At 40.1% G+C, this 234,013-nt stretch overlaps 2 protein-coding genes and 1 long non-coding RNA gene across 17 annotated transcripts; 1 reads left to right on the top strand and 2 right to left on the bottom strand.

The window, feature by feature from the left end:
- Nucleotides 1-11,951: 11,951 nt before the first annotated feature.
- Nucleotides 11,952-163,990, bottom strand: DENND1B (DENN domain containing 1B). Of its 4 annotated transcripts, XM_038144948.1 has the most exons (23): nt 163,467-163,986; nt 160,613-160,677; nt 123,387-123,430; nt 108,062-108,111; nt 99,942-100,061; nt 90,772-90,841; nt 89,695-89,775; nt 87,046-87,105; nt 85,199-85,252; nt 82,158-82,268; nt 68,962-69,062; nt 63,366-63,411; nt 61,759-61,860; nt 53,778-53,903; nt 45,769-45,870; nt 41,872-41,962; nt 37,876-37,916; nt 36,992-37,060; nt 34,743-34,799; nt 33,835-33,945; nt 21,730-21,809; nt 20,478-20,691; nt 11,952-19,252 (listed from the first exon to the last, which is right to left on the bottom strand). In XM_038144948.1, exons 1-23 carry the CDS (start codon nt 163,481-163,483, stop codon nt 18,701-18,703), a joined length of 2,364 nt encoding a protein of 787 aa, XP_038000876.1. In that variant the 5' UTR covers nt 163,484-163,986; the 3' UTR covers nt 11,952-18,700. The 4 variants fall into 4 exon arrangements, with proteins under 4 accessions (XP_038000876.1, XP_038000877.1, XP_038000878.1 ...); XM_038144949.1 differs by lacking the exon at nt 87,046-87,105 and having other exon boundaries at nt 163,467-163,985; XM_038144950.1 differs by lacking the exons at nt 85,199-85,252; nt 87,046-87,105.
- A 36,789-nt stretch (nt 163,991-200,779) lies between these two features.
- On the bottom strand, nt 200,780-203,806 carry LOC119704129. Its single transcript, XR_005257844.1, has 3 exons — nt 203,201-203,806; nt 201,855-202,041; nt 200,780-201,037 (listed from the first exon to the last, which is right to left on the bottom strand). It is a non-coding gene; the product is annotated as an uncharacterized LOC119704129 (long non-coding RNA).
- Nucleotides 203,807-209,757: 5,951 nt separating this feature from the next.
- On the top strand, nt 209,758-230,857 carry LHX9 (LIM homeobox 9). 12 transcript variants are annotated; one of them, XM_038144895.1, is made up of 8 exons: nt 209,758-210,627; nt 210,881-211,013; nt 216,328-216,397; nt 216,493-216,611; nt 218,299-218,501; nt 219,259-219,614; nt 224,798-225,000; nt 226,157-230,857. In XM_038144895.1, the coding sequence occupies exons 4-8, from the start codon at nt 216,495-216,497 to the stop codon at nt 226,412-226,414; spliced, it is 1,137 nt and encodes a 378-aa protein (XP_038000823.1). In that variant the 5' UTR covers nt 209,758-210,627; nt 210,881-211,013; nt 216,328-216,397; nt 216,493-216,494; the 3' UTR covers nt 226,415-230,857. The 12 variants fall into 12 exon arrangements, with proteins under 12 accessions (XP_038000823.1, XP_038000822.1, XP_038000816.1 ...); XM_038144894.1 differs by lacking the exon at nt 216,328-216,397 and having other exon boundaries at nt 209,759-210,627; XM_038144888.1 differs by having other exon boundaries at nt 209,760-210,627; nt 216,328-216,611.
- Nucleotides 230,858-234,013: the final 3,156 nt, after the last annotated feature.

Raw genomic sequence — 234,013 nt, 5'->3', positions numbered from 1 at the left:
ATTGCTTCTCACATTGCAAACGTACATTGGCTGCCAAAAAGCATGCTCAGAAATGTTTCCTAAGCTCATGGAAAATACCAAGGAAGAGGCAAAAGTGGTCTATAGGTAGAACATTGACTTGAAAATAACTAGGATAAACTTGGTCCTTCTCCTGGAGCTCAGACTTCTCATAAGATCATGGGCAAATAAATTTTTATGCCTCAATTTTCCTCTTTTAAAACAGGAATAATCCTCTTTAACTACCTCATAAACCTCAGCAGCAAAAGGGTTGCTTTGTGGAAAAAGAAACAAATGCATGAAATGTAATGGAGAAGCTTGGAAGCAATCTTGTAATGAAACAGACAATTACATAGATGTAATAAAAATCACATCCACATGGAATGCAATGAAACAAACATTGGATACAAAGAAATCTTGTAATAAAATAGACATTTGAAAATGTAAATTAACAGTTGGACGCAATGATCTTAAAGGTATTTTCCAGCCTTAACAAATGAATGATTCTATGTGCCAAAAATGCTCCCAGGTCAAAGAAGTTTTTGGAATGTAGAGGCAAAATTTAGCTGTAACTCATGCAGTCAATTTTCAGATGTAGTCAAGTAATTAAATCACAAACATTTCTCCCACACAAACTGAATCCACAATAAGGAGGCAACAGAGTGGAAAGTCCATGAAGGCATTTCTTTCTGCACTTCAGCTCACATGTGCCCACAGTGGTGAAACATCCCAGACAAACACATCAAGCCCCAGATGATTATTCCAGGAGTTGCATAACAGAGTATGCACACTCAGTACCCGAGAGTTTAACTCATCTTTTCAATTAATGATCAATTCATAATTCAGTTTGGATGACCCCTTAAGGGATTACTGAAGATCAATGCCACTCACATTAATTTTTGTAGGAGATGATTAGCAGTAACTATGATAGTAAGCACATTCAGGCCTTTTTGCAGTCCTCATCAATATCTTTCAAAACAAGGCACTACAGAAAATGGGAGTGGATAGTTGGATTCGAGCCGAGTTAGAAGAGCAGAATGTAGTCACAGCAAAAATGCATGACAGATTTTATTCTAGCCAAATTTACAGCTTTACTACTGAAGCTTATTATTTTGAATGCAATCGTCGTTGTACAGCTGCAGTCTGAATTCAGAGAGTTCAAAAGACAACTGAGGAAAGAGTGGAAAAAGAAGTCACTAAAATTATGATAAGAGAGAGCAGAAATTCTTTTATTTGGATCTTTTCAAATCATGGCTTTCTATAATTACAGATGCAGTAGCCTTTAATTGAAACTTCTTAGCCCAGTTTTGCCCCATGAGACACTGCTGAGGTATAATAAAGCACCCCTTAAAGTTTGTTAGGTGTGATCATTTCTGGAAAGATACATAAACACTGGGGGAAAAGAAGGAAGCAACTGATTCAGCAGAGCATGAATCTCTGGAGATGAGAGACCCTAAGGGAGGCAGAAGTTATTTGTGTGGATTTTTTTACCCATGGGTTTTGCCTCACTCACAAAGAAGCTGTGAGAGACCCAAAGACAAACCATGCCAAGAAAGCGGCCAAGTGGGCAAAGACGTGGCAGGCTGTGATGACAAGGGGGCAAGCAGTGAGTGAGTGAGGAAGAGAAGACTGGGAAAGGCTTGGGGACAGCAAACTCTGCACACCAGGGCAAATGTGGAAGCATTAATTAGGGCCCAAGCAGCAGAAGCAGCACTGGAGTAGCAAAGTGGATGCAAAGAAGAGGCTTCCACACACCTGCTTTATGCTCTTGGTTTTCTGGTCAATGAGCTCATCTGAGATAATTGATCAAGATCTCAGGGAATAGCAGAGATAGAGAAAGAGAAATTAGGTCATATCAGAAATAGCGGTAGAATGGTTATAATAAAGATCTAACTTTGAACTCTGCCCTTATTTGAGCAGGAGGTTGAACTAGATGTCATCAGCAGGTCCCTTTAAGGCTTAATTATCACCTTATCCAAAGAAAAAGAGCAAAAGGGAGAAAGCAGCTGAGGATGGTGGCAGTTTGCCAGGAGAACTAACTTGAAGGAAAGCACAAGGAAAGACAGAACAAGAATAAGGAAGTAGCTGAAGAGTAAATCTGCTCTTCTCTGTGGTTTGACTTTCTGGATGAAATTTGGGAGACAGTTGAAAAACAATCTGTGGAGATGTAATAAAATATTCCAGAAAGTGTTGCCACAGAGAGAATCTTTAGGGCTGAACAAGATACCCAGGAGCGTGTACAGAGGAAGGAAGAGGCAGAGAAGATGAAAGCCTGAAGACTTTTCATACAGACCAAAGAGAGTTCAGGAGGAATATGCTCCTAGAGAATTAAAAAGACACCCATAAAAGCACAACAAAGAGAAAAATCTCACAGTGAAATACGAATGTGGTTTGTAGAAAGTAAGTCAAGGAGACAGAAGGCAGGGGAAAAACCTTTAAACTAAGATTAGAGTAAGTTGTGATTGCTGTCAGCCTCAGTGGAGAGGAAGTGATAAAAGTAAGATGGTGGAAATTCACAGAAAAATGAGAGAAGAAAAGGAAATGAAAGTAAATGGCACTTGAGGGAGGTGGAGGCAAAAGCTGGATCGCAGCAAGGGTGAAGCTGGACTTTCACAGCAGTGAGGCCAAAGGAAACAGTGGGAGGATGACAGTGAGTCAGGAATGAGAATTACCTATTGAAACAGGTCTGTGTAGGATAACTCACAGGCAGCATGTTTTACTTCAAAGAGGGATTAAAATGTGAAATATTCAAAACTCTATGATCTTATAAGCAACAAACAAAAAAAGGCCCAGAAGGCAACAAATGTCATTTCCAAACACACTTCCTGAAAATCTGAATTAATGAAGCAACATCCAAAGGCAGCAGGAAGGTAGATGCTGCAGCTGGAAATGCTCAATGGCAGCCTGGAGAAGCACAAAAAGTCCCCAAGCAGTCGCTTCATGAACGTGCTATAGCGACCATAATATGCATGGTTAGGAAGACTGACCCTTGTGGGCCATGTCTCAACCAGGGAACAACAGCTAAAACAAAAGAGAATACATTTTAAAGAGTGTTAATAACATCCCTGATGACATTTAACCCACAGATTGAGACAGAGATAGCAGATGCCAAGGTATTTTCTGCTTCTCAGCCCAGGGGTTTAACAGAATGTATATAAGCACAGACATTCAGGGAGGAGCAATAACATCTAGGAGTAGTGGAGAGCATGTGTGCTGCTATAAGGAAAAAACACTGAAATTGGCTTCTGGTTCCCAAAAAAGCTGGTAACTTCCCAAAAAAGCACTGGTAACCTCTACTACTGTGGTAGGATCTCTACATAAAAGACTTCAAATATTTCAAAATTCCATTTGTTTAATCTCTGTCACTATTTAATTCAAAAGCTTGAAGTATAAGATATTATTTATGACCACTTGCAACCTATCCATTAAAGAAAAAAAAAAAAAAAAGCTCAATATACTCCCAAGCCTTACCTATTTAACCTTCTCTTCATGTCTAATAGCCTTCTACAAAGAAAGAGAGGGTGCTAGGCTAGAACACATGGTCTGCCCTGCACCAAGTCCCTCCAAAAATACTCAGAGACAGGGGAAGGACGAAGCAACTTACCCCCCTTTCATGGTCCATTCCCTTTTCCTTGGAAAAAGGTGGCATCCAACCTGTGAAACAGTGAGCATTACCTTGCATTTTGTGCCTTCTCTGTTTTATGTAAAATTACCTGTTCCTTCTCTAGATGTACATATTATGGTCATAGTTTAGATGCTGTATTCATATTACTGTTTTGCTCTGTGCAGAATCAAAATGACCAATAAATAAGGATTATATCAAAGCCTGTGTTATTTTTGCTTTATGGGATTCTTTCATCATGCAATTACAAAAGAAACGATCCCCAGATCAGAACGATATTTACAGTTTAAGAAGCCAAGCTTGCCAACAGAAGTCAAGTGATTGAGAAGCATTTTCCATACTTGGGAATGAGGTGCACAGTGGGAGCTGCCAGCCTCAGCTCTGCAATCTGCGCCATCCTCTGCTGCAGCCACACCAACCCTCTGCCCTGGACCATCAAAAGGATGTGTTTGTGCCAGGTCCCAAGGTGGCACAAATCAATACAGCCCCACAAATGCTAATTTATACAGGCTGAGAAGAACATGCTCTGTTTTGAAATTACTGATGTCTTCCCAGCACTGTGGATGAGCACAGGCAGAGCTGTAAGGATTTTCTTCATTTAATGTAAGTCCCATTTTCTGCTCTCTTCAAAAGCCTTTCAGTTACTTTTCAATAAAGGTCAGTGACCTCAGAAGCCAAGAGTCCTGTTGCCTCTAAAGCATCAGCACCCTGACAGGGTGTCCTGGGAGCAGTTCAGCTCCTCTGCAGCCTGGCTGCAAAACAGGACACCTCCAGGTAAGACACAATTCCTTCCCTCTGAGCAGTGCCCAGCCCTGCCTCAATGGTCTGGGAGCAGCTGACTTCCCAAACAGCAGAAACTGAGGAGGCAGCACCTAAAGAAACCACTCCCAACAGTGAAAAGGTGCCTTTGAGGCCATGGGCCAACTCTGCCTCTCACTTCTGGTCCCTTCCAGGGGGAACTCTGCACACTCTTTCCCAGCTGAGGCCTGCTATTCCCACACCCCCGTCCTCTGATCCTCTTGGAAGAGGCATCTGTGCTCACCCCAGCCCTCTAAAGGCCTGTCATGAAGGCAAACAGGTTGCTAAAAATTCTCTTGGCAACAACAACTCATTTTGCAAAAATGATACACCCAGGAGAGAAGGTGAACGTGAAATTTTGGGAGAATTTGTTTTTCTCAGTATGTTGGCATGTAACCAGCCAAACTCAAGCAGCAGCATCCTGCGTTACAGCCAGAGCAGCCACGGTGCACTCAGGGCAGGGCACTTTGAGCACTGCCAAATACCCACAGAGTACTTTGGTGAATCCAAATCCCTTGAGGTATTGCTCTTATCTCCTCCTTTGATAAGTGTGTGTCAGCCACTATTTCCACGTCACAGATTGCCCATGAGCAACTCTGCGCCACAGGCTATGTTAAGCATCATTAGGTGTTTTTTAAAAATAATTTTCCAATCCTTTTGTTTTTTGGACATCTAAATAAAAGTTTGTGTATTCTTCAAAAAGACAAGTTAAAGCAGGAGAATCCAACTGTGCCAAAGGGATTTCTGGGTAAGAGTATTTCACTGCCTAGATCAATAGCATCTCTTAAGCCTCAACATGAGGAACGGCTCCAAAACCATGAAACTCACATTTGCCAATATTTTAGTAACTGAATGTTGCTAAGACCTCGCTCTCCAAAGACGATCATGATCTGACCTTGTGGGATTTAAATAGAAAACACTGCTTTGCTGTGTTCTCTGGGAGACGAACACCACCACCACCATGGATTAGTTTCACTTTCTTTCACTCCAGGAAGCACAAAAATTCTTACTCATTTCAACAAAATTGAATTATCCTTCTGTTGAATACAACTGAGTGATCTGAAACTTTCAGAGTGCGTTTTGCAGGCTTACACCTATATGCCACGCTACTTTCCAGCTGCAGCTGCCCATTCTCAGGTGGGGAATCCTCTCCCTTCCCACACCTCCAACATACACCTCCTGGTCCTGCAGGATGTGAGGAATCATCTGGCCCATCCAGGTTTTTGGCCAGTTATTAGTTAAGCCACAATTTTTTTGTCATTGTCTACACCTGGCTAATGATTATTGTTCCCACAGATGCTAATTAATAATAAACTTCATCTAATTCACAGCATTAAATAAAGAAAATAGTGGACACACTTTTTAAAATGTCCACAATAAATACAGTCCTACAGCAGAAATCTTGTCTCCAGATAAGAGACAGCAAAGTCTTTTTCCCAGCCCCAAACGTCTGTTCTATGTTTTATTTAACATAAGCCCCAAGTCTCACTGCAGGACAAACCTTACATGTGTAATGTCACATAACATCAGGAATCACGGATCAGAGGATTTTGGCCAAGTTCCTTTTCCTGTGCTATTCAATCACCTCTCAGCTAAAGAAAACTGACACCTCTGAAAACAATTCAAAAAAAGAGCATCAGATTAGGCATTGTAACTCAATAAAGTTGAGCAGCGAATAGCTGACACCACTAGAATTTTGCCTATTGCAAGATGTCACAGTTGAATGAATGGATGGGGCTTTCATGCCCCACTGAAGCATGCACAGCCTTCAAACTACTGGCATGTGTCAAGATGCTGCAAAACCTAACATTTATAAAAGATACATCTGGTGTGCATTTATTGGGAGCAGAGTGAGGTCTTGTTTAAATTGCACACATGAATTTGATGTGGAGAGCGGGCAGCATCCCAAGCCTCACAGTAAAAGCATGTTTTTAACCTAAACTCCTCCATCTATAATGCAAGCCATGAGGTGTGAAGACCTCTTGCACAGTGAAAAGCCAGAGCATAATTTATGAATCAAGGCACAGGTGAAGTACTGAAGGCCAGGCAGAGGCCTCAATTCAGTCATGATTTTTCTGAGTTTACATTCTTTAAATTATATTTATTGGATAAAAATGTATCGGAAGATTTTATATTGCAACCAATTTGAGCAACTTTGCTGTTTTTTGACTTGGTTTCACAAACCTTGCTTTTAAATTCTGATTTTATCAAGCCATGATTTTTCCCTCCCCAGAGACATTTGACAAAGCAATTCTTTCCCCAGCAACCCATCTAACATTTGCAAGCCCCACGGAGACGGGCACGTCCAAATCATGGCTTTTAATCATCTATTTTGATCAGAGACAAGCCACACAGGCCTTCATCTGGTTCCATGCTCCTCATGGCACCGTTTGAAGCATGCCATTCTCCTCGGCTCAATATTGTGTGTGACCTTTCAGCTTCCACCTGTAGTTCCAGCAAAAGCGCAATTTCCACTGGCACGCACTGTAATAACCAGCGCTGACAAAAATGTGTGTTTCCAATTTAAACCCACTCCGTTTCACTTGGCACCTGCACTAACCCTTCTTGGCAGCACAGATTCGGCAGGAGCAGCAGCAGGGGAGGAGTGGGAGGGAAGGGCAGTGCAGGGCCACCCCAAGGCAATGTGACCGTGCTGGCTGTGGCCTTGTCACCTGTGCCAGCAGCCCCTGCACTGTTGGCAGTGCCCAGGCAGTCAGAGCATGGGAAAGCCTCGGGTTACAGGGCTGCTTTCTGCCCCACAAAATAAACAACTGAGCATCCCCCACACAGCTGGCACACAGATAACAGGAGTCCTGGGGTTACCCCCAGGTAACTGCACGATTGTTAGGCAGATCAGGGAAGTGTAAGTCTTCAGGGGAGACGTGACAATTGTTTCCACATATTTTTGCTCGAAGGACAGAACAGTTTAAACAAATGAATGTGGTCTTAACTGCTTCTGGTCCCTCCTCAGCAAGCAGGCAGAGGATACCCATATAACAAGCTGTGGGCATCCGCTGAGACAGGGCACCCTGCCTGTACCACAGCTACACCAGGACCAGCCAGGAGCCCAGGCATATTTTGGAGGAAAAAGCATCAGGCTCTCCTTCCTGGCTGCCTGCAGCACCACTGTGGGAACAGTGCTTCACACTTTGGCTCCAAGGACCTAGAAACACCCACAAAAGGAGCAACCTTGACCTAGATCCCAGTGGCAAAGCAGGAAAAGAAGCAAACCAGAAGAGCAATAGGTGCACAGCTCCTGTCCCTCAGTTTCTGGCAGTGCATCCTCACGTGTCAGTGACTGCAGCTCTTCCAGAGACTGAAATATTCCTGTGGCCACAAGTGAGGGCCGTTTAAAGCAAACCAGCAGTTTGAGACTGTCCTTCTGGAATGTTTAAAACTTCACTGTCCAGTTGAACAAGCCCAGTGCCAAGTATTTTCCTCCAGTGGAATCTGTGGCAGGATCATAGACAACCATGATAAACCTGACCCCAGGGAGAAGGAAGCTCCAGCAGGTTTTTACATGAGAAATGAGCCCAACAGAGAAGATGCAGATCCACCTTTTGGGGGTGGCCCAGTGCTAGCACAAATGATTAAACCAGCCCCAGAGAAGATCATTCTGCTTCAGAGCTATGGGTAACAGTGAGCACTGGCCAGAAAAGTATGTGGCTGCACTCAGGACCTCCACAGACTGGATTAGTTTGTGTTTGTCACTCAGTCCTGGGATGCATTTTTCTTGTGTAGCCTGCCTCAGATGCAGAAATTGCTTGTCAAATTTTCTGGCGTTGGGGAGAAAAGAAGGGGAAAAAATCAATTACACAAATACTGGTCTGTTGACATTTAAAATGAGACAATGATGAGCATAAGAAAAAAGGTTAAAAAAAAAAAATCCTGGGCCAGCAACCCAAAGGACCAAAGACAAATCACAAAATAGGATGCAACTAATTAGGCTGAAATGCCAACAATGTTCAGTATATCGTTCAAAGTATCTGTGGTGTCAGACTGCTGCTGTGACCCCCAGTACAAATATGCCAAGGGGAAATGTAGAATAGGACTGAATCAGATAAGTTAAATACAAATATTTTAAAATGACATTTTAATTTCTACCTCACCATTTTAACATTTTCAAAATCATTAAATAAGCATGTCGCTGTTCTCAGAGCAGGCCAAATGTCAGATGTTTGTATGTATTATTCAGCTGAACACTTTAAGTACATAATCCTCCTCATTGCTAAACAGGTGGCACTGTATTAACAGGTTATTTTCTCAAAAGGAGCAGCGAACAGAACGCTGCTGACTCCATACAGTGGTGCATTACTGAATGAGGAGCCAATGCAAGGATGGAACTGAGCTGAGGTCTGTAGGCAGGACAGAACTTTCTGCTGTAACCACAACTTCTAAAGCACATCTCAAGACAGAGTACCACAATTTAGTTGAGCTATTCACAGAATTATACACTGCTGGAAAACAAACTTTTGTAGACAAGAGATTGTGTGAGCCATACATGACAGAGCACATCTCTACTGTGTCTCATCCAGGAAACGGAGTAATTTGGGACTTAACAATTAAAAACACGTAACAGACCTAATAGGAAAGGCCTTGCAAGCAAGTTTAGCAGATTAGTTGTAGGCCACACTGTACCTTTCTTTTTCAGAGTTGTATGGTGGGGTTTGTTGCTGCTTTCTTCCCAATCTTTCAGTAACAATTATTTGAGAGAAGTGGACCCAAAAATACAAAATTAGTGGAGCAGTACACCATCAGGAGTCCAGCCCTTTGACTTTCAGAAGGAATGTGAAACAGGCAGTCACAGAAAGAAAATAATATACAGCCCATAGCATATTCCAAATGTGCTTCCCAAACTTTGCTTTTAGAACTAGCACTTGTTTATGTTTCATACATGATTTCCAACAGGATTGACTGCCTCTGGGCTTTTGAATTGCAAGAAGCTGTTAGCATTTTTTTCTGACTGGTGAAAATCTGCAGACAGACTCTACTCCGCTTTATCTGAACACCAGCAAACCCACAACACCACTCCGGGCATTGCTTAGGTTTTTGTTGTTGTTGTTATTGCTTGTCACATCAAATAAAAATCTAAATCCCTGAATTTGATAAAGTTATTTTTCATTTTGTGAACATGAGGTTAACACACAGTGAGTTCTGGAATGAAACTCCAGAAAAAAAAAGCATTTGCCCACCATTCAGGATCAGCTGCAGCTGCACTGTGCGAAAGTAAAAGTGAGTTGCAAAAGCAATTCTCATCTGCTTTTGAAGCACAACCGAGAAGTTAATAATGAATAGGAGAGTTTTTGATTTCTCTTTCTAAGTCCCCAGTAAATCAGTGCCTTGCGCTGCGTTTTCCCCTCAAATGACACAATTCCCAATAGATGAGCCAGCTTTCATACCCAGGGTGGTACCATGGGGCTGCTACCCCAAACCCCTCTGAGTTTTTCAGACACTTGGTATTGTATGGACAGGAAGAATCCTGCTGCACCATCTGTGAAAAATCTGCCAACTTAACTTAGACTGCCTTTTTGTATTACCTCCTCTTTTTCAGTCCTTTCTCATTCTTGGGCTTGAAAGAACTTGACTCAAACATCCACAGAAGGCAAGTTGCAACCATACTCTCAAATGCCCTGAGAGAAAAACTAAGGAAAGCAGGTGAACTTTACCTGAAAGACTTCATAGCTTCCCGCTCCTTCAGCAAAGATTCCCTTTATAATGTCTTCAATTGACTCATAATCTGGACCTACGACAAAAAGTTCATTTTCACAGCTATCTCTTTAACAGGTGAATTTTAACACATCTACTGGGAAATCAAAGGAATGACAAGATGTGCTATGCTTAATCCAGCAATGAGGATCCCTTTGCTACCACACTTCACAGCTGGTATCACTCTGCTGGCTGCAGTAAGCCAGCACAGATCTAACAGCAAGTGTTAAAATCACACTCTCATTGCTTTGTATCAAGATAATTTGTAGTTTTCTCATCAGTTGTGGATTGACTGTATAAATATTGAAACCATCATAGTGTCTATGGTTTTTCTGCATAAGGTATCAAAATGCTTTTTATATAAAAAGACTGAATAACAGATTATACTGCATAGCCATTCAATGGAAAAATCTAGCTGAATTTAGTCATACACCTGCAACTACATTAAAAAGCTTCTGTGAGAAGCTTCCCCAATGTCTGACAGAGGCAATGCCAGCCAGCTCCAGGACGGATCCATGGCTGGCCAAGGCTGAGCTGATCAGCCACAGTGGTAGCACCTCTGGGATAACACAGTCAAGGGGGGAAAAGACCCTGTGCAATAGCGGCTGAGAGAGAGGAGAGAGAGTAGGAGAGAGCAGCACCTCTCCAGACACCAAGGCCAGTGATGAGGGAGGGGCAGCAGCTGCTCCAGAAGGTGCTCCAGGTGCCAGAGCTGCTCCAGAAGGTGCTCCAGAAGGTGGTACAAGTGCCAGAGCTGCTCCAGGAGGTGCTCCAGGCCTCTGCTCCTGCAGCCCCTGGGGCAGCCCATGGTGAGGCAGCTGTGCCCCAGCAGCTCAGGGCAGTCCATGGGGGCAGAGATGCACCCACAGCCCATGGAGGAATTCATGCTGGAGATGGGGAAGAGTCAGGAGCCCTCCCCCTGAGAAGGAGGGAGCTGTAGAGCCCAGCCAGGGTCTCCTCACCCCTCACAGATCGTTTTGCCCCCCCTAAGTTACAGATAAAAACTACCTTCCTTTTACTCCCATCTCCCCCAAGCCAAGAGGTGCGTTCTGCAGCAGCCTCTCCCCAGCAGCAGCAGGGAGGGGGATGAGGCAGGTCACCAGCTGTGCCAGTGGGTCACACAGCCCAGGAGGGCCATCAGGTGCCAGAGGGGCTGCAGCCAGGCCCAGGGGAGCAGGGCAGAAGAGCAGGGGCTGTCCAGGTTTGTAAGAAGGGGAGGCCCCAGCACCTGTCAGCAGCACAGTCTGACCCCTCATCAGATCCCACCACAGCTATCTCAGGAGGTCGGGCAGCCCTCCTCCCTCCCAACGGGATCCCCAAGAGCTCTCTGTAACACTTGGCCGAGAAGTACAAAAATACTTGGTGAGATCACAATTATTATTACCTTTTTTAACACCTAATGTGAAAGGTTCAAACCACAGCACCCATCAATTACTACTGTACCTTCTTCTTGCTCGTTTCTCCTTAATATGTTGATTTCTTATCCTATGAAAAAAGATAATACACCTACTTTTTTGGCAGTAATTTGAAGATCTAGAGCGCAAGAAAAGCTATTTAACAAAAAGGAATTATTAGCTAAGGTTTTTAAAAGATCCAAAATACCCCTGGGATTTCAAAGGACATCAACATTTAACATTTGCACTAATCAAAATATTATGGCATTCAAGGAAACACATTTTGCTTTGTCTATATTTGAGAAAATGAAATGTTCATTCAATGGAGAAAAACTTCCAAAATAATACTGGATCATTTCAATCTTTATGCCTGATAAGCATGAAAATGCTCCTCATATCAACCCATCAAGCAAGAACCTGCATCACCCAAGGAATTTGGATATTGTTAAATTTTATTTTATAGTACAGTGTTGGGCACTTTATGGTCACGTGGAATTCACCAAAAACTTCTACTGATGCCACAAACTTTGGAAGGAAAAAGAAAAAACAAACCACACCACACATCACAGCTCACTTAATACATCTAGACAGTGCACTACTAACAGTAGTCTAAGGTCAGAATTACAGTTCTCAAGATGACTTTGAACAGTAGTCCAGAAGGTGCAAAAGTATGGAGTAAATTTGGCTCTAATTTTGTTAACAGGTCAGTAACTAACTAAATTTTCAAAGCTGTAAGGACAATGCTGGTTGTTTGGTGTGTGAGTTTTTTAATCTCAAAATTATCAATAAAATGTCAATGTATCCTGTACTTTATGCCTCTCTTTAAAGTATTAAAGGCTCACAATAAGGGACATTATTGGGAATGGTTTTCAAGGGTCACCAAAAAATGTCATAAAAAAAAATTAGAAGCATCAAGATACATGATGTTTCTTGTTCCATGTCGAGGCATTTCTCATCATATCTGGCACAGATTTAAAATTAACAAACACAAACTGACAGTTTGCCAAACATCTAAGCATTTTAAACTGCTCTTCCTCCTCAAAAATCATGAAGTAACAGATGTGATGTGCTTATGTGCAAGCTGCACCAAGATTAGCTCTTCCACAGTGCTTTATTGCCTCATTCAAGTATATTAATTTAAAGAAGGTCTCAAGGAAAAATCAAAGGTTAAAAGAAAATGTACATCAATATACAAAGAAATTAATTTACAAAAACTTAAAAGGATACTGGCAACATTAGTAGATGTTTTAAGTAATGACTTATGATAATTATGGATGTCACAAACTAAATTCTTGTAGTAATTGCTGGTCCTGAAAAGCAGTGCTTAACACCTCAGCTTTTTACCCATTATTAACAAGTGATCAAAGCATAAAATAAATATCATAAATTCTAATAATTATCCTTATTTCAATTTAATCAGGTTTTACTTTTAAGAGTTACCTGGAACTACTGGTATGGGAACATTGGCTTAGGCCTTATTATTTTTACAGAATGTGACATCCATAATCACTCCCAGTCACTAGAAATATACATTTGCCTCATTAGAATAGATTTCTTCATGTTTTTATCATACAACTGCATTTCAAAGTTACATGTAATTTTACACATTTCTAAAAAATACAATTTCATGGGTCTGCTTGAAAGCAGATGTGCACTACTAAATTACTTTGAAACAAGGGGTAATATTGCACAAAATTCACTGAAGATTTGACAGTCAACACATTTCCCCCTTCCAACCAAGTTGCTCCCTTATTTTTAACAGAAAGAATGTTAATTCACACAGAATCATAAAAAATGTCAACGTACTTGAACTCAACCTATTTTCCAAATGCTAATACTGTTACTGGATTCTAAATACAAGTGTTGTTAGTATTGAGCTAAGTAATAATACAATTTAATTGAGTACCCTTTACTACAGTACACCTTGGAGTAACTTCCAACTGTGTTACTTGCTTCATACCCCAACCCAGCAGAGGATGGCAATGGCCCTGCCAGCTACGTGGGTTGTGGATGTCCCTCTAGACTGAGGTGGCTGTGGACTCACCAGGAAACTCTACAGGAATAAGTGAAGCAGCTTTCAGAAAGACCTGTCAAGTACTTTCAACTGGCCACTGACTGATACTGTGGAACAGATATTGCAAAACTGATCAAGGGAGGTTTTGCACAAACAAACCATATCATCCCTTTCCATTCCTTTATTTTCAACACCCTGAGGAACATGAATTCTAGGCCAGCTGTGGTCCATGCTCCTGGGGTGAAGATGAGGACACGTTCTGCTCAGCTCTGATTCTGCTAACAAGCACACAACACCCGGCAGAGACAGACATGCCTAATAGCAGCAGAGTTACTGAAGACAAGTCACATCACCATTCATACTGGTTTTGCTGGTGCAGTTATTTCTACATTCATTCTTCAAAGATTTACTGCAATACCATGGGAACAGACAGCCTTCACCATCCTGAGCTTTGCAAAATGGAAGCTGTTTATTAGCCACATTTGTTTAGGCTGAAATTCCAGGCTGTTGGGAATACACTGGCTAGAGTCTCACAGCACCTGGACTAAAGGCTGGTGCCAAGGAAGGAGATGCTAACTCCTTGGAAATAAAGCTCCTCTTGAGCTCTCCCTGAGGAGTCAGGGAGGTCCATGGTTAGGGGTTCTTCCTGCAGGACAGGGTACGGTCAGGATTACACAGGGGGCATTTGCAAAAGGGCCTCATGCTGGCATTTGATTATTGCCATGAAATGTTTCTTTGATTATTTACATGCATAGAGAAAGTATTTTAGATGCTCATAGCAATTCTATTAGACAGCTGCACCAACAAAACTTTGTTCTGTAGAACTGAGTATCATTGACTGCAGGTGGATAAGGAGAAGCTGTTTTAAACACCTGGGTTAACTGTTCTTTTGCCTAGACTTTACATTGGTTACAAGAACACGAGATTGTAAACTAGCTCATCCTAAAACCTGAGAAGACATCTAAAACAGAATTTTAAGGTCTAAAACACTCTTCTAATAGATTGGGTGGGATTTTCAGAAGCACCCAGCACTTGTCTAAAACTCTGCCTGAAGTCTGTGTTACAATGCCTGAGAGGGGACTTCAGCCAGTGCTGAGAGTTTCTGATGATCCCACCCCAACAGCAGCAGCACCACTGAAATGCTAAATGACAAGGAAGGGTTCAGTCAACAACTTCTATGACGACTTCTACAACTACACTTTTTCTTCAGAACAAGTCTATTTTTCAGAACTACATGATGCCCAAAAATGTGAGATGGAAGAGCAAACCACTGCCTATTCTACACAGACTGCCCTCTGCATGCATAGAGGGTGGGTAGGGATCACCTCTGCATCCACAGCCCTTCCCTGATATCTGCAGCTTTCCTCGTTCCATCTCTACACACGTGAATGGGAAGGCTTTGACTGGGACAGCATATTACCCATTCTGCAAATCCCACAGGGAGTTAGCTCCACAGGCAATATTACTTTTACCTACACGACTGAGCTGGAACCACTGTAACTGAGCTAGAACTGAAATCTGGAATTCTTCAAAGTTACTATCTCTCCTGTGGACTTCCAGGCTCTGCTTCACCACACTGCACTGGAACAACCCAGGAATCCTTTTGTCTTTCCACTGCCCTTACTTTTTCCTCCCAAACCAGATGAGTGATACGGCTCATTTTAGGCAGAAATCTATGCAAAATAAACTCAAAAATATTAATCTCAAGTCCTGGTTTGACTTTCTACATCAGAAATTTGTTCCTATGTGTAAGTAACAGACCACAAAGCTTAATCAAATAACCTGGTATCTCCCTTAAACAGGAAGATTTTTGAGATCCTGAAGAAAAGACATGCCTCTGAAGAAGACCACAGGAGCTCTGACTGAGCAGAATTCAGTTCTCACCAGAAGCTGGTGATCAATGTTGATGATTTTCAAAGACACTAGAAGGATTTCCATAACTAAAAAGCATCCAAGTATAAAACTTGCTGGACCTGGAAAATTTATCTTAATATAGAACCCACTGTGGTACTAAAAATACTGCATATGTAGCCAATAAACAATTTTATATTATCACAAGGACAGAGAACAAGAGTGTTGAACCAGAAATATCAGTTTGGACTCTTATCTATTTGGTAATTGGCAATTCTATTCAAATAAGGCACAAATATTAGCCTTTTTAAAAGATCACTGATAGTAAGTGGAAAAGATCCTGTATATTACAGAGTAAAAAATGTACCTACAGTTAAAATCAACATATATATAAGACCAAGCTATTTCTGAACCCCTACAAGGTTCAAAACCAAAAAAGACGTATTATTTAATGATTGTAAACAAACTATGAGTTTTGTAAATAGTAAGAAAACAATGCAGCATAAGCACAGAAACATTTTGACTGAAATTAAAATAATTCTAAATTGAATGTTACCATCTTCTATTTAATCTGTTTACTTCTTTTCAGCCTGCATTTTTACTCCATGAAGCAGTGAATTATTACTACAATGCTTCAATTTTGAAAGATTCCACTATCAAACTTTCAATTTTATGATCCTTATAAAAACTTAAGAATACTGGCAGTCTCACATGGCTTCCATATTTATTCCACAAAGCTGAGAATGGAACAACCTATGTGATTATTTGTTCAGTATCTAACCCTCATGTAAAGCTACTAGGATGTGCCTGTATTAGACAGTAATTTTTGAAAACCATTTTCTGGCAGCATTCCTGGACTTAGGTGTTTGATGGTTTTGAAAGTAACAATGGCCGTAATTTCTGGGTTTTTTTCTATTTTCCTCCCTAAAACATTGATAATATTTACTAACTTTAATAAATGAAGGAAACAAAGCAACTTAGATTGAACCATGGATAGAAACATCATGTGAGGTGCAGAGGAAAGGAAAAGTTGAGCCTTGAAATTCTCATTACAAAATGCAAGGAGATGAATGAGAAGGAGTGAGAAGTGCTACAAGAACAAAAACCTGTGTATTGCCTATTGCAGCACTATGCTTGGGCAATGTTTAGTACCAGCAAGGAAGAAGAATGCCCTCAAGTCATTAATGCCAGCTTTAAACAAGGAACTATCAGGTTGCTCTGGAGCTTTTTCATCTGAAGAGCACATGAGCCACTTGGCCTGACCCACTTGCAACACTAAGAGTGAAGATTTTAATTATTTTTATGATATTTTTGATTTCCAATAGTGCAAAACATTTTGCCAAGTAACATTTTTTGTTATTACAAAAGTTCACAACATATCATGTTGATGCACAAGAGGAAACCAAAGGATAAACAAATAGTTTGGAGTACAGACTTCTGGATGTACAACTGCTAACTCTGGAACACTGAGATTCTCCAGCAATGCAGATGCCCTCCAAAATGTTCATGCTTGATCAGACACAGATACTTCTGCAAGATTTAAACTTTTACTATGTTTTAGCTTCGTTGCACTGATTAAGAATTAATTCTGAGGCTCATCCTCAGTGGCAAGTACTGGCCCAGCCCTTCTCATTCTGGAGCAAGATGAAATTTGCTCTAACCCCAGGTCTCACTCTACTGAGCCTCTCTGGTGAGGTTCCAAACAGTGCCTCTGGCATGACATGGAGCAATTCCCAGGTCAGCTACCTTGTAAGAAAGCAGCCAAAAAACCCCTTTCCATTTGTGTCAGCTAGAAGGAAAATGAACTAATAAATCTCAGCGAGGCAACTGATATGAAACTCTGCTACAAACTACTATTAAGGTACTAAAGCACAATCTGACCCAAACACCAACCACAGGAACGTGCTCACTCAGTCCTAGCCTGAGATGAACAGAAATCATTCATGACAAAGAGGGAAAGAAAAATGGTTCCATGACTTCGAAGAGCAGCAGAACCTTCTTCTCAGGCAGAGTTCCTTTTATACCTATGTGCTATTGCTACCAACTTTACCACCAATGTCCCTAAAAGCTGACAATTCCAATCTGCTGAAACTGATAAACTGTCTCTTCTGTCCTAAGCTATTGGGGAGACAAGGTATGTATGGTGAGGTGGAAAAAGAAAAGATGAAGAAAATCTTAAAAATTAAAGAGCTGCACCATAGAGCATCAAAAATGTTCAGACTTTAAAATATCCAAATATTCGTCAGGAACACTGCCAGAAGGAGGCTAAATTCTTGTTCTAAATAGATTATACATCAGGACCATTTATTCTTCTTCGCTGAATTTAGAAGGGAGTTTTGGTTGTCCAACTTGGCTAAACTAAGAGTTGGATATATGCAGTCTCAAACTGAATCTATAAATTTAGCTTTCTAGTGTTACAAATCAGGCACAAATTAGTTTTCCAACTATTAAACTGCAGAAAATAAAAAAAATAATAAAAATCTATCAATTCCACTTACACTTTCCTTTCTGAGAATTTTTAGGTGAATTAGTCTACCTAGAGAAACTGATAATGTGTCTTTAAAGTGTCTTAGTTGTAAACAGAAGTCAATAAATGTCACATTATAATTCAGCACTTCATGTATTTTATAGAAGAGAGAAAAACACGTGCTACCTTTTTGAAGTCTGGAAGACAGAGCCACAGTTTTAGTTTGGAGTAAGTTCCAAGTTATAGTCACAAGAAATTCCTTAATCTATAAAAAGTCTCCTTTCCTCTCCCCACCTTTGCTGAAGCAAATTCCTGCCATGGAAAATCATTATTGCTGTTTTGTAGATTTGCATTCATCTTCTAAGACAGTTAAACCCCTTCTCAAAAGATTAAGGCAATTATTATTCATTACAAATAGTAACATTTGTACATTTCAGACAAATCAGATTGCCTGGTTCATTTCATGCTAATGGGATTAACATAGTACCTTCAAAACCTGGCTACCTTTAGGTGACACCCTTGCTGCTTAGAGGAAGCAAATGCTAGGAAGCACCATACACTTGCTGTATTTTTAACATAGAGACTAACTAGTACCTGATTTGAGAGTGCATTCATATATTTAGTTCCATTTTGTGGACCTAACTACAGCCAACAAATGAACGGAGTAAACATAGAAGCGGATGTCCAATGGCAGAAAATGCATACTCAACTGAAGAGAATTATTTTTATAACTGAAGATCTCTTATTCCTTTTCATTTTTTTGGTTATCATCTTATATGGAGTTACATGGAGTCCTGAGTAGTCTCCCTTTAACATCTGAGGGGAGTCAAGTTTCTCTTTTCATACTTTTCTTACGTCTTATTTCCACTGCTACTGCTGGATAAGCTATCCTTTGAAATATTTAAACCATAGTGAAAAGCAGAATTCAGTTTACATAATGACACCACTTCTTGAAGAAGTCCACCTTCTTCTGGAGTTTCATCTCCTTCCTTCCCACCTTTCTCCCAAGGGACCAGAATGGATGGCTGTTGAGCAAGACCTGCTGGGAGCTGATCTTCTGAGGTATTGCTTAGTGTTTCATTAGGCTTTGCATACTGACAGGAAGAAAAGCCTGCTCTGAAACTTTCTAGGGAAGTAAACTGGGTACTTGGTCGTACTGGAGACAGGGATGTCAAACTAGCGGTGTCCATCTTGTCAGTAGTAAAGGTTTTGCCACTCTTTCCTTCTTCCATCCTTGACAGAGATTCTCTCTGGCCACCAGAAGAAACTTGCTTCCTTGGCGATGGAGGGAGCTGCTTCCCATGGAGGACACTGTCATCCTGGCCGAGGTTCCACTCTGCCTGGTCATTAGCACTGCTGCAGAGCAGGGTAAGGTTGCTCTCACTAGGTGCATTTGACTTGTTCTGAAAGAAAAAACATGTGTTCATAGTTAATGTCACAAGAAACATCTCTACACTGGTATTTTTGAAACACAAGTTCTGGAAGGGATTTCGTATGTTCCTAAATCATGGATTCCCTTTGGGGCTCAGGGTTACAGAACAACTATCTCAGACACAATGCAAGGCCAAGTGTTTTTACATTTCCTCACAGAACACTGTCTCTTAGCCTAAGGACTGCCTCTGGTACCACAAAGAGGAAGGATTTCGGTCTCCTCTGTCCATTCAGTCTTGGCACAAGCAGTTTTGACAGTGAACAAAGACACACTTTTCTCGTTTGTACCCATTATATGAGAGGGAGGGGGACTAAAACTAAAACCAGATGGCATTTCCTCTTTGCTTCAGTAATTAATTATACCAATTTTCAATATTAAAGTTTTTTGGTCAAACAAAACTGGGCATTTTATTAATCTAACCCCTGTGTGACACTCATAATATAAAATTTTACAAGCTTTATAAATATTTGCATCACTATTCACTGCTCCAGTAACAAATCTTCTACTATAGGATCCCTTTCAGCAAAAGTAAGTGTTGGACAGCTGACATGTGCTGGAATTCAAAAAACACTAAGCTTTTTTGGCTAATACCACAGCAGTGACTTGGTGAAAGTTTTAAAACTGTAGGCAAGCAGTGTGTTTACACTAAAGAACCACTGCAACTCTACCTAAAATGGGAACAAGGAGCCCTCTTAGAAAAGTCTGGAGTACTATTCTAGCAGTGTTTCAGGTGCAATTACCACCTGGATTCCATGACTTAAATCAAGAAGGAAATATCATCGTATCCCTCTGACTAGTCTAAGTCTACAAGGTGAAAAATGCCTTTTCAAACCGCATTAAAAAATCCTAAACCAGCTCAAGGCATATCAGATTTAACAGAAAAAAATATATAAATATAATATTAAACTAGTTGATTAAGTAAATTATTATACTGTTCACAGCTCTCTATGTGGTTACTGCTTTAAGGGAAAAATACTGTTCCAAGATGACTTAGTAACCCGGGCAATTTCTTGGCTGGTAAAAAACCATCCTGCAGGGGCCAGCATGAGTGTACTGTTACATAGCCCCAGGAAGACACATCAGCAATTCTAAGGACTGTGCTGCAGTGTCTGAGCTGCATGTTGTTCATTCCACAAGTGCAGGATTCCACTGTAAATGGACTTGGGTCAGTTTTCAAATGAAAGCAGAAGACTAACCTCAGTCTTGTAATCAATGTCATCCATTGATCTGAAGAAATCCAGGCTCTTTGCTCCTGAGAGTTTTCCTTGATCTGAACTGTGTGTGCTCAGCGTGTCCAGAATCTCTCCAAGCAAGTCCATTTCTCCTTGATGCTGAGTTATTCCAGTTTCACCAGAACCATCACTATCATAAAAGTAAGCAGAAGCTTCTTCACTGTCTTCTGATGATAACCTGAAAACAAAACTTTTCCATCAGATAGGAACATAAAAACCATTTTATTATAGCCACTTCTGAAAGGACATAGGGGAATGCATTTCAAGAGCTTTGAATGGGAACATCAACCTGGAATATCCTTCTACTCAAGAATTTTCCTGAACACAGATATCTGGTGTTGATGGGGATGCAGTTACCATTAGCTGCCTCCTGGCCTAGTCAAACATTTTGTTCTAGTGGCAAGACTGCTACTGCAATTCTTCCTCCATCACATGGGCAGATTTACTTAAGTACTGCCTATCTGCAAGGACAACTGGTGCTTTTGTCTCTTCTTTCCTCTCTTGTTCATTACAAGATCCTTACCTCAGACCCCCATTCTACCATGGTCTTTTTCTACCTCTGTCTATCCACACTGCTACAAAGGCCGTTTTCCATGGCTCACTGTTTTCATTATATCCTTTTAACACTCCACTAACTTCATCTTCCCAACTATATCACAGCTTAAGCTGCTTGATTTTGCTTTCAATGTCCTTTCTGGTTTATATCCAGATGAGCATTATCAAAAATCAACTCCTCAATTCAGAAAATGCCTCAATGCAGCTTAAGTCTCAACTTACACTTTTTTTTTAGTTCTCATATAGGAAGACCTCAAAATAAAACCTCTAAGACATTACATGTCTTTCAGACCCTTCAAAAAATGTCCCATTGTCATGGCCACAACACAAGCCTTAAAGAAGAGATTGGCTGAGGTCACTCCCCACCATGTTGATGAATATTTTGCTGTTTCTTTGTGTATGCAGACTTTTTATCTGGAGGTTGTGAAGACTGAGGATTATGTCAAGCTCTTCTGGACACTCTAAATAATGAAAAGATATAATAGCCTGTCCCTCTTTTTGAAGCAGATTTAAATCCTAAACTACTTGACATCATCTAGATCAAGAATTGAGCTTGCAGCCTGGACAGGAGAAAAATGTGTCACTTGAAGTCCACTTTGCTGAATAACACTTGTTACAGTCTCTCCTATACATACATAACCCATCCAAACAGGCTTCTTACTTGCTTGTTCTCTCAATTTCATCATCATCATCTTCATCCAAGGCAAAATCCTGGTTACTGAGGCGTTGGTTGAAACGAGTCTGGAGGAAGGACAATTAACATTATAATTTTGTTTATTTTTTCTACTTCAGCATTACTTATTCAGAGAGCAGCTGCCACTTTATTCATCAGGGCTTCTGAGCACTTGATGAGAAAAACCACACATTGATCAAGTCTTGTAAAGGCTGTTCCAAGTCCTCAAGCATCACCAATTAAAGACAACCATTTTTCTTCATGGCCTATGGAGGGCCTCTTTATTTATGCAAAGCCTGGTGTGCCTTATTATTTATGCAAAGCATTGATCAGCAGAAGCCTGGATATTGGAGGAAAAGCATCACTCAAGTCTACCAGCTACCCTTTCTTGACAGCACATCATGAAATGCACCGTGGCTTAGTACTTTCTGGTAGAGATATATGCCAAACTTTGGTTCATGTGGTCTATTGAGCACGAAGAAAAATTGACTTTTGAAGTAGCAAATACAAAGGAAGTTGGGAGTCTCTTTATAAAGCTAAGTTTATGTTACGGTGCTGTACAGGATTTCAGAGTAAATAATATCCAGTTCAAGAACTTGGCACCAGGAATGCTTTTGTGCAGGATAATTTACTGTGGATTACAATTAATTCCAGTGCACACCCAGAGCACCCCAAGAGGACTTTGCATGGTGGAGCTGGTGTGCTGTAAATTCACACATTTCTCTTCAGAATACTCATCTATTACATCACATTATTATTCAGCAAACAAAAACAGTCTAAAAAATTCCACAATAACTGGATAAAAGTCTCTATCCTGGCCAGAACATTTAAATGAGGAATTTTAATCACTTGTACTTCACAAATTACTGTCTTCAGGACTATACAAATCTCATACTCGTTTTGTATCAAAAACTTTTTGTATAGGAAGTTTAACTATACTGGCAATCAATGCACTGAGGATATTGTGAACCCTGGATAGCCACTAATAATTTAAAGACATATGGATGGAATTTGTACAGAGGGAAAGCAGTGTAAGCTAACTTTGAGGAAAATCATAAGCAAGTAAGAAGTGCTACTGCCCACATCTCATCGTGCAGTTCACCAAATGCCTAAACCTGCAACCAGCCTCTGATGGGGAAGAAATATGGCCTTAATTTCAGACTACAAGGAGCTTGAAAATCTCGTACTGTGAGGATTTCAGTATGTTACCTATTACAGATGTCGTCAGTGTTCTACAAATACCAGGACGCTCTCTGTAACTCCCCACCCCCCCCCCCATTATTTACAGGAATGTCTCAGTATTCACTCTTTAGAGACTGAGACTTTTTTTCTTGTTCAACAAGAGAGAATTTAATTAAAGCAGCAAGTTTTGATAACCCTTTCCACAGTTCTTTGCCCTCAAAGAGGAAACATATGGTTCTTTATGTGTTAAACCAAGTTAATAGTTGACAGAAAAAGAGAGAATTATCAGAGTATTAAAACCCATCAAACAACCCTAACTAAGATTCATTTTGAGCAAAAGGTATAGGATGGAATACAAACTATTTCTAACTCTTTCATATTTTTGTGAGTTCATAGTGTTGTTCCCACCACTGTTGCAAGCAATCATTCTCCTGCTTGTAGGTACAGAAAAGTGAATCACTCTGTTAACTGATACTGGTGATGGCTTATCTTACTGATCCCTGTCACAAGCACAGTCACTGGTTTTGGTTTAAAAGTTGCAGCTTTAGGTACTTATCTTCACTGGGAAAATTAAAATACTTTGATTTGGTAACACTAGAAAGTAACCACTTCCCCAAGAAAATTCTGACATGACAGTCATTGTAATTCAAGCTCTAGCCTGGAACTGGCTCCTGGAGGGCAAAATCCTGTGTGCCTCTCTCATTTTCTTTGAATTTGCATCAAAATTAGATGTTGCCATCACATTTACTACTACTAACATAAATATGAGATTTTGCAGGGAAGAAGATTTTTTTAAAATGTTGAGAAGTTGCAGAAAACAAAATGGAAACTGACACTTGTTCATCTGTAGAGGAATTAAGTCTGCCAATGGAGTAAAATTCTACAAGGGAACACTTGCTGATTTGTTGAAATAATATTTCAAAGAGGACAGATATCAAGCTTCAAGAAAAAAAGGGGGAAAAAAGGAAGAAAAGTTGTGTCTTTGAGAAACAGAAGCTGAATAAAATTAACTACAATCAGCAAACAACACAGGCATTGCAGTGACCCTTCAGAACATCTGTGAACAGTAATATGTGTGTTACTGAAAGCACGAATAATCATATAAAGGAATGTAACAGACAAATTGATAAACCTAAAACCTGCCTCCAAAACAAGAACTCCTCGCTCCTGATGGTCAAGCTCTGAAAAAACATTTTTGTTACCAATTTAAATGATTAGGGTATAATATAAAATTATACAGGGAGACTTTCAACAACTAAACCAAATAAAATGGGATTTACATACAAAGAAAAAAGATATGGGGGAAGGGAAGGAAAAGAAAATATCTGGCTGTAAATAACAACCTTCTCCAGCATTTACAGCTCTGTGAGCTAACCACGGAGACAACAAGCAACACATGTTTTTGAATAGGTGACTTTCCTTTAGGAGCTGTAATAAAAACGACTGCAAGGGAGGGGTATGTCCAGACTACTTTGCAAAGAAAGAAAAAGAAAGAAAGAAACCCTTAATAAATTTCAAAAGGAGAGCCATAAAACTTTTTCAATGCTCCACTAGGCAAAGTGACAGAGTATGTGCACCTGCAAAAGCTGTCAGAGTCATTTAAGAAGTCCTTCCATTACTGACGTACCCTGCTGTTTGCAGTTATTTAAGCTTTTAATTTCTGTCTTTTCTGCATTTTGAAGTGTGTAACCTTTTTTATACCCCTTCATGAAAAAAGGACAGACTTCTGCTTCCTTCCTGATTAGCATTCTAATAACAACCAGACCATTTAAATTTATTACCACAAGAAATGATATGGCAACAGTCCTTTCTTGCTGCACCAGAACTTTATAAAGTCTTAATAGACTGCTGTCATGTTTATTTCTATAAAATAAAGGAACAAACTTCTTTAAAGTAGCGGGTTGTTTTGCTTCTTCCAAAAAGATCTGCTTAGGTATTAAATCTATTACTTAATGTATTTACTTTATATCATAACAAGAACAGGGATTCAACTTTTGCTGTTTCAAATTTCTCTCATCCTGCACATGGCATCTCCCATCTCTCATTTTGCTTGGAATGTAAGAGCTGAGCACACTTAAACATGAGCTCATGTTCTCCACAAGCTGGTGTGAGGCTAAATATTCTTTTTGTATTCACCACATCCATCCTCTCTGGTTGCTGCCCTGCTTCAAAATCTCCTTCTGCAAGTACTCTGCAGCCTATACAGACCTGAACCAATGCTGATCACTGAAATAAGGAAAAGGAGCTGACAGTATAAACACAGGAGAACCAAATAAAGGGAGATTCAGTCCTTAAACTGTTCTCTTCTCCTTGCTGGTAGCCTCACAAAATGTACTACTTTGGAATAAAAATGCCAAAATACATGAATGCTAAAGGATTTAAATGTAAGATGGTTATATTCTTGATCTGGCATCAAAGTCAATCTCTGAAATGTCAGCTTTTTACATAATGCTAGACCTTTCAGATGTCCAGCTTTTGGTAATGAGTGTGTATTGATTGATACTAAGGCAGGAAGTTCAACAAGGCTGCTGCTATTAATTACACTCAAAGTGAAAAACAAATAATCTTTTGATAAATGGCAGCACAAATATAATTTCACATTTACTGGCTACTCAATACATCAACACATATAAAGTTTCAAAAAAAAATTACAATGGTTTAAATCTGCGAATCTGTTTCCTTTCTCTTAAAAATTTAGAGATTATTCATTCAGCATGAGAAAAAAAATAAACACAACTCCACTGTTATTTATGATTCAGTATTTTTTTTTACCCATCCTCCTCTACAACCAAATCACAGACATAATTATGGCTCCATGCAGTAGGGAAGCAAAAGATCTCTCAATCAGACTTTCCAGTAAAGCACAACTTGTCGCCTTCCTTTCCGGTTAAACACTGTGACCTAAAGCCATGACTCACAGGAAGGTACTCCTCATTACACTCCCCCAGAGCTGAGACTGATGAAAGAAGAGGGAAAGCAGAGACAGAAAAGAAGTACAGATTCTATTCAAGGATGCTCTGATATCAGAAAACTGTCCTGGATATAAATTAAATAGATACTACCAGAAGTATGTGTATGGGCACAGTGCTTTGAAATGCCAAGTACACTTCAATGCCACAGAGATCTCCAGTGACTGTTGTACAGTTATAGGAAACCCCAATACCTGTGCTGAGGTAGGATTTATTATAAGTATGGATGATAAATTTGTTGAGATACTTAGTCATGGATAGCACGTGCAATTACTTTTGTTCTGAATTACTGTGGTGAAAAATGAACAAGCTCTCAGCTCTCTACCATTTATGCATGCTAGACTCCTGAACACAGGTATCATTTGAGAATTGTGTGATGCTGCCTTTCCTTTTTAACAATTAATCATGCTTCTGCAAATATTTTTTCAAGAATAGTTCTGTTTTGCTCCAAAACAACAAGTAACCTTTCACATTCCCTGAAGAATTTCAGCCCCTTTTTTCCTCAAGAAGCCTGAGCCCCTGAATCAGCCTGAGGCCCCACTCTGCCCAGAGTGAGGCACCACCTCCCCACAGCCAGATCCTGCTTTTCTCAATGGCGCCGAGGCTGTTCTTAGCACAGCCTCCCGTTTTCAGCTGATGATGCACCGTGGCACCGTGCCACGCACCATTCTAGCTGCAAGGAGTGCACCATCCCAAGGCAGCCTGGCTCCACTTCCATTGGCAACAAGCAGAAGTGTTAGTCTTTTAAAATAGGACGTGGAGATTTGCAGTGCCATTTGCAACAACTAAAGCCAGCAGCTCATTTTTTTTGGTGCATAATTTTAAGAATCAGATTCACCAGGCAGAATTTGCAGTTACAAGAATGGAGAAATATATCACTTATTTTAGCTTTTCTGATGGTGATTGTCCTAATGTACACTCAGTGATTAGATGGAAGGAATATTATAGAATGGAGGGCTGAGAGGGTCCCAGTGGACAGAAGAGCAGGAAGATAAGGGAGAATGTGTGTCAGAAAAGAAAAGAAAACCTAATCAATGCCCAAAGCCACACAAACAAAACCAGAAGAGGGAACATGGATTTGAGGTAACAAGAAAGTCAAGAGACCTGGAATTAACTGAGGTACACAGTGTGGGACTTTAGTGAACCAGGACAGTTGTAAACCCAATTAATTTGGCTGAAATGTGCTATTTGATAAAATCCCTAAGCAGATAAAAGAGAGACTACTGGTTCAATTGATCTTTTGGGTAAAATGTGCATCATATCCTTACATCAGCAGAACTGTCTCATGCTACAATCACTGCTGAGAGCACCAGTTGCTGATCACGTGTGATTTTCTCAGAGGAAAACCTATCAAAAATATGAACATTAAAATGTACAACATGGATGTGATGGTAAACACAAACACTCTACACCTCCAGACCCCAGCAGCACCAGCCCTGTCCATCAGACCTGCGGAAGATCCTATTTGAGGGAAGTGCCATAGGAAGCTTGAAAACAGACTAACCACATTTGCAAGGAAAAAACCACTGCGCCTTAGAAATTCTGACTCCAAGCACATTTCTACACTGTCTAGGTATTCCAAACAGAATTACCAAGGAGGAGTCCCTCCTCCTGTAGGGAGGACCAGTAGGGGTCCTCTGCCCAGCAAATAAAGTCTTTCTCTGCAAGGCGCTGTGGAATTTGGCTGGCACTTGGAGTTGGATGTTACTAATTTCAGCTATTTTTGGGCCCAAATTAGACAATTAGAAGCAAGATGCAACTGGGATTCTAGGTGGGCTGAGCTGCCCTTCAGTCATGCCCCTCTCTCCACTTACTGCAGAAAGAGCCTAAGGCAGCACTGCTGCTAACTGCACATTTCAGCAGTATCTAAAATTAGACAGGCTGAATCTGGACTCTCAGAGATGCTGAGATCCCTGCAGGAAAGGATTTTTCTGTTTCTTCTATTTCTCCCTCCTTTTGCCTCCAGACAAACTTTTTTCATTAACTGAACTTCTTTATTCTTTTTTTTTTATTTTTTTTTATTTCATTCTTAGGTACAGGGATATAGAAAAGAAGAAAATGTTAGAGAACATAGAGTACTAGAGCTGAAGTTTTAGATGTAAAGTGGTGTTCTTCAAACCTTCAAGCCAGAAGGCAAAAGCAACATGGAAGTCAGGACGCAGGTTCCAACAGTTGTCTGATGGCTCTCCTGGCTCCCTCATTTAGTGGAGCAGAACTGTGACTCGTGGGAGACAAAAGATACACAGCAAAAGAAAGTAAAAGATACCACTGCTACATCAAGATGTCAATAAATTCTCCTGATGAAAAAATTAACCTGGTTATTTCAATTAAATTCTGAGGACAGAAAGGTTCACCAAGTTTGAAGATACTCTGTGAGACAGCATTTTTCTCTGAGATCCCTCAGGGAAAAGGAAACAGTGCTACAGATACCAGTATGGCTCATTTGTTTGCAGAAGAAAGACCCTCTGAAAGGCTGCATTTCTATTTATTATAAAACTAAAGAGAGGGGCTACAATAACCAGGAAAAGCATCTGCAAACTTCTTGCTTGTATAAATTTTTCTTTTAGTAGGATAAATCAGAGGTAGATGTGCTGATAACTTTGCCCTGAAAAACCATGCATTCCACAGGGTAACAAAAAAATTCCAGGGTCAATTCCTGAACATTACCCCATCTTTCTTTTTTTAATTACATTGGAATCATGGCAATTAGTGAAGAGATTTCTCAAGTGATTTTTACAGCAAAACTCCAAGACAAGCAGCCACAAGGCTGACAGTGGTTTATGGGTGCAGAACAAACAGCACAGCTCTGGTGAGGACAGTCACTGTCACTGTTTAGTGGGAAGCTGGGACAGGTTTCAGCAATCTTGTGCAATCCCAACCTCTACTTGGGAGCTTCTATTCCCTATTCCTGAAAATAGTATTATGCATGATACACAAAAGCATGTAAACGCTTAATTTGCACAAAATCCAGGCAAAATTTCACTTAACACCCATAAAGGAAGTACCTCTCGATTTGTAAGGTCTTGTTGCACCAGGCAAGGCTAGCACAGGCAGAGGATCCCCGGTGCTCTGCCGCTTTGGAAAGGAACCGGAGCCACAAGAGGGCACTCTCGTAATCTGCAATTTGAATTTTGGCTGCCTAGCTTTTTCATTTTTAATTAAAAGGAAATCTGACTGTTTTGCAGAATGAAGAGATCTTACTTGACACAACAAGACAAAAGATTTTTCTCCAAATTAAAGGAAGCTAATGATATCTACAATATTTTCACATTACACCACATTAGCTAAAGAAACAGAATTTACTGATCAACCAATGCTTCCTTCAAAACTGTATTTTACAGAAGCAAAATGTGATTTACATTAAAAACTAGCTCATACTGCTTATGATATCTTTCAATTTATAATATTTCAGTCAATGAGGGTAGAAAAAACCTCCAGTGTTAAATGTGGTTGGTAGTCATAGATGTGATCTCAAGCACATTGTCTGAATACAAATACAGGTAAATGTACTTAATCAGATTTATGTTTCTGAAATCATTGTGGGGTTGACTGTGGATATTTTTTCTAAAGGACATTCAGTCATCTTATACAGAATATACATATTCAGCACTGCATTATCACAATCTCCTCTCTTATTTTTCAGGAAAAAGCCTTCAGAATAGCCCTCTCTTCAGAATAGCCACTCTCATCACCTTTTTCAGGTTCGGAGGGTAATCAGTTACTAGAAGTCCTTTGTAGGTAATGATTATGTCATTTATTTTACTGGCCATTGTAGGGATATTGATAAATGGGGCACTCCTGAAGGTAAGGTTATTCTGAACACATCTTCCTGCCTGACACTTGCTGTGTTTGTTGAACAGATGCCAAGCACACCTACTGCAAGCTGAATTATATATTGTATAGTCTCGAGGACATACTTCAATAAAAGTGAAAAAGCTCCATTTGCAATATGCTTAAAAAAAAGAAAGAAGGAAAGAAAGAAAAAAATACAAAAAACCTCTCTTCTGTTTGAGAACACCAAGAAAAAAGTTTAGTCTAACTTGATTTTTATTAAAAGTGTTTTAAAAACCTTCTTAGACACTGTACTTGGATTCTGCAAAGTCATGGTGAATAGCTCACTTGGTATCTTCAACATAGGAACATTAAAGCAGTGCTGAGACACAGTGATTGGTAAATCCACCCTTAGAACCTACATGCCTATTTCCATTACAGGTGGAGAGTAGTAGGTGCCTAAAGGTACAGGCAGAACATACATTTTCTGAGAGACAAGGGGCATTGCCAATTTACTATCTGCAAAGGGAACTGGTAGTTTGTATTTGGTATTCTGCTAAACTTCCAGAGTGTTTTATTTGCCATGAAATACATAATGACTGTTGAGATCCTGACATGGTCCATTGTCAAGAAGCTACCCCAACACCTGATATAACGATAAAATTACAAAGATCATATTCATGAAATCAAACAGATCTTCCTAGCATTCAAAGCAGGATCATAATAAACATGCTCTCTTTTTAATTATATATTAATTTGGAACAATTTTACAGAGCTCCTACTGCATTTAGGTCCCTGTGTACCCAGAAATCTGCATTACCTGGGAGCATGTAACGGCAGAGAATTAAAACAGATTATGCAAACACTGAATGCTCCATAGTCCAAATCATGCCCTGCTGTACCTTGCTCATCAATAGTTAAAGGAACTCAGCAGTATCATTGACAAGATACTGCAAACAGAGCCTAAGCAACCTCCTGCTTGTATTAACTTTTATTTCAAAAATTTTAGCTGGTGATTTCTTGTATTTTCTACATTCCTAATTAATGTAAGAGATGAAACATATCCGAGACGCATTATTAGCTCCAGGCATGAAACAGTTAACAGCAGTGCACATGCCAAGGTTTTAATAAGGCTTAACAATAAAAAGCTTCAATCCTCCACTTTCACTAGATTTTGTTGTTGTGGTTTTCCCTTGCTTAGGGCAATCCATCTGTTAATGTTGACTTGCAATATAGCTAAGCTCACACATGTCTGAAGAGCCTAGAACAGCGAACCTGAGCAGGAGCAAGCTCAGATGAATAGTGCAGAGAGGGAAGGGCTCGTCTGGGCACAGATTAATTGTGCGCACACGCGCACGCACGCGGCCACGAACCAGTGCACTCCCCTCAGCTCCATCTTTTAGGAAACACTTTCAAAATGCAAATTATAGGAGGGCAAGCCGAGCGCTTCAGTTTGCTATAACATATTTAATTATTTATCCTCTGGTTAGGTTTGGACAGCTATTTTAGATGCTGTAATTTATTTTTTTTTAAATTACTGCTGATTTTTCTTAAGCCTATTGCCAATCTGGAAAAGAAAAAATACAATAAAGCCACTATGACAGCAGTGATAAAGCTTAGTAAATATTCATTGTTAAAAATGGCTCTGCACTGTGACCAGTGCTGGTATTCTCCCTGGGCCAAACTGGCTGTGTTTTCAATAAAACCAGAGAAGTATCCTTTCCCTTGAGCCCTGTTAGGCTGAGGCTGCAGTTGGAACTGTCATCCTCACACAAAAGCAAAGGGGCTGGGTTTTACAAACGCAAAGCCTAATTGGGAGATCTTCATGGCTGTACCCTTGACATTTATTAAAGCCTCATCAACAAAACAGGAAATAACCGTACTAATTAGCAGACCCATAGACAAACTCCTGTTTGTTGGGGTAAAAGCAGACTCACTTCCTATTGTAAAGGAAACGTCCTCTCAGACCCCCAAATCCTGTTACGAACAATTTTTTAAAATTATCTTTCTCAGTAAAGTAAATTTTATATCTTACACAACTTTGCAAAGCATGTTTTACAGCATCTCAGGTAACTCTTAGTATTTAACTGTTTCCAAGAAGTGGAGAAGGAAAAGCTCAATGCACACTTCTGATAGAACGTAAAATATGACACCAAATTCTCTTTATTTACAATTTTCTAAATGTTTTCATATGAAGAGATAGTAATAAAGTGCAGAGGGGCCTCTATTTTGGAAGCAGGATGACCATTAAAAGCAATTGCTCTCTCTTGTTCATTGTTTATCTAGGTTTGGGGTGGGCATATTACAGTACACCAATATAATGACTTAATCAGTATCTGCTCCTTAATTTAAATGTGTATCAAATTGCTTGAACTCCATATTAGCACTAGCCTTATACTAACACAGCCACTGGTGAAGATTTTCATTTGCAGGATAAAGACTACCAGAAATAGGATTAAATCTGACAACAGCACACTGAATTTCACTTTAAACAGCAGATTCAGTACTAGATAAAACATACACGTGCACTGTGAATACAAATATATATTCTTATTTGGATGTAAACTTTAAAATCACCACTTATTAATAAAGAATTTATGTTATCTTATTCAAACTCCAAGATTAAAAATAAAAACAAGAGTAGCAATAGTAGACTTATTTTTCAGAACTCTTTTGGTTTATTTGCTTTTGGGGAGGAGGAAAAAAATAATTGAATGAGTGAGAGGTGAAGGAGTTCTTGGAGGGCAATCCCCATGTGCTCCTTCCTGCCCACTGGGTTCACGTGAGGTTTGGGACAAGAGTTGGGGAGAAGACACCTTTGGTTTGGAGCGGGGCAAAACCCTGAGGCTCTCAGTTCCCAGCTTTGTTGGTAAATACACCCCACACAAACATGTGAGTGTCCGTGTGCATACACATCCACTGACACACGTGTATGGATGCATGGAAACAAAGCCAGGCACACATCTACACACCTGCCTTGTTTGCAAAGCTAAAGGACAACTGGTAGAAACAGCAATGATTACAGGATTTAGCACTGTACAGCTGGACAAACTCAAAAACACAGAAAAGTTCAACTGTTCTGTCTGAACACACGCCTTCAAAAGAAATCTTTAATTGTACCAAGGTGAATTATATTCCTTTGTATCCACAGACTCCTGTACATTACAATAGGCAGCACTACCATATCAGTGAAGCAGAAAGTCTTTGTATTATTTATAACCCTACTAAAAATAATGACTTAATACTAATGTACAATTTCACCCTCATTTAGCAATCATCCGCATCTGTTCTATGTTGTATTTCAGAAACTTTGTATTTACTACCAGTAAAAACCTATTCAAAATCAAATTGATTAAATAGACTGCCCAGATTTTTATTATTGCAGCACCTAGAGCAAAAAATAAATGTTGCAAGATCAGTTGGATTGAATTTATATACTTAATTCTCATATTAGGAAGATACAGGTATTAAAAATCCACCTATATTAAAAACATGCAATAACAATATAATATAAAAATAAATACCTATACATTAAAAATATGTACATATGCAGGTAAATATTTGTAGGAGAAAAAGTGTCAGAAAAACTACTTTGTTTATATTTTTGAAATAAAACTGTCAAAATGAATCCGAAAACATTAAAACACTTGCCAAAGCTGAGACACTACACCTGTTACTTCAAATCTAGACTAGAAAGGATTAGAGAACAAAAGCCAAGACATTGGCACTGCATTAACTAGCTGACTTATTAACAAAACAATAAATCACAACTATCTGAGCAAGGTTAAAGGCCATATGACTGCCAAAACAATTAGAAACACAAAATTAATAAGCCTTAAAATAAATGAGATATCTTAATATATATCTATGAATAGACCACGATGTATTTTTGTGAGAAGCCTTTCTCAAACCAGTATTCAAGAATTAAATCTCAGATCCATACTTACAGATCTCCTGTTCTTTCCCTTCTCAACAGGAATGAAACACAAATAGCTGTTTTTTTTCTCCACACAAGCAGTGTAGCAGTATTTCTATAAACACAGCCTTCTAATCACACTATCCAAACACAGGAAAATCATCTTGGAAACAGATTCACAAACACGCTACTGTAGGGAGCAAAAATTTTTCCCTATATGAATGTGAATGCAAACAGAAGTTTCAGGTGTCTTACCTGTGCCAGTCTTCGTTTTTCTGAGCTTGTTCTTTTGTCAGGATGCGATGTGTAGACAGGAACAGTCTGTACTGCACCAGCACTACATGTTCCACACTCTTCCTCGTTCTCCTATGCAACAAAACAGATTTAAATTCCTTTATTTATAATCATTATCTGCAAACATACCCTCCATATTATACATGCAGAATGCATTCAAAATTATCTTGCCACAATCTATTACTGTCATGAAAATACCATCTGTAGTAAGAAAATCACATTTAACTTTTCAAAACTCCAGATTACCAGCATGGTCATTTAAAACTTGAATTGTTCCTATGTTTTTTGAAATTTTTTTAGAATAGCATAATAGGTATCCAAAAAATGGTTCCTTCTCTGTACAGAAAAATCTTACATGGAAGCAAAATTCCAAATGTGAAATGCAGCTGCAAAATGCCTAAACCATCAACTCTGAGTTTGTGAGGTTGCTTTTGCAAAATGAAACTATTCACTAATATTGAAACACTGCTATTGTTCACGTATCTTATGGAACTAAAACTGGACAACTGCACCTCCTGAAATACAGTGTACTGCAAGACTCTCCCTTCTCAAATTCTCAGCTTGAAGCAAAGGCTTTGATTGTGATATCAAAGCAATCAACTTTATGAAAACATACATCCTCTTAATGTATCTTTGAAGACCTCTGTTGTTCTATGATAAAATATGCAAACAATAAAGAGATTATTCAGTGGATGCATGGAATGACAGATAGTTGCCAGAGGGCTCGTTATGAAAAATGTATTGTTGAACAAAGGGCTAAGCATATTTCAAAAGTCATTAAAAACACAAATCTCATGTGATTTGTAAAGTATAAGCTTCAAACTGATACAGGAAGCAGTGTAAGAAAGTAAATAAAGTGTACTACATACCTTGTGTTTTAACTTACTCTTCACTTCTTTTATTCCTTGCCTCGCCTGGTTTTTTGCCTGGAGAAATAAAAGGACTTAAATTGCTCTGCAAGACACTGGCTGCAGTCACAGAACATGCCTTATGATGCCATGCTTATTTTGGCTTTTTTTTTTAAACACCTGGTGATATAGAAAAGGGCAAGAATCTCTATCACAAATTTCAAACACACACTGCCACTGTATTTTTTATATTAATGCTTTGTCCACAAATTCAAGGATTTTTTTTTCAGTACATCCATGCCAGTGCTGTGAAAACATACATACTCAAAATTTCTCAATTATTACTAGGGACAGGCTAAGAATGGTCATCTACATAACTCCTCTATTTGAAATGCTCCTTTCGATTTGAAAGGGTATTTTAGCAATACAGCATGTTGAAAAAAATGTAAAGATTTTTAAGATGACTGCTACAGTGTTCCAGTCTGGCAACTTGCAGGGCAACATCAACCTTAAGAGAAATGAAGTGATTTCATATGCAGATGGAGATTTTGCCCAGTGTTGCTGAACAGAAGAGTGCTGCTATTTAGGGGAGAATTCTGTATGCATTAAAAGAGACAGACAAGAATCATTGTTGCATAGAATACAGCCAGGAATATTCTTCAATACAGAAAGGAATTATCAATATGGAATACCATGTTGTTAGGCTAATAAAAATGAGACAGAGGGGGAGAGAGAGAAGGGGGGAGAAGGAAAGAAAACAAAAGATTGGTGTATAACAACCAAAAGCCTAACAGAAAAAAAGTTGCCATTCCTACAAAAATATGGGAAAAAACTACAAAAGCTTTCAAGGTTGTATTGAAAATAGGAGTTTTAAAATACATTCAAGGGCATAAATATGTAAAAGCCATCTATTTTTCTCTAGATTTTTTGTACATGGAAATTCAGAAAAAAAAATTTCTTGAATCAAGAGGTCATAGAGTCTTTTTGATCCTTAAATCATACATCCACAAGCTCAGTAAGAGCACAATGGGGTGCCATGTACCAGACGCTAACCTGAAAGGCACTTTAAACTTCCCAGATCCTGCTCACAGCATCTGGATGAATTTTGGAGTGCTCTGTTCTAACTCTGAGGGATGGTACCAATGACATTAGTCAAAGTTTACAATCAGTTATATGGCAGTTAGGAAATGCATTATTTCAGTCCTCTGGTAGTAGGCTCCATAAAGGACAACAATGTAAGAAATTAAATGGGGTAGAAATATGGATACCATACACATAAAGATCCTCAGAAGTTTACTGTAGTTTCCAGGCATATACAAAAGTTCACTTTGAAGAACCTTTACTATCAAGGGCATAATTATCAAAATTGAAGGCTGAACTACAGTCTAAGGTAGTGCAAATGAAGAAGAAGAATTTGCAGATGAATCATTTTTTAAATTATAAATGAGTCCATGAATACGAAGTATATTTAATTTATTTACCTGTTTCTTTCCACGACTGCTGTGTTTTTCAAGTGATGCAAAATTAAAAATTCTGTTTGAAAACTTTACTTAAAATACTCTAGTACACGCTGATTTACTGATGTATTCAGGACTATTTATAATGCATCCAGCTAGTGAAACATTTGGAAAAGCAAAAAGGAAGCCAAAAATCTTTTCCTCTGTATTAGAAAAGCAATTTTAAAACACTTCTCAGTTCATTTTTTTCTACTGCTGTTTTACCATCCTGCATAATACAGTAGAATCTCACATGCATCATGGGGTAGGCAGTCTTTGAAAAACAAGATCTTTTAAGATGAAAAGTATAAGCACTTTATAAGCATATAAAGTATAAGCATTAAACCCAGTTAAACATGAGTATTTCACTATCATTTTTTAAAAGGAGCAGATGATTTGCTGCACACATTACTGATGTTTTACCACATCTCAATAGTGCAGCACTTACTGCCAAAGTGAAATTACAGCTGTGTATCAAACACCTAAATGATGTTCAAATAAGCTTCCAGTGTGTATGAGGCCTGAAAGAAAACCAGCACACTGATGCTTTGATAAAGTCTATTTTTATGTACAAGATATCTAGAAGACTCAATCAACTCTAAATCCTACTGCTATATAAGAAAACAAATGAAGCTCAACACTTTCTACAGGCTGAAGAACTTTTTAGCGATTTATTTATAAAATGCTTAGGTATTTCAGCATTCAGGGAAAATGAGAGGTTGTCATAAATTGCAGTATTTTGATGTATTATTTATTTGAAATAGATGATCTTACAAATTTATATGCTGTTTTCACAGCCGGAGTGGCTTTGGTCATTGCTGTGTTGATCAGTGCACCGCCTTTCTGAAAAACACAAAAATGTATTTTAGTAACATTTTAACAGAAGGCAAAGCTTAAGACAACAGCAAGGAAAAATAAACAGTGTGCTGTGAAGAAGTAACAACCTTCCTTTGAAATGGGTAAGAGCAAGCCCAGCTGTGTTTCCTCCCCAGCCCGCTGTCTGCAGCTACACAAGGGTTACAGTACGTCATTCCACAGCTGACACATTTATCAAGGCACTCCAACAGAATGATGGATTTTTGGTCTTCATTCACTGTTACCATTTCAAAATCAATTCAGAAGTTAGGCTATTTTTCATGTGTTCCTATCATATTTATTATGCAACTAAAAAAACTTTGACCTGACAGGAAGAACTATCTCATTTAATCAAACAAGAATTCTCTTAATCTAAAATAATGTATTTTATTAATGCTGCAGAGTAACAAGGTTATACACCAAGGGTCCTTCTGCTAGTCAAATTGCACAAATCCATATTAACAAAATCGCTATTTACTAGAAGGGATAAGCTTCATATCAAATTGTCACACCTAATTCAGAGCCATGGAATGCAGCATGATACAGAAAGCAATGAAATCTTTGACCATACAGACATAAAAACCTTATGCATTTTGGCATTTGTTTTGTGCATGGGAATTTTTTAAAATTCTTCAATAAAAAATTTTAAAATTTTTTTTCAAATACTATAGGCTTGGTATTTCTTTACAGAACGTACTTACATTTTTCTCACAAATGAACAAAATTTTACCATTACACAGAAGGAAAAGGATTGAGACCTAAAGGACAAGGTGGCCAGTATAATTACTTAACCAAGTTTATACCTTCACTGTATGCATCCACTGCTGATAAGATCTTGAATTTCCTGAAAGAGAAATGTCAAATTAACACAATCAAACATACATTCAACATTTTAAATGTTGGAACCCTCTTCATTATCAGAATAAAAAAATGTACTTAGAGGATTACTTATTCAATTAATTCTTTCCAGATAGACAAGGAATGTAAAGATAAGAGTATGTGTACACTAAGAAAGAAACTCAGGAATCTCTTATTGCTTGTTTTCAGTTTCCTTTGTAAAAGCTTATGTTTTCACCACACAGTTTTTTATTCCAATTAAGGTAAAAGAGAAATTAAAACTATGGTAAGGTAACATGCTTTTAGAAAGTATAAAAAGAAAACCACTAACTCCAAGTAAAGAATAAGGTATTCATTGCATTCAAGCATAATAATGCCTCTGGGCAAACTTTCAAACACAACAATGACATGGACTCCAGAAGGTACCATACCAAGGTACAAACATGAGAAAAGTCTAAGGGTCATGTCACAACTGTATATTCCTGTGCAGAAAAAATCCTTTTAAATTATTAACTGTATCTACTTTCTTTCAGAAAGAAAAACCTCTAAAGGCAAGTGAGAGTTACTGACTTCTGTAGGACCATCGAGGACTAAACTGGCCACAAAGAAGCACATTAAATTCTACTTGATGAAGAAGTTAATACTACTTCTCAAAGGTGCTTCAGCTGGACAGCAAAGATTAGGTCCATGATCCCTGAGAAAGCTTTAGAGTACATCAGTCACTGGAATACTCCAGTACTGTGAGCTGCTACTGACCCCATACACGACATTCACTTTGACAAGAACACTCCAGTTTCAAACAGAATTTGACCACGTTGAAAGGACCATACTGATATAACCTTACAGACTTTTAACTCCTCAAGTGTTAGAATAATCCACTAACTAAGGCATGGCTAGAATTATTCCAATGGCTAATGAAAGCCAAAACGCACTCCTAGAACATTACTGAGAACTAACTGGATTATTGGAAAAGGTATTCCCAGTTTTCAAGATGAGGTGAAGAAACATGAACTCCTTAGGCTCATATCAGGTACTTTAAGCCATTCCACTCAATTTTTACAAGCAATTTTGAGACAGCCAGACTCTCAGGAATGATGGCACAAGTGAAAGCAGTGCTTGCTTAGAGAGGAGAGACCCTCATGATCATTTTGATTCCATTAAGAACAGCAAAGAGCAACCTAAAGCAGAACCAACTTATTTTTCACTTCTTTGATCTGGCTCCCTAGAACTGTCAGGGAAGGAAGAACATAAATTACATGTACAAGGCAAAATCTAACCACTGCTGGGGTGTTAAGGATATTGCATGAACCATAAATGCTTTATTTAACATGGTATTTCGTCACTTCAATCCTTGTCAACAATGTTCACGTATCACCTGTCTTGAGGTGTCCTTAACAGTGACTTTTACCACAGCTGAGCTTTCTCTGTCACAACCTGATTTAAACAATTAATAGAAGCAATAAATGGGATCACAGCAAATGACCAAGTTTAATGCTCATCTAGTTATGCAGTGACACCTCAGGGACGACAATCGGAAACCAGATAAATACTCATCTACAGACAGCTATGCTGACATTGCATGCCCTCAGCTGGAGCAGAACCTCCTGAAGCCCTAGCCAAAAAATCTGATTCCTTGAAACAAATTATCATTACAAGGGAGTTTCAAAAGTTTTTCTTTTTTCAATTTTCCTTCTATTAGCACCAGTGATATCAGACCAACAAAGAAAAAAGCCTGCTGTAAGTAAAACTAATGTAATTTAAAATTAATTAACATATTCTACAAGAAATCTGAGTGCTAAACCAATCCATCACTATATTCTTGTATTGAAAAGCAGTTGAGAACTAATACTTCTATAGAAAAAAAATGTAACAGAAAATAAAATTTCAATTATAAAGTGCAAACTATAATGAAGATGTCATTTTCAGATGTAGGTATACAAATAAGTTTTGACCACTTTTTTTTTTTTTTTAAAGAAAATAATAAAAAAAAGGAATTTAAGTTTTATTCTTCAATTTTCTTTTCTGGTTTAGTTAAACATGCATATGTGGACAAATGCAAATTTAGAAAGAGATTACCTAAAGAAACAGCTTCTATTTGAATTTGATTCAGTAGTTTTTTAATTATACTGTCTACACTAAGAATGTGTTCACCTGTCCTTTTAACAGCTTGGAGCTAACAGGAACTTTCTGTGACTTTTCTGAAATCTGGGTTTCACCTGTTTTTTTCAAACCCTGAGCTTCCTGCTGAAGCTGACGGGAGTTAAGTCCGCAAAGAGATCATAGTTCTACCCCATTAGCGTCACAAAATGTCACCTTCAATTGCACACATATTGTTAGCCCTGCACTTCATAACAATAATGAGACAGCAGTTATGTAAATACTGAGTATGTGCCCTAAGCAATTTGTCCACAGCCTGGCACTATCAGCTTGTCTGACTTGAAAAGCACACAGGCAGTGCAAGGCAGCCCAGCGCCGCCAGCAGAGCTGAGCAATCCCTCCTGAGCAGAGCCAGGTGAGACACAGTTCACAGCCTGCCAGAGCACAGCCAAGAAACAAGCTTTATCTAACTTCCACTGCAGTTTTATTGCAGCCTCCTGACCCCTAACTGCAGTCAGCAAACGAGCCCTGAATACTGACATCACCTATCTGAATAATGAATGCTCAAAGTCTCAAATCTGCTTGCAGAGCAGCATAACTTACCCTAAAATGGCAGGGAAGAAGTAAATCTCTGTAAAACTAATGCAATTTGATCAAGAAACAAAACCCCAAATTATGTACTAGATCCTAGCACAAGACACAGAAGGCAGAAGAAGGCAGTGAAAATCTTGAGCAAAAGAAATTATGCACTTTGAGTATAAAAAAGATTTTTCTTATGAGGTGCAGATGGTTCTGCAGCACTTGATAGTTTCTCTGTGGGGACAAAATCCTCTCCTCAATGTGTCCCATTCAAGGACAGTCTTGCAAAGGAAGTCCATCCAAAGCTGCCATCTGCACCTTAGGGAGTTGCTCAAATCACATAACCTCCATCTACTGAGGAAGCTTCTACACAACTTTCAAGATTGAACATAAAATAGCATTTGTACAGTCATGCATATATTGATCCCATCTTTTGATACCATCTCTTACACCTGGTTTTGGCTGCAGTAGAGTGAGCAGCTGTGTGGTGCTGTTTTTAAAACATGGCAATACCTAAAATAAAAATACACCTGTCCTAAACATTTAACAGGAAACCACTCCATAAAATCCTGTAAAAATTAGCACTGGATTCAGGATTAACTCTTCCACATGGGTTAGCTGATGTGAAAAGTGTTGTAACGATTGTCAGTGAACACAACTGAGGCAAACAACATGAGGAATGATATTTTTGTTTACAAAGAAGATAAATTTCCATGTCCCTTCTCAGATCATATATAAAAGTAAAAAAAACTTCCACTTTTTTTAGAGTAACACTCATTGGAGAAAGCAGATTTCCCGTAACATTCAGGGCATCACCGTGATTTCTGCACTGCAGGAATAAGTACATGTGAAAAGAAAATGAACGTTTATGGAAAACATAATTATCTAGAACTTAAGCAGCACAAATGTCAAAATTCTTTTGAAAATACAGTTTACACAGAATGCATCATATATTTAAATACACAGTTAAAATGTAAGCACTATACTGATGTCTCATCCTATACTGAAGTATAAGTATTACTTTACAGGATTAAATACACATATCTAATATTACACATACATCTAATATCACATATCACATATTTAATAGACTGGTGTAACTAGATACACAATTGTGTGTATCCCAGCAGTGATTTGTTAAAGGCTAAAACCTTTCCGAGAATGAAGGGAAACAATAGAACAGTAAAAAGATCAATGACGTCTAAAACTTACAAAGTATCATGAGGACATCATGTCAAACAGTTCCCAAAGAAGTGTCAATGAGTACTCCCAAATTAATTCTGTACCTCCACAAAAGCCTCCTGCTGTGATTTCTTCTTCAAAAACATCAGAGAATCCTCTTCCTGCATTTAATTTTGATAGCCGACCATCAATAAACTGGAGGTGGAAAAAAAAAGGGTCACACACACTTTGTTATCTCTTCTATTGCCTTACAGTGTTAGAGTTTTAAATGTGTCCATGATAATGGAATCTGTATGTTCAAGACCATATATGTCTTAAGAATAATACACTGCTCTCAGATGGACTTTAAATCTTTACACAAGAGCAGGTGTAACTATGAGCAGCAGGAATACAGAGTATAGATCAAGAAAATTATTTCTATTTTCTGTGTTTTTCTAATGGCAAGAAAAGCATTTACTTCCTTGCTTAACAGTAACTCTAGATTTGTTATCATATCCATATAAAGGTCACCAAGCCATTCCCTGGTCCTGCTGTGAAATCACGGGTCTTTTCAAGCACTAACCCTTATTTAGGTGAATCTACGGATGCATATTGTGACAGTTGTCCTCATGCAGAGATTACAGCTGCAAGATGAATTTGCAGCTACAAATAAGTGTACACACAAAGACTGAAATGATTCAAATGTGTCCAAAAAAATCAAAATTAGGAAATTAATGATTAAACCACTCAGAAGGAATGAATACATTCTTTTCAAGAATTATTAGGCTTCAAGGAAGTAGAACAAGCACATTCCTATAGATTTAAAATTCTTTCAAGGAGCAAGCCCTCACTTTTTGTTTTGGAAAGGCTAACTCAAATCTGACAGATAAAGTGAGAAAGCAATTTTCCAATTACACACTATATCTTCTAGCAAGAATTATGAGTTATTCACTGGTACTAAACAGTACATAGGAATGAACCAGAATTAATTATTTGGCTGTATCATTTTTATGACTGATTATCCAAACAGTGTCAGTGACAATCTGATGCTTGCCAATGAACAGACTAGTGACATGAAAAAACAATTTTCTCAGAGTACAAAAATTCCAGAAGCAAGAATAAGGTAAGCATGAAGATATTTCTCTCTTTCTTGTCTAAATTCCTTCTTATTTTTTTCATTTTACTCCAAGCTGGCCTTTTTCCAAATAGGCTGGTTCATGGTCAGACCACTGTGGGATCACTGGATTATTTCACAGTAAGAAAAAGAGATAAGAGCACCTTTAGCTACTGCTGTGAAAAAAAAAACAAACCAAAAACAACAACCTCCACTCCCATCCCTTCCTTTGAACTGCACCACTTTATCTCTTTGGGGAAAGTTATGAATTCATTCCATACTATAAACTAGCATAAGATTTATGGACATACTCATCATGTGGTAAAATCCTATCAACAGAAGGCTGAGACACTGACTGAATATGAGAGGGTCACACCAATTGAGTATTTAATGTAAATACTGACAAAGAGAACTGTTAGCAAAAAGATACTGGAGACATTATTTAAAAGAAATGATAAGTGTTAGTAGTGGTGGTAGTAGTAGTTGTTACTTTTGAGTAATTTACTGTTAATGGCTGCACTTAAACTGCTACATGAAAAGAATAGCATATGGAATTACACATAAAATTTATGGGTTTTCTCTTTCCATTTTTCAAACCCAACTCTTCAAACTCACAGACTGAAAAATCTGGGTCTGCTCTTCCAAGAAATGTATTCACTTTGAGATCCAAAGAGCCCTTGGGCAACTACCCCTTTCAATGAAAAAGTAGCAATTTTGGCACCCTTGGATTTTAAGGTGACTAAAGACATTATCCTCAACTGACTTTGAGCTCTAAAACAAGAAGACAGACTACGTGCATTCCGAATATCCAAGTAATTTTACCAATTTTTTAAACCAAAAGGTTTTTAGCAGCAAAGAAAACATCATAAATGTGATTTCCACAAAATAAAAGCTCGTATCTCACAAGAAGAGAGCTCAGTTCATAAAGATGGTAAATGAAATTCCAATTACTAACAATTTTCAAAGGCTTCTGATTCCTGCATTCATTAATAATTTTTCTAAGTAATACTTTCTAACATGTTGGGAAAAAATCCCAATAAACATTGCAGATTACCTTGCTGATACAAGTACACTATTTAAGGAGATAGTCTGGCATTAGGCTTCAGGCTAATTCTAAGAATGAATTCATATTGTCCCTGGACACTTATGAGAACTATTTGACACGTTAGATGCAATTATTAATTACTTATGTTTGCAGCTTGATACAAAGGTTAGTTGCCTTCCATGATACCCTAATTAAAGGGACAAAGGAGGGATGCCATAGAACAGCACAAATGAAGTTCATTTGTCAATTATGGCAAAACAGGTGTATTTTAAGTACCAGTTTTCTGCTTGGTCGAGGTTTAAGGCTCCCCCTAAGAACTATTTTCTATTTAAAAGACTTTCAGAGCAGAATAAAATACAGTTTGGTCTCTTTGAATACAAACAACTTTGAAAACAGCTCATTTTTCAATGGGAAAAACTGGAGAAGATGCAGCTGGGCTGAGGATTAACTGAATAAGTAGGAGTAACCTTGCAACAAAAACCAGAGGAATAAAAAAAAATTACTACAACTATTAAACCACACACATCATCAAAATTGTTACTATTTCCTAATCCTCTATTATTCCTTCTATTGAAATAAAATTAAAACAAGCTATAAACAAATTGTAAACTGATTCTGTTTAATTGAACACATTAAAGTGTAATGGGTAAGCACAGAGCCAGCCCTTTCATGGTAGCTGAGGGTTTTGTTTCAGTACTGCCAGTGTGACAACGTTTTAGAAATACTGCCGGTAAGCAGCTTTTTATTAAGAAAATTTCATGGTACCTTATTGCACAGAGTAAACCACACTTCAATCAGTTACTTCTTCCCATTTCAATCCAATCAATCAGACTTCAAAAGGTATCAGATTTCTTATTGCTTATTTTATGTAACCACAGTAAAATTGAAGAAGCCCAATTTTGTGATCATATTTTCAGAGGACTTCTATAAAATACCATCCTTGCACAAATCTTTACAATAGACACTAACCTCTGATTAACACCAAATGCTTTTTAAAATTTAGAAGATTCTACATATAATAGATTTCCCTAATCTATCATGGTTGTGTCTCTTCAAAATCCCCCTGATTATTTAAACATGAACTCCTGTGTATCAATCATTCCAGCCAGGCATTTACAGGCAAATATATATTTTCATGAATCTTCTGATTTCATTCACGTTTTCCTTGATTTTCATAAAAGTCTAGGGATAAGTTTAACACCCTTTTCATGCAATGGGGTCAACTGATAAAAAGAGAGAAGTGTTAGAGAATAAAATCAAAGAACAATATCCATTTCAAAGACTGTAATCAAAGTGTAACTGAGCTGTGCCCAGATATTCAACAATTTGTCCTCTATTAATTCAGATTCTGCATTAAGAGATCAGCTAGAATACTGTTCAGGACACCCCTATAGCTCAGGTATGTGACATTCTCTGTGTGCATATTTCAAAAAGCCCAGCAAACAAAACTGCAGTTGCAGGATGAATCCAGTTTTTAAATAAAAGATCAGTGAATTCCATTTTAAGTTAAGGACTCTGCTGTTCAGGCTCTTTGGGCATGAGCCAAGAGAGATGAAAATGAAGTTAAACCATCAAACTGGGAGATCCTGATTTTTCTTGTTTAGTTGGGTTGCTGACTGGCTCTGAAGAGATGCTGCACTGGCTCTGCACCCTGAGGTTATTTTTTTGTTCAGTTTCACCACCACTCCTCTGAACTGTAACTGCAGATATAAAAATACAACAAATCTGGGATGACTGCACCCAAAGTACTTGTATTTAGATTTCATCCCAGACTTTTGTAGGCAGACAGAAAGGAAAATGTATTTTAACACAGATCTGTTTTAACAGAAAATCCTTAAATATGGGCCATTTACCCTCTTATACCTGTTTAAACAGTTGAAGATTAACAGCTGTTTCCAGGAACTGCTTAGTTGTACTGGAACGATGTTTCACAAAACTACTCTCACAGAAAGTTATAGGCTCTCCCTGAAAAAATGAAACAGGAAAAGTTAGGATGGTAAGCATACGTATAAACTGTAATTCATATTCAAAAATATGTGTCTGCACCAAATTAATTTTATATTTATTCTACCAAGACATGAGAAGATTGATAAATATATTGCTGATTTAACAGGAAATGATTGAAAAACAATTCTATTTTATTTTTACACAAAACAAAGGTTACAAACTGAAACATGGTTATGAAAAAGGTTTGAACATTAACACTTAAACAATAAAGCATATTTTCCCACATGGGAAAAGTGCAGAACCCTTAGATGATGAAAGAAGATAAACAAGCATTCATTGAAAAGTCAGAGCTTGTTGCAAAAAACTGAAAACAACACTCATTGAAAGGAGATGTTACTGAGAATCTTTATGAACAATCAAATTCATTCTTCTGTTACTTCCTAATTTCATTTAAAATTTGCTGTCTACAGTGTGCACAGAGCACTGGATGCTCCTGAGGAGCATTTCTCCAATTTTGTTGTTCTTGTCCATACTTTGTGATAAATATTTGAAGCTGTCCAGCATAACTGGACAAGTAATTATGAAGTTTGTGTGGCAATGAAGGTACACAATCAGATTTCACTGTAAAGCTGAAAGGCCTCTCACCCAAGTTTACAAAACCAAAATGATTACCAGGTTAGCAACAATTACCAAAGATCTCAAAGACACAAAACTCAGAATGCCACAATGTGTCCCACCCAAATCTACCATTTGAAATTTTACTACCTAGAAGCTACATCTCCAGTGCAGCCCCACAACAGAATAAAAAATATCTCAGCCACTCAAAAGAAGAAAGATCAAAGGCAGCTGCTACACTGATCTTCACAACAGCTCCAGCCACTTTAAAGACAAATTTATTAACAGCCATGATCACCCCAGCTTTGTGCTCCTAGCCCTGTTTAACTCCAATGGCACACAGCACTTCTGCATTTGCCCATCATTCCAGCTGACTGCAGGGAGCTGCTTCCAGAGTGCCACCAAGCCCTTACCCCAGGAGGCTTAGCTGAGTTTGTTGGAGCAGGTGTAAATCATTTTCAACTGTTCCTTACACCTTGTTTTTAAATGGTTCAAGTGTGACCTAAGGGAATGTTGCAGTAAAACCACTGTGATGTCATTTTAAAAATCTATTCTTACACTATCAAAAACTTCCCTCTTTCCAAGTCTTTCTTTTCTTTCCAACTCAGCAAAGTATTTAAGTAAAACAAGTCTTGCATGCTCACTTCTTTATGGAAGCTCTGATTTTAGAAAAATCACTGGAAGAACTAGAGCCTTAGATTAGCACAATCCTTGCCCTATCCCAGGGTAGCTGAGTGCTCTGAAACACAAACCCAGCTCAGTACAATACACAGCACTGTGTCCATCAAATCTCCAGAAGCACTCAAGTTATTCCCCCTACTCACCTCAAAATAACTGGTGAACATTGTACACGTGCAGGGCATTCTGGATCTGCCAAACAGCCTGAAATATTTGTGGTACTTTAAATGGCACTGCCTTCCTGACCCACTTTGCATTAGCTGTTCTTGAGCTCCCAAAGACTCTTGTCTTAAGAAGATGACCCCAAGCTACTTAGCAAATCAAAGTGCATCAAAACAAATGGAACAGTCACATGGTGGTATAAGACATAGTGCTCCTGAGGGCAGACTCCCTTCTCAGTTCTGTTGCTCTTCCAAGAAATTTCAAGGCAGCAAATTAAAAGAACTCCCTATACATACATATATACATACACATGCACACCCACATATATCATATTTATTTAATTATTTGTTGTTGTTGTTACACAAAGAAAGCACTTCTGGAAATACAGAGGCTTTGTAGGATTGCAGGTCTGACTAGATGATGGTTCATGACACACCAGGAAACAATAAAGAGAGAAAATAGTTTCAAAATAAACTATTTAATGAAATAAAAAAACAAATCTATGCTTCCCTGTGCCAGTCTCCCAATTCTCCTGGGATAGATGAAAAAGGAGAGGCTATCTCCCTACAGGAGAGCAAACAGGCAGGCTGGCTCTGCCCTTTCACAGCAGCCAGGGAAGAGAGAGCAGCCAGCCAGCTCTCCTGATGGCACTTCTCATGCTAGAGCCTTCTAAGAGAACACCAGGAAATGATAGTTCAACACTCTTTTTTAGTGCATGGCTGTAATATTTTCCCAAATACTTTCCTTTAATCACTGGATGTTTCAGATACCTAATAAGAATGCATGCACTGGTGCATCTGTTCCCTTATCAGTACAGTTCAGACACAGAATAACCAGAGCTATTTCTTTGCTGGAAATTCATTTAATTCTATAAGGAGTTAACATCCAAAGGTCATACATATAATTTCCACCTGCTGACTGTGAGACATATTTAAAAATTTGAGTAGGTTTAAAGCTCCTACCTGTTCAGCACATGAAAATGAGAAAATCTGTTGAAACCTGCAGAAATTCCATATGGAAGCTTTCTCAGGGTATCTGTGGTAACTTTAATGAAATTGCATTAAATAACACAATTAACTCCTAGCTCTTTTATTTGCTTAAGGTTCTCACCAACAAAATTGTTTTCCAAATCTTCAAGATTATTACTGCAAACACAAAGCCTTTTGAAGTGCTATTTAACAAGTGAATTACTGAATCACTATAAACAAAACTAGCTCTCAATGTTTTCATACATAAAGCTTGTACCATTCCTGTTTCAGCAAATACAGCTGACTACCTTTAGGAACTGAGTTTTGGAGGAATGCTGCACTGATATTTAACTGCTCAGCCATCAACTGGCCCCTGTTGTATTGATCTACAATGTACTTTCAAAACAAATTCGATCTAAGCCCAGTGGGGACCCTGTACTGAAAAGCAGACAGCTAATACTCACACCAAACAATCTATGCCCAAACATGGTATCTGTGCTTCTAACAACAGTTGCTATAGAATTTTCTTCCCCTTTCATAGCTTGCCACACACAGCAGGAATTTCTTAGTCTATGCTACATTCACATTTTAAGCAACCTATTTATACAGACCTCAATGGAACATGAAAACTGAGCTAAACCAGTGCGATCATTCTAAAAGGAATGACAAGCCCTAGATTAGAAGGTGTGTTTGTGCTTCTAAATCTACTGATATTTAACTTGAACAAGAAGTAAAAATACTTCTTTATTGCAGAAAACATTGACTCACTCTAGCATGACTCATCCCAACTATTAGTTCTATTGCAACAATTAATATAATTTCATTTTGATATTAAAATTCCTCTTGTCAAAAATTTCCATCATGACATTCAGACATAATGGCCAAGGGTAACTGAGCATGTGCTGTGATTCTTCTCGGGAAGGTACCATTTACAAATAAATTTTTCCAAAATTTGTAAATTTCTTGCAAACAGCCAAAAAACTCCCAAGTATCAGATATACTGATATTTCTTACAGTTAAATTATACCTAAAACCAACTCCTATTAACACAGTATCTACATTCAAAAAAAGGACCTTGACACAAAAAAAACCCCACAGTATGGGTTTCAACATGTAAAATAAAATTCTTATGGAAGTCAAATAAATAGCCATAACAGGCACTACAAAGGGTGGTTCTGGATTTAAACACCAATTATGTTTTGCCATTTCATTGTTGTTTCTGTACGCTGCTGTTCTTTTCACACCTAACTCTTGGGGGAGAGGTAAACAACCCAATGCCCATTTCAAGAGATATCTGCCATTTGAAAGTCACTTATAATCATTTACTATCTCCTCATCCTCAAATAATTCAGGCACATTCTGAATCTCAATTTTTTTTTCCAATATAAATTTTATTTATTTTCTTGTATTATTCTGATTCATTGTAATTGAATACAACATCTGTTGGACAGCTGATGTCCCTGCTTGTCAGTACTGGCCCAAAGCATCCAGTTAACCATGGATTAAAGAGAGGTCTGACAGGTTGTGCCATCTTCACCATGAAGGTTATCCTAGCCCCCCCCGAACTCCTACTGCTGAGCATTCCAGAGCAAGCCAGCAGCCTGTGCTCTTCATTTCAGTTCTGATGAGTGATGTTACAGCCATCACAACTTGAAACAAAGCTGTTCTGGGTTTATTTAACAGCCAGAGCTTCAAGGCCTTTATCCCCAAAAGAGGGGAAATTATTCTCTATCATAGTAAATATTGTTATATTCAATATTTTTCAACTCCTTCGCCATTATCTTATCTACTACTCCCTCTCCAGACATAGACTGGGACAGACAATAGAATTCTTCTAAAGAGTTCTTTATGTCACATATTTTATTAACTGACCATATTGCATAGGATTTATGAAAAACATGATCTAGTCTTTGCCTTCATTTGCCCATGTACATGCAGGAAGAAAGTGAAAGTAAAATAGCTGGGAAAAACGCAATGTCACACATACCCTGATAACAAAATGACACAAACTTCACAACTGCCCTATTTGTGTCTATGTCCCACCTATGCCCTCAATTCTGAAACATGGAACATGCAGTATTGTCCAGGAGAAATCCCCAAAAGCTGGACTACTCAAAGAAATTAGGAGCAACACAAGGTTCAAGGCCAAGTTGTGAGCACCCAAAGTAAATAATGTCTCAAAATGGATTGCTGCCCTCTATGTGAAGGAGACCACATACAAAACCATTATAATTCACCTTTCTACTGATAATACTTTTTTCTGGATTATTTTCAGGTCATTTATCAAATGACACTGAAGAAATTTTTTCAATCATCCCCACATACCATGTGTGTGAGGTGGATTCCTTCTGGATTAAACCAAAGCAGAGTTCCAGCTAGTCATGGGTATTCAGCATTCAACTCCAGACTAGAATCAGAACCCCAGTGAAGGCAGAAATGCACACTGTGTGAATATCAGGTTCTTAGCACTAGCTGGGCTCCTTTGCTCTACAGATCCACTCCTATTACACAATATTGTAATTATTGCTAATGTAAAGTGTAGCATATTAAAAAGTACTCTTAACAGTTATATCAATGTGACAGGTTAATTTAGTAATGATTAAATCAGAAATACCAGCTATTTCTCCTTTTCTTTTACTGGATTAAGTGTTTCATTATCATTTAATATGCACAAAAATACTATAAACTTTCTCTATTACATGTCATATTTCCTGTCTGTATTGGAGTAGTCAGATTTTCCATATGGTCCTTTGGAGGCCCACGAACTCTCTGCAAGACCCCTGAAGATTCCCATTTTGCCTTTCACCAATCATTTTTTTCAATAATTGCTAGACGTTTGTCCAAGACATATTGCTATACCGGGGAGAATCTGTCCTGTGCCGCAAACAAACAGTTGCACAGAATGAGTGTTCAGTGTGATGAACAGCGTTTGGAGCGAAGTGTTGGATGACTACAGACACTATTAAAGCTGTTCTTTACTCAAAGTGAATATTAATGACAGTTGTTTCATGTTTCAAGTTGAAATCATACAGGACGCACTGTTGTAACAAAAACAGTTCACTTAGACACGTTTTTCAACTTTCAGGCAATTGATAACTGTCCAAATAGATTAATTATTTTTCACCAGGAGGTTTGTGATCCTCAGAACTGTACCCCAAAACACCTCAGTTCTTGATTTTGAAAATGTAAGTTTATTTATAGCAAAAGTATTTCAAATCTACATGGAAAATATTTTCCTTATAAGTGTTACCCCTACAAACTTTCTACACAAATACTACTTGAGTTCCTGAAAGAATGTAAATTAAGTCTGTAGCTGTGGTTGAAATCACCTTACTAGACCTGGCATCACAGACTCCAAAACAAAGGAAAGCATTTTCTTTGTGACAGCAGTTATCAAGCTTTGAGACTCTTGACAAATATTCGTAATACAGCCAAATGTGATTTTTTTTCAGCTTTCCAATTCACGAAGGAAAAGGCAAATGCAGAATGAGCTGAATAATCATGCGAAAATCTTCTTAATTTCTACTAATCCAGAGTGAATTTAATTTTTCTTTCATAACAAAAATTCTGTCAAATACTGAATTAGTTAAGAATATGTGAACACAGCTCAAAATAACAGTTACAAGGGGGTTTTATTTATTTTTAAATATGCTTTGTCTTTGGACAACTTGATATCAATCCAAGATATGCTAGTATTTGCCAGCAGACTTCTGCCTGCTAAGATATTCTGAAATAACTTGTCTTTCACAAAAAATAATCAGGCCACAATAGTTCAATAAATATCTTCTCTTATATGCAATCAGTGGAGCCAAAACCATATAAATCTGCAAAAGAAAATAATGCAGAAAGAAAGATTTCAAAGGTCATTTTGACAAATGTTTGCCAGTTGAAATGATGCACAGTGCACGGTTTCCAATACAGTGCAAATGTAGATCTCAGATATGCCAACAGCTAAACTGAAATAAAATGGGAATCAGTTAAAAGGAGAGCTCATTTCAAAAGAGATGCTAACCAGGTTGCTAAAGAACTTGCACACTCAGTTCCACATTTACCAAAACAAAGGACTGACAGAAGCTAATTTCTGGTCAGACTAGAGCTAAGGACATCAAGCAGACTGACATCCTTCTGTTTGCACATATCCTAAATGTCCAAAAGACACTTTTTGACTCAACAGCTCTTACTGCAAGCTGCCATGAGTTGGCATGGACAAGTGTCCACACCTTTAGGCTAAGGAGTGAGTTACATTCAGGTGATGGCGCTACAGAATAAAGGATAACTATCTGTTTTGTTGAAATTATTTGTTTTATTGAAACAAGCAGTGTGTTGAAATCCAGTGATTTCCAAAACAGGTGCAGCCCTTACTGTATGGAATGCAAACAGGATTTCCATATTGTAAGAGAACTGCTAAACACCAACACGTGAACTAAAGCTGTACACAACTGCATGTCTGCACGGGTTACCTGCCCTCTCACAACAGTGGCTCTCAGTGGCACAGCTTTGCAGCTGCTCTGCAAAATGCCCACAGCACAGACTGCCTGGAAGAGAACCACTTAGGGAGAAGGAAGACCCAAGGGCCAAACTGTATTTTAAAGATACCCCCAGTAAAGCCCACTTCTAGAATTAATAACTATCCCATCCTTTCCATCAAAGAATACCATAGCTCCTTAAGCCCTCTTCTCACCCCCAAACAAATATGCACCCATGTTCCACACACCTAATCCTCAAGTGAGGATTATTTTCTCTTGTCAAATCTGAATTTATCTGAATCCATCAGACAACCAAACATCCAATCCTCAGAACTCAATCCACCCAATGTCATCCCAGTGCATTTGATCACACCAAGCACTACCAGTAGTTTGCAAGAAAAATAATCTGGACTAATGGATGAAATTAATCCCTAAGTTTTTTCTGATAAATTATTTTATCTCCAGCTCAATATATGTCACTTCATTATTTAAAAATTATGAAAGCTCATAAAACATTATTCAACTGAATACCAGCAAAATGTGAAAAATATAAATTCTGATGTTCTGATAAGATGAAATGGGTTTTCATGTCTCCTGTCTTCCAAGTGTAATCAAGGTAAATGTATAATAGGAGAGACTCATGTTTAACTCATATCTGGCTTCTGCTAGGAAAGAAGCTTCTGCCCTCCAACACAGCAAAACCTCTGGAAAAACAATGGAGTCTGAAAGGCTCAGCCCCTTCAGTTTGTCACCACATTAAACCAACAGCTGTGTGTGAGCAGCTTCACTAACAAAATCTGATTTTATTCTAAACAAAAAATAAAACTGGTACAAATAAGAAAATAGCTGACTTGGGATGAGTATTTTTCAGTTCAATTCACTGTCGAGAGATGACGGTATCTTCCAATTCCTTACCCAGAGTAAGATTTACAACAGACTATTCCAGACTGGGATAAAACATTTCATATTTTCCTTGAAAGAATGAGACCATGCTCTTATAAACTCAGGGAAAAAAGCAACAGGGAAGCCATCTTACTGGTTTGTATCTCAGTGCATCTCTGTAGGATCCGAAGAGTGCCGCCTGTGCCCGAAGGAAGGCCCTGGCCACTCCGTCGCCCGTAGCTGTCGACTGCTTTTTCAGTTTATTTTTCAAGGCCGAGACCTGCGTGACAGAGTGGAACAGTCAAATTAACACCTCAGAAATTGGTACAGCAAGGTATGAACCCAATCAGCAGGCAAACCAGAGTGTCTATAGGTCAGCCAAAAATTCATCCTCCTCCTTGATAGCTTATCTTTTTAACTGCAAGGAGCACCTGCTGGTCTGTTAATTGAAATGAAGGCAGGGGATGATGGTAGAGTGCTAATACAGATTGGTTTATACTCTCTTTTTTTTTTTTTTCCCAAGGCCTCTTGACATAAATAAGCTTAATTATTTCACAGTAAAATGCATGTGAGTCACTTTACTGCAGATTTTTGTTCCAGCATAACATGTATTTGCTTGCTTGAATGCAGACAGCTGGATTTGTTTTATTTAAGCTATGAAGGTTTATTTTTAAGGATTCTTAATAGTCACTTACTAGTCAGTGCCAAGGAAAATATCTTATTTTAGGTCTTACTTTAGGTTCCTATCTTATATCATTTCTCATGCAACATGGGAGTACCTGCTACCACAGTCAAAAGGCTGAGAAAAGTTTTTTGTAAATTCAGTGTAACACTGCCTCCAGAACTGTCCTTGAAGATAAATGTGAAAGGGAAGAAAAAAAAACAAAAAAACCCCAGTAATCAGGAAGCGCCTGCAGTTTAGAAGAAAAAAGAGGCCATTCTGATTATAGTGCTTCACTTTTTAAAGGTTTGTCTTTTTTACTTGGCAAATAACAACCACTATTTAGACAGAATTAGAGAAAAAGAAAAAAAGGAAGGGGGGAAGTTTTAATTTAAATAACTCTTACTTCAACATATTTTGGAGGAAAATAATATCATTCTGGAATTATTACAAAATATGTGGAATTATACCCAGATATAGTCTATACTCTGCTAATTTCCATCATGAGGGACACCTGGAAAATAAGTCAACTCTACTTACACAGAATATACATTTCTACATCCCTTTGCATAGCAACATCCTCAACAGAGCATTATTTAAGTCTCTAAATGAAGTAACATTCTGAGTTACTGTTTAAAAGGAATATTATAAATACAAACTTATCACCAAAACAGCTTTCATTCTTTTGGAAATATTTGCAAGAATGAGTATCTTTTTGTTTCTTTATGCAAGCAGTCCTGACTGCTCTTGTAGATGATGATTGTAATTGAAGTGTCAACCTAATTAACAACTAAACTTTGAATAATGCTAATGAGAACTGAACATGGCATCAGAGAAAAGACCAGCTCTACAGGTGATAAACCTTCACAGTAGTGACATTTTCCAGTGTAAAGTCACAGTTACTGTGATCTGATCAAAGAGAGAGACCCCCATTGGGTCCAATTATAACTATAGTTTGGAAAAAAAAATTATTGAGTTATGATGTTCATAATCTATGCAGAAAGGCCTTTACAGTATAGGTCTTTTCCCCATAGCTGTGATCTTTTCAATTTATATCCAAGCTCCACAGATCTAGATAAAAGTTTTGAGCCTGATTCGTTTAGCCCATGGAAAGCACACACCAAGGCTCATTTACGTTCTTGCCTTACACCTCAAAAGGAAAAAAAAAATTACAAGTCCAAGTACAAAAACCAGTTAAGAAGTTCAAGGTTGAAAAAATAAAAGCATGTCTTGGTTTTGAGGTTTGATTTTTTTTCTTTTGTTCTGTATTTTACAATTATTTTACAGTTGTAAAAAGTAAGATTTCATTGTGAGGAAAATAAATGCATACAAGGAAGACCTGCCTATAGACAGTAGCACAATTTGACTAAAATAAAAGCAATAACATTAATTAAACAAGAACTGGCACTGTTAAAATTTTGTCTCTGTCAAGACAGGCAAAGCATCTTCTAAATCTAAGGGAGGGAAAAGGTAGAAAAGTCTCTACATTCTTTTAAACCTACATTCTTCTGAATTATACCTTATGATTTTGGGGAAATTATGGCAGATGATAAAATGGCTTAAGAGAAGAGAGAAGGTAAAGATAATGCAGAGCAGAGGGATTAAATGACCAAATGGGGAACATGAATGAAAAAGGTATTTTCTAATTTTCTCAGTTCAGGCAGACCCTGAGCATCCTATTATAAATTTGATTAACAGGATGCTTTGGGCAAGAAAATGTTTAAAAAGAACAGCAGAAAACAACCAGTCTCCTGCTCTGCTGCCATACTGGTGTGTTATTAGCTCAGCATTATTAAGACCCTCCAATGGGCTGGCAGTTTGGAGGCAGGCACTCTAGACAGATACACATCTTTGTGTGCTGTCCTGGAGGGAGTTTGAACCTCAGAAAGGCAATGCCAGAGTTCAAAGCAAGCTCTCCAACTCCTGCTTCTCTAGGGGGCAATGCTTAAAGGCAAGAAGAGCTCCATCAGATTATTCTGCAGAAGAACCAGGAGCACGGTGCTCTTAAGAAGAAGCCTGCAGAGATCATGTGAGGCACAGCTGTCTGTGAGCACAGCCCTGATGTGCCTGCTGTCCCCAGCAGGACCCTGGCTGGGAACCCTGAAGTGCCCTTGGGACCTGCCATGGCCTCCTCCAAGCTGAGGCCAGTGAACGCGCAAGCAGAGGACAGGGCTTACTCAGGGCTCAGCCCAGCCACACTTGGGTAGGCTGATGCCAAATTCTCCCACATTTGAATCAAAGACAGAGTGATAATGCAGTTATTACAGCCAGGATAGCAGGCATAGGTGAGAGACAGGGTGCACTGAACTCCTTGGAAGGACCTGGTACACAGCAGGGTTGTGATTGTTTACATCCATGCACCTCAAACCAAGGAAATGTGAGGCCCCTTTGCGTGACATCATTAACAGCACTTTAAATTATTTTAAAATTACACAATTCTGACACCACGCCAAAAAATAGCAAGCAGCATCTGTATAAAAATCTTTTCCTCATTTATATTTCATATTTTATATATTTTAATTTCTCATATCATAATCCATCTACCTAACTATGATTAAGAATGCCAAACCTTTTTTCTTTTGTTATCTCTCTTGCAGAAATAGCCTTTTACAAAATTTAAAAATAAAGAACTGCAAGAAACAAACTGCAGGGGTTAGAATGCTGTTAAAATTTCTTTCTGAAAGACACCAGTGATCCACTGCAGAAATTGTATTATTAATTTACACTAGAAGCAAACTGTTTTTATCTTCTCCTAGCAACAGTTTCTCATAGGAAGGTGACTTCATTGGATGGCTAAACATTGCCAGTGAAGAGCAATCAGAACTTCAGGAAGGTTTAAATCAATACATTCATTTTTCAAAGACACAGATGAGACTAATGTGTAATTAAGTGTATCTAAAATGTAGAAACATACTGTGTTGGTCACTGAAGCAAAAATTATCATTTATTTAATTGGTAACCCATACATCCTTTCTAGGTCTCCTAAAAAACTTAGATATCTGATAGACAGAAAACATGACTAATATCTCTTCAATATCCATGTGAATAGAAGAATCACATATAAATTTAAACATATATAGAAGAATAATGTTTGTATATGTTTGTTGTCTGAGAAATACAGACCCATACACTGGAGTTTCGTATGACTATCATCAGATCTCTGAAAAAATACATCCAGTTATTTCTCCAGTACTAGCAACACCTTTTATGTTTTAAACTACTTTTTGCTGTTCTCCATCAGATGATACTACTACAAAAGTAAGTAGAAAGCCACTCTCAAAAACAAGAAAGTAAAAGAAGGTAACAGAGAAAAAGAACAAAACAAAAACCTCAAAACAAACCAGAGTCTGATATTTAAACCACTAGTAAAGGGCTCCTGTGTATTTGAATATTATCTATATGCAGAGGATTAGGCACCTCCAGCAGACCTCCAGCATTTAATCAAAATTTCGTCATTTAGACAAAAACAACTTCTTAAATGCAAATGTTTTCAAACTAGTTGTACTTTTCAATCTCATATTCTAGCTTCTAAAACTATATCAAGGTTCAACAGAATCCCAACTCTAAAGTACTTGTTCACAATAAACAGTCGCTTCATAACGCTGCAAACACTGCTGACTGCTGAGTTTCTAAATATATTAGTAATATTTTTGGATATTTTTTGATGGAAAAAACCATCATAAATTATGCTACTTATATTTTGCAAAAAAATCTTTTTAATTGCACTGTTATACACTGACTTTAATTTCTTTATAACAGCATAATCATCATATTTTACAAAATAACTTGCACTGCCAGTAATCGCTGCATAAAGTAATTTTATTGCATAAAATTGCATAAAACAATTTTCTACATGAATTACAGCCTACTTCTCAAATGCTACTTTTAGAACAGTAATGTTCATATGCCAAATTTATGGTGTTAAAATCCTCTGACTTTAGGAATCTCAAAACTAAAGCTCTAAAGTCCAGATCAGATTCTGTACTGCATCACAGTGTGTAGGTACCAGGCAGTACAAACACTACACATCTTTCAACAGTTCTGTAGCTTTTGCAGTTGACAATATTTAACAACCACAGAAGAAGCTAAAAGACTATAAAGTCTGTTGTCTTCTGAAGATCATATTTATAAAAGTTCTGCTCAGGCTATGATTTCAAGTCATTAAGGCTTGGTTGCTAGAAGCGATGCTGTCAATTCTGCAAGCTGTTTGGCAAAGCGTTCACATCTGAGCAAAGGAGAAGTCTTTATGACAGAGTTAAGTGCAAGCAGGTATTGCAGGGTCAGGCCCAAAATTTATAATTTCAGTCTATGGTCACGTATGTTCTTCTAATGCCTTATATTATTAAAGTGGTGATCTCAGTATTATTATATTAGGAAATTTACTCCCAGAGAAGTAGCTCCTTACTTTCTTTTTTTTTTTTAATTAAAAAATAATAGACAAATTCACAGTGAAATGATGAAATTTAAAAACAAGCTTTCTTGTCAGAAGAGTGAAAAAAGAGGGGACTTTCCCCCTTCCAAGAAAACAAAGGATTCCTGAAAGTCTTGCCCTGATTTATTCTTCCAATTTTAAATACCTTAGGAGTAGCGGAACTGCTACTGGCATGGTAGTATTTCTAACAGTCAATAAATCTAAAATATTATGTGTGAATATTGGAATGAAGCCATTAAGAAGATTACAGCATGCAACGCAGCAGAGGGTCCTCATGAAAAAAGGACTGGTAATTCAGGACAACTGTGACCACTGACCTTTGAACAGTCAAGACCACTGGTCAGTCTGACAGAATAATAGAGTTCACATGCATGGAAAGTCATCTAGCCTGTACCTATAATTTAAATGCTTAAGTGAATGATTTAAAAATGCCTTTAAATCTCAGTTAATTTATTATACAGTTTATTAGACAACGCCATAGAATAATGTTTCTCTCAATCTTAAATTTATCCTGAAAAAATTCACGACCAGAGCATATATACAAGGGTAAACCATTAAATACCTATGCTGTGAGGACATCATCAGGCTTAGTGATCAAGAAAATAATTATTCTGTTCCCTCTGGACACAAGAAACAAATTTAGAAAACTTGGAAAATACTGCATTTCTTTTGTTGGGCTGTTAACCAACCTGGAATCAATTTTTGAAAGGGACAGTAAGACTACAACTTCTTTTGTATTTTCAGTTCTTCATTCTATTTTAATGCCTTTCAGAGGTACTCATTATATTTTTTCATTAGAAGTTTTACTACTTTTGTATGTGTGCTTATGACATTTTTCTATATAAGTTAAAATGCTTCACACATGTATCTTTGACATTCCCTTCAATGTTTTAAGCCTGACTTCCCATTTTAACTCTAAACTCCTGTGTCTTATCCCCAAGATCTCAGCAGCTGCACTGCCCCTCATGAATGCAAAAGGAGGACAAGCATTTTGTCACCTCATGAACCAAACACAGCCCTGTGCCTTTTGTTTCCAGGTTTTCCAACTGTAATTGTATATGCATTCCATCAAAACATTTAATTAAAAGTGCCTTACAGATTGAAGTGAAGTAAGAGATGGGATTATTCAAATTAAAAGCTTCAGTATAAAATCCTCAAGGTCTGCAAGTATATTTTGCATAGAACACTGTTTTTTTTGTTTTATATTAGATATGGAAAAAATATTGTGTAAGTCCAGTCTGTAGTGTCTACACTTGGATAACCTACATTGAGATTTGCAGTAAAAATATGCATATATTCTGGGAGAAAATACTCTTCTAGAAGTAGGAAGATCTGTATCCCTATTTCATTCATGCTAGTCTGCTTATTTAGAGATCATTTTGCTATGCACCTGTAAAACACATGACAAGGGCCACTTATTGCACAAAGATCCATTCTGGCTGTTCAAAGGACCTCCAGCTATAACTCCAGTATCTCATGGAATATGATGCCTAATTCTCAATTCCACGTCCAGCTATTATTTAGCATGCAGGCCTCCACGACATTATAACACCAACCCTATTCACTCAGTGGAAGTCCAGTTAAAGCTCCTGACACACCAGGAAATTACTCTTTCTTTACTTAACTTGTTATACTCTCAAATGACAGAGTACAGTTACTGTATGTATGTTTGTGCATGAATCCATGCATGTGTAAATCACAAAACATCACAAAAATATACCAATTTAATAATACATACACTAATGTAAAACACAGAACACCACAATAATTTTATAGTCTTTTACATTTCTGAAGTACAATTGATACCGAGTCCAATGACTGACCAGATGATCTATAAAAATGTTTAGACTTATTTTTATATCATTAGAATCAAAGGGCAGTATCACGAATACTATCATCAAGAGTTTGACTTCTATTGTTCTAAATATATACAAATTATCAACAGTAACATAAGACACAGTATGCCACCATAGGATCTTACTTTGATTACGACAGGAGTATTTTATGATTTACAATTTCAGAAAATGTAACTCTTTGATTTCATATTTTGATATAAAATTCTTTATCTTGACAACTATTTGTGACAGCTTGTGCATCTTTAATTGAATAATGAAAACAGTGGTTTCACAATTATATTCTTTTAGAGCTCTACTGGGAAAAACAAGATAAGTGAATTTTGTGACTGTTTAAAATGATATACAGAGTATGTTCTCCTATAGGCAATAAAAAAAGAAAAAAAAAAGGCAAAAAAAAGCGGGGGGGCACCCTCTGCAAGATCAAAGTCCAGAAAGAACTGGCACTTAATTTATCATCCTTTACAGACAAAAGACAGCTTTCGTCATTTCAAAAGGATCAGATGTCTTTTATGACAAACTGGGTTTGCAGTTTAATTTACAAATAGAATTCTAAGCAAGCAGTCTTTGCTCTGCCAAAGCAAATGACAAACAGTATAGGTTTTCATTCACGCAGCCCTCAGCAGGATAGAAGAGATTAAAATAAAACTGAAATAATTTAGAGAAAACAAATAAATGTTTCACAAAGTTGAAGAAGATCAAAGCCTGAATTTTCTGACCCCAACTGTACAAGCATTTCTTATTATATTGACCAGTGCCATCAGATCATTAATTAAAAGGAAAGCGCTGGCAGGTGGCAGGGAAGCAGAAGCCGATAATTGGCCCCCTTCTTCTTTTTGCCTTCAAAAACTCTCTCGTTCTTTTGCAAGACATGCCACTAGGCAGACAGAAATGCCTACTTTGTAATATAATGATTAAGATGAGATGAAGAGACTCTTGCGTTTAAAGCAGCTCTGCCTAATGAATGCAGCTAGCTTTATAATTATGATCCTACTTTTACAATAAGGAATATGATGTTCCATTCAACGTCTCCTCAGCTGTCAAAAAGGTAAAAATCTCAAATATAGGGGTCTGCACTAGGCACTTTTCACCCCCTTATTCCTTTTACAGCAGTTAGCAAAATGAGGTAAAAATAATTATGAGTAATTCAAGCACCTATATAAGAAAGAATGAAATGTCTAAGACTCACCACTTCACCAGGTAGGTTGTTCAGGTCATTAAAAGGGGTTTCTAGAGTGTTTGTGTCAACATTTAGCAAAACCACATCCTCCAGTGATCTATTTTTTACTCTCTGTTAGGAAGAAAAAAAAATACTGAAAAAACAATTTACTATGGTGTCTTCCTGAAGCACGTTTTTCTTATACTGTACTAAATTACAAATGATGATTTTATACAAAGGACAGTAATGGCAAAAAACAGTTGGAGCCTTAGATGTAGAATTTGGGAATTAGATACAGCATTCAGAGTAGCTTTTAAAAATACTTCCTATTCTTCAAACACTAAGGTTATATTAATAATCTCTGAAAGGAATTTTTAGAGAATGCAGTTGAATATATTGGATAAATGTATATTGGAACTACACATACCTTGTAACAACATTTCATTCTCTCATATTTGTGAAAATCAGATAGGATATTAATCATATAATCAGATGAAAACCAAAAAAAGTGCAATTATTTGCAGATTTATAAGTACCAAGCATGTGATGCCTACTATTACCACAGAAGAATGGATAAAATGCTTTTTCATCAGTGTACTTGGCTAGCAGCTAAGAATTAAACAATTTGTTCCTTTCAGGAAAAAGGGATAGAACTCTTTTCTATATGGTCCTACAATAATACATAATAATGCAGTGCAAGAAATAATTCCTGAAGGAACTGACTTCTTTTTTTCAGGGCAGATCTTTCAGTTCCATTATTTCCTTACTGAATAAGAAAAAGCATCCTAATCAAGATATTACAACTGATGCATGCAGGTCATAATGATTTGGAAGCACAGAAGGCTGTGCCTGGAGTTGAGAAGTGTAGATGATATAGAAGGCCTTTTTTTGGAAAAACAAAAGTGCTGGTGCCTCAGAGAAGAACCCAGCCCATCACCTTAGCAGATGTGAATTGATCCTTAGAAACTGCTTTAGCAGAAGTGCAAATCAAATAATGTTCCCAAATCAGTTACCTACTCTGCATGATAATCAGATGGCACATGTAGGCTTCACAGCATAATCCAATGGTTATGGAAAAAGGCAAGATTATTTCTTACCCAGCTATTATGTACCAGTCAGGTGAGTTCTACTGTGTTGCTTAATGTTCAAATCTGTAAAAGCCACCTCTTGCTTTTTGGCAAAAAATACTAATTTCTAAATTAATAGTTAGAAATGTTATGGAGGTTAGATTCAAGTTTTCCCAGGGACAGGAACATAAATTATGTGGGAAATCACAATGATGCTGAAATCTGTGTGACAGTGACTCCAAAATAAATTTTACCTGTTCCTGAAAAATAAATTTTTCCTCATTATTGGGAAAATCTGTTGCTAAAGGACTAAAAGGCAGGAAAATAGCTACCACTGAACTATTAATAAGACAGAGAAAATCATGATGTAGAGCTACATGTCTTCATAAAACACTTCAAAAGTAAGATTTCAATGAGTGACATTTTTTACTTAGTAAAGCATATGAACCTTACATTTTGTAATTCTGCATACTAAAATTACAGGGATTTTTTCTAAAACATTTCCATTACAATTTTTTTATAGCACACACACCTCATGCTTCCCAGCACTGAGGAGTACGGTAAACTTACCTCTATCAAGCTTAAATGGACACCAATTAGATAAGGCATCGGTGCACTGAAGGAAAGGAGTGGAAAACATCAAATTTTAAGTACAATACTACAGGAGTATTTTAAATCTTGGCACATAAGTCTCTAGTAGACAGTGACTGTTTAAGACAGTATTAAATGAACACAGTTGCTACAGGAATGTTTACGAGACAAGGAAAACTTTGTTTTACTTTGCAGTAAAGATGACGACAAAATAAAGGATGCTGCTGCAAACTATGAGGCATGAGCAAGGAGGCACCACAGCTTTTCCTCCAGACCTAGTTGCAGTAACTGATCACACTGAGCTAACCCAGATGTTCCCAAAGTGGGCTGATTTTAAAACACCAGTGGGAGGACGTGGTCTCGCTTACCATCACCACAAAGCAACACAAACATCACCACCACCAGTTTTGGTTCTGAAACCCTCCCCTGGCAAGCCTTTGGAAGCTGTAAAATATCCTATTTAACTCAAGATAATAAACTTCTCCTTTCAAATTTCCGTAATACAAGGAACTATATTCTCAACAGAACAAATACCCACACAAAGCCATTGCAGTAAGACCTCCTGCAGTATACAAGCAAGAAATTGAATTAGGCTTCTTTATCATGGTTTCCTACAATCTTCTGTTCTGGCAATATCTGACCAAGAATATACTCAGTGTCCAGCAACAAAGGAAAAAACCTCCAACAATCACCATGAGACTTTTGGGTATTGTGAGATTACTGATAAGATTCACTCCCAGAGAAGGGAGCAATTAACAGGCTGGTTTAGGCAACTCAATGGGAAATGAATCACTAACAGACCACAGAGAAAAAAAAAACTAAATAAAAATAATCCCTGAAAAATAATGGAAGGCAAGATGACACACAAGGGTACACAACTCACACACAGTAATTTCTCTCATGGCAATAATTTGATCACGGATCTGAGCCAGTGGCACTGACTGATTGGTGATTGACTTCCCAAGGATGGGGCAAGGTTTCACTGCATCAGTTCATGTGGTCTCATCCATTTGGTCCCACCTCTGGGACCAGAAAAAGCAATTCTCACCTGCCTACAACTACAGCCCATTTTAGAAAAATCTGTACAGCCTATGGATTAGCCAATTGCTCTCATTAACAATGTCCCACAGGAGAGGATCAATGCAAAAAAAAGAAAAATCCTAACAAAAAGCAACAAACAAAACCAAAAACCCAGCCTGACTGAGGCCCAAACAAGACTTCATCGTGTCTATGATATCAAAATATAAGTTTGCTGAAATTGCAAACTGTCATGGCTTAAGGTTTCTAGGCAATGGGGCTTCCAAAAAGGAAAAGAGGCCTCTATTTTTCCACACATCTTTTTCTTAGCCCAACACTGACAAAATTTAACACTTCCCGATGACTTCATCCAGGCTAATCCTTATGTCTTTGTGAACTAAACAGAAATTACATGGAATTGTAAACGAGTGTCACTCCAGAGCAGACACCCATATATATTCAGAGAGGATTTACACAGCTTTAAATCACTCTATAGATTAAAGAATGCTTTGTACTATGTAACATATTTAACCATGCCAGTTAAGAATGATTATGGCTGACACGTTATTGAGAATTCTGCTGCAGAATATGCAGCAAAACAGATCCTCAGGTTCCTCATATCAGGGTATCTCAGTGTTACAAATAATGTGAACAGGCAAAACTACAGTGAAAACAAGTGCTATGTCATGTATAGATTTTATGCACACTTGTTTTCTCATGCATCACCACTGTGCCAGTAGCTTCACCTCGCCTGTGCTGCCTTAAGATAGCTGGTGATTTGCTCCATTAATAAATCTGCCATTAAAAAGGGAAGCATGTAGCTCTTTTCTCTACAGAGCAAAGCAACAGCTACACCATTTCAATTTTGAAGTTAACAGAATAAAGGTACAAAGCACATCTTGAAAATGGATGAAATAAAAACTGCAGGCATGGAAAGTCAATTTAATCGTTTTCAGCAAAAAAGTAATTTTATTACTGCTGGATTCTGAAGTCTTAACAGCAGAGGGCTGTAATATGCACATGAAATTGCTTACTATGATACTACTGGGAGCTGCTATAGGGTATTCTCTTGCTTATGCATGTTATCACCAAAAATATCAATCAGTGGTATCACTGCCAAAAATAATTACTATGTTATGCAAAACATCCAAGTTAATTGGAAAATAATTGCCCCATTCTCACGAAAACAGGCATACGTATATCCTAATTCAGAAGAGACCAAATCTCATAAAGACCTACTGCAATTGTAACTTGAATTTTCTGATTACATTACATTCTCAACAGAGCACCAGTATAACAGATGCTTTATCATCCACAGACAAAACTGGCATATATTCTAATATTGGTGATTTAGTTTGCCAAGATATTAGGGAGAAATTTCATAAAATTAGCTTTCTTCTTCACAAAAAATAATTTTATTCAAATATAATTACTGTATCAATGTTCAAACTTAATTTTTGTAAGAGTTTTCTTGAAAGCCAGCCACCCACTCCACTGAGTGCAACAGTCTCCTTTTACTTACTTAAATGTAGAAGAGAAATCTTTTTTTTATAACATAATATAAAACTCCATTTTTTATTAACTGTGGTGGATTTTTTGCTGCACCTACAATGAATATTACTTTCTCAGTCTAGAAAGTAATTTTCTTCTAGAAAAATACATTTCTTATATCTCCTTTTTTGGATAGTCACTTCAATTCTCACACTGGAGCTCCCAAAATGGCACTCAAGGCCGAGCTAAGCTGCATGGGGGTACAAAACCCCTCCAGAAGCCCATAAACAGACACTCTGTTCTCACCCTGGAGCTTGGCACTCACAGCCTGGCACTCCTGAGGGTGGTGCAGTCCACACTGACCCTCTGGTTTGGGCCACTCCAGCATCATCTGTTACATTAGGTCTAAATCCAGCCTGTAAATCAGGCAGCAGGATAGAAATTAATAGATTTTTTAAATAAAAAGTCAAGTGGAAGAATTGAAATCATTTTAATATAGCCTTGTTTTGCTCAAAGATACTTTTTTTTTTTCTTGCTTACAAAATGTACCAGCTAGGCACTTTATGTAATTTATCAAAGTCTAACCCCACAGAATTGTATCCTTTATCTTGATGATGTTAAGATTCTTAGCCCAACTAACAGAAAAAAAAGTGGATTTCTCTCAAAATATGCTATTTGATTAATGTGCAAAAAAAAAAGAAGTTACAGAATGAGACCTATCTTTAAATTGACAGATTTAAATGTATTTTATCTTTGTTTAAAAAAAGCCTTACTTCCACAGAATGAACAAATTATTCAATTGATATTCCCCTACTTCATATATTTGAATGCCATTTCAGGACAACACTAAGAAAATGAGACTTCAAAGGAGACATTCCAAGAAGTCCAAGTGAAATAGTGAGAATGAAATTTCTAGGTATGAAAATGCATGTTGAGCTAAAATGGCACTTTTATAAAATGAACTTTGCTTATCAAAATGACATAAAAGAAAGAAGTATGCAAAATAACTTTTGCATTCTTTTATTAATTTTAAATTGGCAGGATCCTGTTGGACTGCCAACTAGGTCAGGCCTACTACAAACTTTGACCTTAAGAATTCATCAAGGTTTTTTTAACTTGATATATTATATACCTATGAGGAGAACATTTATTTACTGTTAATACACCAGAACAGGAGGAAAGCTAAGCCATCTATGTGCTTTTATTACACTTTTCCAACCCGTCTCAACAAAAGAACCATTCAGATGAACAGAAAGAGAAATGTAAATGCACAAAAACCTGAGTCAAAAGGTCTGAATTACTGTGATAAATTCATCAGTTGTGCATTTCTTTTCATGAACTTTCTGTTTTCTTTTGAAACATCTCTAAAACAGGGGAACATTTTTCTCCACTCTGTTGTACTACTGTGAAAAAGTATAAGGGATATGAACAAATTTTACAAATTTAAGAAACTCTATGCTTCTTTTAATCAGTAAAAAAAAAATTCTCAGGTCATGCCACAGTCACCTAGAATCCCAGCTGTTATCAGCACATGGAGCTGTGTACAGCAGCTAACATTGTTATTTCTGGAAATATTATGTGGGCTTAGAAGGGCAAATAAAAAAATCTTCTCAGGATTCAGGATGCAGGCTACAGGGTACAGCTTGTATAAAGGTGTTGATCTCCCTACTGAGAACAGCATTTTTAGATGATTGAAAAATTACAAAGGTTCTGGCCATAAGCTCAAGTAATGCAAAAACTAAAACACACCCAAGTTCTACCCCATCTTGGTATATTTTATCAAAGGCAGGAGGACAAACAATTAGGACACAGTTTCTTCAAAAGAAAACCATCATTAAAAGTGAAAGGCTTAGCTGTACTTGTAAGTAAAAGGAGGAGTTGGAGAAAAACATTTGTTTTCTTTTTTAAAATAACAAATAATATACACATGAATTGTAAGAACTACCACAGGAAAAAAATATATACCATGGACAAATATTGTGAACTTCAGGAAAAATTATCAAAGACGCTTAAGGAAACACAGTGAGGATTTGTTTGAAAACAAAAGTTCAGTAGACTAGATGAAGTTCAGTACAACAGCAATACATTCGTAGGTTGGAGGGGAAAAAACACAAACCAAAACCAATAATATAAAGCCCAGTAAACACATAAGCATAATTTATTTCTATGAAGAAAACACAGACTTAGCTCAGTAAGTATGTGGCTGGGTCTCAGGTTTTATATATAATAATAATAATTCCTAATCTCTAGAACAGCTTGAAATGGTTCATTTTTTTCCATAACAGACCCAGAGGGCCTGGGTAAAGTGAAAATCTCCAGGGATGGATATTCCTGCTTAAAAGGAAAATGGAAACTCTCATTTGTTATCTCCACCACAACTCTGAATAAAAAGCAAGAAATTGTGAAACACAGGCATGTGGAAACATCATCCCCTTGAAGGATCAGAAGTGAATCAAAAAGTGATTCTTGTTCCACTTAAAAATATGCCAAAACCACAAAATCTGTCATGTGAACAGAAACACATCAGGAGAAGTAGAGTTCTTATTATAAAAATTTTGGAGTCCCAAAAGGAGTTTTTAAGCTCTTTTGGGAAGGCGCTGGCTGGAATCCTGAGCCTGGCTGAGTTAAAATACAAATACTAAATCACTGATGAACACTAACATCTGATTCTGGAAAAAATGATCATGGTTTTTTTGAATGCTTCTAGAAGTATAATGTACTTCAACTTAAAATAAAAGCCAAATAAAAGAAAACTGTAACATGTTTGCATTTAAATTATTGAATGAGTTCTCTTACCAATAAAACAGAAACAGTTCTTACAAACAAGATTCTAAATGCTGCACTAATAGCAATCAGCACTGTAATTCAAGATACCAATTCAAACACTACGTCAAGGCATGCTGGAACATCCCTAGTCAAGTCATCATTTAAGCACTGGCCTAAGTGCTTTCATAAACTAGATCCTGTATGCTCAGTCACACTTAAGAGTAAATTTTTTCATCAGTTACTCAGAATTCTAAGACAGGTGAGAATCTCAGAAATGGGGATAACAGGTTAGCTGTCTTACCAGCAGTAGTCCAGAAGATGTGGAGGAAGCACTGGGATGTAAATATGTTGCCAATACATTGGATATAACAATGCAGCTGACGCATGAACACAAGCAGTTAACTAAAAATAAAAATATACACACAGAATTGGCAACAAAAAAACATGAATAAAAAGAAAATACAAAATCTTAAATTAACTTTAGACATGCAAAAATCTTAACCTCCCCAAACCACCTATTATATAATTTTGTTAATTACTCTGAATTGCCAAAACACATCCACAAAGAACTCTGATGTATGTATACAAGCATAACATCTGCAAGAAGGCAGGCTAACAAGTTAGCTCTCCCTGCTCAGCTATTCCCTTAGAAAAAGGGAAATAATCATGAATACTTGGTACAGTCATGGTCAAACATGAGCACTGCCATGAACACACAGGACTGAAGCACACCCCAGTTTCACTCAGCTCCACTGAGTGGGAAAGACTCAGGGGAGTTTTCTGATCCCCATTTCTGCTATTTTTAACTGGAATTGATCTGAAGCTGCATGAAACCACAGAACAGCACTAAACTCAGAAGCAGGATTAACTCCTGTTTGTGTCACTATCTTGATTTCCAAACTATCTTATAAAAAAAAAACCAAACTGAAGGGAATATTCCCTCTAACAGAAAAGCAACTTCATTAGAATTTTCCAAAATTCCCTTCCCAAAGCAGAGACTTCCAAGCCTGGCACAAGGATCATGGAAAATGAAGGACTCCTTGACCAAGAAAGGAGGTGCTACAAACTGCTTACACTCCAAATGGACATCACTGGTTTTCTAAAACAAACAAAAAAAAAAAAAAAAAAAAACCACCAGAACCACCACTTTACCCCCAAAACAAAGAAACAAATAAATATGGAATTCATTAGAAATAGGGCCAAGTTCATTCCACAAGTGAACAAAATAATCTTGAAGTATGTAAAGAATTCTATTTTGATCTATCTTTGCTACAAGGGAGTCTCTGAACTTTTGTTATTTTAATATTCAGGCACAGAGTTACAACAGAATGAGAAAAAAATCCAGACTGTTCACAACATGGTAGCCTATATCCATCCCATGTAGCACTACAAACCTCATAGAAAAAGGGGAAAAAATTTTAAGAGAATGCCCCACGCAGAAGTTACCAAGCTGATGGAAAAGAAGAGGCTGTCCTAATGTTTTACATCACAACAAAATTACTACCTGAGTTTAACTTGATATAAGCACTGTTTATTAGACATGAACTTTCACAGTAACAAAACAAAGAGCAAAAAATAAAATGTAAATCCTGCCCATACAGCAAGTGCTAAAACATCATGGATTTTACAGGGAAAAAAAAAACAACCCTCTTTGTGGAACAGATCAGCAGTTAAAAGTGTTCACATCCTGGCTGTCTTGGACATTTAGATTTGTAAATAAAAAATTACACTACAATTTTGTACACGCATTTTTACACTAAAAATAAAAAAAAAGCAGTTATACAACCATTGCAGCAGAAATCACAGACAATTACAATTTGTGCAGCCTAGTTTGCTCAGCCCTCAGATTAATATAACACGATTAAATATGGAAAAGAAGAGGGTCTGAAAGCTCCTGAGGGATATCATTAGGGCAAATTGCCAAAGAATGAAACATGAGCCAGTCAGGAGAGTCTGGAAGCTGCAGTGGTACCAAGGGACTTGAATGTTCGACAGTTGGAGCTTCAGTAATGTGTGAACTGCAGGTTAAGGTATCAGGAGACTCTGCTCACTGACACACAGAATGTCACTATTGACCAGCGAGCTGCCCAAGCCTGACAGCTACACAGCAGAAAGCCAAGGATATCATAATTCCCCATTTAAACTCTTCCTTGCAGATTAACATCTCCTTTCTCGGCTTTATACCACACTTGCACAATTACTCTTATTTTGGACCTATAATAATGGGTATTTTAATAATTATTGGGTTGTTACTATGAATTGATTTGGGGAAGAAATAAATGAGTACCTTCTCCCTCTTCTACACAGTGGGTTTTATGAGGTTTATTTCCATATTATCTCTCTGTGTAGTTTAACTAACGCTACTGTTAGCACAGTCCAGCTCAGCATCGTGTTTTTTGCTCTTTCACCCAGAATGACATTATTAATTACTATGTCCACATACTTCTGTACACAGTATATAAATTTCAAACCACAACAACCTATAGAAAAAACAGCATTTTATGTATTTCAATCAGAGGCTGAAATAAAGCTGAGCACACAGTTCTACAGGATATCCCCTGATGTATACAGTCGCCTCCTCCTCCTCTTAATAGGCATTCTTAAATTATGAATTAAGATGACTATACTATTTGCATGAAGAAATTTCCCTATCTTATGCATGTCTGTTATATTTTAATTCTCACTTTAACACAGGAACTATGCAATTCCTTAAAAAATCTGAAGTTTTATTAACTTGCTTTATAATCTCTATTTCAGTGTGTCACTCCCACTAGCATCTATTTACCATTTATATTTTTTAATCTACTATTTTTTTTATTTATAGCAGGAAAGGCAAAGATTTGATTACTTACACATCAAGCTTTTGTTGTACTGTTCATCGTTTTTCTATTTAATAACATCTTACTGTAAGATCTTATTTAAACATTTCTCTCTATGCTGTTGCAGTATGTTTCCAAACATTTTAGTATGCCATGAATATGTTTTATAGTTTCCTGTTTACAGCCTGTAACACAAGCAGCTATGGGATTGTGCTGCTCTTCAAACAGTGCCACATTTTATTATCCTGCCAACTATGCCTTTAAGCAAATACTGATAAGATAATTATGGATTTCATATTAAAATTTGCATACTTGGTGTAAAAAATCTCTTTTTTTGCCTTTTTTTTTTTTGCTGTTTCAATGGTGACTGCATTTCTCAAATGCATTTCTCAAATGCATTAGTTATTTCAAACACCTTCCTCTTTAACTGACACATCCACTCCACAGAACAGAATGGGAACTGCTGTGAATCCTGAACAATGCTGCACTCCAGGAACCAGGCAGCTCAGGAGATCTGGAAAGCCGGGTACCAGGGAGAACTCCACCATTTACATCAGAGCTCCACAAAGGTGACTCCGGATTTGGAGGTGTCCAACAGTGTCCATGCACGGGAGCAGAGGCTGGCAGGCAGAACCTGCCAAATGCTGCAGGGGACATCCTCAAACAGAGCACCCAGCACAAGCTCCCAGGCAAAGAAATGAGAGTCTGTTGCTTGACCGAGTGGGAATATCTTCCGCAGAAAACAATTCCTTACACTATTTAGGCACAAGGACATCTCTCTGGAGTCTGTCAATTGACTGCTATCTATTCCAAAAGGAATTATCAAGAACTACCTTGAAAAGGTATGTCATAGATCATAAAAATCAAAGGAGGTACCCATTTTCATAAATTATCTTCAAGTTGTCTTCAGTAAACATTCTCCCAAACCATCTCAAAGTTGTCCTCAAGACTGTGTCCAACCCTACCTTTCACTGACAACTGGATATAAACACCAACTGTGAACTGTGATTCCTTTTACAGGTAGGTTTTACATTAAAGGCAAAAGCCTCTGTCCCATAAAATTTGCTGTATGTTTATGTATGCACACAGATGTATCATTGCACAACTCTGCAGTTTGATGAAAAATCTTAAATTATAACAAATAAGTGCTGCAGAACCTAGTTTCTACAAATCTCTTAATTTATTTCCTGGTTTGAGGCAACAAATTATGTCGAGACATCCTCCTGTAGTTCATTTCACTACAAAAGATCTACTAGAGCTGTGTTTCTATCCATTAAAAAATGGGCAGACAGTTTTTAAGTAAAGTTTTTGTCAGCTGAAACTCATTTACCAACACTCAATAGAACTTCTAAAACTTTTGGCTTCCAACAATTTTGATATTTAGACTGTTTTTCTCCATTTCAAAGAACGCCTTTTAGTTAAACAACTTTTACTTTCAGAAATAAATCTAATTATCTTTTTAAAATTGGTTTAAATAATGTTGTTTTAAATTACATGAACAGCATGAGTCAAATTATTTGAATTAGTTAAAAGCAAAATTTTAATGTTCAACCCTTTAACAAATAAACATACCTAATTTGAAATCTGTAACATTTATCCTGGGCATAAGAAGCTTTATGTCTTTTTCCATCAGTAATAGGCTTATTAACAGTACTGAGTCCAATTGAAAGTTTCTAGTCTGTTTCTGATCTCTCCTGATAAGATGCTGCAGCCAGAATCAACATGTGAGCTTTCATATACTGCAAGGGAAGTAACTGGTGTTTTCTCCAGAGTACTCCAGTGATTCTGGTGAAATAATTTTTATCTTTGCCCCTACCAAAAAAAGATTGTGAAACTATATGCCCAGTGAAAATACCGTCTCTCCAAATAGTGAGAGACCACATTACAGAGTTTGTTAGCAAAAAGCATTATTGGGTGACAGAAAACTGATTACTACCAAATCTCAACAAGACTGAAACAATGCCCAAATTCTAGAGAATGATGAGTTACTTTCTACCTTACGGCAATAAGCAGACAGTTGGGAAGGCTGTTGTTCAAAATCTATGCAGTAATGAACATGAACAGCCGCGAGAAGTTTTAGTTCGAGACTTGATCAAAGCAGGTTTACCTGCTCCTGGGAACACAAAGAGTGCAGCTCCTCCCCCGCCTCATGTGGATGCAGTAATTCTGATGTATCTGCTACCCCAAAGCTCACTTCTACCAATGACTCTTTCTGCTCTGTATTTCAAAGAGACTGGTCCCTTTTCCTGTTGATCTCTCTTCCTTTTCCTCATTTCAGGTCTTGCTAAAAACACTGTGACATGTCTGGAGCCACACTACTTCAGCTGAAACATTTTCTGCAGACTCACAGACAATGCTTATTTGATACCTATTATTCACATAATTTCAATGGGTTACATAAAAATACCTGTATCCTGCACAAAAGGTACTGGGCAGTTTCCTTCTATCAATATAAATTACTTTCTTCAAAGCCTTTTCTATAATCAAAGGTAAAAAGAGAGGAAGACCATAGGTGGCAAGATTTGCACACATTGCAATGTACAAACAAGAAAGACAGAAACTGATTAGCAGAATCTTGTCAGAAAGCCAAAAACAGCAACAGAAGTTAAACAAATGCTAAAGTAAAATTAACCTGTGATTCTGTAGAACCTTTTAAAATCTACTGTAAGCAACTAAAGAACTACTGTGAGAAAAGCATTTCCTGAAAAATCGTCAAACACTGTCAATCTCTGTCAACACCATGTCCAGAAATGGGTACTGGTGTGCTCTCTCCCTCCTCCCTCGCAGTCCCAATGGGCCAAAGAACTGCTTCCCTCCCACTGCCTTGACCACACATATGTTGAAAGATGCCCAAGATTCTGTTTAGTTTAGTTATCTCATCTACTCATTAATACCTATAGCAACAAACCCTAGGGGATGGGTCACTGTTTCACCACAATTACAGCAGTCACCATCAGCCTGGACCAACCCTTGTGGCTCCTTCCCCAATAGCCCCAGTTCACAAGAATTACTGAGAAACACTGTCTGCTTCCTGAAAGGGGAACAGTTGCATAGGTGAAAGGAAGCCTCTCCTCTACATTATTACAACTCCTAAATTAAACCAACTTCATCTTAGAGGGGTAAACACATCTAAATCCCGTTCGTTTGAGAATGAGATCAGGCCCCAAACCCATAACAGATGCTTCACATTTGTGGAGACCTTCCTTTCCATCCACTTCTTGAATGGCAGGCAGGGCAGGAGAAGACTGCTGGGGAGTGAAAGTGGGAAGGGAGATCTTGCTTTTGCCAGTTTACAAGAGAGCATAAATCTATTCCCAGCTCTAAAGATTAAACAGTCAGACTAAATGATAAACCTAGCTGATTCTGCCAGCACTGGTGAGAAATCAGTGAGGAAAAAAATTTAGCAACAAAAGAGAACAGAATATATTGTCCAAGCCATGATATGCAAAGCCACTTCCAGGCAATTCTTTAATTTAGCTCCTGGCTAATCATTTTCCATCTGCCATCCCCATAATCTTTAGGAAGAAAAAGAGGGAGGACCTTAAATGAGCCATAATGCATTTTCCTCCTGTTGGCAAGATGAAAATCCAGCTCCCCTCTCTCACAGAAGGGAGAGAGAAAGGGAAATATATTTCCAGTTCACAGATGAATATTTTAACTTTTTCTCTTCTAAAAATTAAAGATGTAAAAGAAAACACTTATATAAAAAACTTATTTTCTCCCTGAACTGCTGCTGGGTTTTTTTTAGGATTATTCACTTTCTTTTATCATTCTTTCTGGGGAAGGAAAGGGAAGATATGAGTGTTATTCATGATTTTGACAGCACTTCATATACAATCAATTTCATTCTTTTCTTGCAGTTCTTGATTCACAAAGCAGCATTATGGCATCATTCTTGTGCATTAGCTTGGAAGAGAAAAGAGAAGGCTGCAGACACGGCTTGTTCCTTGCCCATGGCTCCAGGAGTGACATGCTTCCCAATAACGGAAGCTGAGCAGAAAATAGAATTGAAGTGGTAGTAGACAGGTGAGCGCTCAACAAGGAATACCACTGACATACTGTGCCTACACCAGGGACCCACAGGCACTTATAGAGATAATCAGAGGTATCTATATAACAAAGTAGGTGTGGGTGCAGAGAAAAAACCATGTCACTTCATTCAGTTACTCACTCTCCTCATACCACAAAAATTTTTTGTGTTTTTGATAGGTTGAAAATGAAACTCTTGGAAGTTAAGTTACTCATCAGGTTTTATCTCTAACAGACTGGGTTAATAGCATGTCTCTTTTGATACTCATTTATCCTATAATAAAGTAACTATGCTTCTTTATATCATCTGCTCAAAAATTGCAGTTTCCTCACATTTCTTCATTTCATCTCCGTACTTTCTTCATTTGTTTATTCTCCTTTTGACATTCATTTATTGCATAACTTCTTTATCTGTTCCTCACTCACAAAACCACAGAACACCACAAATACACACATCCTTGTGTCCCTTTCCTGACCTTGATGCCTCCTTTCCTTCTTCCTTTGTTTTATGACCCATCTCCACGGAGGAAGAGCTACCCCCCCATAAAATGAGGGGGGTTCTGCAAATGCTTCTCACCTCTGAAAGGAGAGCTTTCAGGAAAATCACTTTTATTAACACTTCCTCCTGCAAAGGAATTCCATGGCATGTTGTTCTGCCATACACTAATTAAGAAGCAGCAGGGACAAACTTCCTTGTCAATGGCTTACTTCAGACAATTTACCGTAGCAAAAGTAGAGATAACCACCAATGATGCTACAGCTCATCTTATCATTGGTGAAATGAGGAAAAAAAGTGATAAAGCAGTAGCAAGTATGAAAAGGGGAAATCTTACCATACCAGCACACCAGAACGAGGGCGGGTATTACACTCATTCACCCTTGAGCAACTCCTCCTCATTGCTTTTGCTTCACGCGACCACCAAATGACTTCAGTGGTACTTTTTGTAGGGGGTGAGACAGTTCTGCTCAACAGAATAAGGACTCTTTCCCTTTCAGTTCCCCTTCAGCCCAGCCACAAAGGACTCAGTACCTAAAGGCTTCTTTCAGAGTCCCATAGCAGTGCCCACACTGGCTCTACCCAGCATTTAGTTCCCACAGTTTCTACTGAATTGCCAAAAGTCATACGAAAAAGAAACAACTTTGCCACAGATAGCTCCAAGACTGAGTCATTCTTTTTCCTGCAAGTATTAGGAAGGGGAAAATTAAATTCTGGAGCTAATTTGTAGACCTGTCTATCTACATGCCTTTACTTTTTACAGTGTGGATTTTTGAGGTTTGGGACTTCATTTTTTTTTTTTTTTTACAACACTCAGTAATGGAGTTCTTCATGTTTTACATAGATGGCAGGTAATAGCAATTTCCAACTATTTACTGGCTTTTTCCCCTCCTGCTCTCATTAAACATTTTTTTAATCACATGTTTCAATTTCTTTTCACCAATTATTTAAGGAACTATTTCTCTTGTGGTAGTGAGAAAAATATTCTAAACTTCAAGACTGATACAGCTTTCCAGATCTGGCTGGATATTCTAACCCTACAGGTGTCCCAGTGGGAACTTAACTGCACCTACAACAGTTTGCCCCCCGGCCCAGTTATCTTAGACTGCCTAGACATGAATTATAAAAAAAATTAAATGCCACTTGTCATTAACTTCCAGACCAAATGGCCTATCTGAGGTCATATTCCAAAATTAATTCTAATTATGCTTCTGGGAGCACAGTGAGTATCAGCAGAATATCCATTCTGCCTTGCAAGTTAATGATAAATTCCCATCCATTTCTTGACTTTTAAGAACTAAATTTAGCCCTTGAACACTTCCAGGTCACATGAATTTGAGATATGAATTAAATTTTAAATCTGTAATATTTTTTCCTGAGCAACTATGGACAGTGTGACAAGAGCTGAACAAGACTAATGAGAAAAGAGAATAAAGCCAGGAGTCCAATTCATGAGGGCATCTGGGGGCAACTGCAGAAAGCTCTCTTTCCATGGAAGCAACAGTACAGGTGATTCCACAAATGTATGTGTGTAAATTTGTATGTATGTGTGTAAATTCAGTGCTCCTTCACCACCAAAACAAATAAATCTGTATCTTTTGTTGATATTTCTGTTTTTGTAGGGCTACCAAAGAAACCCAGAGTCAACGCCAAGCAGATCTTGTAAGCACCGTGCTCTGAGACACGCCAGGCTTGTATTTCCCAAAACAAATACTGGTCAAAGCAGAGATAACATTTAGACATTTGCTTTAAAGTGTAGCATCCCTTCCACCTGCCAGTGCGGGCCACAGAAGATCCAATCTAGTTAGCATATTCCTGACAGGCTGATGAGAAAGCTCCTGTCAGACACTGGCCAGCCGGGTGCTGGAGACGGAGCGCTCAGCCCCAGCTGACTAGTTAGGGAGAGACTGCAGAGGTACAATTACAGAGGCATATGACAAGCTTTCATGCTTGAATGACTTGAGAACCGATGACATGGCTTTAAACAGCAATCCTTCCTACCTCCGGTCACAAAACAGCAATAAGTCAACTGATGCACTGTTGTAAAATCATGATTTATTCCTTTGCTTTGAATACATGAGAGTGTGGTATGATGTTCTGGTAGACTACCACAGCAGGTGCACTTGGGGCCAAAACATCTAGGGCCTGCCTCCAGCATGCATAAAATCAATGCTGTAGCTCAGCCTTCCTGGAAAAGCCAATCCCAGCACTTTAATAATTCATAGAAAGACTGAATTAAAAAATTATTTGGACTGAAACTCATACAGCTCCATGCAACTAATAAGAATACATGCAGATGCAGTGACGTGTGAGGAAACAGTGCTGTGAAAGAACATGCAGCCTGACATTTAGGAAAGGTCTTCCTTTTGCTGCTAAAGTGAAATAACTAACAGCCACCTCTGTGAGTAGATCAATCCCTTTGTTTCATTCATCCTTTCGCTTAATCCAAAGCCACATAATTTGTTTCTCTTTCATAGTTTACTGTTCAAAAGCCAGAAATGGTAATTTTTGCTACAAACAGATCTTCCAGAGCATAATCCTCAGGCTAGCTGAATCCATCTCGCTCTAACACTAAGCCTGAAGCAAGCTGTGAGGTTGGTGATAATCACATTATTAAAGTGGTTGGAAAGTCTAGCTAATAAAAGAATCAACAGTTAGGGCAAATAATGACCCAGAACTACAACAGAATGGAGTGGTGGGAAGTTTCCACTTGTATCTTGGTAGTAACTGGAAGGACTAGCAGACAAATATCTACACCAAAGGAATTTTTAAAGGGCATAAACCCCATAGAAAATCAATTTAAAGGGAGATGCAAAGAAAACAGAACTGCAATATTCTGAGATGTACATAAAACAAAGCCTGCTTGGCTGAAATAAAATACAGGCTGAAACATTCTAAAGATTGTTCTCTTTTCTGTTGTTGTTTTCAGGGTTTCTTTTAATTAAAAAACTCTACCCAGCAATTTAAAATAGGCAACCTTATTTTCTTCTGTTTTTTCCTCTACAGTAAACCCTTTTAAACATAGCATCATGTTTTGCCCCCTTTTTTCCATACTAGCACTGATCCTTTACTTGAATATAGCGACAGTATGAAATTAATAGGGCAGAAATTGTAGACAAAGAATTCCTGAACATAAGTAAATGCCGTTTTCCATTCCTGGCCCCACAAGAAGGGTGAGGAGAAAGTGAGCAAGGCCTTGAATTATGCCTTTTGTTATCAGTCACTGCCCTGAGATAGTGAACCGAAACAGAGCCGATAACTTGAAGGTGACATCACAACCCAGTCTCCGTGAACTGACATAAACACTTGATATTCAGTTAACCCCAAAGATAAGACACAACTCCCTTAACAGAAAGTTGTGTTTGACTGCACTTTCTTTGAACAAATAATCTTCTCTAGTATCATGCTGTAGTTTGGGAGTATCAAAATAGGAACTTTGCAACAGAAAGTACCAGTCTGCTGTGTTTTGTATGCAACAGCAAAACAGCACAAAGCTTGCAAAGGTTGATGCCCAAATACACTCCATTTGCTTACTGTACTACATCAAGTAATCCCCATGTTAAAGAAGAAATATCTTTTGCCAAAAACACATTTGATCATTCCTGGCAACTAAATTAAATTCTTACAGGCAATACTGGAAAGTGTTTCATTAACTTTTTAAACTATATTGCTCTGTAAAGAAGCAAGCTATGCATCACTCCTGTTCTGTATATGAAAGAGATGAGCAGGCAGCACTTCTGTGAACTGAAGCTCTTAAGAAGCCAAGCATACTTTTCTATTTCTTTTTTTTTATCAGAACTCACTAGTGCAAGTGAAAATTAACCAATCCTGCATCAAAAGTGGATCCAACATGATGCGGCAGTAATTTTGTTCAGCTGTGAGTTAAGTAATGCTAGTAGACTGAAAAAGTAACCAGAGAAAAAGTGAAGCTGATGTGCTCTCTCATTTTGGATTTGACCTGCAAGCTACTATTTACATTCACAGCTTGGGGACACTCTCCAGGACATCCAAACACCACTACAAATGTCTGGAAAGTGACATAAATTATTTTCAAGTGAAGACACCAGCAAGATGGCTTTTAATTCATTAAAAGGTTAAGAATCAACAGCCCAAGGTAAACAAAGTGGAAGTTTCTCACCACTAGAATATTCTATCTGTTGCTGTGTAATGACTTCCAAAGAGAAATCAGATCATTTAAATAAGGTGGTCTAGATCAGCACAGTCTAATGCTGGTACTTCCTCTTCTCTTGTCACATCACAGCAATAGAGACCAGCTGAGATGTTCAGCCTAACAAAAACAAGTCCTAAGCAGATCCAAATGTAGGCTGAGAGTACAATTCTAAATCGTGTCAAGCAGACGGACACGTGCTCACCTGCAGAATGAATCTTCCACGAGCTCAGAGCTGCCATCAGGATTCCTATCTCCTCTCTACTGGAGCAGTAAAACAGGGCTGACTGGGGCATCATTGGAGCTGAGGTTTTTAAAAGGTTATTTCTTCATATTTCCCCCCCCTTTTTTTTCCCTTTAAATATAGCAAGCCGTGTTTCAGACTAGCAAAGTGAAAAAAAATTCTGATTCCACAGTTTTGCTACAGCATGTGAGCTTCTGCTAAGACAGGTTCTTTAAAAGGGCTTTCCCTTCAAAATCTATTTGCCCATTCAGGTCTTATTACTATGTTGTAGTGCACAATTCTTTCCCTATCCATTTCAGGAAGGGGAGGGGAGCATGGAGAGGAAGAAAAAAAAAAACTGTAATAAAATATGGAGATTTCCTAAGAAAAAGTAATATCTTTGGTGGTTAAAAAGCCTATCAAAGACTAGTAATGTGAAGATTGTCTAAATTAATTTAGTATTTATTTTGCTGTTTTTCAGTTGTTCACATGGCCTCTGCTTATACAACTGCATGTTTGCTTCACTCCAGTTCCCAGGGCTGACTTGGCTCCACACCCTGCAGAGCACAGGGAAAGTGCTGCCTTTGTGCAGCTCACAGACCCAGGGACCCAACACTGTGCTGTTTTAGCAAATACTAAGGCAATTAAATAATTGCTACTGCACCTAGAATTGTAAAACCTGTCAGCCTTTTTACGGCAATTCTGAACCTTCTCTATCTTCAATCTACTTTTGACTCAAAAAAATGGAAAGGATTTTTATCCATTATTTATAATCAAACAACTTTCACTCCTTACAGCACCTGCAAGTATTTGAAAACAGTATTTTTTAGTACTATATCCAACCTTGTACTCATGTGTTCATTTATTTGGTAGTGCAATATGCAGTGCTCAGAAATACAGAATTGATTTTCCACCACAGAGAGCATAATAAACAATACGTTCTATGAAGCATTCTTCAAACAAATTTAGGTAATTGTGCTTAATAGGCTAAAGATTCTGCCTAAGAATTATACTCTGGGATGAAAATTTGGTTATAAAGTGCGCGTCTTGCACTGATGCAAAATTGACTTGGGAGTATTTTCAAAATACAGGGGATTTTAAAAATCTGTAAGATCCTGTGAAGAGTAAAATAAAATGGCATCTGAATATTTAGGTATACTTTCCAAACAAAAAGCAACATTCTTTTATTAAGCAGCCTAAGCAGGCATAAGGAGGGAAAAGAAACATTTTAATGTGGGCAGCAGCTCAAAACCTTTAATTAAAAAACCGCTATTTTGAGTTGTACATTATTGACAGTCTGAAGAGCTTCTCCAAATCAGAGACATTACAGTGTGCACTCCCAAACCACTCTAACAAAGATGAATCTACCTATTACCAGGTAAGGATAGGAGCTATTATTAGGGACCCTTGATTTCTTTCAAGTAGCTCCAATGGAATAAGCCACAAGTGAATAATAAAGATCTTATAATAGCTCTTAAGAATTCTTTTTAGGTTAGAAGGCACAGAAATGAACTCGGGAGAGTTAAAGAACTCTCATCTCCTGATAAGAAAAATAATTAACCTGACTTAATGTATCTGAGTAGGTCTTACATAAATCAGACTTTTGTACTTCAAGAGCCAGACTAAAACCATATATTAGAAGAGTATGTAGATATTGTCTTATAAGTACACATGGAACATATCTAAAACCACAAAGGTCTGCAGGTCATTTTGTGAAATGTTCAATATATCCTACTTAAAAGGAGATGTGTGAAGTACTTACAGTGCTTAGTTTGCTGGAGGTAATAATGATTCGTCTCTCATGCAACATACTGGCATAAAGTTGCAGCATGTTGTTCACATCCACAGCAACAAAATATTCAGTGAGGTTTCTCTGTTTGAATAAAAAAAGTTAACAATATAGTAACAGTAGTAGCTAAGTGGAACATTTGAAGTCTATTACTTGTGAACATTTTTGTCCAATTAGTAGGTGGGGAAAAAAAAACAACCACAAACTATTAAAGAAATCCATTTGCACCAATATTTGTGCACTTTAAAAATAATTAATTGGGTTTTAAAGCAAATAAAAAGTTAACTGTGGCGTAAATTATTAATATTTTGCTCATTTCATTACACTTGTTACTTAGATTTGCCCTTTCATATTTTCAAATTCAAAAAAATATGATAATGCAATGTATGCTTTTAAGGCGACCACTGCTTCCAACCCAGGAACAGATCTTCCACAAAAGGGGCAACTGTTCTGTCACAGCTACAGTAATAAAACTGCTCCTCCGCCAGGGTCTCCCAAAGTCAACACATTTTACTCCATTTCAAGTACAGCAAAACAGCTGGTTCAACAATACCAAGCTTTTGCTTGAGCTGTGTGGGCCAGGACATCAAACATCCTGCAGAACTGGTGGAAGGTACTGGGGTCTTCCTGCAGCCACCCTTTTCACCCCTGGTAAGAATCCCACTGTGGGGCTTCATCAGAGGCAAAGTCACCAGCACCTTCCACTAACAGTTCAGACATCAGAAAAGTGGGGGGAAAAGAGAAAAAGGGTGGGGGGGATCTCTGTGTTCCACCTGAATATAACAGTTATTTCTGCAGGGCACCGCACCAGAGACACACAAGTTCTGAAAAAGCTAAAATAGCTACCAGCAAAATTGCCTGGGAAAACAGCAAGTTTCTGTAAACACAGGAGAACATGTATGAAAATACACTAATACAGCCCTCAGTATGCAAAATATTTAATTTCACACATTCATTATCCTATCTGCAACCAGAACTGCTCTTCATCTCTTCTCAGGGACAACACTGTTACTGAATGTTCATGTAGGAAGTCTGTCAAGGATAGGCCTCAGCAGAATGACAGACATCAGCAGTGCAATTGTACACTAACATTCTATTCTGGATGTGGCCAACACAAACCAGCAAGGTCACCCAGCCCTGAAAAAACAGCCAGGGCAAGATGAGTAGGAAAAGCTACAGAGTGGGGTGACTTCCTTTTTGGATATATTGCAACATTAAAGGAAAAATAAAACTGAAAAGACTAAGATCCAGGGGTCAATCGAGTTTCATTCAAATTCAGAGATAAAAAACAGATTTAGGGCTACAAACACTCAGTTTTAGGGAAAAAACCTCTGGTCTTTCAAATGTTACGTTTAAGGGGTTGTCAGAGGCTGATACACCATGAGAATCTCAGTCCAATTTACCTTGGACATCCTCTAACACTGCAGTTGATAATGGTGTGCTGAGTCTGTGTTGAAAAAGCTGTGTTAAAAACCAGTTCAAAATGTTCTACAGACCAATTTATCTTTGGGAGAAAGTCACAGTTATTTCTTTGTTGTAGCTGAAAAGTTACTGCTCCTGAAATACATGAACCTTACAACAAAAGGTAAAAAAAATTACTTTATGGCTAATTTACTGTAATTCTTTTCACTCCTTGCATGTTCTAACTCTCCATTAGTATCTTACTATTTTGATTCATACTGAAAGGATGAGACTTTTACTAGTGGAGTAAAAAATAATTATAGAAAGGCACCTTAAAATTATTTTACCTTTCTCAAACCAGAAAAATAAATCTACATCATTGCAAGATCCTTGATCAGCCACATGCCCAGCTAGATGCTTTCCCATATTTTCTTCAATTTAAGCCCATAACACACCTTCTAGCCTCCAAAACTCTATTTTATTAGAACACCAAGTAATAAGGATTCCTTAAAAACAGAGGCATTCAAAACATAAGGTGAAACAGATGAAAGTATACATTTAAAAACTAAGCCCTGTCCTCCCCAATGAGCACTAGCAACGAGTGTCCTCTCTTTTATCCCTCCATCCAGCAACTTTCCCTGGTTTCTTGAGTTGCAACATGGTCCATGCCACCTCCTCAGAGTGTTTTCCACCAGCACAGATGCACCCTCAGGCCTCCCCTCTGCTACCAGAACCCTCCTGGCTCCTCTCCCTTGGTGTTTCCTGGCTCTGGGTCCTTCCCTGGCACATCCCACCCTGCATCTCCCGATGCCAAGGAGAGCAGGGAGCAGCTCCCTGCTGCCCCAACACCATCATCCACCAGGAACCAGCTCTGGGGCACTGCATGATTTTGGGAGCCCCCACAGCTTAACTTCCAGAAGGAAGTCACTGTTTGAAAGTGTAAAAACACTCACCTAAACAGCTATGCACAATTCCAGATTTAGTGGCTGGAGGGGGACAAAAGGACCCTTCAAAGCTCTTTTAGGAGATGCTATCTAGCTAAACACATCACGGAGAATATTCCCATTTGCCATTTACCCACAGCACCATCCAGGATTTAGTATCTACAGAATACAAGTCTTCACAAAGAAAATTTAAAAAATTACAACCAAAACAAAAGCCCCAAAACCCCTGTTCCTGGTGCTTGGTTAGCATTCAAGTGTAGGCAGGTACAGCATGTTTTCAAAAAGCCTGAAACAATGCCTTCTTGCACAAAAAAAATGACTGCATATCTTGGTGGGTGAATTTGCAGCTGAGCAAGGCAGTGTTTAAAGGGCAAGTATGCAAATAAAATACAAGGTGCAGAAGTAGAATATATTTTGTAAAAGTAATCCTAGTAAATGCAAAGAAGCCAAGTAACTATGAGCAAAGGGCGGATGTAGCAGTGGTCAGAAATGCCCTGTTAATGCTTTAAATGGATTAATGAATGCAACAGTAACTACCAACTAAAGGTTGAAATAACAGACATCAATCATTTCTAAAAACAGTGTTAGGGGGAAAAAAAATCATCTCTCGATAAAAGCAAAAGTTCAGCCTAGCCCAAAATGAGATTAAATAAGAAATGGAATACTTACACTTTCAGGGATAGTTGGCAATCCAGTTATATCAGGAGTAATGAAATACGAGTGCTAATTGATGGAAAAAAATAATTGATAATTTATGCACACAGGAAAAAAAAATTCTTTTCATAAGAACCCAGCATTTAGGATTTCCAACCCCATCTGTGTTTAAGCAAATAGCCATTTTTCTAATAACATTCTCACCGCTGCTAGACAAAGAATTAAGCAGATCACGACATGAAATGACAAGCTCTGGTTCTGCACAGCACAAAACCAAGGGAACAAAATGCTGGGCTGCAGTTTTGAAATAACACTGAAATTAAGCCAGCTTTAAATGTTGTAATAAGCCTGAGAGTAACATTGATTAAATTAAGCATTCAATTTAAAATTGCAACAAAAAAATGCTAAAGGACAAAATGTAAATTTAGAATGGAAAAGAAAAACCACTCACATGAGAAAAATATTTATAATAGAAATATTATTACTTAATATAAATTCTCTTTCCAAACATCTTTGAACCAAAAATTGTGGCAACAGAAATGCAAGATCTGAAGCCTGCAATCATTTATGAAATACATTAACAATTTTATGCATCTTAGTTTGAGGCCATCTAGGATGTAAATATAAAATGGGTTAAACTAAAACCAGATGTAATGTAAATTAACTCTCATTAATCCAATGCTCCTATTAGTTATCAGACATGGATTTAGCTCAGTAATTTTAAGGCATTTTTGCATGTTAATCTAAATTTTGAAAGAGAAAAAAAATGACTGCATGTTAAGTAAATAAGATAATTATTGATTTTTAGCTTTTGTTTTTTACAGAATTTTGTTCCTTTTTCAGACTTTTTGTTTTTACAGTATATTTCTACAATTTTAATTAGCAACACAAAGAAATGGCTTTCATAGTTCTCAAGTCAAAGTAGAAAAAGATATACCAAAACTAAGACTACAAGACTTAAATGTGTCTTGCATTCAAGAAAAAAAAAAAATAAATACTATTAAGTCTGTGTAGGAGACTTATTAAACCAGCTTGATACATTTAATAGAAAATTTTCTCCACAAATTAGGTCATTTGGCAATAGTTAAAATTTAAGGAAAAAAATGGCTTAAAAAAGGCATCCCATAAACATCATACCATTTGCACAATAAATATCACAGGTATTGTTTCCCATCAACACAGGAAAAAAAAATTTTTTCTCCACTCAAGAAGAGGAAAATACTCAGTTTAAATTCAGACAGAATGCCTGCATTCTTCAGAAGAATACTGAGAACAGAAAATTATTCCCTATATGTAATAAGGTCACAGAATATTTATCAAAAGATTTCTCAGTAATGAAGTTATTAACTTAGAGAAGTAATTATTTCTAATTAACAAAGTAATAATATTTCACTCATTAAACAGAAAAGGAAGCCAGATCTATGAGAAGCAAAAGCTATTACTGCAGTCATTAAGAGTCATAAAGCAGCAAAAACACTGTGGTATGGAGTCCTTGCACATCTTTGTGAACTCCCTTAGGAAGATCAATGACCTTGGAAGAGATACTAAATTAATAGTTGTTGTCCTGTATAAAGTTTTCTCTAAAAAGGACACTGGAAAATGCAAGTTTTGCTCATCAGCTCAAGGGTTTGATTTTTGTAGCGGTTTTTACCAAAGGATTATGCACACACACATAGCTCTGAAGCTGGATTTAAAAAGAAAAGGTACGTTAATATTAGATGGGTCATTTAGGCCAAAGACAGCAGCAGAATTCCCCAAAGGACAGGTATAAATAAGCCTCAAATCAACAGAGATATCCTATAACAAGTGATTATTTCTTTAATTATTATAGCTTTTAGATAGTCAGTGCCTTTTAAACTCACCGATACAAGACAAGGCTGTTTTTTCAAAACTTGCTCACTTGCAAAAATCATCTCTTGGTTCTTATGCAAGATGAGAGAAAGATTGAACAATTGACTTTTGAGTTTTCCAAAAACAAAGGCCAAAGCTGGCTCTACTGCTTGTAATAATCCATGTTTAAAATATTGGCTGAAAGTAAGTTTTATTCTTTTCATTCCTCCCCCATTTGAATTCAGACTTAGATAGCCTTCCCAATAACAACAACTTTAAAAAAAAAATTAATACAAACAAAAAAAGGGACCTAATTATTTTTAAGCTCAGATTTCACAGAACAAATGACTACCTCAGAAATTTTAGACTATTTGTTAGTGGGACCAACAGGTGAGAGTACTTGGTCCCTAACTGGACAAAGGCATTTTGACCAAAGATTGCTGGGAAACACCACATATCCAGATATTGGATGTAATTTACGCACCGTTATGCACACACAATCCTAAGGACCACTGTGGTCTGCCACCCAAACCCTGCTGCAGCATCCACGAGCCTTTACCCTGCAGTACATTTGAGTGAATGAAATCTGAACCAGACTGATCCTGGCACAAGGAAAAGCCACCTCAGGATGTCATTTCAACAATTATTTTTTTAGACTGTAATTTCTTTTTAAGTCTATGACTACTGATGGTTCCACTCTAGCTTTTTTTACCATGTCTGAGGACCAAGAAAGAAACATCAATACAAAAGACTAGAACTGCAAGTGGCAATAAATATTTCCCTGCTCCCTGCAGCATTACAAAAACAGAGATGCCTTTAGATCCAACAAGCATTGGGATTCCAGCTGACCCATTCCTCCCTGCCCTATCTGAACCCACAATATTTGCTCTAGTGTCCCTGCAGCCAAGCATTTGGCAAGAGGTTTGCATTTCAATAGCCATTGTTCAGCAAGAAAGATTACAAAACTCTTTGATATAACTGGGAACAAGGCATAATTGAGGAAAAACAATTCCAAAGTCAGACAACATTGAAATAAAACCAACAAGTATCGACTTTATAGCAAGCAATCTGTCATTTCTGTGTAGCCAGCTGTATTCGCCAAGACAGCCATGTCCACATTCCCCACAACATTCATTTTGAGGTGAGCAATTTATGGACAAGATGAACTTTGTGAGAAATACAAGGAAAAATATATTTAAAACTTCCTTATGTCCCTCTGAAGCACAGGAGTTTTAAAGGACATTTTATAAAGCATTTTAGAGTTGCCAAATTATAACTGGTTGTAATACTACATTTAATGATAGCAAAATATTATTTGAGATAAAGAAGTATTTTTGGCAAAGGTGCTAGGAACTGAAATGTTACACTGACAACAAGAAAGAAAAAACGTATCAACAGAAACAATTCCAACTGCAGCCTCAAATCCAGTTCATTGTTTTGGTGAAAATAACACACAAGACTGGAAGGACTTCCAAATACAGTCAATTAGCACTGTACGTGGTGGGAGAATATGAGGTCTCTAAAGGCTAGTGAAAATACAAGGAATCTGAAATATGAAAAATTAAAATAAAATGAAGGTAGCATTATGTTAAGCAGCAAGGATCAGTAACTGCTGGAACAGAAGTGGTAAGATTCCATTTTTCCTGCCTTCATAACAGGACCAGATGCTTTTCTAGAATCTGTGCTTATTTCAAATGAAGTATGGGGCTTAGTTCTAAGATATATGAGCTAAGTAACAAGAAACCAGACAAATAAGGTCAAGATAAATAATCTAACAATATTTCAGTGGGTGTGGAAGTGAAGCCTTTACAAAATCACTACTTCCCGTGTCCTGCAACATGTGATGGTTCAACCAAGACCCAGCTGTTTGCACACCGTGGCAAGTGCACTAACTGTACAGATGCTCTGAACATGCAACTGGCTCGCAGACAGCAGAGGTTCTGTGCTGGCTTTATATTTCACACAAGCTCTACAAACGTTTTTAAACATGCATTTACAAGCTAATTCTGGTTAAAACTTCAGGAACCATAACAATGACATATCCACTTTTTGATGTTTCTGCAGCAACACCATCTCACCCCACTATCACCATCCCATCCCACATCACAAAAAGTTGGAGCACAAAAGCAAAGCAGGCCTGGACACATTATTTCACCAAGATGTGCTTCAAGTTCCACATAACAAGAGTGTACTTCTACTGCTCTTCCTACAGCATTTTTGTATGATTAAGCAAAACTACCAAAAAGAGGAAGAAAGATGGGAAAGCAGCCAGCTTTCACAGACTTTTGACCAATCCTGAAACTGTACCTACTCAGACATAAGAGGCAATAAAACTGAGTTAGTGTCTCCTGATGCACAGCAGGAGAAACCAAAATTGTCTACATGAAACAGCTGGAAACACAAAAAAGTAGTTCTAGCACTGTCAGATCCCACTGCAGTTTACTTTCCCATCCATAGAGCAAAATTCAAATTTCTTCTTCTTTATGGCTACGACTTTTAGAAAACAACATGAGACAGAGAGAGCCTCTATGCTGCACAGAGGGAAAAAAAAGAGGTTGCCCAAGCCAGTTAATGATGGGAAGTAATACAAATTTACTCTTTCAAAGGGTTGAGGTTTCTTTTTCTTTCAACTTTACCTACTATTTCATAGTCAGTAGGAATAAAACAGAAAAAATACTTACCACACTTAAACTGACTAAAGCATTCGCCTTTGGCACAGGATGGCTATACAATGATTTCAACAAATCATTTGAGTCATTTTCCTACAGGGAATATATTTTAAAGTTAATTAATTATCATATAAAAACTAATTACTATTTACTACACATCAAACTACATATTGACAAAGAGATATAAATATTTAATAACCAAAACAATTATAATTCTACTACAGTGAAATAGGGACCAAAACCGAGGTCTAATTACACCATTTGTAAGACTTACATATATTCCACTTCATTGAATCACACAGCTAATACCAAACTTTCCTATTTATCTTTTTACATACAATATCATCATTCTCTATAGTCCATTTACTATAATGCATAATTACTGCTTATTGTATACTTCATATATTTTTAAATGTCAGCTTTTCCAGTCTACAGCATATGGCTAAATATTGATGCTTTTTTTCTAAATTGAAATCTAATACACTAATATAAAGCAGAAAGGTATAGCTTTAATGTTGTCAGTAAAGACAGATGCCAGTAGGTCCTTTGCTGTGTAATCTTGGAATACATCTAATTGCTCATGAATATGCAAACTAAACTATCATGATTCCTCACCAAATGCTGCAAGTAATTTTGTCTTGCTACTTGAGATGTCAGAACTACGAGAGGTAGTTTCTAGTTAATCTGAAGGGTGAAACAGCACATCGTATTTTATACAGTTCTGAACAAAAGTGTTTGCAGCTGATAATCAGATGGTTCCAGAGAGCTACAGTTTACAATCAATACGTCATGCAGCTCTCCAGTGATGTGACACTGCTCACACTTCACACAGGACCTGTTTATGCTGAGACTGACACGTTATTAAGGTATATTTTCAGCAGCTTTTTTAGAATAATGTGGGATTCAAATGACTGTGGAAGCTGTATGTTCAAATTCTTTGAATTTCAGTAATAGGAATATAACTTGTTTCTAAATCCTACTAAAACCTTAATCTTTTAAACCACATTGAATCCCTTTACAGTATTTGAAATGGTGACTAATATTTCAAGGAAAATATTTTTCACAAAGAACTAGAATATGTAAAATTACCTGTTCTTTAGCCAAATAATCTGCCAGGGTATTTAGGAGCTTGTAGTATACCTCAAACCATGGTAGGTAACTAAAACAGGAGGGAAAAAGTGCTTTAATAAAATATCAATGTATTTTTCCAGTGCTTATAAAATACTATAATGACTGGTCTGACTTGCACATTTTTATAACATCTCTACATACAAATAAAAAGCATATCAAAATTTTCCCCAGAAATTTAATCCCTGATAGACAGTAGAGACAGATAGTTTCTTTATGCTGGATACTTGCATGAAGTTCCATTAAGTGCAGATTAACTCATAATACTTAGACTTCTTAGTATTTTCAAGGCACAAAAAACCCATTTGAAACAGTTTCTAATCTCATTCCCACTATCATTAATTGTTACAGATTTCAGCAGTTATTTGCAGTTTTGAAATTCCACATCTTCCTACATCTTCCTTCCAGCCTACCCAGTGGGCTGACAGGCCTGCTGCTTCCCTGGAGAATGAAAAACAACTTTGTTTGGGCAGACCAGGTACCCCCTATTTGACAAGTGGTGCAATGCTGTGCAATAGCAGAGATGTCACATTATATGTAAGAATACTGGTGTCCCTATAAATTCATTTCTATAGATAAAATTACCTTCCAAAAATAAAACCATTCACCAATACTGCAAACACAAACACATTAATACATCTGTACTTAAAGAGACTTTTAACACAAGTCTGCAGCCTGTGAGCACAATACTCTCACTGAGTTAAACAGAATCCAAGATTAAAAGAAGAGTACAAGAAAAGAAACTCCAACACAGTGGTATTAGTTCCAATTTGCCTTCTGTTGACAGAAGTTCTCTTTAACAGTGATATCATCACTGACCACACACTACAGATGTTTCCACCATCACTATTTAAGCTATTAAGTCTGATAAATTAAATAATAACAATGTAAATAAGGCATAATTTATAAGCTACACACTTTGGCATCTCTGTTAGAATTTTATCACAAACATTACTGAATAGGTAATATTATAGTTAATATTAGTTGTTAAAGATTAAAGGGGAGCTGGTAAGGAAATAGTGCCTGAAAGGTTTTCAGGACATTTCATACCCATATATAACACCACTACAGACTTCATTCTTCAATGCAGTTTAAATCCACAGACGTGCATTTCTTAAAGGCTTTAGTTCATGCTGAGGACAGACCTTACAATTCAAATGTATATATCCAGGAAATATGCTAACTGCAACTGCAAGAAGCTGGTAGGCAGAACCAAAATGTTTTCCCTGATAGGAAAAGGAACGCTGTCAGGGGAAACCCTGGCTGGTAGAGAAGCCAAGTACTGCTCTGTGCAGTGAGTCCAGCGAAGGGTTATGTTTTCTTTGTAGCACCTCTGTTCTCAGTATGCAGCTGGCAAGGCTGTAGAAACGAATCCTGATTCTTAGGGAAAAGAAAAAGCACAGCAAGAATCCAAACACAGTTACAGTTAAAGCATTTTATAGGATTTTTGCTCTTCATAAATGCTTTAACTACTGGCTCCTAAAAAAACAAAACCAAAACCCTCTCACGAAAAAAAAAAGAAAAAAAAAAAAAAAACCCAACCAAAAAACAAACAAAAAAAAAAACCAACCCAAAAGCAAATCAAAAAAACCCCACAAAAATCCATCAAGAATTTGCTCCTGCCAAGCCAAAGAGACAGAGGCAATGATTTAATGATTTCCTTTAACTCCACCATATTAATGTCTTTATCACACTTTACCATACATTGTGCTGGCTATTAATCAAAGAACATCAACTTCTTAATGCTCACAGACGTTTTTAATGCTTGGTATTGCTGACAGTGGTTAAGGTGTGACATTATTACATTTTTTTCAATGTTTTCTTAATATAATAATAAAATTTACTTTAGTGCACCTTTGTGAGGCCGCTGACTGCTTACAGGTGTTAACATTCCATGCCCTTGTAAAACACCCACCATATCAGAACCTAAAACATCTGATCTTGGAGCATTCTTTTACCTAGGACTCCTGTTCTATTATCCTCTCAAATCATGCTAGCCTGGTTTCACACATCACTGAAACACAGCACACAGAGGCAAACAGAATTAATTGTTCACTGCAGTGTTCAGAGTTTCTGCAAATGTCAGAGCTGTGGAACAGCTTCACAGACTTACCCAGAATTACAGCAGGGACTGGAACACTGTCTTAGCATTTTGTCAAAGTCAAGGTACAAGGTGGGTATAAGTGGCCAAGTATTTTTATAACACTGCACACACAAATGAGTAAGACTACCTAAAGGCTTTCCAGTTACTTGCTATCACCACTGTGTTAACAGTATACATGACCCCAGGACATTGTGCTGTAGAATACTCCGAAATCTCATCTGATAAACTGTTTTTGATAATGAACATGTATGAACAGCATTCTACAAAAATAAATTCTATTTCAATTAAATACTAACCACACTTCTTTTCTATATGCATGATCTCAGCTACCCTACTCCTGAGAAAAGAAAAACTAAATGCAATTTTTAATCATTTCAAAACATCAGATTAATTGTTTGAAATTAATGAACCCTAACAGAAAGCCAAGGGAGATCTTTATTTCATACACCAAGTCATGCTGACCAGAGTACTCGCATAGAAATTTCTTCCCTTAGCAACATCAGGTTGATGATACACTTCCATGTCTTTGTGCAAATGAACCACTGAGGAAAACATCCTACTTGACCATAGTTGATGGAAGTCAGTTTCCTTTAGGAGCTGAACAAATAGTACAAGAATTGCTTTAAGCCTTATAGCCACAGACACAAGGTTAATATCGTTTCAATGTGCCTCTTAAACCTGAAATATTAAGGAAATCAAAAGAAGTACGCCATTACATTACATTGCATGAAATCAAAGAACCTGCCAGAACCTGTCCTCTGCTTCTTTTCTACATAATCTTCAGTCCTTCAATAGCACAGCCTAATTGCAAAAGCTTTTGTCAAGATTTCTAATTATAATGTGCTTCAACAAAATATTTCAGAAAGTTCTCTTTATATTTTTCTTTCAAGTATTTGCTAATTGTAATTCACTTAGCATAATAAAGAATTGTTATACCTGTTTTTTTCATAAACAGGAAAGAGTGCATTTGCATGTGTGCATATACAATGCATTTCTGCATTCAGAGGAAACACAGGTGTCTTTGCTCAGGATAAAGACACCATCAGGTGGTTTCATGGATTCTCAACTCAAAGACCAAGTCCAAGCTCTTTGCAGTTTGTTAAATACTCAAGGCTGTCAAGCAACACTTTTGTCCTCTTTCATCAAAGGCTGATTAGGGAAACACATTTGTTAATAATCCTATTAATTGATTTGGACTGCTCTAGTAAACAGATTTATTGGTAGATAAGCACTGGATGCTGTAGGCTTTCCATCTTTATCCAGTTGGACATAGAATTGTGTATGGAATCCTAGAATCCTGTCAGTTGGAAAAGACCTGTAAGACCATTGAGTCCAACCATCAACTCAGCATTGCCAAATCTACCACCAAACCACATCCCAACCACCACATCTACCTGACTTTTAAATCTCTCCAGGGATGGTGACTCCACCTGGGAAGCCTGTTCCAGTGCTCAACAATCCTTCCCAGGCAGAATCTTCTCCTAATATCCAATCTCATCCTCCAGTGGTGCAACTTGAGGCCGTTTCCTCTTGTCCCATGATGTATTACCCAGGAGAGAGCCTGACACCCACTGGCTACCCCTCTTTTCAGGTGGTTGTAAAGAGCTGTAAGGTCACCCCCTGAGCTTCCTTTTCTCCAGGATAAACACCCCCAGCTCTCCCAGCTGCTCCTGATCAGGCCTGTGCTCCAGACCCTTCACCAGCTCTGTTACCCCTCTCTGGACCTTCTCCAGCATCTCAATGCCCTTCCTGAAGTGAGTGGCCCAAACCAAACACAGAGTTCAAGGTCTTGCCTCACCAGGGCCGAGTACAGGGGGACAATCCCCTTCCTGGTCCTGCTGGCCACACTATTCCTGACCAGGCCAGGATGCCCTTGGCCTTCTTGGCCACCTGTGCCCAGCTGGCTCTAGTTCAGCCACTGTTAACCAGCACTCCCAAGTCCTTTTAAACCAGGCAGCTTTCCAGCCACTCTGCCCCAGCCTGGAATGCTGCATGGGGTTGTTGTGACACAAGGATAGCACCCGGCATTCGGCCTTGTTGGTTCGTTTGGCATTTGTTTGTATGACAGCTAACATCCAGAAGCATTTCAGGGCAAGGGATCTTCTGACCTTGTCCTGTTAAATCCTGCAAAATTATTTAGTCTTTGCTTCCACAGTAGAACTAGTCTATGTACTGAAAATTCATCCAGCACACAAATGTCCATCAACATGTATTAGCTGGGTAACTATTTTTTTTTCAAGACAGTACAGAAATGCATTATCTGAAGCAAATAGTTTTTAACTGGCTGAGTTTGACAGAGGAGATCTGTCATATATTACTCCTCCTAATTCAGAACTGGCACACTAATATCCACACTAATAGGTACATTACACACTAATGTGTACCTTAACAACAGATAAAATCAAAATTGAAGTTCACTACCAGAAAAACCTCACCACCATACCTGTATTCATAAAATTATTTATGAGCAGTCAGTACATTTCGTAATTAATTAGCTGTCTTATAGAAACATGTAAAGGTTATCAATGAAGCCCCTTTCACAGTAGAAAAAGCAGAGGAAAGTCAGGGCTTTAGTGTTTAATTTTAATTTATTTGGAAGTCTAAATTAATTTCAGTTCTTAAACTATTAAACCACTACTGGTTTCTTATTTATTTTTCGATAGGACACTAGCCACTGTCCTTGCATTCCCCAAGTCACAATCAATAACTGTTTGAAAAACAAACATATAAGACAAACATAGGAAAACATCCAAAACCATACAATTTCTCTAAATATTTCTTCCATAACAATGAGAAAATCATCATAAAAACATAGAAAAAAAAAATATATAAATATATATTCTGTGATGGAGAATACAGCGGTCTTTATTTAAAAGTATATCCCCTGTATGCCACAAAAGCAAGAGACCAAGATCCTTCATGGTTAATTAAAAACATACTTAGCATTTTCTCTTAATCCAAATGAGCCATAAGGCAGCAGCTCAGACCTTTATTCAAAGTCACGCACAACCCTTGTTGCCGTAAGTAGACTTCCACCTCACCGGTGCTTCTACTACAGCTCTGACAAAACTTTTACATTCATGAGTCAAAGGTTAAACAAAGGAGAGGAAATGTTTTCTGTCAAATAGTCAGGTAACCACTAACAGTCCTGAACTATCAGCAGGAATCTAACTTCTAGTAATCAAATAAAACTAAGGAAACTGCCTTTCCGTAGCTAAATGTCTAATGTCTAGGGGCTACTTTTCTGTCTGGAAAATTGACACAAAATGTGTAAAATTGAAACATTCTGCTTCTAAGGGATTTGCCTAAAGGAAGAGTGAAAAAGTTTCAAGCATGGTCTGAACTGAAGAACTACAAAGCCTTACCACATAAACCTGTCTTCCTTATTAGAGCATTTCATTTGGAAACGTAGGTGACAATTTTACAGTCATAAAATTAATGAAATCTAAGACTGAGCATTTTAATGATGCATTCTGTCTTCCTCTGCATACCTAAGGTCAACTTCAGAGTCCATCAAGAGTTTAAAATTATTTGTACTTTGTACTAAAACCACTCAGGTAATTCAAAATTAATTTCATGTAAACCCAGAAAGTATTATTTCCACTGCAGGCAGCAGTGATACTTAGAAACAAAACCCAGAAGAATTAAGTCTACTATTATTCAAAAGCAGACATTCAAGTTTCTACTGCACCACTTCAAACCTCAACTAGCAAAACTATCACCCAAAAATAGGAAAAGTAAATCTAGGAGAAAAGATTCAGTATAGGATATGAGCTCAACAAGGTATTTTACAATATGCCTATTGTGTATCCCTTGTCTTACAGGGCTGCATTAGCTCAACACTTTGTGGAGAGGGAGGAGGTGACACAGCAGGATTCACACTGAGAGCTTCACGAAGCAGCCACGCAGCTTAATGAAAAGCACTAAATTAAATAAAACCTGCAAAGGAATCACAGAGCATTTCTGGAGAATAATCCAAGAGTTATTTTCTCATCTTACTATGGTTTAGCACTTTGAATTTGGAAACTGCAGTCAAGCTCTGCTCATTCATTCTAGACAATACAATCTCACAATTAAGTTCTTCAAACAAAAATGCCTGAGAAAGCTATCTTGGGAAATTTTTATTTCACTTTATAAACATAGAGAGTATTTGAACAATACATTCTGATTTGGAAGAAAATCCTATTTACACAATTCATATGCCTGTGTATATAGAATGCAAAAAAAACTCCATAAAACTTATAGAGGAATTTTGTACATACAAGTATATTTTTTGTTTCGAACTATCCAGTTTAAAGCAGGACCATGTGACTGCAAATTCAGAGATAATTTCCTTTAATTAGTGTTTCAGATGGAGAATGAATTATAGAGCAAAGTCCCATAAACCACAATGACTTTAATCTTACATGCAGCTTTGAGTTGCTGGTGTAAAACCTGAGGACAAGCAGCCTTTCCTTCAGCTTCCAGTTAAGAATCCCATTCAGCAGTTGAAATTCTGTCTCTTTAGAAGCCCTGGCAGAGGTTAACACATGGCTTGGTACTATCCACAAAAGACACACACAAGGGAAAAGCTGCATCCTGTTGCCCACTCATCAGCCTGTTCAAACTTCTACAGTATCTCCTTCCAACCACTTTGACTGGCTTGTTCCTGCTTGTCTTTAGAGATTTTTAGTTACATTTCAGTTATTTATGACAATTCAACTAAGTTTTCTGTACTTAACTATCTCTAATTGTCTTTGTCAAAGCCTCAGTCAGTAATCCTATTATAGTCCTCTTGTCCAAGGGGACACATCCATGTACACAGGAGAAGGCAGTCTGACGTGGCATTCCTGTACATCTGCGCCTGTGTGTTTATGTAAAAGTCCATGGCTGTAGTGCACACACCCGTGATGAAAAGTAGTCTGAATTGCCCCTACATCAGCCACCATGTGTATACACACAGCAAATATCATTTTATGTGGTTTTGATATATGGACAAAAGTGAGGTTGAACATGCACACACATTCTTTATACATAAAGACAGCATTCTTTTTTTATTATTATTTTGGTTAATTTAAGAACAATAAGCTCGTGCAAAGGAGAGACAGATAAAATGCCCAAAGAAATCTGCTTAGTGAGTCTTCTTTCACTTGGTCACTTCCAATGAATCTTGGGATACAGAGGAAAAAACAGACTGGCTACTAGAACACATCAGATGGAAATAGTGGTGCATTCCTTCAGTCTGAGCTAAACACAACACAACACACACACACATTCTGGAGATAAGCAGAGTATCCAGCCACGAGTACAGTGCTATGAAGCTAGCGCTGTTATGCATTCAGCTGTGCATTGTAAATTTGAAATTGTCACAATAAAAGCAATAAAGGCAATGCTTTGGATACGGTTCAGTAAAAAATTATAGCTTGCCACTTTTCATTTTCCTACTTATTTCTACCAAGTAACAGACCATTGACTAATCTTTAGCTGATGCACGTCCGTGGGGAAATGTTAAAAGAAATACCCAGCTCAGACCAGCTGAGAATTTACATCCTTTGCTTTGCAGCACTCCATACAGTACTTAAATGCACTTGAGTGTGCATAACTGATTAAATGTTGTTACAGCCACACAAACAATGCAAAAATTTTTGTTTCTAGCTTGATGAGGGAAGAAAATATTAACTCGGACAAAAAAGCTAAAAGCACACATATACATTTTCACTCTGGGCTTTAATAAGTTATATTAAAAAAAGGTATCACAGAGAAAATGGTTAAATAGTACACATTCCAAAAGCCTACAACTTAAATCCTCCTGAATTATTACTAAAGGCATATTTCAAAGATCCCAGGAAGCAAATTAATTTCCAGAATAAAATATTTCCCTTTTGCTACTTTCATTATATGGTAGTATTTTTTTTTTCAATATTTAGAGCAAACATTTCTTTTTAAATTACTTGCCAAAAACCATCCAGCATATTGGCTCTCAACATTAGTTTGGCATCTGTTTAAAAGTTCATTAAAATCTTGATGTGCTCTTTGCAATAATTTCAAGCACTACTCTACAAGTCTCTATATTGGCTGTTTTTTTTCCCCTCAGTGTTCATTTACTGATAATCCTTTTACAATCTGATGTTGGGTTTTTCTCCCTAACATGGCCTTATGACACCCTCCACAACCACCTGATTTCCATGTTGCCCAAAAACCTGAGAACATGCTTTTATTCATATTCTTCCTACCCTACTCTCCATAATTCTCTTTCCCCTTTACTGCCAATGCATTTGGCTCCTCCCCTCTTGTGTTTGTCCATATTCTCACTTGAAAAGCAATTTAAATTCAATTTTGTTCTTCCTATTTGGTGCTGAACTGGATATTCCCATTTCCTCTATTAGGCTTGCAGGCTGCTAGATTCTTAATTGAAGTTGCAAACTTGTCTTTTAATGAGATCACTCTGCCTTTAATTTAATTAAAATGATTTTAGGACAGTTAGATTATGTTACCAAAACAACTACCTAAAGAAAGAAGAAAGAAAAAACAGAGGGAGAAACAAAGTATTTCTTTGGGGTGTCCCCAACATCAGTATCTCCTCTGCAACAAAAAGCATGCTCTTGTGAACTCTCTGGATCTATTATTTCTTATACTAGATATAGTCCGGGCAAAGATCTTGGAAGAGATACCCAAAAATCTCTTTTCCAAGGACAGGAAAACAGAATAATGCACTTTATTGTTGAATTGACAGAGTGCCTGTCAAAGATCTGATTAGAAAGTAAAAATATCCACATAACAGTCCAAGCCTCTAAGGCTGCAATGTATTGTTCTTTGCATTTAAGGAGAGATTTCATTTTATTTAAATAAAATTATTAAGCTTCACAGAAGAATACCATCATAGGGGCCTCGGGGCCACTTTTTATGTGAAAGTAATGGTAACGCTGCCATAGAAAAGCAATACTCTGATAGCAAAGTTCAGCACATTAGCAGAGAATTTGTAAAAGATAATTTTTTCTTGTATTTTTCAAATTCACTCATTGACTCAATTTTTATTGTGCCACCTTACCTTAGAATACAGAGGCAGACCTTGCCTCCTGACGTCAAACGGCAGAATCCAAACCTTTGCTTACTTTCAATGTCAGTGAGCACAAAGGTGAAATGCTGTCCTACTTGGTTTTGGGACACCCTGAAAAACCAGATACAGAGCATAAAACCATTAAATCACATAAAACATGAGCATTTAAGTCATTGGTCTCAAGTATTTTCATGCTAAATCCTCACTATAATCCTCAATGCAATTCTATTGTCTCCTATTCTTTTTCAATTCTTACACAATCTTGTACAGCAGAATATCTAAGAACCTGCTAGTAATGATCAACACCTGCCATTTCTGGTTCAATCTTAGAGGACCACGCTGAAAATTAATTCCCAGAGAAGCTAAAAATCATCACAGGCCCCAGTCTACCAGTCAGAGAGCACAAATATTTTTTTTAATTTATCCCTTGCAACTTGGGGCAGGGAGGTTGTTGAGGTTTTGCTGGTTGGTTTGGGTATTTTTATAGAAAATCTCCCCTCTAGGGAAAAAAGAAAGTAGCAGTTGATCAAAGGGTAAGAGAAGCTACCTGGGACACAGGGATTTTTTACTGTTTAGCACATGCATGGCAAAGGTGTAAAGATTAGCTATGTGATACCCCTACCCAGCCTGTAGAGTCTCCCACTCTTTTCAGTTTAGTTTAGCCCCTCTTGAACATAAAGTGACTAGGATGAACCAAAAGCCTGTACTGAGTGACATCAGAAGATACACTTAGTCCAATACAATCACTCATAATTAATAGACTTTTTTTCATTAGGTAATTAATCTCAAATCATTAAAACAAGCACTTTCCTCAGCTGCCTTCAACAGCCTGGAACAGTCTAGTGCTCTCTTTAACCACTGTTAATACTCATCAGCTTGTGCCCAGTCCCTCCCTGCTCAGGTTCTGGGGAGCTGGGATGCTGCACACTGAACTGGCACCACAGAGCCATCAACAACCAGGCCCTACTGCGGTTTCCTCTGCCACATCCCTGCACTCTGCTCCTTCCTGCAGAGGGCAGACTGCCATGGAATGTGCTGTGTGGTTTCAGCATCCCTGTGCACCCTGGGGCTCCCACAGAAACCCAGCAGCAGCTGTGCAGAGCACTGGAAATGCTCCAGGCAGTGACCTCGGCTGCCTCTGCTGCCACCCCTTCTGCTCGGCCGTGGCCACTCCAAGCCTTGGAGTTCCAGCAGCCTGGCTTCTCCTCACACCACCAAACACCGGGCAGGGTTAGGCTGGAGGCCCTGTGCACAACCATATTAACCCAAATTGGTTTTGATGTACTGTGTACACCTATGTCAGGCAAAATGTCTGTACACAGGGCCACTTGAAAAGATATAAATTCTGATATCTCCTATTAAAAATAGCCCAGCCAAGTTATGAGTTCAGCAGGAAGCATTTCTGATGCCATCTCACCATCTCCAAATCACAATCCTCCCTTTGCTTCTTTAAGAGAGGCAACTCCATGTTTTGACAGTCAGTGTAAAAGTGGCCCAGCTTGAAAACTGCTTCCCACATAGTTTAGAAAGAGATGTGAGCAGCAAGTCTCAGATTTTTAATATGAAAAACACTCCAAGGCTAAAACTGAATTTCCACAAGAACCGAGAAGTTTGCATTTGGTCCCGTTTGCCTCAAAAGAACAGCTAACAGTGAGCCAGTGACCGACCATCCATCTGGACTACATTTTCTGTTCAGTTTAAAATACTGAATTCATTCTGGGTTTCTAATTTGAGAGCTCCACTTAAGATGTGGGGGCAGCGAGGATGCCTGTTTTTTTACTCCTCTTCAGCAGAATTAAAACTGACTATATGTAAGCCTTACCATGAAAAACAAATGATAATTGGAGAGTTCAATCGATAGATGACCACAATGTATAAACCATAAATATACATAATACATAAAACATTCCACAAGCGCTAGCACTACAGTTTTCACACATATATAGCATGTTCCATCACGCAGACAAACACTGGCCTTGGGGTTTCTGCCTCTCTGTTTCACTGCAGCACATTCAGCTTGTTCAGAAATCAAGCCTCCCCTCCAGCAACAGGCAGCAGCTCCTGGCCCTGCTACTTGGACCATAGCATTGATGCCTCCCAAGTTTTCTTAGCATGAAAACCAGCACAGATAAAATGAAATTATCATATACCAGAATTCCCTCAACAAAATTTTATCCAGACTTTTTATTGGAGCTCAAGATAAAGAAGCCCAGCTGCAAAAGCTTTCTGCAGAATGCTGGTCTAGTCAGCTGTTTGAAGAGAGCATGATCTGTTCACTGGCAAGGGGAGAGCAGGCACAAATCGTTCCCAACCAGTGCTGACATTCTCCTCACTCTTTCCTCTGCCTTGCTTTTGACTTACTTTCAACTCTTGCCCTGCATGCTTACTTTTAATGTTAGTTCAATAATAATAAATCACTAATAATGAAGAATGTGTGTAAATACTTATTAACCCTGCAGACTACAATGGGCTCTTTCAAGGTTATTACAGTTCACCATAGAAATAAAAATTTTCTATGTACCCACACAATGCAGAAAAGGCTCTTTAGTACCCATGGAGTAGGCAAAGAGTAATTTTAAAGATTTTTGTTTACACTACAGCCATTGCTTAGGCCTCATTTTAAGGGAGCCTTGAGAGAGTTGATTAAGGCAGGAACTGAATCTCTCCTTCAAACAAAAAACAGCATATCTAATCACTAAATTTATCTTTTGCTCTCCACAAAAACTGCTCTCTTCTTCCAAATTATTTTGTTTAGGATTAAGATGTTTGAAATTATTCTTTCTTCAACTTTTAGAAATTTTTGAAGAGTTTCAAAAAATTTAGGACCTTACACATGGGAATAGAGATTTCTGTTTTCTTTTAAAAATAAGTCTTAATGTTATTGTCACTCATAAAATACCATGTACACGTCCTTGACCAATGTAAATATTATACACAGTTCTGACCGAAGCTTTCGTGGCTGCTACTTAAACCTGAAAGTGTCACATGTATTACAGCTCCCGAACTGATTGGGAAAACCAAACCCATCAATCACCAGTCAGCCACCCTAATTTCCCAAATCACAGAACAGAATAGAAACTGTTTCAAGCAGGAATTTGAAAACCAGATGTTAAGGTGGTGGTACAAGCTGATGGAGAGACTGGGGAGACAGTAACACTAGGTTGGGCATTCTCCTTCAGCTAATTGCTATCCCCAAATCTAAGCTTCAAGGACTATTTTCTTCACTTCCATGCCCATTCCAGGATCCACAAGTCCACAGCTCAGGTTCCCTGTGTGGAGAGCTCCTCTGTTCCAACCAAGCTGTCTGATTTGAGCTCTGCCTCCCAGTTAAGGGAAAAAAAAAAAAAGAAAAAAAAAAGGAACAGGAGGAAAACTGCAGAAGATATGAAAATGGGACAATTGGACAATGCCCACAAATAAAAAGCACAGTTAGCTTATTAATGGGGTTATGTTTTCATAACAACAGAAGCATTAAAAGAAATCACAACTACTGAGTAAAGAGTCTCACTGGGAGTGTTTAAGTTGCAAGAGAAGCCTGTCTAGAACTCTGTCTCAGGGTCCTGACCATTACACCTGGCCAAAGGTCTATGGAAGCACACGGCAGCTCCCTCAGCATTCCAGGTTTTGTCTCAGACAGGTGCACTTCTGCACACACATGGAAACCAAACAAGCCCTGTGTGAAATCAACAGTTCCACTCCTCACAGCACACACTGCAGCCTGTCCTTACACTTGTCTCTCACACACATTCACTGTTACACAAACGTGTGCCATAATACAGTGAGACACAAGATGCAAAGAACTCAGTTGTGTGTAACTGCTGCTACATTTCTGAGCTTGCAATCCTCCTTGCAAACTGACTGCAGTGCCTAAAGGGTACAGGAAATGCAACAGTTTATTTATCTTCACCCGAACAGCTTGAAATACTTTCTTCATTATTTACTTTTGGTTCTCAACTATTTACTCTGAAGGGAAAATTTTTGCGTAAGGTATCTTATAACTGCCTTTCACAAGATCTGCAAATCCAATGATTTCAAGGCATTGTTTTGCACTTCTCTTGATCATAGCTGTGTTTCTGCAAATTTGTTTTTACCACAAATATGAACAGAAACAGCATCAGCCAGGAACAGGAAAGTGACAGTGATGTCATTCCTGCTATCATTACTCACTCACCCTAAAACATTATGAGTTAAATAACCTGCACAGTAATTCCCATACCAGAGTGACATTCTGCTGCTAAGGAGAAATCCTCTACAGCAGCAGCACCACTGGTTATCCTCCAAAATCCAGCACTTCCCCGTGACTGGGTGAGCACCACGGGGAAATTAATGGGGTACACATCACTGTCTCCATGCTGATCCTAAAGGCAGTTCCCAAAAGAGTATCTAAAAGAGGCTTGTGTGCTTCACATTCAGCAGGGGAAATGCATCCTGAAAGGGAAAAGACCGAGGAATGAAAGGAGCAAGGGAAGTACTTAGGGTGGAGAGAAATGGCAGAGGCTCAAAGCACAGATAAAAATGAGGGGTCAAGCAGTGACATAGCACAACTTCAGACTGATCCTGAAATGGCTCCAAAAGGAACAAGAGAAGTTGCATCCTCACCAGTCATCACCCAGTTACATAACTGATGGGGGTGGAGATTGAGGTATGGACTCTGCTAAGTTATACTGGAGCTCTGGGTTGAGAGGGAAAACACAAAAGACTGCTGGAGAAAGAAAAGTGAAGCAAACCATGCAGGATTTGCACAGAGGATTCAAGCAACAAGAGAGAACAAACTGCTTTTGTCTGAAGCATTAATATTACGTTAGCAAACATAGAAAGGAAATTAAAATCTCTATCCTCAAATGTTAAATCCTCCTAGGCCATATACAAAAAGAAACAAATGAAGAACCAAAGAAAAGGGTCTTTCTTTGTAAATACATACATGCAAACTGTCAGAATATTATACATTTGTGCCATTATTAAATAGAAAATAATTCATTCACAAAAAAGAGACATAGGTACTTGAAGCAAATGCTCAAGACCTTCTATGATGTAATTAATTTCTTAATCCCTTTCAAATAAAATGTAAGTCATAACTAGAAGTAACCAAATTATGTGTTTGTTTTCAATAAAAAATATATATAAAACTCAAAGTTTAAGTCACGGTCAAAGAATTTTTTTTACACCATTGTGCCTCTTTTGGCTTGACTTTCAGTTTCAATTTAATGGGAGTTTCCTCTAGATTTTTAATTACCATTCACAGTATGTACTTTTGATAATCAGTGTGAGTAGTGTACACTTACTTATAACATTTGCATAAAGTATGCCCGGTGAGATGACGCAAGCAGCATCAAACAGTGAGAACTAAATCTGGATGTCTACGATCATTGCAGGATAGAGGATAAAAGAAAATCCAGTAGATGATCTCATTTCTTTCCTTTTTCAATTCCTTAAGTAATTAATATAGGTGACTTGAAAGAAAATGGGTGACAGTGATCTTACTAACTGGTGCTTTAACTGTCCTTTCTCCATAATTTGAAGAATATAGATTTCCTACTTTTTTTAGTTTCATTTAGCTAGATAACAGAATTAACACTCCACTATCTATAACTCTGCTGTGTAGTAGAAACCCAGAAGCAATTTATAGAACAGTGAAATTTTTTGTTTTAAGTATCTCGGTATCTTTCGTCCTAAGTATCAGAATCAGTGGAAGTTACTACTTTTGCACTAGTAATTTCCAGCTCTTAACAGGCTCAGACAATGCTTGAAGTATTTCATACACCTAAATATACATATCCTACATATATGTATATAAATATACATATATTACAGGTTGAGAAGCTATGCTCTCTGCAGTACAATACACTCAATGAATCAAATAGATATTTTCTACTTCAGTTCAAATGTTTCTGTACAGAAATTGCCATTGAAAATGCCTGTAAAATACTTGGGAGTATTAGGTGTATTAGGTGTACCATCTATCATGATCCTATATATAAGAGGAAAACAAAATATACATATATACATATATTTAGACATCAGACAAGGGAAAGCACATTTATGGCTAGACAAACACTAAAATGATTGTAACATTTTAAATCTCCAGTGGAAAAAAGCCCTATAAAAAGGAACTTCAGGAATGTTTTTCTCAACCCTTTATCACTCCAAATGTCAAAATAAAAATCACTAAACTGAGAAAGCAGAAGATAACTGGTTATGTTTAAAACAATTGGTAAGGTGTGTCTACACTATAGGAAAACCTGAGCTGAGTATAAAATGGCGAACACATTACGCAGCCAGTAAGTTGTTCACACAAACAACTCACCAGTGACAGTCCCCACTTTCCTGAATGAGCTTCCAGCATATCTGTCCTTTGCTCCACAATAGATATGCCCCTCCTCATCCATGCTGTTACACTCCCATGATCCCACATTGCCTTTGGTTCTCCCTGAAATCCGCAGGCAGCTGCGAGTGCGGCGCTCGTTCTAAAGACACCAGGGCACTGCCTGAGCAGGCTGCAGGCCAGATTGAGGAGCCTCCTTCCTCCCAGCAGAACCCCAGCTTCCAGGAACCTCCACTCCTGGCCAGCTGACAAGTTTTATGAAATTTCTAGAAATTTTGCACTTTTGAAAACACTACTTTACAGGCAAGCATGAGGCTAACATTCAAAAAGCATCTCTGGGGACAGGGCACATGGGGCATTAACAAACAAACAACAAACTTTTTGCTTTCTGTCCCCTTTTTCTTTTTTTTTTTTTTAACCCCTGCAGATAATCAGCTAAAATACATACTTAGCTATGCTAGAAATTCAAGTATTCCCACAGTTTATTAAGTTCATTCTCTTCATACCAGCAGTAAGTGCCTTCTGAATGGTTCAAGAGAAATAGTTACGGTAAGACTTATTTGAACTTATTTGAAAATAATTACTCACTGCCACTGATTATCTTCTTGCCACTGGATGGCAGCAACACAACCTCACCTTTTTCTGTTATCCTCAAATTTTATTTCCATTATTCATCTTCATGACCAATTTTAAACAGAATTCTGTACATATCTTAAGCACATTAAAGACTTTAATGCTTTAAAGCCAACCACTGACAACCACATTACTTAAGTTATTAAAACAGCTTAAAGGACAGTGAGCTTAACCAGTTCAAAATCCAAACAACTTAATTAAATTCAGCTATAAAAGACTAAATAAGCCAAGTTTACTTCAGGGAAGTAAGTTGTATTTATACAGATCTTTATTTTGCCAGTGTGTTTTGCTGCAAAGACACTCTTCTTTGCTCTCTCCACACACCAGCTTTCCCTCTACCGACAGCAGCTTCTTGCATCTGATAGATGCTTCTCATCTCCAACTCACCATCTACAACGGATGCTCATGTTGTTCTGAAATTGGCTCAGCCCGCACATTACCTGGGTGTATCTTTCATTAATTATGCAAATCAAGCTTTTAATTCAATCTTTGCCAATTCGGACAATATGGGTTTTCCAAACCGAGTGAATTCAATCTATTAAATAAATTACCATTAATCATTTTGACAAGACCAAATAAATATTTTCATTAATAAAAACATTTTATATGAACAATTTAAATGACTGGCAGCATTATATGAAAACCAGACTATAACTGATACCAGAAAGGTAAGGACTAATTAATTATAAATAATGGTCTGGATTCTTCTCTGAGAAAAATCAATTGCATATTCAGCTACTTCCATGTAATTAAAGTCTTAATTTCTTTGAACTCAACACATTTTCTGTACTGCTCAGTGAGTTTTTATATCTTGGTGCACTGTAATATTTTTAATGAAGCTGCTTAAAGGAAACTGTGTTATATCCTTATACTAACACAGATGGTGCTCACAATTACAGTGTACAAAACTGGGAGCCGGAATGTAGCTCTACCTGGACAGAGATATTCCTAAAATTCTGTAAGGATTACATTTTGCTGTGATAGTTTCCTACTAGTGACTTCATACTAACTTGAACAAAGGGTACGTTTTCTCATCTGCAGGTGCAAGCTTAGGGAATACATTACATTTGCCTTTTCTTTAAATCCTTGCTTGTAATTATGCTAAAAATAATTTTCTATGAAGTATTTTTAAATAAATGATAACTGTAGCACATACCTTTCAACGTCAAAAGGAAAGCAGAACTTTGGAACGCTGTTCAGCACTTCCTGAAAATACAAGCAAAAGAAATGAAGTTAGGGGTTTTTTGAAAGGGCTTTTGAAAGGTTTGCTTTTAACAAAAATGGCCAAAAATTATCATAACAAATAATAAGTTCAAGGAATATATGGTTAGAAAAAATACAGCACACGTTCCTGGACTGAAATAATTGATTATTAAAAAGGAATTAGGTTTGTGCTTTGGCAGATTGCAAAGACAATGCCATAGAAGCCCCAGGAGGGAAAGGCCTGGCCTGAAGGGTATTAACACCCTTCACATCCCCGCTGGGATTCCCTTCAACAAGGCCATATGGATTTTACAAGAAGCACCACACCATATGGGTAAGCCACGTCTGCTGCTACTTGTACCACAGACTAGCCACAGGGACTTCTGACAGATCCTGGCTCAAAAATACAAATGTTGTTTCAATTAAAATGCAGGCAGAGAAAAGGGAATGAAGTTGGCAGCAGAATGAATTACAGAGAGGTATAACAACTCTATACATGTTCCATAGTCAAATGCTGAAAGTGATGGAAATCGCCTACTGGTCCAAAGCAGAAATTTATATGATTAACCCTTTGGGTTTCACAAGCAAGCTTTGCTATCAATAAAGGAAAGGGGGTGGGGGGGAGCAAAATCCACCAAATCTACATTCATACCACAGTATGAAAGGATAATGTCTCTCTTTCGTGCAGAATTTTATTTAAGAAGCTGTTTAGTGGCAAATAAAATGTGTTAATTAAAATATAAAAATGCTCTCAAACCAGTCGACGTTTTTCTTTAAAAAAAAAAAAAAAGTGAATTACCAGATCATTTAGCAGCAAATATTAAACAACAACTTTACAAGATCCTAGAAAATAGGTTTTATTTCCTTGCTCCCAACAGGGAAAACAAACCCCCTGTGAGATGCTTCAGCAAGAAGAGACAGTTGGCATCCATGCAGTTGGTCAAAGCTGCAGAATTCCTTTTTTGTAGCAGCCCAACAGACCTGTATTTCTGTGTACAAGAGCTGGCCTGCAAGGTTTGTTTTCAGAAAAGAGCACATTGATTGCAAATTTCCAGGGCTGCACATGAGGGTTTAAGAAGCTGATTTAAGGTGTTAGCACTGCAGCCTGAATACCCTGTTTACTGCAGGTTGGACAGTCAACTCCCATTAGGGGAAATTGTATATTTAAATTCCTACACACTACAATGGCTACTTACTTCAAACACTCACCAGGCTCAGTGGATAGTGTAAAATATAAAGAGCCCATGCAAGTTAATCAGCAAGAAAGGAACACATCAGGAAAAAGACACCTGAGACTACAACATGCCTATGTTGGTGGCAACTTTTTAAGGGTGTATGATGTGCCTCAGTAAATCTTCCTGTGATACTAAATCAGGAAATCAATGTTTTTAGAATTTCTAAGTCATACAAGAGATTTCAAGAAATCTTTAGAACTTTTACTTGGTTAGCACAGTGCACAAAAGCCACAGATGTGTTTTGGGAAAGGTTATGAACTCCATTAAAAACAACAGCAGTACATAGAATACTCTTCAAAAGGAACTGCTCAAGCACCATCCTACCTGCTCTGAGTGCCCACTGCAGAAGAGTGAGAAGCAAAATATAAGCAGGGCAAGTAAGCATTTGATTTCTGCAGTCAGGAACAAGCACACACAATGCTAGTAGTAACAATAATGAACTCTAACAAAAGACTGCAAGCAGAACAGGCTAATCAAAACTTCTAACTCAGAAATTTCCTAAACATTTCCAAATAGGCTTTTCAGGCTCGTAAAGCTTGTTCCAAAGAAAAAGTATTTTATTCTTTTTCTAAATCTGCACCTATTCTCACACTATAGGAAGTAATTTTTCTCCTCACTAACAAGGATTTTAATTGCTGCCTGGTGAGCTTAGCACTGACTCAGAATTGGGTATGGAAATGTATTCATTTATGTTCCCCATTGTATCCTCTCAGAATAAATTATCACGAGAGGAAAAGAAAACAAAAACAAAAAAACCCGAAGGTATTAGCTCAATATTTTGACTGAACAACCTGAAAATTACGGGTGTGTTTTGCAGCGCTGCCCAGGCCGAGCAACAGGCCAGGGCTCCCCCAGCGCGGCCGGCCCTCCCCGGGCAGCCACGCGCACAACTTCTGCAGAGCAGCCTCCGCTCGCTTCCCAACTGGCAGAGCATCCCTCGGGGGACAAGTCTTTAAACCTCCACACTCTTTAAAATTCAACCAGCCAGCAGGTCTATAGACTGGTGTATAAACAGTATAGACACACACACACACAAAAAAAAAAAAAAAAAAAATCCTCTCTCAGCTTATGTCAGTGACAAAGCAGCTCAGCAGTTGACTGCTTCTCCCCTGACAGCGTAAGCCGGGTTTACACAGATCAATAGATGGAAGTCCTACCTAGCTTCCAGGGCTCCGTTTTCTCCCTTAATTACAGGTGCTATTCAGAATTTTCAAATGGAAAAAAAGAAGCCCCCAAGATGCTTCTAGATGAATTTAAAATGCAAATGATATTATACAGACATTCACATTTGTGTACATATTTGTGTACAATTACAACTGGTACGCACAGCAATCTCTCTATTGGATAAAACTGGAGCTCTGTCCCCTAAGGGGTCATCATTTTCAAGGCTCCCTAACCAGCCAGGACTTTCTCCTGAGTCAATATTTACACTCTCAGAAAAAGAATAACATTATTTGTTGTCTTTTACATTCACAACTTGATAAAATTATGTATTTATTTCTGAAGGCAGAAGGTTGTACAGGTCTTCAGAAAGCAAAACAGTTCGATTCACATGTCCCAAGATTATTTCCCCCTCTGGCTCTCACAGTATTAGTGCTTTTAGAAATGGTCCTTGTGTCATAAACAAGATGTATACAGGGGGAAGATGATGATGATGATGTAAAAGAAAAAAAAAATAAAAACCCACACGTAAAGTTATCTATTTGCTTTTAAACACTGACTAAACACCTACAGGTGCATACAAATTTGTGTTTAATTGCTTATCTCAAAGAGACAGAAGAAAATAATAAAAATTATATCATGTGAACTGTGACACGCTGCTTCTCTTGAAAAAAGCTTAAACAAAGACAGAAATGGTATTTACAAAAATATTTGCCTTATACCTACAGCACAGCAGCAGAACCCTGCATTCTCACAGGCTCATGGTGCAATGGTTTATTAACTCACTCTCATCAGTTGCACTGTCCAACTTCAGCCTGGCCTGGTCATGCTCACTGGCTCTACAATGGGAGGATATTACAGAAGCCTGAAAGGTAGGAATTATTTAGTATTCCTTGCTCGTTTTGGTACCCACTCAGCTAATTCTGTGTATCACCATTTTATAAAGCAATGCAAACAGTGGTAGAAAATGCTTCTGAATTCATACATGCCAGCTTTGTGGGAAGAAAAGTCCTGATAACTCCATAGGCTGGAAAGAAACACGGTCAGTAATCAACTGACCAGTTAAGGCAGTTTTGCCTTCAGATATTTCAGATTTTCCTCTAGGTCTAAAGACAAATTATGGAGAATTCTCTGAAACTGTTTTACATAAAAATGAATACCTAATAGCAATTACTAATTGTCCTGCTATTTGTATCCACAGGGCAGTCCCACAAAAGTGCTGTGCACATCTCACCATTTCATTTGCAGAGTGACACCACAGGATGGGTGTAATGCAACTGCGTGACGTGGGAGTCTCAGTGCCGTGTGGGTGGCAAAACAACAGAGCTCTAGATGCGCCCTCTAAGCTCCACCTGCTGCAACACTTCTATTCACAGAAGATAGATAAGAAAATTTGTGCAATCGCAGCTCCCTAAAAATAGACCTGATCTTTCCAGCTAACAATTTTCAGACTAACTTGCAGATAGTGCTGTGGTTTTTGACAGCTCTTTCTATGTCAATACAGCTGCCACGTAACACTTCATACATCCCCGACAAACATGCAAAGAGGAAGGAGATTCTGGACCACGTAGCAGAAGTTGTCACTAATGGATTCAAGCAAGATTGAAATTCCACTAAACTGAGCTACGTGTATATTTCTACAACCGCAGATTGTTTTGACCCACAGAACAAATTCCACTCCACTGCTGAGAACAATTTTTGATCCTCATTTAGTTGGCTAACATGTAAACCACAACTGGAAAGGCCCTACAGCCTAATGACTGACATTCAGAGGAATCGGGTTGCTCGTAACACTTAAGCACAGAGCCCTTTAGAATACTTGCTCTCTAAAAGGTGTTTGCATCATTCAAAAGCTTATTCAGAGAAACATCCGGTGTGTAAAATTATTAAGAAGCTGAATACCTGCAAAGGAGGATGAGACCACTCACAGAATTTCAGCTAGATTTAATTTCTCTTGTTCCTGCTTCCTGTCTCCACCTGGCCACCATTCAGTTACATGCCTCAGGAGAAGATGCCAGACAGGCAGCTGAAGATTTTTAGTAGCTTCATCTGGTAACTTTGTGCTCTACACAGCAACGAGGGCAGACAAGGCAGCAGGACAGGAAGACTTTAGAGAACAAGGAAATGGGATGAGCTTGACATTTTAGAGAAGCAAAATCACATCAACAAGTAACTCTCGTAGAGGGGGCAGTGGAGGCCCGAAGGTCAGCTGTATCTGTGACTGAACTTGGAGCTGATTATTGCAGCATCGCTTAGAACCACCAGCATGTTAAATACACACAAAAAGGAATGAAAAAAATCTGAAGGACTGGAACGGTGAAGGACCAGGGTGTGGTGTACTCCAGCTAGAGATATGCTACAGGATGTTCTTGCCCTGTAGAGCAGACTAAGGCTGGTGTCCCAGGCAGCACACTTTTCACTGCTCTCATAGCAGCTTTCAAAGGCACTTCACAAGAAGGAAAGCTAATCCTGCATCATTAATCTCACTGTCCTACAAGACTGAGGCATAAGACTTTCTAAACTACCACAGAGCAAGTTTTAAAATTCAGAGATTTTACTAAATTATAAATTCTTGGAGTCCCTACTTGCCTATTTGCTCCTGAACCTCATCATATAACCAGACAAAAATAAAGCCTATTTCAGACAGTTAAGTCCAGCATAGCATACAGGGAATCAATTAAAATAACAAGCTCAGTTACAAATAGCAGAATAAAATCAACATGAGGTTCAGCCCAGGTTAATTTTCCTGTTTAAAGAAAAAACTCTTCAAATTTCCTGGAACTCATAATAAAAACATAAAAATTGACAATGTTCTTCTTTCCCCTTCTTCTAAGGGGAAAGGAAGTTCCCCTTAGAATAAGTTTAGATTCAAATGTTACCATCTACCTCTACTACTGGCAAAGCAAAAAAAAACAAGATAAATACTGCTTCACCACAAATCTCTAGCATGCATGTAATATTAGTATTCCACGTAGCAAAAAATAGTTTTCACATAGTTCCCCGGCTCATGTCAGCGAGATCATCATTCCCTAGGCAGAATTATGTCCTTCCATCTCCACTCCTGAGATTACTATGTGAGCAATATTTAACTTTTAAGGTGGTATATTAACTATCTTTAAGAAAATTAATTACATTTTGTAGCAAAAAAAAAGAAAAAGAAAAAAAGGGCCCCAGTGTATGGCACACAACTTTCTTTCACCATGCAGTAGGGGAAAAGTAGCTTTTTATTAATAAACACTTTCCATGTCTCTAACACTATCCGGAAACTCAACAGAGAAGTTCTCTTAACTAGGATCACAGGAGACATCATTATCTAAATCCAAATATGTAAGTCTCTGAAGGCCAGGTTAAAATCCCTGAGTCATCCAGCACAGCTAAGGGGGCAGCAATATTTGTTTCACTCAAGACCTTTTCAGATCTCCCCCTGCTTACAACAGCAGTTAAGATGCAACTCTGGCAGCCGTGCTGAGAACCTCCTGCACATCCTGTTCAGATGCTGCTTCACCACTTGTGAAAAAATAATTACTGTCAAAGAAATCACGAATTGAAAAATTGGTTCATAATTATTTGTTTTACCAGTTGTTTTTTCATTCCACTTTTGAATATTCTGACAGCAAGGGACAGAACTGAGCCTAAGTGCAACAAAACCAACTCCACCTATTCAATATATTGCTTTAAAGTGAAGATTGCAGTCTCAGAAATGTCTGCAAAACAGTGTCAAAGAATATCATGAGTAGAGTGTAGTTGACACTCTGGTCAAAAGGCTCCTATTTGCAAGATGTCCTTCTCAGCCACCAAGAAAGGCTATTTATAAAAGGAAAATGAACTATAAAAGAACACTACACATAATGACTATCTGCATTAGCATGAAAATGAAATACACTGAAAAAATCATAACATTTCAAACACGACAAACTCTACTCCAGATGCGATTTGATACATTTCAAATTGATTTTAATTCCAAGCATATTTTGTTCAAAATATATTCCAAATATTTTTCCCTCACTAAGTACTGCATTAGTTACTTAAAAGACAAGTCCAGAAACAGAGAGTGTCTGTAAACAGTAGGATGCCATTCCTTGTCTACAAAGATCTAAATGAACAACTGGTCTGCCCAGTAATACCCAGTGCTGGTGTACTCAGAGAGGTCAGCACCAGCCCTGCAGACTGCCCCTGCTCAGGCCTGACATGAAACTATCTTGTGAGCACCAGGTGATGCTCTTCCAGAATCACAACTTCCCACTGGTTATTTCATAAAATGACTGCACAGCACAGGCCATGAAGAAATCCTGATTTCACTGGCAATTCAGAAATTCAGTAGTCAGAAATTTGAGCATCAGGTAAGGAACAACCTGAGTGCCATGCTGAGAGAAAGCATCTGTAGCAGAGTGATTTATGCAGATAAACAAGGTGAGGCAGTGCAAAAGCCAAACCTTTGTCTGGTCTCATCCATGCCTAAATGTGCAGCCCTGTGGGACAATGCTGGCTGCCATGGCTGGGTCAGCAGCAGAGGAAGTCAGGGAACCACACCACCTTGTACAGGGTACTGAAACCAATGACACGTGGGGGCTGACTTTCTTGGGCTACAAGAATCTACAGCCAAAAGAAAAGGAACTGAGAAAGGAAATCAGCTTCTAAGGAAGCTGCTAGAATTATAATTCCTTAAATAAAATTATTTTTGGTATTTTTATAAAGGAAACACTTTATTTCTTCTTTTACACTCAGCAGAGGTTACATTCTAAGCTTCATCATAATGCAGCTCAGTAAGAATTGCTTGCAGTAATAGTTTTTCAGTACTAAATTGAGATATTATCAAGTGTGTTGAAAAACGGAAGGAAAATGAAACAACTCCAGACCAAAGACCAAAGGAGGAAAGAGAAGAAGCAAACAAGCATAAATTCAAAGTGTTAACCTGCCCCTAATGTTACCCAATGCAGACAGATGATTATCCCAAAAAATAAAGTGCAGTGGACATACAACTGGGTGTCTTTTTCCCTAGAAGATATGCAATGTACGTTCACTTTACCTATAGCTGAGCCTGTCCAGACCTTCTGGCTCCCTGCTCAAAGCCTCTGGCAGCTTTATTGCCAGCAATTACTCTGCAACAATTGCAGGCTGGTGTTGCTGCACGTGAGCATCAGTCAGCCACCTCAGCACTGTGTCAATCAGCTTAGCTTCGACCTCTGACAGAGCAAAAGCCAACTCTGAACAGCAAAGACAGGAGGGAGGCAGCTTTCACCAGCAAGCCAGGCAGCACAAGCAGCTACAGCCAAGAAAATTTTCAGCTCCTTCACTTTGATCAGAAGATGGAAACAGCCCATGCTCAGGGGAGACACTCATAAATCTAAAGCAGTATTCATGACACCTACTGAAAAATTAGCAGAAATCCTGTTCCTACAGTAGGAATTCTCTATTAACTGAAAGAAATCTTCCCTCTTCCAAAATTTAGTTTAAAATTCAAGAACGGGTGCACTGAGTGTTCATTGGCCCAGTAAATTTTCTCTAATCATTTTCATTAGTACCTAGTGAAGGAAAAAGGGCAGAGATAAGCATGCACTGTACCCTCAGAGGTACATGATTTCTCATATGTGGATCTTTCATTACCAACTGTACATTAATTAATGACTGCACACAGAAACAGACACACAAAAACCAGAAACTCAACACCTCTGCTTAGGGAAGAACAAGTAGAGTCTACCAGTCAGGTAGTTCACAACACCTTGAAAACTTATACAGAAGTAATGAGCACCAGAAATATTTGTATTCTGATGGATTAATGTATTTCCCTTGCTGATCACCTGCCTGGAACTGCTTCACCTTCCCCTATTCCTGGTCCAAGATCCCAAATCAAGTAGCCTGGATCCTTCCAGCCACAGCCCACTAATCACCCTTGCATTGCTGTTCCTGATTTTAGTCCCATCAAGTCTTGTTCTTTGCCTGGTTTCTTGATTTCATCACACGTGGATTATGCACTTTGATCCCAAACCATTTCATAATATATGCAATATGTAAAAGAGTATTTTATTTAACAAAATACCAGCAAATTATTTGAAGTGAACTTCAAATACCTGTAGCAGTAACAGTGAACCAAAGTACCTCAAATGCTCTCTGAGTTCTGCAGAAAACTATCATCAAGAAAGGCAGAAGAAGAGCCAAGAACCAGCCACAGGACTCAGGAATATTACATCCAGTACTTAACATAGAAAGGATAGGATGTTCCTAAAAGTGCAGCAGAGTAAGCCTGAGACACAAAACCAATGCTGCAAGTAGGAGAGACAACAAATTGAAGACTGAAATGAAATGAGGGTATTAAGGAAGCAGAGGAGAAAGTATAAGGTATCCCAGAATAAGGAATTAGGGAATATTCGACTGGAATATTCTGAGGGCAGCTAAGGTCAATCAACAACGACATCACACATGACAATTTGGCAGTCTCTCTGGAAGATGTTCCAAATGATTGTCATCACTACTTCAGCCATCGGTTAATTTTTTCTTCTTTGGTTTGGCACATCACCATAGGCTGGAATCTGATTTGGCTTTGAAATAAGCCAAATCAGTAACAGTTATTTTCAATAGGCTGATGGAGAATATCTGAAGGACAGTCAAATATTAATTCTGTACTTATTTGAGCAAACAGAGAAAAAACTACTTCTACAAAATCTAGTCCCCCAATATCACAGCTGTATGATTTTAAAAAATGGCTAACATATGCAGACAGTCTATTAAAATGCACATAATTTATTTGACTCAAAATGAAAACATATCTAACAAGTAATTCCATTCATCTGGCCCTTTTTCACCCAGCCTTAAGATATACAAATGTGTGCCTTTTCACCAGAACACAGCAGCTGGGAATGAAAAGAAAAGCATTCAAATGATCATTTTCACATCATATTCCATCGTCTTTTCACCAGCTTCTCTCCAGTCTTTCTTTGAGTCCCATTCTGTTACAAGAGAGCTGCTTTTTAGATCAATTCATATTTCCATAATCCACACTGCTGTTTCTCTCTCTCCTCCCCAGGGTGGACTAACCCCTGCATCCAGAACTATGGCTTACAACTGTCATTAAGACCTGTAACAATAACAAGATAACAAAAGAGCTGGTAGAGATGAGGTTAGCCAGTACCATATGCTGATCAAGTTCAACATTTTTAACTTAAAAGCTCTATAAAACAAAACTCCCACAATTCTGAGAACAAGCACACTTCATGTTGCCACCTGTCCTCAAAATTTCAAGAAAATACCAAGTTTTGGATATTGGCCTTTTATAATTTTTAAAATTTAAAAAATAAAAGTCTCAAGGATTTATTCTGTCTCTGTTGGGATGAATTAAAAGAAAAGGTTGAGAAAGCATCTTGGAATATTCACATCTTGAATGATGTAAGGGTCTTGGTGATTCTGGGTGTTCCCAGCACGTCTTCGTGGGCAGTTGTTCCACAGAATATTTATCAGGACAGAACAGATCTTTTCTGTTCACACAGTGCAGTTAGCAACTATAAATACACCTCTGAATGTTTTCCTGCTGATCATCCATCAGCTGGGATTTGCATAGACAAAAAGCATCGCTGCCTTACACACACAATATTTTTCAATAAAAACAGTGTCTTCCAAACGCAAAGTGTCACAAAATCACTTTATCTTAACCAGATAAATTTTATCTTAACCAGATAAACTTTATCTTGACCAGATAAAGTTCCCTTGCAATGTACAAATTGCCACGTTGCCATCATCTCAGCAGGGCTAATTGCTTTCCACAAAGATTCAAGTACAAAAATATCCCTTAGCTAAATATAATGTGCAACATTTAGACAAAAACACTACTGAAAATTAGTAATCTCATTAGATTGATTCCTCCTTTCTCATACCAATGCACCCAAATATCAATCATACTTATTAATAAACAAACAACAAAATCACCAAACCCTTTTTAAGATTTCCTGATAAAAACAATCCCACAAAGCAACCACCTATCTAGTTAGCATAAACATTTTTAAACATGCATTTAATGCCTCATCAGAATACAAGAACAAAGCCATCTCATGCAGAAGCCTGGTGAGATGCATCCCCTAACAGCACGCCTGCAGCCTTGGAGGGAGTGTAAACAGCCTCATACCTCCTGGGCTCCTGCTGCTCTCTTAAGAGAGCACAGAGGAACACAACATCTCTCTGCTGGCTTCCACACATTCATCTGACCCAGAGAACATATTTTAGCTTGTTTTTCGCAATATTCTCCAGAAGCAAACAAAAAAAAAATAGCCAACTTGTGCTGTTACTTAAATCTTTAAAAAAAAAGAATATAATCTTTGTCATGGTGACCTCATTTATGTATTTGCTGCCACGATTCATTCAATTAAGTATTCCATTCTGAAAGAAACTGAGCCCTTTGTCTCCAATCAGACGCTCATTTAAGCCAGGCTTAACTTTCAGAAGTTAAAACATACATGGAAAGTTAAGTGTGTGATTGGTGCTCTGCTGTGGGAAGACCAACACACTGGTACTTCTGAGGATTTATCCTTTAAACAACTGCACATGCACCTGTACATCTTTACGTATACAAATATTTTCACACAAACTGGGTAGATTTACATGCATAGTATCAGACTTGAGTTTGGGTCACTGCAGTATACAAAGCTCACAATTCAGTGGAGACTTCTGCATAATGTGATACAGTAAAACTAAAACCCAGATGTTATGTAAAATATGAGACAATAACATAAAGAGCATTACCCTAACTTCAGAGAAAACAGCAAATTCCTCATGTGGGATGCCATATCCCTCACTCATTACTCATCTGCAGAGTTTGGGTGACATGGGAAAGCAGATTTAAACTGCTTGTCTTAGAAAGCAAGAGGAGATAGGACGAAATCTGCAACACAACCAACAGTCTAACGCAGAGACTGAATTCCTTCTTAACCCACATCTTCAGTTAATAACCCCTTGTCATATTTATTACTAAAGTGGCTTCTGGTAAGACCATCTCCTGATATTGGCTATTTGTGTCATCTTCTGGTGAGATGATTTTCACCAGCAGAGACGCCGCAGGCTGAAATTAGAAAATATTATGTGATTAGAAGGGCAAAGAATGAGAACTGTTCAATGGACACCAGATACTACAGGTAGAAATCCCTTTGGGCCAATAGGAAGTCAGACTAAAAAGCTACTGAATTCTTACACAGCTAAAAATAATGTCCAACATACCTGTAATTAATAAATTAATAAGAAATGTTGGACCTCACATGCCCCAAAGGCTAAACCAACAAAGCAAGCAGTGCCACCTCTTGCCCAGGCACTACCTGCTGCTGGTGCCGTCGGCACCGTCCTCTCCTCCTTCCTTATGCCAACACCATTCTTTTCCCAGGAATGTTTCAACTCAGTGGAGCTGGTGGGAGTGTCAGTGCTTTTATTTGCTGGACAGACACGAACAGAGCCATAGTGGAGACATCTGGACACATGTGACATCAACAGGGCTTTGCTACTGACTGCACTGCCACGAGCAGACAAGCCAGTGCCAGCAGATCACAGGGTGACATGAACTCCTGCAGAAATGTGTTTTCTTCCTCAACAGTCAGCAAGTACTTCAGTTTGGACGCCAAGGTGTTGTTTTCATTTGGGCTGTTTTTCTAAAGCCCTTGAAAAAATACTTTCTTCTCAAAAACAAGTGGAATTTCTTTTTCCAGATATTATAGCATTAGTATTTCTTCTTCAGACTTCCATTTAAAAATGGGCATGTAAGGCTGAAATTAAATTCTAGTTTAACTAGTCTGCACAAACAAAGCAGAAATTTCAAGATTAAAAACATACTGATCTTTTATCATGGGAAATTTTGCATGAAGGGGATATTTGAACATACTACAAGACAGTGCCTCAAGGAATATATATTCAAAATACATTTTACAGAAAAAAAATAGCCCATTAAATGGCTGCAACTCATTCTATATCCAAATTTGAGCACTGGAGGATAATCACAGAAGACCTATATATGCTCAAATCAGAAATCTTTTTTCTACACATTTTTTTCTACAGTGCTGAGATTATTCACAACTTTTTCCACATTGTCAAACTCATTTTTATAGCACTAATGCAGTACAACAGTAACTTGTAACTCTAAGATGTCTCAAACAGATTAGGTCTTCTGGCTCTTGAGGCACTTTTTAATAAATACTTTCTTTGAAATGGTAGTGTAGCTCTTTGTACTTTGAATTCTAACCAGCATGAGCTCATTTTTTCATTGATAGTTTTGAGAGTTACTAAAAATGGAACTACCCCCACCTCAAAAAATAAAATAAAGTGAAAACAAAAAAAAGGACAAAAACACTTTCTGAAACACTCCTGGCAAACAGAAGTATTTTTCATTTCCTGCCTTGAAGCATTACTTTTTTCCCTTCCCCACTCCATGTTTTTTCTCTTTTCCTTCTTATTCTGGCATCTGAGGAGTTACCAGAGAGAAAATAAGTGGCTTCCCTGCAGTCACGGCAGATAAGGAAATCAACAATGAATCTTGCAAATTCTTTTGTGATACCAAAACCGTGCCTTAATATTTCATTTACTTGACAGACTGCAAGTAAGTAATTATGACAAATCCCTGGTCTTGTCTTCCTCCTGATCAACTCTAGTTTCTACATCCCATCCACAACAGATCAGACATTTAGCAAAAAAAGAATTTGGGAAGACAACATTTAAGAAAAAATTGTACCAAAAGAAGGTTGACCATCATCAAAGAAAATGACAAGGCAGAAGACAAACAGAAGATTAGAGATGAGCAAGCACTGGGAAGTTCAGACATACTTAGAAGAGAAATGTGAGAAAGAGGAAGAAAATGTCAAAATGGCTTAGACAAGTTTTCTTTGCATTATGAAAGCAACAAAAAGGTGACATGATAAACTGTAGAAAAATTCACGAAGAGAGGAAAATATTTTGCCCACTGTTATCACATCACTGTGCAAACAGACAGCCCTTCAATTTTAGGAAAGATGATTCTTTGGGATACATCCAAAAACTAACTCACACATTTTACATTTAAAATAGGAATGACTGAAAAACAGAACAGAGAATAATCTTCTTTTCTTTTTTTTTTTTTTTAAACATTCTCCCCACAAACTTTCATGGATATTAGCCCTGATAGTTTTAGTGGGTTTTTGATTTTTAATTAAATCTGGTGGATACTCAGGTCTCCAATCCTAACCTACCCGGTTCAACACGCACACACACATGCAGAGAAGGCTTCTGCTGATTTCACTGCATGACTTGGCTCAGGGGTTTGCTTCAGAAGCTGCTATATATTCCGTTTAAATCCAGTGGTTCTAATAGGAAAATTTCCCTTGCAAGGAGAAGGATTAAAATACCCTGTTTTCCAGGGAACACAAGCAATTTACCTGAAATGCCAGAGACCCCACACAACTGAGACACAATGTGCAGGCATAGGTTTTTCAGAGCCCAAAGGCAGAGCGCTGCCTGAGGCCTCTGGTGTTTATAGATTAGGTATGTCTACTGCATCTTTGTAGGATTCCCCTCCAGTCTTTAGTGGGCTTCATCTTCTAATCATTTTTCTACACCAGCTGTTCTTTGAATAACCTTCGACTTGCTGAATAAGCTCCCATTTTTCTTCATACATAATTTCTCTTTCCTTTTTTTTAATTTTAAGATCAAGTCTTTCTTGGGGAAAAAGAACAAAACAAACTAGAAAAGAAGAATTTAAATTACAATGAAGATGATCATCCTGCAGCCAGGATAATTACCAAAACTTGCTGAATGCCTAGCTGAGAACATATAACAACACACTTTGCTCATTTGTCACTGTTTTACAGGCTGCACATTTCTGACTGATGCTATTCCCCAACCACACATCCTACTTTCTATGTTTGTATATTTATTCTTTTCATCATGAATCACCTTATAACTGTCTTTATAGAATCTTGTACTATTGATTTAAAAAAAAAAAAATCAACAATTTATCAACATCTGCTGTACAACAAGACTTCCAGATCATCCACTGTGGTGATACTACCAATGAAGAATATGTTTGCCTCAATATTAGTATAAAAACAAGGGGAAAAGAAGCCATTGAGACAGAGATATTTATTCTTTTTTGTTGCTTTATGTATTTTCTTTTATGAAAATAAAAATATTTCCATGCAAGAAACTCTTGTAGAAGTTGCTGAAATAATAAAACTTAGTAATTTCATTAGATTTTAATGGTAATAACTTTCATTACATAGTCAAGGGGCAAAAAACCCAACACACTAATTAATAGCTTGCTGTCACTACAAACAGTGAAATAATCCATCAGTCCTGTATGTATAAACTTTCCTTTGAGGATTAATTATAGATAGAACATAGGATTTTCACGCTTTCAGAATCAGTAACTTTAGATCAGTCTCTTATAAGGGTCTGAGGATATTTTTTCCCCAAGCAAATAACTAGGGTATCTCTAAAATATTATTAAATAGCTATCTAAAATCTTGCATTGAAAAGGATTAAAGGAATGGAATGCACACATTCTGACATTAAGAGGACATACATGGGTAGCTCTTCAACTTTTTTGATCTGGTGGTTTTTTATAACATCAATGTTCAGCAAAGTTTAATTGATAATTTTTCCCAAATTTTCAATCTCAAAACAGATAAAAACCCAACATGTCCAACAGGACCACCTGATAAAATACTCTACATCAAAATTAAGGTGATACAGAGAATTAGCATGACATTCCATGCTCTACAACTGCTATTGAGTATTCCTGTCACAGAGGCAATCTAATCATCTAGCCACCAGTTGGGTGAAGGCTTCCACCCTGGTATCATTAGCATCTGCCTCTCCACAGTTGAATAGAAGAGCTTTTTTATTATTATTCTAACATAAAAAAAAGTTCAATCTCATGTTTCCAACCTGGTCTCCAAAGTCCTCCGGGAACTTCCACAGTACCACTGGATCTGTAAATAATTGACAGACAGCATTAATCAGAGGCAAAGGAACAGAGTATTACAGTCAGAGTACATTAATATTAAAGAGAGGGTCAGCTTAGCATCAAGCTTTGAGGCAAGTGCAAAAATATGTCTAAAAACTAAGAAAGATACTGGATTATTAAAAAGACTTATTTCATATTTATGAAACTGTATGTTTATTGTTTTACATATGGCAGGTTATAATGTAGCGAACTCTTTTCATATTCTATTCTTTATTCCTGGAATGCCTCATTCTTGAAGCACATTTAATTTTCACTTTTTAATTCAATTAAGAAATAAAGAGATAGAAAACCTCTTTTCATCCCAGGAAAAAAAGAACAGAAAATTATAAGGGGGGAAAAAAGGCCTTTATGAAAGTACAGAAAAACATCCTTTGTGGTTTTAAAGATAGTATGAATGTAACCAGCATTCTCAAGGAAGAGTTCAGACAAGCTAGCATGGTTCACTATTTTCTGTTCAGACCCATTTAAAGCCATCGTTTCAATACCTCAAAGTTTTCATTAACCAATTGTAAACTGCTAATTATAAAAATAATCAGTTATTGAGGCTACACATTAGTCTTCACTTAATATTGTTTTGAAAGCCTCTATCACAAGGATCAGAATCATAACCTTAAAACAAAAACACAAACTGTGAGCTTCATCCTGCCTCGCCCCCAAAGCTGTTAATCTCCTGCAAAACAAACCCTTCCTGAGGTGCTACTGTTACAGGGCCACAAACACCCACGAAGCCTCACAGGCTTCTAAACAGCGGTGTTTAACAGCAGTGTTTGTCCACCTGCTCAAAGTGACATTATCCAGCGTCCTGCAAGGGAAACCCAGGGCAGTGCCAGAGCCTGGACCAGAGACAGAGCTCTCCAACTCCTGCTCATGCCCCAGCTGTGGTCACGCAGATCCTGCCTCAGCTGACCACGCACAGCCAGCAGCAGCTCGGGACACCTGAGGGCAGGAAAACGAAGGAGAAACACAACAGTAAGTGCCAGGACACTGCCTGATGGGAACTGCCTCTGGAGCTGCTGGATCTGTCTTCCAAGGAGCCAATGTCTGGGAAACTCTTCAGATTTCCACTTCAGGCTCTAATACCATCACTGCGTGGTAACTCAGAAACGTCCTTCTCATTGCTAGGTTTGATATCAGAACCACAGGGTTTTCCCTGTGGTAAAGTGCAGAGGTTTCTACTCTTCTTCAGGCTCCATATGTCTGCTGATGCAAACTGGAGATCTAATGAGAAGGGAGATGCCACTGCTGGTGGTGTCATTCCCAAGTGCTGATCTCAAATCCCACTGCTCAGCACAGAGATGTTGCATGTGTACATTTGCTGCTGGCCCAGCCACCAGGAGCTGGAGACCAAAGTCAGCATTCCTCCTTCACCCCGGGCCAGATCTTAAGCCAACAGTAGAACATACATCTCAAACATGTTACAAAATTCAACTTGTCAATCAACTCAGTGCAATTTAGACCTAATGCGAATCCAATTCAAATGTAAGTGCCATTTTCAATAAAAATTGAGGCATTTGACTCTACTTGTTGGACAAGCTTGTTTTTTCTCCTAAGAACATCCAGGAAGGGTTCTCCAGCTATTATTTAATAAAATATGTGTATTTTGCACAATAAATCTTCCTCCATTACTATGGGGAGCAAGAACTTTTGAGGGCAGATACAAAACAAGCGGTAAGACACTAAGTTTATAAGAATATGAGAGCAAATAAATACAGGTACTTACAACAAAGACCTTTTTCTCCTGATCTATTTTGTGCATATTTAAATTGCAAACAAATCTCTCTAATGATCAGATGCAAGAGCAGTTTGACTTATCCTGTAAAGGAACTTCTGTTTTTATTCCAAATTAGTACCATGTAAAGGAAAGCAATTGCATATCAACAATGATCCCGATAAATCCAAAGAGCAGCAAGTATGGTAACATATCAAATACTCAGTGTTAAGTAATTCATAAATCACTCGCTCAAAAGCACCAAAAACTTGCAGAATCCAAAAACATACTTTAACAGAGCTTGTAAATCTAATGCCATATGTCCACAAACATTTCAAGCATAAATTTCTCTTGGAAAGAGCAATTCCTCTGCACTCCCACTACCAGGTACTTGGTGAAGCTGTAGCACTGTCTGTCTCCTGCTGGTGCAGACTGTCACAGCTAGACAGATGAGGGAACTGACCGAGATCAAACCAGCTGTCTGAAACTTTCCAGGGCAGCATTAACTAGATCAGTTCCCCAAAACTATTGGGCTTGCACCAGAAAAAAAGGAAGAAAAACTGGGTAATAGGGAGCTGTGGTGAGAAAAAAGCAGGACTGCTTCATGCGGCAGCACTCCAGCATCAAGCATTTGCTCCAGCTCGTGCAGTACAAGCTGGTTACCAGCTGCCTCTAGTTCCGTTTCTTATCACCCATTTCTTGTTCACAACTTCCCAAGTCTTGCAGTACCATTTATAGTTGCTTCTGTTGCAAAACCCAACACTATGGCCTGTGAGGAGGTGAGGGGACCGCTCTGCAGCAAGGCAGGGCTGCCGGAGCATCACCAGCCAGGAGCAACATCACCTCTTCCCAGCAGCCAAGCCAGGCAGATCATTTTGGAAGATGTGAAGTACAGTTACATGAGAAACGTTTAGTATCGTGAATGCTTTCGTAACGCAGTAACAAAATCACTGAGGTTTCTGAAATAGTACAGAAATGTAATTTCTTTCATTCACTCTCCTTAGTGCAAATGTAACTGCCAGGCTTCAAAATAAGAAGCAGATCGCAATAGCAAAACCTCCGGGTGTTATTTTAAAAGGTCACAATCATGAGCAAAGTACAGTCTTAGAATTAAGCAAAACTTTGGGCTTGGGGTCAAACATGGGTAAAATTTACACATCAATGAAGTGCCAATCGAGCTAACAGCATTTCACAGGGCCACCCTTTATCTACGGGCAACAAGATCAACAGCTTCAATAAATTCATTTAGTGCCCTGATATCACAACAGACAAAAAAACCCTAGAACTTGAATTTAGTGTCCTGCTCATCTTGCCATCTTCATACTAAGGCACTCTCATACTACTCCAGCCTCACTTGAAATGGCAAAAACAAATCTAAAGTAAATTCCAGTTCACTCAACTATAGGTATAACAACATTTACTTTCCTATCATGAAAGGATATTTATATCATAAGAGGATAATTAAATTCATGTGATCTAAACAGGAAGAACAATGCTTTTAATACTCCTTCATGAAAACAAAAAAGAGCCAACATTAAAAAAAAATTCCTAACTCAATCCAAGACAAACATTTGGTGCTACACTCAGCAAAAATTACACGCCTTCAAGACTTGTCCAACTGCTTTGAGCTGGGTTTTGCAGCTGTTATTACTGGCTTTTAACTGGTTATTTTAGTAGGTACTTGCCATACATTTATTAAATAAGAAAATCTGATGTGACTTTGCTTCAAAAAGGAAAGTTACTATATTCTTTTTATGCCTTTACTCTCTGAAACCAAACCCTAACACCTATAAAAAGCCTCAGGATTTTATGATAATTATTCAAGTCTGGGATTGGAGTTTTTTTCAAAAGATTATGTTGGTTTCTGCTTTTGGAGCTAGGCTCAAGAAGCATCTGACACATCTTTGGGACAACTTCTCAAAAGGGCTGCAGAGGAAGAAACAAAAGGGTACTGATTTAGAAATAAAAAGAGAAAGTATAATCCGATTCTGCAAGTGTATGCACGCTATCTACAGGTTTACAAAGACTGAATTTTCTTTTCCCTGAGGATTACTTTCCAGATACTCTGTCTGATCGGGCCATGTTAGGTCAATTTTATGCTGATTTTATGGGTGAGAGGATGAGAACCGCTCAGAAATAGCTGTTGTAGTCAGCTGAGGAACTACTGAATTTCTCCTTATTCACTTTTGCTAACAGAATTTTCAGGACAAATGGTTTGCACCAATTCTAAGTAAATGTAGTAAGTAAGTGTAGTAGTAAAAGGAAATGGTCAAGTGCACGCATCAAATAGCTTGTGTGGTACATATATAAATGTATATACACTGTTGCTTGTGTCAATGGAAATTTTCATGTATAAATGTCACTTTTTCTATGCCTACCACATCCAGGACATAAATCTCAGCACCTGCCTGTAACACTTAAAAATTCCTTTGCTAAATTCCTACAGCATGGGAAAGGACATCTCCCTTGGTACGAGCCAGATGAGAGACAATCATGGAAAGGTTTGCTGAGGTACCAAAAGAGTGCAGTATAATTACAAAGAGAAAAGCAAGTCACATGCAATACTTTAAAAAATAGTATTCAAGATGTAATCCAGAACTGCTCTGGAAGATAAATGCAGGCAACTATGACACCCACTAAGACAAGAGGAAAACATATGCAGATCCTCAAGGTAATTTCTCTCCAAAAATCTATTCCTGTAGAGACAAGGTCATAAAGCATGTCATCTGTATTTTCAGGGAAACAATTTCTAACACAGTTTAACTTCTGCAACAAATCGAAGAAAATACAAAGGTACAACTTCTCATGACAGAGTGGATTAGAGAAGCAGTACATTCTAAACTATGAAAGAAAAAGAGAATGCTTTCTGGTTTGTAATGTTCCCAAAAACTGACAAGTTAAATACACTCTAAAAATACTCTTCATAATCATCAAGCTTGCAGATTATAAATGCATACAAAAATACAACAGGATAAGGTAATTAGCACACATTCAATTTAGTAATGGAACAGAAATTACAAACACATGCTGAGAAACATCATCTTGGGAAATTCTCTTGGATAGCAACATAGAATATTTCAGACAGGAAAACACAGCTAAGGTGAAATGAAACAGATTAATTAAGTAGTCCAATATTCTGGAGAGAGGAGGAATCTTCATCCTGCTGGTTGTACTGAGCAGAACAGACAAAATGACTGCCAGAGTTGGTCATGCTTGGGACAGAGGAATGGACATGATAACTGCTCAGTATTCCTCCAGTTATATTTTCTCTGATGCTGTACAGATTTTCATTGGAAAAAGCTGCCAGTGCAGAGGGGAAAGAAGAGACTGGGGCCAGGAGTTAAGGGGGTGGGAAAGAAACGTAATGAGGAAAAGGAAGGTAGCAAAGCAAAACTTACTGCAGACTGTTCCTCTTTCTTGTCTGGAAAAAACAAGTGCCACATTTTTTTTTCCTTACGTGAACATGAGAATGTAATTAATAAATCTGAAATTATCTACCATTATCTCAGGGAACAGCTTTACAAACACATATTTAAGCAATAAGCAGAATGGATTTTGTTAAACTAAGTAGTTTTCAGCAATAAGAAATTAGTTCTCTAAGTTTATGATACTACTATTGTTCAAAAACAAAGATCTCTTACATATTTAAAATAATTTTCCAGAAATGTTCAACAGTAATTCCAGTGACCCTTTTGTATCGATACAGTATTTAATACTCAACCAAATCACTACAACACTGATTCAGAAACAAAATAGGAGATGAACTATAACGTGCAATCCAAGGATTTTTAAAGATGAAATCATCTGATGAAAAAAGCAGCATTCACATAAAAAAAATAACTTCTTGCAAAAAAAGACTTCTGTGTATCATATTAAAATTCGTCTCTTCACAGTTTCATACATGAAGTGCCAAAAGTGGAGTAGAATAGGAGGCCCTGCTGCCAGAAGGGGCAGTGGTCTTCAGCTCTCTGGTTTAGGGGATCAAAGTGGAGCAACAGCCAGGAGCAGGAGGAAGAAGAGCAGGATGCCATGGAAAAGGGCAGAAGAAGGGAGTGACAGTATTTTCCAAGCACCAGTAATCAAAAGAATGAACAAGAGAAAAATACATTGAAGCAATTTGATTTTTAAAAACTAAAACTAAGGAACAGTCACTAACTTCTCAGGCACCTAAAACCTGTCAGATTAAAGATAATAAGCAAATGAAGTTGCCACTACAGAAAATACCTTAAAGTACACTTTTATACAAATCATGTAGCAAAAGAAAATGTATTTACAAAGTTGTTTCAAATCCTAACAATCCAGCATCCTCAACTCTTTTACTCACACCTTACTCACAAGTGAGCCTTCCTGAACTGTCTCCCCAATTTCACAGTTCCTACTTCAGCAAACAGCAAGGGAACAAGACAAAAATGTCAACTTTATTGACGACATCAGTTACAGAAAAATATTAACAAGTTCCAGTAATACATTTGCCATCTTTTCCTGCTATATATTAATACACTGAGATTCTTCAGGGTCTCTAGGTGGGACTTGCCTTTCAAAATAAGCCACAGCATGGCCACAGCACAGCAACCCAGTGTCTCCTGTCCCCTCTCCCTCACCCACACCAGTGGCCTCTGCCTTGTCTTCAACTGATTGTAAAGCTTATGCCTCATTTTGAAAAATTATTTAGGCATTGAATGAAAAATTATTTAGGCATTTCATGCCATCTCACACTGGCATCAAAGCGTGTGGAGTGTGTGACTTTTGACATTTTTCCTTCCAACTTTTCTCATAGAAAGTAAAGTGTGAACTAAATGACAACAGAGTCAACAAACACATGCCAAATACTGACCTTTGGGAAATGGAAAACGGAAAATAAAATTTTACTAGCCTCAGTTACAATCACTGTAGCTGTTATCTGTACATCTTGGGATTGCACATTTGCCAATCAGAAATGTGATTTTTTTTTTTATCAGGTTCAGAAACATAATTACAAAGACCTTACTGGCAAGATGAAAACGTCTTCCTTCCATGAGGAAACTTTTCCTAAGGAACTGTTTTTAACTGTAGTAATAACACCTACAATTGAAGTAATTTCTGTAGGACGTATGCTTGAAAAATGCTCGCAGTCACAAGTAGCACAAATTACTCACGGACTTAGCAATTGGCTCAGAATTTAATTATATCTTCCTAAAAACACATAATACTTAGCAAATTATTTCAAGATCCCAGTGCTCACACCATGTCTGTGGAAATCCAGAATTTTGTTCCTAATACACATGAAAAAAACAGTGCAATCCACATCTGTAAGATTGACTCGGCCCTTAACAAAAACCACACATACACTGCGATGTTCTCTACTCCCTACAAAAACCACTCGCATTTGAAATCAGTGGGTCCAGCTCAGTCAGCCCCATCTCATCACTGTAACTCCACAGTTTGAAGTGCTGGCCCTTGGTGCCCCACCGAGGCATTAACAGCTCACCGTCCAGACTGAAGTGTGACAATCTGACACGTCTACGTCACACTGCAAAGCCGCACACGAGATTCACTGATTGTACAGTTTATCACAGAATCAATTTCAAATATTTCTACTTTTAAACTTATGTGACAAAGGTTCCTCAAGGTGTTCAGAAAGGTGAGAACAGTGTGCAAATACTGACCTCCCAACTAATCATGCAAGGTTCAGCCAAGTACATCATAGAGAAGCAGGACTTTGTCAGGTTTTGGACCAGAAACTTCCTCCAGTCTTTCAGATTTCCCTGTCTGTAAGGCAATTGAACTAGGAAATAAGTACTTCTTCCCCTTTTACAGGCTGAGAGATGGTTAAAAGTTCTAGCCACAACTTGACATCTCCTTCAGAGCTGCAGGTAAATCCCTTTTTGCCCAAGAATTTGTCCCACTGAAGGACAGAGCAGTAAGTCATTTCAGCTTACTACAGACAGAAAGAAAGGGTCCTTTTGGCTGCAATGCTATTAGCCATGCTTCAGGCTAAAACCTTAATCAGGGTGAGAGTTCATTGCACAGACAGTGCACAGATAAAATGAGTATGTTCAGCCTTTATCTGGCCTCTTCATGAAATAAGCAGGGGTTTCTTTTACCTGGTAAGTCTTTAAAATGACTTGTAAAGTACGGCAACAACTGTCTACCATTAAAAGCTGTGTTAGTCTTAATCTTCCTACTTCTAAGTTGTAATCATGAGTGAATCATGAGAACAAGGATCTAAGAACTAAGGCAGCAGAAGAAGCAGCAAGTGGGCACCACCTATGTCTCCAGTCATTCCTCATGTTTAAGGAGGGTTTACAAAAAACAAACAAAACTTTTGCCGTCCCTGTGTCTCTTGTTCAAAGGAATTTAAAGGAGACAGGCAATGCTGTGATCCACTGAAATGAACAGTAACTGAAAAGAGTAAGACTAAGAGCATTCACCTTGGCAAGCAAACACAAGTTTTACACCCTCCCCATAAGAATGAAAAAGTAACTTACCACACTCCCTTGCAAACAGACATTATGCAGGGGTTTCTTCATTTTAAATAAAGATATAGGACTTAAAGTTCTTAAAAACTATTGTGGGCTACATGAAATTTTCCAACATTAGGAAATATGCAATATTGATTTAAAGAAAGATCTAGAAGAGTTCAAGTATGTTATTACCAAGCCATATGTACCAAGTAAATTAGCAAGAAGCAAAACTCCTGCCCTGCCAAGTCCACTAGGGCTAGACCACCACTTGCTCTTCCATGTCAGTGATGTCTAACCAGAGAGAACCGTTTTATCTCACAGATTACACTGTTGTATTTGCTTTGTGGAACCCACACACACTGCATATAGAAAAATAAAAAAGCTTTTGGCACATGACAAAAACTACATCTCACTACATTATGAATATCTGAGTTACTGCCTCCTGATTTACTGCAAGAAAAACAAATTTGGTATCAGCTTGGACATGAAACCAGGGATACATGTGACCCTCTAAAGCAAACTGATTGATTGCAGAAAACACAGAACGATATTTAAGCCATTTTTGACAGACATTTTCCAAAAATAGAACAAAATAAAACTTTAACATTAGAGTTAACCTTAAAAAAATAAATGCAATAAAAACTTAAACCAAAAGCTTCATCCTTCTGCAAGCTCTTTTCTCTAAGCAGAAGTTAGCGCACTCTTTAGCTACTTCAAGAAAAAATGAATGTTGCAGGGGAACTCCCTCAAACTCCCTCTTGGCCAAAGATGATCTACTGACTATCTATTTACATCACTTCTTGCCTGAACAGCGCAGCAACATTCCTTCCACTTTCTGCTGGTGAGGACCACATCCTGGGCACAGCCCAACTGCTGGTGCTTGACAGCACAACTTTCCACTAAATTATACCCCTTGCCTTGAACACTGACTAGCACAAGCAGTAAAATGTGATTACTCAATAATTAACAGGTAAGTAACTACCTATTACTCAACAACTTACAGGGAGAAATTACCCAAAGGCCAGAGCAATAGTGGAATATATAACATCTTCTAAGAGCAATCACACTGCCACTGTCTTTACAACCAAGCTACCCTGTAGCTTTCCTTGGTTGTAAAGACAGGGGCAGTGGGATTGCTCAGAAGGGGTTAGATTCTCTCGTCATTGTTCTATTCTAGATTATTTATGACATTTTATTTAACTTATACAGCTACTACTGTATCCTATATTCACCCCACCTCTATGATTATGCTGTGAAACAAGATTACGAGCTGCAATGATACTCTGCTTATGCATGAGAAAGAATGAACATAATAGTACATTATAAAAGCATAGATTCAAATTCTTCATTCTTTTTTCATTCTCCAAATACAAAAAGCATTTTCTACATGAAATTCAAACCTTTCCCATTTTGCTTAGAAATTCAAACCTTTCCCATTTTGCTTACTGGCTGTGTGGTAGGAAGGTATGAAAGTAGAACTGCACTGCTAACCAGGACCTGGCCTGGAAGATTCCAACTCCTCTGAACATCTCCAGCACTACAGCTGAAACATATCCAACTTCAAAAGCTGTAATTATAGAAACCAACATTTCATAATTTTAGATATGTAAATTAAAACAATCACACACCTTAGTCACACAAAGCTCCAGAGTTCTAACAACCATGTTGGTTAGCCATAGCGTACATACAGTTTGCTATATATGTAAACAGTTTACAGACTTTCATTTTAAAATATGTACTTTCTAGCATATTCTGATTCAGTGTTCATTTTAATCTTTGTTGTTCATGACACATTAAACCAGAACAAAGATGAAGGAGCACTGATCAATAAGCACAAATCTTTTTTTGCCTTTCCTTTCTATCTTACCCCAAATCCATTTTAATATCATCTGGGGGAAAAATAAAACTCATCAGTCACCTGATGGAGTAATTCAAAACTTAACCAAACAGGGCTAATGGGTGAGAATTGAAATGAAAACACCTTGACAAAGAAAGCAATTTCTTTTTTTCGCACTCTTCAGAAGCTGTGGGTGATCGCTGTAATCGAACCATCAGCGGCGAGGGGCCATCTGTCCCAAGGGCCCTCCAAGAGCAAGAATCAGCAACAAAATATTTTAGAGGCTGGCCCACATGCATTGAGCCCTGATATGTCTATGGCAGGCAGCATGCAGCTGAAAATCAGTGTTTTGACATTTTTCCCATACCAATCCTTAAAAGTCAACACTAAACTTTTGATAAGAACAAAACAAAAAGAGCAGGTTAAAAGAGGTTGCTTACAGAAGGATCAGTGTTACACCAACAGCTGAGATCTCCCCTGTCATGAAGCACTCATGCTTTAGTATTCAAGGGCCATGCTCAGAAAAAAGCCTACAGAAAACAACCTTTACCCTTGCATTTATGTTACAAGTCCCCTCTAGGATTAGTTTTTGCTGCTAATGAAAACATACTAATTACTTACCAAACCACCCTCACAGAATCACCAAACCTTGAGTTTCTTCCACAAAAAAACAAACAAAACATTAGGAAAGGGTCTACCAGACATTTCCAAGACAGCAACCACACACAGTGCATACTGAGACCCAGGGGCTCAGGCAGAGGCACTGTGGCTCTGGCACCTGACTTCCCAGGGAACACAGATCATTCTGATCCCCACCAAGGATGTCCCAGACTCCAGAAGAGACTGCATGTCACAGCCCTCCCAGGGATGTTCCCAAATTGGGCACTTTTCCCTTACTAAGCCTTTTAAAAGGAAACACCACACAGGGAAGGCTAATGCTATTTATTTCCTCAGCATTTTCTAACTGAAAAATCTATTGATCGTTTAGTAAAATGAACTCTGACATAGCTGCAACTCTCTGCATCCTTCTCTCCATCTATTTCAAAACTCTGAAGAGTCACAAAGCGGATACAGAGGGCAGGAAATTTGTTGTTGTTGAGCTGCATTAACAATATTGGTCCCTCTCTGCTTCAGCAGAGGTTGAACACAGACCCAGGCAGCAGCACAGCACACTGGGAATTAGAAGAAGCACACTGTTCTTTCAGTCCTGCCACCTGCCTGTTGCCTGAACTCAAGTCAGTTATTTCAGGTTCCCAAACATCATGAGGTCTTTGAATTATTTTTTTTTAAATTCAGAAGAAAGGGCATTTAAAAAGGGACATTTCCATGGGGGGGCAAGTTTAGTTATTTTAAAGCACAAGCCATACAAACACATAAAACAAGTAGAGGCAAGTCAAAGGGTTTTCCCACAGGTGTTTACAGTTACCAAGGTCAAAATTTCCACTTATGTGATGGAGAGGGGTCAGCAAAACCAGAGATGTAAACATCAACCTGAAATACATGAAGAGGCTGTACCAGAATGGTCTTGTGTCCTGCAGCCCTTGAGGCATGAGATCTGGGTTCTGAGCTAGTAATCCCAAAGTACATGCAGCAGCTGGGAAATTCTCCAAGATGGTTCTTGGATCACATAATTCAGTGAATAAACAAAACACTGTTTATTCAGAATAGCAAAGTAAATGGGTGATGTAGATGCATGACTTTAATTTAATTCCCATTAGAGAGTAAGGTGATGTGGGTTAAAGTGCAATGCTGTTTTCTCTACAAAACCTCAAAACCTCAATGCCTGATGCCTGCTTTGTCCAGTGAAATCTCAAATAAATCATGCACAAAACAGTGAAAATTAATTTAACAGTGTGATAATAGCAGACAATATATTTCACTCTAATAGAAAAAGCTAAAGTTCAAAACAACACACTGCACGCGCACGGCCCATGAGGGGTCAGAACTCAACACATCCTTTGTAAATTGAGCCTTTCCAGAAGGCAAGGTCAGAAGCTGCCTTCTCCCATTTCAGCAGGCTGCATTCAAACTAGCTGTCTGAAAACTACAAGAACCTTTTTGTCAGAAGCGGCTCCTTCAACAAAGGCACCCTGCAAGGTAACACTGCTCCACTGGTGGGTGGGAGCCCAGCCCGGGCCGGCTGCTTTGCTGGTTGCAAAGCCAGGACACACCAGCCAGGCAGGGCAGCTCCAGCTGGGCCATCAGCCCCGCACAGAGGCAAAGCAGCAGCCCAGGGAGTGCTTCCCACCACGCAGAGTAGAAAGGAGAAAGAAAACAGACCTGTACACACTTGGGAGAGCAGTGTGGTGGTTGCAGATAGGAAAATAAAAACTACAGGAAGGGAGCACTGCAGAATGATGGGCCATCCTAAGTTTGAACTGAACATTTCTGTCTCTTAAGTAATGAAAGTCTTCATTTTACTTCCCTAAAAGCATCCGAGCAGAAATAAGTGAGATGAGGCCAGAGAAAGCATGAGTAATGCCTGTGTATGCACCACACAGCAGTCAAAAAATTAGCAAGGTGAAAAATGATATTATTATTATTGATGTGAAAGAACAAGGAAACACTTATCAATAAATCAACAGCAGCATAAATTAAGGTTGTCTCATCTGAAAATATCTATTTCCCAAATAAATCTCATGCTAATATTTCTGAATGCACATATAAGCCTGCACAACAGTAACAGCTGTCTACACACAGAATAGACAAGGAGATAAGATAGTGCTATAGGTAACGCTACACACTCTATTACATTAATCTGTATAAAAATTTCCATTAATAGTTCTCCTCTCAACCACTGCCCTTCTCTCACTGCCCAATTTCTCCATGTTCATTGTTGCATGGAAGGGTTTAATGCTATTGGAAGGGCTGTATTATTCTGGCTTCCATTCTCTATGAACTTCAGCTTCTTCCTTGCTGCAGCTGATTAAACAAACCTCAGATTTCCTACAAGCCCCACATCACTAATCACTTGTAGTCATTTCACACCCATGGTCTGTCCTCCTGCACATTCTCCATCTCCACCAGTAAGACAGTGCTGCTGCCATGGCTGCAGGTTCACCACTGGCAGGCTTAAGAGGAGAGCTCAATGCATCTGTACAGTTTGATAACAACCTGGTAGAAACCACATGGAGCTTCGCTTTATTCTTTGTTTTGTTTCTGAAAATGAAAGACATTCACCTCCAGGAGCAGAGCTGAGCTCTGTAAATGTATGTAAGAACCCAGACCAGCACAGTGTACAGTTGGAATCAATGCTAAAAGCTGAAAGCAAAATAATTTTTGATCTAAGGAAATTAGAGTCATGATTGGATGAGCCTAAGAAAACATTGATCATTTAACAGGAAAGCAAAAAAGGCTAAGAACACTTAGAATTAATCACAGGTGTCAACTAATCTTCATTAGAGATGAAAAAGAATTTTTGGAAAAAAACATTAAAATGTTTGCAGACAAGCCAGTTCCTGCATTAAAATACACCATGCTGCAGTAAAAAACAATCACTACCCATGCACATATACTTCCCACCATGAACAATTCAATATGCAGCTAGAGAAATCAGAAGTTGCTTTGCTTTAAGATAACTAATTCCATTTTTTATTAAATAAAGACTATTCATAATCACTTACGCTGAAAATATCATAATCAATGGGATAAAATGCACTTACAAATTATGTCTGCATAAAATAAGGTATCTCCTTATAGCAGCTTTTTAATTCACTGTTTTTATAATTAGTAAGAAAACTCCACAGGATACAAAAATATTGGTGCACTTTTCAAGTACAAAGACATACATTCTCTCTCAAGCATGCCTCAGATAACTCCTCCCTTATCTTGAGTCTTCCATCACTCTGATAAACAAAATCCCTGAACTTTCCAGAGCAGGAAAAATCCACTAACTTCTGAAAATACTAAAAATAGATTTCAAGAATCATGGATGTGCAAATATGACATCTTAATTTTAACAAATTAGCCCAAATGACTTATTGTTTAAATTCTTCATTCCTATCAAGGCCACAGAGGATCAGGCAAATTCCATAGAGTGACATTCTGCCTAAAACTGTAAATTGTATCTCACTTCTTCAGGGCGAACGCGGTTTAAAGTATTTAGCAAAGGTTTGGACGAGGGCATCATGTCCACTCTCAGTAAGTTTGAAGATGAAACCTAGGTGGGCAGGAGTCTTGGGCAGGAGTGCTGATCTGCTGGAGGGCAGGAAGGCTCTGGAGAGGGATCTGGGCAGACTGGACTGATGGGCTGAGGCCAACAGTATGGGGTTCAATTGGAGCAAAGTGCCAGGTGAGGCACTTTGGCCACAATAACCCCATGAATGCTACAGGCTGGAGCAGAGTGGCTGGAAAGCTGCCTGGTAGAAAAGGACTTGGGAGTGCTGGTTAACAGTGGCTGAACTAGAGCCAGCTGGGCACAGGTGGCCAAGAAGGCCAAGGGCATCCTGGCCTGGTCAGGAATAGTGTGGCCAGCAGGACCAGGAATGGGATTGTCCCCCTGCACTCGGCCCTGGTGAGGCAAGACCTTGAACTCTGTGTTTGGTTTGGGCCACTCACTTCAGGAAGGGCATTGAGATGCTGGAGAAGGTCCAGAGAGGGGTAACAGAGCTGGTGAAGGGTCTGGAGCACAGGCCTGATCAGGAGCAGCTGGGAGAGCTGGGGGTGTTTATCCTGGAGAAAAGGAAGCTCAGGGGGTGACCTTACAGCTCTTTACAACCACCTGAAAAGAGGGGTAGCCAGTGGGTGTCAGGCTCTCTCCTGGGTAATACATCATGGGACAAGAGGAAACGGCCTCAAGTTGCACCACTGGAGGATGAGATTGGATATTAGGAGAAGATTCTGCCTGGGAAGGATTGTTGAGCACTGGAACAGGCTTCTCAGGTGGAGTCACCATCCCTGGAGAGATTTAAAAGTCAGGTAGATGTATTATGCTAAATGAATTACAATTAGCAAATACATAAAAGAAAAATATAAAGGGAACTTTTTGAAATATTTTGTTGAAGCACATTATAATTAGAAATCTTGACAAAAGCTTTTGCAATTAGGCTGTGCTATTGAAGAATTGAAGATTATGTAGAAAAGAAGCAGAGGACAGGTTCTGGCAGGTTCTTTGATTTCATGCAATGTAATGTAATGGCGTACTTCTTTTGATTTCCTTAGTATTTCAGGTTTAAGAGGCACATTGAAACGATATTAACCTTGTGTCTGTGGCTATAAGGCTTAAAGCAATTCTTGTACTATTTGTTCAGCTCCTAAAGGAAACTGACTTCCATCAACTATGGTCAAGTAGGATGTTTTCATCAGTGGTTCATTTGCACAAAGACATGGAAGTGTATCATCAACCTGATGTTGCTAAGGGAAGAAATTTCTATGCGAGTACTCTGGTCAGCATGACTTGGTGTATGAAATAAAGATCTCCCTTGGCTTTCTGTTAGGGTTCATTAATTTCAAACAATTAATCTGATGTTTTGAAATGATTAAAAATTGCATTTAGTTTTTCTTTTCTCAGGAGTAGGGGAGCACAGGTCTGGTGAAGAGCAGCTGAGGGAGCTGGGGATGTTTAGCCTGGAGAAAAGGATGCTCAGGGGAGACCTTACAGATCTCTAGAACTGCCTGACAGGGCATAGCAAGTAGGGGGTATAGCAAGTATAAGGGGTATAGCAAATAAGGGGTCTGTCTCTCCTCCCAGGTGAAGAGATAGGATAAAGGGAAATGGCTTCAAGTTGTACCAGGAGAGGTTTAGACTGGATATTAGGGAAAAATTATTCATAGAAAAAGTTGTCAAGCACTGGAACAGGCTGCCCAGTGAAGTGAAGAGGTCACCATCCCTAAGAGGTATTCAAAGACATGCAGATGTGCTTTGGAACATGGTGTAGTGGTGGAGGTGGCAGTGCTGGGTTAAGGGTTGGACTCAATGATTTTAAAGAGCCATTAAAGAAAAGGTTTGGATTCCTTTTCAAGACTGCAGAAGAAATAATTATGCGGAAAAAATATCTCTTTCTTATTTTCCCAACTTTGATAGAAATGTGCCTACTCTAAAATGCATCAATATTTTAACTTCTGGTGCCTCCCCAAGGGCAAAAATGTCAGCCCTTTAGCTTGAAAACACCATGTGGTCCCATCAAATTTGGAAAATCAAAAAGTTTGCAATTCATAAAGTGACAAAACTAACCTATTAGGAGCAAAGCAAAAAGACTATATCTATATATATCTATATATATATATACATAATATAGGGTTCCTCATTTTACTTTCACTTAATAGCTATAGAAATCTCCTGTTCAGGTAATTCCAGCAACAGCCACAATACCAAGCCTTTAATTTATGATTTATATAATAAACTGCATGTGTAACAAGGTCTCCACTGAAATGCTGTATTTTCAAATCAGTGAACCCAATAGAGTTCCTAGGGAATGCAAGAAAAATGAAGTCTTATTTCTTTTTTTTTTTCATCTGCAGATGTGTCAGATCATGGAAGTATACTCATAACCACCTTTCTGAGGAATTAACCCCTAAAATATTTAAAAAGAAGAAAGATGGATGTCTGGGAAATTGAGAAACGAAAGATTAAACTCGTCCAAAGGTCAGAGGATGCACAATGTTTGAGGCTGTGCTATTTGCAAGCACAGATAAAATCAAGCCTGTACCAAAATCTATTTCCCCGGGTGCTGAGAGGCCCTGCCACTGACTTGCTGAGGAACACTGCTGGTTCCTGATCACTTCTCAGAATGCAAGTGGCCTAAAGCTGTCCAGGTCATAAGCAAGTGTTTGAAGATGTGACATGTGAAGAGGGTCAACAACAAAGCCTAGCTTTAATCCCTTTGTGTGAAGCAGGAAGAGGAATTTACCTCATATACACAATACATCTATGTCCAGTGAAGTATAAAACTTCCAGAGGTGCCCAAGCAAGGCATTATGTCTTCTTTGCTTTTTTGCGTGCTGAGAGAGGCTGGGAGGGAGGTGAGCAGTGCTTCTCATGGGCTGGATGTAGTGAGGCACAAGGAATGGTTGTATGCCAAGCAGGGAGCTTTAGTGCACCAAGTGTATTAATCACTGTTGGTGTGTTCTCCCAGCCTGAGCCAAGAGCAGCTCAACCCATCGGTCCAAACGGGTGGACCTGAGGCTATGGGAGGCTTAACTACTGGTGAACATAACTTCCATCATTTCTAATTGGATTGTGACTAAATTCCCAGCACTGATAATACCAAAATGAGATCACAGGGGAAAGCCTCCATATTCCCTTTGCACAAAGATTGGAAACAGCTCTCCCCTGCTGTTGTACAATAGCACTGACCACCCAAAGATCCATGGCTTTAGCTAAAAGAGACCCATCTCACTGTTGAACACATGTGAGCATGTGATTACTGTGCTGCTTCTTTACAAATTTCAAAAAACAGCCCAGAAACAGTGCAGAGTTAGAAGGCCAAATACTAAATTATGTTAATCTACACAAAATAAAATTAGAATAAAAAATTTTAATAACAAAAGGACCTGATGTTGGCTAAGGAGGAAGAGAGCAGAGTGTCTGTGTTTTTCAGGACTGCTGAAAGATCTCGTTTTGTTTTGGGGATCTCTTTATCAAGCGTTTCAGTGAGAGCTATGAGAGCTCCAAAGTCCGTAGCAATGCACAACTAAGCCAGAGCACATCTTCAGACTTCCTTGCAGCCCATCAGAACTCTTGTAACCATTCCTGACACTCATTTGCTTGACCCATTTCTGATAAACAAAGAATGGAGTACTTGAAGTATTTTTCTCCCTTGTTCATCCCATTCTTCGCTGGTCTCTTGTTTTGTAGTCAGAGGTTAAACTGCTGACCTCTCACCTTCAAGGCAAGTTTTTCCCCCCTTCCATAAAAGGTTTTTCACAGTGTGCAGCATTCGGATTAGCCCCTATCCCCCTGAACAAAAGCTATGCCTTTGTACCACTGGTTTGGGCATGGAGTCCGTACATCAGAGGAAGCTGCTCCTACTTACCATTCACAATAACTATATTGTGAGGCCCCTCTAACGCCTCGTCTCTCAGTGTCTAGACTTTCACCCAACCAGCCAGCAAAAAGAAAATCCTGTAAAGCACTCAACTGAAAATTAACTATGGTATCCTGTTGTGAACCTGATGAAGACGTTATTTGAACATACGGTAAAACTTTCCATTGTTTAACATAAAGATAAGAGAAAAACTTTTAAAGCCCTGAGGTTTAAATAGTCATAGGGATCAATTAACTCATGGGTCAGTAAATGCATTTTATAAGCAAGCAGCCATTGCTTATGTGTGTCTTTAAAATAATACACAGATTATTAAATTATACCCAAGCACACAGTATTCTGGATATTTGCAGAGCCTAATTTTATACTCACTATGGATACACTAAAGCAAAACTTGACATACAAGAAGAATTGTATCTTCCAAAATTAATTGAAAGCTTAGAGTCACTACTGCCCACTGTCCCAGTTATCTTCAGCAAATAAAATAAAAGTATGGCAACACAAGTATTTTATGCCTTGCTGTATGAAACAAGACCTGTAAGGAAAACTGTGAGCAAGACAGGGTATCCATATAGTTGAAGTGCAAACAAACTATTGGATTTTCCAGGGGGAAAAAACCCAAATAAAAAACAAAGGGAAAACAAACAAACAAACAACAGAAAACCAAAAAAAAAAAAAAAATCCCACATTGCACTGACTTGTAATTTGTTTCTTTGCAACACTTGCATTGCTGTAGCATGAATAATCCACAGTAGCAGGACAGTTTACATTAAAAAATGTAGTAACAATAGTTACATTAATAAAAATCTGTTATTTCATCTTGAGAAAAAAAAAAGTAGGCCAGGGAAAAAAAATCTATATCTGAGGAATATTTTACTGTTTGAATAAGCATATGATATATTTTGAAACTCTGAAAAGAATTTATTATTGCAGAAAAACTGATGTTTGCATCTTCTTGGAATTCTTATGGCCTCTTTTGAGTGTTGAGTGTACTTGGAAAGAATTCCCTGGGCTTTGCTAGTGGAATAAAGCACAGCTGAGGAAATGCATCTCTCTTATCAATTTCCCCAATCTGTTTTGAGAAGAGAGCCAGAGTGTCTCAAAATAAGAGGCAAACAAATTGCTGTCTGGCATAGGTTGATTGATTGGGGGAACATGAGGGGGTGTGCTAGGTTGTTTTGGGGGGGAGGTTGTTTGTTTTTTTTTAAAGTGTGTTTTGTGCTGAAACAAGAAAGTGTGAAATCATCCTTGTCATAACAGGGAAAAAAAAAAAAAAAAACAAAAAACACAACAACCAGCACCCCACAGTGCCTGGTCATGGCCACAGCATGCAGAAAGCAACGGGTTTTGGGAGTCTGGGCACAAATGCAACAATCCAGGAAGGGCCCAACAAGAACCTCAGTTCTCTCAACAGGCAAACAAGGCTGGATTTGCAGAGGAAGCAGAAATCAGAAGATAAGAACCTTCTCTGTCTTCAGGAGTGTCAGACATCAGGCACATGCCAGCATCTCCCTCTGCCACACAGGTCAGTCAAGCTTAGGAAGTATTTTAATGTTGCTGGTAATGCCCTTAAAAAAAAAAACGCACACGATAGCTGTCAAACCTAGAGACTGTTGGGTATTAATTTCTTTAGCTATAGAAGTACTTAAGTCAACTTCTCATGTTTTAGGTTCTGTGATCTTTCCCAACACTACCTGGCCTGCTTCCCAAGGAGAGATGTATGACATAGTGGATCACTGCCTGCAACACCTGCTGCCCTGCCACCGGAGCACAAGCACCCTCAGCCTTACACTGAACTACCTCTCCTTGGAGATACCATGTGTAAACCCCATCCAGTTACCACCAATCTCCAGAACTGATACTGAAAACACAGCAATACAAGCATTTACTGCACTTAAATTGCAAAGGATTGCCTTCTGCACCACTGATCAGATACACCTGTGCTCCAGCTCCACTGCAATCTCCCTTCTCACACACAGGGTCTTCCTGGGGTGAGTCAGCACTCCCTGTGCTGACTGAACTGACCAGTGATTCACGGGAACCTGTCAGCCCCCCCAAAACAACGCAGCTGCCACAGAAGAAAGGCAACAGAGGATCTAATACTATCATTCTGTTCATGGTACCAAAGAACTTGCTTATGCAGGTCAGCTATTGACTGAGAATTATCCAACAAGATGCACGTTTTCACACATATGTAGGCCTGTCAGAGAGGATACACAAACTGATTTCAGAAAGACAAAATATCCGAGAAGTAAGAAATACAGAGCATTAACTCAAGAACATGATAATTGAAAGTGATTGTCTTATGGCTATTAATTTTAGCTCTACACCAGGCTACTGACAGGACAAAAAATATTAACGTGGGAGACTTAAAAAGCAGAACACTTTGAAATTCTCCCTGTAGATTCTGTAGAAATCCACAGCACACCACCACCTTGGACCACCCTCTCCTCAAAACCCAAAAAAGATTGAGAGAAAAATATGAAATAATATAACCTAGGTATGGAAAAGCATCTACTCATAGGCAGGTTCAATAAATTATATGCTCAGGTGAGAGACAAAGCTTATGGGGGGGGGGGGGGTAAAACATCACCTATGGAACAAGTGAAGAAAAGGAAATAAATAATCCCTATTTTTTGGGATTAAATCCCAAAAACTATAATCCAAGGGAATCAAAAGTAGCATATTTAGAACAAAGAGAAAGAACCTGCTCACAAACTCTGTTCCACAGCCACCAACAGGACTGCTCAAGGTTGCTGCCGAGGCCAAGGGTATAAAGAGAGCTCAAACCCCAGTGTGCTTGCACAAGATGGGCCCACATTTCACTCTGAGAGAAAATGTCTGTTTTCAGCAGCTTCCAAACCCAGGGTGACCATGGGTACCCATGCAGGAGCAATGATGGTGACATCCATCACAGCAGTTTTTGGGCAGTGACACACAGCATGCTGTGCCTAGGCCCAGCACCACCAGCTGCTGCACACAGGCAGAGAGAGGAATGAACTACTGCAAAACCTCCTCCCAGTTTTTCCTCTCTGCCTTGAAGGCCAGAATCTGCATTCTGACACATTTTCCATTTTTCTTTCAGTTACAAATACAAGAATGTAGTCTCACTAGGGACACAAATGGATGGAGTCGGTGATAGGGGCAGCCCTCCAGGCCCTTCCCTAGCCAGACTGATCCCCTTTCATTCACAGTGAGGAAGGACAGAACATTTTCACACCTGATGCTTTTGGAGATCACTAAAAATGGGTAATGGTTTAGTTTAGGATACAAGCAGGAAAGAGCTTCACACAGTGCATACTTCAGACTGAGGGTTCAGGTGTTTTGTTCCAAGCAGGCAGCCTTATTTCCACAGACCACATGCTGAGCTCCTTGCAGCAACATCAGACCTATTTTAAGCTGTCAGATCTGGAAAGAAGAGTTAAGCATCTCTCAGAAGAGATTTCCGGGATATTTGAGTCAGCTTCAGGTTGTGCTGGCCAGTACCACCAAAGCACTGAATTGCAACACCTGCTGTGATTAACTTCAGCTGGTTTTATTAACCAGTTTTTTACCAGCTATGTGAAAGAGAACGTGCCTTCACACAGGGATCGTGTATGCATTAAACATCAAGAAGTGCACACACAACTCATCTGCTGTGAATAAAATTCCAGATTCTTTATTTGCCCTGATGATGAGAAGCAACACCTTTCTTTTGCACAGAACTTCAGCAAGCTAAATTTTGAATACAGAAGTCTAATTTAAGAATACATTTCTGTTGTTCTGCAAATTATAGAGCATCTCCTTAACAAACAGCCTCAGTCACAATTCCTCCCACACATATACTTGCACCCAAAATTAAACCCAAAAGCAAGAAGACAGAAAACGAGTAAACCAACTGCACTGTGATAGGGGGCTGCTTCATTAAGCTACTGAGAAAGATACTGAAATCTCATTTCTGATGTGCCATGAAAAATTTCTTTTACAGACAGTTATAAACCAAACACACACAACACATACTTAAGAACCACCCTGCATAGATGACTTGGTTTACCTTTGTCTTCATCTATGTGCTCTTGTTTACCATCTTGTTCTTTCTTACACTTAAACTGTTTCTCATTCCTGACCTTCAAGGATATAGTAAAATTAACATCTAACTTATGCAATATGCACTCTACTAGAAGCAGCTAATGAAGAAAAGTAAACTACACACAAACGTACATCTAAACTCCCTCGTAACACCAACAGATACACAAATAGTCGCTTGCCCACCATCACTTTGGATGCAAGTCATTTTAACCTCAATTATTCCATTACTAAAACTCCTTCAGAAGATGGGCGTTATAGATCTATGTACAAATGAGTATGATTTTAAGCCATTGTACAATGTATGATTCATTTCAAGCACCATAAAGCCCAGCAGCTAAGTTTAAGACAAAGGTTACTGATTTTAATCCTCCAGTAACACTTAAAGAGAATTCTGATTACAAACTGTTCATTTTTTTCCCCAAAAAAAGGTTCTAATAAAGGGTAAGTGAATACATAACTTCTTTGTTTTGCTTTTGGAATGAGAGTTGATAGATTCTCAGTTTGTTTTAAAAAAAAAACCCAAACCATAAACTTTAGCATTTGTTTTTTTCTTTGCTAAATATACAGGAAGGCTTTGGCAACAAAAAGAAAGCTCAGAACAGATTCATCCATTCAAAAATGTCATAGCAGATTCATTCATTTTGTATAGTTTTTTAAAATACTGATCCATTTTCAAATCGGCTTCCACAGAAAGCAATACCAATCTGCTATTAACAGAAACAATTATGAGACACCCTAAAATGCTAAAAGCTCGTTACAAATGGGACAGAATTTTCAGGCTGAACTGAAGCAGACTCACAGTCCACATCACTACTCTCTGCATATTGCTTTTATTGAGTAAAAAGAAAGAAATCAAATGAAGTCTCTTATCTTAAGTGTAACACATCTGTGTGGTACCTTGAACTCCAGGAACAGAGTTCAGCAAGATCCTCCCCTCTAAAAACGAAGACATGAGAAGTGATGCAACACAGAAGCAAAGTCCTAATCTGCTCCCTCCCTGAAATCAGTCCCTGGTCACTGGATTTTGTTTGCATGTCTCCTTGCTGCTCTCTGGGAGCCCTGCACCCAGTGACAGGCACAGACATCCACCAGCTCTGCTGGGCCAGCTCTCTCTCAGGCAGGACAAGTTTAGAGAAACAAAGCAACACTGGGATTGTCCTACTCCAGGCAAAAGAAAAGCTAGCACTTTGGAAAATTATGTAATTTCTCTATAATGCAATTATATCTTGAATTCCAGCACATATAGGTCATCTTCTTTGGTGCAGTTTCGGGACTGCTCATCCACTCACTTTTACTTCAATTCCACCAACACAGCTTCCTTGCAGCAGTAACTGAGAGAGCTTTTGCTTCCTCCCTCCTGCCTGTGGAAAGGGAGGTTGCAGAACAACCTGACAGCAACACTTCCCACTGCCACCAAAGAAGTGCTACCAAGAAATGCACTGTGCTCAGTATTAGTCATTCACTTAAAGCTTGAAGCACCTACTTCCTGCAAAATGCTATTCAAAGCCCTGTGGTTTTTCGCAGAACTTGCCTAATGGGCACTTATTAGCAGTGAAGCTCCTTGATGTGGCCCACAGTGAAGTATCACCCAAGCTTTCAGCACCATGATCTGGGCTTCTGACACTTCCCTTCACAGTGACTGGTACTTGCACTTCCTACTAAAGCAGAGGATGTATTGTTTTACCTTAGTGGAATCATTCCCCATTTGGCTGAACAAGGCAAAATCCAACACGGTTTAAGGATTATGTATGGCCCTTAAAATGTTGGGGGTAGTTTCATCCTTTTCCCTTAGCACTGCTAAGTCAAATGAAAACATAAATCTCACACATGCAAAAGAGGAAGCAAAGACAGTAACAGGGCACTCACAAGAAGAAGGAAGAAAATATCAGAGCTCTGGAGCTCTGTAAACATATTCCAGAGCTGAAAGATTTTGTAACCTATTAATAACTACTGAGCTATCTAGCCACAAGTTGGGAAGATATTTAATCTATTGTTTATAAAGGGCTTTTCTTTGTTAACTTAACACTATTCAAGATCAGACTTGGCTGGTATCCTGTACAACACTGTTTTGAACTACCTTATCTTTAGTGTATGTGATCAGTTTTCTAAGCACAGATAGTTCTACAGGGGAGGATTGCAGTTCACTGTACATAAAGCAGATTTTACCCCCACATCTGCGCATTCTATCAATGTCCATAACTTCTAACACAGCTACATATGAAAGAGAAATCTTGTTTCACTGCTCACATATTTTATCTGACAACAACTAAAATTTTTATTAGAATGTTTTAAGAATTTCAGATTAGAGGAGTCAATTAGCACATGTCAACAAAACATCATTTTCCAATGCTGCTCTGTAGTAAACACTTTCTTAAGAAGAATCTAATGAAGTTGAAAACATTGATTTCAAATTCATCTCACTTGGCCATTGGTGTTCAAAGAAGACCTGGAACAAAAACTGTCTCTGCCTAACCCTGCGTATTTGCAATATACCAGTCATCTAGTTAATACCCTGTGAAGTTCAATAAAAGCCTTCATAAATGTTGGTGAACCATGTTTGAACATGACATGGTAATTAAACTTTAGAATGATTGATATATATTTCAAATTTGGTTTCTTTGGTATTCAAAACATACTATTTTCTTGTAATGGATCAGTATTGCTCTCTGAAAAGAATATCAATTTAAGATAACGTACACTATAATTTCTTTCTGGTTTACAAACATGACAGAACTTCTAGCTTCCTATTAAATATACAAATTTAATATATACTGCTATGACTTGAAAAAAATTAGATTCTGGAACATTGCTTAATAGAAAGGCACTCAGTTTCTGTAACACTTACTTTTCAACGTTTATCTCAAATTAAGCAATCCGTGTCTGTTTCATGATTTGCATTGAGTTCAATGCCCAAGCACAAAGCTGCTATACTAACTGCTATGCTAAGTAATATATACTGATCCACATACCCAAAGCAACATTAACTAAATATAGGTCTTAAAACAAAACAAAGCAAAGAAAGAAAAGACCAAACTCACTTTGATCTCTCTGCATACAAAGCGTGTCCAAACATCACATTGTTTGCAAATATTGTTTATGCTGTTCTGGCACTTTCTGTCCTAGCAAGACTTTTTGTCTTGCTCCCTGAAAGATGAATATTTCAAGCTGTGCTGACAATTAAAGCATACTGGTCATGCTTAGATGAATAACTTCTAGTGTTAAAATACACAGAATCAGAACTTCAGTAGCAGAAGTCTCCCAGTACTACATGCCAGTACCAAGTTTCCTTGTTTATTGAGATAAAAGGAGGAGTGTACATGGTGAGACACAAAACAAACAATGCTCTTTTACCAGATCATAAAATCCCATTATATTCCTAGGACATAATGTGAGAAATTCTGATTTGGGTCCATACAGAGCCCAGTTATGTTCTCAGCAGAAATCCATCTACTAAAGGAATATATTTACTTTACAGAGATTGGCTCTAAATCCATGCTACAGTACAGCTGTAATGAGCACCTCTGCAACTGTCCTAAGCTGAATTCCAGGCTCTTTTACTAAAGTCATTAATGATAATGTTAACTGCTGAATGCACTGATCATTCTGCAATCCTACTTATAAAGTGCCTGAACACACATTCCAATTTTTATAGTCAGCACTTCTTTCTCCTTTTAGATGGGTTGTTGAATATTTTAAAAGTTGGAGAGCATATGAAGTACAGCCACTGTTCACCAGAAAGCTAAAATTTCTACTGGGTACTCTCCTTTTGCAGAGAACATCTCATAACAAGGTATCCTTATTTTCACACAGATTACCACACAGAGTATTTTCCAGTTTATGAAGGTCCAGCAGCCATAGAAAGCATCACCAACCAAAACACCAAGATACGAGAAGCCACACAGATGGGTTCTCTTACAGCAAATGTCGTTACCACAAAGTTTTCTGGGAAATGCAGAGAAAATCAGTGTTTCAAAACTGAGAGACATGCAAACCCACAGACTGAACTGAAATAATTTCGGGCTGGAAGCAAAGTATTTTTCCCTTTTTAGTGCTTCAATGCACACTGCAGTTTCAGATCTTCCTCATCTATTTAAACTGCACGAAGCAGATCATATATAAGCAGACCAAGTTCATGCTCCCCAGCAATTACAGAGCAAGTGCTTGGGATCTGCCCATCCTCATGGATTTACTGGCTTCAAGAGCTCTGCTGACCACAGCCAACACAATTCACTACCTTTTTATTTCCAAAATTCATCCTACTTCACTTCCACTGAAAATTCTGGTAGTTTAGTTTATTTTTATTATTGTTTGATCTGGTTTACCATGTCCTTCATCACTTTCCCCAATACCAGGAGCTGAGATGATTTCTGCTTTGTTCACTGCTGAAAACACAATGCAAATTCCCTCCAAGGACTGCAAGACATGACAAGTATTCTCAATGACAGTCTGCTGTATCTGTCAGTGTCCAGTAACATCATACAAAAGTCTTAATTTAAAAATAAGAGAGTCACCATCACTAGCTGCCCCACAGTTAAAGACAGGCTTTAGTTTATTAATGTTTTTATTGCCAATGAAAAATGTTTTCACCCAGGCACTTAAGGAGTGGTCATCTCAAGCTTTTTTTGGTCAAGCAGTGTCATAGTATTGACTTCTAACATCACACCCAGAATGCAAAAGAATCTATCTTTTAAATCATTATTTGTATAATACAACATATTCTATCAAGACCAAAAAAAAAAATTCTTTATAAATTCCTTACTTATTAATTACACTTGCTAGCTCTGACTTTTTTTTTCTTGCCTGACACTTGTAAAAGCATTTTTAGACTAGAACTAGTAAGGTGCTAGAGGGCTCCAAACCCAAGTTAAAGCAGATGGAAACACATACTTACATTGCGTGCAACATGCCCATTCCCAGAATCTAAAACAGGTTTACTCAGATGCACCAATTAAAAATGCCTGAATGAAACTGAAACTGAATGCTCAGAACCTCACCTAACTCAGTTTCAGTGTCAGGAAACTTTACTTGTCCTGGCACAGAACCACTGACATCACAGCCTCCTCTAAAGTGACAGCAAAAGTTCATCAGCTACTAGGAAACTGAAGTTCTTGTTAAGCTGGCAGTATTCTTAGAGGGAAAAGTTACCTAGAGGATGAATACCAGCAAAAGTCTTTCCTGGACACAAAATTCATCAGAATTTCCTCTGCTGTGTCACAATGCTGTTAATTATTTCAGTTCTATGAATTACTGCATAATACCAATTTAGTAAAATTGTGGTCATTAGCCAGAATTTTGTTTACACAAAATGAAAATTTAATCCATCTCCAAATCTACAGCTGCCCACAGGTGACGGGGATCTAACTTTGAGTATGTGGGTTTTTTCTTAGGAGCTAAATTTTGTTGTGAAGAGAAAAACTGGGAAAAACCACTACAGCTGTCAAACCCATTTCTTCAAAAACAGGACAGGAGTTTAACAAAACCCAAACAGATTCCAACACAAAGCCAACAGGAAGATAGTAGGACAGAGTAAAGGCATACCTAGCTGTGTTTAGCTTCCTGAACTGGAAATACATTTACTTTAAAAAACCTGACATACTTGAAATCAACACTAAGAGATGAATCAACATCCAATGCTACACTGAATGGCATGAAAATCCCATCAGTCCCTCCCTCTGTGACCTGCATAATGAACTTCTCCTGTCAGCTCCAGAGGCAGCCCCAGCAGCTGGATGGCGAGCATGCCCACCGAGCCGGCCTGCCAGGTGCCACCAGAAGCAGGAAGGATGCTTCCTTCACATGCTTTGAGCAGTGCCAGCTATTTGAAGTGAAATACAAACAGCAAACACAGCTTAGGAGCCAAATGACCTCCAGAAGATGGGAACAGGATGCATAAAGGATCAGCTCCTGCCAGCAAGACTACATTACAGTAGCTGTTTCCCTCTCAACACTCTAAAGGCACAGTGGTTTCACTCCATTATTTCAAACTCATGATAGACTTCCAGATTCCTAGGTAAGTTTGCAATCACCACACAACCCTTGTCCTTTACCTTTATGCTGCTACTTTTTCTTATTTTGCATTTAAACAGAACACAACATATTCGATGTAGCACAAATCACTCTTACCTTTGTTTTTTTGGTTTTTTTGCAATGCATCTTAACCTGAGGATATTAAAAAGTACCACTGTTCCATAATAACTCAATTTCATTCCTGGAAACAACTGCCTTAAAATTTTAAGCTTTTCTTTGTAACTTTCAAAGGAAATAATGCCATGCCTACAATCATTATCAGCATGGCTTCTCTAGTGTCAAGTGCAACTATCTCAGTACAGTTAAATTCAAGATTTAGCAGCCAGTATTTAACTACTAAGCAGATTTTTGTGTTTAGCTAGCCCTTTGACACAGCAAAAGAACTGCCTCCTCCCAAAAGTAAACACTGCACCCCATCCACACAATGACAACACAACTTAACAATATTTATATGTGCTCTAATACAGGTTCAAGTGGTGCAACAAATAAAACCCTTGATATTGAACAGCATCTTAAGACAGATGGACAGGAAGTATTTGTGTCATTCTATGGTTCTGAGTTTAAGGAACAATGCAGTGTTAAACCACTTCCAGAAAAATACCTTGGTTATGATGATTAGGCCTCTATGTAGTTAATTGCCATTAACTACAAAAGTTTTAAAAATATGTCCCAGAGAAACCCTAACCAATATGTTCTTTTCAGACACAAGTTTTTAATTTTAGCTAGGTTTCAATCTACATCTGAATACCCATTCAAATGCATAAAGAAACCAGATTCAGGAAACATAATCTAAGGGCGTTGTTAGAACCTTGTTTCTAATTAAGGATTTAACACTTGGACAAAACCTTCCAAAACAAGGACTGAGAATTTTGCAAAGGAACACAGTAGGACTATAAACTGTTGCCTTGGTTATCCCAGTGCAGGAAGCGCAGATACCACACCCAAAATCTTGTTCAGGCCTTTTTTCTAAACTTCTGCTTTTTCTCTTCTTTTTTCCAAATAAAGATCAGTACTAAGTTTTAAAATTTTCTCCTAAACCAGATACACAAAATATAAAAAGTCTTTGTTCACCCAAATTATTCAGTTATAAGCAAAAAGCTACAATTCTCCAAAATACATGGAAAAATATTTAAGGCAAATATCAGAAGTTAATGTTTTCAGCATTTTATTACTTTATCTGTCCGTCACATAGAATCTTCCATCCTAAGTATTTGCCTGTAAATATCATGTTTTTACCATGATCTTGGAGTTATCACACATCAGCCTGTCATAAAAAATAAAGATTCTTAACATACTAGTTGCAAAGCAATGCCAGGCTCAAATCGCTCTTACTACATTACTTTAAGGAATAAAAATAGCACTTCACTTGGCTTCAGGAGTTTTTAAGCCCTTTACAAAAACTTATGTAACTCTTCCCTTTGTAGCCCTGATCATGTTTTATTTTATTTATATACAGAAGTATCTATTTCAACAGTTGGATGATGAGCACATGCATCTACACGTATCTGCCATTCTCCAGATAATATCTTCGTGGCAAAGGAAAAAGAATTTAAAAAACTATTTTTGTTAACCAGACAGGAAACCCTACACTTCAGCCTCTTCAAATTAGTGGTAGACAGGGAAGTGTCTTACAGCTTTGCAAAAAAAGGCATTTTAAACCTTGGAAGTTTAACCAGTTTTCAAAGTTTTTTTTTCCGGCAGATTTTAAATCCTTAAAAAAAAAAAAAAAAAGTCATAACACTATACAGAAAGAGAGCAAGCAGCATAAAATATCCCACTGATGAAAGATAAATCTGTGTGTACGATGGGCTGGCTGTTCAGTGTGTGGGAGGGCTGAAGCATGCTGACATTAGCTTAGGAAAATATGCAAACTCTTAACACTTCTGAATGCAAGCAATTTAAAAGCCCACAAACTATCCCCCAGGCAGCCATCTCAAATAGTGAAGTACTAAAACGAAACTAAAATTAAATTTGAAAAAAGCACAAGAACATCAACTTTCATACCGATTGACTGCATTACACACATTGCTGTTTTCACCTTATATTTAGTTGGTTTATTCGACAATTTTATACAAAATCCTTTGCAAACCACCTTAGTATTTGTATTCCGTAACTCATCGAGTTTTTCCCTTTTAATTTCACTGCCCACAACCCGATCACACTGCTGAAAGTGGCATATGGCATTACATGAAAAACTGACACAGCCGGGCAAGTGCCTGCAGGGGAATACTTCATCTCTACCAGCACTGATAGCACAGTGCCTGCCCCCACATTACTGCAGCTGGAATCCCTGCAGTAGAGCAGAGCCTGCCACTCCTCCCAGGACTGTCCTCTGGCTGCTGGGGAGCAGGGTCGGCCCTCCCCACTAAGGTCTCTTCACCCTGGTAAAGAATGCAGGCGAGATAGGAGAAAGGGCTTCCTTGACCTATTTCTCCAGCAGCTCTCACCCCTTCCCCTCCTACACGCACATATCTGCACCCACCTCCAAATTACACATACATCCAAGAATCTCTGGAGGTTGGTGGACAAAAAAGATCTGTAGGAAATGAGACACTAAAAAGTAGCAACATTTTCCTCCACATTTTTGCTTCTGTGGAGAAGCTGAAAGCTGTAGAGACTACACTGCATTTCTCAGTCTCTGGAGAAAAGAAGGAAAAGGTAAAAAGCATCAAAATGCCAATCTTTATCTTAGATGCAAAATCATTCTTGTCTTAATTGGTTTTGTTGTTCATAATTTTCCAACACCCACTCTGTGCTAGTGACAGTCCAAACACACAGAAGACATTGTTCATACCTACCCTCAGGGGCTTTCCAATTAAACGCCAGAAATTTGAACACAATGAAATTACTCATTTAGCTACAAGTGGAGGGTTTAAAGATTATAATTTATGAAGGATTTACAGCTATCTTGGTGTTGGTACACTAGAGAACTTCAGCCAAACTCTGGCTTAGATTCCTTGGTTTTGTCTAAAGGACACAAGTGATGCTCTACCTGCTTTTCATACACTACCTGCTTTTGTCTTCAAAGCATTTACAGAACCCTCAACAAAATACTGTGATATTTCCTTCTCCTCATCCATCAATCCTATAGAGAAACCAGGCTAGATTACATGTCCTTTTTAGCTTTGAAATTTCAGCAGAAAAGCAAGAAACCACTACAGGGAAGCAGCACTAACCTAAATAACATATGAGTTAATGAGTTGGGGCAGGGGAACGGATGTTAAGCTCAATGAAACTTCTGAAGACTATAAAAACAAAGGGTATTTTTTCCTAATACACAAAAACTGCATCTAAGCTAAGACTATAAGCAGATACCTAATGCTGTCAAATGACATTTTACCAACTGAAAAATTCTAATACATTAATACAGTATTTGAGACTAAAATATACACATAAATGAGATACTTTAAGGAAGCTTATCTAGTTCACAGCAACATACAGTTGCTCTCCACAGTCACCTGAAGAACAGAGCATGCTTTAAAAAAGTAGAGAAACCTAATTTTCTGTGGGACAGTACTTATTTAGTACCCTTCCAACTAAAACCAACAGGGAAAGGTCAGCAGCATATAAACACTGCATCAAAAGTTTTCACTGCTCTTAAAAACTCCTGCAGACTTCTTCATGTGTTACTCTGATAGAATTATCTTTTTCATCAGGTTCAAGAGATGCTGTACAAAAATATGTAGAGCAGAGGAAAGAAGTTATCTTGATCAGCATGTTACACCCAGTCGCTCAGTATGTGGTTAACAAACAACTCTCTAGAGTGAAGAAAAAACAGAAGAAGAAAAAGTGGTGCTTCCTCTGTCCACAATCCTACGGGCAGCTTTGGAAGACTAAATCAAAACCTTACCAAAGCAAGACAGGTTACCCTTGGACAAAACTACCAACTGCATTAAACTGGTTTTTGGAACTGGGACCTTTCTGGATTACGTATTTTGTTAGTACCTTAGCAGAGAGCAATCAAACCCCATACAAAAAATTTTGCATTTCTAAACTAATTCCTGGACTTAATGCATACAGTTTTTAACTCTAGCAACACACAAACTGTATTTGTGCCTTTTTCTTGAAATTTTAATGAATATAAGGCCTTTTAAAGAAAAATAATTTGGAGATCACACATCACTAAGATTTATTATCATTCTGGCAGAATAAACTATAGGAGTTATTAATGCAATTCAACACAACCTATTTAACACCTTCTCTGGAAATCACATTATCTAGCCCTAGAGCTATATAAGACTTCTTAGCATTTAAAAAAGAAATAGAGACAAAGCAACCAAATTTCAAGGGTGTTCCAACAATTATTCTTAGATTGGACAGAAAATGAACTAGTACTTTAAAAAGGTTTTCAAGTAAAATTTTAACAGTCAGGACTGCTTTAGACCCAAACCACAATTCAGTGGTTGACTTTTCTGGATTTACCTGCAGCCTCCAAGGAGCCTGTTGTTTTTGGCTTTTTTTTTAATGTGCTATAATCAAAGAAAATTAAGGTATAGCAAACAGCACTCCCTTCACCACACTGAAACCAATCTGAGTCATCTTCTCGGGAAACTGTGGACAGAAACGCTGAAAACTTTATGTTCACAGAAGCTGTTGCACATTGCTTTTCTACTGCTGGCTGCTGGATCTGTACTGCCTTTTGCACCTGCAACCCAGTTTTAATAGAACCAATACACAGGATATAAAATTTATAGACTGAGTTAAATTGCCAGCTTCATCTCTGCCCATTTAACTCAAACGCACAGTTCACACTTAGAGGTATGTCTGCACAAACTGTACATGCTTGTGTACTCATAGATACACAGATAAATATACGCTCCTCACAGACATTACAATGGCACTATTAATTTGGCCATGTCCTGTGGAAAAGTTCAAAAACATCGACCTTCCAGAAATTCAACTTACTTTTCATGATAGAAGGATCTGGATAGCAAAAAAAAAGGGCTGCAGACAGCTTTGTTCAGACAATTCCTGGGCTCCAACCCCATCTTCCAGTGCCAGCTGCAGTGTAATTTTCAAGGGACAAGAGTGCCAGAAGAGTAAAGTTGCTGTAGGTGCAGCTATTGAGCAATAGCCTTATGTAAGACTGTGCACTTAGGACAACTGAACCACTGCTTTACTCCTGATTACACCCAGTAAGAGTGACTCAGCTCAAAGTGCAAAAAGCTTTTCACCCTAAAGCTAAAGAGAAATTCTTGTCCTTAACATAACACAGCAGTTTTGATAATATCTGTTATCAAGCTGCCCTATGGGTCTGTAAGTGAAAATTTAATACAGAAGGCCCGCTGCTGATATTAAATTGAGCACACATTTTTGCTACTTCTTGTTCGCTGTTCATTAAGGAATAACACAGAAAAGAATTACAAAAATATGCAACTGCCTGGAAGGCAGTGTAAAACTTTTTTCTCTAAGGTGCTACTCACATTGCAAGCCAAATTCACAATTAACAAATACCAGGCTGTTAGAATAGCTTAGCACTTCTGTCCCAGTCACTTAGCAAACTCTGCTGAACAGAAGCCAATTCATCTCAAAAGTCTTGTGAGAAACAGGTTATGGATTTTCCTAAGTAAAAGCTGTCACGTCAACTAGTTACTAATTGATGTTTACTATCCTCAGCACTGCAAAGGACTCAAAGTTATGACCTGGGCTACAATCTCATGTTGGTCTTAAGGGTTTTGTCTCCTCTTTGGATATTTACTCTGAAAATATAGTAAGCATATATCCTAAACTGTTGAGGGAATTATGAAATACTTAAGGTAGAGAGTATCCTTTTTTTCCTCTCCTGTCTGAGGAGAGAGTTGGAAGATCACTGCTCTAGCAATGCTACTGTGCATTATTCAAGTATGCCAGCTACTCTTAAATCACAAAAAATCCAGAAACCATGTATCCAGTGGGAAACAAAATTCTGATCCACCTATAAATAAATACAGGCTAGCACAACTGAGCCTCTAACCAATTCAAGAGCTACTACCAAACATGAAGTGATAAATTCATACTAACTTACATGAAATCTATTTGGTTTCTACTCAATGTAAACACCTATGTTGAAAATAATTAGTGGAATAATTGAAGAACAAAATTCTTAACACAAAGAAGAAACTATATGCTGCTGCGTTTCATGTATGTATGATCCTTTACAGTTGGAACTGTCCTAGGACAATGTAATGTCTGAAAAACTGACATTCCTGGAGAGCTATGTTGAAATTAAGAAGTTATGAAAAACTACTTTTCCAAATGTGCTAAACAATTTTAATAGCAAAATTCTTAATCATGTCAGATGGTTGCAGACATTTAGCATCCTCATAAAAATATCTTAGTAAGAGCTCCACATGTAGCAAGGCCACCTCCATTTTGATTTGTTAGAACAGTTATACATTGGCACAGGGAAATTAAAACACAGGAGAACAGAGAATACAGCAAAGCTTGAAAAGAAAAAGCTTAGAGATACACGGGTCACATTAAGGTCTTCCTCGCTCCTAAGTCAGCTTCTCCTGCTGCTCACTCATGCAGGGAGATCATAATTTTGTGGCTGTGATATTTCCACGGCAACACTGGTGACAGTGATGTCACAAATTCAGTCCTGACATAGCTTCAGGATCAAGTACAAGGAGCAGATGGGATGCGAGGGAGAAAGCCCCTATTTAAACACAAATCTCTTTCATAAGAAAGAAAGAGGCATGAGCAAAGAACCAGGTGAATGGATCATGTTTTCAAGTATGATATATTCAAAAGATTATCCTAGCATGAAAATCTATTTAAAGGCAAGACCTACAATACAGGGTAACTGTCAAATTTGTTAGGCCTTATAATAAACCAACCTTGAAAGCTCCCTGTTTTGCATGACAAGCCCTGTGCTCCATTTCTAAAGTGGCAGTGAAGACAATACACTTTTGTCCCTTGTGAATTTCCTTTAGATAAGTTTAACATTCAGATATATTAATTTGATACATCACTGTGCTCATAATACCATATGTAAATATGATGTCAAGCCCTCACTGCAGTGAGTTTGTTATCTGAATTAGATATGATATGAAAGACATTAAAACAAATCCCAGATGGGTCACCAAGTACAACAGGATGGTAACTGGAATATTCAGCCAGCACTGTTAGATTGGCAAAAGGGGACTGTACTTTTGTCCTGATGTGTGGATGCATGCAAGAATTAACACAAGCTCCAGGCCAGCTAAAGACCCCCTAAGCCCCTCACCAGTTACACACTGCAGACTCCAAAAAATTACTGGTATCAAACCTCCTTCCTATCTTTGGCCATCCCATGAACCAAGAGCAACTGAGCCCACATAGCATAGAAGCAATTGTGACAAAAAGGGGAATAGCAGAGAATGCAACCACAATACAGTCAGAAACACAGTCCCCACATTAACTCATGTCACAGTGCGAGGAAACACACAGATTTCTTAAAGATGCTTCTCTCCACGAGGACAAGTGATAAACAGCAAAGCTACCAAGCAAGAGAGGCAAGGGAAGTTCCTATCACCAAAATTCAGGTGTAGGCAGTCATTCACAGAGCTGCACACAAGGGGAAGAGGTTCGTTATGGCAGCAGTGGCAGAAAGATGCACAAGAAAAATGAGAAGTCAAACAGAAGATAAAAGGAATTAAAAGGATATAAATCCATGTTCTGATCACAGAAGTAAAAGCCCACACTTTTCAAGACTTCGAGATGAAGATCTGGAAGGATTACCAACAGTCTATCTCTCAAGGGGGAAAGGAAGAAGGGGAATAAAATTTGCAGCCAGAAGCGGGGCCTAAGCCAAGACGTGAACAGACCCCCAAGGAAGGGATATTGGGTGGGGGCAGAGACTAAAAGCACAATGCAAGGAGGAACAAATCCAAAGTCAAGTAGCTAAGCAGGGTTCCCACACATCATCTATGAAATCACTAAGGCAAAACTGCAAAAAGGAGAGAAAAGTAGGCTGAGTGCCATGTGACACAAGCTACAACAATGGTCATAGTTAGCAAAGTCCACCTGATTTGCCAAACTATGACAATACCAACAGCAAATCAGAAAAGCAGGTGGTAAACTGGAGGATGCTGGCTGGTAACAAAAATAATTAAAAGACCTGAAGACCTACAATTTTGTTTAGCTTCAACAAAAATGGGTTTTTTTACAAACATATTAGGCACATTCCTATGACTCATACTAACAGAAACACTGCCTGAAATATTAAAAAAAAAAAAGGAATAGTATTGGGTTATAAACTTCTACAGGCCTCTTACTTGTTAAAGTAGTACACTCTGGAAACAGTATCCATTAGCACAGCAGGACAAGAAATACAGTCTATTTTAAGATGTAGTTTATTGTTTTTGTAGTTGTGATTAAGACACAGCTGTCACAGACTAACATGACTACAATACAACCCCGACAAGACTCCTCCTCTCCCTTTGCTTTTGTAAGGCCAACAACCTCAAATGAGAACATGAACCGAGTTCCCCCAGTGGACTTTCAAGAGGTCACTTTAATTTCAGTACTGGGAAGCCCATCTTCTTTTCACCCAAGAGGAAAAAAAAAGCCTCTCTCAGACAACTCTTGCACTACTACATCTCTTTTACCTCGTGTTTATAGAGATGTGAAAGTGACGGCTGATACAAGCTCAAGGCAGCTCTCCTTGCTGTTTGTCTGGTGTAGCAAACCAAGGCAGCTGCCAAACACGAGCTACAAAGTCTCTTCCTATTGTTTTTCAGAAAATAACTTACTTTCTCCGTATCACACTGATCAAAATTAACATTCCCCTGATAGACAGAAGTTAACTGTTCTTCTACAATGAAATCTTACACAAAATTAACATTTTAAGAGTAGAAAATACATTTCAAGTCCAAGTTTTGCAACTATATCATGGAGAACAAAAATATTTTTACAACAGCTAAAATGAAAACATAACAAAACCCCACAACAACTACAAAGTGATAGATTTTAAAAAGCAAGAAAATAATCATAGGCACATTATCTAACACAATCTCAGTCCAAAAGCAATCAAATTGTAAAACAACACTAGATTGGGATGCCAAGTATTTTTTTCCAGCTCTCATTTCTCTATATAAATATCATAGGCACAGTGTATTACCTTCGTTTTCTGAAGCTTGGCATTTTACTTTCAGTACCAAATCAAAGGTACGTTCTGGATTTTCCCTAGAAGAAACAAACACAATCAATTACCATATACATATTTCAGATCTTATTTCTACCATTATATCCTTTCCATTCTTTTTGTAGAATAACAAATAGAATTAAAATATCATTGAAACATAATTAGTACTCAGATTAGTTCTAAGGAAGAACCAAAAAGTCACATTTCCCTATACAGCCTTAAGAAAGGAATAAGAGAGATAAACAAGCTGAACTGTGTGATTTATTTACATTATATTGTCACTGCCTTACATATCAAATAGCTTTTAAGTCACTCCACCACACCTCATCTAACAGTTGAGAAAAAAGAGCTACTTAGCTTCTTATCAATCAATCAATCTGCAACATTAATGGAGTCACAGGCAGCCTTTTCTAAAGCTATGTCTTATTTCTACTAAGTAGGAACAGCCCATCATTAGACTTCCATTTTAATTCCCTGTGTTTGGCCACTGTCCTGTAAATGCACCTGATTACCACCCCAAGGCCGAGAATCGTTTGGCTTCCTCTTTGACCAGATATTGATCGCCAGCTGGGACTCCAAAGGCTGAACCTCAGGCGTGACTCACTGCGAGAGCCAACACGAGTGCACTAAGCGGGGATGGCCAGGAGCCGAGCTAGCCAGGAGCCTATCTGCAGCAGCCATCAAGGGCAGCGGCGCCTCTTCCACCTGATGATAATAACAAACTGCATGTGCCAACAGCAATTAACGCTCAACCTAATCCCAAACTACATATTCATTGAAACAGGTCTAAATGCCATTACCATGCCATCCACCCCTCTCTGCCTACCAAGCACACTGCTATTTATATTAAAAACAAGCGGTATAACCGCACCCATATCAATTATCTATTTAACCACATAAAAGGCTCACACTGGAACTCCTGTCTTGTGTAACACTCCCACTGAAATCAGCTGGAGATTTAGGCATAGGAAAAAAAAAAAAACAAGACTTGGTTCCAGGTTTCTAGAATGCTTCCCATAAAGCATACAGCAAATTAAAACATTGTTGTTTCTTTAAATAAAGTATTGAATGAAATCCAAAGGCTGAGCAAGGGAAAAACTCAGCTGTCACAAATTAATTGATTCAGTACATGCTTTCACTGACCTCAGCAACATCATCGATTGAGATACGCAATTATAGTCTAATTCAGATTATGAAGACATAACCTGCCCATATCATTCTCTTTTCCTTGCATTTTAAAGCATTATGTTGGGGAAATCCTTTATCTACTGATCCTGCGTATAGAAGATGAAATTCTGGTCTGAGTTACAACAGCATAAATCCAGGACATTGGAGATTTACTCTGATGTTAAACTGTCCATTGTTCCTCTGGCTGGTGAGCAGGTTCAGAATGAAACTGATAAGGCTATGCTTGGTTGAGTCACCTAGAAAACTGAACTACAAAAATCCTTCATTTAAAAGAAATGACATCTCCCCATGACATTGCTACAGCTTAGGCCTTCGGTTTATCCTCTCAGGTTGGGTTTTTTTAATGTGAATCAGTTTGTGTTACAATCACCAAATGAGTGCTTCTAACTCAACTCCTAGATGAGTTACACTCAAAAAAGGTCTTTGAAGTAATACTGCCTTCTGTCTTTCACCGTAGTACTCTAAAACTGCTTTTGCAGGAAAATGCTTCGAAGTTTACTTTTCACATCCCACTACGCTCAGAAGTGTCAAAAATGTGTCAAACTAATCTGAGAATTGTGAGCCTGTCTCTCGTCTCTCGTTTCCCTGCCAGCTCCGCGGTGCCAGCCTGCTCAGCGCAGAGAGACACGAAGCTGTTTGTCAATTGCCGAAACCCGTGTGTAACATCTTGTCACTTTCAATGTCACCAGAGCAGGCGGCCGCTGCCGGAGGGCAGCCTGGACGTCCAGGCAGTGCTCCCAAACACCCAGAGAACCTCGTAATGACACAAGGGTGGTCCGCAACCATGACCATAAGCTAAAACACAAGGAGTTTCACTTGAACGTGAGGAAGAACTTCTTTACACTGAGGGCGGCAGAGCAGTGAACAGGCTGCCCAAGGACGGGCGTTGAGTCTTCCCCTGGAGACATTCCAAACCCACCTGAAAGTGTTCCTGTGTCACCTGCTCTACATGACCCTGCCTTGGCAAGGCGGGAGGACGGGATGATCTGCAGAGCTCCCTCCCAACCCTGACAATTCTGTGATCTCCCACAGGGATGCCTGTCACAGCCTCGGCCCGCGGCGGGCAGGGGCACTGCGGGCAGCTCTGCTGGGCCCGGCGGCCTCGGGACCGCGCTGCCACCCCCGCACAGGCCCCGTTCACCGGGCACAGCCCGACCGGCGCCGGGGCCTCTGCCCGGCCGGGCCGGCGGCTGCCGAGCGCGTCCCCCGCGCCGCTGCGGACGGGCGATGCCGGGGCCGCCGCGGGGCCGGGAGGCGGCGCGGGGCGGGGGAGCGGCCGGCGGGGCTGCGGCCGCCTCCTCCTCCTCCTCCTCCTCCTCCTCCTCCCCGCCGCCGCGGGCCGGGTCGGGGGGCGCCGCCGCTCCCCCCGCGCCGCGGGTCCCGCCTCGCCCCGGCTCCGGCCCCGCCGCCTCCCGCCCGCCCTTCCCGCTGTCACTCAGCGGCCGCGGAGGACGCGCCCGGCCCCTCGCACGCTCCCGCCGGGTGGGCTCCCCCTCCTCCCGTCCCCGCCCGCCGCACGCCGGGCCCGGCGGACCGGGGCTGCCACGAGGCCTGCTCGCCGCCTGTCCGCCGCGGGGGCTCGGCTCGGCCCGGCCCGCCGCGCCCCGCAGCCCCGCCGCGGCCCCGCGCACACAGCACTCACTTGAACCTGCTGTCCATGGTCACATCGCGGGCCCCGGCGGCGGCCCCGGCGCCCCCAGGGACAAGCGCCCCGCCCGGCAGGGGCGAAGGGGCAGCGCCGGCCGCGGAGCGCTGGGCGGCGGGGGCGGCTCAGCGCCGCGGCGGGCGGCGGCCCATGGCTGCTCCGCTCCGCTCCCCCGGCTCGGGCCGCGACTGCGGCGGAGCGCGGCACCGCCTCCTCCCCTGTCTCTCAGTTCCTGTTGCAGCCGCTCCGGCACCTTCTGGGAACCAGGAAGCTCCGCGGCGGCCCGGGGAGCCGCCGGGGCTGGTGTCACCTGAGGCCGGCGGGGGAGGGCGGGCAGCCCGTGCCCTCCGCGGCAGGTGCGCTGCGAAGCCTGCCCGGGGCCCGGCCGGTGGGCCAGGGCAGCGCGTGGGGACCGTCATGTGTCACCTCACGGGCCCCTTCACCCGCTGCTAGAGCCGCTCACAGCGTGGGTCCGGCTCGGCTGTGCACTGACACATCGTAGCAGCACTTTCACGTTCTTTATGCGACAGCAGGAAAGTGGAGCTTTTCGTACTAAAGGTCATAAATGTTCATTTAACCTGCTGTAATCTGCTTAGCTTTTTGTTTTATCGAGTGCTAAACAAACACTACCCCAAACTGCTGAAGAGCTGGTGCAGCAGGGACGGCTGGAGCAAACCCACCGTCCTGTAAACACACACAGAAAGCTTTCAATCTTCGAGTGCTTCCCTCGAGTTTGGAAAGGAAATAAAAATAACACCGTCCTTGAGAGGCTTCCAAGTCTCATTCATCTGAGAGGCACTGAGCAGCCAAATTCCCACCTACACCAAGTTTCCCTCACCAACATAGTAACACTGTAATGAAAAAGTGCATAAAATAGATTCTGTGGTACTGGGCCAAGGAAAAAACGTCATTCTTTTCACTCTTCCTCCAGAAGCTAATCATCGTATCAACAGTTGAAAAGATGAAAAAAAATTCAAGCCAATTATATATTAAACACATAAAACAGCATTAGTGCATTAGTGGGGCTGAAAAATCAAATATTCAAAAGTCAGGAAATTACAAATATTAACTTCTCCAAACCAATATTGTTTTGGCTTCATTGCACATCCTACACACCTCAGAGGACATAGATTAACTAATAATAAACCATATAGATGTGCAACAAAATGTTGTAGCAGTAACCTTAGCTTGGGGATTGTCTTGGGTTTCAAGTACTTACTTTCCCAGTCCTCATTCTGTGGTAATTTTTGGCTGTGTTTTAGCAGCCAGTATTTGCAACTCCCACTGAAGTAAATGAAATTGCTTGGGGCTTTGTATCCTTAACATATAACAATGCACTTCATGTAGCTGAGGATTTTAAAAAAAAAAAAAAAATTAAATGTGGGTTTTTGTGTATCATGACGGGCCCTCACAGCAGGCAGCACTGGTGAATCTGAACTTCTCTTCTGGGATCAGTCTGGAGAGAAGGGAGCAATGTCCATGTCTGCTCTAGCCAAGGGGGTGGGAAAAGTAAGGCATCCAGCACTTGGGGATGTTACAGAACCAAAAGGAGAAGAAGCACACGGGGAAGGATATGGGGCACAACCCCAGTCATGTCTGTACCTCTGTCTTTCTGCCTGCCTCCCTTCTGCCCTCCATCTCTCCCCCGAGACCTATTGCAAAGCACACAGAATGTGAAAGTCTCTTCTGCAAAAAAAATGGCCAATACTTTAACAAGATTGAGTTTGGATCAGATGATTATCCAAATATTGAGACATTTTACTTATGGAAAATTTCCATTTGACGTGCACAAGAAAGAAGAAAAACCAAAAAAAACCCCCAACACTCCACCTCCAAAAAACTCAGGATTTCAGTAAATCTGTATTTTGAATTACAATAAATATTTTATAAGTCTAGTGTATATTTATTTCTCTCTTCTCTTAAGCTGCTGATGCTTACCACTTTTGCAGACAGAGGAACAGTCTGGCGGCCTGTCAGGCTGACCTACCATGCAATTCCAGCCACTCTTGGACTAGGGTCTGTCTTGGCAGATAGGACCATTGGGTCCCCTAGATTTCATTTTATCATAATTGGAGAAAAAATAGGTAGGGTTTCTTTCCCAAAGTAAATACATGCCTTGTCACTGGAGTAAATTGACTGCATGCAGTGACTAAACCTTGCCTGCCTGGAAGAGCAGGAAGAGTAGAGAAAGTTCAACTTTAAAATAGAAGGCATATGAGAGAACACCCTGTTGAGATGAGGCTCACATCTCTCGGAGCTATTATTTCAGACTCTGTGAAAGCTTAAGCAGACATTTCTGCCCAGGTTACACTTAGTTCATGTTTTCAACACTGTTTTGCAACCACAGCAGCTTCTAATGAAAGATGATGTTTTGGGAAAGGTATTGGTGTTCAAAACCACCTCTTGCTACTGCCTCGGTTTCAACTTTTCCTTGGAAGAGAATCAAGAAAGAAGGAAAAACTGAAAGAAAAACCTCTAGATATGCATAAAATGGATTAATTTAGTATATTCTGAAGCTATGAGTGTAGTTTACTTTTCTTTACTCTTTGGTTTTCCATTCCAAATTAGAGCCATGAAGCAACTGATACTTGGACTTGTCAGAATCAGCTGTTCTACATGTAATCCAAAAGACACAAAGCCTTTTTCTTTAAGTTTTGCATAACATGAAAATGGCTGACTTTGACCTAAATTATATCTAAAAGATTAGCATAGGAACTGTTATTAGAGGATTTGCAGGAGGTGGGGGAGATGAGCATTTGTTTTGTAGATAAGAGCAACTGAAAAACAGCTAACTTAGAGATGAAGATTCCTACTCAGTCTTCCATTGTAGTTTACCAGTGGTGAATATTCATTAGTCATCTTTTTACCAGTCTAATAATGTAAAGGAGTTTTAAAACTGATACAGATACTTACACAATTCAGCTCTTACGTACTGGCAGTAAAAGAGGTCTCATGTAAATTGAATTGGACCTACAAGCATTCATTTTCTCCCAGATTTATTAATGCTTTGGAGTAAGATGCCAAATGAAAAAATATCCAAAAATCTACTTCATCTGAATCAGGTAAGAGGAGAATGGAAGTGCCATCAGGGCAGCTCCATCTCAAGGATCATGGAATGGCCTACATTGGAAGGAACCTTGAAGATCATCTCGTTCCAAGTTCCCTGCCATGAGCAGGGACACCTTCCCCTAGACCAGGTTGCTGAGATCCCCATCCAACCTGGCCTTGAACACTTCCAGGGATGGGGGCATGCACAGCTTCTCTGGTCAGCCTGTGCCAGTGCCTCACCACCCTCAGAGCAAGTAATTTATTCACAATATTTAATATAAACCTACTGTCTTTCATTTTGAAGCCATTCCCCCTAGCCCTGTCACTACATGTTCTGGTAAAATGTCCCTGTCCATGTTTTTTTGTAGGCTCCTTTCAGGTACTGGAAGGCTGCAATTAGGTCACCCCAAAGCCTTCTCTTCTCCAGGCTGGACAAACCCAATTCTCTCAGCCTTTGTTCATAGGAAAAGTGCTCCATCCCTCTGATCAACTGGGTGGCCCCTTCTGGACTCCAGCAGCACCTTGCACTTAGCCTTACTAAACCTCGTGAGATTCCCAAACCTCATGAGATTTGTTATCAGTCCAAAAAACCACAGAGCATAGTTTCTAGTTTGCAACCAAGCTCGTTATGGACACAACAAGAGATGTAGATGAAAAACACCAAGCAAAATGCCAAAACAAGCATCAGATCCTTTCTGTTAGCAATCTGCCATTCTCTGCCAAATCAAAACCATGTGGGTTTGGGTCTGTAAAAGTGGTGCAAAGTTGGGTTAACATCTCCAAAAGGGAGATGAGAAACAGACAAAAAATGGTCACACATCTTGTCACTTGGAAATGGTAGAGCAAGGAAGAGAAGTTCCATGAGAAGCCAATTACTTTTTTCAAGTTGATACCGCTACATTCACACATGTAGTGATTTTCTTTTAGCATGGAAGCATAAAAGGGACAGAGGGAAGGCAAAGGCGCAAATCTTATGAAGACAAAAGTTATTCTGTTCAGTATTTAGCATGGGGGAATTTGAATCCTCCTAATGCAAATTGCAAGCATCCGTGCTTTCTGCAGGGAGATTCACAGGGAGCACAGGAAACAGATTTTACCCTACACACAAGTACCACCCTATGAAATGACAGGGTTTAGGGATCGCTGCCTGAATCCAACTCTGTACAGATCTAAATCTCCCATCCCAAATAACTCCAGCAAGGCTTTGAGAGGTAGAAAACACTCATCATCACCATAAGCTGGAGCAGACATATTGTGAATTAAGAAATCTTAAGTATCACAGAATTCCTCACTTGCTAGGTACAATTCATTTAATAGTAAAGCATACTACTAATAAAGTGATCTTCCTCTTAAATGCTCCTGAAACCCATAAAGGGATTTCCTTCAGAACATTGTTAGCAGAGCTTGCTGAAAGACATGTTCTCCCCTGGGAACACCAATGGCTTTGTCAAAAATGGCAAAATCAAAATCTATCAAGTTTCCCACTCTATGGCCATAATAAATTTTTTTTAGAATACTTTGATACTCTCTGCAGTTTATACCTTGTACCAAGAATTCTCCACTCACCCCTGAGTGTACTTGGGTCAGTTTTAGTCCTGGTTCCTTCAAATAAGTTACAGCAGGTTTATGTTATCTCAGCAGCTATCAGTACATCTCCTAACAACATAATCACCTTGTCACACCTCAGAGACTTGAAAAGCATCTCTTACAATGAGAGTTTGCTCTCAGCCCCGTTTTAATGGGATTGGAGGTTTGGGGTTTTTATCACCTTGTTTGAATCTTACATACACCCATTCCCGGTTGTAAACGAGTGACTATGTCATCTCCCCTATGCAAAGTTTTCCGAATTACCAAATTCACAATGATCAATTTCCCAGTTAAACTCCTTAGCCATAATACTGTCATGAGACAATACTTGAAGACAAAATACTGTACTTTAAAAGAACACCACATACCTACATTATGTGATTTCATCATTCAGTTTCTTTAAAGATAGTCTCTTTCAAGATTTGAAATAAGTCTCTTTCAAAAAGCTTGTTGAGTTGATTAACTAAATACATATATATAGAATATACATATCTACAAGTGTTCCACATTTTTATTGACTCCTTGCATGATCATACAAACATATTTTTTAACTTTTTGATGTTATTTGTTTTTTTTTAAAAAATGCACTGTAAAGGGATCTAAGTTTTCCTGCTCAAGAGCAGATGATGATTTAAGGTGGACATGACCAAAGGTGACACCTCGCCATGCCTGGGTGAGGACTTCCATGTGATGCTTGTGCTAGGTTGTCATTAAGGTTCAGGGATGCTGCATTCCAGAGCTTTCACTGTCCTTGCAGCCCGGCTATGTGCAAAGGCTAACCTGCCCAAACTCACACAGCCAGGTAAACACACTCATTAATTAATCAGTGGACTCCTGGGCAGAGATCATTGCTTGGATGGAAATGAGGTTTCCTTGATTTTCTAATCAGTGTGTCCTCCCAACAAGATTGAGATGGCAGATCTTCATAATCAGGTCAGCTTTAATTAGAAGTTTAACAAAGGAGATGGGGGAACTTCTATGAGCATATCTTCAAACTACAGAGCTTTGAGAGATAAGACACTCAAAAATGTAAATGTTTATGATACGGCTGTATTAGCTCAGCATTTGGTTTACTGGTAGTATTTGCAAGTCTTTGCAGTCTGATCTATAATACCTTTTGTTTGTTAGATGGATTTGCATCATAATCTACAGAAGATGTGAAGTATGCATTTAGTAAATATTTACAGGACTTTGTAAAGTTTAACCAGACATTTACTTTACCTATGCAGTCTGGATGCTTTATTAATTGTTTTAATGCAAATTAATTTAGAAATTAAACATAATATTTCTTTGCATATTAACTTCAATTCATAAACAATTTAGAAAATCTGGGTGGATTTCTAATTTCTATTTCTGATTTATTTCTAATTCAGAAGTGACAGCTGGCAGAATCTAGCAGTAGAATAAGCCACCTTTCAGGTCTGCTGCCCAAATCAGCCTTCAGCCAGCAAATATCAAATGCTTTCCAGTGGATGCTGATTATTCATAGGAGTGTTTGAAAACAAGGGCTGGTCCTTGCCCAGTTCCAGTTCAGATGCGAGTCAGACACCTTGCAGCTGGCCTCCCTGTTAGGAACTTCAGAGAAACGAAAGATGGAAAAAAGAAAGAAGCTGTTCTTTCCTTTGCATAGGAAAAAACCCAAAAAACTCCAAGAAAGTTTCAAGAAACATTTCTGGCAATATTAAGGGAATATACCCACAATTCTTTCCCACACTTAGTGATTGTTGTGGAGATTTTTTCAGCCCAGCAGACAGTTTGCTTTAAGGAATAATTTTTTAGTGAAGCAGCAGGGTCAGGCAGCATCTTTCAATATGCATGGATTCAGGAGAAGGAAATCACTCATTCAAGTCATTTGCAAGTAAAAGTTTCTTACCAGATTGAATGCTTTCTTGCTGAATAAATTCAGTTCTTCTCTTTAGGCTAGAATATACTCCTCATACTTCTCAAATGTATATTTTAAATGCTGCAGGTTGCAGGTTACCTGATTAATCTGGTACTCATTAAAACTACGATGGAGCTTTTTTTGAAAGTTCTATTCAAAGCAGTATGAAACTGACTTTTGTAATCAGGCATAAAAATGTCATACTCTTGTAATCTTCTGAGTGTAGACTTAATGTGATAAGGCCAAATGTACACAAAATTAGGAACTGAACTTCATTAAAATGAAGATGTGTTAAAAGTCTTTAGACTGCTTTAGAAACTGTCTGTTGTGTCTACCAAAAAATTTCAAGCAGTAAATCAAGGATCCTAAAAATTAAAAGAACAGTTGCCAGCTATTTACTTGCCATGGATTAAGGCTCTATTTATGCACTAGCATAAATTACATATAAAAGAGTGTATACTGACAGAAGTTTTATATGAAAATTAGTTATAAAAAGCCAGTCTCTCAGCTCTACAAACAGTATTTAATTTACAAATAGCCAGTAGAGACAGTGTATTTTTATATTTATTTGCATCAAAAGATTAAAAATTACTCTATGGTTTCCTCTGTCAAAAGATCCTGCAGAATATCCCTGACCCTTTTCTAATGTTGTGGCTGACATAATGGGGAGCCCCAAGTGCCAGATTCTTTGGCCAGCGATTTGTCCTCATGTTTTTTGAGAGTGCTCTGCTCATAAGGTAATTTAGCAATGTCTAATTTTCTTCTTAGGAATATGTAAATTCCCTCTAACATTTTTTTTTTTCTGTAAAGGAAAAAGTATACCCCTGTGTAGTGTATGAATCCTAATGTAGATATATGGCAGGTATTTAAGGAAGACTTCCTACACTGCTGTTTCTTTTAACACTTTGTTGTGAAACTGGATCACAGGTAAATCACTGAAATATCAAATACATCTTCTGCAGGTTTCTTCATTCAGAGGTGTAAGGACAACAGACCCAGTTGCCATTGTGCTAAATAGCTACAAATACTTCATCAGATGGGTTATCTCTGTATGCATTTGCCTTTTTTGATTCACCACTGCATCAGATACCAAAGATACAAAGCGGATGGGAGGGCTCTCAGATGGGAGTGTAGTACCAGTAATTAACTAATACAATCAACTTCCATATTTATCAGTATGCTTACTGAAGAAATTCTTGAGTTTAATAGCTAGGTAAAATGAGAGCAGAGGGAAGTGACATCTCCAGAAGAGCAAGGCCAGTGGGCTGTCCTTGGGACGGTACAGCCCTAGTGCATTAACACAGCTGATGGCTTTATTTACAGGAGTTAGTCCTGATGCCTACCCTAACCACTGGAGCTGTAGATTCAGTTTAAGAGCAGAAGAGTGGTAGCAACACCATGCTGTTTGGCATTTGAGAGGCTGTGCCTGAGAGAGTTCAGAAAGATGACAGCAGTGAGCCTGTGGAGCCACCTCACTGTTTTATTTGGGGGCTTTTCTCCTCACTGGTGGTGAAGGGAACAGGGCTCGTAGCAGTTCTCAAATGTTGCTGTACTTCTGCCACAGAATCAGGCCATTTTGTTGTCAGAGTCCCAGGCAAACACAAAAATTAAATCATATTGATATGACTTATTTTGCACAGAATTTTCCATCTGTTGCTCTTCTCAACAGTTCTATTAGAAAGTCGTATTGCTTCATATTCTATTGTTAACAGATGTTGGAGCAGAATAATGTGTACGTGTTCCTGAGAATTAGAAGTGTTGCTAACTACAAACCTCTGTCCTCAGACTTGCATTTTAACACCACACCAAAGCACCTTGCTGCCATGTGAAATCCCACTTGTGGGATGATTCCCTCTGCTCTGGTTCCTGCTCAGAGCAGGCTGCTTGGGACTTCATGCAGGTTGGCTCGGAGCATCTCCAAGGGTGAGGGACACTGCAGCCTCCCTGGGCATCCTGCTTGCTCCAGTGTTCAACCACCCTCCCAGAAAAAAATAAAATTACTGTATCAAGTCAAAATTTCTCATGTTTCAACACATCTTTAATGCCTCTGTCCACCTCCGGGAAAAGCTGGGCTCCATCTTCTCCTCACCCCCCTCAGTAGCTGCCTACACCAGGGGGCTTCTCCCTGAAGCCACCTCTCCTTAGGGCTGAACAAGCACAGCTCTCTCAGCTGCTCCCCCCTCTCTCAGAAACTCCAGCCACACAATATGCTGGCAGCCCGCCCCTGGCCCTGCATTAGTGTTTCATTTTCTTGTGATGGGGAGCCCAAAATGGGGCAGAGTAAACAAACAGAGGGAATAATGCCTCCCCTTCAGAGGCTGCCTGGCCATTTGCTGGCAGAGCTTGGAGGGCTGTCAGCCTCCTTTTGCTAAAGAGCATGTTGCTGACTCACAGTCAGCTCCTTGTCCACCAGGTCCCCCAGGTTTTATTCTGCAATACTGATTTCTGCACAGCAAATCCTCAGCCTGTAGTGCATCAGGGCCCTGATTCAACTCCCTCTGCCAGGATTTTAGTTGGTTCAGGGGTTTATTTGACTGAGTTCAAGGTCAGCCTTTTTGCTGATCTGAGCTATTTGTTGGGAATAAAGCTAGAAACAACCTCAGCAAAGGCTTGCCTGCCTCTCCATCCCTTGGGAGCTGCTTTCAAGCTGAGGCTCTCGCACTTGGCCTCTGCCTGAGCGACACTGCAGCTGTGCTGCAGCTGTGTCAGTGCCCAGTCTCCTACCTCCCTGATCCTGACCTGCTGGCTTGATTTCCTGGCTTGACCTTGAACCTTCCTCATCACAACAGGCTTGCTGTGTGGTCACTGGACCCAGGCTGACACTGGCCACTCTTTCCAGGCATATAAGCACAAGAAGCCCTTTTATACCCTTTACATCATTTGCTAATTTCAACCCAGCTTGAGTTTGGATTTTGCAGTTTTCTCTGTATGCTCAAGTGTCTTTGAATACCTTCTGGGCTGCCACCTCTGCTTCCTCCTTCAGTGTGCTCCCTGTGTGCATCTGAGCTGGGTCAGGAGTCCCCTCTCCACCCATGCTTCTCCTCTGTTACTTTTGATTTACTTTCCATACATTGCAGTAGACTGCTCTTATGCCCCATGGAGGTTGTCCTTGAAGACTGACTCGCTCTCCTGGGCCCCTTATTCCTCCAAGTCTGTCTTACATGGGGATTTGCCAAGTCTCATGGTCATTCCAGTCAAGGCCGCCCTTGACCTTCACCTTTTCAACCAGTTCTTCCTTCCTTATGTGTAATGGGTCCAGCAATCAGTTCAGTCATCACCTGCTACAACAAAATGTCCTCAGTACGCTTCAAAAACCTCCTGGATTGGTTGTGCATGATCCTGTCACCATTCTAGTGGACAGGGCATTTGAAATTCTCTATGAATGCCAGGGCCTGGGATAAAGAAGCACTCAAAACAGGACTAAACAAAAATTCATCTTCATGCCCACAACATGTTTAGACTCCAAATATCCCTGCAAACAGATGTGATATCAAAGAGAAACCTCATCGTGCACACTACAGCATGAGTGGGAAATGCAGCCTAGAGCTGTGGTGAACTGCAGTCAGCCAGTGTGGATAGACACGATGGGACTGAGCCTAAGACCTGAAGACACCAAGCAAGAGGACATCACCTTAAGTCCTGAATTTGGTGTGGACCCTAAAGAAGGAGAGGATCACTACATCCTTATCACCTCCACTTCTTGAAGTAGTTGATCTCTGCCTGTTTCTATCCAAACAGCATCAGAAGTAGCACATGGGATCTGATGGACTATACTGGAATACAATAGTCTTGAAATCCTCATTTCCAAGGATCTTTTTTTTTTTTTTTTTATTTCTCTTGCAATCTCCAGAGAAAACAAAGCTAAAATTCCTCATTCAAGGACCTTTTACACATTAAAATGTAACTGCACTCTATAAACTTGCCCAAGGACATGTTCTTTCTGCTCTATTATCACCTAAGTTTCTTTAATGCCAACTGTTAAATGTGGTATTTTGTATACAGGTTTCTATGGCAGAGCATCATTGATATGCATTTCAAAAAGCATTGTGAAAGCTGTTATCTAAAATTCATGGTTTGCTCATCACACCTAGTATTCCTTAATAACACTCAATTTATATCTATAAACAGGGCTGGGCCTGTTCTACAGGGTACAAACCAGGCAATCTGAAATATGCCAAGTGAAAGCGTTTCAAAGAGCTTAAAGAATATTCCTGATACCAGCATTTACACTTACAAGTATATTCATTGCTGCCACAATCAACTGCAACTGTTTGTTCCACTTTTTCTGAAATATTCTGGACATTTTTTTCCCTTAACATAATGTATAGTAAACTTGGCAAGTGGGGAGACACGGGGAATAGTTTTACAGAACAATATGTCATTTTTCTTTTTCACAGAACATATGTCAGGCACCAGCAGACTCAGGAGATGTAATCCATATGAGAGTTCCTCTAATGTGTTACAAAATACAGTCAGAATCTTGCAAAAGGAGTTTCTTTTTTCAGTGTGTAAGCTTGGGATGACAATTAGGTATAATCAAACATTCAGTACAGTTAAATTATTTTTTTTTAAGTGATTAGAAAGAACTCCTTTCCACAGTAAAACTATAGGGTATTTCCAGGCATTAGTTAAGTAAATAAAATTTGTTTTGAACTGAAGGACCTCCTTAAAAGACGTCTAGTTTAGCCTGGAGACATGATATACTGTGATTCTGATGTGATGTAACTTATTTTCACTTTTGGAATCTACAGACTGAATGAAAATCACCTACAGTATGGAGTGTGTTATATTTCTTCTCACATCATAGAGGTTGTTTTTATGATGGATGCAGTAGGGGATTCTTGAAATAGTCTAACTGCAGTGCCCATGCACTCACCCAAATGCTTGTAATTGCCTCTGCTGTTTTCCTGAGACTGCCTCTGTTAAATGTTATCACTGAAAAATTTAAATTTCTCGTCATGCAGTCATCAACTCGTAACAGCAGTAACCCAGAGAAGTAATAACATACTGTGTTTTATTGCAAGATGATTTCTGGCCTGCTGAGGAAGCCAACCAATGTTTTCAACAAATCTGGGCATTACCCATGACATAAATCTTCTTTCATCACACATATGGCAGATGAGCAGTCATCCACTGCCAGTAAAGATATTTGTCTTACCTATTTTGTTTTGGACTCATTCAGAAACAAAGAGAGCAACCTCACTGCGCTTCTCAAACCAAACACTTGCAGGCTTTCACTCCCTGCAACAGAAGAATCAGCACAAACCCCCTTTAATGCAAGCAACAAACCAGCATCCCTCCAGTCCATCTGCTGTGTGCAGCTACACAGGAGATCTGCCTCACTCAAAATAATTACTGAAGTATGGCAGTTCTGCTCCTATAGCTACTCTTTTGCTAAACTCATCCTGCACTTTAAAACCAAGCACTAACCCCAGGTGCATTAACTAGGGGCAAGCAAGGGATCCCTGTTTCCTGGTGACTGTTCACAGTTCTGCTTCTGAGAGAGCATTTCTAGAGCCAGACCACGAGAATGTCTGCCAACAGAGAATACTCTTCTTGATAACACAAAATTGAAATCTACACTCTTCTCAGAGCTTTAGAAGAGGCTACATCGAAAACATCTGTCCTGCAGCTGGATTGCAAGGCAAACAGGATCCTAAACAACTGAGACAAGCACTGGTTGACCTGTGACGTGCAAAGTCACTGTGCTGCCTTGCTTCCTTTGCTGTCTTCTCCTTCTAACACAGGGGATTTACCTCTGCAGAACCATCAAGGAGCTAACTAACAGGTGCCTGAGAAAGAGACAAAGGGGCCTAAAGGATGAGTACCAGTGGTGGAAAATTTCTTAAAGGCTTCTGACAAACGAAGTTGCACTTTCCTGTAGGATGCTTTTCTGTGACAAGCAGCAGCAATGCTGTTTCCTACTTCTGCTTCAACAGATGTAGAAAAATATCTTCAATGCATTATGATTAATTAACCTTAAAAATGGTTTTCTCTGTCCTTAGCTCTCTAGATTTTACTGCCTATTCATCTGTGTCTATGAAATAGTAACAATTTGTAATTTTTTTCTGTCTATATTGTTAATAAAATACATTGAGAATGCTAATTAGAATTCTCTGTTTCAAAGTACATTTTCTAAATATTCTCTGCGACCACTTTTGGGGTAAGAAGTTTATATTACTAAATGGTTTTGAAATTTTCAAATTTTCATGTCCAAAAAGGGAATTGTGATCTGATTATATCCAGTTCAACCTTGTCTATTCTGTTTTCCCAAATATCATCAAAATAACTTTCTTTGGACTACTTTTTTCTTCCACATTATGTTTTCAAGTTTCTTCTTTTTGCAGGGAGTTAATTTTCTTCAATGTCCAGCACTATTTTTTGCTATTTATGAGCGGCTCTGCTGCCACTTATTCATGAGCTTCATCATCTGTGCTCTTGCCATCAACTCTCTCCATGCTGGACTGAGGCACACATCAGCCCTTGAGCACTGGGATAAAGTTCTGTTTTCCCATAAAAAAAAATCATTCAAGTTTTCAAAACCTTTCATTCACTAGCTTGTATATAAACTCAAATTTGAGAATAATTGATCTTGAAATGTCTGGCTGAATATACAGCCTGCCTGAAACAAGAGCAGGAGAGCTCCCTCTGTCCACTCCCATAGTTTGTGTGAATCCATGTGGATCCAGCAGGAGACTGATTCAGTGTGTCAGGGGTAGGGGATGGAGGGAGACCTGCACATCCACCCAAACAGAAACACAGGGTCCTCTGCTGTGGCTGAGAGCATTTTCCGGGAAAGAGAGAGGAGTGTGACGATGTTAAACCAAACAAGAGAGGAGAACACAAAGATCTCTTTGTCAAGTTTCCAAGACACAGTTGCCTTCATCCTTTCTTGGTGTGCAGAATGCTTCCCCTGGCCTCCTAATGAAGCTGCCAAACACCGCCCTCTTAATATTTCATGCATCGTTTCACTGCGTAGACCTTTCTGTCCTTGGCATTTGTCCTGTATCAGTTTTTATCCGCTGTATCCTTACAGTCCTGGGGAGTTACTTCACCCATGAGGCTGCTGGTACAGAAAGCAGTGCTGCCTCTCCCAGTGAATCCAGGAAGGTTTTAGCCATGGGCTTCAGGCTGTAAGAATGAATATGGACTTTTCCATGGGTGAAGCGGCCTGAGCAGATTCTCTCAGCAGGAACTGAGGATAGAAGGATCCATAGAGGATCATCACTGGTTTGTTTTCCAAGATTTAGCATTTCAAAAAACCACCAAAACCAGAACTGGAGAATTCAACTGATAAGCCGGGCAACCCCCTAATCAGCTGTTTGTATCAGAATTATAGAGAGCAATCCAAACCATAAAGTGGCACAGTCCCAGTTTCCGCCCGTCGCGCCTTCCGGCCCAGCCACAGGAAGCGCTCTGCGCTCGCTCAGGTGAGCTGCCACCAAATGAGCCACTGTGGTCTGCCTGTCGGCCAGTGCAAGTCCAGACCAAAGGGCTTCCCTTCGTTTTCACCTTACAAATGTCTGGAAAGTTCAGCATTGTGTTGAAAATAAGCTTTCATTTTTCAGAGTAGCCTCGCGTATCTTAAACTCCGCTTAAATCCAAAATAACAGTCTGTAATTAAAGGCAGGGGATAGGGGATAGACATGTTGAAGGAGACAGATCATGCCCTATATCGTTCATACCAGTCCATCTTCAGAGAAGTCAGGTAATTTATGCCAGCTGGTATTTTGGCCTTGCATTTTAAGCTTCCAATAAGAAATTAGGAAAACAATACTGAGAGCAATCAAGAGAGTTACAAAAAAGATTTGAAATTATTATTTTAAGATTTAATTTCTAGATTTTTGTATAAAACCCAAATGTTTACTAATCAGGTCAAGGCATGTGTCTATTCAGGAGCCATCTCAGTATTGTTGAGGAATTTGGCAAAATTCTCAGATCGACTTTCTTTTGTAGCACTTATTGCCAAAATGCTTTGTCATTTTCCAAGAAATGTATATTTCTTGGATTCGTTGTCCCAGCTGGTTTATTGATTCCATGGTTCTCCTTTCCAAATCACTGTTCCAGCTCATTGATAATGCTATCCAGTGCTGGTTACACAAAATGTTGTTGAAAGTCCTCTGTACTTTGAAAAGCCATGTGTTGACCAGTATTTTTAGTTAACAGATATACTCAGCCAAGATGACAATCACCAAATTTTCTACTTCAGTGTTTTTCCCGCAGAAGGCAATGAGCTGTTTGCTGCAATAAACTCTTCTGTTTTGCCCATAGTTATGGCCACAATCCATGCTCTAAATCACTGTCTACATTATTTTAACATAAATCCTCTTTCAAATACCCTTCTAATTCAATGGCATGCTGTAAATCAAATACACACTATTATAACTGCCTTGAGACTCTACTGGAGCTCTTCAAATATACTCTTTAAAAGCACTGACTTTATGGCAAGCTTCAGGGTAAATTTACAGCATGATACACAAAGACTTAGTCACAGGATCAAATTCTGCATGCAGAGAAGCTTAATGGCTTTGTCTTCTCAAACACACAGGTGGTTCACTTTAGAAATATATATAGTCCCACTGAAGTTAATAGAATTATGTGTGTTCTTAAGGTTAAGTACATGTAAGTATTTTCAGGAATCTTTCCAATATTCCAAATTATCTAGATAGCTGCATACTTAAAATCTTACCTTTGTAATCTGGCATATATTTTTTCTCTCTTTCAAAGCATTTCATGTGCTTTGGTGGTGACTGGAAGATTTTGTGGTTAGCAAAACTTGACAAACAAGAATCCACTACCTCAGATCATCGACAGCTTGGTTACATTAATCACACTTACTAACAGTGTTTCTAAGAAATGGACCTGGGTGACAGTAGTCCCATATGAACCATCTCCAGGGTCAGGTTTAGCACTATCTCAGTTTGCTGTTGCAGATTAGGACACAGAGGTACATTACAGGTGCACAGCACTTTGTTAAGCCAAATCAAACACAGGCAAAGGCTACACCACTGCCTTTCTTCCCCTCCCTCTGCCTCAAAAAAAAAAAAAAAAATCAACACACAACCCCCCCAACCCCACAACAACAACAACAAAAAAAAAAACCTCAATGTGACCTCCATCCTTCTCTTTTTGTCCCCATTGACAAGAGAAGGCTACTTTTGCCAGGCAGCCTTGGAGTGATGCTTCTTTCTCCGCTTCACATACATGCCTGAGGCTTTAAACCCTGTCTACCCAGCTGATTAGAAGGGATATCAGGCTGACAGCCACGATGATGCAGACCAGGAACAGCATGAATAATAGTCCTCATGGTTTGATACAAACTAATATATCAGATTACCTATTTTCCAAGAGATTTCTACTGCTGCACAGCAAATCCACTTTGAAACTGCAGCTGGTCTCTGGGCACACGATCACATGAGCAAGCCAGGATGAGTCCTGAGCAACTGTGGTGAGGAACAAACAGTCCACACTTCAAAACACAACTTTCTGATCATTTTGTCAGGAATAATAGGCTCTGTAAGAGACAGAACGTACTGAAAAGGCTAAAAAAGTTAAACTGACTAGTATTTCTATAGCAGTTTTGCTGTAGAATAATCCAAGAGAAAATGTCTCAATGTACTTGCCTTCCAAAGGGGTCCCAAAGGAGGAGTCCAGATTGCAATTCACGTCTAGATTGTCTGATTTATGAAGATCCTCATCTGCCAAATTCAGCAGCCTGCAGAAATTAATCCCAACAAGCTACCATTATGAGAAAGCTAAATGTGATTCTCTATGTCCTGAGCAAAGAAGGAAAAGCTGGAAGATTAAATAACGTATTGCATAGCACTGAGCAGGACACTTGCAACCTCAGACCACAGCAATGACATTGCTGCCCCAGGATTGCAGATCAAACACTATCTTAGTCCATTGCTTATTTCTAAAAGACAGTTTCTTCCAGTTCAACAGATCTTAGGGAACAAACCATCCTTCTGCATCCACCTAGTTGTTTACTGGGCTTTTTTTAAAAGGCAGTAAAATAGCCATTGTGAACTAGTTAATTATCACATAAATATTTACTCATTGAAGGGCACCTCAGATGATAGCAGGCTGGAGGCCTGCAATCCACTTGCAGACCAAAGCTCCTGGACGTGCGTAACTACTCTGCACTCAGTCAATACACACAGGCACATAAAGTCCTGGACCTGTGGCAATCTGCTTCAACTGCTCAATAGATGTCAAACATCCAAATTTATATGTAAAGCTTCAGTGTAGTTGAAAATGGATGTCTGCCCTTCATGTCTTGTGTAATACAAGAAATTTGAACAGAAAAATGGAGAGAAACTTGCTAATGTTTGACTGAAGACATTATACAGGCACTCAAAACCAAGGGAACCTCACCCTCATCCCAGTACAGGTACCTGCAGCTAGCATTAGGAAACAAAAGGTGTGTAAGAAACCTATTACAGGGAGGAAGAATTATTTATCAATGATGTAATAAACCATAATGAGATAAGCAAGGCCCGCATAGTTAAAGATATAAAGCTTTTCAAAATGTGGAAGAAGCATGAGAAGAGGTCCTGCTAAGATCACTTCAATCACCTACTACTGAAACCCACTCATATTAGGAAGCTGAACACTAACAAGAAATCTATATGAGCAATCTTAAATTTGCTCACATGAACCAGTGTGTTCTACTAATGATGTGAAAAAGTTGTTCCTGAACTTGGCAGCTGGCAGATTTCTTTATGAAATAATTACCAAACTAACAATGAAGGTTGCATTATACTTTCAGAAATCATGCTATAAGAGAGTTGCACATGCAAAATAAATTTGAATTAAGTTATCATAACTTGCTTGAGTTTAGTTAAATGGAAAAAGAAACAAATTTTGGTCTCTAACTATGATTTTTATTTCATAAGGGCAAATTTTAAGGAAGGGAAACTAAGTGAAAAAAATTCCTGAATTCATCCAGCATATTAACACTAGAGTCTTAGAATTTTCTTAAACAAAATTTGCTAAAACTATCTGGATTTGATAAGTGAGGAAAACTGTAGGGAAAAGACTTCATAAGTAGCCACAGTAAAACCAGTTCCAAAGGTATTTTAGGACTAAGAACAGAAGCTGATACAGCTGGTAAGAACAGGAGCTGGTAAAGCCAGCACAGAATAGAGGAAACAAAAGATTCTCATGCCAGATGACATTTCTGGTAGAAAGAAGCAAGCGGTTCATCTAGCTTGGGAAAACCAAGGCTAGGAGGGCAGCTGATCCAATTTCCCAACTATCCTTGAAGCTGCTGCTACCAAGAGTTTTTAGCTTAAGTTATAATAGCAACAGTTCAAGGTACTGGGCTAAAAAAAAGTAGTCTTCATGAGATTTAAAGAGGAAATAAGGTTTCTTTTCAGAGAAGTGAATTATAAAAGGATAATGACAGTGCAGCTTCTTGGGTCAGGGCAGAAAACAGCAACTGAAAAGGTCACTGCAAACCTACAGCCCATGCTCCTATCTTTAGCCTAGAGCTTTGCCCTGCTCTAAACACCCTAATAAGTAAATGCAATTTATTGTGCTTTATCAAGTTGTACAAGACATCTTCAGGGAAAACAATAACCCAGCTCTTCTGCATGTTTTTCTCAGAGTCAGGGACTGGAGCCATGGCATTTGGATGAAAAAATCTTTATTCTTGCCCAGTTTTCTTCTGTGGAGCCAAAGTGTCTGATTCTGCTGGCATCCAGTTTCAGTTCTGATTTCAGTCCCATGAACCTGGTAACTCTGGACTATGATCTTTTACACCACAAAATTTCTCACTGTCTTTGTAGCCAAGTTTATCATCATCATTTCTCACAATAAAGCAGTGCTGCTGACTGTTTCAGATAATTTCTCACTGTAGTTTCTGGCCTTTCTATTCTGAAGTTCACAGAACTGACATGTAAACTGGTTTTCTCCTTTACTCCTCTCTTTCCCCAGTTGTACAAAATTACTCTAAAGATCACGTCATCTGTTTCAGTCATCTCTGCTTTTGGCAAGTAATGCTTCAATATCCATTTCCTGATCCTATTCCTAAATGATCATAAATAGAAAAACGTGAATATAAATATGCCAGTATGAAGCCAATGCCAAATGACTCCTATGTCCCCAATGTCCTATATAATACCAATATAATCTACATTTCAAATCCTGCAAAAGGTTTTTGCATTTGCATTGTCACCACAGGCTCCATGAAGCTGAAACTGGAGTGCCTTTGGTTCTATAGCGCTCCAGCCCATCCAACAGGAAGAGTGCAGCTTTAGATTTTTAAACAAAAAAACCAGAAAGACTACATTTTCTACGTGGCTTCAAGCTGCAACATAGGCAAACCTAAACTTCACATGGGCAAGCTTGTCTTATCCCATGGTCTAACAGGAAAACAAGGGACAAGCTCTCTTCTGACTTTGGGAAAAGAAGTGGTGGTTTGCAAGAACATCAAGGTTTATAATTATTAACTCAGAGATGCAGACTTCTGCATTATGTGATAACTACATGCTCTTAATATTTCCCTTTAAGTCTCAATCTTTTAAAGTGTGTCTGGCTGAGAGAGCACCTCCTTTTGTTATGGGCCAGGGAAAACAGATTGCAACATTTGCTTTCTCATAAATTCAAAGAGGAAGGTGAGGGGAAGAATCGACCTAGGATATAGTGCTTGATATTTTTCTGATATACCAGAAAACAAAATAAAAACCTGCACCAGCAAATTGCTCTTAAGTCATAAGGGTTGAAGGTATTAACAGCCCGATGGGTTAATGGATACCCCTACTTTTTATGGTAAAAGACCTTAATGGCATTCAGCACATTTTTCCACTGATTTTAATGACACCAGGATTTCACCTTTCCTTCTCAAGGATTTTCATTACACCAATGCATATATTACAGTCCACCCTCCGTATGGGCTGCTTCAATAAGGAGTCCCATCTCAGTCTGGAAAAAGGATGATTTTGATGAGTCTGTGTATATTCTCCATTGCCCATCCAGCTTGTGCTGGCACCCACATCCTGGTCAGACAACACAGTGCCAAGGGACGGGGAAATTACACCTTTCCTAGTAGTAAATGAACATGCTCATCTGGAAGAACCTTTAAAAAGCTCCCTTTTTAAAGAGGTACTTTTCTGCCAATTCAGTACTCTGAACAAGCCCCACAGATGGTGAGGCAATTTCCAGAGCTGGCAGAAGAGGAAGAGCAGGATCACCTCTGGCCAGTGGCCACTCCAGCAGCTCCACCTCTGAGGTGAGGGAAAGTTTTCCAGAGGAGCTAGAAGAGACCATAACTCAGCTACCGAGAAGTGCAAGCTCAAGAGAAATGGCCCAGTAGATGGAGTTTTCTTTAGAAAACATGTAAATTATAATATTCTGATGCAACAGTTGAACTTCTGTTTCAGGAGCACCTTATTTTGTGCTCTACTAGACCGGTTATTTGGGATTAAGAGTCCGTTTGGCACGCTTACTTTGAGGAGGTGCTACAGCCTTCATTCTCATCTCAGCGTCTCAGACCTTTGCTTCCACCACAGAGACACTGAATTAGTTTCCCAAGCAGGATATGCGAGCATGCAAGCACAGGGAGAGCATCTGCTTGCAAGCAGACAGGAACACAGTAAAGAGAGGGATGAGACACTGGCACAAACATTCCCTCTCAGACCTGTATCAGGTCACCGCAGTCTCCCCCAGGCCACACGTGGCTTCTGGAAGCATCAGCCCCTCGGTCAATGAAAAAGACCATTTGTTCCCAGTTCCAGAGAGCTGCTACAGCACAGCCCTGGTGCTCAGGGGAGGCACTGAGCAGATGCTCTGGGTCGCTGCTTGGTGGCCTGGGCTCTGGCATTGCTCGCTGCAGCTGTTCTGTTCTGTACGTATTGAATACACTTAAAATCTGTGCTCATGTCCCTGCCCGGCTGCCCAGCACACTAATGCCAGAGCAAGAAATGTATTGAAGTGAACAGAGCAGGAGTTAAGTCTGAAAGGAAGGTGGCCCCATTCCCTCTGTCACAGAAACCAGCTCCAGACGAGTTTTTGTCACTCACCTGAGCCCGAGGCAGCCCTCATGAGCAGAGCCACCACCACTGAGGTTTTGCACTCCCAGTGCTTAAAGAAGCAATGCAGCTCCAGCAGTTGCTTCCCTAGCATCTGACTGTTGGGGAGAAAAGCTCTTCTTCCCCTCACTAAAATGAGTGTTATGTGAGGCCATAGCCCAGGAGCAGGATCCTATTTCTGGCCCTGAGGTATGTTCACTTGATTTGGCATCCCTTCACCGATACTAAAACCAAACATGTGCTAATGCTACAAGCTGACCTCAGCTCTGTTGTTCTGCACACACACAATTACTTGTGCTGAGTGTCCACTTTAGCCTCCTGAGTCTGGACTGGTGAACAAGGAAGAGCCCTAGTCCCAGCTACGAGGGTGGATACCGTGGACCCATGCCAGGTTCAGTTCAATCCCCAGCAGCAGAGCGATCCATACTTCCTAAATAAAGAAGGACAAGTTTAGGGGATACCATAGCAGGGCAGAAAATAACTATTTCATGAGAGGTTTTGAAGTTCCCCCATTTCTTTTTGTTCCGCTGCAGAAATGTCGCAGTCGGTTTCCTGCATCCCAGATGACTGACCAAACAGCTCAGGATCACAGAGCTACCCCCAGGGCAGCTCCTGGATTGTCACCAGGTACCAGAAAACTGTCATGTCAGGCTGTGTGTGACTTTGGATCCCTGGGTCTTGAATGCAAGTGTTAGGCTAATCTCCTACTTCTGTTTACTGAGGCTATTGACAAAGGGCACTCAATGCCTTTTAACTTGCACGGTAAACATAAGTGGTTCTGTAAAGTGGGATTTTTAATTTGACTTGTAAAATGAGATTTTTTCAGAAATACTCTGTGGCTGAGTTGCTCATTTTGATAGGACTTTCCACATAAATTCTTAATTCAGACAAGTTTTAGGTTCCCATTCAATTTTCTAATCATGGTCTGAGTGCACCAACACGCTGTGCAGCCATTTCCCCCCAGCTCTACTGCTCAAAGCTGCCTGTGGTACAGTGTAGCTGTTCCTTCTGGGATTGAGCTTGCAGGAAAAAGCATTGTAAGAAACCCCACTCCTTCACTTGGGGAATATTATTTTATGGGTTTTTTAGAGTAAAAGTTTTCTGCTAAAAATCTTTGTCATGAGAGTGACTATAAAAATAAAGTTCAGTTTCCAAAATTCTAATAGTCTGTCAAGTATTAAAATTGTGTTTGAACAGTCCCAGCAACTATTACTTTTTAATGTTACAATTTTTTTTTTTTTAAATGCTTCAACGTTGTTGCTATGGAGTACCTAGATCACCTGCAGCTATAGGAATAAGCATCCTGTAATGTATAATGAATGCTGAGGCTCTACTTAGTTTTGCCCAGGGCTTGTTTTGCCTTAAAATGTTGGGGGCTGTTTTGGGGTTGATTGTTTCAGTAACATTTGCGGTAGTTTTAAAGGGCTTAAATACAGTCCAAGGAGAATTCTAGTGCCATTGTTTTACATTTTTCCATAGTGAATACCAAACTCTTTTGCATAGTTGATAGTCAACTCATCCAAGAGCAGTTTTAGCAGAAAAATTATCATTTATAACTTTATAGCTAGGACTGCTGGTAGGCAGGATAGTGCGGAAGTAGACGGATCTGCCCTTCCCCTGAGACACAGGAGAAATTAAAATGTTCCTTGTCCACTCCTAGCTTAGATGAGATGCTAACAAGAGGCAGGGAACCCTATACACTGTCAAGTCCCTATTTCAAAGGGAACAGAACATTTACACTTCTATGAATAGTGCTGAGTGCCAAAGGTATTGGATAAACATACATCATTTCCGTGCAGTTTTATGAATCATTCCGTAGCATGTATTAATCCCAGATGGTATGGGAACATCACCTTTGAAATGAATACTGCTGTCTGAACCTTGTTGACTTCTGCTGCCCAGAACCACCACAACCCTTTAACATTCACAGAGAAGGTACAGCTCCCTGTCCTCTCTCATCTCCTGAGAGACAGCCTTCCTCCACCTGACAACTTAAGGTTAGTTTAGATGCTTAAAAAAAAAAAAAAAAAAAAAAAAAAACACCTTAAGAACCCATTGGCTCCAGGCCTGATGAACAGATTTTGTCAAGCTTTTAGATATTTGAGAATACCATGTTATTTTCATGGACAGATGGAAAATGTAAGTACAGTTAGGCACGAGGCATTTGGTTTCTCAAGGCCCTTGCTTGCCTACACAGATAGGTAATTGCTCAGCACTTCTAGAAGGCCCAGAAACAGAGGTGTGAGTGCTTTTGAAAGCACTTCTTTCATTGAGAGAAGATCACCTAAGCCAAGTTGTTGTTTTGGTTTTTCTGGAGCAGCAAAAGGTACCTTAGCTTTGATCATACTTGGGCTGAGTGTCCAATTCAGCTCCAGATACAACTCCTGAATTCCACCAGCAAAAATAGTTCAAATCCTGAAACATTCAGTTACTTCAAGTAGTTACTACAGTCCTTTAAAGTTCAATGTTTACTGGGAAAAGTAAACAGAGAGGTGCAAAAAATGGAGCTCTGCTGCTTGATTCACTTTCCCAACAGTGGCAATGCTTCTGTGTGAACTTCAGAGGGGATTAAAGAAACCAAATACCTCCAGGCACAGCACCATTACCTCAGTCTAAAGCAAACCAGAGGCAGTTAATTCTGCAGAACTAACTGCTCTGGGAAATCTCAAAGATCAGTGACAGAATGGCTCACAAAGTCAATGGGATGAGGACTAAGACAAGCTGTAAATAAGCATGAACTCCCAAAATACAGGATTCTATTCACTTGTACCTTCTTTAAACATACAGGATCTCCTAGACAACATCCTTAAAAGAAGTTTGAAAGTCAGTAGATAAAAGAAGTTTGTCCCTTGGATGATCCCACTGGCATTTTCTCCACATCTCATGTAATGACAAAGTTCAAAGTAGCTTTTTTGGAGCATTGCTTCCAAGTTCTCACATCCTGAATTTTGTGATCTGGCTGCTAAACATGAGGCATCTTTACAGAATGCTATGCAGAAGAACCTGAGTGCTCTCTACAAAAAGCTGATCATCCTTCACAAAGTTCCAGCTCCTGGCACACATAATATTCAGAGAGAAGTTTTCTTCTTTTTTTTTTTTTTTTAATTTCTTGTCAAAGGCCATGTGATTCATCAGTAGTCTAGGTTAGATTTGTAATATATTTGAGTTACCTGCTCAAGCCGCTTGACCGTATTGCTGAAATAAAGGGTGAAAAGAGCACAAGAAAGCCATCCAAAATAGCCATTCTCTCATCCATGTCCGAGAAACATACACTAATTTTTTTTATCTGAATAGCATATTTTACTAAGATAATAAAAAGCCTAACCTTTTCTCCATTAGCTAGCAATATGATCTAATAAATAAATTTCTAAATTCCTGTGAAAATCAGACTAATTATTTCACTGTGGAATAAAATAGACATTTTTGACATGTCTTTTGCCATTTAAAATTACTTTACTCTTATGGGATTCAAGCCACTGTCCCTTAAATCATGCCTGGAGTATGTGAATGATAATGCAAACAGAAGCAAGGTGTGAAAAGACTTACATTAAAAAATACACTTGAATTTTAAAATTTCTCAAAGCATAAGCTCCAAACTGTAAATAAGAATATAACTATTGTATGTTAAACCAACTGAAATTAAAAAAGCATTGAAATGACCTTTCCAGTTTAGTTATTCTTCACTTTTTAGAATAAATATTTAAAGTATGCAATAATAATCATTATCTCACATCTTTTTCATTCTGAATAAGATCCACATATGTTTTCAGGGGTTATACATGGTATCTGTAATCCTCAAACTAAGACCCTAGTTCGGGTCCCATCTTGCCTTCTACTGAGAGCTCTTCCAGACTTGTAAAACAAATCACATTTTGTCATCATTTCCCAACACTTATTAGTCACCCATAAGAGATTGGAGGGAAAAAAATTAAAAATAAAAAAAAATTAAAATAAAATAGAAAAATAAACAAGCTAAAGAGCAAAAGCAGCCCCATAGCAGAGTGCAAAAAGTAGCAACATAGCAGGAAGCAAGGTAAGAAGAGATATTTACAGAGAGGCTGCACTTAATCAATAGAAAACATTTAATATATACACCAATGTTTTCCAGCTGCCTAAAACCCAGTAATTCCTGCTAACTGGTTTAATACATAATCCCCACAAGGAATATTTATAAGCTATTTCTTTGGCACAGAACTACTTTAACATTCTTATAGTTTATACCTGACTTACAAGCTAGTTTCTGATCACTGTGTACTACAAAAGAGTTTTTCTTTTCTCCAAGTTGCAGGAAAAAGAGAGGAGCTGCTGTGCATGAGCCCTGGATACATTTCAGCTGGGGATGTTTCTTTGACAGTAAGAGACAAGATGAGAGCACAGACAATCCCCAGTACTCCAGTGAATTAACATCAGATGACTTTGGTGGCTGTGACAAGCAATAATTTGAATCCAAACCATGTAGAAGGCCTAATTCTGTTCAGGCATAAATTGGAGCAACTCCACTGAAGCAAATCCAATTTGCTGCAGAGGTATCACAGGATGCACACGCTGCAGCTCTGGCACTGCAGGGCTCACGAAGGAAGGCACACACTGCACATGGACACACAGGCTCTGTTTTCTGGGGAAGCCCTGGGGCTATGGGAAAAGACTCCCACACCTTTATCACTGGAAAGGCACCACCCATGGTGACAAACACCAATCCCAGCTCACTCTTCCACAGCAGCGAGTTCTCTCTGCAAGGACTGCAAGTTACTGCAATAGCCAAAAATTGCCCTGACACGTCTCAGAGCTCCTGTTTTAGGATCACTTCTCCAACACCATAAAGCAAGGGGCAATCCTTCTCCTTGAGATTTTATGTGACACCTGTGCCAGTTCCCCCTGCTCCACTTCCCACCTCCTTCCCAGCCTTCCTCTTCCTAAACCAGTGCATAGGCAGGACTAACAGCAGGTTTTTTATCTTTTTGTTCCATGTTTTCAGCCTCCTGGGGCACAGAGGTGGTGTCAGGGCTTATCAGCACTTCCACATGCACAGCAGGAAGGAAGGCCCTGTGCTCCCAGCCTGACCAGCCAAGGCAGGGGCACTTTGCACATGGAGCAGTCCTTCCCAGTGCTGCCTCTGCCCTGAATTTCTTTGCCATTCTCTTTCATTCCCTCTGGACATGAGGAGCTGAAGATGTGGGCATTACCTTACCACTGCAATAGGATACCTCTACATTTTGGCAAAAACTCAAAGGCAGCTGTGTTGCCACCAATGTCTGCTGTGACTACAAAAAGTAATTGCACTTATAATTTGCATATGCACGTTATTCCACAGATTTCATTAATCTGTTCCTAAAAATGCTAAGGAAATGGGAGAGCTGTTCAAGGATAGATCAAGAGGATAATTTCATTGTTATTTAATAGAGCAATGTGTCCGTGTTTATTTAACAGTTTCCCCTTAGCCACTGGTACACCATTATCAAATTAAATAACATCTAATCAGTCTATCAGATTATTGTATTCTTTTATGAACCAGCAAATGCTTAATGGGTTTCATTTTAGAAACAAGAAGATTCATATTGCAGGAGATTAATGCTATGAAAAAATACCTATATTAATATCTCTGAGCAATGAGAGATATGAATTAAGGGATAGATGACCTATTTACAAAAATGTGATGCTTTTTAAAAAAATTCAATATTATGTATCTTTAAACCTCACTATGTTAATTCTTTGAATATATTTCAATAAAGAAGCCTTCTGTGATGCAAAAATGGTACACATTCTGACACAGAAACATGAGTTTTGTTTTAATTGACAGAAATCCTGACACCCTGCTCCCAGGAAGGGGGGTTATGTGTCCTGATGGAGCTGGCATTCCGAGGCAGGCTGGGCAGTGCCCACTGCTGCCTGCCCGAGTCTCAGCCCAGCAGCAGCACTCTGCTGATGGCCACAAAGGTGTTTTGACCCACACAGCCACTGTTCCTTCGGTCTCCAGGCCACGCTGCCGAGCAGCTGCTGCTGGCACCAAAAGGAGGAGCTCAATGGGGGCAAAGCAGGCCGGCATTCCCCACCACCCCGCAGAGGGCTCTGAACGCTCCAGTGACAGCCTCTGCCAAGGAAAGGCTGGGGAAAGGACCAGCAGCAGCCTCCAAGCCCTCAGCCTGTCTACAACTCTTATGTGCAGCATCTCTAGTTTCTGTATTGCATATCTAAGCAGTTCCATACTCCTTCAAAGCTGAATTGAGCACAGATTTCATCATTAGTTCCTTCTGAGAATAAGAAAAATGCCCAAATTATATGTCCTCTCATTAACAGTATTTTTCTTTGTCTTATACCACAATTTCTTCTGCTTGCTCAACCAATTAGTCCTCCCTTCTCTACCCAGCTCCTACCACTCAGCTTCAAAGCAGCCAGTCATTTCCTACATTCCATCACCATGCAATAAAACTGCTTGAGCTCAAGATGTTTCAGACTCAAGGCACTTAAATCAAGGTTAGACCTTGCAATTTTACAGCAGTAATGCCTCCAGAAATGAAGCTAAGGCCATGTCAGCTTCATAATTTTTTCATGCTATGTCTTATTCCAGGATGGAGAATTTTTAGGGAAGCTTGAAAGACTGAGAAAAACTGAATGTTTTTTAGAAGCTTCCTGTTGATTGTCTTAAAATGCTATCACAGTGAGTCAGTAGCTCAGACTTGTAAATACTATCCTACCTCATCTCCCTGGTTATTACTCAGCCAAGCCTTTCTAAAATATTTAAGTAATCGTTCTCTCTCCATTAAAACAACAGATGGAATTCCCAACCTTCAATTTTATGTCAGGATTCTGCAGTAATTTATTAACAGCTTGAACTCTGTTCTCTTGAGGGTTTAACCTGATGGTTGAACCCAATTACATTACAGTCCTTTGTTCATCAAGGGACATATGTAATATGATATTAAATATGAAACAACCCGTGCCTGAATAATGTAGTCTTTGTGATACAAATTGATGGAGTGTGGAAGCCCAAATTCCAAGATCATAAACTATTCTTACTTCTGATTTTATATCACAAAAATTCAGGACTAATTTCGCTGCTGTCAGCCGACTTACTAATGTGAAACTGGCATAAATTAGAGCTGAATCATGGTTTGTCTCTCTCATTATTGTCAAGGCATGCTGAAGTCCTAGTCATGCACTCACAAGCTGGTTTATGACTCCCAGAATATACATTTACATCAGTGTATCTCTCCTCCAGATCATCTCAGTCCCACCAACAGAAGCTAGAGGAACCCCTCCACACGCAGTATCCAGACTGTAATTCCATGCAGCTCACAGTGTCTCACCATGGCATGGAAACCTCCCACACAGAGTGGGAAATCTGCTTTGCTGAGGCAGTTATATTTGCCATTGTAAAATCCCTCCTTTTAAGCTAACTTTGGCAGGTTAGTATACTGCTTTTTCCATTATGAGTCTTCCCTTCCTAGCCTATTTTTTTCCTTCTTGCATCACAATGCAAGCCTTGAATGTTCATTATTGTGCTTCTCCCACAATTTGCTCCAAGTCCCACAATTTATGGATGGCATGGCATTCCTGGGCTCTTCCCTCTGGCTCATGTGCCCCTGTTTTTTACCTATGTTCCAGACACTTCCAATGCATAATAAAAAAAACTAATTAAGAAGTTAGGCCAATGAACCCCTAATAACCAGGGAACCTTTTAGGCAGAAAATGTCACTGGCTAAAGATATGTTGCTTATTTTGAGGCCATTTACATGTTCATCCCAAGGCTCAATGTCCAGCTGAAGTATTGCTGTCAAAACAGTTCCCCAGTAACATAGGGGACCAAATGCATTCATTTTCATGTTAAGTTTCAATTACAGCAGCAAAAAAAGTGTATTTTGAAACATCCAGCACACTGAAATTAGCAGGCTGTCAGCATACTTGGCACACAATAGAAGGACAAGATGGGTGGAATCACATCTCCCTTAAGTGCAGAACTCAGAAAACCCACACCTAAAGTGGGAGAGAATCGGTCTATCAGCCATGGGGGAGAAAGAAGCACCTCAAAAGTATAAATAACTTAATTGGAGGACAGATGTTTCAGAGAGATTATTTGTACTTCAGAAGAGTAAATTCACTTGACTACAAAGGGAGTAGCTGGCAGGTCAGGTATGGGCACCTACAGTGTAGGTGCCTAAACAGGGAGCAGTTCTGCACATTGTACTCAAGGGGAACAATATGTATATTGAATATAACCACTTGCCCTGATGCTTTAAAACAACACTTTAACACACCTGACCACCAGGTCCAGCTCAAAATCATCTTAGTTAATACAGTCCTTATATACTAAGTCTAGAGATGGCCAGGAGGATCAGACCTTTTGCTTTGCCAGATGTCATTCTGCTAGAAAAACTGTATTTGTACTTTTAACTCAGAAAAAAATGTAGTTCAAAGACTGAAATTATGTTTCCATCCCATGAAGCAGTTTTGCTTGCCAACTCTAAAAACTTTAAAACCAAGAATGGATTTTGAAATTATTTCATCAGAGAGCAATAACACTTTCTTTATGGTTCAGTTTACCATGTGTAATTGCCAGTGTTAATCTACACAGAAGTATTCTAAATCCCAGTCCTAAAGAAACTCTAACCTCATCTAAGTTTGTTTTCTGGAACTGAGCAAGAGCAAAGTCCACAGCTGGGTTTTGAAGGAAGTCTAGGGAGTTTGAAATCATTACCTTTCATATAGAAGGATCCCTGCTTCTTTTAACTTTTTATAAGCTCATTTACTTGTTTTGATCCTTTAGGTTCTCAAAGCTTGTCATATTTTTAATATATCTTTCTGGTATGAATTTAAAATCCAGTCAAAAAGGATGACTGACTCCATCCCAAACCTTAGTGAAGGAGGACTTTGGCTGCTCTGTTCTAAGTGCATCCATCTACCTGACAATTCCCTTTGCTTGGAAAGATAAGATTGCTTAGGAAGGTTGGCCCCTTCCAGCTGAATCACTGGCATACACAACAAACAAGCAGACCAAACCCAAGCATCTCCTGTCCTTGCTCACACATTTTAGTGCAACCAACATTTTCCCCCATCTATAAAGCATGAGGCCAGCACCTCTGAAAAGCAGTCCGTTGGTTTTTTTTTTTCATTGCAACTCCTCATGCAGTCCAAGTTGAAATGAGATCAAGTTCTATTTTAATTATTCTGTTGTGCTTTTGGTGTTTAAACAATCACATTTCATGGCAGAGACAGCTGCAGTTCAAAAGAACATACAAATACCTCTTTTTGGGTAAGTATCAATCTGCCATGGGTAGCAGCAATATTTTCAGATGGATAAGAGAATCATTGGCAAGCCTGCCCCAAGACTGAGGTGTGTAGTCCTTGGTCTTTCCCTTTGTGAATGCATTGCTATGGGAGATGATGATACTGAAGCAATTGCATCATGTCTTCAATCAGCCCAGTGTGAATATTAGATCTGAAATGAAGGGTTTGCTTTTGTGACAGAGCAAACATTATATATCTTAAAATTATGTTCCCATCTTGTTACACCAGAGCCTGCCAAGTCCCTGCCCTCTCCAGTTCCCAGCAGGCTGGTGACACCCTGCTGTGGCCTCTCTCTTCCATCTCTGGGGAAGTGTGATGCTCCTTGCTCTCCCACACAGGCCCCATCCCACCAGACAAGGCTGAACTCCCTGCTGGGGGTGACCTGTGCTTTTTAGACAAGAGCAAGTGAACCAAGAGTTTCCAGCTCTAAAATGCTCACACATTTCAAGACTTAGGGGAGCTGATTTTAGAAGTGTTCCATTAAGCCTTTACTTCATTCACTGCCAAAATCTCTTAAGATTTTGAAGTGTGTCTCATCTCTGCCTTACCTGGCAATGGAGAGTGCTAGAGCCCCCATAGGACACAGGGTCAGCCCGCTCAGGTGCTCAGCCTCCTGCACTGCATGCACATCAGATGTTTTTCTCTAGTGGGAATTGTTTTCCCCATCATTCTGAGCAGTGTAATACAGTAATACATTGCGTGGTGGAAATGAGAACTTTTTTTTTTAATCAAATACCTTTAGATAGCAACACACAAACCAGAGAGCACCAGACTTCCCACTCACGAGTCAGTTGCTTAGCACTTACCAAAGGGACACAAACACTTGCATAATCCAAGATTTCTATGAGTCCAAATCTTGCATGTTTAAGCAATGTGCAGAGTCAGGGTTACTACAAATTCAGCTTTGGCAGGCTATCTATTGGACTATAATCAAATATGAATTAATTTGGGCTATTGCTTTTTAAATGCTCATGGGACATTTTTAAAGCACATTCTCTATGGAGAAAGAGAAATAAGTAACATTGCTCATGCTATGAGCAACACAACCTTACAACAGTTCTTAGCTACTGCACAGTACACTGGATATGAAAAATCAAGGGGCTCTTCAAAACCTGATTCTTCAGCAACTCTGTCACACAAAGGTGGCACTGTCACACAGCTGAAGAGGCAGAGCCCAGAAGCAGAAGGGACGTTCAAAGTTGACACATGAATCCTTTTAAACCCTCAATGCTTTGGCACACTGCTGAGCCTGGCCTTGTCCTTCCTCACACTCACCCCATTAAAGGCAATGAGAGTGAGGTCTTGGAGGAGTTGAAACTGGGCCCTGTATGGGGAATTTTAGAGAAGTCACACTGGTTAGGAGATGCTTTTAGTTGGCTGAGAAAACAAATAGAGAGCTGTTATCTTCCTAACCCTGATGGATTTGGGTTTTTGTTTGTTTGGGGGTTTTTCTGTTTGGTGGTTTTTTGGGGTTTTTTGGTTTGGTTTGGTTTGGTTTTTTTTAAATTTCTATTTAACTGGGGTTTTTTTTGCTGTTCTCTAATAATAAAAGAAAAAAAGCAAAGGCTATGGATTAATTACAAATGCAGTAGTGTTTCTTAATAACAAATCAAATCTTACCTTAGAGTCTGAGCTCTCTCAAACCAGCAGAGACAAGCAATGGGGAGGGAAAGACTCATGCTTCTCAAGAAAACAACAATATTAATTTTGCAGTTAAAAGTTTCCTTCCTATTTTGCTGTTATACAATACTATTTCTGTACAAAACTAGTGGGTTTGGGTTTCTTCATATACACAGCAAGAGAGCTCATGATGCACACTACCCTGGAGCATTACCTCAAGCAAAAAAACTCTTCTGTATCAAGCTGGCAGCATGCACATGAAATCCATACTCTACTGGCAAATACTGATCCTCTGAGCAAGAGCTAAGTGAACGTCACTGATCCAGTCAGGCAGGTGGCTTATCATCCTGTATGCAGTGAGGAAAGGCAGCAGAGCTCTCTAGAGACAAGCATCCAGAATAGGTTAGAGAGAAAGGACACCTGACTGTCCAAGCTTGATCTGTTCATTTAGCTGCTCTGTAAAGCTCTTGCCACACATGGGTAGAACTCAGGAAAGAGGCGTATGCCAGATCCTAGACTCACAAGTTATGTGTAGGAGCAACTGAGAAAGCATTAATAGAGCTGTCACAGGTCACAGAAAGAATAAAAGGACTCTGTAGACCACAAACAAAGCTCTTCATCCCAGTAGAGTAAAAAAAAAAAAACCTTCCAATTTCTCCTTACAGTTTGACTAAACTAAAAAAAAAAAAATAAGGTACAAGAGCAGTACTTTGCTTTATTAGATGATTCCCAGGCACAAGCAATAAAAGTTAATGTTAATACTGATCAATTTAGATGACATGAAGATGATTGTTTATAGTGCTCTGCTAAGTCATAAACAAGCACTCAAAAGAAGTTGCACTCAACAGCCTGCAGTGCACATACAGCCTTTGTCTGGTGTTTGGCACGGGGCTGGGTGAAGAGAGCTACAGAAAAAGCTCTGTGCTCCTTTTTCTAGCTCCTAAGGCTTCAAAAGTGACATCCCCACTAAAACGAGCTATGTGAAAACAACATGACTGTTGATAATTTCATCATCACCATGTCATCAGCAAATACCTGATAATTATCTCAAGGCAACTATTCTTAATTACTCATTATTTTAAAGCAGAGAAATATTAGGGGAAGAATTACTCAAAAGTAAAAGCAGCACTAAATGGGGACCAGAAGCTGCATCCCACTGCTGACAGGAGCAGTGTTCCATACCTCCTAGGTGTGAGGCACAGCTCCCTCAGACTTCAGTTCAGATCTGTGCCAGCCACAGTCAGCAGCACCTCATACATAACAATCAGCCTGGTTCAAGCATCATTCAAGATATTTTTCTTCTTTTCCAATGTCAGCAGAGATAAACAGCTTGAATAAGGGCATCAGAGCTACAGCAAGGGAAAGGCAGTCTTGCAAGGAAGTTAAACCCGATTAAGACAGCTAATTCCATGCAACCACTGAGGGTACCCACACATTCAATGCAGAAAGTTGCCTATAGTGTTGAAGAAAACTTATTCCATCAAAATTTACCACTGGACACAGCAGCTGAGAAAAAGTTTCGGCTTTTTGCTGAGATGAAAGTCCTCATGCTTGGTATTTTTACCTGGATTTACTTTTGCCTAAAGGCAAAAAGCATGCATGGGGCAGCGGTGGGCTGCCATTACACCTGTTGCAGGAGAAGGCAGCTCAGTTCCACTGGTTATTTATGAAAATGAAATAGTTTTACAATACTTTACTCCCAAAACCTTCTCTCCTGAAAGAAACCCACCAATGCACATATTCTACTCTTCCAAATCCAGTTAAAAAGAAGCCCACAAAGAGCCTTAGTAGTAGAAATCTTGACAAGGCTCCTTTAGGATAACACCAGAGGTACACAGAGCTAGGACACAGAGAGACCCCTGGGCTGAGCTTAAATAGAGCCCTGGGCCCAAGGGGCAGGGTATGGGAGGGTGCCCAGGTGGGGCTGTTCAAGGCAAGAAGGCTTAATGGTGCCCTTGGGGACCAGGCAATCAGTCCTACTCCTTTTAGCTGCCAAACATACTTTATATCACCTTCCTTAGGTTCAGGGAGAAGATGCATGTATGTGCCATATATGCACATACAGAGAACAATCACTTGGAGCACTTTCTCCAGCTCTGCCTACCACTGAAATTAGCTAATACGCCTGCATTCTGTCCTGTAGGAAAGCCTTCACTGTCTTGCCCAGTAAGTGACTTCATCCAAATAATTGGAAGTTTCTGCCATATGTGAGGTGGAGTGTACCGTTGGTATGAGGTAAGAACAACATGGTAGGAATCCCCTTTTTACTGGAGCTTCCACCAGAACTATCACCCCTTGATAAAAATATGTTTCTTGGTGTCCGTAGGTCACAGTAGAAGACAGGTAATAAAGCCTTCAGTCTGAAGGTGTGTTAGGATACTCCCTCCTCCTGCCTTCAGGGATGGAAAGGAACCATGGAAAAGCATGTAGGCAATCTCCACAGGCAGCAGCAGAGTGGCTTAAACCAATAGATTCTAGATCACATGAATTATGTGTCTACTGTCTGCGCCTCTAAATGGTCTTTCCAGCTTGGCAGAAATCAGTCCTGACAGAATCCCCCCTCGTATCACAAAAACAAACGTGTGGGGTTGTGTCTGCCCGTGTATTATGTTAATGTTGGTTTATGCTGATTGCTACCTCACAGATAGGTCACAGATAAAGAAAACAAAAATTCAATGCTAGTTTGAAATAGACTGAATTATGCTATTTTTAGCTTTTCTTGTAAATTATTATTAGTTTGAATAATTACCTTAACTCTTTTGTTCTAGGAAAGACAGAAAAACCTATGAAGTGCTGTATCTTTTCCTTATTGGAGATAAAACTACATGATAACTCTTCTACATGTAGAAGACATTATAAATGAGGACACAAATATTTGTGTCCTCATTTATAATCTTTAAATAACAGTTTTAGAAGATTTTTTTTCCTGTGAGAGAACATAATCTTCATCCAGCTTGCAGAGGAAAGACGCTCTCTTCTCAAGTGGAACCCTTTACATTCCTATATGCCTTGAACAAACAAAATTGCCAATTGAAATGCCAGTGCTAGTTCTTGCAAGGAACTCTCTCCATATGTGCTAGAGAAAAAGCAATGAATCATAGAGGGAAACAGAGGCTAAAGCAAATCAACCCTTTCCCATTAAATGCTACCACATCCAGCATTTCAATTAGCTAATATTGATACCATAATTGTGTATGTTGGTGATTGCACGTGCAATACGTAACTGCAAATTACTGCAATCACCAACTGTTGAACAAGTGCTTCTGACTCACCAGCTACTCTTTGATCTTAAAATTGTAGTTTCCTATTAACAGTTGAGTACCATAACTGTACATTAATATAAATGAGAAAGGAGGTAAGTTTACAAAACAGAAAAAACAAAAAAAGTCAAGGAAAAAGGCACAGCATAATTATGTGAGTAATCATGAATGTAATGGCAGTCTCCCTACTATGCTCTTTCCTTTCCTTGCTAGCTCACTGTAAAAATCACAGTGGTTGTTACTGCTAAGGAGAATTCAACACTAAAACAATCCTTCACACCCCTGAGCATTTCAGACTGCTCCCCTTCCCCAGTTTCCTTGACCTCAAAGTGCTCTGTAGGCACTGGACATTCTTATAGAGGATTTGTATTGATGTAGTCAGAGAGCCTGAGATGATATTCAAGATTTAATTCTCATTTTTGCTAAGATTGCCTTACATCATGATAGAGTAAGGCAGCATCAGCAGGCATCAAGTTCTTATAACTGGGTAGCTGCCTGTTTTTTCTCTGGCTAAGAATGCAGTTGTGATGAGGGGAACACCAAGAGAGAAACCAGAGTCAGATAGTAGCAGAGATAATCTTAAACAAAGCTAAGTTGTATGTTATCTACACGCTCATTAATTACTTTGTTGTTACTGTGTTCAGATGTCACAATGGCACCACACCATGCAGTAGTATATGCTCTATTTAGTGTTATAATCTGCTTTTTAATATATCAGCACATAGAAATTGAAAGGCTGTTTTCCTTTCTGGGTTTAAAAATACCTGACATTGCTAAGCTCACAACTGACTTTATTATCTAGCGTAGACAGCTGAGAATGTGCGAAGGTTCACTAGAAAGCGTTTCACAAAAATTTCTAATTCTCTTCGAAGAAAGGTTAGTCCATACAAAAATGCAGAGTCTATTAAAAGATGCTCAATAAGATACATTGCATGTTCTCCAAATGTCTGTCACAGATGGCTTTCTGCCTGTAATTGTGATTTGAAAAAATACTGATTTATGCTCCACAGAATGCAGGAAAAAATACAGAAGGAAATTTTAGCCAGCCACTAGAAAGGAACAGACTCTACCAAGTAAATTGCAAAGCTGTAGGAAGAGCTCCCATTACTCAGGGTTGGAACTCTCCTAACATCCAGAGAAGAGGGCTGAATGATGTGCAACATGTCAACATGCCCTTATTTAGGGACTGCTGCCTTGGACAAGCTGCCAAACAAGGGAAAAGCAACTGGACTATGAGAAAAGTAGGTAAAAATGTGTAGTGCTTTAGCCCAGAAGCCACATGTATGGAAAGCCCATAAACATGCACTAGTCACAGCAAAACACTGCATACCTTGTGCCTGAGTAACCCCTGCCACGGGCACGGGGAAATGGCAGATCCCAGGCTTCTGTTCAAAGAATTTACTAAAGTAATTTAATAAACTAAAGTTCTGGGGCTGCTCACTGCTCTCACTCACGCCAGCTCTCCGGGCTGTGGATGGGGGTACCAAGTGGCCAAGCAAGATGTGTTCCCATGAACGTGCCCTACCAGAGAATCTGCTGAGGATGCTCTTCTTGACAGGCCACAATCATTCCCATTGCTCCCAAAACGTGCTGCAAAGGTGGCATGTCCTGCTGCATATCTAAGGAAGCTCAGCTTTTAAAGACTGAATTCCACACGATTTTCTTAAAAATTCCCATTATCTTAGAGGACTCAGTAGACTGCAACAGAAAGGTTACTCTCCTGTATTCTTCAGACATAGAGGGGCTATATGGCCTGCGTATGGGCCCCTTTTCTGGGCCCTAAACACCATCTCAGCATGTGCAGCAACCCAAAGCTAATGGAATATATGGCCACGTGAGAATAGACTCCAGCAGCACCATTGCACTGAAATTAAGACTTCAGATTCTTATCACAACACTCTTTTCTGAATTTCACCACTGAAACTGATTTAAAATCCTTGTTATCAAAGCCCTCTCCTCCACAGGATTTTTTCCAATCGCAGCTAAAGCCTGTGACAGAACATTCTGCCTTCACACCTTTGGGGCCTCCTGAATGCAACAACAGAAGTCAGCACCAGTCAGTCAGAGCCTGCTCTGTATATCCAGAACATGCCTAGCAGTTATTCTCTGAAAATAAGCAATTTGCTCACACCTCCAGACACTTGTGGACAAATAAGGACTACAGGCCTTACCTGCTGAGTGTTCTGAACTATTTCATGAAGGAGAGGTTTGACAGTTTGGAACAAATGAGGAAAATTGGCTCCTCATTTTTGTAATTTTTTTTTCATGGGAAAATGAGAATTTATCAAACTGCTACTGAAGTTGAATCCTACCAAGATTATGGAACTGGGACCAACATCTGCAAAAGTGGGTTTAGTTTTACTTTATTGAGTTAACTGAAATATATAACTCACACACCTATAAAATTTGCTACTCAGCTGGAAAAACATTGTATCTTCAGCTTGTGACATTTTAGTATGTACAGATTTTCTTAAATCATTATTTGTTGTTATGGTCAGAACTGCTAAACAGCATAATCCACCAACTCAATCTGTAAGGACAGAACAAGCAGTTGTTCAGCACTCCATCAACAACCCCTCAACCAGATGCCTTCTCAATCTTCTTTTCATCATCCAAACTCAGCTGCGATACTTCTCCTGGATACCATTTTTCCAAATAAATCCCAATAATATAGTGTACAAGGTATAGATTTTCAGTTAGCTGAGAGCTCTGTGGCTGTTGAGAGCTAGACGTGTGCACTGAAGTCAGGCACAGGAGTTCCAGGGCACTCCTGTGGGGCTGTAGCTTTGGAGAGTTGGGTCACATCTTCCACTGCAGGATTTACACCAGTGAGGTCACTGGGTGCTTAATGGCAACCTGCACAATATAAATTAAGATGTTAATGTCAGGTGAATCAAGATTACACCACTGAATTAAATGTTGATTTCCCCAATTATTTTCCTAGAGCCCACTTTTAAGGACACAAATTCATGGAATGTGACATCAGGTGGAAGGTTTACATAAATTATGAACTAGACTAATGGTGCAAACATCAAGCCAATAAAGACGGTGCTAGGAAAGAAAATAAGCTTCTAGATTGGGCGTGATGTTGTACACATTTTTGATCCTTCAAGGCACCACACAGAACAGTACATAAATTTATAAATAAAAATAAATGCTAGAAACCAATTTGATGCAGCCACTCAATCATAAAGAGAATTATTTAGATGTATTCGCTGCTGCTGAATAATATACTTTTCATAAATTTTTATGTGTAGTCAGGATCTCACTATCTGTAAAGTTGCATTGTTTTCAGCTCCTTAGAACTGGTATAATTTAATGAATTAAGCCCCCATTTCCCAGACTCCTCTTTGCTTTAGCGTAAATGTTTTGCAAAAAAATTAGCCAAGAAAGATATAGCCTTTACATATACATATATATGCCCATATAAGTTTATGTAAGACTGAAAAAAGAAGTCATTTGTTATGTTCATGTTAGCAGTTCTGAGGGCTTTAAGCACCGCTTGTGTCCCCTCCTCTGGAGCAGCAGTACACTTGGCAGGGAGACACTGTGCTAGGAGCTCTGTGTGTTGGCAATGAGACTTTTGCCAAATATGTGAAAATGTATCCTAATTTAGCCAAGTCATAAACCGTAACAGGCCATGCCCTGCAAGTGCCCATATGTCCTGCTGTACCTGCTGGATACATGCAGCTACATTCTCTGATTATTCCAGTGGGAATGCTCAGATTCATGGTTAAGCACGATTTTATTTGCAGATTTTCTTCTGGACTTTTCTTGGGTCTTCCTAGGCTGTCTGGGTCTGGAATCAGTGAAAGAAGCCTTTTCTCTGGTGCTGTCTGCACTTCCTGCTGGCCTTAGAGCTTGTGGGAGAGAAAAGTGTCTGATTTACACACAGAACCAGAAAGGGTTGAACTTTAGTGGGAGAGAACAGAGGGTAGACTTCAACCGAGGCAACAAACTGACACTCAGCATGGAGGAGGAATAAAGGGACATCTGAGGAGCAGCTGTGTTCCCTGAGAACCATCAAGTCAGGGAAGGAAAAGAAACATAAAGGAGGGAGGAGGTAATCACTACATCGGAATGGGCAACAGGAAAGGAACCAGAAAGGGAGATGGGTCACCTTGAGTCCACGACTTCACAGAAAGGTCAAAATCCATGTAAGTAACTGGAAAAGGCTGAACAAAAGTTTGGTGACAAACAGTCCAGCAGCAAGGCTGCAATCCTGAGGCATTCCGTTCCTGCTCTGGGCTTTTGGAGATGCTTGTCTCAGGTGAAACTCATGGTGTTGAGACTGAGAAACTCGGGACAAGGAAATGCTTCATCACAGGCATTATGGTTGGGAATGGGACTGAGACAAAAGACCTGAGAAGGAGCTCTGGAAGGTGAGAGCGTATCTCCTGAGAAACACCGTTTGCAGTCTGAGACTGTGCTGAAAACCGACATTGGACTCACAGAAGAAATAGGTTAAGGAGGCAGGTATGGGAAAAGAGAAACTGTAACCGTTCAGTTTAAAGTGAAACCGAAATATACCAAAGCACAAATTATGTTTGCACTGAAACTGATTTCAGGCAGACCCCGACTAGGGAGTCCTTGCTAGCAGTGGCTTGAGATGTGTGGCATTTGGATCCCCGGGGATGCACAGCTACTTTAGACACCCCCATCGCTAAAATGTACCCGACACGCCCAATCATGGCCACCGGCCCCTCACACAGGAGCCACAGATGGGCCTGGCCTGGGGCTCTGTCACTCTCGCTCCGGGGCGCCGCTTCCCTCGGGAGCAGCCACGGGGCGGACGGGAGGGCGGCTGGGGATGCCGCCCGCGGGACACACACGGGCTGCCACCGGCCCGCCTCTGCCCAGGCGGGGATATCCACACCGGCCCGCCTATGCCCGGGCGGGGATATCCACACCGACCCTTCCAGGCCTCCGCGGGAGCCGCCGGCGCGGCTCGAAGAAGGGGCCGAGCCGCAAACTCTGCCCGGGGCGCTTCCCGAGCCCCGGCCGGGGGCAGCCGCTCACCTCCGACACGGAACGCATCATTCGCAATTAGCGGCTTGATGTGATACGGGAGCGCTTGGTTTGCATTACGGAAGAAATGGCCTGATAATCGCCCGGCAGCAGCTTGCAGATGTGCTGACTCCGGTCCCGCTCCCCGGTGGCATCTCCCGCTCCCCGGCGCCTTCGCTGCTCCCCTGCGCACAGCAGGGGCTCGGTGACCCCAGGCTGGCCACCGCAGGGCACCTTAGAGCGCGGAGGTTGCAGGGGTAAACATTGCTTTTGATCAAGGAGCTCTGAAAAGCAGTAAAAGACGTCAAATACTTTCTGGTATGAAAGTATTTCTGCCTGAAATGTCTTGCAAGTGAAATTCGAGGAGCTGAAATTTGGGAAGAGAAAAGGAAATAGCGTTAGCGAGGGGACAAGGTCCTAAGTTAAAGGGATGGGAATGTCCTGTGGTCCCCGGCGAAACGAGCGCTGCTGTGGCCGCCCCACAGCCCCGCTGCCCCCCGCGCCCACGGGCCGTGCCCGTCCCGCCGCACCGACGGCTCGGGCTCACCGGGGCACGGCGAGGCGTCCTCAGGGGACGGGGGAACGGCGAGGCTGAGGCTGCACTCAAATGTTACCTTAGAGCTGCCGCAATCGCTTCTGTAACCTGTCCCCATCCACTGATTTGTCTTGTGTGAATACCGGACTATATAATGCCTTTATAAACGCATTTAATCACGAATCACCAAACAAGCGTGTTTCGTTTAAGCCATTACAAGAGGACAAAATCAAACTCGCTTGCAATATGAAACCTGAAAGAGCTGAAGGCTCCGGAGAGCCGAGGTTGGTTGCTTTTGCTTTCAGGCTGGCCAGCAGAGCGCAGTGGATGCAGTGGCTGGGGCTGTGCCGCTCTCCGAAGTTGCCCGCTCGCAGAGGGTCACTGCTGCGGCTCTGCGTGCGGACACGTGAGTAAGAAACCCCTCGGCATCAGCTTGTGTGTTGTCTCCGCGACTTAGTAAAAAATTATTTATGCTGGGCTAGTAAGAGTTGGCAACCCATCTTATGTGTTTTACCGTGACTTTAAATGAGTCAAGGACGTTTTAAGGCCAGGGAAGATCGCTGACAGATTTTCTTGGTTAAAATACTGCAGCATTTCCCATTAGCGTTATCTCCTGGAAAGAGCATAAAGAGCGCTACACAGCAACTATGTAATTGACTGTCGTTTTATAGAAGTTCTATTTCCCTTGGCGAGTCCATCACATTTGGGAAGAGAACCCGTGCCAGAAAGCCTGTTTCCTTCCAGCTTTCATTAAAAAAAAAAAACAAAAAACAAAAAACACCACAGCAGAAAAAAAAAAAACCCACACCACCACACCACACCAAACCAACAACAAGATGACCAAGATGCATTATGTGTCCAATGTAGTTCAGCTTTGCAGCACTGTGTTTCAAACTTGAGGAATGATGTTTTGTGATAGAGTAGTTATGGGATAGAAAAGTGGCAGGAGATGCTGGACTCGGTAGAAGAGTGGATTATTTTCACAAAGCAACAGGATCTGGTACTCCAGCTAATGATAAATGGCAGCTTGTATTTTGTACATCCGAGAAGGAGGCCTCCTGAGGGAGCAAACAGTGGAGACAAGACCAAGGCCACAATAACCCAGTGGCCAAGCTCCGTTCCTCCTCCAGGTTGTGCCTGAACCTTCACCTGGGTACCACGTGAGGTGTGGTATCCACGGCTATCCCACGGTGCATTTAACCTGCAGATCACACTTGGAAACGGTGGAAAGAGTGGGTGACAGTATGTGACAGGCAGCTCAAACGTGCACGGTTTGGTCCTGGTTTGGCTTTCCAAAGTTTGTGTTGCAGACCGATGGCAGCAGTGACTCGATTTTTTGATTAATTCCCCTTTGGTACTTCTCTAAGGAGACTTCTCAGGAGACAAGGCTTCGGGGAAATATAATTTCAAGTGATTGGGACCAATTTACAGGCAACAGCAAGAGGCTGGGATCATCTCGTCCTTCCTCCTGCCCCCAGTGCTGGTCTGTACCCTGAAATGAACTATTTTTGGAGCGCCGGTATGCAGAGCATTTTTGCAGTTACACACAAAATAAAGGGATTTCAGAACAAAAGATTCTTCTGGACAGTCAAACTGGAATGAGTTGGAAGGATACATTTAGGAAGTGGTTTCTTGGACACTAATTAGGACCATTTGCTTGGGGTTGCCATTATTATCCTTTAAGACTGGAGGGCACGATAGATCAAATGATTTATATATCATTAACAATTCTTGTTAACCATAAACAGGGTTGGGCTTTTCCATACTGATTACCAAGTAATGCAATAAGGACTTCTTTTATTTCTTCTGCAGTGTCCATATGAGCAAGCTAATGTGAAAATTAGTCCAAAAAGAAGTGTTTCAACTCTTTCTTTTTCTTTATTTTTTCTTTTCTTTTCTTTTTTTTTTTTTTTTTCTGTGCTTATAAATTACTACTAGCTTTTTTCATTCTGTGAGAGTGGCTGCGAAACTGAAGCCCATCACCTCTTTGTGGCTTCCACTGCTGGAGTACTGGCATTTGCTGTACCTGATCCTGGCTCCGAGTGAACGTGTTTTAATTGTCATAAACCACAAACTGAACCATATGCAAACGTGTATTTTCAACAGCGCATCAGTGAATCCCTTTCACTTTTGTTTGTGCTACAAGTAGCGGGCTACAATCCCATAATACAATTATTTTCCCTTTAAAAGAAGCTAAGAAAGGAAGCATATGCGATCTGTAAATCCCACAGGTGTATCTAACATTACTTTTGTAAGCAACACGATGGCCAAAAAGCGTTAATACCCAGGAGATTGGACTGTTGAGAGGTGAGGGCAGCAGGGACAGACAGCATTGCGTGTTGTGATGTGTGTTGTGCACTGGGTGTTGTGTGCTCGGTGTTGGATGCTGGGTGTTGTGCGCTGGGTGTTGTGTGCTGGGTGTTGTGTGCTGGGTGTTGTGTGCTGGGTGTTGTCCGCTGGGTGTTGGATGCTGGGTGTTGGATGCTGGGTGTTGTGTGCTGGGTGTTGGATGCTGGGTGTTGTGTGCCCAGTGTTGGATGCTGGGTGTTCTGTGCTGTGTGTTGTGTGCTGTGTGTTGGGTGCTAGGTGTTGTGTGCTCAGTGTTGTGCGCTGGGTGTTGGATGCTGGGTGTTGGATGCTGGGTGTTGTGTGCTGTGTGTTGTGCGCTGGGTGTTGGATGCTGGGTGTTGGATGCTGGGTGTTGTGTGCTCAGTGTTGGATGCTGGGTGTTGTGTGCTCAGTGTTGGATGCTGGGTGTTGTGTGCTGGGTGTTGTGTGCTCAGTGTTGGATGCTGGGTGTTGGATGCTCAGTGTTGGATGCTGGGTGTTGTGCACTGGGTGTTGTGTGCTCGGTGTTGGATGCTGGGTGTTGGATGCTGGGTGTTGTGTGCTGTGTTGCTCTGTGCTGGGTGTTGGATGCTGGGTGTTGGATGCTGGGTGTTGGATGCTGGGTGTTGTGCGCTGGGTGTTGTGTGCTGTGTTGCTGTGTGCTGGGTGTTGGATGCTGGGTGTTGTGCGCTGGGTGTTGTGTGCTGTGTTGCTGTGTGCCGTGGAGTGTGGTATTTGCTGTGTATTGCTGCGTGTCGCTGTGTGCTCCGTGTGCCGTGTGCTGTGCGCTGCTGCGCTCTGTGCGTGTGTGCAGGGTGCTGTGTGTGTGCGGTGAGCACGGCCGGGGCCGGCTGTCGCTCCTCACCGGCGCAGGCGGATGCCCGGGGTGGCGGAGCGCTCCCGCCGCGTACCGGGAAAATCCGCCCTTTGGGATAAGCCCATCCCCTTCGACCGCTCCGGAGGATGCTCCGACGCCTCTGCACAGCGAGCTCGGCCATGCCTGGGCACCAGAGCGGCCGCAGAGCCCTCCCGAGGGGAGGCGGGGAAGCCGCGGCCGCGCCGGGCCGGGCTGCGCGGTTCCGCCGCGGGGCTCCGAGCCCTCCGGCCCCGGGAGATGATCCCGCCGCCTTGGGGCAGGGCCGAAGCGGCTCCGTGACACACTTGCTACCGGATTAAATCCCCGGCACTGATGTGGGGGATGGGAGAAAGAAAGGCTCCACAGAATCGCTTGGGTTCCTGAATAATTTAAATTCTTTGTATTTGACTGAACATCGGTCTGTTTGGCATCCAAGTTTGTAAAAACCTTAGAAAGACAAAAGAATTCGGTTTGCAAACATAATACGAAGTGTAAAGCACACCACAGATATTCATGAGCACCCAGGAGGTACTGAGCACTCCTGTACATTCGAGGCCCTTGCCAGGAGCTCCCACATCTTTGTTTCATTAACACGGAGCCCTCCTTTATTTCCTGCTAAAGTCACCGACATCCGGACCGCTGTATTTATTGTCTCGCACGACTTCTCCCACAGATCTTCATTAAGGCTGAATGGCGCTCACACAACGTGTTCTATCATAGTGTCGATGAATTGCTGCGCCTAGAAAACACTGAATGAATCCCCAGCCCAAAAAGTACTCCTGAGATGAAGATGGTCCGCTGTCCCCGCGGAGCGCTCTGCCAGCGGGGGGACTCGCAGGCCGTGGTGGCCTTCGGGACACCCCGGTGCCTCGCAGCAGCTCCATGATGGACCTTGGCTGGGAGGGTTTGGGGTTGCCCGGAGGGACTGAAGTAAATGGAAATAGGAGGGTTTGTTTTATTCTTTTTTTTTCCTTTTTGGTGCTTTCAAATGAAACAGTTTCATTTAGATGGGAAGCTATTGTCAGTTTCCTGGTGTCCCATTTTGATCCTTCCTCAGCTTGGGTTGAACGAAATGTCTTGAAACCTATTAAAAAAAAAAAAAAGGAAAAAAAAAAAAGAAAAAGATGCTTGTACGGGCTTCCAGATGCTAAGATTTAGATCATTTGAACGTCAGCGCAGCCTTCTGGTAACAAAAAACATCCAAATGGATTTCATTTGTGTGTTAACATCCGTCAGATGGGAGAGTAGCACAGTTTAGAGCTAAAGTCTGTTTTCATGGTTTTAGCAACTGGGTCCACATGAACATCTCGTCTGGCAAGTCAGTAGGTTGAAGCTACACTGAACAGCCTGAGTCCAAATATCTGAAATGACTCGGAATGGTTGTGCTAACAAATACTGCTGTAACGTATGAGGCCATTACTGCTGTTTATATAGATTCGCGTGGGCATGCAAATAGGTGGAGAGGGGGGTCATTGCGGGGAGAGACAGCTCTGCACGGACCGAGCGGGCTGCGCGCCCCGCAGCAGCGGCCGGGACCCGGGCCCGCGCCGAGGTTCCGCCCGTGGCTCCGCGTTCCGGGCGCACCGACCGAGGTCGCCCCCCGTCGCTGAGCGAGCAGCGGCCCCCGCAGCGTGCCGGGTCCCGTCCCGGCTGTCCGTGCTGAGGGGAATGTGTAACGCACGGGCCGGTGCGGCTGCCGCGGCAGCAGTAATGAAATAAAGCATAACATTAGTTAGGCACGACGCAGCAGGTGGCTTATTATGAGCCTTGCGTATTCCTCTGCCTCCTGCTCCCATCAGAGCGCTGGTAATTGGGGGAAAAAATATTTTAGGCGATTTAGAGAGTAAGGGGAGGAACGGGGTAGAGTCCGCGGCTGGGGCGTCCAGCGGGCCGGAGCCAGAGCTGGGTTGGGCTTCTCCCTCAAAGTCGCAGCGATAACAACCGTGGTGATTATGATACTAATAATTCTTATTGTTGTACCTCGGCGCAGATGGCGGCTGCTCTCTCAGGGAGGTTAAGAAGACAGCAAGTCCCATGAAGGCCGCTCTCTCCCTGCGCGCTCAGCCGCTTCCCGGCACGCACCAACAGACTGATTCAGCTACCCCTGCCTCGGAGCAGCTCCCGCTTTTGCTCGGGATGCCTTTAAACTTCCTGGTCGCCAGCGGATTTAACGACACCTTATTCTAAAAGCGCTCGCTATCCGAACCACGGGAGTAAGACGGGTTTGCAGCGGCCCCGGAGCTGGCACAGCAAGCCCCGCGTGATGAAAGCTCATGGTCCCTGCCCTAAATCCACTCCTCCTGCGGAGACACACTAGGCTTTTAGGCTCCCCACCAGAAGTCCCAACACAAACACGCACACACCCCCGACCCACGTCCCTGGCCGGTTTCTCCAGGTGAGCTGCTGCTGTTGCGTGGGATGCGCCCTTTGCTGCCCGCCCGCGTTCACGGGGCCCACGGGCACGGCCCGCCGCGGCGCCCCGGGCTGCCCACGCTCCCCAGCCCTGCCCGCGGGAGGGCGGGCGCGGGGCCTCCCCCCGCCGGCCGGCACGGAGCCGGGGCGGGGAGAGATGCTCCCGGTGCTGTTCCCCGGCTGCTGCCGAGCTGCCGGCCCGCCGACAGAGCCGGAGCAGAGCGGGACCCGCCGCCCTGCCCAGAGCGCACGGGCGGACCCCCACTCGCCGGTGCGCACCCCGGCGGGAAACCGAGTCCGCCCTGCTTCCTCCGCTCGCCGCCGGGGCTCCGCTGACAAACTCCAAGGAAGATCATTAGCATCCCTTCCCTTTTTTTTTTTTTTTTTTTTTTTTTTCAGATAGATTACCAAGCTAGCCACGTAGACCTGAGGGTCACATGGCTCAGGGGAGAAGGACAGAAACTGTCGCAGGAGTTAAGAGGAACGGGCAAACAAAGCCAAAGCGAGAAGTCATCTCGTCTGGCTGCTGCAGAAACAGCTCCCCGGCCACAGGGTCCTCGCAGTGAGCTCCTTCCTGCGAGAGCCGCTCCGCCGGGGCCGGCGGGAGGCGCGGCCGCAGCCCCTCCGCAGCCCGGCCGGGAGCCGGCTCCTGCCTCCCCGCCGGCTCCCGCTTCCCCCTGGGAGGAAGTACGAGAAATGACTCCCGACCCCATATTCTTCTATTGTTTTGAGCCGGTGGATCAATTGTCATCAGTACTGTCACCTAAGAAGCAATGATTCCGATTCATCTTGGCATCTGATTTTATTCTAATGGGTTAAATTGGGTTCACTTTTACAATTATCCCAGGTTTGACTGCGTAGTATTGCATGACAACTCACAGTTTCATCGGGTTTGGCAAAGCGAGGTTGCTCCATGAATCCGTATATCATATCACATCAGATCAGGCTGAAGTTTGCTGTTTAGCGACTCCATTTGAGAGGCTTTTTATGAAAGTGGGAAGGGTTGATGCAGTCCATGGTTGGTTCAATGCGATTTGAAAAAAAAAATGTGGAGAGATGGCAACAACCCGGGGTTTGCTGCTCAGCTGTGAATAAGCACAGAACGAAAAAAACGACGTGATGGGGAAACGCTCAGCTCGCTACAATATTTTTAACAGCCTCTCAGTCCTCGCCTTTTTTTAATTTCCTAATATGTTCTTTGCTTTATTAGTTTTATTTACAACCAGCTCCCCATTAACACCTCACCTGATTACTGAGGAGCTGAGACAGCTAATCAAGAAAATCCAGCAAACCAGACAAAATCGAGAGGTGGGATTTTGTTGGGTTTTTTTTTTTTCTTTAATTCAGTCTTCTTCTTTATTTATTTGTTTTGTTTCCGGAAATATTTCGAAACAAACAGAAAATAAAAGGCAGGTATCAGCGCATATTGGCGAAAGGTCAGAGGTTAGAAATTCACGTCAGTTCTGTATCAGAGGCTATGCAGAGGGCGGGAAGAGAGAGGGAGAGAAGGGAGAAAAAAAAATCTTTCCACCAAGCAGCTTGTTTATTTTAATTAACATAGGGATCCTCTGCTAGGAGCAAGGAACAACCTCCATCTACTGGCTAGATCATTGCGTCTCTTCTCCATTCAAAACCCATCCCTCATCACTCATTAAGGAGGGTACAATTTTGGAAGAAGCTTCTGAGGTCTCAAGGTAAGCTCCTGCATGAGTCTTTGCTAGCAATGCAGCTATTTGGACCTCACGGATGTAATTTGCAGGGTGTTTCTTTGGCGTCGTGGTTTTGTTTGTTTGGTTGGGATTTTTTTTAACAACACAGAACGGTACTTTCCCCAGGTGTATTCACAGATAACATTTCATGCATCTATGTTTTAATCTAGAAAAATAGCTCTGCTTGGGAAGCCTGAGCCTTTCAGCTCAATTTTAAAAATGCCCCTTCTTTTGTTCTTCTTTTATTTTTTTCTTTTTCAATGGAATGGCTTTTTTCACCTGTCTGTAATCCAGTCTGTAAGGGATTCCTTTTCAAAAGCAGCAAAATATGATAATTTCCAATGGCTTAATTACAAGCGGAGTGCAAATACGATTACAGCTAATACCAGACAACTATGGAGCTGACAGTGCTGAGGTCCTGGGCGGTGAACAGTTTCATGTTAGACAATAATCTGCCTCTCCTGTTTTCTTCTGGCTGTGTGATCACTACTTGTTTGTGGTCAGTCACGGCGCTGGGCTACGGAAGATAAGTGTTTGGGATTACAGTGCAAAGCACCTAGTTGTTTCTTATTTAAATATCATCTCCCTAAGCAGATGAAAACGTGTCTTAATTGACATGTTTTCAGATTACCGGGAGCTACAAGCACATCGGAGGTTTGGGGAGTTTTAATCCGATGCCGGTTACGGTTAAGGGCACCCTGCGCTTGTGTGCCTCGCACCGCCAGCCCCGCGCAGCCCGGCAGGGGAGGAGAGGGGCTGGTGCCCGAGCCTGGCTGCCAGGCACCGGCTTTAACCTGTCCCTGGCACAGCGATCCGAGAGTTGCTTTACGGAACACTCGAGAGGACTCAGGGGAGGAGAAGGATGGTCGTGGTAAAATACGTTGTATCTGACTCCGAAGTGGAATTTTAAATAATGTCTTTTAAAATAAAAAATAATTTTTAAAACTGAGCTAAAATAAACCGCTACCTATTTGAACACTGAAAACTATGTTAGCTACATTTGGTGCCACCGCCAAGAGATGTAATTCTATTCAGATTTTCCTTCTTTGTGTCTAGATTGGTTGCAGTGCCCGCGGACTTCACAAACAGATGAGACTGATCATTAATAGCACTGCACTCCACCACAAGCTCGTAGAGCAGAAAATAGCGTTAGGATTTAAAAATAGACCTGGCTTTAACCACCCGACTTGCAGGCAACAGGATCGTAATCCTGTTGCTGTTATTACTACGCGCTTTAAATTTCTGGAAATGATTAAACTGGAAGTGTCTTGAAAAGTTCAGGTGCTGACGGAGAGGGTGTGAAGCTCTGGTGCCCTGCGGGGCGGGAGGCGGCTGGCCCGGGCAGTGCCCCGCGCCTGCAGCCGGACGCGCCACGGCCTCAAATGCGGCAGGAGAAATCCAAACCGCTTCTCCTCAAAGAACACCTCCTCCTCCCCACCCCCACCCCCCGCCTGAACACCCTCCCCTTTCTCCTAATTATCGCTGGTCAATTATTAATTTGCATATAGACCTTGTCCTAAATCCTCCGAACTAAACGCAAGATCGTTCACGCTGTGATAGGCTTTAGCCCGTAGCCCGTGGCCAGGGAGAGCGCGGGCTCGGCGGCAGAGCGGATCCCAGGGACCGCACGCTGCAACCTTCCCAGGGCACACGCTAATTGCCAAGGTGGAAGGGGCTCCAGGCAGCGCCCGCGGAGCTGCGGGCAGGGGCTGCAGCCGGCCAGCGGCGTGTCCGCGGGAGCTCTCCAGCCCTGCGTGGGCAGGCGAACGCTGTACCTGTGGAAACCTCCACAGCGATGTACGCCTCACTCTCCCCATCAGCCCCCCATTAGCTTGGGGAGCCGGGGTAGAGCCTTACAGAAAGGAAAAGACCGAGAGCGCCTGTCACGTTACTAAAATATTCTGAATATTGCACATCAGATATTCCTTCTCAAATGCTACGACAAAAGGAGATAAAAGCGCCCTGCGATGAGAAACTGTCGTTCACAGGCAAAGTGCTAATGCCGACGGATTCATGAGGGGCAGGCTCGTAGATTTGGATTTTAGGTTCCCTGTCGCGTTCTTTGTGAGCTTTTCTCTCCCCCACCCCCCAAGCACACCAGCAAAACTGTACGGAATCCCTCGTGCTATAATGGCAACCTCTCGCTACCAGCCTGCCTTAGAGCAGCGGAGCCGCAGCTCACAGCGAGGAATGAGATCTCAGGAACATTGAAATAGATTTACCTTGATCTCCTACAGGCCTTTTGGAAACGGAGAAGTCACGTTTGATGCTAGCAACAAACTTTTAGTGTCCCTTTAGGTAAGAAGTGGTCTGCCAGCATTAGGATGTTAATCAGAAAACGCCTTGGAAACCCCCGGCCTCCTTTACTGGAGCAGCAGTAGCTAGTAGCGTATCCTTAACCGTACCTGATGGAGCAGAAAGAAAGGACCCTCTAATTAATTAAGTGTGTCTAACCGGAGGAGGCTCAGTCATTTCTGAGTTTTGTTATGAGTCTGCCCAATTACTCCTAACGGCGCCGTCGAGCTAAGGTAGAGACGGGAATTTAGCAAGCAATATTTTCCGTGTCTCTGCCTTGGATGCTTTGACGCCGCACCTGCAGAGCGTTTCGGTGAGCCCGAGACAGCAAACGCGAGACAAGTGGAGTGAGAGGGCAGCGGTACCCGCACCCGAGGGACCCGAGGCGGGGGCACAGCCTGCTCGGGGGGCACAGGATCCCCACTTTAGCTTCCGATGGAACTGGGCCCAGCGGCAGCCAGGGGCTTGCCCCAGACCCCTCCCCGCTCCCGGCGGGCACGCTGAGTTTGACGGGGCTCAGCCCGGCAGGGACGCGGTCACAGCGGGACGGCGGCGGCGCTTCCGAGAGGGCTCTGCGGGCCGGCCCGGGCGGGCGGGGGTCGGCGAGGGTCCTGCCCGGCACACGCCGGGGTATCTTTGGCGACCCGAACGCCACGGGAAATGCTGACCATTTCCAGGAGAGCACATGCAACGTGAAGAGGGGGCAGGGTGAGTTACCCCGACAACATAACTGGAGGAGAATACAGAAAAATGTCCTTCGGAGGGGAAAACACCCAGAACAAACCCCGAACGCGCTTGAAGAGTGCCAAGACTATATTGCAACGATTAGAAACAACTCGTCTCGAAGGGAGATTTTTTGACCTCCGTCGACAGCCATCGCTGCGATCCTCCGAGCCAGGCGGGCGCAGGCCGGCGGTACCTGCCGGGCGCAGGGCGAGCGGGGCGAACCCTCCCGCACAGGGGTTCGCCCCCGCCCGCAGCGCCGCCCCTCCCTTCCCTTCGCTTCCCCGGCCTCCTCCCGGGCCGCTCGACAAAGCCGCCGGCCCCGCAGCAGGGCTGGCCCGGGCCACGCAGCCCCGCGGGGGTGCCGGCCGCGCTCCCGGTCCCCGGCGGGGCTGCGGGCAGAGGGAAGCGCCTCCGCCCGTCTCCCCGAGCAGCCGGGGCGTCGCGGAGCGGCGGCGGGAAGGAGGAGGCGGAGGAGGATTGGGGATCCCGAGCGAATAGCTCCCGTATCCCGGATTGAATCACCTTGTTTATTTTTCCTGATGTCTTATTGTGCTAATTGACTTGTTTTCTCTAAGGAAAGCCTATCTTTTCCTCCTCCTTCCCCACACACAGATATTTTTTTTTTCTTCCAGTCCGGGAGTGCTCTGCAGAAGACTACGGTTTCTGGAGGGATGTGCCCTTTTTAAGGGAGATTCCCTCAGCCCTTTTTGAGACTCGTTGGTTTTATAGCTATTACTCTCTTATTAAAACACACACATATATACAACACATTGATTCCCATCCAAAAGGGCTAATTACATTACTTACAGTAAATAGCAGCCCTGCTGTCCAGGGTCTAGTGTGCCAACAGAGAAAAAAAATCCCGGCTTATTTCACTTGATTGACTTCATCTTTGTGTGAAATTGTGTTTTATGAGCTGTATTCTGGCACTCGGAGGAATGTAACAACATTCAATCTGCAAATAACATTAATTTTAGCTACTTAGGGGGAAAGAGAGGGGAGGAAACTTGCTGCCTGAATCTTGGGTTACATGGAAGAGGTGACTCGAGGAGCCCCTGAGGATGTCTCTGGGATGCTTTGGAAAGGAAGTGGGGGCTGGGGTACTTCTTTCACTAGTCGCGCTAGGGTTTGGTGTGGAGTGTTCCCCGGGGAGCAGGGAGCGCAGGACTGCCGCCAGGAAGATCCTTCAGTGGGGATCGAGGTGTCAGGAAACAGCCAGCAGCTGTTTCAGGGAAAGACAAGGAAGAGTGGTGTGAAAAGTAAGTAGAAAAACGGGGAACGGAGGGGAGGGAGAGCAGACAGAGAGATTAGCCTGGAAGGAATGCATCGCCCGGTCCCCTGCACACAATGATCGCTCGCAGTCCGCGGCCGAGGAGCGGGCGAGGGGACAGAGTCCCGCCGGAGCGTCCCCGGCCGGGCGGGACTGGCCCCGCGGAGGGGCCGCATCCTGCCGCGGGTACGGGCGGGGGCACCGCGGGGCAGCAGGGCGGGCAGCGCCCCGGGAAGCGCTCGCACTGCCCGGGCCGCCCCTGCCTCCGCGGCTCCCGCCAGCCTCAGCACCCTCCGCGGGCCCGGGGCGCGGGGAGCGCTCCGGCCGCTCCGGCCCGCCTCGGCTGCCCGGCACCGCGCTCCGCTCCCTTCTCCCGTTCCCGCGGCGGAGCCAGGCAGGGGGGCAGCCCGAGCGGCTGCCGAACGGAGGTTCCCGCGGCGCGGCCCGGGGGGAGCGGGGCCCCGGGGGGGCGAGCGGGCCACCCTGCCCCTCGCCAGGCGCCGTCGCCGCCAACTCCCGGGACTCCGTGTTTGGGGGAGGTAATAAATCCCACCCCACCCACAGCCCCGACCGTAATGTTTGTCACTGCTTGCCCATCACTAGGGGTTGAGAGGAGTATGACAGGTCTTTGTTGTCTGAATAAAAATCAGTGGCAGCTCAAGGGAGAGAACTCCTCCTACTAAATTATCAAAAATGGGCTGGCTTTAGTCTCTTAACAAATTGGACAGAGCTCCGGAAAGCAGCAGTCCCAAATCCAACCTACAGGCACTGGGAACTTTAAAGCAACCAGGGACTGCTGAAAATAGCACTTCTTTTTGCTTTCTTTGTATTCAAAACTATATCCTTTCCCGACTGATTCTACTGCCCCAGGTCCAAGTCTCTCCAGTCAGAAGCCCCCAGCTCTCCAGAGCAGTTACAGATCCTTTAGCTAGCTTTTATTATTTTATTTTTTTTAAACTAATTATTATTACATTTTCTCCCCCCTGTTTGTTTTCTGCACATCTTCAGGAAGCCCTCAGTGCTTGCGCAAAGAGAAGCTCCTATTTGCAACCTCCCTCCCTGCGCTGTGCGCCTCGGTGTAAACATTTTGGATGATCTAAAGACTCTGGGGTCTGTATATGGAAATAGTGGGGTGCAGAGCAGAAGAAAATACTTGTCCTTTCCGTCCCCCAGCCATGCTTTTCCACGGGATCTCCGGAGGCCACATCCAAGGAATCATGGAGGAGATGGAGAGGCGATCCAAGACCGAGTCCCGCCTGGCCAAAGGGGGACAGATGAACGGCCGAGATACGGTAAGAATGGAGCTGGCGCTCTTTGCAAGGGAATCCCTGCAAGCGTGGACCCGCATCGGGACAGATCCTGACTTTGGGGAAGAGAAAGACGCTGCTTCCCTCTGTCCCTTCCCTGTCAGCCCTTGCTTGTGGAACCCCTTCCGACGCTCCCTGTAAACCCACCCGTAACGCTGGGTGCTGTGCTGGCCAGGCTCGGTTATACGTTTGTGTAATCCGTGTCGCTGCGTGTGCTCTCTGGATTAGCGGGGAATCTGTTCTAAACCGTGGCAGGGACGGCGTTTCAGCCCTCGCGGCGGAGCAGCCTTTTGCCCCCGCGGCTGCCTGCGGCTCCCTGCGGCAGCAGAGCTGCAGCTAGAGCTCCCGAGGTGTGCTTTATTTTTATTCTGCGCTTCTGGCACCTCCTAAATTAAACCTCAAACCGCGACTACTTACTTTTCGTAACTGTCTTTGGTCTGAAGTGTGTGATTGATACAGAGGCACCGCTCTCTCTGAGTGTTTTGCCGGCCGATTACTTTGCTTAGAAAGTAACATCTCTTTACTTAGTCAAAAGGACCAAAGTCTTCGGATATGTACTGAGGGATGGCGGAGAAATCGAGTGTCACGCTGGGCTTTGTGCAAAGCGAGATCTCCCTTTCTCCAACTTGTAGGGCTTCCGCCGATCGCGCACAAGGCTCTGCACACAAAGTAACGGTCTGGCAAACTGCTTTAAGGTTTTGGGACGTTGGGTCCTTTACGCCCCTCTCTTAAATAAACTCATGCTTTGTTATATGAGGATTTGCAATGTAAATTTAACTCACCTTTCCATTGCAAAAACGGAAAGGGAGCGAAGAACACAACTTCAGACTGAAAAATGAACGCAGAGTTGCCACTTTAAAACAGTTGAGACTTTAGAATAAGACGTTTGGGATTTTTTTTTCCCCGTTACTTTATCAGCAAAAGCTGTCCCAAGTTTCACGGCCGAGCTTTTGTCTCCGCCGTCCCTCCGTCTCCCTTTGTCCCAAGCGGCACTCCTCGTGGGGAGCAGATCAATGGGAACTCGAAGAAGTTTACTGAGAAAAAGAGACTGGTTTTGAGCTGAAACCAGCCCGTGCCACCGTTCTACCCACGTCTCTGGCCGGGCTGGTGAGCGTTCATACTCGCTGCTCTTTACACCATCCACCTGTCTCCTTTCTCTTACTCCTGTTTTAAAAGGCCTATCTTTCTTTGGAGACGCGGTGGCGGCTCGTTTAAATACGGGTGAAATTTTGCCATACAATGAGCGCAAGCCTGAACCCTCTGCCATAAACTTTAGTAACAGCAAACCGGTATTTTTCTACTTTAAAATGCTGTACTTGTGAAGTGCTTTAAGATTTCAACGCTAAAAAAACGGGGAAGCCTCAGACTTTTAAGTTCAGAACCTGAGAAAAGAATGGCCTCTGCTTTTCCTAGTGCGGCCTAATCCGTTGCTTTCACATATTGAAATGACACGAGGTCGTTAGGAGAGGTTTACTGAGAACCACGGCAAACACTGTACTAGCGGGGACGGTCCCGGTTCCCCCTAAACTTCCCGCCGGGAGCCACGAGTTTGGTCCCAGAGAGCCGTGCCTTTGTACGAGCCCCGGGCCCCGCGCAGGACCCGTCCCCTGCCCGGCCTGCCTGCCTGCCTTTCTCTCCCTGTCTCATCCCTTGTGGTGTGGTTGTTTTGCAGAACATGCCCCCCATGAGTCCCGAGAAGCCTGCTTTGTGTGCTGGTTGTGGAGGGAAGATCTCAGACAGATATTACCTGCTGGCTGTTGACAAACAATGGCACCTCAGGTGTCTTAAGTGCTGTGAATGTAAACTGGCTTTGGAGTCAGAACTCACCTGCTTTGCCAAGGACGGCAGTATTTACTGCAAGGAGGATTACTACAGGTACAGCAATCAGTCCTCATGGGTTCAAAACACATCCCCTCAAAAGGCACTGTGAACCGAAACGCTCTTTTCTCCACACGGGCTTTCAAAGGTAGCTTTTCGCAGTCAGCGATTCCTTAATCCTCAGTCCCCTCAGAAAAGTCTCGCACGTTTCCAAACTGAACGGGCCGTCAGGGGACGCGCTGACTGAGCATGTGTGGCGGTGCACAAACAGGCGAAGGCTCTCCCGCTGCTCGGCGGTGTCCCTCCGTAAAGGCACGACCGAAATTCCCCTCTGGGCGCAGCTGGCCGGTTTTCCCGAGGGCCGGGGCCCGCCGCCCCGCCCAGCCCCGCGGCCGGGCCCGGGGAGCGGGCCCCGCTGGTCCGTGCGTTACAGCCGTCCCGCTGGCCAGCGCCCCGCGGCTCTGCTCGTCTAGCCAGGAACGCCAGGAGAGCGGGGCCGATTGCCCCCGCTGCGGCCCGCCGGGCCCCGTGCGCACGGCAGCGGCAGGGCCTTCGCCAAAGTCCCGGGAGAACGGCTCAGCCCGGCGGAGAGGCCGAGCCGCTACCCCCGGGACCTCAGGGCCGCTTCCCTGAGGCCGTCCCGACACCAGGCGGGCCAGGGGCCGCAGCCGGTGTCACGGGCCGTCCCGGGGCCGGGGGGGCGCGACCCTGTCGGGGACAGGCTCCCTCACGTGGCCGGGAGGAAGGCGGGAGGCACCGGGGCAAGCTCTGCCTTCGCCGTTCTGGTTGATGCCCACTTTTCTGTTTCCTTCAGAAGGTTCTCCGTGCAGAGATGTGCCCGCTGCCACCTTGGGATCTCAGCCTCTGAAATGGTCATGAGAGCCAGGGAATCGGTTTATCACCTGAGCTGCTTCACCTGCACCACCTGCAACAAGACTCTGACCACGGGCGATCACTTTGGCATGAAGGACAACCTGGTTTACTGCAGGGCCCACTTCGAGTCCCTTTTGCAAGGAGAATACCCCCCTCAGCTGAGCTACACCGAGCTGGCTGCCAAGAGCGGAGGGCTGGCCCTGCCTTACTTCAACGGCACTGGCACGGTCCAGAAGGGGAGGCCCAGGAAACGAAAGAGCCCTGCCTTGGGAGTGGACATCGTCAGCTACAACTCAGGTGGGAAACGCACGCCGAGTCTGCCTCCTGCTCCCCCGAACGGAGCGTTCTCGGGCTTCCCCTCAGCCAGGCAGTGCGTGAATAACTCAGCCAGGCCAAATCTTGCTTAACCATTGGAAAATCAAACAAACAGCCCTCTGAGGGTTGGAGCATTTGCAGGAAAGCTAACAGCAGCCCTTCTCAAAGGCTGTCTTTCCCTATTAATGTCAAACACCCAAACTTAGCCACTTCCCAGGGTAAAGAAAAGAAAAAAAAAGAAAAAAAAAAAAAAAAAACCCACCCCACAAAACCAAAAAACCCAACCCAACCCCAAAACCACATAGCTTTCTCTGCTGGAATCTCAGAGATACAGTTATCATTATTTATATTTAATTAGCTAAAAGAAATTCACCACTTAAACCTCAAATTAGGAGTAACCAAATGAATCAGAAAAAATAGAATAAAAGTTATAGTATATGGTTCCTACAATACCAATGTAGTATGCATATAACTCAATTTATATATTGAATTTATAGTGATTAATTCTTCAGGCTGAATAGTTCTGTTTTACTGACACATAAATGATCAAACTGTACAAGAGGTCAACGAATAAATGTTGTTTCCTGTAACTAAACCGTAACAAATGTAATTAAGGAGAATGATTTCTGTTCTCTCAACAGTAGGAAAGGAACAAGTGTTGCCCTGTATTAAATATCCTCTATAACTCCAGTCACTTGAGTACCCAAACCGTGTATAAACAGTGCTAGTGGCCAGAGGTAAAGGAGTTTCAGGTATGACCAAGCATTTGAGGCAGAGTTTCATTAGATGAAAGACGAAAGCAGGAAGGGTAAATACGAATTGGCAAACTCCCGACTCCAAAATCGTTTTAGGGAAACCGAAGCTTTTCATGGACGGTAACAGAGGAAAGAAAGCCGCGGGAAGCAGGAGTGGTGCGAGGTGTGCTTCCCCGTGAAGCGCGGAGCCGTCCCGGCTGGGGCGGGGAGCCGGGGGCTCCGGGCCCGGGGCTGCGCACCGCTGGCCCCACCGGGGAGCCGGGAGAGGGGTCAGGGCCTCCCCTTCCGACAACCGCGGGTCGGTAACAGCGCACCGCTCTCGGCCCGGAGCTCTCTCTCCTGCTCCAAGTTCAACCCGCTGCCACTGAGATCCATAAGGAATCTTCCACCGCTCCCCTGCCCTCCCCACCCCTCCCCCGGCACCTCCTCTGGGGCCGCTCGTGAAACGGGCTTTAGCTGGGAACCAGGGAGCTGTGCAAGGCGATTTCATCTCCTCTGATGCGTAGACCTTGGAGCCAGGGTAATCACTGCGCTAATTGTTCCTTGTTAATTGAAGATGACATTGGAATCCCTGGCTACGGAGCGGCTTCCAATCAATCCTGAAAGCTGCTAAAGAAAAGGGAACCTGTAGTGCAGCCAGGATTCATTCAGCCCCAGCTTCCAATGGTGGATTTCCCGTGTGCCCACTCTCCGCTCTGGTCTCTGTCCCTGGTCCACACAGCATCACCCGCTTCCCCAGATTCCTAAGGGAAATAATCCTAGGGACAATTTAGCGTTAAAATTAGAATCAGAAGTAATGGTAAAATGAAGAGTTGTGGATATGATAAAGCTCCCTTTAAACTTCAGATCAGGACTCAAGAGAGACATTATTTGCGAATGCTGACATAATCTTTGTGTGCTGGTCTTAAAACTTCCCTTCTTTACAACAATGGGCCATATAAGATGTACCACCGACTCCAAATCAGATTAAAAAGCACCACCCATTATGAAAACACAGCTCATTGCATTGAGAACTCACAGAATCCTCCGGGCAACAGAGAGAAAAAGGAAAAAACCAAAACAAATCAACAAACGCTCTGATGCTTTGGACTCAGGCTAGATGGCTGAGAAATCTCTTCTGTTAGGGTCGTGGTTTTATTATTTTTTATAAGCATTATCTAGCTCTGTCCAGGGTTGACACATGGTCTCGAGAAAGTTTGCAGCCAAACCGTGCATCCGGTGCAAACGGCTCCAGCCCATTGACCCACTGCGCCTCAAATCCAGGGGGAGGAAAGCGTATCTGGAACGGCTACGAAATCAGTGTCACTAGATGAAACCGCTTCTTGAGAGAAAAAAGTCCCTAACTAATTGGCGGCCACTTCCCTGCACACATTTTTCGTCCTCTGCCCTGTGACTCAGTAACTGCTCTCGCACGTAATCATTTACACAGGGCAAGCAGTCCGCAGAAATTAAATGTCGGATGCACGGCTGCCGCCTTCCGAGGGAGCAGCGGGCCCCGCAGCCCCCGGCCGCGGCGGGCGGGCGGTGTCCGGGCGGTGTCGCGGCGATGGGGACAGGCGCGGGCACGGGCACAGCCCGGCCCCGCACAGCGCCAGAGCGCACCGAGCCGGGCGCCACCGCGCCCCGCGGCCGCCGCTCCTCACCCGCCGCACTCCGGCGCTGGGGGCACCGCGGCTGGGACCTCCCCAGTAAGCCGAGCTCCTTCCCAACCAGTCCCAGCCGCGGTGTCCCCAACCGTGTGCCAAGCCACCATGGAAAACGACCCCGAGCTTTAAAAACGAAACTCCGATGGAGCCAACAGTTTTCACCCAGCTGAGCATGAGCGTATTCACAGCCATCCAGCAGGCCCTGGCTTAGATTTGTGTGCACATTATGTTACAGGGAGGCTGAGCCCTGGTCCAGAATGGAAAATCAGACTCTGCTGCAGAATCTACAACAGCTTTTCTATTCTGTATTTTGTTTGCTAGTTTAATTTCTTTTTCACAGCCCCTTGGTTGTAAAGTGGAAACACAACAATAAATAACTCAAAATGTTATGAGGTAGAAATCACTCATACTTGCAAGCTGTCTGGAATTAATGTGAAAAATGGAAGAAACTATTCAAAAGTACTTAAAACATCAAGGCTTTCTCTATATTACATCTTATATCATATAATTAATATATATTTTAAGGGAAACTGTGTTGACTTAGAGCTTAGAGGATATAGAAATAAGATGGTGAAGAAGATTTCCTTAGAAAATATTTTGCACATCTGTTGCTCAAAGAGCTATTTACTTTATTTCATTATGTGTGTGTGTGTGAAAAATTATGAAGAGTTCACTTGAAGAATTCTTGGCAATAAGAAGCAAACTGTTCTAGCTCTTTTGAAAGCAAAAATTAAACAACCCTCCAATCCTGCTGCAAAGAAATGAGCAGTGTCTTGCCTGACTTTGTGCTTTCCCTTAGTTCTCCAGGAGATAGTTTAAGACTCTGCTCTATGATGTGGCCAAACCACACACCACTGCATAAAACAGAGTGAGCTGTAATCATTGTATGAACCAGGATGGTCTGAAGATACTTGGAGCCCTCTTCTCGTTTTCTCTTGAAAATAAAAACCAAAATAAAGTAGACCACTGACAAAAAGAAAAAGAGCAAAAAAAGAGTCGAGTACAGAAACAAAGGCAGTAAGCAGGACAGAGGAGCCTGAGGAAGTTTGTGTTGCTGCTATAAGCCTGAGCGGCCCAAGGAAAAGAACACAAACAAGCAGTTTGCAACTCTGAAGTAAAACCTGAGGACTGAATTCTGCTACTCTGATTTATGTCAGCTCATAAGTTACAGCCCACGCAGTTTGACTGAAGGCAGTGTGATTGCTTGTGAAAACAAGTAGTAAATACAATCCAAATCTGGTCTGAAATTGTTTTTAAGGCAACTTTCAACTCCTGGTCTTTTCAGAAGTGTCAGCTTACTTTGTTTGAAAGTACAGATATACTTCTTACCAAGACTAGGAGCAAAGCTAGCTATAATTAAATATTCACCTGATTTTCTGTCAAAGTGTTGTCTTACCAGCATCTGTTCATGTTGACTTGTCTTATAATTCAAAAGAGAAAACACCTTGAAGAAGCTTTTTATTTTCTTGTGGTTTCAAGTTGCTTTGCCTCTGTTTTCAGCACTGCTGACATCAGTCTCTCTGTATTGTGTGCCTTCCCTCTTTCTCTTCTCTCTCTCTTTCTCTCAATTAGGAATGGGGATCAGCTAGGCCTTGTAAATACTCCAGTAACTACTGGAAAGCAGTTCAAAAATCAAAATGAGCAACTAATGAAACTGTCTAATTTACAGACACTCTGAGACATTTTTAATTAGCTCTTCTTTAATTAATATTCCCTGCTATGATGACACCATTAATTTTGTCCTGTGTGACCAACTATCTTTATAAAATGAGATCCTAGAAATTACTAACCCTTTTGTTTAAGCTGAAAAGAAAAGCACAGATGCATTTCTTACTTTTCACTAATGCTGTAATTTATTTCTCCAGCATGAAGCAATGATGCAACCATCCCCAAACAGCTGCAACCCTTGTGTAAAATTCACACCCAAAAACATGTAATCTGAAACAAACTTATCTTTCATAGACACTTTGAAAATACTGAATCAAGGAAAGAAGAGAAACTCTTCAAGTTTTGAGCCCCTAGCTGCTTGCTTGTAGAAATGTCCTAAACCACTACTAACTAAGACCTACTGCTGATTGGGATTGGGGGTCTGGATCAAGTCTTGATGCAACTGCTTCCTGGATATGTTTTACAGATGAAGGGCTTCGAGCGGTTCATATAAACTCCCAGGCAGAGTCTAAAAGCATTCGTTTTATCAGCAAAAACTCAGCTTCCTTGATGAACTGTCATAACAAACTTCCCTGCTGTACATCTCTTTTTAGAGGTACTTGTGATTTGGGGGAAAAGCTCAGGAACATTTAAAATGCTGGTTTGACCTTAACTCTTCTCTCAAGCTAAGAATGTTTCAATGAGTAAGATTTCAAAATCTGAATGAGATTTCAAATGACTCTTTGAGCGCCCAAAGCAAAACCATCACCACAGGGAAAAGACTTGTTTGAAATAAATGCCAAAGGAGAGAGAACTTTCAAAGTCTGCCCTTAGTAGGTACAGGCCTGAGGGACACAGGATAAGGATAGGAAATGACAATATTCTAGATCTCTTTTGGTCTCATCAATTATCACATCTGTACTTATCCTTCTAGCATCTTAGTCCTTCCTTCCTTTTCTTCCTTTCCTTCCTTTCCTTCCTTCCTTCATTCCTGCCTTCTGGCCTTCCCTCCTGCCTGCCTTCCCTCCTTCCCATTACTCTAGATTTTTGCCTTGATTCATTTATCCTACATGACGCATGGCCACTAACTCCTTGTTCCACTTTGCTTATTCGACAGGTTGTAATGAGAATGAGGCAGATCACCTGGACAGAGACCAGCAGCCTTATCCCCCATCCCAGAAAACAAAGCGCATGCGTACCTCCTTCAAACACCACCAGCTTCGTACCATGAAGTCCTACTTTGCTATCAACCACAACCCAGATGCCAAGGACCTCAAGCAGCTTGCCCAGAAAACAGGCCTGACCAAGAGAGTTCTGCAGGTAAGAAGCCACGTCACAGGCTTGACAGAATTTTCCCCTGCTAGTCAACAGCCTTTCCCTTATGTGTAACTATAGCAATATACGTAGAAATACTTTTGCTGGGTGTGTCCCTAGTGGGTGTGCAGAGGGGTATGGTATTATGTGGCAGAAGTGCCAAACGTGTGTGCCTTATTGCCCCGAGGCAGCCAAACACCAAACCGTGGTTTATGATTAGCCGCATCCTCACCACGAAGAGAATGTCTTCAGAGTCCACCCACCCAGTAGATCTCCTGGGTCAGTGGTCTCTCTGTGGTGATGCACTAAAGATAGAGGTGGCAAATCTACTGATTTTATGGGTGAAGCCTTTGGGCTCCCCTGAAGGAGTTAATGTGGCCCCTCAGTAAGCAGATCCCAATGTGTTTGAAGTAAGCTTTGACCAATACGATCCTCCAGGACCAGCTGGCTCCCCCTCCCAATGCTTGTTAGACGACTGTTTTCCTAAAGGGCCTGCATAGTCAAAAGTCCCTGTGAAGGACAGCCTAGCAAATCATGTTAAAAATCCCTGTATGGTCTGTGATAGCTCAGTGAAGTTAAAACAAGGTGTGTATTACATGCAGAGTGCCAAAGAAGGGCAGTGAGTGAGGTATTAGGAGAATCTATTAGCGGCAATTCCTGTCCGTGTTACATGTCACCTCAAACACTGCCAGTGAACCTTACAGAACAGAAAGACTAGATGACCCATATCAACAATCTGCAAGACAGGGATGGTGTAATTACCCCTCCTTCCTCTTCAGCCTTTTCAAATAATCAAGGCAAGCTTTCAGCCTTGGCAAAAAAATCTGCTCACTCACTCTTTACTTCAATCTCTGTGTGTTTTGACCTCAAAGCTACCCAACTCAAGAAACACTATGTGGCCATCAAGAGAGTTGCTTTCTTTGGGCAAGTGAGCAAGCAGATTTTTCTCGAGGCTGCTCTCTGAGGGCTGTAAGCACCTGTAGCACTGGGCCCGTACACAGAGAGTCAGTACCACCAGTAGCAAGAAAAGCTATAGAATGACTTAGGTGATGTGCCACACAAAATCAAACATCAAAAATGAATTTAAGAAGCGAGAACAAAGACAAAAATAAGCAAAGCAAAACAAGCATCGGTAAAGAAATCCGTTGGGATTGGTTTGCAGGTTTGGTTTCAAAACGCAAGAGCCAAATTCAGAAGGAACCTTTTGCGGCAGGAGAATGGGGGTGTCGATAAAGCTGACGGCACCTCGCTCCCGGCACCGCCCTCAGCAGACAGCGGCGCACTCACTCCACCCGGCACTGCGACCACTTTAACAGACCTGACCAATCCCACTATCACTGTAGTGACATCAGTGACCTCTAACTTGGACAGCCACGAATCCGGGAGCCCCTCACAAACTACCTTAACGAACCTTTTCTAACAGTTCCTTTTTTTTTAAATTCTTACTCTTCATTATTATTATTATTATTATAATTATTATTATAATTATTATTATTTTCAAGCCTTTTTAAAAACAAACAAACAAACCCACAAAATATTTGGGAAAATAAACAGCTTGATGTGTAGCATCTGCAGCCACCTGGCAAATGAGTTTGAAGTAATATGTTGCTATAATATACGAACATTTATTGTTGGTAAATTGTACTCAAATTCTTTAAATTCATCAAATGACTGAAGAGAAGGTGATGAATCATTCTAATAAGTGCCTCTTAAAATTGTATGTTACTTATTTCCAGAACCTTGAAAAAAACTGATTGTTCCCCCCCTCAAAAAAAAAAAAAAAAAAAGAAGATTCTATTCCTCCCTGATAACCAGATAAAAACCATTTTAATTATAGCCAAAAGAATGCTGCTTCAGGATCGTACGTTCACTTACAGCATTTAAGAACCCCAAATTTAATTTTATTTTCATAATGCATCCAACAGTTTTGTACTATTTATTTTTAAATGTTGAAAAATAAATACAAAATGAATTAAAGTAATCATGGAAACAGTCAGACTGGAAGTACCAGTGCTCCTTCCTAATGCAGTAGTCACAAGCCTGCTTCTCCCTGAGCACTGGGGAGTCTCACTGGGATAGCTAAACGCTCCTCTGCCAGTTCTGCACCCAGCTGGGACGTCCTTGGCCACCACTGAAAGCCATGCCTGATGGAGGACTCGGAGAGAGACCCAGTGATGGGAGCACGTGTGGGTGAGGATGGCAGGACCAGGCCGTTGGTCTCCAGATTTGTGCCCCACATTAAGGAGGCAAGATCTGGAAAAAACCTCCAGAGTGAGCTCATTCCTATAAGAATGTCATTAAAGTAACAATAGCAGAGTAACAATGCAAGTGGAGAGTCCTACTGATCTGAAATGTTGCCTAGGGAGGGGTTTTAATTTTTGTCTGCCAAGCAGCTCTGAACTTTTGTAATTAAAAAAGATAAAAATTGCAGTTGGCTACATGGCTTTGATGCCGTACCTCCAAAGCAAACAAGAGGTTGCCCGGTTACTTTAGGGAGCACAAAAATAATTTTCAAGACCGTGTATGCATGTCTACTATTCAAACAAACTTTTGATAAATCCTACTTTTTTTTTTTTTTCAGGGAAATGGAAATAAGCAAAATATAATTTATTAAGATGTTTAAGGAAAAGAAATTTCAGTACAATTTATTCATTACTATTTTGAATTTTCTTTAGGTGTTTCCTGAGATTGTATCAGACACTTTGTTTAACACAGGAACTTAAAATCTTTAGTTCATTAATATCTCTAACATATACTTTAACTTTTTAAACTTTGTATAAAAGAAAAAAAATGTTAGCAAAAATCACACAAAACCAGGAATTGGCAGTGAGTAACTTCAAAGCCGATAAACTCAGAAGCCTTGTGGATGCTGATCTGAATACATTTCTTAGTTTACAATAGTGATCTTTCTTTTTTTTTAGTTTTATTTAAGCTAAAAGTCTGAATGGTCTGGGCAGTGGTGAATGTTCATTTGTATCCTTTTATTGTAGTTGAACACCAATTAGATTGTGGAGAGTCTCAGAAACAAAAACGAACAAAAACCAGTCAAGATCTATGTCTTGCTTTTAGTGGATTGTTAAGAATAACTTTGCACATATACCCCACTTTTTAGACACCATCAAATCTCATTTTGGTGGTCAAAGTGGCTATTTAATATATTTTAAAGGTGTCCTTTTTGGCTGTATAAATGTGTGGTTACATATTGACAGTTCACTGCCCACATTAAAGTGCATTATTGTAATTTTTGCTCAGGGTTTTTAGAAAATTAGCACAGAAAAGTAGCTTATTTTTAAAAAAGATGACGGAAGAGATGTTAACACTGTAATAGAAGAAAGGTGTGTTTGCCATTATATATTTAGCAAGTATGGTTATCATCTTCTACGGATATTGAATCTTGACTTTTCCTATTTCTATTACCTTATGGGCATTTACCACTAACCAGACCAAAAGACCTTGGTAAGGCTGAGATCTTTATTAATACACTTTTACAGGTAAAAATATTGATACTTATAAATTTTGTTCTTTGACAGAACAATATATGGTACTAGAGATCTACTTTATTAAGTAGACTAATTAAAACTCAGTTCTACTATGTGCCTTATGATATACCTTGGGAGTAAGTTTGTGAAAAATCAGGATATATGTGTTGTTTGTTAAATTAACTGTTTTAAGCCCTTTTGACACCTCACTAGTTTTGTACTGTTTTACCTCTTATTTCTGAAACTCTTTTTATGGTGTATCCTGTTAGAGGGGACAAACATGTCATAGAAAGCAGTTGTGCACTCTTTCAGATATAGTTGATAAATCCAATAATCTTATATATTGAGCTTCGTGTTTATAGTACAGTAAGTGGTCTAGCAAAATTGTCCATGTTTCTTTGTTTATTGATAAATGCATTGTATAGAAACTATTTCCCCTAAATATTTATGGACCAAACAATTGTGATATATCCTATTAAATTTGTGTGAATAAACCATTTTGAATCTAAGGAGTTTTATTTCCCATCAGTTTTTGTTGTTTTTTTTTTTTTGGTTGGGGTTTTTTGTTTTGTTTCTTTTTTAAAATTTAAGGTCTACATGTACCCGTGTGTCTCTTTGCTTTTACGGTGCCTATGAACAATTGGTATTAAACACAGAAACACGGCCTTTTAAATATTTTAAAGTACAGTTCCTTCTTAGGTTTTCAATTTCTTCATATTCAATGTATATGCTACTGCTGGTGCAATTTAGATTTTAGCCTTTTAACCTCCTTTTTTGAACATGCAAAGTAATGCCCCACTGATTTGATACTGAAACCCTGTCTTAGCCCTCTAAAAGAGCCAGAAAACTAGGAACTAAAGTAATTGCATGACAAATATAATCTAAATAGTATGATGAAATGAATCAAGATTTAATGCTAGGTATATAGAGCACAAAATAGAATTGCAGACCCCGAAAAGCCAGGTTGCTCTGTAGTTTAATAAATTGTCACTATGATTTCTTTCAGGGAGAACAAATCATGGGGCATTACAGCCAAACATCCCGACGTTTGAAAATTCCCTAAAGTATTAAAAGAAGGGGAAAAGTTTGATCGGAAATCCACTGCAGTGAAGACAAAGACAATATTAGGTTATGATAATCATACATTTAAAAATCTATTGAGCCAAAAAATAAAAACAAAAGACTCGATGTCATTTCCTGAATGTTAACAAAACATACGTTATTTTATGGTGTCTAATTAACAGAACTGAAGGCTTCAACAAATTGTGTGGTATCAAAAACAAATTTAGAGAACCTATGTATAAAACCAGAGCAACCTGGCAGCAATCTACCCAGCCCATATTCGAAGAAACCTTTTCTTTTTTTTTAAAAAAAAAATCACATTTGTCAAGCACAAGTACTTGTAAAATAAAATCTGAGTGCATTCATTCCACTTGCTTGCTAATGTGTACTAGTCATATCTGTTAAATGGATTTTTGTAAATTCAAGGAGAACTTTTCACTCATCCGAGATCATAGGAATCAAAACCCAGTAACTTTAGTACTATTGTTTCAGAATTAATTTTTTTTTAAAAATGAGACAACTCTGCATGCACTTTTCCATCTGTCACATATAGTGTACATTTCTGTATGATGAATTTCTCTTTGATGTTTCTTGTATAATACCTTTCATTAATAAACATTTTATTTGATGCAAACATAGTTAACTTTATGTAAACACATAGCTAATTGTTCCAACTAATTTAAAGTTTTCTTTCGAAAGGAAGCAGTACAGTGCAGTTCCAATATGCTATATATATATATATATATCTCAAAAAGAATGAGGTAGCAATACTATTGCACAGTGTAAAATTATTTCCTTTGGTGTTAATTTTTTAACTTCTTGTATAAAACTGACTTGTTTTAAACTGAAATTCCCATCAGCATCAACAATAAAACAACTCCCAAATTCTTCATCAATATTAGAAAACACGAGCAGTACAGTGTCTACTTTACACAGTGACTTTAGAGTACAAGGATATAATTTGTGGGTCCCTGAGCTGTTTACATGGTCACTATGCAATGAGCACGTTTGCTACATAAAGTTGGTCCTAAGATTCCCTGTCCAAAACACAGACGATTTTTACAAGCCAACAAGCAAGTGTAACAATAACCAATTCTTAGTAATGAGGTTTTGTAACTGTTAAGCAACTATTTGCAGAAAGATTTTTAAAAATATATTCCTATTTAGCTGTATAGCCAAAGCATATGTTAAACAAATTAACATATAAAAGACTTGCCAGAAAATCTTTCATTAAGATGACATTTTTATTATATACTAATGAACCCTATGTAAACAATGTAACTTTTATGAATGATGGACATTAAATATTTCACTTACGTGTATCCTCAGCATTTTGCATGTTTTCTTAAACCTTTCCAGTTTCAGAATTCCAAAAAGAAAACCATACAACTACTTACAACATAGCACAAAGTTCTGTACAGGTTACTGCAGCAAACTCTGGAAACCAGTTACTAAGAGTGTTCTAATGGCAATAAAAAGGTATCATTTATTGGTGGTAATTATGGGGAGGATTGTTTAAACAACAGTTTTATAGTATACTGTAAAGTTCTATTGAAAAAGGTTAGCATGGTGGACTTAATTCAAATCAGCTTGATCAGAAATTTAAGTATATTGTGAAATTCTTAAGCTGAGCCTTATGTGTATTTATTACTGCAGAAAGTAAGTAAATGTAGGAAAGCAATTATTCGTGTCACAGCCACAATGTGGTTTCCTCCCATTGTCCTTAGGAAAATATTACAACCATTAATTATTCCAATCAGTAAAGAACTTGGTGGCGCTTAGGACCAAGAAAAAAAAACTATGCATTTCAGTTTTTCTTTTGTATATCACTGCATTCTTCAATAAGCTGGATTTCTTCTCCCCCTGCTTTAATACTTAACAGAAATACTTCTAGTCTTGTTCATGTGCTGCATTTTTCACTTCATTTAAATTAGAAAAATGAATTAAATAATCCCGAAATAGTGAAATACTGGCAAAATCTAAAATAAAACCAGAACAATGTTATTCCTCTGTGTCTGATTAGAGACAGTAAGGTTTGATTTTTTTAACAACACTTAGCTTTGTTTGGAGACAGTCCTGGACATAGTGCTCTGACTGACCTGACAAATGGCACTAGACAATCCAAATTTTTTCAAAGATACAGAACTGTCTCCTGCATTAAGAAAGCAAACATGTTGAAAGGGAAGCATTATCTGTGAAAGAAAAAAAGGAAACATTTCAGACAAGGCTTGAGAGAACACAAGACACAGGTAGGTTTTCAGTATTGTTATGAGTGAGAAATGTCGTGGGGGTCTTTCTAGTGGATACATATCCATGTCTAGACACAGCATTTCTTTGCTATCCTGGTCTTGAAAAAGAAGTCAAATTGTTCAGTCCTAGAACATCTCCCTCAGCATTATTCACCAGCGAAATGGCTCGCAGGACCAGGTCAAGTGACAGAAGGATGACAACGCAGCCCCCTGCAATTGGTGAAATATTCTCTCTCTGATTCCATGGGCTTTGAGCCAGGAGCTGAATGAACATGGAGATTAAATTACACTCTTGTCTCTAAAGAAAGCATAACCTTCAGAATGAGACAGAATATATGGGACAGCAATGCCGCTCTGTGCTTTGGACTTCATCCTTCGGAGCTGCTAATCCAAGCACCTGGCACATGCATTAAATTGACTTCAAAATATTTCTTCCTCCTTCAGCCAAATGCAGGACACAAATTATACTATTGGAATTTCCAGAAGCTACTACAGTGTCAGAGACTTTATTCAGTTATTCTGCAATGTTGAACAATTCTTTTGCGCTTCTCACTTGACACAGACTTATCTCGACACATACCTATACACATATCCTTGTCTTGCCTTCAGATAACCAGTACTTTCATATTTATTTAAGTCATTCAAACCTACAGGAAGCAACTCTCCGTGCTTCCACGTTCCAGCAAAGGCAGTTGTCGTAATTTTTGTTCTGATGCTCCTCTACCGTAAAACATTTTTCTGGAGTAGGTTTTATGTTAGAAGTTTGTACATTTGTATGGTCTATTTTTTTTCTTTTTTCTTTTCAGAGCTTTGGACAAAAAAACCCCAAAAAACTGACTGTAGTGCTTGATGCATCTAAGTGTACAGATTATTTTGCCAGCTTTTCTTGCAGTATCTAGAAAAATAACTAGATCACTGAATTCCTGGCTTCTCATGTTACTGTAAGGTGCTCCCCTCTGCAGATTGATTTTATCACAACAAATGATATAAAATATAGACAATTCTAATTTTAACTAATATGATTAATATTAGAAATGATAGGGTTTTTTTAGCTGCACTCCTTTCTGGCTCAAGCTTGCCTCTGTTTTTGGAAATAGGATTGTGAAAAAGCATCCCTTGAAATTTCTGGTATTTGCTTCTGCTAGGAACAGAGGGCTGGACTGAAGGTCAGCTCTGGCTTGACAAAAATCAGTGTTATTTTCTAGTTTGCTCTCTTTTCAAATTAGGCTTTAACAGAGAATAAAAACACTGTTAATTATTTCACTGCGAGATAATGAAAGTCTTCCTTTTTGCACCTCAGTTGCACACTTCAGAATGGATTTTTGAGGCAGAACAGATATATGGCATTTTGCATCTGTGAGAACGCTGCCTATAGCAAGTAAATAATAAGGGAAAGAACAAACTAAGAAAGCTAAGAGATGGTTATCAAGTTGCAAGTATAAGCAGTCACTGGGAGAGATGCTGTAGTTTTTTTATTTAACACCCTATGAATTCTCATTCACCATTTTCTTTGACGGATTCGGACATTCCACGGAGTAAATGCTCAAACAGCTTGCTTTGCCACATGCACCTTGATTCCAGAACTGAGATGCGCTAGAGAAAAACATGTAACAAGAAATTTTCAGGAATTATTATCTAGCAAAATAAAAAAAAATTGTTGCCCAATGTCCTAAAATCAGGAAAATCAAATGCAACCTCAGGAAAGCAGAAAGCACCGATTACTACTGTACCTTAGATAGAGAGACATGCAGGCTCGTGATTTCTGCTTAGCTCCTAGATGATAATTACCTGTACCAAACAAATACATATCCCGTCACAGTAAGGAGCCCTGCATGTAATGCTAGTAGGGACAGCTGAGAGCAGCTTACAAAGTAACCAAGCTGGCACCTTGGAGGTGAGTATTTTAATGCGCAAAGAAACTTGCATTGTTACTGCCTGGGCTGTAGCCGTAGGTGTTAGACAACGCCTCTCATTTTCTTTTCTGGCTGTCCAGCAGAATATTTGTTACTTTATAAGAAAGAGTGGGCTACAGAAAAGGAAGTTAAATGGACACTGAAAAGTACATGAATGAGACTGTGTGCCTTTCATGTCCCTGCTGGCCCTTTTGATAAAAAATGCTGAGGCTTTGAGACTCAGTCTTACAGACTTATATTATTGCTTTCTTTCTGCTTTATAATTTGAAGATGCCTTGTTTCTTCTATATGAAATTACACAGACAAGCTGTAACTA

Source organism: Motacilla alba, chromosome 8 (genome assembly GCF_015832195.1).
Source record: "Motacilla alba alba isolate MOTALB_02 chromosome 8, Motacilla_alba_V1.0_pri, whole genome shotgun sequence".
Lineage (NCBI taxonomy): Eukaryota > Metazoa > Chordata > Aves > Passeriformes > Motacillidae > Motacilla > Motacilla alba.
The sequence above is the reverse complement of the archived record's forward strand: the minus strand, read 5'-3'. Positions and strand labels throughout refer to the sequence as shown.

What these genes read in the sequence shown, in the direction of transcription:
- DENND1B (XM_038144948.1), bottom strand. An exon ending in TGCCAACTATCCCTGAAAGT is followed by an intron (nt 82,269 to 85,198) that starts GTAAGTATTCCA and finishes TTATTCAAACAG; the next exon opens with AGAAACCTCACTGAATATTT. An exon ending in CATCTTCTGGACTACTGCTG is followed by an intron (nt 63,412 to 68,961) that starts GTAAGACAGCTA and finishes CCTTTCCTTCAG; the next exon opens with TGCACCGATGCCTTATCTAA.
- LHX9 (XM_038144886.1), top strand. Translation starts at nt 215,080, where the DNA reads ATGGAAGAGGTGACTCGAGGAGCCCCTGAGGATGTCTCTGGGATGCTT. An exon ending in AAGGAAGAGTGGTGTGAAAA is followed by an intron (nt 215,309 to 216,492) that starts GTAAGTAGAAAA and finishes TCCGTCCCCCAG; the next exon opens with CCATGCTTTTCCACGGGATC. An exon ending in TGCAAGGAGGATTACTACAG is followed by an intron (nt 218,502 to 219,258) that starts GTACAGCAATCA and finishes TGTTTCCTTCAG; the next exon opens with AAGGTTCTCCGTGCAGAGAT.